General features: G+C 42.9%; 9 protein-coding genes across 12 annotated transcripts; 1 reads left to right on the top strand and 8 right to left on the bottom strand.

Annotated features, from left to right (window-relative positions):
- Window positions 1-1,725: 1,725 nt before the first annotated feature.
- LOC139200011 (large neutral amino acids transporter small subunit 4-like) lies at window positions 1,726-30,499 on the bottom strand. The gene is made up of 14 exons (XM_070829240.1): window positions 30,384-30,499; window positions 27,544-27,765; window positions 19,327-19,543; window positions 19,183-19,238; window positions 18,857-18,933; window positions 10,772-10,864; window positions 10,426-10,559; window positions 9,764-9,972; window positions 6,800-6,943; window positions 6,211-6,337; window positions 5,968-6,100; window positions 5,328-5,401; window positions 4,693-4,816; window positions 1,726-4,551 (listed from the first exon to the last, which is right to left on the bottom strand). The coding sequence occupies exons 2-14, from the start codon at window positions 27,701-27,703 to the stop codon at window positions 4,390-4,392; spliced, it is 1,710 nt and encodes a 569-aa protein (XP_070685341.1). The 5' UTR covers window positions 27,704-27,765; window positions 30,384-30,499; the 3' UTR covers window positions 1,726-4,389.
- Window positions 30,500-34,140: 3,641 nt separating this feature from the next.
- LOC139199588 (unconventional myosin-Ic-like) lies at window positions 34,141-92,193 on the bottom strand. Of its 2 annotated transcripts, none has more exons than XM_070828636.1 (32): window positions 92,104-92,193; window positions 56,055-56,210; window positions 54,805-54,920; window positions 52,215-52,413; window positions 51,042-51,122; window positions 50,502-50,681; window positions 49,580-49,678; window positions 48,727-48,837; window positions 47,477-47,548; window positions 47,162-47,281; window positions 46,385-46,455; window positions 45,822-45,927; window positions 44,636-44,716; window positions 43,937-44,028; window positions 43,708-43,802; window positions 43,089-43,135; window positions 42,917-42,997; window positions 42,142-42,247; window positions 40,744-40,861; window positions 40,106-40,219; window positions 39,849-39,925; window positions 39,648-39,716; window positions 39,466-39,550; window positions 39,189-39,348; window positions 38,558-38,641; window positions 38,361-38,454; window positions 38,213-38,268; window positions 37,983-38,118; window positions 37,810-37,880; window positions 37,600-37,697; window positions 37,372-37,471; window positions 34,141-36,543 (listed from the first exon to the last, which is right to left on the bottom strand). In XM_070828636.1, the coding sequence occupies exons 1-32, from the start codon at window positions 92,191-92,193 to the stop codon at window positions 36,517-36,519; spliced, it is 3,192 nt and encodes a 1,063-aa protein (XP_070684737.1). In that variant the 3' UTR covers window positions 34,141-36,516. The 2 variants fall into 2 exon arrangements, with proteins under 2 accessions (XP_070684737.1, XP_070684739.1); XM_070828638.1 differs by lacking the exon at window positions 92,104-92,193 and adding an exon at window positions 65,460-65,481.
- An 8,545-nt stretch (window positions 92,194-100,738) lies between these two features.
- ywhae1 (tyrosine 3-monooxygenase/tryptophan 5-monooxygenase activation protein, epsilon polypeptide 1) lies at window positions 100,739-113,129 on the bottom strand. Of its 2 annotated transcripts, XM_070829671.1 has the most exons (7): window positions 112,868-113,129; window positions 110,603-110,802; window positions 109,742-109,848; window positions 107,651-107,857; window positions 106,835-106,971; window positions 104,530-104,581; window positions 100,739-101,936 (listed from the first exon to the last, which is right to left on the bottom strand). In XM_070829671.1, the coding sequence occupies exons 1-6, from the start codon at window positions 112,929-112,931 to the stop codon at window positions 104,574-104,576; spliced, it is 723 nt and encodes a 240-aa protein (XP_070685772.1). In that variant the 5' UTR covers window positions 112,932-113,129; the 3' UTR covers window positions 100,739-101,936; window positions 104,530-104,573. The 2 variants fall into 2 exon arrangements, with proteins under 2 accessions (XP_070685772.1, XP_070685771.1); XM_070829670.1 differs by lacking the exon at window positions 104,530-104,581 and having other exon boundaries at window positions 112,868-113,128.
- Window positions 113,130-114,397: 1,268 nt separating this feature from the next.
- crk (v-crk avian sarcoma virus CT10 oncogene homolog) lies at window positions 114,398-122,673 on the bottom strand. Its single transcript, XM_070829669.1, has 3 exons — window positions 122,115-122,673; window positions 120,840-121,426; window positions 114,398-118,102 (listed from the first exon to the last, which is right to left on the bottom strand). The coding sequence occupies exons 1-3, from the start codon at window positions 122,332-122,334 to the stop codon at window positions 117,965-117,967; spliced, it is 945 nt and encodes a 314-aa protein (XP_070685770.1). The 5' UTR covers window positions 122,335-122,673; the 3' UTR covers window positions 114,398-117,964.
- Window positions 122,674-129,319: 6,646 nt separating this feature from the next.
- Window positions 129,320-174,091, bottom strand: lrrc75a (leucine rich repeat containing 75A). Its single transcript, XM_070829665.1, has 5 exons — window positions 173,843-174,091; window positions 164,301-164,429; window positions 150,296-150,408; window positions 131,069-131,342; window positions 129,320-130,047 (listed from the first exon to the last, which is right to left on the bottom strand). The coding sequence occupies exons 1-5, from the start codon at window positions 174,089-174,091 to the stop codon at window positions 129,436-129,438; spliced, it is 1,377 nt and encodes a 458-aa protein (XP_070685766.1). The 3' UTR covers window positions 129,320-129,435.
- Window positions 174,092-175,840: 1,749 nt separating this feature from the next.
- On the bottom strand, window positions 175,841-188,229 carry poldip2 (polymerase (DNA-directed), delta interacting protein 2). Its single transcript, XM_070829770.1, has 11 exons — window positions 188,028-188,229; window positions 181,408-181,483; window positions 180,974-181,071; window positions 180,764-180,863; window positions 180,296-180,371; window positions 179,507-179,614; window positions 178,894-179,030; window positions 178,636-178,662; window positions 178,345-178,470; window positions 177,731-177,810; window positions 175,841-177,501 (listed from the first exon to the last, which is right to left on the bottom strand). The coding sequence occupies exons 1-11, from the start codon at window positions 188,222-188,224 to the stop codon at window positions 177,387-177,389; spliced, it is 1,140 nt and encodes a 379-aa protein (XP_070685871.1). The 5' UTR covers window positions 188,225-188,229; the 3' UTR covers window positions 175,841-177,386.
- Window positions 188,230-188,719: 490 nt separating this feature from the next.
- tmem199 (transmembrane protein 199) lies at window positions 188,720-191,423 on the top strand. Its single transcript, XM_070829662.1, has 6 exons — window positions 188,720-189,099; window positions 189,190-189,263; window positions 190,107-190,196; window positions 190,307-190,349; window positions 190,475-190,587; window positions 191,012-191,423. The coding sequence occupies exons 1-6, from the start codon at window positions 188,910-188,912 to the stop codon at window positions 191,105-191,107; spliced, it is 606 nt and encodes a 201-aa protein (XP_070685763.1). The 5' UTR covers window positions 188,720-188,909; the 3' UTR covers window positions 191,108-191,423.
- A 3,066-nt stretch (window positions 191,424-194,489) lies between these two features.
- Window positions 194,490-196,278, bottom strand: sebox (SEBOX homeobox). The gene is made up of 3 exons (XM_070829954.1): window positions 196,176-196,278; window positions 195,431-195,642; window positions 194,490-195,197 (listed from the first exon to the last, which is right to left on the bottom strand). Exons 1-3 carry the CDS (start codon window positions 196,276-196,278, stop codon window positions 194,490-194,492), a joined length of 1,023 nt encoding a protein of 340 aa, XP_070686055.1.
- Window positions 196,279-197,577: 1,299 nt separating this feature from the next.
- smtnl (smoothelin, like) lies at window positions 197,578-223,562 on the bottom strand. Of its 2 annotated transcripts, none has more exons than XM_070829149.1 (10): window positions 223,476-223,562; window positions 222,179-223,145; window positions 205,024-205,105; window positions 203,940-204,194; window positions 203,453-203,509; window positions 203,313-203,373; window positions 203,070-203,222; window positions 202,851-202,974; window positions 200,986-201,137; window positions 197,578-198,449 (listed from the first exon to the last, which is right to left on the bottom strand). In XM_070829149.1, the coding sequence occupies exons 2-10, from the start codon at window positions 222,857-222,859 to the stop codon at window positions 198,323-198,325; spliced, it is 1,692 nt and encodes a 563-aa protein (XP_070685250.1). In that variant the 5' UTR covers window positions 222,860-223,145; window positions 223,476-223,562; the 3' UTR covers window positions 197,578-198,322. The 2 variants fall into 2 exon arrangements, with proteins under 2 accessions (XP_070685250.1, XP_070685251.1); XM_070829150.1 differs by having other exon boundaries at window positions 223,463-223,556.
- Between the last annotated feature and the right edge of the window lie 376 nt (window positions 223,563-223,938).

Here is a 223,938-nt window from a genome sequence, read left to right as displayed (position 1 = left end):
GACCCCTGCTGCTCTAAAAAAGTATTGTCCTTCCTCCACAGGAGTGTGCACAGTTCTGGTGTTTGAAATGAGGAACACATCTGTACAAAGGATTGTGTTGATTTTGCTTTATATATTGTTTTATCTTTTTTCTTTCAGTTGAAATGTGACTTTAAATGGCAGTGTCTGTGCTGTGGTACAAGACTGAAGAAAACCAAAAATATAATATAAGACGATGAAAATGCACATTCTCGTAAACATCAGAGAAAAAACAGAAGCTTGATAGAAGACAACAAAACTAAATTTGATCTTGGTAGGTAGAAAAATGCAAAAGGTACATGCCAGGGGAGGTAAACAAGGCGTCTGAGTTCCAGCTAAAATCCACATTTCCCTTCACTGCTTGCAAGCAAAAACACCCGCAAGCCCAAGCTGACACTAGGATTCATCTTCAGAGAATAAACAGTTAATCAATGCGTCAATCAATAAACCAAACCACTGCATAATCCTAATCCCAGGAGGTTGGGGTCAGACCAGCAAGGTGAAGGTCACTGGTGGAGGACAGGGGGAGTTCTTTAAGGTACAGCAGTGAAGGAAAGTGCTGACTGGTTTCTCATTTTGAAGGAGTAAAAGTTTCACCTGGTAACTCATCACTCAAACCCATACTACTATACTATGTAGTATGCCAAAAAAACATGTAAGAATTCCCAATACATAATATGTCCAATGCAGTATGGCAGAAATACCAGGATGTCCTACTGCATCTGATCGCATTTTGCGTGCTTTTCTGGCTATTCTAACCCACAATCCTCTGCACAGAAGATACATAACACCAACTGAGCACAGATAGATGGTTGGACATGGCAGGACTGTAAAGGATGTAAGAGAAAGAGGGTCAATGTTCAAAGTGGTTTGTCCCGATTGTATGCATACTGCATACAAGGGTATATACTTCAGCGGGTTAATAAAAGAAAAAACGTGCAATTGGAATGCAGCCCCAGCCTCCGTTATCACATGATGTCACATTCACAGACATCTGCGGAGTGAGATCAGGATGGGATACCAGCAGAAATCAGTGTCCCTCATCATCCACAGTCATAGCACTGGAGTAAAGTACTGCATCAGAGTGTCTGTGTCCTCAGCTACAGGACACAGAGAGACACCTCCACTCTGTGGAGGTCAGTTCTTTATAAGATGTTTTATAAGAAAGACTGATGCAAATGAGGTTTTGTGAAGTGAAAACAAAAAACCGAATTCTTGCAATTACATTTGTGCACTGTGAATATATGTAAATGTGTACTTTTCTGTGCACAAATTCACACTGTTGTATCTCTCAAGTGTTGGCAGCAGTGTGTATCTGAGTTCCCCCCACTTTTCAAGGAATAATAGTGCAAAAACAGTCAGTGTCTCGGTGTGGGTTTGTATCTGCAATGTGCAAATAATGACAAGTGAAGCCCTCACTGGGCCTGCTGCCACCATGATCCAGGCCTGGAGAAGTGGGGAAAAATGGATAGATCTGTTGTTTCACTTTCAAGATCTTGTAAATGTTTGGACTAAGCAAAGCAAATGAGTGAATTCCTGCATGCTGTTCACTGAGAATCCAAAGTTCTGTGACCAAGAAGTGTCTTTTTAAATAGATATGGTGCTGGCATTGTGTGGGGGTTCAGTATTTCCTTCTGCGTGATTTCATTTTCCTGTGCAATAGACAGCATTGAATTTGACATGCATAGAAATGTACAAATGCAAATGTAGTTTTCTATGCAAAAAATTTATTCGCAAATGTACATTTTTTTTCCACTTTGCAAAAGTGTCTTACATTTGTCATCTAACTAAACACGGTTAAATAATTACTGCACCAGTTTTACTCCATACAAGTACAGATAACAAACTCATGCAGCTTAGTGAGGATGAATATGCCTTCAGCTCTGTTTGGTACGTCCTTGCATATGAAAGAACTGAGAGACAAGACTCTGCCACACTGTCCGTGCACATAAAGGCCATAATGAACATGTGAAGCAATATTTTCCTTCTGTGAATATAAAAAAATAACAGCATCTTTCCGTTCCCATGTTCCTGAATTAAAAATCTACATCTGAAGCTCTGAGTTTACATTCTTTGCATCATGCGCCACCGGCAAGCAGCCATGCACTGCGTGTTATGATACGGTGTGGGCAGAAATACATGATTGAGGTCCATTTCTAGAGGTCTAAAGTGCATCATGTGCCATTCATCTCTCACTTAGTCATTCACTGGGAGCATCTGATGGCAGCAGAGGCTTGTCTCTCAGCTCTGTCACCTGTCATCAGTAAACATTTCAACACGTGCTTGCAGACAGATGGGTGGATGAAAGCCATAGATGGATGGATGGATGGATAGATGGAGGGAGAGAGGGACTGGGTGAGCCGCATCCTGCCTGGATCCACTCCTCCCATCATCTGGACACATAGAGAGGCACTCTGAGGGTCATGGCTGTCTTTGGAAGTGCCTCTGTGAGGAGGATATCTGAGGAGCGTCTCTGTATGGCAACTGAAGACAGCAGGCTGAATCTAACAGCAGCTATCATCTCCCTGTATTCTCTACACACTCTGGACTTCAATTCCAGATACAAAGACTCTTTATTGTCTCGGCTGAGGCTCACCACACTCCACTTTTCTCAGAGGCTAGAGGAATGTGTCTTTATCAGTCTGCCATCTTCTAAAATCTCCCTTTACGTCTGTAAGAGGTGAATTCAAGTTTCCCAGAGCTGGTGCTGTGGTTGCACGTTGTGTTACTGTGCAGAATCATCACAAAACTGATAAGAAACCGAGAGCAAAGTATTCATTTGAAATGGTTTCTTCTTTGGAATCCACCTTGTCAACAAATAAAGAAACAGCTCTTGTGAGTAATTTGATGGCAATTTGTTGCCTTTGTGGTAAAGTGACCTCAACCTGTTAAAGCAAAAAGCAAATTTCATGATTCAACTAGCACCATTTTGATTTAGAAATACAGTCCATAGAATGTACACGTTTGCCTGTCTGTGTGTGATTGTGTGTCAACATGTTGCCCAGCACCTCACAGAAGCACTTATTGCTACAATGAATCCAAATCCGCGCGTGTAGCGAGTGGAATAAGGCAGAGGCTCCACCTCGACCCTACTCCACCCTTTAAAAACACACTACATCTAATATTTCTGTCCTGTCTATACCTGCTCTAAACACAATTCCTCCTCCTCCGCATCGTAAGATCATACAGGGAACAAAGATTTCACACACCTGCGATCGTACTGCAAGTAAATACATCTGAAAAAAAACAACAACGAAAGATTACATATTTCAAACACACAAATGGAATTCAAAAACATAAAAAAAAACAGACCAACATGGCGAGCTGAGTGTCTTCCTGCACTTGTGACTGAGTGAAACAGTAACATAGGACCAGCACTGTCTGCAGTTTAACCCCAGAAACTGCATTACGTAACACACACATGCAGAAATGCTGCAGTGTTTTCTTGACCAACTTATCTGTGCGTCATGTGCTGATTAAACAAACCTTAACACCATACTATGTGATTCATTCTAAACTGCTACCAATACTGCTGTCTGTGGATTCTTACTCAATTAATGCCCTCAAGCTCAAGAGGAAGCAGAGATGCCATGGCCAAGGATCGTGTGTGCGTGCACAGTCCCATTAAACACTGGCTCGTGCTGTCTTAGAGACACTTTACCGAGTGAACAGCACCTCAGACAAGCCTGGACCAATCAGAGGGCGAAGGTCGTCATGGTTGTGGGGGCACACCTTCACAACACAGTCAGTTTCTGTGGGTCACTTTAAAAGCACAACACTGCCACTGAGCTTTTTTTTTTTTTGATCTAATCATCTTTCCATTGGCTGGCATCTTCTTCTTCTACTATGTGTTTTTTTTTTAAGTAGGACTGGCAGAGGCTAAACCAGTCAGTGGCAGATGTAACAACGAGAAATAAAAAAAAATGACAAGAGTAAAGAAAAGATGTGTGGAGGAGTCATTTGAGGAGATAAAATGTCCACCTCTGCTTCTTTCTCACATTAGTCTGTTTTCTCCTCAGTTCAGAGATGCAGTCGAGGGAGCGGGAGGTCTCCATAGGGCTTCAACAGGTATGTGTGTGTGTGTGAGGTTTCTCACGGTGTATAGTATGAGAGGGGGTGAAACTGGGTGTCACAGTGGTGTGCAGTCATATCTGACCACATATGATTGGCAGCAAAATGGTGTGAGTGACTGTGTGTTTATGGGGAATGTGAGGGATGAGTGAGACATCTCAGTGCAAAAGGACAGGGTGAAGGAATTTATCACACGTGTCCTCCACCGCTCTCCCCTCTCTTCTTCTCTCTGTGTTTTTAGTGTAGCTGGTCTTCTCCGGTTTTCAAAAGATCATCTATCCTTCCATTCTTCCTCCAGGTCTAGACGAAGGCCTCGGGCTTGCTGCCGTTGTTGATCTGGACATAGATCTTGGGATCCTCGTCTTGCTCGTCTCTGAGGCGCTGGAGGTGGCGGCTGTGGCACAGCAGGTAGAGGGGCAGGCAGAATCCCAGCATGCTTAGCACCAACAGGCCCACATTTACCTGAAGACAACATCGGGGTCAGACCAGTGTAATGATACAGGACTAAAAACGACTTCAGTTGTTCAAAGGTCAAAAACATTTCCCACAATACTCGCTCCTTTACATGTGTATGCTAATGTCCATATATTTGTGTCATCTTACCCAGAGAGGGTCTCCGTCCAGGGGCCCCACCATGGCCATGAAGAGAGGCTGCTGGAGCAGGGCGAACAGAGCGCTGATCAGAGACTGCATGCCTGTCAGGCTGCCAAACTGGGAGGACGGGTACCTGCATGGGACAAATGACGTGTCTCAGATGGCCAATTCAAACAGGTCTCATAACTAACTGTGATATGTTTGGAGGAGTTTGATCAATAAAGTTGAGAAGGTATACAAATTATTTATCAAGAATAAATCACATTGCCACAATCATTTCATGAGAAGAGGTAAAAACATTTTATTCCAACTTTATGGGCAACAGTGTATTTGTAGGCTGCTCATGGTTTGGTAATAATGTGTGTATGTGGGTTGGTAAATGTCTGTAATACATATGTAACACATATGCTTAAAGTTCTCGTGTTTTGTCATGCATATTGACTTAATATTTATATTTTCTCTCTTTGTTTTGTCTTTGGAGTCTAGTTAAATCATTCAGCAATCATATATGGATGTAATGTTTGTGTGTCCACATACATTTGGACAGGTAGTGTATGCAGTAAATGCTATATTCTACAGTACAGTGATACTATACAGTATCATTGTGGACTGCCAAAGATCTTTTGAACACATCACACACTTACACAGCAGCATAGAGGCCTCCGACTGCAGAGTGGATGAAGCCTCTGACTATAGTGTGCAGGATAAAGGACAAAATCTGAAGAACAGGAGAAAAGTGGAAAAAAGATTTCATTAATTACAAGGTCAGTTCACAAATGGCCCGTCCTCACTAAGAACTGGCTTTCATCTACAGTAGTATGAAAAAAAAAATACAGGAATGTTTACTTTTTACTTTCACCTATATCTATATCTTTCACCTATATTTATATATATATATATATATATATATACCTTTCCGTTGTTTTTGCACTGTCCATGAGAGCTTCTGCTTCTATTTCAATTTCGTTGTGCTTCGTGCTCACTGACAAATAAAAGAATTCTGATTCTGATTCTGATTCTGATTCTGATTCTGAATGAGACCCAGAAGTAAATAAGATGCAATGACTGCTCTGTCCAGTAGGTGTCACTAAAGCACTTAGATGTTTCTAAGTGCTTTAGTGGAGCTGCATTGAGTCTCCCTGTTTGAACATCATGTACAGCTCCGTCTCCCTCTGCAGTGTTAACTTGCTCTGTGAGAACACTGGGGGCTTCGGCGGCACATGTTGGGGAATGTGCAAAGCTTCAAAGAAATGAAAGAGTCTTCCAGCCTGTGTGTTTGTGTACCTGCAAAGTCAGGTTGGGGATGATGCAGGTGACACCAAAGCCGACCAGGAGCAGGTTGGTGAAGATGAAGGCTCTGGTGGCGTTTGTGATCTTCTGAATCTGTTTGTCGGGGCGACGTGGCTGGCCAGGCTCCCTGATGGAAGAGAAGAGAATAAAATAGGGTCAGGATTTTTTTTCCTTTTTTCACGCCTTTTCTTTTCCTTTTCCTTTTCCTTTTCTTCTGTGTTCATGTGTCATCCTCACCTTTTGACACTCTTGTCAGTATCGTCCTCACAGTCTCTGAGCTTCCAGTCCATGACATAGCCGATCACAGGAGAAGTGACCAGGCACAGAAGCTGGAGCACGCCAAAGATGGATGTGTAGACACTCACTGAGAGACAGTACAGGCACAGTTATTGTTCTGTTTCTATGCTACACTCTGAGGTTTTGAACATGAAGTGAACGGTTTGAAGAGTTAAAAGTGTGATGCACATGGAAACAAACAGATAGCTGAGGAGAACGGCTGATGACAATAGGTGGTTAGACCTTTGTAAGTTTAGCCTGAAGTCTCTTACCCACTTGCATCCTCTCCACTGCAAGAGCAGCACAAAGCCAGCGTGACAGGAAAAGAGAAAGAGCAAGAGAAAGGAAAGACAGAGGTGAGTTACCAACACACAACAAGGCGGTTTAGCTGAGCAGAGAGCAGCTGAGAGCGGGCTGTTAGATATCAGAGCAGAAAGAAAAAACACAAGTAGTCTGGAAAATAGGAAAGCGCCCAGTGCAACACAGTTAAGTCAGATGTTAAAGACAAAAAGCAACCATTCACAGAGGAAGCACCCTCCACTACACACACCTGTGCTGAGGTCTCCCTCCGTCAGGGACTCCAGGATGGTGTTCATGGCTCCCATGTAGAAGATGAGGCGCAGCTGGGTCACGCACATGGTGATAAGGCTCAGTAAGAAGATGGGACTGAAGATACTCTTCATGAAGGACTGAGCTGCAGAGGAAATGAAGGAAAAGGGCTTGTTGACATGCCATAGGCAGACAGGTAATGTTGGTACACACTTATTATTACTATCATTAGTAGTAGTAGTATTGTAAAATAAAAAGATACAGTAAAGTACAATTATTATGAATTTATTCAAATAATCTGATACCTCTGAGACCGGCACACACTGAATTTCATATTCGGTTTCTACCAGCCACAGCAACCCAGCACATAACCCGCACGATCCCTACATCTGCAGGTAGTGTACCATAACGGACTGGCGGCTGCAGGCCCAAACATGCCTGTTCCTACTCAAGAGTTTCTGACTCTTTTAGCTTTCTGAGCTCTTTTCAGAGGATGGAAAACTACAACAAAGTGCTTCCTACCCAGGGCTGTTAAGGCGGAGGGACGGTAAGAGACGGTTACCTAAATACTCCCTCTGGCCCACGGGTGCCACGGTAACACATCTTATCCTGCATGAGAAGCTGAGTGGTTGGGGGATTAAAAGGGGGTTCTAGGAAAAGTTGATCATTAATTTAAGTTGTGAATATAAATGGCCATTGGACACAGCTGCCCATATGGTGAAGCACTGGACAAACCACTGAATTGTTGGTGCACAGATGGAGCAGATGGGTTTATTACCCAGAACAACAGAAATGCATCCCAGGCTTAATTAAGGCACATTGTTTGGTTAACAGGTCATGGTATTATAATGTTTTATAATATACATTCAAGTTGCATTTCCGCCAAAAAAATACAGCATGTATGTAATTTTGGCATAAAACCTTCTCTGCCCATCACCAGTGCTGGCTCAGAATGTAGCATACATACCAACCTAGCACACGGTGTGAATGTTTCAGTACAGCTACATGATGTGTTTGTTGGTTGGTTTGTTACCGGTGTTGAAATATGTCAATATGAAACATTATGTGTTCAAATTCCAAACCTTTCAGATCACAGCAGACAGAAGGAAAAGAAACAAAAAGTAAATATTGAGTAACCTTTGCAGCTGCCATCAGATTAGAGAGGAATGAGAGGGAGAGTGTAATATGGGCCTCTATAACGCTCCTGACAGTACGAATATGTCCAGCTGTTATGAAACCAACCATGGGCATCCTGACTGCACTCACACAGTAACAGACACACACGCTCCCACCGGGTGATGCTTGGCACAATAATGCTTCTCTGGAGCCCCCTGCCAGTGTGTCACACACCTGCTGAGCGGCTTTTCTAAGAAGTTGGTCCGGACCAATTCCACGGTCCATTTGGTACCAAAGAGAACCAGAGGGGGGTAAGTAGACCCCCTAATGGGAGCCCCTGACCCCAGTGTAGGGCCAGGAGGGCCTGAGGAGGCCTGGAGGTGTAGTTAGGTTAGCTTAGTGAGGATGTAGGGCAAAGGTAAATGGGTGTTTAAGCAGTGCCATAGGGATGAAGGGGTGCTTGTGCCTAATTGCAGTGTACAGATGTAGGTCAGGGCCGGAGCTTTTGTGTGTTCAGAGCTGAGAGATGATTCCAACCAGTAAGTTTCAATTTACAGAACTGTGATTACTTGAAGTTTTGGTAGTTTTAGCAAGGCAGTCACTACTAAGGGACATCGATGGCCTCTGTCTTGTTTCTGGTAATGTGGACATTTTAAGGAAGTCTTACAAGCCACAGTTACACAAAAAGTAACACATGGTGGGTTTCAATGTTCCTTTGGCCAAAATCTTACCCTCTTAAAACCCACTCACTAGCTAGTGACCAGGTTTAGGGTTTAAATACCTGTGACACCAAAAACTACAAAGTCCCACATCCCTTAAGGACAGGCCTACGGGTCTGGAATTTTACACAGGTGTGGTTGCCAAGATGTAGAGGGTATGTAGTGATGTGTCTTATCTTTCTAATCTTTCTATTCTTGTTGTGACATGTAGCATGTGCTAGCTATTGTTATTCAAACATAACTTCTAGACAAGGACCAAAACAACCTTTTTGGAAAACTGACGTAGTTTAGTTTGTGTCTTAGCCGCATGTGAAAAAAAATGTGTAACAATTCCAAAACAGGTTGGATGTTAAGAGGCTAATCATGACTGTTTTTAGAAAAAACAACTGAGTTAAATGTGCAGTAAGTGATTTTTTGACCCCTTGTGGGAAACTAATTAAAAACACAACATTAACAATTTTTAAAAAGTTGTTGTTGTTGTTGTAAGGAAGCCAATCAGAGCTTCCTCTTAGAGAACAGCTGCAGCTGGGAACAAGGTGAGTGAGTGTAGCGTGTGTGACGGAAAACCAAACCAAATGCTTTGTAGAGGTCATGCACAGATAGATGATAACTCTCTGTGGTTTTGTCACTATAAGTGACACCTTTCACATTACACGTAATCTCACACTGTGTACAAGAACACCAGTCCTCCACAGGACTGTGGGTGTTGTCGGCAAAGCCCTTGTCTGTCATGAAGCTCTCAGACAAATCAAAGCAGCTCTCCTGCTCTGTTCATTTGCTCAACCAGCAGAGTGGCTCTTGAGATGCTCAAATGAATATTCATAAGTTGGCACAGGGGAAACAATAAATAGTGGGACTGCCTCCTCTCAAGACTGGATCTTCTAAGCACTTCTGCTGACTTATCTGTGATTTTGAAAAGCTTTCTTTTCACTGTTTGGATTTCCTCTCTCTCACAGACACACAGACAGCAGCCACAGCACGTTGGGAATTCCAGTTCTGATAATCAGATGGCATCAAAAGCCACTGAATGAAATTTGTTGAATGGGCTCGTACAGAGAGAGCACTTTTCCTTTCATTGCGCCCTTACTACAGATGCCTAATTACAGAGCATCTACTCTGTTCACACTTACTCTCCTCCTTGGCCTTGCACTTCACCTCCAGGTCGACAGTGGACAGGCACAGCTTGTTGGCCTCCTGCGTGGCCAGGTCTTTAGCCGGCTGCTGCTGCTTCATGGAGTTGCCGACGCTGAGACGACGGCCCACGGTGGTCACCTGCCGATAAAACTGCTTCCCAGTGATCTTGTGGTCGAAGCCCAGCCAGCTGAACTTGATCTTCACCCTGAAGAAACAATGAAAAGAGAGGAGAGGGTGAAAAGTGATTGTGAGCACAAAATAGAGGAAGAAGAGGGGGAAAAGAAAAAAGAAGGAAAAAAACTCCAGCAGAGACCAAGAGGAAAAGAGAAAAGACAGTAGGAAACAAAGGATCAAGGTCAGTGAGAGCAAAGCCAGCTGATATATCTGGTTTTATGGTCTTTCCTGTCTTTACTGCTCACTTACACTGGGATTTACTGTGCATGAGCATTCATGTCTATGCAGTCTTGAACATGTGTGTATGCAGTAATGCAGTGAGCTCTGTGGAGAATGCAGGCTTTCTGGGCTCAGCTGGAATCCATTTTCAGCAGGTATGACCTGAGGTTAGCTAACAGCATAACAGCGGCTGCTCAACAATGAGCGCTGGAGGCCACTGAAATGCTTACATGCCTTTGTGTGTGTGCCAGAGTGAGCGACTTACGTGAAGTCCATGTCCTCTGGGCCGGGGAAGGGCTCCAAAGGCCAGTTGACAAAGCAGTTGAGGAAGACAAGGCAGGCGCAAGCAGCCCAAACCAGCAAGATGGTGATGAAGGTGGCCCCCAGATCATAGATCACCTACAGGGAGGCAGACAGCACCCAAACAGACACATCATAATGGAGAATCAATATCCCATTCTGTGTTTTTCTCTCTAAGTTAATGTCATAGTGTCGCTTGTTGGGAGGAATCCTTATAAGATGGATGAGGACAGATGAATTCATATTTAGAAGAATAATATTCATTCAAGATTGAAGAAAGAATCAGGTGATTTCATTGAGTCAAGTGTTACCTTGATGCCCGGGAAGGTGACAGCGGAGGAGGCGTAGGATCCAATCATCAGGGCAATGAAGGTTGATCTCAGGTCTCCAAACATGTTGGGGAGCTGTGGAGACAGCACGGCACAGAGCGGACTGAGTCACTAACTTAAACACATGAACCCACAGAACCAAGCTGTGTCTCAAGGCTTAAAGGAGAAAAACAAAGCATGTAGACACACAGTCCGGTCTCTAATTTCACAGAAGGATTTTTGTCTTCAAAGCCTGTTGCTGTTACGTGGCCTGATAGTTAGTCGATGGTGGCTAATGTTAGCGAACCTTAGGTAGACATTACTGAGTAATTTTGCTGACTTTGTATCTGTTCTCTGTTTATGTGACTGTTATGTTACACTGCACTGCACAGCATGCACCGTTATCCTTTACAGATTTACTTGCATCTAGCGGTGAAGTCACAGATTACAACAAACAGACTCCCTTTCAAAGCGTGGAGGAGAAGCTACTGTGGCCGTAGAGGATTCACGCTCCCTTGCTTTTTCTTATAGTTTTATTATAGTCTTATGCATCCTTGTCTTTCAACCAGCATATTCATGCCAACTTCCACTTCAGCATAAAAATTCAAAAGGCCCTGTTTGTCCATTGTGGGCTGCTGTAGAAACATGGCAGTGGATGAGAGCCCACCCTCTAAGTAGATATAAAGAGTTCATTCTAAGATAACAGGCTGACTGTAGGTTGACTGTAGAATTGGATTTAGTTCACTACAGCAGATTAATGACTATGTTTGCTTAGTGGACATTATATAAACTAACACATCAACCTCTGTTGACATGTTTTCTTTTCCTACAGTCCACTACAACCCACAAGCAGTCCACACATTGCACCCATCCAGGCAAACATTCACCCCAGCACTCCACATTATTGACTACTGATAGGCTTGTCACCTCATAGTACACCCTGTAATGTGTACAGCGGGGTGTTTCTCGTACTGGTTTGTTCCAGTATTTGAAGTGCAGCAGAGCGAGAAAAGCCACAGAGTCTTGCATAATCACTCAACTTAAGACTAGAGCACACGCTTTTCTCAGCTATAGGCAACTTCAAACCATATGACTGTCTTCAAGAAGCCAAAAACAAAGTGCAAAAAACTGGCAACAGCGAGAGAGCAACACGTGGCTACGAGAGTTTTTAACAATGAGGAGAGGAAATTAGCGTCAGCAGCAGTGTCCATGGTGAAAGAGTGGAGGGAGTGAGCTACAAATTGAGACGTAATATTATTATGGGTCATAAATAGCAAGAGTATGCTCAGAATTCCCCTTCAGTCCCTCTCCCATTGTCCTGATCCGTCTGTCCACCCGTCCGTCCGGCTGCTGTGTACACCACAGGGTGCAGCTTGTTAAGCGGCTGCTTGAACTGTTTCACCCCATAGAGATGTCCCTCCCTGGATTAATTAGACCAAAGGTGAGCTCCAAAAATCTCTACATCCTTGACCAGACATCCAGAATAACAAGAACCCCCAATTCCCCCAGTCTTCGTTCTCTGAAGAACCCAGTTCTGACTGACAACTGCAGGGGTAAGATGGTCGCCCTTTGGCCCAGCTGGTGTAGAGGGGAGACTTGAATGACCAGCTCAGCTTGTGTCCAGCTCAGCAGACTTGATGAGGTCAGGATTAATCAAGGCCTTGCTAGCAATGTGGAGTCAACAGGTTCAGATTTCCCAACTGTTGCTCCATCACTTCCTCAGTTTATGATGATGGGAAATTTTGGATGCCTTTTGCAAGCTCTCTATTAATACTTAATGTGTTGTAGAGAACTGGGTATGCTGTACAGTAAAAAACTGTATGTAATTATTAGATACCCATTTTTTTCATTCCACACATTTTACTTCCTTGTCAAACCCTGGCGCCTCACTTCTTTCTAAGTCCACACTGACAGATTTGTTTCATTTTCAAATTTGTAGTCTTCAGCCCCAAACAACATGGACTCAAGTGACATCACTTGAGGCAGTTTATCAGAATATAAAAATTAAAACAAGTTGTACAAATTTAACAATTCGTAGCCAGGTTGATCAGTTGTTTTTAACATGTTGTGGAGAGAGTGTTGCAGTTTCCAAGGGGAAGATTCAGAGAAAATATCAATAACCCTAGGGAGGGGGTTGCTTTCTTATAAAGTGGAACATAACACATTTCGTCTTTAGATTTCAGATATTCAGTGCAAGTATGACGGAATAAGGCCTCTGCAGTGTCCAGGAGTCAGGCCCTATCCTCTCTGTCATTCACCTGCCTCTCTGCCTCCACCTAGCTTGCTTATTCACTCTGGGAACAGCTTCAGTTGGAAGCAGCGCTGTTGCCCCTGGCGATATTTTCTGAAAAGCACACTGGTGACTGGGAGAAAATAACAAAATCACATGAACGAACAGTGCAGTGCCAGAGCCAAAACCTCAAACCATCTGTGTATACATCAGCATGTCCAAACCAGAGTAAAAACCGCATCTCATCCTTGTGATGCTACAAGCTACGTCACACCGGGAGCTTCTCTGGGTTACCAGGTCTGAATCACAGTCAGCTGCTGAGACCACTGTTTCCCAAAAACATGTCACAAACCGGTTTTGGTCTGCCAATCATGAAAGAAGAAGTAGGAATTAATGGCTTCAGAAGCGTGACGGTAGAGTCAGTGAGTGTGCTGATGGGAGGAGGAGGAGCTGTCAGGCTTGACAAGGGGCAGATAACAGCGAGTTGTAGCTGGAGTCAATAACACATCAGTCAGCAAACAGGTGAGTTTGTGACTGGCAAACACCTGAGGACAAAAACTCTGCTGTGGCTTCAAGCTAACAACAAGCAACTCAAAGAAACACTCAGGTATAATTCTGAGTTACAACTGTTTGCTATTTATATCCACTACTCCATCTACTCCAGTATATTTCAGAGTGAAATACTGTATGTTTTACCCCACTACAATCATTTGACAGCTTTATTTACTTTGCAGATTGAGATTAACAACACAAAATGTAACCAACAAATAAATTATGTATTATAGATTATAGATTAAGATAAGACTGTATTGATTGTGAGCCGAAATTCACAAGCTACCCAGCAACATTTCCATTCCTCAAGCCACGATGCCAGCTAAAAATATCAGGGTGTTATTAAAATGTGAATTCCTGTAAGGTTAAAACGAAAGATTTTCCCTCCATTTTCTAATAATCACAGGAACATATTGCCTGTATTGGCTGCGTGTGTGATTACAGTTTAATTCCCAGTACTTGCTCTGGAAAAGTCACCTTGTTCCTTCACATACCCTCTTCTACTTCATTAAATATAACCTGTACTAATCACCTGACGACTAGTCTAATCTCAATGACATTTAAAATGTAAGAATTGGTGTGTTTAGTTCCAGGGAATATGGTGAAAGAAAAGACTGAATGCAGCAGTCATGTGTGTAGATACGTCTTTATAATAACAACATCCATTTATTTGTTGTTGCTTCTTTCCTGAATGGCTCTTTTGTGAGCTCTGTGGTCACAGTGTATCCAGGCAGAGAGGCAGGGTACACACACAGATGGGCTTGGTGTTTGGACAACCACTAAAGGTCTATATCAGCTTCAGGACAGTCACCTTGAGATAGGAGATCAGGGTTTGGTGGCAGGGTTCAGTCTGAGGCAGGTGCAGGTGCAGATGCAGAATCTTTTTTGCGAGGGGGATGAGGTTATAGGCGTTCATTAACAAGTGGATCTATTCTTGTCAGCGTTTTGTTTGATCAGTATCTGGGAAACTGAGTATTTAACAAAAGCACCACTGTTTGGCATGACTCATCATGACATTTTGTTTAATATTATGGGTTAACTTGCATGTGTGCAGGAGGCCAGACTGAACTGTTACCTGAACAGAACAAGAAAAATACAATCGCTGAAAATTAAATTATTCATTAGACATTTAAAAACACCTCAACAGCTGTTAATATGTTTTTAAATGTCAGCATGCTAATGTTTGACATTAGCATTTAGCTCAAAGCATCACTGTGCCTGAGTATAGCCTCACAGAGCTGCTAGCTTGTTAATACTGCAAAACATGTTTTTAACATCTTTTTCCTTCCAGACACCACATGAGCCTGTTGACACCCGTGATTCGATCTTGTTTGGGTGAGAGCACTGAATGTTATCAGTGCTAGGAAGGACATGGATGCTGTGTACACTGTACACCATGTGACCCATTTATATATAAGGAGTCTTTTGTTTGTTGAAGATGTTTCTTCATTGAGATCTTTTCGACACTCGAGGTCCGACTGGTTTAAACGTTTGTGTTTTCATTGGGTACAGATCCTGAATGTAACATGTATTCAACAGGGTGTAAGATAGAGCTGGAGTCATAGAAAGACTCTGATTTATCTGTTGCACTTTTTTGTGAATGAACTGAAATCTTAATGTCTTGCTAGCCAGTGTAGAGACTTCCTTAGTTTAGTTTCCATGGTGACTGCAAACATTTTGGCCATCCTGCACTTTTGCACATATTTTGTCGGTCATGGTAAGAGTGTGTGCTGATTGTTGAAAATGGAAAAGGCAGAAACTGTGACACAAAGAGGCCTAGGAAGTGAGAAAACATGCTGAGCCGGCGGCGAGGTGGGGGTGGAGGGGACTGGGCAGAGCCGTTTGAGAGGAAAGAACAGAGAAATGAAAGAAGGAAGAGGGTTTGCTGCAGCAAGTGGAAACTTCAGCTGCCTGCTGCTGGACTACTGAGAACCAGCTCTGACCGGTCCGGTCCTGTCCTGACGCACAGGATAGCACTCCATCCATCATAAAGAGAAGCCAAGTGGGCTGTAAGATTAGCAAACACCAGCTGACGAACACCAGACTGCATACCTCACTTGACATGACGTCATTTTTTACATCCCCTAATAGTCCAATATTTCTTAAAGCTGAGCTAGAAGTACTTTGGACTAAAACCAGTTGACTTTCATGCCAAAAATGAAAAAAAAAAAAAAGCAGATGAGCGTATAAGGTTCCTGGAAGGGTGGAGATGTCTCTGGATCTGTGCTAAATGTCTGGATTTACAGTCATTCCAGCAGCACAAAAACCCTAAAAAATGAAAAGAAATTCACACCACAACACAAAGCCACATCCACACGGGCCTGATATCAGTGACTGCTGCTCTGTCTGGCAAGCACACTTCTCAAATTACTGAGCAACTCTTGACCTTTGGCAGATATCCATTTTTTTCCCCACATCTCCCTTTATTTTATGTGGTCACGTGCAGTAAACAGAGCATTCACTGTACTTCCTCCATCTCACCCTGCTCTGGTAAAAATAGTCCCCAGACTGATCTTGCTGCCTTAATGTTTTCATCCCTTCACTCAGTGGAAGAATTACTGTGTGTGCGCTTCATAAAATTTCCACCTTTTCCACAAGAAGTCACTCCTTGTTTCTCCCTCAGCCCCACTTACAAGTTTTAAATGGGACAAAAAGTCCAGAACATTTAGATTTTTCACCTAAAAATCACATCAATGGCCAGTTTGTCGACTGTTCCCAGGTGGAACAAATGGATTGGGAATAGAGGAAATACACATTACAAGCCATCAGACAGATAATAGATTAGGGCAGCGAGCAGAGCTTCAGACCAGGAGACCAAACCCAGGAGGCAGAGGGGCTCCAACACGTGCCGCGAACAAGAACAAGAGGAGGTGCTCGATGTTGGTCTATGGGCGTGGATAAGTGCATATGTGCATGTAGAAGAGGTCTGTTCGGGAAGGAGAGCCTCGTGAAGCTGTTTACAAGCACAGAATGGGAGGAATGAAGTGTGGAGAGGGAATGAATCCCCCCGCCTCCTCCTCCTCCACATCTCAGCGTCACTCCCTGTTTCCCATTGCTGGGATACTGAGTGCTGGGTGTGCATCCACAGGAGAGAAGGAGGAAGAGGTAAAGAGAAGAAATAACCAAACAGGAGTGTTTGAGCTCATTTAAGGCATCAAGAAAGTCTAGTGGATGAAAGAACTCCCTGGTTCTAGTCCCTAATGACTAAAACACACACACACACACACACACACACTGGGTTGAACTGGCTTGGTCACCCTGACCTGAGGAGTATCAATGACCTGTGATGCCTGAGCTGCTGCGTCAGAGCTTTTTACTACTTCAGAAATAAAGGTTACAGCTTTCTCAAAATAGTCACCCAGACATTCATGACAGGACAGGGAGCAGGAAGACCCACCACACACACACACAGATGTCACCAGGTTACATTTAAGACTTTTAAGAGCTTTTTAATACCATGTAGTATGCAGGGACAATAAGGCCTAGACTTATTTACTATTATAAACCTTCTAAGGCCTTCTATTGTGGAAGCTAAATTCAGTCCTTCTCAGACTTTCCAAGACCTGCATTTACCTTGAAATGCACAACATAGACACACACACGCAATAGCTATGGTCTCTGACAATGGTCTTACATTACGGACACAACATAGACTTAGAACCTTAACAACTGACCCGGTAATCCACTTTTTCCAAACTGGAGCCACAGCTTTTGTCCCCATTCTGACAAACCATCCCCAGTTAACTGAGCTTCAGTGTGAAATGTGTGAAAATAACAGAAACACAGACACACACACACATCGAGGCAGCAGTGAAAACAAAATATTTGTCAAGGCATGCAGGGAGCTGTAACTCAGTCTACTGTAGGTTAGAGGCACTCCACAGCTAAAACAACATACACACACACACACACACACAGTAACATACAGTACATACATTACTGCTGCATGCACACGAGACAGTTTCGACAGTTTGTGTGCAGGTCTGGCCTTGCTGAGGGGGAGCAGCTGAAACTGGAGAAGACAAAAACAACCAGGCTGAGACCAAAGACTGGGGGGGTTGCGGTGGGATGAAACCAGCTGAACCAGTGTGTGTGTGTGTGTGTGTGTGTGTGTGTATTCCTGTGTGTGTGTGTGTGTGAGTCAGGGTCCCAGTAGACAGCCTGTATAGGAAACAGTGTAACATGGGTGGAGAGATGCATGCAAACACACCCACCCACCTACCCACACCCACCCACCCACACACACACACAGTTCCCCCTGTCACTGCTTCCTGTTTGTCTCTTCTGCGACAGCCTGTCTCAGGTCTCCGTGTGTTTGCTGGTGATAAACAGATTCTTCAGGCTGCGAGCAACATTGTTGCAGAGACACGTCTACCTTACATTAACAAAGTAACACACACACTGAACAACCCACTGCTGGTGTAGTCTGTTCACATGTTTATCATAGAAAATGTGTCAGACCTCATTTCCTTGAAGAACAGACATCAGTCCAACCAAAACATCTCCGCTAGAAAAATCTCACCTTCAATACATACTCTACTGTGCTGTTAGAGCCATCACACATCTTTTAACATACACACACACACTCAGATCCATGTGTTCTTGTGTGAATGAAATAATAATGAGGAGGGGTCTTTTTTTGGCTCCCAGCCAGAGCAGCAGAGCAGCAGTGAATAATAGATTACTGAGGCAGACTCGCTCTCTTCTAACCACTCTCCCTCTGTGTCTCTCGCTCTCTCACGTGGCCTCTCCTGTGATACAGCACTTTCTCTGACGGATGAGATCACCCTGACCACTGGCCTTCCTCATCCCCACTGCCTCCTTCTTCGGTCGTCCGCACATCACTGCTCATCCTTTTCTCCCAGTGGTCTCCTATCAGCGGCTCAGCTGTCTGTCTCTGTCGTCCATCTTCTCAAACGTTCCCTCTCTCTGACGCTTCCCTCTCTCTATCCACTGACCCTCCTGTTTTCTCCTCTCTCCATCAGTGTCTGATGCCATCACTTCAAAGCACTCTAATCCACTCTTCTGCCTCTCTCTCTATTCGTCTTTTGCCTTTCAAAATCTCCCCATCTGCTCTTCCTTATTTCAGTTCCCCTGTTATTGTGCTATTATGGATTGCTGATATTGACATTTTATCAGGTTTTCTACGTTTAATTGTGGATGTTTCTTCTCTTTCTTTTGACTTGTCAGATGCTAGATAAACTACCTGCAAACCTCAATAAAATGTTTGTGTCATAAGAGAAAAGTGGTACCCAGGAATGTATTTATAGCAAGCAGCTGTGAAAAAGCTTGGCTTTCCTACTCACCGTCAGAGAAGTGAAGGTCATACACATCCCTCCAAACCCATTCATTGCCAAAGCGAAGAAGATCAGGATGGACAGATCTGCGGGAGAAAAAGCAGATTGATGACGCAGACAGATGTGGTTACTCTGCTGACACAAGGTAACTCCCACACATCCCATCTGATCGAGTTAAGTGTCACCGCTGCATCATTACACTGTGTGTAAATGTTCCGCACAATGTGGCTCACCTACAAAAGTGTCGTGATTGAGAGCACTGTGTGAGGCCCCAGAGGGAACATATGGTGCTGTTAAAGTGATGCATGTGCAGTGACGTGAGTAGGGACACTTACTGTTGGGATCACTGGCACCGTAGGCGATGAGGAGGCAGGAAAAAGCAAAGCAGGCACTGGGAACACAGAGAAAGCAACGGGAATGAAAACTGCAATAAATGAACCATAAAGATCATAGCTTAGATTTTCCTGCTCGAGCCTCACCTGCCCAGAAGGCGTAGCTTCCGTGGACCATATTTGTCCATGACGATGCCCATGGGCAGGGTGATGGCAGACAGCAGGAAGGAGCCCACAGTGAAGGCCAGGTTCAGCATCTCGTCCTGGTCTTTGCAGATGGGCCAGCCATTCATCTCCAGGTACTCCTCAGAATCAGGCAGCTCAGACGTAAGCGTGTTGGAGAGGTTGAGGCTGGAGCTGTTTTCTGGATTGTGAGAAAACGAGAGAGGAAGACTTCAGATTTGGACTGTCAGATAAGGAAGTGCTGTTTTTCTCTTTTTGTTTGTCCGCAGGATTACAGAAAAACTACTGGCCCAATTTTCATGAAGCTTTGTGGAAGGGCAGCATGGGCCAAGGAAGAACTCATTCAATTTTGGAGCAGATCAGACTCTCAAATAACCAATTAATAGCGGATCTGGACCGTTGGCCATGGCATAGGTCGGCGCTCTCCAGGTGTCCCTTCTTATCTTAACTGTTACTGTCTATTAATCAATTGTCAATTGATTAATTTGATCAATTTGTCACAAACTACATGTCCATATCAAACATTAGTCTCCCTTTGAAAAAACGAAAGTGTGTTTATATATGACTTACTGGAGCTTTAAATCAAGCTGCGGATGACTATTATGCTGCACAAACGTGATCAGTGTCTCCTTACAGGAAAATTAGGATTGTTTTAGAAAACCAGAATAGAAGCTGCTGACTTGCCATCTGAAATAAATAACTCCTTGGTATTTTGAGGGAGCTACCTTCTAATCTTGCTCTTTAAGATCTGAGCTTCGAACATTTGCACACACCCCCTGCCCCCCCTCACAGCTGAGCTGCTGATCGACAAGCCAGGAAACTCACTAAAAGGTCAAGTAAACAAGCTGGTAAGAAAACAACACAATACAGGAGCCAGGAATAGTCACAGCTGAACCCCCGCATGGTGGAGGGGAACTCTCTGAAATAGTTTCACTCCTGCTGAATCACTGGTAAACACAGTCCACTGGGTTCATGTGGAGTCTATTTCTGTCTATCTGCTCTGATGGACTGTTGCCTCTGTTGAGGCTCTGATGGGATCAACAGACAGACAGGTACAGACAGACAGACGGCTGAAGCAGGAAAACTATTTCTCGCTCACCTTGACTTGTTTTTGGTCTAACTGCCAGGATGACAAAAGAGACGGACTCAGCAGTTACCACATGTTTGAAGTGTGAAGGAGGGAGGGACGTATAAAGGACTTAGTCATCAGAGTGTTTTCTTCGGTTCAGTCCTGGGGGCAGGTTGTCAACAGCAGCTAAAGCCTCAGCTGTGTCTGATAAACAGAGCGGCTCAAAATCTGCTTTCCCACTATGTTCCTAAAGGGGTGTGTGATGTTGATTTCTGCTTCTGTTGAGCCAGCTTAAGGTAAAAGGAGGGACGGAGGGGGAGCTGAGGCTGGACTCTGGGCCAGAGGGAGAATTTAGAGAAACAACAGGACGCTATTATGTCACATGAAATGCATCCTGGTGCAGCGAACTGGCCTGTGCACCGTGAGGATGTAAGTAGGTGAAAGGTAAGGTCGCTTAACGAACATCTGATGACTGCAATGTTGTTTAGATGCTGGTGCATAAATTCACTGATGGAGTTTAGTAAGAGTCAGTCACCTTTAAGAGGACAGATTTTATCTATAGATCAATCAATAGAATATTAGCTTACAAAGCAAGGTCCATTTATTAGTACTACTAAGTACTACTTTAGCAGTACAACAACAAACTCCATAGGAGTTCATGTGACACGCTCAGAAGCTCCAGAACATCTACTAGATGGTAGCCTGGGGAGCAGACAGATCTGCAGCTCATATTTTATTTGTTCTGGCAGATCTGTCTGGTCTCACTCCCGTTCAGACAGATTCGCAGCCGGCCTGGCCCGGGTCGACCAATCACAATCAATTATCTAATTCTGGCTGACAGAGAAGTGCTGTTGAGGCATTTAAGTTAACAATCAAGATGGCTGCCGCAGTTGAAGCCACTATTGGTCAGTAATAAACAAAGTTGAGGATATATTTTCTCTAAAAGAGGAACAAAGGAGTACTTCCACAGGATTGGGTAAATGTTTAATTTACGATCAGCACTATGTCACGTTTCGTTGCTCAAACTGGTTGTAGGTGGGTTTGGTGGGTGCGTGTTGACAATGCCCCCTGGAAATCGCAAATGAACTAAGAGGGTCCAGAGTAATTCACATTTGGTCTGGCAATGCCAGGCTAAATAAATGGACCTTTAGGGAAGATTTTGTCAATTGCTGTTTCTAAGATCACAAAGGAGCTTTCGATCTCAAGGAGGTCGTCTCTGGGAAAACCTCCTGATGGCACCAGAGTGGGTTAATCCTCTGAAGATCAGGGATGTCTTTATACCAAATTTATACCATGCCAATCCATTTCACAACTGTCAGCATATTTCCTTTTGGAACATAGTGGTTGTAGCGTCACTAAAGACTCGTACGGGCTTCAGTATCATGTTTCAGACGCCCTGTGTGATCAGACCTTTCTGTCAGTGTGGAGATAATGTGCTCTCCCTCTCAGGCTGCCGTCAGAGGTGTGTTGCAGCATTAAGTGCTGACTGTGGGACTAACAGGGGGGTAGCAGCATCGGTCCCCCAGCAGCCCCGTCTGCTGACTAATCAAATAGCCGCTGCAAACTTGAGTCAATACGGGGAGAGTCCCGACCACACACACACACACACATACAGAGAGGCATTTGCCTGAAGGCTATAACGGCTGACTTGATCCTCTGTGAAAAGTTGCTCCTGATGAATCACACTGTGTTCACTGTATAGGTGCTGTCCTTCAAAGGGTGTTCCTCCCTCTTGTCAACACTTCTTTCTCGCTTGTTTTCATGTCACTCCCTTCCCTTCTATCAGCGTCACCTATACATACAGCTCCTACACTCAGTTGGTTTAATGATTACTAGATGAACTAACGGCTTTGTTTCCTTGCCCTCAGAGTTGCCCCTTTATTAACCTGTAGATAACTCTCTGATTATCAGCATGTTAAAATAAGAGACTGACACAAGAGTCCAGAGGACTTTAGGAGGAATCCTACAGTACATAAAGCTCATCCAAGTAATAGTGGCCATGAACAAACAATTAGCCAACACTGATCTGTCAGATAGAGACTGTCTGTGTCTATGTGTTAGAGGCTGCTTACATAAGGACACAGTCATTATATACTGTGTGAGTCAAGTGATTGTTAGGTCGTGTCTGACAGCCTCAGAGCAACAAGAACCGTGAAAGAAGTGTGTTGATGGGTCAAGCCGTGACACAAAGGAAGGAAGGAAGGAATGCACATCTTTCTCTTTCCACTGCGTGACAAACACACACCCATACACACACTTCACACCACCAGAGCAACGGCAACCTGACCGTGGGAGAGCAGGCTGTGCCGATGAACAAAAACAGAGTTTGACTAAAAAGAGGAAGAACGTGTTCCTCAAAGCGTAGAAACTGAGCACTGTCAGGGGAGGATTGATCGTGTGTGCAACAAATCAAACGAACAGCAAATTCAAACAGGGTGTGCTCATATGTGGAAAAAAGTTGGAAAAAGACTTTTGTGGCTCAGAACATCTATAACAAGGAGCAGTGGGGCTGTTCAGAGGGTTGTGGTGGAGGAGAACTATGGATTTTATCCCCCACCCCTTACATTAAAGTCTCATTAGAATGGGATCTCACGGATCTCATGGAGGAGGCATATAGAGGCGACCAGGAACATATGGGGATGTGGGTATTGTTTTAAATGTCAGTCCTTCCTCTAATCTGACTCAATTCAGGATGAACCTAAAATGCATTCTAACCTTTCCAGGTGAACTTAATGTGACCTTCTCTAAACGTTTGAATGCACATGTCCAACTGTTCAGTGTTTCAGTACTTTTTGCACCAGCTGCTGTTCTCTAACAAGAAGCTTAACAGCAACATTCACAACAGGTTTGATCCATGAATCGACCAATACATTTCCTGCTTCAGTTAGAATTGGTATTTAAACAGTCCTCCTCATCATGCTGTTCACATTCTGACATCATGAGACCAAGACGACACCTAACAATTGATCAGCAGCACCTCAACACTGGAGGCTTCAAACAGGAAGTCCTCAGACGGAGGTGTCCACTGAGCTTAGAGGGTCACAGAGTGTCATCAGGAGGTTGTAAAAGAGATACAGAGACTGGAAGAGTCACAGAAAGGAGAGGAGTGGACGTCCTTTGGCCACATCCCAATTTATTGAGACACTGAACATTTTTGTTGTGGTATACCTACCACTGTTGTTAGATTTTCTACAAATAAATTGTTTAAGATGAAGAAATGACCATTGCATGCTTCTACTTAAATGCCCTACTTTCATGATATAATATCACTGTAGCATTCACTTTTTACATTTTCCATATATTTCACCTGAAAGTCGAATATCCCTAACTTTTTGTGAGTAGTGTATGTTTGGGCCCAAAGGGCTTCAGTAGCGTGGTGTGGTTCCACTGTTTGCCACGTTCTCTACAGTGTCAAAATTATAAACCTCATAATGAGTGCAGACGTCTCCTTTGCACACTGGAAGTAGGACAATGCTGCATGTTTGCACACATTTTGCCTTGGGGATAGATAAACACACCAGCTGCCCTGGGAAAACACAAAAACTGAGTGTGTTGCACTGTGAAATGGCTGCATTTCTCATAACATTCATATTTTTAGTGTGTCTGCTCATTAATCAATTTTAGTGCACTGTTTTCAGTTTGTATCAGCCAGGTTGTATAATGAACATGTTTGTGTCTGAATCGCTTTTTTAGTCTCTTTAATCTTTCAAGATTAGGATTTGTTGAATGGAGTTCACCCTGTTGCGTGTGAGATGTGTTGGTGATCTCAATCATGGAGGGGTCTTAACAATGAAGGAGGTAGTAAGATAATTCAGAAATATAATCACAGGCTGCTCAGTATCCTCGGGAGGCCATGGATAAATCGTGATATCAGCAGTAACTGAAAATCTTAAATAAATGTTTTATTACTTATGTAGTTTGCTGTTGATGTGCTCAGTTCAGCTGACCCTGTACTTGCCCCCAGTCAGGTGAGGCTGAGACGGTAAAAGGCTTCAGTAACTGTTAAGAGCAGGAAAGAGTGGGCAGCTTGCTGTGAGGGTGTATTAGATGCTTTGTTCTTTAGTTTTGTTAAATATCCTAGGTTTTGTTTGTTTTAGTAAACTTTTTGTTAATAAAACTCACTTTTGCGTCCACTCAGCCTGCTTTTGGAACATCCCTTCATAAGTGTGTGGTGCCTTGCAACACCATCTGCCCTGCATAGATGAGGTGGCAGTGCCACATGTGCCTTTTTGAGCTGATTTCAGACTTCTCAGGCCTACTTGCAAACTGCGGATTCAAGGTGGAGCTGTGTAGTGACTGTGGAAAGAGGTAATGCGATGGCAAAGATACCAAAACCAACCAGATAAAATGAAAGAAACAGCAGATTAAATATGATTACACATCAACTGATTGAGCGAGAAATTAGCAGCATCTAAAAGCAGTTAACACAGACTTACAGAGACAGTGCTCTCAGACAGGGTCATGTGACCATTAAAAAGGCTTCATATACACAAATTAACCCAGCCAGGCTTTCATCACTGCTCCTTTGTCAGATACAAAGACAAACCGGGACACAATCGGGGGATCAAAGAGACAAAGTCAGACAACAGCCTGTATGAAAATCACCATGAATGAGAACGAAGGGATGAACGGTTTCATTCACACATCGATCTGCTGCCTGGCAATGGAGACTCCTACAAATCCCAGCAATGATGAATGTGATGACGAAGTGTTGTTTTGGTGTGTTGCTGCTGTATTTCATGTGTCCACCGTTGCTGCCATGAGAATAAGCGGTTACCACAGTCCTCGTCTGATTAGAGCTTCCAAGTCGAAGCAATTTTGTGTCATAAAAACACAAACTAACAATGGCCGGCTGAGTGCAGCGGTTCCCTGCATCGCCTTTGATCATAGAGCGCCAAGGACAGAATAAAATAACCTAATCTGATCCGCCTGCTGGCTTGTTGTGCAGGAGCACAGCAGCCGCTTTGAAGCTTGTTCAGAGGCTGCCGGACGCTGGCATATTGACTTGTTTTCAATGAGGAAATCCCAGCTGTTGGATCAATAGGCATCGCGTGTGTTTGCTAATATGCAAGTAGCTGCTTCTCTCAAAGGTCGCTGTCCTCGCTGCAAAATATTGCTTCAGTGATGTAGAATACAGAGAGACTGAGGCTGTTTGTAATGTGAAACCTGAGCACTTCCTGACAAAGCCTTGTGCATGCTTGTTTGAATTTCTTAAATCTCCATAATTTCACCACACCCGCTCAGCAAAAAGACCCCCAGTGATGAGTCAATCAGTCTGGTGAAAGCCCATTCAAATTCTGATTAAATCCAAAAAGCCCTGAAAGTGGCTGTTTTTGTAAAATACCGGAGGCAAACAGGACCGTTAGCACTTCAGATGAGCTACATGTTGCTTCTGTGCATGACAAACAGCAGCAGTGGTTAAAGGAGGGGTAACAGTGTGAATGAGTTTCTATCACCATCAACCAAAATACATGTAATTTATCTCTGGTTTATCTCAGAGTCATTCGTGGTGGTTCAATCTCTGGCTCCTCCAGGCTGCACGTCAAAGTGTTCCCGGGGAAGACACTGAACCCCAAGCTGGTAGCAGTTAGGTTTCTCCTGTTTGGACGATGTGTGAGTGAGTGAATGTGAATGTAGCGTTAAAGCGCTTTAAAAGGTTAAAAGGTTTAGAAAGGTGCCTTACAAGAACAATCCATTCACCATAACATAAAATAAGTTCTTCTCAATGGTGGCAGAAGTATTTAGATCCTTATTTAAAGCTACAATCTGGAAGATCTCCATTTTTCTTCACTTTGATGGCACCTATAGTGACAAGCAGTAATTGCAGGTGTGTTTTTGGACCTCACTCTACCGTTCTCACTGGCGGTTCAGACTGTTTGTCAGAATTTGTTTCTTTTTCTTTGGATTTGCATTTGCTTTTGACATTTCTTTGTTTTGTTTCTGTGTTGGGTCATAGTAACGGACAGACCGGAGAAAACAGTGCACCACTGTGGGACCAACCACTGCTGGGTGATGCAAGCTGATGTGATTTGTGGTGTCGATTAGAAACCCAGTTCATGATACCAAAGAACACTGCAAATGTGCAGGCTTTCATCAGTGGGTCATTTGCTCAGTCAGCATTGTGTTAATCACTAATCAGGAGATACATAGTGACTTTAATTTAGATAGAGACATTTATTTAGCTGAAAATCTTAAAGATTATTACTTTAAAGGGGAATTACTGTGTCTCCAGGTTTTGGGGTACCCTCCAATGTTACTGCACATATGAAAAAAAAAGTTGTATAAGGCCTTTAGTGTATGATTTGCCTCAAGTGATGTCACTCAGGTCAGCGTAGGTTGGGTCTGACAGCTACAGGTTAGAAGAAATCTGCTGGCATGCAATTACAAAGAAGTGACTTTACCTCTGACCTCTACAGTCACAGCTCAAGTCTACTGGAGGCTCAAGGCTGCATCAGCCGTTACTAGCATAACACACCCAAATATCCAAAAGTACTGGCATTAGAGATGCAATGTGGGTAATGTAGGCGTCGTGTAAGGTAGGAGGAAAAATTGGTGGAATTTAATAAGGTACATCTCTGGTTCTGCTGCTTGGATGTTTAAACTTCATGGGGGCTGGGCCCATCCAATGGGTCACCAAACAAATCTGAGGGGTCATGAGATGATCATGGGGTTAAATAAAGTTGGAGAAAAAAAGTTCTTTGATTTATCTAAAGTTTTTGGACTTTTCTCTAATCTTTTTGTAGAATATTGGTTAACTGTAGCTCTCTGAGTTTTCATTGTTTAAATGAAGCCACTTGAAAAGTTTGGAGGGGAACTGTCTCTTTGGTCGAGCTCATGCGACATGGAGCCCCTGAGTATATATTGGAGGCCGCTGCCATAACAATGGAGTGTACTTTATAAGCATATCATATTCGTCTTTTTATGTCAAATCTTAATCTGAAATGTGACTAAAGCAAATAAATATAGTGGAGTAAAGTACCTTCAGATTGTACTTCAGTACAATACCTAAGTAAATGTTACTGTACAGTTCAGGAGTTCTGCAGCCTCCCTCATCCAAAAAATGTCCGACCCCCTCTCTGTTAAATATGATGACCCATATAAAGCAGACTCACCTGGGCCTTTGCACAGGTAGGAGTAGAAGCCCTCGGACTTGAGCATGATGAGCAGGGATCCCCAGCCCAGCAGTACCGCAGAGAACAGCAGGTTCTCAATCACTGCTGTCACCGCCATCCACCAGCGGCGGGAGAAAGCCGTGGCCAGGGTGGGAGCCATCTCAGCGGGGTCGGAGGATGCACTTCACTGGCCTGACTGGAGGTGAGGGAGGCTGCTGGAGCCTGGGAGACAAGACAGGAGGGGGGGGTAGCATTAAGGAGATGATCGTGACACCACAGGTTCAAAGATTGTAACACTTAGAATGAGTGGTAACTATCACAGATATGATCACAAACTGTACACTGAGAGTGATTTCAAACTGGAGCCAGACTCCTTGTGTGTGTTCACATATGTGGCCAATAAAGTCGATTCTGATTCTCAGATGCTTGATTTCACATTTCAGTGTTTGACTTGGTCCTGAATCATGTACATTTCTTTGTTCTAGCTGCTGATGATGATGATGGTGGTGATGATGGTGATCTAGACTCCCACAAACAGAAAACAGCTGAGGCCTTTGAAGTGCGTAAATCCCTCCTGTAATTAATAAAACCTCCCGCCCCCTGACATTTCTGATTGGCTCGCAGGCTCGGCACGTCTTCTCCTATTGGCTTCTAGTGACATAGCTCGTGCAGCAGCTACACGTGAGGTTGATGTTGTATTCATGTCCTGTGGGAGAATGCAGAAGCGTGGCTCTTCTATTTCCAGCAAATGCTGTCTCTGTTGGGTTTTTACATTCAAAATTAAACTCGGAGGTTTGATTTTGGAGTTTGATGCTAGAACCTAAATCCATTAATATCAACCCTTAGCATTCCACATTTCCCAGTCAACAAATCACAGATTAGACAAATGACTGTACTTTACCTAAATTTAGTGGTAAAAACACCTCAACGGGACACGACCACTGACTAATATTTAGTCGTTTGTATGAAAACACAAACGGAGATGAACAGCTGTGTTGGTGGACGTGTGTTGAGTATGAGAAGGAAAAAACACGTCAAAACAGATGCGTGTTTACAGAAAACTCACCGCACGTGAACGCGGCGCGAGCTCCAGCCGGTTCGAACCAGCGCGGCGCGAGACTCGGTTTAATCTGGCTGCTAGAGCGCGCGTGCTGTCCGCTGCTCATCGGTAATCAGACCGATGATGAGAACCAGGAAAACACCTCAGCCCGGTGAGGGCGCGAGGACGCTGTCTGATTGTCGTATAATAACTTTCTTTAGCGAAAAAATGATGAATTAAACAAGCCACTGATAATTAATTGAGGAATTATGTGTTATTTTATTTATTGTTATGTGGGAAATGTGGTCTTCTTGAGTCCACACACACACACACACACACACACACACGCAGACTTGACCTGACATGAATCCATAATAGAAATGATGAATAAGAAATGATTTCCTTCTGTGTCCTGGCTGCTGGACACAGGCATCACTCATGGCTACTGTTCAGTCGGGCTCTCTGTTTCTGTCTGAACTTGCTGCCACTCATCGCCTCGAGCAGAGCACGGTGACCAATAACAAGGACAAATGATGACGACACGACGTCACAGTCCAGGTCCCACTTTGGATGGTGGGTGTTTTTAGCACTTGTTCGTCGCGTTAGAACAATAAGACAAAGTATATGGCTGGATGAGGAGCAGCGTTAGAACTGGTCTGAACTGGACTGCAATCATCCGCACAATACACTCCCCCCCTCCCTCCCCACCAACCCCAATCTGCATCTCCAATCCCCTCCCTGCACACTGGCAAGCCAGCCGCAATCACACATCCGTGTTCCGGTTGGTATTTTCAAAGTAAAGACACCGTTGCCGCTCTGCGAGGTATTGCTGAAGTGAGAATCACATAACTAGCTTAGGTCAGCTCTGCTTTATAGTTTTTATCATTACAATCAAGAAATAAGACGTTGCGCAAAAGAACAGGCACTATGTGTAAGGCATAGAGTAAATTACACCATGATGTACAATAATCAATTATTAAATCTGTATTAGAAATTTTTGTCTGTAGATGATGCGGGATGTTCGCCTTTGTTTTGACGCACTGGCGTCTGGGTGAGAGCAAAAATAATGACTCTGAACGCGTTCAGAAACTGGATTCTGTTCTGCTCTTTCCTGGACGTGTTTTTATGCTCTTATCTTGAAGGCTATTTCTGCTCATTTCCGGAATCGCGCGGCTTATTTCTCGGCAACTTGTCGCGTTTGTACTCAGGAGGCGCTCAGCTGTTCAGTATCAACAACAGGAGCAGGAGTTAGTGTTATACAGCCGAAACAAAGACAGTCCGCAAGGAGCCGACTGGAAACACAAAAACAGCCCCCAGACCGGGATCTGGAGCCCCGGCTGCTCCTCTGCGGCCTCACGGCTGCGTGTGACACACACAGAGGGGGTTTCTCACTAAATGAGATAACTTTCATACAGCTGAACACATCGAGCCCCAGTGAGACTGAGGAAGAGGCGCTCGCTCCTGATGGTGACAATGAAAGAAAGTGTACCAGCTCAGATGAATCTGGTCTAATCTAACCGCCTGTTTTGCACAGGATGTGCAGCAGAATGGGAAATTGAGTGATGTGCTCAAAGTTGATAAGAGTGTTGCAGGATGTTGCAGCGCCAGTTTCCTCTCTGCTGCCGCTCAACAGAGGACAGCAAACAGAGAGAGAGAGAGAGATGCTGCAGCCTGTGATCCGCTGTCACTGTGTCACTGAGAGATTCCTTGTTAAAAGCACGCCAGAACATGAGTCAGCCTCCCCCCCGGAGCCGCGGGGGCTCCAGTGTGGAGCATCCTCGCCTCGGTGCGACCAGCCTACCTGAGCCTGTGGATTCAGGGACAATAGACGTCCTCGGTCAGATGTGTCTCTGCACGTCCAAACGTCCCTCCTCAGGCGACAGACGGGCAGCGCAGAGGTGTGGAAGTCACTCGGACGTCTGCGTCTTTGCTTTCTTTGATTCACTGTTTATCCTCTCATCCCTCATCTCTTTATAGCAGCGCAGGAGCGGTGCACAAACAACAGCGCCTCCTGATTGGCCCGCGGCTGAGCTAGAGACCAACCGGAGCCAATCAGAGCGCAGCAAAATTACATGTGTGTTATTTCCCAACACTGGAAACTGTTGGGGCAAACAGGTCGCCGAGGCAGGCGATGTTTGGACACAGTCCGAACAGCTGATCATTATGGGATACACGATGGCTTTTATTTTGAAACAAAAAACAAGGTGGTGGATACGAAAATACAGAACTATTATGAATTATGCTCCTATTATAAAAACTGAACAATCACAATCAATCACACTGTGGCAGAGGGGGAGGGAGGATTTAATGCAATTAACAGTGAAACTATCATTAATCAAAAGTGATGCTGAACGAGGCAACAACAACTATTTTCTGCTTTGAGGCATTTTAAACAAGAGAAAGTTTGGAGTGAAACCTCAGTAGCATCTTTGGTCTGGTTTGACAGTTTGGTATGTGAGCTGGCCTCAGTCCGAGTCCTTTGTGTGTGTGTGTGTGTGTGTGTGTGTGTGTGTGTGTGTGTGTGTGTGTGTGCACCGCTGCCACACCTATAACACACCGGCTGTAAATCAGAACGTGAGGTGACTCACTGTTTACCTCCAACCTCATGTCTAACGTGCGATTCCTAGAAATACTGGAGAGGAAGGTTCACAAGGTCCAGGGGAAGGACAGCTGGAGACAAGAACCACTGGGGGGGTTTACACCCCGAGGGCGACACCTAGCGGCTGATTCTCACCAGGATGCTAAAACAAAGTCAAAAGTACAACATTTCTCTCTAAATGTGGTGGAGCAGAAGTACAGTGGAATAAAGTACAAGTACTGTGAAGCTGCACATTTGTAGCACTGTAGTAAAGATACCAAATGACTAGCAGGGGCTATCAGCACTTCTCTTAGAAAAGTCAAAGGGATGATGAAATGTAACATTCTTCCTACAGTTGTCTGGTGAACAATGATTTATTCAAGATTCAAGATTCAAAGCGTTTATTGTCATGTGTACAGTGCAGAAACAGGTTTCCCTGTACAATGAAAATCTGACTTTGCCATCCACACTGAATGCCAAAGAGTAAAAAAGAAGAGGATAGAATAAAATATAAAAACATATAAATATAAACTACTATTGCTAATTTATTTAACTTCGACAGGATATTTGACCCCCCCCTCAGGTGGAAAGGACCTTTAGACCTTCTCTTCTTTTTCTTTACCTCATTTATCTGTAGGATGGATCTCATTAGCATAATGTTTTTAGTGAAAATGGCATTAAATACATTATTCACTGTATTTATATGACTTATTTAGTAAACAAGTAGGTTGGATCTGATTGTGTCTTTATGCTCCTTTAATAGATTAGATGTCTGATCCCATTTTTATTCTGTGCGACAATGCATGTAAACATGAGCCTGAGTAAATGACAGTGTTAAAACTGACACAGCGGTGAGGTCATAGAGCAGAGCTGAAAGTATGATTATTATTACTGTCAGTCATTAAATTACCTACAGTCAAGCCCGAAATTATTCATACCCCTGTCAGTTTAAAGGAGTTTTTGATTTTTCTGATTTATACAGTAGCTCTTCACCCAACAAATCGGATAGGGAGATAAAATAAGAAGTTCTACAGCCACACACCATTTAATTCTGAATTACTAAACAATCAAACACCTTTTAGAGTGCAATAACTAAAAATCACTACGTCCAAATTTATTCATACCCTCTTGTAACCTTGACAACTAACCAAGAAATGTTACAACAAACTATGTTTTCTGAGGCAGAAATGTGTTAAATAGCATTGTAAATGTTCCTTGAATGTTCAGACCAGTTTCCTGCCCTGTATAAGTTGAGTAGCTCGTTAAACGTCAGTCATTTTGGAATCAACACAGCAGCCGTCATGCCAAAGACCAAAGAGCACAGTGAGGACTTGCGAGCAAAGATTATTGATGCCAAAAAGGAAGGAAAAGGATACAAAAAAATTGCCAAGCAATTTAAAGTGTCAGTTTCAACTGTGCAAAGTATTGTCAAGAAATACAAAGAGTTTAACACTGAAAACTCTCCAAGGACGGGGTCAGAAGAAGTCAACCGTGTCAACTCGATTTGCCAGAAAGATTCAGTGACAAGTGCAGATTAATCCAAGAATTACTACAAAGGTTCTTCTGGCAGAACTGAGGCCAGCTGGTGTGAATATATCAAGGCAGACAATCCAGCGGACATTACATCAAGGTGGCCTCCATGGACGTCGACCAAGAAAGACTCCTCTCCGTCAACCAAGGCATGTGAAAGCGTGCTAGCCTATGCAAAGGCTCACATAGATAAAGATGAAAGCTTCTGGTCATCTGTTCTTTGGTCAGATGAAACAAAGATTGAGTTATGTGGGCACAGAGATGTGGTTTCTGTGTGGTGCAAGAAAAATGAGACCTACAAACCGAAGAACACCATCCCTACCGTAAAGCATGGGGGCGGCAGCCTAATGTACTGGCAACTTAGTTAAAGTGGAAGGCATCATGAAAAAAGAGCAGTATCTCAAGATTGTCAAAGAAAACATCAAGCAGACAGCTGAGAATCTGGACCTGGGGGAGTGTTGGACTTATCAACAGGGCAACGACCCAAAACATACGGCCAAAGTGGTGAAGAAATGGTTTCAAGACAATGGTGTGAACATTTTGGAATGGCCTAATCAAAGTCCTGATCTCAACCGCATTGAGAACTTATGGGTGGTACTCAAGAAAAGGGTCGCAGCAAGGAAGCCTTCCATCCTCAAGGATCTTGAAGCTTTTGCCAAGGAAGAGTGGCTAAAACTGGGCCACTTTTGTAATAAACTTGTGAGCAATCACAGGAATCGTTTGGAGTCTGTTATTACAAATAGAGGCTTTGCAATTGATTACTGAGACAGGGTATGAAGAATTTTGAACACAATGATTTTTTGTTTTTGCGTTGTTAAAAATGTTTGTTTAAGTTGTAATTCCAAAATAACTTGTGTATGGCTGAAGGCTTTCCAACCTTTTCTGTCAATGTTGTTTTTGGGGTGAAGAGCTACTGTAGAAATTAGAAAAATCAAAAACTCCTTATGGTATGAATAATCGCTTAACTATATATATATATATATATATATATATATATATATATATATATATATATATATATACACATATATATATATATATGTATGTATGAATGTTAAACTAGTTTAACATTATGCTGCCATTACTGTACCTGAGTATAATGAAAATAAAGATTATTCTATGAATATGATGGATGAATTATGAATATACACTAACTGCCACAGTCACTTAAACCAGTCAAGAGGGATTTCTGCTTCCTGCTTACGTTGGATCTGACAGCAAACTGGTGTCAAAGTTTCCTTTAATCCAGACTGTTACACCTAAAGGCTTTATACATTATACAAGTTATTATTGTATTAACAGGGTTACTATTAAGTTATTACCATTAAAAAGTAGAACACAATAGTTTCATTAGACACTGGGACACACACACACACACACACACACACACACACACACACACACACACACACACCTAATCTGGAACAAAGAAATAAACACCAAACAGCAGTTTGTATTTACTTTTCAAATTTATTTTTCAAATCTGTAGTATTTTATCCTTTAGTGTGTTGGCATAATTATACATTGGTGTGGCGCATACAGTAAGTCAGGACTGATAACAGGAGTGCGTCTGTAAATCAACAGAGTAACCTAGGATTTGGTTTGAATAAAGCTTATACACAAAGAGAGAGGAGACCTTTAGGTGCTGCGGGGAACTTTTAGAAACTCTGTCAAGAGGCGTTTCTCCTATGATCCCACACTAATCTGTGGTATTGCTATCCAACAAGGCACAAGAACAAGTTTGCGTTAACAAACAATACTAGAAGCTTTTTCTCCCCAAATGTTTCACATCATCAAACCTCAGTTGGGCTCGAACCTCTCATCGATGACACAGAACACAAACTGTACATACACATCTCCCTCCAGAAAAACATCAACATAACATTCTAATTTCATATAAATCATAGAACACAGAAGCACTATAAATCAACAGGGTCTTTGGCTAGTATCAAAAGTGCAGTCGCACCGTCCTGCATGGGCATATTGCACCTGCTCACCACCCAGAGCCACGTGGAGAAAAAGTTCTGTCATTGAGCGAGGTTTGAAAAACAAACATTTTGGAGCTCCTCTCAAAAGTTTTCATGACACCACTTTTTCAGGGTGAAGTCTTTGGTCAGCGCTGGTGTTCCACACAGAACTCGTCTGCAGGAGGCCTTGACCCTGAACTGCTGCCACATGTTTTGGATTATTCTGCTGTTGTCATGAGTTTTGATGAGGGGTTTTGGTGTTACGTGACAATTCAGATGCTGGAAAAAACTCTGGATGTGTGTATTTTCTGGCACTAAAGGAGCAGGCCTACATTCAACTAGCTTCTAAAGACTGGAAACAGTCAGCCTGGCCCTGTTCGAAGGTAACAAAACCCTACCAGCATCTCCGAAGATCAATAACATGTTTGATCTGTACAAAAACCATAATGTGTAGGTGGATTTTTCTACCTTTGGACCGGGCTGAACTAGCCGTTTCCCCCTAAACTAAGCTTGCCTTACGCTGGCTGTAGCTACTTATTTAGCGTACAGAGGGAGTGTTCTACGTCTTCTCATCTACCTCTTGACAAGAAAGTGTTAACGCGCATTTTCCAAAGTGTCATTAGAAATGTCAATACCCTGCTGTTAGTATCTTCAGTCTAAAACCACTGTTTGTTGGTGTGGTGTTTGAAAGAGGTGAAATTATAAAAAGGGAGAGATTTATTGGATATCAACGCAAAGAAACTGTTTGTAGCCGTCGGTTCTCTACGACAGACAAGCGGCAAGTCAGGGAGGAGGCTGGAGAGGCAGAGCAGGGAGGAGAGGAGAGGGGAGGGGAGGAGGAAGAATGGAGGATGGGCCAACCACCAGGTCAGAGCGTGTTGTGTGGGTCTGGACGAGGAAGGACTGCTGCTGGATCCACACTCAGCCAGTCAGAGGACGACGGGTTTCTATCTACACTTAACTCGACTCATTCTCCTGTTGAGCGTCATGGTTTTCACACATCAATACACAAACTGACTTATTATGAATACATTAGCAAAGGAGAAAGGCACAAGCACCTGGGGCCAAGGCAAATGACTGCTGCACTCTATCGTCTGTCTGTCGCCGTTCTCACCTACATACTTTGCTCCTTTTCGCAGCATTTACACTGTACGATGTTCATGTACAGTGGCGAATCCTCAAGACAAGCTTCCTCCTTATTCGAACACTACACAAATAGATTCGGCTATTTATTCTGATGTAGTGGGCCCCAGTCTGACGCTACCGGCCTTATCGTACTCAACCCTGAACCTCTGAACAGCCACCCTACATACTGTCAGCCTTGTTCTACGCGCCGTGCTGCAACAACAAGCCATCCGCCCAATTAGAAAAGTAGCATCAGCAAGACAATCGAGCAGAAAAGGTAAAAAGCAACAAAAAAAAAAAAAAAAAAGAGGCAACAGGCAACAACTAACCCTGATTTTCATAAACAACAATCCCCTTCTTCTCGTTGTTGTCTCTTATTCTGACTCTTCCCTCATCGTTTTCTTGGTCATGTTCCCAAACAAAGCACAATAAACACACATGGTGCTAGAAAAATGCACCAAAACATTTGTTATTCCTTGGCCTCATATATAAAATCAGAATATTCAAACAGCAACAGTATTAATCCCAAAATATAATATATAAACATAAATATATCAATTAGTTTTGCTGGATTTTTATGGTTTTTTTTTAATTGGAAGCACATGCCACCTGTGGAGTGACAGCTGGCATCTGATTGGCTTAGGCAGAGCGGGGTCTGCGGTCATGTGATTGGAGGATGGGAGAGGTTAGGAGTATGAAGGTCCTGGTTTGTGTGTGTGTGTTCAGAGGGGCCATCATCTGGAGTTCAGCCTGGGTGCCGTCTGGAAGACATGCAGAGGAGGAAATCGTCACATCACGTCACTCAAAACAGGAAGTAACCACACTGCAACAGTACATAACGACCAACGGTGCCTTCAGCCGCAAACAAAATGTGAGTGTAGTTGGCTCTGCTAACCTGATCTCTGAGGAAAACATTTAAGAAATAGTTGTTTCAAATAATTTTGAGATTATTTTAAATTGTCACATCAGAAAAAAAAAGATTTATAAAATCTTACTTCCCATGTCTTAGCATGTGAACGACATTTAAAGACCAATTAAAGCCTTATATTTACATTAATGAATTCTATGCCATATACGGGAACTTTGACAGTGGGCTTATCAGAGGGAGGTACTCAGTAATAATAATACATTTTATTTATAATGCACTTTACATCTGAAACCTGCTGAAAACAGCTGCTGGAAACAAGGTTGGTAAGAGAGGAGTGTTTGGGACGTAAGACCAGAACGAAGAGCTGAAAGAGGCTGAAAGGCTCTGTAGCACTCAGAGGAGCTACAGACTCCTATTACTATTTCACATCGTCATTTGATCCATCTTTAATACAGATATATTAATTAGTGCAGCTCTAAACAATATGCTGCTGTCAGTAGTTCTCATTTGTGGGTGACCACTTGATGGCGGTCAGCATTAAAAGGCACATCTGAAGGCATAAACATTTTCAAATTGACTTCAGGAACTGCCGACCTGTCAGTTAGCAGTGAATAATGTGAAAGAAAATCAAAGTCATCTAATTTAGGTAGTTTTCAGTTTAGACTTGTACTTCCTGGTCTGATCGGAGTGTCTGAGGCTGAGGAAGATGTGGGAGACTCACCACAGACAAGTGTCCGTTCTTAGCCTTGGCAATGAGCAGCTCTGATCCAGGCGTGAAGTCTATGATCCCCTCTTTCCCCTGACCCACTGTAAACTTTATACTGGAGGAGGAACAGAGGGAGAGTTAGACACGTCGTGTGTGGGAGTACAGTTCTATTTTTAACAAGTGTTGCTGACATGATGTTAGGACAGACGCAGAAACAGGCAGACACTGTTCGGAGCTCCCCACCTGCCCTGGTTGATGTTGATGCTGTTTATTTTGTCGGCACAGATCGCAATCTTGGTCAAGGTCTCAATCACATGATCGCTCTGCAGAACCACATCTCCCTGGGAACAAACCATCCAACAGATATGTGGTGAGAAGTCACAGTAAAACGCATTCACGCTCATACAAAGCTACACGACATCTGGATAATTCACAGCATGTCCTGGGGTTCACCTTCTGCTTGTTGTCATCACTGGGCACGTGCAGAACGAACAAGCCGTCACTGAGAGAGCTGACTGAGATGCCTGCAGGGGAAGGACGGTGTTAATGAGAAATGGATCCCACTCTGCCCACATCTAAAAGAAACTGTTCTTTTTCCAAATGATGACTGGCTGTCGACCTCTGACCTTTCAGAGCTCCATAGTCGATGCGCTGCTTGAGTTTGGCTTCCTCTATGATGACGGCGCTGCTGGCGGTGAGCAGCAGCTGGCGGGGTCGAGCCTTGTAGCCTTTCCTGTCGTACTTGGTGACGGGCACTGCGTACTGGGAACACAAGGATGACGGTCATAACGCCTGATGAAAATACTAACAAACAGCATTTCAGCGGCACTTTGCTTTGGGACGTTGCCTGACTTACTTTCATCTTCTCGCTGCCCAGAGCCTGCACCACCTTAGGATTAATGTCCTCTCCATCTGAGGAGGAGACATGCTGTTAAAATCTTACACAGAGCCTGTGCATGTTGCACAACTGATGTGGTGCTGTAGGATAACTGTGGGAGTCTTACTGAGTCTTGTGCTGACAAACAGTTTGGGCACGCTCTGTGGGTAGTTGTCCTTCTTGTCTTTGAAGATCTCACTGGCGATCATCTTCTGCTCCATCTATCCCAACAGATTTGACAACAGTGAAGCAATCGTAAAACACAGCAAATGAGAAGCCTGACAGTCGGACTACGGAGGCGTCTGGTGATGGGAGAGTAGTCACCTGGTGTTTCCACTCAGGGCTGATCTTCTTGCAGTAGCTCCACACCATGTTCTGCATGCACAGCTGACGCAAATGCTCCGAGGCCTAAAGACACAGACAGACGGTTTTCACAGAAACTCTACTGGCAGGAAAATATATATGTGGAGTCATAATACAGACTGGATATGTGTGTGTGAGTCACTGTAGAAAGTTTATGTAACACATTCGTTTTTCTTTCCACTCTTTCTTGAACAACATTCAACAAGGTGAATAAAATTCAAGTATTTGTAGAAACATATAACAGATTTGAAAGTCCACATCTGAAATGATGGGTGTGATCCTGTATGATAACATCTCATTAAGAAGCCCTGAGCACACTAATTTCACACTAATGGGACAAATTTCACATTAATCTAAAATATGTTCAATATAATGTCGGAATCTTTATTATTAACCTGTTGAAGCCCAAGACCTCCCGATAGGTCTCAGGCTTTAACAACACAAGGTAAAACCCTCATTTATCCCTCTGTTTCGGATCTGTCCTCACAGATGTGCTGCTTTTTGGCTTTTGCGTTTCTGTTGTTGTTCAAGTCCTATTTGTGTGTGTGTGTGTGTGTGTGTGTGTGTGTGTGTGTGTGTGCTGTATCCCCACCTCAGTGAGAGCAGCCGGAGCTGCCGGCCAGCTCTTGTCCAGGACGTTCTTGGGCAGATTCCTGCGCAGCTTCATGAGGAAGGAGTAACGTACATAATCCAGGAAATACTCGTTTTCTGGACAGCGTTCCTTGTGGCGGTAGATGAAGCCTTTGATGAACCTGCGGGTGGGACGAGGAAAGGAATAAAACATTTCATATCAGTAAGTGGGTGAGGTGTCTTTACTGCAAAGTGAGTGTAGTGCGCCATCTGCTGGCCTGCCCCTGTATGGCCTGTACCTGCGGATAGTGTCGGCAGCCTGTCGCCTGCGCTGGGCCCTCCTCCTGGCCAGGATCCCTCTCCACCACGCCTGGATGGCAACAGCTGTAGTGTACATTACATACAGAAGAAAGACATAGATTTCAACTTGCAGTGAAATTGTTGTAGCTGTTTGATGTTTGATGATGATAGATGTCCTCACCTGCAGTTCGAAGTTTCTGGTACTTGGACTTCTGGCTATAGCCTCTCCATCCTGCCTGCAACTTGGTGGCTGTGCGGTGACCAAAAAATAGAGGAGATAAATGGTTTAAATCCGTGGCTATTATGAAAATGTTCGAATCATCAGTTGTGTCAAAGGGATTATGAAAATGTTCAAATCATCAGCTGTGTCAGAGGCTCTCACCGAGACTGTGTTTCCTGGTCTCTAGTGCATCCTCGGTGGCAAACAAGGTCTTTGGGAAACGGATGAAGATTTTGGATCTAAATGGTTGAGGTTAAAAGAAAACATGTACATGATGACACAGGGAAGATGAACATCATAAAGGTCCCCAAAGGGAAAAAATGAGGGAAAGAAAAGAGTCTCAACAGTACTTGAAGATACATGATCGGAGCCATGTAAACATTTTGATATCTTAATCTGTCTGTGTGTGTGTTGCTGACCTGCCCAGCTTGTATTCCTCTGGCTTGTATCCCAGATGTTTGACCAGTGTGGCCACTCCATCAGACTGTTTCCCCTGCCAGTTGGGCCACGTGTCTGGACACAGGGACTTATACCTAAAGAGACACAAACACAAGTAAACACTAGCATACTGGCTCAGGACTAGAGCACATCCTGGGAACAAATCCTCATCACTTCTATTGCTCAGCCCGTCAGAGGGCCTACACTGAGAGACTCAACCTGGAGGAACAATACTACCAGTGCATCAGCAGGTATTTACTTTTCGATTATAGGGGTCCAGAAATATTGAGGTCAAGGGAATATTTCCCTCTTGTGCCATCATTCTCTCAAAAATCTGCCAAGACCATTACTTCTTTCATCATTACTTCTTTGTAGGGTCCATGAATCAGACGTGCTGTGTCTGCAGTAACCAGAAAACACCTGTGTCCTTTTCTCTGAATGTCTTATCTTACCCTCTTGTTTTGTCTGTCTTGGCTGTGTATGTGTAATCTGGATAATTTGACTACATTGAGAAGTCACGTGGTTGTGCACATGAAGGACACATTCTATTCCTACAGATTCAGTGCTTCCATGTGATTTCTGATTAAAACAACAACAAGTAGCGGAAGTAGCTGATCACCTCTGCAGGAAGATCTCGTAGCGCCGCCTGTATGCAAAGCCGGCTCTCCTCACCCTAAGATTCTCCATCAGCCCCAGGTACTTGACCTGGTGACGGATCAACACATCATCAAATCGACCTGGGACGGGAGGTGAGGGGGAGAAATGGCAGAGAGAGATTAAGAGCAGGGTCAAGTCAGTCTGAGAAAAAATGTTAAGTCTGTTGGACCAAATGAACCAGAGAAAACCAGTAAATGCTAAACAACAGAAGTAGGAGTGACAAAGGACAGAGAAACAGTGTGAAACCAACAAAAGGCCAACTGTGGAGCGAAACAAAGGCCAACACGATATACTGACGACCACACGGACAGTTACACTGTGGCCACTCATACAGCTGAATACAAACTGTTTTGGTTGGAATTAGCAAAAGAGCAGGATTAACATGTCGTTTCTGGGAAAACACACAAAGCTGGGATCAACCCATCGAAAACTACTGGAGTATGGAAGCCATAATCATTTGAATCAAATGAGTACGTCATTTCAGGTTGTGCAATCTCAAAAACTTGAGTCTAAGGGTCATTTTCTAATTCAGACACCAACATTCAAGATGAAGAATTCACACTTTAACATCTACCACAGAAAATCAGTCAAACCTGAGCAGAATCTATCTGTGCTGCCAGGGTGTGTTTTTCCACGTCTGTCTCATGTGCATCAAATCCAAGAGGAAGAAGCAACTTTGGCCTGAATGCTAAAGTTTGTTTTGATATTGCTGTCTGAATTTCACTAATCCACTTCGAGTTGAGTTGAACAATTTGAACTGAAGCAACTAGAACATGTTCTTTTGAACTTTAAGATTTCCCACAGGGGAATTCACATCACACAAATTCAGATTTTCAAAGTGAAACATTTCACTGCTATAATTCAGTGATATTACAATTGTATATATTCAGCGGTGATTGAATTTCACAATTCATTATTCAGTTGATAATAATATTTTAATTATTACTATTATTTGCTTCCATGCGAGTGTTGACTTGTACTGTATGTGCTGTGTAATACAAAAAAAGACCACAAATATCCAACCACAAAATGGCAGAAACTGACCACTGAACAGATAGCAGAGAATACATTTCTCATCCACTGTGGAAAAGGGAAAATAAGGGTGTGCTTTGATAAATTACTTGAGAATAAATGCTACAAAAAGGTTTGAAACCATTTCATTTGTGATGCCACGCACACACTAGCTGTCACGGCTGTCTGAAGAAGACGAGGCTTTTGTTTCTGAATTGAAGTGGTTCTGTTTGAACCGCATATGACAGTTCATACAGAACTTCCAGCCTGATTTGATAGGACGCACCAAGTATGTCTGCTTTCCTATCCTGCACCCTACTTAGACGAGAAATGAGACTGGACGTCATACCTGCTTGCTTGGAGTCATTGGGCTTGATGCAGCGGACGTACGACGGCTCCTTCGACATGAGGATCTCCATGAGTTTCGCCAGACTGGCTTTGAACTGGGTGGCTGCCTGGAGGGGCAGACACAAACAGACAGACGACGGAAGAAAAAAGGTTAGGAAGGGACGAAGAGATGAAGGTAAGAGGACGGAACAGGAAACTGGTGAGTAAGCGAAGGTAGACACTGCAGAGGAGAGGAGTATGTGTGGCCACAGACAGAGACGATGACCTAAGAAGAGCGACGCAAGCAGAGGGGTGGCTGATGTGACTGGCAGTCCGGTACAGACTGAACAGTGGGCCCAGTGTGGAGCACTGGGACTCTAACTTGCCAGCCTGTGACAGTAGCCTGTTCAAGTGTGTGTGTGAGTGTGTTTGTGTGTAGGGCATAAAGTGTCAGGGCATTCCTCAGTGAGTGGGAAGCCACAGAGAATCCCCATCAGACCGCCCACTCAACACTGGAGAGGGGAAACACACCACTGCTTGTTTTGCTGTGGGAAACTATGTCAGGATGCATGAGAGTATGATTTCTAGGAGTGTGTAAGACGGGCAGGGAAAACCTTCAGGAGGACACACACACACACACACACACACACACACACACACACACACACACACACACACACACACACACACACACACACACACACACACACACACACACACACACACACACACACACACACACACACACACACACACACACACACACACACACACACACACACACACAGGTATCTCACCGTGTCCGGGCGTTTCTTGTCACTCAGCTCCTCCCTATCGAAACACTGGGTCAGGATCTTGTTCTCTGACACACACATAACCTGCAAACACACACAGAACATTTTTAACCTCTTGGCTGCTCTAATCCTGTCAATTCATCGTCGGTTTTAAATTAACTCACTTTAAACTTACCTCTTTTAAATTCCTGAAGAGCAGGTCGTTGTTCTTGTCCAAAAATCCTGAATGTCAGAAAATTGAATCAGATTTTTGATCAGCTGATTAAAGGTCCCATGGTGCCACCTGTCACATCTGGTAAAGTCTGATCCAATTGTTGAATATATTGATTTAAAAACAGAGCAAACAGCTCTAACCTGACCTTGTTTACCAGCTTAGTTTACATACTCTGACAAAGAGGACAGAGATTAGATTTATGCTTCATGCTCAGACTTTCAAATAGTACCTTTCATTTTTAACTCTGCGAGAGAAAAGGCTTTTAGGACGAAGCCTGAGCAGCAGACTGACTGACTACGTTGTACTTCATGCTGAATTTATCCTGTGAGGTTTTCGAGTTCAGGTAACTCTCACCAGGTCTCTATTAGCCACCAGGCTGGCCATTGTTTGGATGTTGGAGTTTACATAGTTTTGGTATTTAGTCCTGGAAACTAGTTTTTCATGCCACATTCACCACAACACCAAACATCTGAGGATATCCTAGGTCACACTGGCCTTGTTTTCAGCAGCATGCACACACCCACACACCAACACCCACACACCCACACACACACACACACACACACACACCCACACACACCGTTGACATTGTAGTTGACCTCCCCAGCGTAGTGCAGCAGTCTGAATTCGTCACGGTCCATTACCTTCCGGGTCTTTGTATCAGCCAGCTTGTGACTGCAGGGAAACACACACACAGAACATGGATATATCAGTAAATGGACTGGACACATATTCAATAAGTGACAGTCTGGCGTTTGATTTGTGCCACTGCAGTAGCTCTACAGGAGAAGAACAGGGATCGAACTAACGTGACAAAGTGTGCGTGTCCTCCCAGAGTGTCTTCTAGCTTCTCTAGGAAGGTGAAGTCACTGGCATCTCCGGGTCTCAGACACTCCTCGTCCTGTGACAGGAGAACAGAAAGAGCAGTGATCAGTTATTCCTCCAAAAGACAAAGACAATGTCCCCTGATACTCAGTTACCGTATATGTGATCAGTTTGTCTATCGGTGCCACGATCAATTCAATTCATTCATCATTTATTGCACAGATGATCCCAGTGTCTGGTTCACAGTGACTGAGCATTGAAGGGATAGTCCACAATTTGGGGGAGTATGCTTATTCACTATCTTATTTCTTAAATAAGAAGAGTGAAACCACTCTCATGTGTATGCGGTAGAGATGAAGCCAGGAGACTGTAAGCTTAGAAGATTCACCCACCAGCACATTTAATGCACATGTTGTGTCTTTACAGGGTTACGTGCTGGACTATTTTGTGCCTGGGAGCAGTGACGACAACAAGACTGCAGAATTATTACCTTGAATACTGAACTATCCCTTTAATAGGATGACTTATCTTGCCACATTGGCACTTAATATTTTGGGAGGAGTCCATGTCCAGCCTTAATTTCATTTGATTCAATTTAAGTGAGGTTTCTTTTGTAATGAAATCTTAGTTTCGAATCCTCTGAAGCTTTGAATCCTCAGACGGAGTGCGCTGTGTCTCCTCACCAGAATGGAGATGATGCCTTTGAACTTCTCTTCCACCAAGTCACAGATGATCTTGTTGTTGAAGTACTGCACAGGCTCCCACTGCAAAGACACACACATTATTTCAGTTGGACATCATAAGAAAAGAAACCCCAGGGGTATTAATTGGCTTTGTGAGGCCTAATGAACGTAATGAAAGAGCCATGACCAACTAAAGCAAAAATTCTCTTGGGACATGAATCTTTCCCAGTTTATCAGTCTAAACATGATACAATTACAACTGTTCTAAACTATTCAGTGAATGTAAAATCCATCATACGCAGAATCCCAGGAATCCTGGCACGCACACCCACTGCTCACCCACTTGTATGTGGACACACACACGTGAACAGAGCAGCAGCAGTGTTGAGTTACGTTAGCACCAATAGACACATAAGTTCCACAGAGATGGAGAGAGCGGCCCACAGTCCTGATGTCAGATGATAATGGGCTCTTTGAGAGGTGAGTCCAAGTTTCTCCCACAACCTGCTCTCTGACCAGTGCATTTACATTAGACTGAACACAAGAGGCGCTTGTTGTTCCAAGGAAGCAAAACAAAACAACATAAATGCAGTGAATATAAAGACAGAAGGGAGGAACTGGGGAGAAAATTCAAGGGAGAGATCTCGAGTCAGATATCACGTTTCGATGCAGACCTCTTTTTGAGGTCATTTCCTTAAGAGGCATCAGTTAAGATCTTAAGTGTGAATGAATAAAAGCCACTAGAACTCTGACAACAACAGGGTTAAAGGCTTCATTTCTAATGCACCTTCTAAAAATATGTGCACTTACTGCAAATCACTTCAAGTGAAAGCCTCAGTGAAACAGCAGAGTATTATATTAAATTACCAATGTCAAACTGAAAAACACAACTGAAACCACAATCTCATTAGACACACTTTGCGAGGGAGGAGGGAGGAGAAATGGGCTGATAATGGAAAGAGAACACAAAATGTCACCACAGCACAGACTGGAGGAGGACGGTAAAATAAAAACAAGAGAGCCAGTGACGCTGGATCTTCGCTGTCTTTCCATATAAAGTTGCGGCCAGAATCCAAATGTAAAAGCAGGTAAAGTGCATTAACATCTGGAATAAACAATAGAAGTGGGTAGGGCTGGGGGGTGGTGAGAGGGGGGACACAGAGGGAGGGAGGAAATGATGTCTGACCGTGATGCCTTCAGCCTCGTACTCCTCCTGCTCCGACTTGAGGGTGAGCTCGATGAAGAGCTGCTGCAGCTTCTCGTTACAGTAGTTGATACAGAACTGTTCAAAGCTGCAGCACACAACAGGAAACACAAAGAGGCACCCACGGGCTCGTAAGCATGTTGCTGGTTTTCTTATCAATTCATATTTTGTGGCTTGGCTAACATTACCCACATACAGTGGTTTCAGCACATATAAATATGAGTTACATAAACACTGTGCAGGGTCAGTTGTTGATGTTAATTATTAACGTCAGAAAAAGTGGTTTGACAAATTCTTGGCTCAAGGTCCACTTAGTGAGAATATCTGGAGCTTTCAGCTGCATCGTACAGAATTTACTCAGTTACCTTAGTGACCAGCTGAGCAAAATCCAGGAGCTGATGAAGGCCATGAGATGCAGCTGAAGGTTTGTGAAGGTTATTTTTTTATGGTTTAGACGAATAAATAATTGCTGACTTAGCCTTAGTGTTGACCTTTAAAGGCCTATGGCTTAAATTGAGCATGACCAAAAGTCTTTGATATTGTACCTATTGTGCTGGAAAACCTCAAAGCCGTAGATGTCCAGGAGGCCGATGACGGAGTAATTCTTGTAGTCATCCTGTTACAGAAACACAACCAAACTCATCTTCATATGTATTTGAAAGGGAAAACTCTAGTGCATGTAAAGCCTAAAGGTAAAGATTTAACTTCAAAATCAAAATGACATAAAGGAATGAAATTTAATTCAGAATCAGAATCAGAATCAGAATTACTTTAATAATCCCCAGGGGGAAATTGCTTTTTGTTACACACAGCTCCTAAAGAATAAGAAAAAGAATAAGAATACACTTCAAACACAAAGTAAAATATAAATATATAAAAGTATGATTAAAAAAAAAAAAGATGTATTAAAAAAATTCAATTTTACTCCAGGTTTCACACTTTGTTTTCTGAGTGCAGCTATCGGAAATTAGTCAAAGTCTTTTGAGATTTATATCAGTATATAGAGAGCAACTACATAGTCCATTATTGTATTATATAATAATTAGTTTGCTGGACTTTTAAACGTCCACAAGGTGGAGCTGTGTGGTAACAATGAGGGGGACACGCCAACATGCTCAGTACTACACTGTTGAATAATGTCTGGATTTAGCTTGAGAAATGTAGTGTGAGTAGTTTAAGGTCAAATATGTAAGATGAAGTGAGAATTTAAAGTCCTTAAATAAAATGTTGCCAACTTAGCAATCACAGCCTGGCATGTTAACTGCAGTGAGTAAGTGTGTGCGCGCATGTGTGTGTGTGTGTGTGTGTGCGTGTGACGGTACCTTGAATGCCAGTGATGCGTTGATCTTGTTGACCAGCCAGGTGAAGGTGCGTCCATACACTGCCTTGGCCAAAGCATCCCGAGCTGATGATGCCTGCTCCAGGTTCAGAGGGCTCATCAACTGACGAGGAGCGGAGGACGAGTAGAAACAGGGACACAGACAACAACACAGTTACATGGAGTTCAGCAGGGACAGCTACACAAATTACAATATAATTACACTGGACCGGAGCAGACATTACACAGACAGGAAGGCTTTGTGTACAAATGCTTATCACACTCTCGCGCTACAATGACAGCATGTATCCAAACCTACCTCCTCTCCCTTGGCAATTATCTTCTTGTGTGTGAGCGCCTCTGTCAGCACTGTCCCATTCACTCCTAACAACTGGGAAAGCACAACAACATTAGCATGCATCATAACTCCATCTGTGACAAATAACAAACAGACGTCATTCCACTCAGCAGCGCTGACGACCCACGCATGGCATGTGTTTATTGTGTTTGATGAAGTATGATTGGAAAATTGAGGCAGGAAGGAATGAAGAATGTCTCTAAGAAAAGTGTCCTATCCAAAGTATGATCCACATTTCTAAAACAGTAAGCAGATGATTTAAATGGACATATGTCTTCACCAGCATTTGCAGGATGCGGTGATGTGTAAATTCTGAAGAAGCGGTGTGGATGAGGCTTACTTATAGCTCTATGAATTCAGACTCAAGCCGAGGCCTGTATTTACCAAGCATCTCAGAGAAGGTAATCAGTCCTAATTGGCCAAAAAAATCTCAATAGAATAATTTTTGTGAGAGACTATGTGGATTGTAGCGGGCTACAGTATTTGGGAGACACATTTGTATTGTTATGGTGTATTTCCAGAGAGTGTGAAATCAGAGAAATGACTTTCCCCAACCTGCAGAGGGCACATAACTGTCTCTGACACCGGAGTTAATCAATACAAGGGAAGAATCCCTGTTCTCTGTGGTGGGTTTGCAACATCAATCTTGTGTGTGCAAGCACGATGGCATTTAAACACAATAACCCTAAAAGTAATGAATACATGAAGTGTATTGTAACGTAATGAAGTGAATTGCCCCCCTTGTTTCTCTTTTAGTGGGAGCACAAATGCAAACTTGTCTAAACTCACATAAACATCAGCAACTCAACTGTTTGAAAAAAACATTGTGATTAAATCCACTACTGACTATAGAAAAGTTTATATAAACCCAGTTAAACAGCAGTTCAAAGGGAAACATTTAGAACAACAGCTGTCAACAAGGGGGCATTTCCAGTTTTACTTATGTTTAATAACCAAATCATAAATTGTCAGAAAACTTCCAATACATTATCATAGTTTCTACTTTGCCACTTACAGTGTCACAAAACAGCAATGTGCTCTTTTCTAAAAGTAGTCCCTCTCCTCTCTGAGCATAGATGTAAAAAGCTTCTTGAATAACTTCTGAAAGGAATGCTGGGATGCTTGATAAATAAAGCCACAGGCCTATTTTTTTTAATCTCCCCTCTGGCCTGTCAGGAGTGTTTCTGCACCTGCTTGGTGCAGCATCTTACCCTGGCCAGGTACTTTATCTGTGTGTCAGAAGTGATGCAGGCATTGCCTTCCTCCTCGCCGTACTGCACATTCCCCAGGTGGAGCACACTGGCGATTATGTTCAACAGCTCCTACACAGAGAAAACACAGGGAAGGAGGGGAAGGAAAAAGAAGAACAAGATGGGAATGAAAACGAACATACAAAGAGGTGGCGAAAGGGGACAGAGAACAAAGGTAAAGACGTGAGAGGCTGCGGCATGATGACAGTAGACTGATCTGAAGTTCCTGCCAAGGCTATCTTTATGAGCCACTGGACAGATAAGAGTGGATTTCACTAGAATTAGGCTAACAATGAGCAGGAGAGGAGCATAGCAATGTGCTCACCCAGTAAGTAGAGCTGCACACACTCACACCTGCTCTTCACTACACACTACACTAGGCACTAAGCAGTGGGAGATCTAAAAAGCCCTGGCAGCAGGCCCAGACTCATGAACATGTAGGAGGACTCCCACGCTGAGCACAAATAAGTTCTCACCATATAATAACACACACACACACACACACACACAAACACACACGGTGCAAGTCTGAAACAGACTCAGCCCCCTCAAGCACATGGAGTACTTTGCTGTTCATAGAGAAACCTGTGGTAAAGACTGCAGCCGTCAATATACATAGTTGTAAACTTTATTAAGGTTTGTCTGGGTAAACGGCAGCTTTTTTGTCTCTTTGTGAATTTTGCATGTAAAGCTTACAAGCTTTAGAAATGTAGAGAAAAGGGGTCTAATAACATTTTCTAGATGATTTTCCAACCCCTACACTACTTTGGGTGAACAAAGCAAACACGTCAGTCATGATTTACTTGGCCCTTACCTCCACTTCGTCGTCATTGAAGCCGATCACACTCAAGGCTTTCCTCACCACCTTCCAATCACTGCGATCGTTGATTGAACTCACTTTGGGACAGTTACCCTATGTGAAAAACACACACACACACACACACACACAAGCTTAAATCCCTCTAAAACACACTAAACATTTATCATCTATTTATTTTCTGGTGAAGTTGTGAACATGTCTAGTAAAATCCCTAAGTAGGAGTTGTAAGAAGGTGTTTGCATGTAAAGTAAACACCTATTCATATGTGATGTAAACACCTATTTGCACAAACACAAACACACATGTAGTGTTTTTGCCCAGTAGCTGTTGATGTGTATGTGTGCGTGTGTTCACTGAGGGGAAGGTTGGCCTGACGCCTTAAGGCAGATTTGCCCCCTGAGGAAAGTTCCTCTCGCTGCACTGAGAGTCCCTGACTGAGAGCCTATTAACCAGAACTCCCACTGGGACACACATTGACAAAGGTTCGCTGCACCTTCCCTGCAGTATTTACAGATGGGTTCTATCTGTCTTAAGCTTTCTCCAGGGCCAAAGGTGTGGCTGGAGAAGGACTTCATTTGGCACTGTTGCAGGTTTCTGAGCAGCATCCTCGTGTTACTGAACATGATTCTATAGGTTTATCTTATGGCCAACTGCTTAAATGATGTCATCTTTCTGAGAAATCATGTCTGTAATTTTGTCATGGCAGGTGAGTCTAAATAATACAATACTCATGAGCCTTAACGATGGCACAATAGCTACTGAGTTCCCCAACCAAGAGTGAACTGATTCAAAATGCACATCTTTAGCTTGTAATAGAATTTCAAGCTCAGAGATGTTTTTTGCCAAAAGTCCCCTTTGAGCCACCTGGTACCTTTACCTCCAGAAGCCTCTGTTGAAGTACTACGTATATACGTACTTTGACCAGGTACTGGTACTGCTGAGGGTTCCTCTCCAGGCCCAGGCGCCTCAGCAGGTCCTCCTCGCCTCCCTCGATCAGCTGATAGAAAATGTGGAAGTTCCTCTCCCCGTGGTTCTGGTGCACCACACGGGACTTCTCCAGCAGGTAGTTGATGATGTGGCCTCCCACTGGGGCACCCTGCCGACGGGATAAAGGCCAGGGAGGGAGGGGGGAGGAACGGGAGGAGAAGAGGGTAAGGCTGGGGTACTGAGGTGTGACATTGGGTTGATATAACGTGCAGGTTGACAGGGATTTTGTAGCACATAACAAAGATTGTACACCCACAAAAAAAGGGATACAGGAGTGATGTGATTAAAAAAATCTAACAGAGATTCTATGAAAAAACAGAGCTGTGTGAGAAAACAAAGTATAACACATTGTTAATATAACCATGCAACAGAGATGACCTTTTGTAAGTTTTCCATCCATTATATGGATTTTACAAGGATAAGATAAGCATAAAGTAGCTGCCTGTGTAAATCAGACTGTCTTGCTCACCTTGAAGTCAAACTGAATGTCCATGTACTTGCCAAAGCGGCTCGAGTTGTCGTTACGCAACGTCTTGGCATTGCCAAAAGCCTGGAGAGAAGATAGAGTGGGATGAAGAAAGAGAGAAGGGAGAGGAGTGATGATTGATGGATTAAGAGTCAGAGAGAGAGCAGCAAAAGAAAGAAGAAGAGAGAAAAAGTGTGATAAAGACAGAACGGCAAACGAGGAGGTAGCAGTGAAACAAAGAGAAGACCACAGGCTTTAGAGTTCCTGCAGTGTTTGCTGAGGACAGTAGCATAGATTACGGGTCATAGTGTGGACTTACACACTTACATACATCTGGAAAACATCAACAGAGACATGCCAGACATCAACAAGCACTTCCATAATCTCTAGCACCTCTCTAAAAATCTGGCTTTTACCCAAACACAGAAACAATCACCACTCGACTCTTCACAGTTTCAAAGAAATTTCACACAAATATTTCCAGTTTACATGTCACATATATTCAACCTATGTGGGTATTTGGAAGTAGATAGTAATATGAATATAGAATACATTTATAATTCAATGATAATGTATTTCAATTCAAAGAAAACTGAGCCACAACTACCAAAATCATACAAAGATTAGATCCAGGATCAATTAAATGCACTGCATCAGGTCCATCACAGTGGAGACAAAAATCTGATGGCTAATAGACTTAATAACTGTCAGTAAAGACACTGATTATTAACTGGATTTCTCTTGTCTTTGAGCCCTGGGCCAATTTGCGCAACGTCTGACTGGTGACAAGTGAAGTCAAAGCAGAACAGTGTGTCCTTATCAAACAGGCTACTGAGTGGCTGCTGATTATGCAGCTCTGAAAAAGTGATAGAACATAACAACATTAGGATGACAGCTTTCTGCTCTAATGAAAAGATAATAAATCATTACTCGTGATGGTGCTTATTTTGATGTTAAAACATGAGCCTGGCCAGACACATTGTCAGCTTTTCATTTCAACACTGCTAGCAGGTTGATATCTTATTTCTGCACAAAGCCAAATATCGATCAACAAATCACTGCACAGTACTTATCCACCTATTTCTGAAACGTATTCAGTAGTGGGAGATATATGCCAGAGTGGTCCAGGGACGGCACTTCTCTAATGAAGACTAATGAAGCGCCAAGGCGTCTCACCTCCAGCACAGGGTTGGACTGCAGCAGGCGGTCTTTGACGGTCTGCACCTGCTCACTGGCGGGACAGGTGATGGCGTAGTACTGCAGGATCTTCTTGGACGCCTCTGTCTTCCCGGCACCGCTCTCCCCAGAGATGAGGATGCACTGGTCCTTTCTCTCTGTCCTCAAGGAGCGGTACGAGTTGTCTGCCACTGCATAGCTGGAGGAGTGGAGGGAGAGACACTGTCAGGCAGAGTTACAGACAAACAGACAGTAAACACTTTACTGAAGCAGGCCTTGGTCTGGAAATAGGAAAATACATCAACAAGCATTTGATGTAAATAAGCCTGATAATGGAAATTTCTATATATAATATTTCTCCCATTTAGAAATCTAATTCATAGGATGACATTTGTAAATCGAACTAAAAAATTATTATTGAATAATGTACTTGTTGGCCATACATGATATTCTGTGGAGTTCCTGACTACTATTGGTGCCATGTGGGTCCCCGGTAACTGTGCTGTAGATGGTTTCACACTATTGCTCTGATGGTGATGGTAACACGCTAATAAACACAGCTACGTGCCAGCAAAAGGCAGAGAAGACACAGCTAGCTAAGAAACATGGATGTAAACAATGCAGGTTTCAAGTTTTTAACAAAAGTCAGCTTGATAAATGAGCGGGGAGATGCATTCAACACATTTGTCAGGCCTCAAGGAAAAACACCATGCAATTTGGTGAATAACACTGAATGTAAAAAGAAACTTTGTCTACAAGAAAACTCCACAGGGCACCTTTAAGTTTAAATTCTGTGTCTGTGAAAAAGCATTTCAGGGTCCTGTGGTTTCTAGATGGTTGTTTGTAGTCGGGTTTTCACTGACAACAGCTGCCTGCTGCAGCTGGAAACACTGCTGGGAGCAGGAACCACAACAGTGACGCTGTGGGCCGTAAAACAAAAAAATTATCTGAGGGATACTAAAAAGCTCCACAGAATTGGGGGGGGGGACTGCAGAATTGGGTCATAATTGTGGTGATTTTCTCATGTAGACGCAGTCAATTAACATATGGATTAGAGCAGCTTTAAATATTAGCTAAAGTATTTTGTATTGGCAGATTTAATCCAAAATGACTCACCTGGGTACAGAAAAGTCAGTAACAGTGGAACGTAATTAAAGAGAAGAACACCCTCTAAATATTCATCAGAAACTGCTACTTACTGAACTGAAGTGAATGGATGGATAAAATGGAAATATGCATTTACATAATTCAGAGCAACGTGCATCATGGTGAGGATATTCTGTTTAAAAACATTTGCATCTGAATGTAACATGTGATAGTATCTCGTAGTGTGTGAACGCGGACACTGGACAACCAGTATGAATCATGAATCAAGTCCAGTGTGGAGCGCAGCCTGTTGTAGTTACAGTATCGTCTGTCAGCCCTGCTGCTATCAGCACTGCTGTGTTGTTTCAGCCTGCTTGGACACATTTCTGACACCAGACTAATTCCTGGAATACAAAACCACCACCGTGGCCATAGCTACATCACACTCTAAGCATGTGTAGTATATGTGTGTGATACTGGGGAGGGCTGGGAGCTGGGGGGGTCAGGTTCAGGTCACAGGAATTCCCTCTCAAGGGAGGAAACCTCTTGCCTGGTACCGTCGTTTGCTTACTTTTCTTTCCACCCCCCCCCTCCCTGTTTTCTGTCTCCAACCCTCCACCTCAACTTGCCAAAGCACATCTTTCTTTCCACTCAGAGGGAGAGAAAACATTTGGCCCTACCCGCAACCTAAGAGAGAAAAACACTCACTGGTGAGCGCAGAGAGAGAAAGAGCTAGTGAGAGATTCTGAAATGTTTCGATGACGCCACTTCAAGTATTCATAATGCACTTAATTGTTTGGTAGCTGACCTATGGGGTCTCGGAGAGTTTAACAGGGAATTCCCTAGCCATTCCTGTGGCAACCTTTCAAACAAACAGCCTGCCTCATGCCATGACATCTTACAAGCTGTCTGAGTGAGACAGAAAAGGCCAGTCACACCATGAGAGCATTACGTAGCTGGCTGAGTCTGTGCGAGTGGCAGATACTCCCATGCACGCTAAACACACACACCAAGACAGCATTCAGAATGCAGGTGCAACAAATGTTAAGTCATCCTCGTGTAAACAGCTTCTCCGAGCTCCAACAGACTCCTTCTTTTAGGGTGATGGAGCAAAAACAAGTCAACAGTAAACATGGTGCCCACAGTGACTGATGCAGTCAATGTCGGGGCCGAACAGCAAAAAAATATTCCACTTGTGACAGCAAAGACATGCAATGGATCATTCCACTTTGCTTTCGCTCATGCATAATGCTGCATTCATGGCCAGGCACAAAAATGAATGCATTCCACATGAGATTGTTTCAAAGGGAAGGACATGGCACCTTGTTTTTAATGTTCTGAAGGATTATTTGCTGTAACCAGCTTCTCTCATTTCGATTCCTGTTTGTCTTTCATAACCTTTTAATAGGTCATGTGACTGAAAGTGAGAGTTTAGTTCTGCAAATGTAAAGTTAACATATAGCTGAGCTGTATACCGTAAAGCGTGCAGACGTTATGTGCTTACATGTGTGGGGAGACCTCGTAGAAGTTGACTCCACGGTATCGCTCCATGTGGTTCTTGGTGTAGATCTCCAGCTCTTTATATGGGTTAACCGACACCAGCACTGAGCCGATGTAGGTCTGATGGGAAGGAATAATACAGTCACATGACATGAGATAGACTCAGCTGTGTTAGCGCTGGTGTGTTCACGTCAAGCATGATGTGAGTGTTAAGTCTTTTTGCAGTGAGAACGTTCAGGAGTCAGGTAAGACCACGGTCTGCATCATCCACAGGCCTCGGCCCTCTTCAAAGTGAGACAGAGCCCTCCTCATCAACTACAGCAACCCACCCCAAAGGTCAAAGTTCAAATGGTTTAAGGAGAGGTCATTTTGTCATGTTTCTTCAGACCTCAGTTCCATTATGTATAGATTAAGCCTCTAAATGTCTCCCCAGGAGGGACAGTACTTTTGATTTACATTTAAAAGATCCGGTCCACTTTAAAATTTGCAGCGTGCATCAAAATTAACCAAATGACGGACTTTTTCTCTGTGACTGTTTCCATGTCACTGTCATCCAGACAAAACTGTGTACATTTTTTGTAATTCAACATTTTTGTCCATGTCTGAACTTGTGTTCAAACCAGAGCTGAAATGATTAGTCGATTAATCCATAAGTTGATTGAATTATTGTTCGAGTTACTTTTCAAGCAGAAATGTGGTTTCAGCCTGTTCAATGGGAGGATTTGCTTTTTGTCTCTGTTTATGTCACTGTAAACTGAATATCTTTGGGGCTTTGGACTGCTGAGCAAAGAAAACAAGAAGTTTGGAGATGTGACCTGAAGCTCTGGGAAACCGAGACATTTTATAGACCAAATGGATAATCAATAGACAGATGAATCAACACTGAGAATGAATGCTGATAGTAGCTCTAGTTCAAACTTAAGATAACTTACCATAAAACGAGAAACATTGGCACATATGTCAGTTAATGGGTAAGTAGAGAAATATAAAAGATATGTTTGAGGTCATTTAGAAGAACTATCACTTCTACATAGTTGTGTAAAATCCCACTCACAACATGTTGGTCAATTCTTTAATAATCTAATTTAAGGGAATTAAAGGTATTTTTCTCATTGAAAATGTTCATGTTCTATGTGTAGTTGTAACTTTAAAATAACAATATCAACCTTAAAGTCTCCCACTGGTCAGACTCATCCCTGCACATGCAGTTAAACCCCACCACCACCACCCCCCTCCTTTAGTCTACCCACTCACATAGATGAGGTTCTCTTTGAAGCGCTTGCGCAGGTTCTCTATGAAGGCGGCCTCACTGGTGTAGTTCTCCAGCAGGACAAAGTCCTGCACGCCCACCCGGTCTCTGGCTGTCAGGGCAGACTCCATCATAGCCCGCACCCCGTCACTAGCCACCACCTAGGGGAGGACAGGCAAGGAGTAGGTGGGGTTAGTGACTGAGCACAACAACATAACCATGTACTACAGCACTTCATCAATCACACTCTGCTTGTCCCGTGCAAGGAGAAACTGGAGGAAAACCAAGAAAGAACACCAAGCGCTCCACATCACTCACACATAATTCATCCTCATCAGGAAAGAAGCAATGAGAGGACAAGGGGAAACCAATGATTACAAGCAATCAGCAGTGTACCCCCTTGTTAAATGCATCACCAATATAACACACCAGGAGGCAGGTACATATAGGCAGGTGGGGGTGCACGGTGGCCAGCGTGAACAGGTTCTCACTGAAACCTGGTGATTGTACCTCCCTGCTGACATAAGACAGTCTGACTCTGCTGAAGCCTTTAAATCCAAACTTGAAGCTGACTCCTTCGCCTTAATTTTCGATTAGTGCTCACTCTTCGATTAGTTCAGGCCGCACATCTGTTGCCATTATCCTGTCAATGAATCTCTTAACCCAAGTGCTTACAGTCCATGTTTGTCCTGCTGACAAGAATACACTTTACAATAACCACTTCCTTTATCTATCCCTCTGTTTCTGTTCACACAAGCCTCTTCACCTGTCTGTCCTTTTTTCTTTCTCTCTCCATTCAGTCAAACTGTTTATACTGTGATTGTGTTCTGTACAATGCAGCTCAATCAATCAATCTTTATCTATAGAGCACCAATTCATAACAGTGTTATCTCAAGACGCTTTCCATAAAGAGCAGGTCTAGACCAAACTCTTTATTTAGAGAGAGTGACCCAACGATTCAGGAATTCAATTCTACTTCCTGTCTGTCTTGGGAGAGGGACCTCTCCTTAGTTGCTCTTTTTAAGGTTTCTTCTGATTTCTGCCCGTTTAAAGGGTTTATTTGGGGCATTTCTCCTCAACTGAATTGAGATTCTAAAGACAGGGTGAATTGCATGTTGTATAGACTGTAAAGCCCCCTCAGCCAGATTGTGATTTGGGCTACATAAATAAAATGTGACTTCTAAATGTAATGCCAAATCATCAGCTGTCAGCCGCTTTAATCTAAACATTAGTTCCATCTTGGAGTCACCATTTGTTGTCGTACAGCCATTTGTATGCACATCATTATGTCCTTCCTGTCCCATAAGCTCTCATAACATCTTTTGGGACTTAGAGAAAATCTAAGTCCCCCAGATAGTTTTCAGCCTACAACAGAGCTCATTGAGACCAATGCCAAGATCCAATGTTTGAAGTCTGAAAGCCATTCACAGAACATTTATTCGAAACACACAAAACAAAGAGGAGATTCTGTGTTTGTGCATCGTCTGAAGTTTTCTTTAAAACACCTCCTAAGTGACCTTACTAACTTGAGATGAAGCCAAACGCAGATAAAAATTATCACTTCAACCAAAATGCAACAAGCCTCATCCAGGCTGCACACATTTAAGAATATACAGCACAAAATGTAGAATCAAAAGTGAAGTTAGACTGCAGCACTTACAAGATCATCGACGCGTTTGCCCAGGAAGCCGTTTTCTAAAATAGAGGCTTGAGTTTTATGCATAAGACTGCGAATGTAACCCACATCCATGTTTAACCTGTACTCAGTTGGACAGAAATAAATTCAACTTGACTCGTGCAGGAGGGTAGAGGCAGGGACAGGAACACACACACACACACACACACACACACAGTACAGCAGGTGTTGTTGTTGTACTAAGTGGTACAGAACTCTTCATCCCTCAGGAGACCATGAAGAAGAGATGGAGAAAGAAAGAGAGGATAAAGCTTGAGGGAGGACAGAACATATTAATTAGCGCTGGGTGAGACGGGAGGGAAAAATACAGAGGAGAGAGGTGTAAGAGCAGGGAGTGAAAAAAAAGAGAAGAAGAATAAGGAGGTGATGGATGCCAGGTTATGGCTCCGGTCCTGCACCATCGCTCGATTTAAACTGCACTGGAAATTTGACAATACTCCCTGACATTCCACACAGCAGCGCCCTCAAAAAAAAACTCTGAGACCATTAAATCACGGCATCGCCTGTCCTCTCACTACCGAACACACCCCCACATGCACAACATCTTGTTCGGATTTCACACAAGTATGCATGAATATGTTTGATCCTGGATTTCAAAGGAGAACTGCAGTGTCCCGTAGAGCTTCACACATGGGGAGAACCATGGGACACTGGTGTGGACCTCGGTCTCTGTCTGGTCCACAATGCAAGTTCAGGGAAACAGAATTGACACCACAGTAGGTCCCTATAAACCTAATAGCACCTGCTAGCACTGCCCGTTACGTTTATGCTCTTTAAGTAACTGAACCAGCCCTGCGCTTTATCTTTACAGCCTTTCAGAGAGGCAAGTGGCCTGGCTAAGAGGGAGGCTGTTAGAGCTGACTCACCTCTCGTCTTTATGATCGGATGATGACTCAAGCTTTCATTGGTGCCCCTCTTTAACTTTTACTTCTTAATTCAGCATATGAGTGAGAAAATGTGTTTGTGGGCACATGTCCTCACAAGGGCACAACAATGGCACAAATCCAAAGAGCAGGGAAGGCTTTATTGTTGTATCTTAAAAAGGCCCCATGATATACAGCTCCCACATCATTAAAGTGACTATAAATAGAATATGTAATGAATACTAGCATTGCTTTTTATTATACATCAGCTACATTCAAATAAGCTTCTTCAGCACCTGTCGAGGCTTTACAGATGACTGAAGAATGCTTCAAGGCAAATCAGCACACTGAGAAGAAAGGCAAGTGATGAGGGAAGGACAATGACACACTGATAGAAGTGCTAGGTGTGGAAAACAATACACTCAAATCTCAATGGTTGCAATTAAGGTCAAAGTTCTGTCTTTTCGTGAAATCGAACCCCACTTATGGTGAGCCTTTTTTCAGCAACTCATTCAGTATATTTGCATTCAGTAACTGCCTCTCGAAGGTCAAATCCACACTATTTTAAAATGCATAACCTTTGCTAAGTTCAATCCTGGTGTGTCCACTACTCCAGCGTTTTCAAACCGCTTTAACTGAACCTGTTTTAGTTTGGAAACTTTGGGGTGGCACTTAGTCCTCACTGGGTCTGATCAGTCATGATGTGTTATTCCATGATCCGTCATGATCATATAATGTGAACAAGAATATCAGGCATGTAGGAAAAGAGGGGTGTGCTGAAAAGATTTAATAAAAAAACCTTGTTCAAAAAAAGTGTTAGTCTAATCAGTTGTCACTGACCAGCCTCACTGTTTACTGTTAACTCTCCTACAGTGCATCGGAGCTGTATTAAGTTACTGCTAATGCTTACACAACATTTCCTATTGCTGCTGCACATTAAAGGCATTCAACTAGCAAAACACAGGGTGGAATTTATTGTGAAGCAGTCACGAGAAATGCATGAAATTTCTCACCGAGGCTACTGCCAACTGTGATTTATCAAGGATGGGTCAACAAAACGAGAACAATCATTTTAGTTTCTTTATGAAGGCCACCTAAGTTTGTTTGGCTGCACTGTAAACAGACACACCAGCTGTTGTGTTTCTGACAAAGTAGCTGGTCAGAAAGTGTTTGCTGTAGTATTAAACTGCTCGTACTGTTGCCATGGTAACCCTGGGTGTTGCAAAATCCCCAAGGACTGAAATCTTTTTTTTCTTTTTTTTAACTAATAGGGAAAGAGCAAAGAGCTTTGGAATGCACTGCATCAATGTGATACTGATATAGGTATTATATAATATTTAGAGTATTAATACAAGCATGTGTGAGGTTGTACAAGCTGAGCTCAGACAAACTATTGTTTTCCCACGTTTCACACAGGATGGGACATATTCTTACCTCTTTACTCTGAATTTTCTAGTAATGAAGGTATTTTTTTTTATTTGTTAATTCATTTTCTATCTTATCTTCTAACTAACTTCTTCTTTTCTTCTTGTTGCTGTTACTGCAGCTACAAACGAAAATGAAACACATGCCCTCCCGTGAAGAGGATTTTTCCTGAGAAACAATTACAAGAGGTGTGTTTAGACCAAAGAAAATGGAATTCATCATCCAGGGACAGGTTAAATCACTGTTAGAAGAAAAACCGACATGCATTTACACTTAGATGTCATAGTTTATTACAAAATCTTCCAAATATTATGGCGCCTGGGAGGAAAGAAAGCAGTTTTATTTCGTCACCTCTCCCTCCTCTTCCTCCTCTGTACATACTATCTCTCATTCACTTTTGCTTCTTGTTTCAGTCACTTGCTCTCTCCCTCCATTACTTCATTGTTTCCCAATGCTGCTTTCACTGTTTGGCTTTCCTGTATGTGGTGCTGCACACCGGACCTCCACCCGGTCTCAGGAACACACCAAGTACGTGCCTACCCGGTTCCGACATGTCGTCATGTTTTCCAAACCCTGTGCAGCAAACAAGGCAGCTTGGAGCCAGGCTAGCAGGAGAAGACCTGAAGAGGTACAGCTCTCTGCTAGATCTCCACCTATACTAATGTTTGACTTGACCAGCAAATATGTAACCAATCAAACTGCAGCACATCTATCTACCTCACTCATTCTCCTTAAAACAACAAACCCTCAAGGACATTTATATAACACCAGGTATAATGTGTGTCACAAGACGTCTAACTGCAGAGAGCAACGATAGAGTGATGTTCTCTGATATATCTTAACAGCTGCTCAATGGATTAGCACGCTTTGTCCATTCATGGTTCCCAGATGATGACTTTGGTGATTCACTGACTTCTCTACCGCCATCTTGAGCGTGACATGCTACTTCGCAAATGTTTGCAAATGCGCTAAACTAAGATGGTAGTCAGGGTCACTAATTGCACTAATTGCTAAGCATTCACATGCTAGCAGGTCACTGTGAGCATTTCTGGAGTTAGCATTAGTCGTTAGCAAGCTAGCATTAAGCTCAAAGCACCACTGAGCCTAAGTACAGCCTGAGTGAGCTGCTAGCATGGCTATAGACTCTGTCATCTTGGCGATAGTACAACAAGACTGAGTTTAAATATAGCTAACAATGAAGGAATTAAGGAATATAATATATATGATGCTATTTATTTATTTATTTATCTATTTTATCTAATAATTAGAGGAGGAACTATCTGATCAAAGAATGAGTAAACAAGACTGACACTCAAGTATGAAATGCCAGCTTTTGGTACTTGATAGTTTCTGATTCTAAGACCTGATCTTCCCAGTTCTTCTCATTTCATGTATCTCATCCTCCAGTGTTTTCTCCCTCTCCCTCCCTAGTCCCTCCACCCTCTTTCAAATGACTGAACAAGCGACCACATATAAGAGAAGCAGAGAAAGGGGGTGAAAGCAGAGGGATTTGATCATGCAGGCATCCTGTGAACAATAGCAGATTGACCTTTACATCGCCTCGGGTGCACGCACAGAGCTCAGATGTCACACTGTTTATGTAAACCTTTTCTAACCTGCTGCTTTCACTGCACCATACAGTGTTCATGATGGAAACACGGTGGGATGTGGTGATGAGAATTTTGAGAAATATAGCCACCTAAACCTGCACAACCAGGCTTGAAACAAAACAAGTTTGACCGTGTTGCACCAGTGCTGCGTCATCATTGCTGTTACCAACACTGACCAATATATATATATATATATATAATATCAAGTACTTCATTTATCCATTAGCTTTACTGAACTCTATACAAACCAGTCAACAAAGAGCATCAGCTTTTGGTTAAGCATCCAAAAACCACTGCTTTATCAAAGCTATAAACTTGTACCTGTTCACTCATTTTACATTTGAAAAAATGGCTGTGGATCCTGCAGGCATGTCACTTGACTACGCGTTTTTTAGTTGAGCCAATATATTTCCAATAGTACTGGCATATCCCATCCTTCTATGTGTGCCTGTAAACAATTTAAAGGTTAAGCTGATTTGTTCTATCTAACAAATTTCTTTTTTTCTTGTTTTTTACTGTTGGACAGAAAAAACACCTCATTCTAGACATTTTCTTTTTTTTTTTTCAAACTAAACAGTTAATTGGAAAAAAGACATTGACAGATAGTGAAAATAATAGTTGCTGCCCTACATTAAGTACTTAAGTACATATTTGGATATAAAACAATTAAAGGGGTACCCCACGAATTTAGTATTACACTTCCATAAAGTTGGGGTACCCACAAGGGACGAAATAGGAAATAAAATGAAAATCGAAGCAGCAGAGGCCAATATATTAATTTACTTTTAGTCCTTCCTATGGGTCAAGCACAACCTTTTCCATGACACATGGCCACATGTAGATGGATTCAAAGAGCCAATAAACAAATCTGGCCCCAGAGCACTGAAACCAACTGCAGCAGTGTTTGTGCATGTAAAAGATCCAGGTTAAACATGCAAAGGGGAGAAGAGATGACTGTAGCTGTGAGTCCTGTTAGAGAGGGACACAACCTGAATTCTGTTTCACATGATGTCTAAGTGTCTATAATGACAACTGAATGAGTGAGGCGTGTGGTTCGGCTGAAGAAATGATTAGCCACTTGCAGTATGTTTTGTCCTTTTTTCTACATTTTTCCAGTATGAATCATCTGTCTGGCACGGACTCCTCCTCTTGTCTCATTTGCTCTCCACTGGTTGGTAGAAAAGAAAGGGGCATGAAGTGAAGTGAAGAAATATTAGGTTCTAGATTCATTTCTAAGGCACAAGTGTTGTCATTGTGTGAATGTCGTAAGGCTATAATGATGCCAAGCATGACATCAGACCCCATGCTGGTTTTGACGCTTCACTGAACAAGGAAGTAGTCAAAGAATCTCATCACATTCCAACACAGACACCTTCCAACCAGTCAAACTGTCACTGGGATCCATGCTGAAGCATTTCCCCTATTTCACACCTGTACAGGAGGATCCAAGCTTATTGATGTTTTGATCATGATTACCATGGGAACGCTGCTCCAGGCTTAGCAGTGAGCATGTTCATTTCCATCCCGAGACGCTTCGGAGCTGCTCTGCAGAGCAGTCAGACAGGTGGGACGAGCTGGCTGAGTCGCCTGCAGGCTGCACACATGAAGCAGCCTACCTGTGGACATGTGGGCCAAACAGCACAACCAGCAGCTGGGAGGTACTGAGGGTACTTTATGCATCAGATTTGGTCACTACTTCACTAAGGACCCACCCTGGTTAGGTATTCCTGAGAAAGTCACTACTCTGCTGCATTCTTACCTGCTCCAGGTGTGCCATTCAAGAGTTAGTTAGTTAGTTAGTTTACCCTGAACTTTGAGGGGACAGGGCACGAGTGAATGGGCAACTGCCCCCCTAAGAATCCTATTGTTCTATCATTTTGTGTTACTGATTACAAGGGGTATGCTAACAATTCTTTTCATTGCAACCAGCTGATCGTTTTCAATCGATTCATTGTTTGGTCTATACAATGTCTGAAAATTTTGAAAAATGTCAATCAATCAAAATCCAAGAATGTCTGTTTTGTTAACAGCACAGAGATATTCACTTTACTGTTATAGTGGAGTCAAAGAATGACTCGAAAAGATTAATCAAGAATTTAAATAGTTGGCAATTAATTCAATAGTTGACAACTAATCCATTCTTCAACTAATCATTGCAGCTTTACTTAACAACCATTAATGCAATGTTAATATTAATAAATACACAATGCAACCATCATGTAACCACCGCTTCAACTGGCTGAATCTTTGCTAAGGTGCTGGAAGCAAAGTGAGCAAAGTCTCCGCTCAGTGTGCAGAAACTTTTTTCATCAAATATTAATAAATACAAAAGTGACACATTTGTCCTTGTGTAGGACAGAAATGGTGCTATACGGTGTCAGAATCATCTTCAGCAGCAGTTAAAAGTAGCTGATTTTAAAAGCACAAATCCAAATTATAATACTTACACACCTAAAACCACTGATACAAAACCTCTCGTGTTCATACAGACAAACAAGAAAGCTACAATTACCATACCAAGAGAGATTTCATTCATCTCTTCTGAACAGGCAGCCGAGTTTCACCTGGTTTCACTCAGCCTTAGTGGCTTTAACAGCACGCTGGCTGACACTGAAACTCTAGTTAGCATTAGCTCAACTATAAACTGACACCAATCCTTTACTTTGTCAGTTGTATCTTCACTTTTAACCTTTAAAACACAAATGAATCATTATTTTATGAGACATTTGAGTCACTTGATTTGAGGCAAGAATTTAGCAACACGAACTTACCCGACCCCACCGATACTCCATAGAGAAAAGGCTCTGAGGTTTTCAAGTCATTAGGTTTGTATTCCAGGTGCAATAAGCTAGTTTACCAAGCCATTCAGAAGCTATCCACTCATCAAGCTTCATCTCAACTTCGACTTGACGGCATCTAGAGAGTGACTGGAGTGAATATCCTGAAGAGAGTGAGGTGAGCCCAACATAAACTACCTATTGAACTGAAGCCAGAAGCCCTACAGGCAGGAGTGACGACAGTGTCAGGAATCTCTCAGTGCATTGTACTAGGCTGACATATCTGTCAGTCGGAGGACTTCCACACACACGCTGTGTGAGAAGGCTCGGAAAAATGGATCCAATCCTTATGGATGCATATGCATGTGTGAAAATGGGAAGGTGCATTTCTATGCATGTCAAAGTGTAGGAGTTCTTGTGCTGGAGAATGAGTTCCTGGATATTCTATTATCAAGAAGAGACAATACTTGCAGCACCAAGAAGGAGCTTTTAGGTCTGATTTAATACATCAGCACACACTTTTTTCATTAACGTGCTCCCTCTCACTCTCAGTGAATGCCAAAGAATGCTGCCCAGCCACACAACACCACCATGTGATTGCCTCGCCCTGGGGCAGTACACACACACACACACACACACACACACACACACACACACGCACGCACGCACACACCTTCTCAGATATCAAATAGATTCCCATTCAAATGGCTCTGACATCAACATGACAAATACAGAGTCAAGGTGAAGAAGGATGCTGAGATCTAAAAACAGGTTTCATGCTTAAGATAAGGATGAGAAAGACGTGTCAGGTGAACAGCGAACCCTCAACAATGCAGGCTGTTATGGCTCTGACTTTCACCTGCCTCTCTCTTTCACCTGTGTCCTTGAAGTTCAAGAATGCTCTGCGAAGGTGGTTATACAGTCTGAATGCCATTGTAGTCACTCGTTACAAATAAGGCAGCTCAAAAAACTCCATCCCGATTTCCCCCATATTCTGACTGACTTTTTCTGCAGGACGAGCGTGTGGCTGCAGTCTTACCAAAGGTCTGTACTTCATGGCTCCTGCCCTGCTCTTGACTGATTTGGACCAGGTTTTTTTTGTTCCCACCGCACCGATAGTCCAGCTATATGCAGCTATAAGAATGTGGCCTCCAGCGCTACGTCCCACCACTATTTAGCCGAGAGTTTGTTTTTAGAAGCTCTCCCCTCCGTCCTGAGACCCAGCTGCCATAGCTTCTCCTCTTACTGCTGCTCACACACACCTCACTCCGTCTCTCTCCCTCGCCACTCGTTCACCCACTTTTCTTCTCCCTCTCTCCCTCCCTCCCTTCAGAGGAAACAGTCCCTGTGTTAGGTGACACATAACCCCCCTCCTTCCCTCTCTCTCCCTCTGTTTCTCTCTTTTTCCCCTGTCGCCCTCTCCTCAATCCAACAGGCACATACGATAAAAACTTACCACAGTTCCTCTCATTTCCCCCTTTTTCTTGCTCTCTCTCTGGTCTTAAGAGAAGGGAGAGTGTATAAAAGAACCAACAAGTCTCCTGTCATATGCATGCACACACACACACACACACATCTGGCCCCAACCACCCCTGGAGAGAAAAAAGGATGAGAGGGGAAAAATGAGTCCTAATGGTAAAGGGGTAAAGAGTGTGTGCGTCCGAACGTACTTGTGTGAAAAAGGGAAACTCTTAAGCAGTAAATGCAGCATGAGCCAATAAATAATCATCTATTTGAGCCCAAAGAGTTTCCTTTTCCTTCCCTCCTCCCTTTCCTCTCTTTCTTCACTCCCTGGTTTCCCTGCTCTGAAATTTACAAGCTGAAGCAGAAACCAGACGTGCAGCCGAGAGTCCCACTGTCATAAATACAGCTCTTGATGCTACACACACACACACACACACACACATACATGTTAACAATGATGCTTGCATGCATGCACGCACAAAGACCATCATTACCATCATTAGTCCGATATCATTACTGGGAGTATAATTACTCCAGACCGGTGTTGCACATACGCGCTGCTTCGCTGCAGATCAAAGGCCTCAGCAGTCTAATGCATCTGCTTGTTAACACTAATAACAACTGACATCTTACAGGCAACGGGCGTGTGTTTCTGAGAACAAAGAGGACGACAAGTTTCCACTACAGTAGCTGGGCTAATACACGGACATTAATGAGTCTGAAGCCTGGTGATCTGTTCGAAGGCAGAGACTCAAAATCAGCTGTTTGTAAGCTTATTGGAAGTTTTGTTGCTGGATGTCGACTTATTGTTTTGTTGAGTTGAGAGTGACATTTGAACTTAGGCGGTTTATTGGCTTTCTAGCCAAGATTTAGATTAGATTAGATTAGATTAGATAGATGTTATTGATCCACCATAGGGGGAAATTTACATATTACAGCAGCAGCAGAGATAAGCAGTAATAGAGAGAAAGGAAATAAAATAAACAACAGTAGAAAACTAAGCAACAGTAAATAAATATAAATTGTAATGAGAATAAATAAATATTTACACTATGAACATAACTGTACAGTATGGAGATGTGTATGAGATGATGAGTGAAAAAAACAATGCCAATCATCTACCATGTAGTGACTATGGACTGTTTCTCAGTGTATTAACATCAGCCAGTGATGCTGACGTTAAAGAGTCTGATGGCTGATGGGAGGAATGACCTGCGGTGAGGAGATGAGGAGACTGATACCATATCATGTCTCCTCTGACGTCTGACGGCTCACCTGGATCTGTCCAAAGGTCTTGGTTGATTAATTTGTACAAAAACCTCAGAGAAACGGCAGGTTGCTCTGTGTGGGGGATTAGGTGCTGGACTTTTTTAAACCGTAGGTTTATATTTAACATATATTTAACATTTTCATCCTATACTGCCAGTGAGCACATTTCCCAAAATATAAAACTATTCCATTTAAGTACCTAGATGCATGAAAAATCTGTTATATTCTCTTTTCAAGAACACTGCATGGTAATTTGTCAGGGGTGTGACAGAAATAACAAACACTGACAGCTCCAACATCAAAAACACAAAGGATTATGGGTATAAAACATGGGTGTCTTTAGTATCAAGTTCAGCATCTCCTTTCATTGAAATACAAGGTATTCAAAAAGATGAAATAAAGTTTATGGACAGTTATGAACTATTTTTGACAGGATTCAGGCATTAGAGACCTCAAGAGTTCCTCATGCCGGACAAACTGGGGCATTCTGGTCTACAGTGAAACACTCCACAAGCTGCAGCTTCAAAGAGCAAAGCAGCAGCAGGAAAGCCAGGTTTTATAGGCCTCATTAGGATGACCCCCTTCCTGCTCATCAGAGGGAACACACCCATAAATCCAAAGAAGGGGCGCTTGCTGGGACTGCAAGTTTATTCAAGGGTCTTGCAGTTAATACATCAACATTTCAACAGCTTTCATTGCTTACACGTGTTTTTTTGAGTGTCCTTAACACTTTAATAGTTAAATACCTCTACCACTTACACTTTACCTGACACTTTAACTCCTTTCAGTGCTTCAACATCAACTGACACCCATTCAGGTCTCAGGTCTTCACCACTGAACAACAATGAATACATTTGCCATCAACTTTGTGATCATATCAGTTTCCCCTCAGTCAGCTCTGAGGCTCATGTAGCTCAGGTAAAGCCTTGGTAAAGGTCATTCAGTTCAGGCTTGCTTGTAGCTCCTCCACTCAGACAAAAACACGTCATTTATGGCTCTTTCAGTTCAGCAAAGCATCTTTACAAAATGGCACCTGGTGGTGGTTAAAGAACCCCGTTTTCATTGACTACTGGATCTCTTCACAGTCATTCACAGACAGACAGCAGGTATAACTTCCATGTCTCATAAAGGGCACTACAGGGACAATGTGGGACAAGACACCCTCGGAAAACAACACACACACACACACACACACACACACAGTCTCTCACACTGCCCTCTACTGGTCACACCCATCTAAATGAAACTCCATAAGGTACCATTAGGCTTTTGCTGAGGTAGACATCAAAATGCCTGAAAATAACTCCATCTCCAATTCCCTGCATGCTCAGAGTGCTCAAGGGAAAACACACACTTTGTATTAGGCTCAGTGTGTCACAGATTAAACCTTTTATACCCCCCCCCCCACCCCCCACTCCTCTCTCTCTTTCTCCATTGCCAGTATAATCAGAGCCCCTGCTGCAGGAATCTGAGTAATGTTTTCCAGACGCTCTCTCTCCCTCTCCTCCTGTCTGTGTGTGCGTCTCTCTCTCACCCCTGCGTGAGAACACACTGGACAGACGGCAGGAAATAGTCAAAGATACAAGAGCAGATAGAGGGCTGTGCAGTTGTTAAACACCCGACATATCAACTGGATTCCCTCGTTTATTCACCTGTGCTAATGTCTCTGGCTCAAACCGACTGCTGGCATATGCACACACTGTAAAGGTGTGTGTGTGTGTGAGTGTGTGTTTCTGCAGGCTCATGCTGAGGCAGCATATTTGTGCTGAGCTGGAGGAAGGAGGGGCCGTATCTGACCACCAGTATCTGCTCAGCTGTCAGACTTTAACCCTTTCTTATCCACTTTTGTTAGCCCACTTCTATCCAGAGTTAACTCTTTAAGGTGAAGTGGACATTACATAGATTGGAACAGAAACGCATAAATATGAATAAATGAATGAAAAAGAGGCAAACAAATACAGTGGTGTGAAAAAGTATCTGCCCCCTTACAGATTTCTTCTGTTTTTGCTTTTTTGTCACACTTACATGTTTCAGATCATCAAACCAATTTTAATATCAGACAAAGATGACCTGAGTAAATACAAAAAGCAGTTCTTAAATGATGATTTCATTTATTAAGGGAAAAAAGTTATCCAAACCAACCTGGCCCTATGTGAAAAAGTAATTGCCCCCTAAACCTAATAACTGGTTGTACCACCCTTGGCGGCAACAACTGCAATCAAGCGTTTGCAATAACTGGCAATGAGTCTTTCACATCGCTGTGGGGGAATTTTGGCCCACTCTTCTTTGCAGAATTGTCTTAATTCAGCCACATTGGAGGGTTTTCGAGCATGAACGGCCTGTTTAAGGTCATGTCACAGCATCTCAATTGGATTTAAGTCCGGACTTTGACTAGGTCACTCCAAAACCTTCACTTTGTTTTTTTTTAGCTATTCGGAGGTGGACTTGCTGGTGTGCTTCGGATCATTGTCCTGCTGCATAACCCAAGTGCGCTTGTGCTTAAGGTCACGAACTGATGGCCGGACATTCTCCTTCAGGATTTTCTGGTAGAGAGCAGAATTCATGGTTCCATCAATTACGGCAAGTTGTCCAGGTCCTGAAGGAGCAAAGCAGCCCCAGACCATCACACTACCACCACCATGTTTGACTGTCGGTATTATGTTGTTAGTTTTACGCCAGATGTAGCGGGACGTACACCTTCCAAAAAGTTCCACTTTTGTTTCGTCAGTCCACAGAATATTTTCCCAAAAGTGTGGGGGATCATCAAGATGTTTTTTAGCAAGTGTGAGATGTGCCTTTGTGTTCTTTTTGGTCAGCAGTGGTTTTCACCTTGGAACTCTCCCATGGAGGCCATTTTTGCCCAGTGTCTTTCTTATTGTTGAATCATGGACACTGACCTTAACTGAGGCAAGTGAGGCCTGCAGTGCTTTAGATGTTGTTTGGGGTTCTTTTGTGGCCTCCTGCATGAGACGTTGATGCACTCTTGGAGTCATTTTGGTAGGCCGGTAGTCCTGGGAAGGTTCACCACTGTTCCATGTTATCTCCATTTGTGGATAATGGCTCTCACTGTTGTTCGCTGGAGTCCCAAAGCCTTAGAAATGACTTTGTAACCCTTTCCAGACTGATAGATGTCAATGACTTTGTTTCTTGTCTGTTCTTGAATTGCTTTAGATAGGGGCATGATGTGTTGCATTTTGAGATCTTTCAGCCTACTTCATGTTGTCTATTTAAGTGATTTCTTGATTCTACAGCTCTGGCAGTAATCAGGCTTGGGTGTGGCTAGTGAAATCGAACTCAGCTTTCAAACATGCGGTTAATCACAGTTAATTCATGATTTAACAAGGAGGGGGCAATTACTTTTTCACATAGGGCCAGGTTGGTTTGGACAGCTTTTTTCCCTTAATAAATGAAATCATCATTTAAAAACTGCTTTTTGTGTTTACTCAGGTCATCTATGTCTGATATTAAAATTGGTTTGATGATCTGAAACATGTAAGTGTGACAATTAAGTAAAAACAGAAAGAATCTGTAAGGGGGCAAATCACACTACTGTATATTACACAGAACAACTAATTATCATCATAATTCAGTGGTACCAGATAAAGGATCTGTCCTCTCCTCCCACATAATGCCTGACAGGCCTACTTGCCCACACACACTAGCTGAGGGTACAATACAGCACATTCAATCTGTCTTTTATAGCCTTAAGGCTACAAATGATATGACATAAAAGCTCTATGAGGGGCATAAAGCCATGGAAACATTGCAAACATTGTTTTATATCAGCAATTTGGACAGCGGGGGAGCTTTTCAACTTCAGGCTCTGGTGCCATATTTAACCTTTTGGCCAGCAGGGCCAAAGCAAGTGATTCAAATGTGTTATTTTCTTTAGTCAAGAGGAGTGTGGTTATGGGGTCCAGGTTTAACGTCAGTGAAGGGTTAATGGTTGTGTTAATGATGGTTTACCAAATAATCCAAAATAAGGTTTTGTAGGTGTGTTAGGTCATTGATAAAGACCATAAAAAGTGAATATGCTTCCTACCTGTTCCAAGCATAGGCTACACACACACTCACACACAGGCTACACACACAGCACTTTGGGGAAAACACCAAACTAAACATCATGTTGTTTATACTGAGGGAAGAAAAAAAGCTTAAATCCCACTGACCACTTTCAGGGAAACGCATGTGACTTCTACTCCGTGGGAAATCAGAAATGAGAACTTGACTTTCCCTTCCCGCTCCCTCTTCTCTGTTCCCCTCCCCTTAAATTCTTTCCCCTCTCACTTCCTCTTCAGCAGAGTCTTATCTTGTGTTTTATCCATCCATCCAATTCCTATATGGTCCAAGAACAAGGTTTGGGAATGTGTCATCATGTACCATGTTGCCACACTACTGTGCCACATTTATCAAAGGCTGCTACCACACTTAACTGTGCGACTTGACCTGTAGAAGGCTCATCTGCATTTAGTCAGTACAGCTAAAGAATATGTGATCTTACCTTTGATTGTGCGCCATCTTGTCTGGGGGGGCAACTAATTACAATGCAACTAAAGTAAAGTGTAACTAAAAGTAACGTCTACAGCAGCTCCAACTGCTGCTGCCACACATGGAGGGTTGCCCCCCAGAGCACCCACATTGCAACATGCCACAACATCAGTTTCCATGTCATACACATCCTGGATGTTCAGTTCAATTCCGTCAAACACTGTGCTCATACCAAATGTTATTAATCAGGTGTTATACGAGCACTGAAGACAGAGGATTTCCCCTGGTAACACACTAAACTAGTAAATATGTTGATCTCATACACTGGACCATAAGTTCAGCTGACTGGGTACAGGTTATCACAGACCAACATTACAGTTTAAAGCTTCTTTGTCAATGTCATCAAATTCAATAATTCCGCCATTTGTTCCACTGATTCAATCACAATGGATCACATCTGGCCACAGTAATGCCTGGCCTCAAGTTTCCTTAAATAAAAGTGATTCCAATAAGTTCTAACCAGGGAGGTAAACGGAGAGCACTGGTTACAGATCTTAATTTGACATCTGAACTGACGTAGGGGAACGGGAATCTGAATCAGTTTGGGAGAGAATAAGGTGAATAAATTGGACTGGATTCTAAATATCACCAGCCAGCATCACACACACCTCTAAGCTTCACCTGCTTTTTGAACCAAGTGCCCAGTGGAGATTTTGACTTCTATTGGTGCTATAGAGCAGTTTTTTTATGGGTGGGCATGAGGACACGTGCTGCCCAAGCATGTGGGCAATGTGACTCACATCCTGCTGCGAGTTTCACACTATTCCACTGATCAACTGTTGTTAGCTGTAATGCGCTGAGAGACATAGCAATGCGCCAACAAAGGACAATATGAAATACACTAAATACACAGAATACTACTAAGAAACTGCTATTTTGGGTGAGCTTATGAGGAAGGAAATGCACTCAGCACAATTGTAAGATCTCCAGGATACACACAAAGCACTCTGATAAAGAACACTGTGTTAAGGGCAACTTAAACTAGGACTGATTGAGGAGCTCTAATGCCTCATTAGCTTCATAAATACATTCATATGTTGGGGGTTGGTGGGATTTTTCTTTGGTAAATAAAAGTTAAAGAATACTGAAAATCCAGTATCTGCTACAAGCAGCTTCAAGCATCAGTCTTAAATATCCTAAACCAGTGAAAGCCTTGCCATAGCTATAAAATGACTTACAGGCTTTTGGGATGAGCTCTCCATCAGAGCTGCACTGTTGCATCATGTCGAGCACACCCTTGATTGCAAGGTTGCACGGTTCATTTTCAGCCTATGCAGTAAAGGTTTCATCAGGCTCCCAAATCCCAGGCATTAAGGATGCTGATATATACCAGGCAGTAACACCAGTCAGGCAACATAAACCAAAATAATCTTTGGTGTCAGGGAGATCAGCCTGGCATGGAGCGATGATAGCAAATACAAGTTAGCACATCTTCGGTTCAGACAAGATGGGAAAATGAAAAAATAGCTAAAACAAACCCCCCCTCTACAGTAATGTCCTCTATAAGAACACTGGCAGTAAAGCACAGTCCATAGGACGACTCCACCCGTCTCTATTACAACATACATGTCATCTAAACCCTCAGTCCCACTGGGCAGAATTACGCTACAGCTGGCTTCCAACCAAAAGCAATATGTCTGCTCCTCCACACTGAGCTCTGAATTAGGTTAAAGGAACACACCTAGTTTTGGGGGAATTTGATTGTTATGTGATGAGAGATTGTCCTGTATTCTACCAAGGACACCCCGTCCCTGGTAGAGCACTGGTTTAGGGGTCTTGATGCAACGCTCAATAAAAGGAGCATTACTTAAAGTAAGGAAATAAGAAGTGGTATCAGTTGGAAAGCTGAAAAGTGAAAAGTATCATGAATGACAAGTTTTGTGCACCACTCTAAGAATTCTAAAGCATCAGGAGAACGAGTTACACACATCTATTCTGTATCTCTATTCACTCCTCCTCGCATGTCTTTGTCTGGCTGTTTCTGTTTACTGTTACACTCCAGAAGGCCTGGTTTTCTTCCTGACACGCCGCAGGTTCTTCCACCACAAGAAAGCCAGGCTGGTAATCTGTGCTAATACAAGCCATTACAATAGCTTTAACAAAAAATATTGCATGAACTTTTGGCCTTTCTTTGCAGTGGAATATAACTGTCAGTGTGAGTTGTGAGAGAAAAGCCAGAGAGGGATCAAACCTTAACCCCTGTGGTTACAAATCAAAGAATAAAGAAAATACAAAGTGTCTCAAATTGCTGCTTTGAACCATGAAATGTCTGCTCAAAGTCTCTGTAAATCTACACGTATCCCCCACGAACCCAAACACACTGATCCAAACAAGATCCTGACATTAACCAGAGTGTCATTCCATCACCATCTCCTGCCTTTCCCTCTCTCCCACGCTATCACCTTCACTCTCCTCTCGTAATTTCCACTCTTCTAATCTTTTACACTCGCCCATCGGTGCAAGGTATCAATAATCGCTTGCTTCAGTCCTGCATCAGCCTTCAAATCAGCATACCTGGACAGTTCTTTGCCAGTATTTAAACAAATAGGGAAGGGAGGGAGAGAGCCAGGGCTGACACATGGGCATGGGACCAAAGTTGGACAAAAAAAGAAGAGAAAAAAATAAATGGCAGCGCAGGGCGGCTGTGATGTCAGAGCGAAAGAATGCAAGCCATGTGGGCGGCGAACAAGAGTTGGGGAACAGAGACAAGACGACACAGAGAAATATGATGAAAGAGAAGTATCAAGAAAGAGGATGAGAGGCAGGAAGTTGGTGACAGATGGTGAAAGTGTCACAGTAAGGAGGCATTAAGACATTAAATGAGTTTGAATGTGTGTGTGTGTGTGTGTGTTTTCTGACATAACTAGCGGTCTGTCAGCTCATGGTGGCCCAGCCCTTTATTGACACAAGGGGGTTCCCAGAGGCCAAATACACTCAGTCAAACTGTTCCTGTTTCTCTCTCTCTATGCAACCTACTTAGTGCTCCTCTCTCTTGCTGCCCTCACGGCTCTGGGTTAACTGAATCACCACACTGTGTGTCTGTGTGAGCGTGTGTGTGTGTGTGTGTGTCCATGTGTACTAGACCGTAGCAGAGTGAGATGTTTCCACTGTGAACAGATGTGAGACCGACGGACAAAAGAGTAAAGCAGCAGCCTTGAAATTAAGGTAATAAGGGAAACTGGGCTATAGTTTGTTTTTTTTTTCAGTTCACACACACACACTCCAAATATGGAGACACTCCCTGCCCTTCACACACATACACACCCACTTTTCCACTGTGGCAGCACTATGGTCATGCAGGCATTTCCTAAAGTGTCTAGCGTCTTCCATAAAGACATAATCCTGGGCTGAACTGAGTTGGCGGTTCAGTTGAATCTTTCAGAGAGACAGATTTCTGTGTGGATGAATGAAAGCTGGTACCAGCTCTCTTGCAGACTGACATGACGCTCTAATCCCAAAGACAGTGCTCTAAATACAAACCCTATTTTAAACATGGGGTGCTTTACAGCCACTGAAAGAGGTCAACAGGTCTGACACTTCATGGTGAGTATAGTTGTACAGAAGTGGTTCTATACATTCATATACACCATATTCACTGTAATGGACATTATCACGGCAGACATGTTGACATGACACAGTACGATAGGCATAGGTTTAAATGATGAATCAAATACTGGATTCCATATATTTCTTTGGCAAGAGGTCAAATTACCCAGTATTTAACTAACAGAACATCATCCATTATCTGGTGGATCAGTGGCTCCAGCATTCCATGCAAAACCTTAATATGGGCACTGTGACAGCAGGGCTCCAGCTAACAATTCTTTTTATTATCGACCAACCTTTGTTGAGTTTTTTGTTCATTTCTTAATAATTCAGTCTATAAGAGGTCTGAGAGTAGTGAAAAATCTGCACCCCAGTTTCTGATTTCAAGGTCACACCTTCAGATGTCTTGTTTTTTTTATATGACCAACAGTTAAAAACCCTGAGATATTCAATGTACAAAATATAAAACACACAAACGCAGGACATCTGCATATTTGAGTAGCTGAACAGTAGTTTTATTTGCATTTTTGCTTGAAACTTGTTGATTATTGAATGAATTGTCTATATAAAAACATGCATGTCCTCATATTGATCTGCGCAAAACGTCTTTTCTTTATGTCATTTGTCCATGTGATTGTGCCATCTTTATTCTAATTACAAAAGTTTTTGTTTGTATAAAAATGAGACAACACGGTGAGAAGTGGTGTGATCTGTATATGACAGAGGTTGACTGATGATGCCGTTTGGCTAATAGAATGTTTTGCAAACAAGTGTTATGACTGAACTTGTTTCCAACAGTGGCCAACAGCTGAGCAGCCTTCACCAGTCATGCATATTTCGCGTGGAGAGAGGAAGAGCAATAGACCTGTAGCCTAGTTTGCTAACCCCTGGCAACCAGCCCTGGCAAGTCCATAACTTGTTTTTTTACCCTCCGACAACTTCATCCTTCTCTCTGTAAAACCACCAGCAAACTGCCTGGCTCCCAGGCCATCTTCCCTGGAAGCCAACTGCAGCACACAGGCCAGATTATGCAGGTAACTCAGGAGTTCATGCAGCTTCACAAATGTATCAGTTTCAAGGCAAATCACTCTGTTTTGCTTCTGTTGGCCAAGCTTTGAATTAAGTCTCAGACTGAGCACTTTCTGCTCATTTTTTTATATACTTTCTTGTATATGTTAATGGGTGGTCACATTCAGACACTGTCTGTGTGTGTGTGTGTGTGTGTGTGTGTGTGTGGCAGGGTGTGCCCCAGTGTTGTTGTGTACCTGGGAGAAGGAGGGTTGTGGGTGGGGAGCAATACCAGCTGATCAGCTCTTGGCTTTTTTCTGCTCCAAGCCATTGTTATTATTACGCCCTTTAAAAATTCACTATCATCCTCTAATATATGATTAATCTCAGCGTAGGATTCAGGTCCTTTCTGGGTGGTACCAACGCCAGAAAGGATCCGATCTTGCACATAGGGGATTTAAATTGTTATTTACACTCTTATATATGTCTATACAGTGCTAGTGCTAGGCTACAAAAGTATCAGTGATAAAGAAGTAAAGGAAAACAGTGGGAGAACGGTGTGCGGACAAATAAATAAAATAAATCTTGATGGATTCTTTGCATTGGCAGTCTAAGCTGTGTTTTTGCTCTTGCCTTGGCCCGTATGCAGACACAGAGGGAATAGAAAACACAGACACACTCTGCTCTCTCACACCCGACAGGCCCTTCCAGACCAACAGGGCAGGTGGTGACTTGCTGAAAAGGAACTCAGAACATTAGGAGCATTCAACCTTTTCAACCCCCATTCCCACCCTTTCTACCTCCAACACATATCTGTCTTGCTACTCCTCTACTCTGTCTTTATCTCCTGGTGCTTCCCCTCTTGTGCCCTTTCTTCCGCATCTCTCCTCTGTTTTCTCCTCCCCAGTGGGTAGAGGGCCTCCCGCTCTTATTTATACCCAGCAGGCCTTATATGGAGAAGAACTTTATCTGTAGGTTAAAACAGTGCTGGCCAGCCCAGCCCATGATACAAACCAGCACAACAGACTCTGATATAGGCTCATTCTACCAATGCTAATTACCACGCTGAACTTTTGACGCCTGGTATTTGGGTTAATAATGGATATTGGGAAGCAGATATATCAGTGTATTTGGTCACACATATGATGAAAGATGAAACTTGTGACATTGCCTATAATGGTTGAAATAAAATGGCTCTTAATGGAATTTTACTGTCCTGTCAGGGCTATTTTAGAAGGCTTTTATAACTAAACTTATCATTTTTGCAACTTCAACTTCTGTTTCTCCTCTCTTGCCCCCCCCCTTACGTGCCACCAAACAACTTACAGTCAATAATGTTTGGACTGCACAAAGTAAATGTGGAAGTGTTTCATTAGATTTGGCTGACTGAGACATTTGGTCCTGTCAGCATGGATCCACTCTGCAGTTATTTTATGGAAACTGTAGCAGCTTGAATTTAGCTGCTAAATTCCCAAACAGTAAATTTCCTGTTTACTCCAAGCACTTCCTCTTTGCTGATTAGACATTAATAACAGCTGGGCTGCAGGACATAACTAAAGCAGATGATTACAACAAACATGTACACACTGTATTTTTTGCCTTTATTTGCCAAAGACAGGAAAAAGGGTAGAAAGAGGGGTCCGACATTCAACAAATCGCCGACTGGAATCGAACCGGCGACAGTTGCAGTTGATCATGCAGTCACTGTGGCACGCCCTGCCCAGCCACTTGGCTACTAAGGCACTCCAGACAGACTTTTCTAAATAGCATAGATCGGTTCCTTTACATCATGACATCACTTTGGAGCTGCTCTTACTTGTATTTTTGCCTTTGTTTTTCTTTTTCACAGTTTTTACTTTTCAGATAACATTCAGCAGCCATCTTCTTCCATCTAAATGCAACAGGACAGGATTGTTGTCATCCCCATAGCTGACATCTATAGCTGACTGCACACACACACACACACACACACACACAGTAGAGTCATTAAAGTGCTCAGCTGTCTATACTTGCAACAAATGAATGAGGTGTGTGGGGGAGGGAGAGGGGCAGGATGAGTATTTGCTGGAAAGATGGAAAAATGTTAAAAGAAAGCGTGTGTGGCAGTTTGGAGCTATGGCTCCTGGGAGGCCATCGGCTTCTCATTACAGCACTGTTGACATGTCAGCATCCACCTACATTAAACCAGACAAATGGATGAGAACTTAAGTGTGAACTGCTTGAACTCTGGGGTGAGTAACTTAACACAGACCCTCTCCCAACACAAGAGGTTAGCTCAGCAATTTGGTCACACACAGTTCCCTGGAACATCTTCGGAATCTTCTCCTTAGAGATTTATTACTATGGGCTGGGCTGCTGAGACAGAAAATATACACACAACTGCTCTACGGGCACAAACACGTGTTCATTTCGTTATGCTGAGGAGATCTTCCATATACTCCAAGTACACAAACTTCAGCCAAACCAATGCTTAACTCTGACTTTACTTCTAATTTTCATCCACAAGTGTCCACTGGAACACACACACACACACACACACCTTCTAGTAAAATCACAGCAGAGGAAAAAAAAAGGCCTTGCACACATCATCGCTGTCAAGGATGCTGTAGGTGATTCAAATGAAAGACTACATTTCCCATGTATCCAGTGTTAAAATGCTAAACATCACACCTTGATTTTTTGGCACTGATAAAAAAAACAAACTGATTTTCACTTGGGATGGATTTCGGACTGGGAACTGACTAAATTACTTTGATACTACTGAGTAGCAATTCACACTCAATCAGTGTGAGAGTGTCAGAGTGAGGCAGTAGGCTAGAGTATACATTAGGAAAAAAGAAAGAGCGAGGCCACGTCACCCCTGCAGCTTGTTCAAGTCATAGTTACAGACATGGCGAGTCAGACACGGTAGCACGTGTGGTTATACTTTTCAAAACTTGAAGCAGACAATGCTTGCAGCAGGGAGGAGATTTTATTATGTGTGGTGTGAAAACAGTTGTAAATAAATAAAAATGTTGAAATTTGTACTTATTTGTACTTATATGTACAGGACCGGTGATTTACAGAACCTGTAACAGCCAAAGAATAAGCAGATAGGTTTAGGTGAAGTTCACCTCTGTGCCACGCCTGCAGAAATTTAATCCCCCGAAGGAAGGATATGAAAGAACAATTGTTCTAACTGTTTAATATAGTAAGAGACACTCACAACACAACACTCACAACTCCATCTAACCACTTGTCATAGTCAGGCAGGGCAGGGTGGAATGTGCTGTGGAATGCTAGATAGTGAGCTTTGATTATTTGTCTTTGTTAGGAAGGCATGCAGCTCACAGCTGTGCTGAGGATAAAAATACATTAATTAGGAAACAACTGTGAAATCCTGGTGTCCTATGGGGTTTAACATATAGACACAGTGTTCCCAGTAAGTTTGTCCGACTAACACAGCTCCTCTAGGAAAGCAGGTACAGTTGTGCTTTGAGCTAAATGTTAATTTAGCTAAATGCTAATGCTGCTAACAAGCTAATGAAAAGCACCATGTTCACAACAGTTGAGTGTGCTAGCACACTAAAATTTGCTAATTAGCAATAAACAAGTACAAGTGAGGCTGATGTACAGTACTGGACAAAGTGAAATTTCGATCTGATGATGGCGCTTGCTGAGGTCAGGTGATCATCAAAGTAATCACAACACATCCTGAAAGGAGGATGAATTTGTGGCAAATCTCACGGCAGCCCATCCATTTATTCATATATTCATTGAGACATTTCACTCAAAACCAAAGATGTGGACCTATAGTAAAGTCAGGCAATCACAAACATCAGTAGGATTCAACCTCTGGAAACCATGAATGTCTGTTTAAAGGTGGGAGCCAAACCATCTTGTAGATGTGTGGACTTCACAGAACAAGTGAGACTTTGACCTTCTGGTGGAGCTAAAATGTATAAACCGCACTGCACGGTGGTCTCACAAGGATTTCACATGGCAGCATGGACGGTCTGTCCTTCACACTCAGCTGTCTCACTCGTCTAGGATGTTACTCTGCTTTACATTCAATGCATGCTGGGATACATGTAGGCATACGTTCACCTTCAATGGCCGCGAGCAAGTAAAGACAAGGAATGCGTGAATATTGCTGCTGTAGATATCAGTATCAGAAACCTCAGTCAAAGCCTAGTGTGTACCACTTATCTTAATCTCATTCACTGACTGTGTTTGCATTCCTTCAGGATCTGTAGGCTGCTTTCAGTGTTCTTTGCTGCTGGTATCTGGCTATGCTTCATGCCACATTTACTTTTTGTTCTCTCACATTCACAACACTCCAGTTGTTTATGCACCACCTTTTCTGCCATTTCCCACATACCTCCTACTGCACCACCCCCAACTCTTCCTCCATGCTACTCCTCCCTCTCCCTCCCGCCCTCTCCCACAGATCCAAGGCCACACCTGCTCGTACCGTACTGACATTATCAAAGCTCTGTGGAACGACTCGGTTAAAGGTTAACAAAAGGTACTGAGTGAGAGAGGAGGCCTTTGTATTCTTAAACAACAATGTTTGCTGTATTGTCACCATAGTCGTGGCACAAAGTTTCTTTCCACAGCTCAGTGGCATAATTATTAATGTGACACGTAACTGTATACACATAACACATAGCCTGCCTGATAAGATCCCAATATATTGGGAGAAAAATTCCTGATATGGCAACTATTAGTCACCGGCAGGGAAAAGTAAACTGTCTGGAAGTTAATTCAAGCTCATTTTATGCCATCTATCATAGTCCACCCTTTTCTCTCCCTTGTACCGCTACCTCGCTTCTCCAATTTGATGACACTGGCCACGACTGAGATATGGAGTTAGCTAAAAATAGGAAAACTAGAGATTATCTTAGTACAAAAGGAGTTGGGTAGGCGGGGTAACACAGGAATTCATTTAGTGAATTCTGCTCGAGCACGGGCGGCCTTAAAATGTGCTCCAAGGTTTTTTCATCAATCCAACACAAACACACACAAAGAAAGAAACACCAGATGCACCCTTGTTTCAACAAACACTGAGATTTGCCTCTGGTGTCATATCACAGCAAACAGGCAGAGTGGGTGTGACCCAGCACCGACAGTGGAGTTAGGAAACAGTTACAGGTAGACAGGGCAGGAGCTGTAATAACTACAGCTATGATAGAGTACAGGATCCACAAGGCTCAGCTCAGTTTGCCGTGATTACAGGGACGGATGATCACGGAGGACGGATGGTCACACACACACACTGAGTGTACAAAACACAACCCTTCCCAGCTGAACACACACCCTTCATTCAGGGCATGCAAGTCACAATTGAGTATGACAGTATAACTGAAGGTAGTCCTAATGTTTTGCTCACTAACATGTACAGGTGTCACAGGACTATTCTGGGATAGAATATACAGTTTACTTTGCACACTATCAGGGTAAGGTGAGTAGCTGTTTATTCCTTAGGCCACTTACCTACCCCATGTGTGGGAAGCAGGGCTAGAATACAATGACTCACATTAATGGGAATTCAAATAAACATCATGGTCCGTTTTTGTACATGGGGTTAAGGGTTTAAGTAATTTCCAGTAGGTTTCTGGAAAATAAGAGAGAGATACTCTTTAGTCCTTGTTAGTGGTGCTCTAAAGACACCCAGAATGTTACAACAGCCTTAAATGAAACCTATTAAACATGAACATCCTCTAAAGTGACCCAGAGATGTAGAAGCACATGTTCCAGCACACACAAGCACCACAGAGGTCCACTCCTTCTGACCCGAGGATGTGCAAGAGCAGATGAAATGGGATTAGCGGCTATCTCGTATTATCTGGTTAATCCGAGTGATGGCGTGCAGGTGAGGGTGTGTGAGAGTGTCGGATGGAACAGGATTAGGAAGTGAGCTAGTCAGCACTGTGATAAGTAAACGTGAATGAGCAGTTCTGTTCTCAACTGATAAGGGGACAATGAAACAGTATTTTAGTATTTTCTTCATCATATTTTCTGAATTTCTTGTTGTATTATGTAAAGAGAGGCGGGAAAGGCAGGGGAGAGAGGGGAGGCTGACATGGAGCAAAAGGCCCTGGCAGCTGCAGTAAAGACTCAGCCTGACACATGGTGCACACACTGTACCAGAGGAGCTACTGGGTGCCACAGGATTATTACACAAACAGATAAGCGCCTGCATCCTAAATAGTTCCCTCAAGTCAAAGATGCTGAAAGGAATCTAAACTATTGGCAGCAAAATGAAAAAAATGCATTTATTCATAGAGTCATTGGAGGACTTCTCAGCCAATTCAGTGGATGCTGGGGTAGATTTTGACTCATTTCCAGGTTGCTTTCCAGTCCCACAGCACTCAGAGCTGTAACACTGAGGAGACGCAGAGCTCAGTCACTCATAACGTTTATTCCCAGTGGGGCGGGGCTCGCTCTACCGCTGGACTCACTTTGGGATGTGGGAAAGAATCACATGGAAAAGCTAAAGCAGCTGCCCACAGCAGTGGGCTAAAACTAACCAGGCACACACACACGCACACACACACACACACACACACCCTCCAAGACTGTCTGTGAGTCATCAGCATACAGGTAACACATCGTCTGAGTCATGGCCAGATGCATGCTCTCACTCAGTGTTTCTGCATCAACACTCTCTGCCATCTGAGACATTTAAAGATTTATTCTACAGCTGGAAAGGTGGTATTTTCATAAAAACTGGGCTGTCTAAGCCCGGAATGTCTGATTCCAACATTAAACTATCAAAATGGCGGGAAGATAAAAAATGCTGAAGTACAATCTGTAGTTCTTACGACAGCTCTGCGGCCGGAAAATGCCCAGGGAGCTCTGGGTGTGGGCAACATGGAGGAAAGTTAAACATTATTCATTTGCATGCACTACCCAAGCTGTAATGACACAAAGCCAGTTGAAAATCAGCAAAGTTTCCCTTTAAAGCTCCACTAGGCAAGATCATTATGTAAAAATGCACCTGAATTGCAAAGTGGCGCTGCAACAGTGAAGAGAGTAACGCTCATTACTTGTGATAATTAATATTAGTTTAAAAAAGGGTGGGAGTGTGCTAAAGAACAGAAAAGTGAGTGGACTGAGTGCCTATTTTAAGCCGCACTATATCTCGGCTTATGACAAACATGCCCTCAAATAGTGAAACACACTCTGAAGCAAAGGCTACGTCTCGTCATGCAGCGCATCTGCGCCTCTGCTGTCAGCCTGGATCAATAACACGGATTAATAGCCATTCCTGTCCGATGTCTCCAAAACTTTCCCATCCAGATATCTGACTTCCCATATAACCATTTTTATCAGTGCTAGTCATCATCTAAGCAACCTCCCACACACACTAAAGTTCATTTTATTTACTCAATTATCACTCAGCCTGATAGTTGAGTCATCTCAGGGTCATTCTCTAGTTCTGTCTCACAGGAAACAGTGAAGCACTAAAGGAGTGTTAGATCCAAAGATAAACTTGCCGACACTGGTCTCAAAAGTTTTAATATCATCAGAATTAGACATAAAATTGATTTTTAATAACCTCAGCAACCCAACCCTTGATTCAGCCCTTGGTGTCTTAAGAAATGAGTACAAAGGCCATGAATACAATTTGAACTGCAAACTGCTGCTGCTGCATTAGGACTTTATCAGTTTTGTTCCGGGCTTAGTCTGCTGTGATATCTGTAGTTAATGTTTTCAGAGCAAAATGTCCAAAGCCCTGACCCTATCTTAACGCTGGCTTCAAACTGTAGCCGCAGATGCCAGTTTTTAAACTAGGCATGTCTAGCTTAATGTGTGTGCATGACGAGGAACAGCTGTATAACCCATGACTGAACTTATACATGGAGTTGTGCAAATGAGCAGTTAGTTGGTCTATAGTACCGCTGCAGGCTTTTCTCCTGCTCTTCCCTGCTCTGTCCCTTCACCAACTGTAAGATAATGTACATAGCCTCTGGAAAAATATTTCAACATTTTCTGCAAATAATATGCACGATCACTTTCTTGCTGAAGGTTAGATGAGAACATGAAAAACACTCTTGTTTCTGTTCGCTAAATATGAAGCAACAGCCAGCCGCTGGTTAGCTTAGCTTAGCATAGCTTAGCATAGAGACTAGAATCAGGAGGGGAAACTGCCTGCCTGGCTCTGACCGATAACAGATTCAGCCTTTTATTACATGGCATCTTGCTCAGTGGAGCGATTCAAAAACCAAAGTTAAGATACAGACAAATAAGCTAATTTCCCAAAATATTGAACTGTTCTGTTAACATCTTTAAATCATTTCCACAATATGTTTTAAACACAAGTAAAAACAATATTAAAACTACCCAGGAAGATTGCTCTGTTTTGCCAAGTGGGACTGCGTTACAGGTAGACAACAGCAATGGTGGTGGATGATGAAAGATATCTGATATTTGAAAAAGCCACCAGTATGCCTAACAACAAACCCTCCTAATGCAGGCGGCCTAATTAACCCGGAAGTTGCAAGGTCATGATCCCTGGCCAGCTTCACAAACCAATCATGCAGGCTGCCAAGCCAGACATACCACTTCTTGTCACTGAATCCCAGTCTCTGCAGTGGTGGCGGAGTGTTTTGCCCATTTCTTTCATTGTATGTGGTGTAAACTTCATTTAGCATGACAACTGTATCTTTAGCAGCCTTGCCCATTTGTTGATATCCACCAGTTTGATACGACAGGTTCACCTTAAAAGGTCATAAAATGGAAATAAATCCCACACGAGGACTTCCTATAACACAGTTCAAGTACATGAGACGATGTGAATGCATGTGCATGCGTGAGAGTCTTTCCTGTTGCAGAGGTGATGGTGGAGGTCTGGCTAACAGCCAGGCAGTCAGGTGTATCCTATGGGTTCCTCCCAGGATCCATGCCACATGCAGCTGAGAGACTACATGACCAGGAAAGCAAACCTTCACCCTGCCTGTCAACAGCAGTTCCTATCTCCGCTAACACAGAGAGCAGCAGCTCTCAAAGTAGGTCTATGGGAAGATTATCCTAGTACACTGGATTTCACTATAATGTATCATGTATTTCACTGGTTTACTACTTCAACAAAAAGGTATGTAATCTGCCGTCAAGGAGTCTACACATTACCAAAATAATGGGGGCAAAGCCAGACTGGTATTTGATCAGATAAGCAGTCAAACAGCAGGCCAGGGCCAATAAATCAACCGGCTCCTCAGTCTGTGAAACCTTCAAGGATCCTCAAATGAAATGTCTATCCGGGCAAAAGACACTCATCAGCTTTAATGATCATTACATACCTCAATCATCTAAAATACATACAAAACTATATGACAAGCAATGTGTCTTTGCTACAGAGCCAAAGGGATAATGCCTAACCGTGCAGAAGCAGGCTGACATTTGGGGTAAAAGCTCATTCTAACCCCAAACTACCCAACACCACTCTCACCACAACTCTGTGACAGCCACAGACCAGAAATATCACTGAAAGCCCAGCCCATCAAGATTAAAAAAAGGTTTGAAGCAAAGCACTGAGGGAAAAATCCTAAAGCATCTGTGCCAAGTCCAATGGAAAATGCAGCTAAATGTCACCAGGGAGTATATATGGTGGAGGGGGGGCTGCTGCTGTGGAAACATGTATTGACAACCACATATTGATGTGTGTCTTGTGCAAAGTTGGATAATGGTGCAGACCATGCATGCTGAACGCTGCGCACTGTGCATTTGCTTCAAGAGCCACCGATGACCAATACATGATAGGTGAAAATGAACAGCGTGTGCTGGCCAGTGTTTTCACACGGTTGTCTTTGCTACTCTGCAGCCCTGCTTCAAAGCCAATCATCTCCAATAACAAGCTGTCATTTAAAGGAGCTTACAACTCAACCAAACTCACAGCAGGGTGACAGTCCGCTTGGTGGCAGCTGCAGGCAGCCAGGGAATGCTGGGAGGTCCTGCCCTCCAGGTGACCTTGAAGCAACAGGTCAGCTGCTCTAAGCAGCCTGACCCCTGACCTCTGAGTATGCTGCCCATGCTTACTCATATTGTCACACATCTCTCTTCTGGTTTCAATTCCCATGTGCAATCTCCTAATGTGCTCTACTTTGCATAATCAGGATAAAAGGTGGCAGATCATGCTAAACCAATAAGTACAGCTGGAAAGAAAGGTGGGACAACCAGGACGTGAAACTACCAATCCCACGTCAGCATATCTGATCATTCATGACAGTTGCAGCATCCCACAGAAATGGGTTCAGTCTTAACATATGCTGAGCTTTCTGGTCTGTTAATACCACATGCTCTCATGTTTGGGCACCAGGTTACCCTGTACGCCAGGTGCTCCTCTTGTGTTTACATCATGTAGAAGCCACACACACATTAACAGGTGGATGGGAATGCTGACAAAGCCTTAGTGGTGGAGACACTTTCTCTACTAGAGTCTGAGAAATACTTACAGGGGAAATACCCAGCACAGACAACTTTAGCAAACTGAACACTGCTGGATGGGAAACTGCCCTCATGTTAGTGGTGATGTATACTTCCTATGGAGATGGTTACCAAGCATTCATTCACCACAACAACATCCCTCTGTTGACAGGGACACATCTAGTGACTTTACAGCAGCTTTGTACCTACAGGTGAGATATGCTGAGAGAGGTTAGCTATTTAGTTAACTATCTTAATCTGTGTCTGTCTGGCTTCTATAAAAAGGCAACCCCAGCCTGAGGGATTTCAAGTTGTAGGCTTCACGCCAAATCAGTACGTGGCTACGTCCACAACACTGCCTTCAATGAACGTTAGTTAGCCAAGTCACCGGCGCCACAAGGAGAAAACGTTGCACCAAACTTCGTTCAAAAATATATCAGAAATGTGATATGTTTGTCTTTGCTGGCCAACGGTCACCAAAACGGAACACACTGTCAGAGCTAGCATTAATTCTTTAAACCGGCACACGCCGAACAAATACAACGCTATATTTAAAAGAAAGTTTCCAATGTCTGCACTTGGCCGCTGCACTTCACGATATCCTCTAACGCCCCACAGTTCAACACTTAAATGGTGGGAAACTAGTTTTACGGTGTTGGTTCGCGGTACAGTTGGAGCATAAACGCTTAAATATTGTCAAAGTAATACAAAATTGACAGGTTGAACGTAAGCAGAACTTAACAGCGGCTCTCGCTGATTAGTCAAATGTCTTAAAGTATGCTTTACCGAGAAAATGAGTTGCCAACAAGCTGTACAGCGTTAAATTGCCATATTTTTGAATGGGATTTTGGCCTAGCGTGTTCTCCATATGGTACACATCAGGGCTCTCAGCGCACTCAGTCAAGCATGCTGCGATGTCACAAATCACTCTGCAGAAACTTTCCGAAATGTCACAACTGTAACTAAAACGACACCCCTGTCATTACAGACAGCGCGGGCGAGAGCGAAACTTAACGGTTAGCAACTGTAACATCAGTAAAATGCGCTGTAACGTTGGGTAAGCTTGGTGTTACTAACGTCAAACATACCTTAAAACAACCGGGTTTAAGTCGTCCTAGAAGTCCCCCTTCTCTCCTGGAGGTGTAGCCGTCCAGACACACCGGTGAGTGGATGTCTGTGGATCAGTGCCTCCGCTGAGTGTCAGACTGGTGTCTGCCTGAAGGTACCGCAGGCTACAGTAACACTGACACAGTCCTGCCGGGTCCCTCCTGACCCTCCCACCGCTCCCAGTCCGGACCAGCGCTCCCACCGTGGGCTCAGTCACTACTCTGCCTGCAGCCTCAGCTCCTCCACAGTCATGGTGCCACACATTAGTCACACTGAATCTCAGAGGTGAGTTGGTGGAGGATGGTGTTAATATGGAACAAAAACTGTCACTGTGTGGTTTTGTTCCCCTTAGACCCCCGTGGGAGTGACTGGGGTGGAAATTCACCCCCCCTTCCTTCTCTGTCAGTGAGGGGCAGCGCAGCCCCGTGACACCAGGAAGTTCACCAAGAACACATCCCACAGCTCCTGCACATTGATGGGGTTTATTTTAGCCATGCTGTGCGCCATGGCGTCATTGTTTTCTCTTCAAACACTTAACAGCAAAGAAGCAGGCAGCCACGATATCATCTTGTCTCCCCCCCCCCCCCCTATCCTTCCCATGCTCTGACCAGCCCTGTGGAAATATTCCCCAGGTTTTAGATGAATTAAAGCGTGCCAGGCTCTCTGACAAAGCTGCTTTGTGCTGGGCTAAAGTGGAATAATACACGGACACCTTTCATGAGTGAGGAGAAGAACAACCTGGCCCTCACACGCAAACGCCAAACTGTATTCGAAGATGTAGCCATTTATTTTTTGAGTCCTAATCTGCAAACGGACACACCTGACTGAGCACAAGTTAAAGCCTCAAACAAGTCAGCAAATCCAGGGGAAATCGGCATCCATTAACACTTTTTAAAAAACAAACTTTTAACTGACTGCTAACTCTGACTCTGGCGAGTACAGCTGTAAAACGTCATTTAAATAATCAAATATGTGAACGGAGTCTGGCGGCATTGATGCAAATTCGTATTTTTCTTCAATGCAGGGTGTTGCCACTATAGACCAGCTGCAAATGACACTACAGTGATATTGTTAAGCGCCACGGTTACGTCCATCTGCTCTCCTAACTAGTGATATCAGTTTCAAAGAGATCTCGTACCCTCTACCGTCTGCGGAGCCGCCACTGCACCACACAGTGCAGAGCTCCTCCCTGCAGCAGAGCCCAGCCTCCTCCTCCAGGACAGGTCCATCACCAGTAAGAACAGGGTGAGGTAATGAGTGACAGTTTAGACCTGGAAAGTGTTTATCAGTTTTGACTTATCACATCTTAAGTTCATAACTAAAATCTGTAAAGTTGTAAAAGAGTCTGAACGACCCTTTGGAGGGTTCAGTAAGGTGTGGTCCCTTAGACAAGAGAGACGGTATCACCAGTGTTTCCCTGCCTAGAATTCACAGTATCAGCCTGACAGATCCTATATGAGAGATTGTTTAACAGCAGCACTCAGCCCCTCCTGCACCGTGCACGGCCGGAGTCATAAATTCAACCCTCAGATCCCTTTTTTTCTTTTTTACAAAGTTAATATTATTGTTGTAGCTTCTGTATTCAGTGAACAGCCCGGATAGATTTCATATGATTAAGGTAAACTGAATTATTAAATCAGTTTCTTATTTTTTCTGGTCTAAAAGAAGTCACGTTTTAAAATAATGAGTGAATACAAACAATTAGCCAATAAAATACCCACAATGTGTAGAATGCAAATGTTTTGTTAAACCTGAAGCTAAAAATATTGAGGTCATGACCTCATAACAAAGTCAGTGTACTGCAGCTTGCATGTAAAGAAAGAAAGAAAGAGAGAGAGAAAGACAGACAGTCCACAGCGGCCTTCCCTATCATTTAAGATATTATCATTATGTGATGTAACATGTGAAGGTGACCCCCAGCAGCTGGTCAGCTGTCACTGTAATATGGCTGCACTGCCAGAGGGGGGAGTGGTCGACTCAGCCTCGGACAGCCCACCACCAAAGGCATTCGCTGACACACACACTCTTAGAGGCATACACACAGGTCATATCCTGTTGACAAGGCAATGTTAGACAGACAGGCTGTACTGGACAGAGAGGCCGGTCTTGACTCCTCACCCTTCCCACTCCGCTTCTGTGGCACCAAAACCGGGAACCTCTGCCAGAACATAGCCACACAATTAAATTAATAACGGTTAGTAAACAATAGATAAGCTTGACACGCACAGATTTCCAAAGACGAAGGGTGATTTGACCTTGGAGGAATGTGGGAAGGGTAAAAATGAAGCTGTGTACTGGAATGTCTTTGTCGTTTCCTCCCGTCCAGGCTACAGTGCATTCCACACCTCTCCAATCATCACTGACCAGCCCACAGCCGGCTGCATCAACCACATTCCTCTCACTATACATCCTAATCCTGTCAGCCCACGCTTTACTGTACCAAATGGTGCCGTATACCACGGGAAGACTGTTTTTAAAAAGCCTCCTCCCTTCATTCCTTAGATACTTCATATATGTAGACATTAGACACCAGCTGTCTTTATTACTGCCCTCCTACACAAGACAACATCAAGTATCTATCATGTCAAAATCTTTCAAAGCAATGTCTTTTCTAATTCCAGCACGCAGAGCGGGGCGTATCTGTGGCCCTGCCTGTTACTTAACCACCATTACAGAGTTTTTGTCACTTTGAGGCAGCAGAAATAAGCTGTTAACACACTGACATATTATCCAACACATCCTCATACCGAAACAACAGAATAGGTTGATATCAAGTGACTACCGAAGAAACTTCTATGAATGTTTTCAGCACCCTCCATAGGACAGATGTCCACCCGCAAACAAGCAAATGACTTAAATTGTGTACGTGACTTTAATGCTGTGAAACAGTTGCAGTTTGGTTAGGTATAGGTACCTGAACTACTTGGTTAGGGATGGAAAAAGATTATGATTTGGCTTAAAATTACCACATTAGTTACAGATGTGACGTAACTTAAGTTTCCTTATGAACGTGACGTAAAGAATGCGAAAAGTTACATTTGGTACAAGTTAAAATAAGTCAACACTGACTTTTAGTTTGACATGTGGCACGTGGGGGAAATTCCTGCGTTTGACCCATCAGTCCAATCCAACATCCCATCTACGTGGACTTGGTCGCTCTCTATACATCGCCTGACTTTCTCCCATCATAATTACCACGGTCACTAGAGGTTGCTTATGGCCGTTTCAACCTCGGCTGTTGTTGCTTTTGGTGTGAGGTCTGGGTGCATTGTCACTTCTCGAGTTAATACGGCTAACGTGATACTGATGAGAGCGGCGAGACCAGAACAACAAATTAAAAGATGCTAAAACAAAGTGTAGCGTAGAGAAGAACAGGAGAGCAGTGATAATTCTCTGTGGGTTCATCATTATGGGACACCCCTTTCCACAAAACGTGTTCCATATTTGATCAGTAAAAATACTGAATATAGCAACTTTAAAATGCAGCAGTCTGTGTGGCTGCGTTTGACTCTGTCGAGGTTACATTGCTGCAGAAATCAGTATTTCTGCTTCTTTTCTAAAGGATTCCTCCAGTGTGAATACTGACCCCGGTCATTCTGTGGGACACTAACACTTTTACCGTTGATTTGATAAGTTTCTGCTAACAAACTCAAATGCAGCTGCACTGAAAATATCTCACTGTGACATCAAATTGTCTGTGATTGCCAGGTTATTAGTAGGAATAAAGAAACTCACCAACAAATAAATATTTAAACCCTGAAATGCAAAGAGTGCTGCAGGGTCGACACCTTTAATGTGGAAATGATATCTTATGTGCTGTGGACTCTTTAAAGATTGGCCCTCTTCTGCTCTGTTTAAACACTGGTCAGCAGCATTCTTAGTAATGTTCCACAATACTGATGTCTGTAACTGATCTAGTTCTGTTGCATGGACTTTGCATAAATCCCATATTCAGGTCAATAAGTGTTTGTATCACATTCTGTACTATTAAGAGTCCACAGCCCATTTTACATGTATAATTAACTATGAGTGCTGCTCATTAAGATTCTGAGAGCAGCGCTCAGAGCCAAACGAGATTTAAACTTATTTACAAACCACATCTGCTCTGGTTTATCCAAGCAATTCACATGACAGACTGTAGAAGCAATTTACACTTCTTAAATTATGCAAATGTTTCCCAGCCTCATCCCTGTGGGAGATGAACCCTTTAACCTCTGCTGCATCAGCATCAGTCTCTACCCACTGAGCTGCATAAAACTAATCAGAATGAAAGACGAGTGGAAAGATCTGACCCCAGATCTGGCCTCAGACCTGGCCATGCTGTACTAACTGACCTTGCAGCTGTGGCAGTAGTTTTCTCCGTTCTTCCCTGGAGGAAGGATGATTTCCCCTGTTGGGATCAGCTGGATCCTCAGTTCCATCATGGTTCACTTTTTCTGGTTTTGTCCTTGTCCCTTTTCTTGTTCGGTGCTGTTGCTTCTATTACACCTCCCCCCGCTGGTCTGGTGGCAAATCCTTAGGTCCGGTAGAAACACGATGTGCCTGGACGAGTATCATGCAAAAACATAGCTGTTAGAGACCTGCACTCTTCCCAGAAAGACGTGGAAGTAGATGATCAATCTCTCTCCAACATGCACATGAAGAGAAATACCTCATCTTCTACATGGAAGCGCTCACCTGACAGAGAAACGTTACTGCCTGACATGAAGATCATAAAGCAGAGAGCGGTGAGTGCAGATGTCGAGCATTGGTACAGAGGTTTGGAGTTGGGGTGTTACCTGTTGCAGAGCGGAGAGTCACAGTGAAGCCAGCTTCCCCTTCGCTGCCGCCAGAGGATGTTGCCTCTCTAGCTGAAGGATCATGGGGAGGATATGGAGCCCAGCCTGGCCTGAGATGGATGTCACATGCAGAGGATATGTGTCTTTTGTCTTACTGGAGTGTGTGTGTGTGTGTGTGTGTGTGCGCGCGCATGGGAAGATAAAAGTGTGTGTGCTCACAGGTAGTCGTAAACCCTCTTGTGTCTTGATTTATTATGCCATGATGTATGTAATGCCTCAGCTGGTGGAATAGAACTTTAACGTTTATTCATAACTTTCAGCAAACTATTTGAGCCGTTTGAACTGTCTGTTGTTTTTAGACTTCAGTGTGTGCTTGCAGAGCTTTAGAGGTAACTCCTGAGGTACAAGTAGCCCTGGTTAGGAATCACCCATCTGTTTCATCTGGTTGTTTCCCTTTAGCTCCTATTAAGTAATTGATGGCACTGTGCCTAAGTTTAAGTTTTAACATGGCACACACACACACACACACACACACACACAGGGCAGGTCTGAACAGGGTTTCCTCCTGGACCCAGCATCCTGCCTCAGACGTTCCCAGTACTCGCCCAGTAGATTAAGTGTACGTGTGACGTAGGTGTGTGTTGGTGTGTGTGGACTACGGAACTCACTTGAGCTTCCCTGAGGATATACGAGCAAGAGGCACGCGTGTGCACACACTCTCTGCAAACAAATAAGGGTGCTTGTGCTCCCGTAGCACTGCGCTTCCTGTTCTCAAGGACAAGACTAATCAGGGCCTTGACACTCAACACACACACACACACACACACACACACACACTGAAGGGGTGAGTGACTGCAGCCGTACATTTCTGTCTTTGTGACAGTGTAGACAGGTTGAGTCTGGTGGACAAACATACATCATTTGAATGACCTTCCTGACCCGTCTGATGACTGCAGACCTCTCCCTGCATTCCTGTTTGCTCACTGTCAGCACTGTGGGACACATTCAGTTACTGACACACACTGTGCAATGTGCATTTAATCCAGACTTTTGGGGAGAAATGTGGCCTCACCACACAACAAAGGGGCCAAAGAAAAGACAGCTGTAGAGCAGTGGCTCCCAAACTAGAAGTTAGGATATTCTTGAGGGGTCCCAAGATACATTTTATGGACTGCAAGATGATTAACAGGAAGGAAGATAATTATTTTCAAACGTGTTACTGAAATGTACATTGTTATCCATTAATTACTGGACAGTTTGAAACGTATTTAAATTTATACCAACCAGGGAAGATTCACTGCCTTGTCCCACTCCTTTGGCTCATTCATTGGCATTTTCTATATATCAAACCACTGAATATCTTTGACTATCTTTTGGAAGCCAAACTGACGGTTGGCGGCCCTTTGATAACGCTGACTGGCGACAGCGTAAGTTGCTCACATAAAGTTGTAACCCTTGAGATTTAATGGTTGCTTTTGCAGCAGTAAGTGTGCTTTGAAAACTACAGCAAACACCAGCGGAGCAGCATCTTTGTCAGAAATACAACAGATACTCAGCTGATGTGTCTGTTTACAGTGCAGCCAAACAAACTCACGTTGTTTTAATAAAGAGGTCAGAAACTGTGATCTGATTTCATGCTGCACATAGTGGGAATAGTTTTCTACATAACAGCAAGGCACTGTAACAAGAGCTGGTTGCTTTTCGTGATGAGTTGGAGGTGTGGTCTATGTTGTTCCATTACTCCCATATAAAAATCTAAATTATCTGCTGCCAAAAAATGGCAAAAGTAGACACATTTTTGATGAACGGTCGCGGTTAACACCAATCTCAGAGGCAAATACATTTTGTTTTCTGTAATTACAATCACAATAAAAGCCACTAGGTGTTTGCCCAGTTCAATGCTTTTACTGTGAAGAAGCAGTGTGAACAGTAAACCTTGAGGCTTCTATCAATGAGATCTAGTTATGCGTAGTAACACTTCACATTGTTTCCTGTGAATCACTCATGTGTAGGTAAGAAATGTGAAACCAGCACAAGAATGGCAGAATCTGCCACTAATGATAGAAATACTATATAAAGGTCATTATGAAACGTAAACACTTTGTCACTATGGTGATAGTGAAAAAAGGTTGACCATAAATAGTATGTATGTTTGTATCATGACAATCATTTTAGGTTTATGTGAGCTATGGGACGAGGCCCCTACATCAATAACTCTGCCCCATTTTGCCAATAATGCATGTGGTCCTGTGTGGTAGATGTCTGACTATCTGGTGTCAGTGCATCTGATTTGCACACTCGCTAAAATATGAACTGCTTTAAGCTTCTGTAAATAATGTGTTTTCTAGTTTCCTGTCACAGAAAGCTTCACTGAAGAGCCGTCCCTGTGACCCGTCAAGCCATTTCCATGGTTTGATTCTGGCTTTGTTGCAGTTCATAGTCTTCCCTTTGGCTTCCTCTGTCAAATGTCTTAGAAAAGAAAAGCAGTCCAATGTGACCAGTGAAAAATATTACAATAATGAATCTGATGGTAAAGTCAGTTCTTCCAAACCAGATTCTCATTAACCTCCCTGCTGTTGCCAGACGTGGTTCCTGGGAAATTAGTGATGCAGCTACGAAGCCTCATGATGAACTTTCTTTGTTTAAACCAGTCATGATTTAAAGTGGATTTGGCCGCATGCTCCTACTGTGAGTCTTCTTTTTGTTGATATTCTGACTTTACAAATAACGTCGCCATGTTTCAGATTTGTCTCAGTGCTGCTGTGCAGTGCAGAAAATGATTTTCACTAGAAGCATATCTTGGTTAAAACATGTATGCCAAGAGCTTGCATGTTCTCTGAATGAATATGTGTCTTTCAGTGTAAGTGTGGCACAGAATCTGTTTGGAGGGGCATCACAGGCTGCGGGACAGAGAGGGGAAGTGACAGTGACACACATCCTTTGACCTCTGACCCCAGCTGGAGGTATTCCTGACAGCCTGGCATCAACAGGAAACCTGTGACCTTCACACACACACACACATACACACACACACGTTTTAAAAGAAGGACACACAGTTTGGAAGTGATTAACATAGACACACTGTTGTTTCTGACTGTAGAATGAAAGTGAAATGAAACAGCACTGACCACAGACCCAGACCATCTCTAGTGAAGTAATAAGGGAGGAACTCCATTTTGAATAACCACGACTGAACACACAAATTCTTCTTTAACTGCAAATCTAGATTTACAGTTGCAGGCATTCATAGCAATGTGTTTGGTAGTTGGTTGTTTTCATATTTTCTAGATAGAGAGATGAACATCATCTAGCTAACAATGAAAAACGATCCAAGTGATGAGACATTTCAATTCTGATTAAGTTGAGCTTTGGAAATATGAAGTTCCTCTGCAGTTACTCTAAATTCATGTAACAGAATTTTTGTAAAAGCATTCATTTCCCACTCATCTAGTATACTTTGTGTGTGTGTGTGTGTGTGTGTTGTATCACCATGTATTTCCTTTGCTTCCATAGACTCTGCTGATAGCTGATAACAATAATCTAATGACAATAATTAGACTATTTTTATTCCACAACTATTATTATTATTATTGTTGTTGTTGTTGTTCCAGATTCCAGGAATCAGTCTATTCTCCAGAGAGGGAGAGAGAGGTGGATTGTGGGTGTGTTTCTGTGTAACCCTCATGCACACAGGCTCTGAAACACACACTACATGTATGTTTGAAGGGCGTGGGGCAGGAAGGTTCAAGCTGTACATCACAGGTTCATCCTGCTGTGTTTTTGTGGAACAGTCCTGTAACCAGATCCCACATGGAGGCTCAGCCCAGACCAGATCAGACCAGGGCTGAGTAAATCTCACAAGTGCTGTTTGAAAATAACCCCCGGCTATTTATAACTGCTGTCTCTGCAGCCGAAGAGGAAGTTCATAATATTTCATTGACGTTTGTTCCCTCGGCCGCACTCTGAGAGCAGTAATCTAGCTCCGACAACAGAACACCGCGGCAGTTTCCAGTTTCCACAGGAAGGCAGAGGAAGCCAGAGGACGCCGAAGAGGCTGCAGATGTGGAAGAAGAGGCGGCCGACTCTACAAGCAGACACGCCCTCTGGAGAACAGGCTCTTCTAATAGAGTAAGTGGGAAGTGAAACTGTTGCACCTCGTTATGTTCCTTCAGAGCAGCATCCACCACCACCTCCTGTGGAAATATGGAAATGATTTTAGCGTGAGTGATGTGTTTGAGATAAGCTGGAACTTGCTGCCCTCTTGAGGTTTCGTGTTACAACAGGCTGCTCACTGGAGGAGAAACCATGAGGTGTCATGGTAACCTGTCAACAAATCCCCCAGAGTCTGTCAGTGTGGCAGCTTTTCAGCTTTACATCACTGACCGAGAACAGGTTCTGCAGCAGAACCCGACCGAACAACGTCTCCTTCAAGTAGAAATACTGAAAAACCTAGTACACACAGGATGTTTGTACCAGCTTCTGTAGAGCCCCCCCTCACCTCTTCTGGTGATAATATAATAGAAGATAATCTTCCACTCTAAAAGTTTAAATAGATCTATAAAATACTCCACATCAGTTTTAGAGCCACAGAGGAGAACCCAAACGCAGAAGGAGCTTCTGGCCTGCTGTGAAAATGGAATAGATGGTCTGAAAGTGAGATGAATATTTCTTTTAATTATATGAACATGTGCAGCAGGGAGAGGATGCTGCTGCAGACCCTGATGCCTGGCAGCAGCCTTCACCATGAAGACCAATGGCAGGTCTAAGACACTCCAATGAATCATGAGTAAATTCATTTTAAGAGCCTAATCACTGTAATGACACAGTTTCTGAGATCATTAGCAGCCTCGACTCAAGGCCACATTATCAGTCAGGGAAAGAGGGCTACACTGGGTCCAGGAGCCACGGATGTCTTGTGGTTTTGTTCATTTAACAACATGCACACTTGCAGCACATTTTGAAAAACAACTGGCTCCTGAGTTGAGTTATCACGTGGTAGGAGAGAGGCTGTGTAAAAACGTAGCCCTAAAAACTTTACTTATTTTATTTTAGATTCATGTAAAGATGTCCTGGACAAGGTAGCACTCCTCCTCCAGAGACCCAGAAGTAAAAAGGCTTTAATATTTAGATGGAAGTCATTGGGAAGTAAGAAACATATCCCAAAGATTTGTTTCTATTCTATTATCATAAATAATAACATCTTCATCACAGGGCATAATTTGGTGATGATGAATCAGCATGTTTTTAAATTCTTTCTCATGTGATGAATATTGGAACCAAATCTAAAACCCATTTTGAATTGTCTGACTCCCTTCCTCCTCATCTGCTGACAGCTTGATGACTGACCCTCCCTCCATCATTTTTTATTAAGTCTTTTCTGATAATGAGATGAATCCACGCAGAAAGACCCCAGGATCAAACCTGGAACCTTCTTGCTGTGAGGCAACAGTGCTAACCACTTCTAGAATCAATGTAACATAGTTAAAATAAAACAACATCCTCACCAAGACCAGAAAACAACATAGCTCTCTACGTGTGAGCACTCTCCTCCCTCGTTGCCATAAAATATATTTTAAGTTTTATTGGCGTCGCCCCTGTGTGTGTTACCTCCCTGGGTGTTCTCCTGACAGCACAGCTTGATGTTTGACTCCGAGCTCTCACACAGGACAGGGATGAATCAGCAGGTCTTAGACTGCTTGGTTTCTGAGCTCTCAGTCTAATGTGATTTGTGAAAGTGATTTCCAGGACTGACCTCTGATTGTGTGTCAGATTGGAGCTGCAGAGGGCGCTGGAGGAGCTGCTGCACAGCCATCTGGTCTGATGGTAAAGTCCTGTCTCCTCTCATATGAGAAAAGAAATAGAGTCTTATGAATGAACTGGAGAGAGCACAATTACAGGAAGTAACAGGACAACACGGCTGTTAGTGTAAATCATGATGAATAAATAATAAACTTCTCGTGAGCTTCTCTATAAATAGACTCACGGATCAAATAAAAAAGAAATGAAGGGCTGACAAAATAGGACAAAAAGGTAGAAGATGAAAAACAGAGTTGAGCTGCTGATTGGTCCCTCTTGTCCCACTCTCTAATGGTGCACTAAACTTTTCATTATGCCCCCGATGTTAGAATGAGATGACGAGATGTTAGAAACAGACTCTCTCCCGTCTTCGCTGCCTTCTTCCATTTCCTTTATCTTTCTGTTTGCATGTGCACCTGCCCTGCTTTCTCCCATCAGCCCCCCTGCTGTATATTTCATACTTTGGGTACATCCCAGAGCTTCTTCCCTGTTCGTCAGACGAGGATGTTTGACAGGGACGGAGATGAACTCATAAATCATCTCGCTCCGTTCTCATTTTTCCGCCACTTTCTGCTGTAAATCACAACAATCACTGCGTCACCTCGTGCTGAAGGAAAGAAGACACGCTGATGACAGTGAGCCGTTTTCAGAAACAGTCCAACAAAAGAGTCTGAAGCCTTTCTAGTGGCTCTGTGAGGCTGCTGAGCTCTTTAGAAGGAAAAACAAACGCTAGATAGACAAATTTGAGACAAATGAAATAATAGTAATAATAACCATAATAATAACATTCCTTATTAATAGAGAACTTTTCTAAATGCACATTACAAAGTGCTTCACATGAGGCAACAATTTCACAAGCAGATGAAAAAAACAACAACAATAAAATAGGCTAATAAAAACTACAGTGTCGTCAATAACATAAAATAAAAGTCAAACGAGATGAGAGAGATCAAATAAGAGTTCAATCAAATCTGATCAAATTAAATCAGGAACATTTTGTGCCATTTCATCCCACAGAAGTTGAGATACTTCAATAAGGTAAGTGGAAAATATGACTTGCTGGTGTTAGAGGAAAAGTCAGGGGGGGGGAATCAAAAGAATTCATCCTCTGGGGAACCTGAACATCCCAATGTTTCATGTCTATCCATCCAGCAGTTGAGATAATTCGGTCTGGTTCCAAATGGAGTACCGTCAGACGGACCGATTGCAGCCCTAGAGCCTTGCTGGTATTTGAAAGATCAGAGTCAGCAAAAAAAACGATGGTTCATCCTCTTAGGGGCTTGAAAACACACAAGAGAAATATATATAACGGAATGTAAAATTATACAAATGAAATTCAGTACAGCAGAATGATATTAAGGATGTCATTGGAGAACAGTGGAAAGTGCTTAACCTCTGGGGAGCATGAATTTCAGGCTAATCTGCTGATTAGATTTTAACCGATTTTGACCTGATAGTTCTGCCAAATGCAGGTCAGAGGGGCAACTATTGCTTGCATCCTTTGGGGAGCATGGAGATTCCCAGCTTTTCAAGACGGAGGATCACTGAGATGGATCAGCGTCGCTCCAGAGAAGGAGATGGACATACAGCAGTTCATACGGCAGGAAGTCAGTCATTTTGACTGGCTGTTGGTGCACCCTGCACGCTTTCTGTGTGACCAGCTTCTCCACTTTCACCCATGAGTCTAAATTTAGGCTGGGCTCTGAGCTCAGGCTGGTATTAAGGGTGATGTAACAGTAGAATAGGCTGCAACTGCTAGAGGCCACAGGCAACTGAGACTCTGGAGGCAAAAGGTTACAGCTTCAGGGTCTTCTCAGAATAAACATGTGGAAGTGTGTTGGGAAAAGAAACAGTAAGAGGTAACGTGGGATTTCTGCGCACACAGCTAAGGTAACTGCATGGATCCATGATCAGACATAGTAGTGAACCCGTCTCTGCTTAAACCACAAACGTTTCTGTGAAAACGCTCACTAGTTTGTGTGTCACCTCCATCAGCTGCTCACACAGTAGCAGCAGCTTCAGCGTCACAGCAGAACCACGGCCATTAAGACTGCATTTGTCTCTTGCACACTATAAATAGAACATATAAATTTATGATTACACTCACAGTTGCCATCTTTTCCAGTAGCAGCATCTGCTCTGTGGCAACACTGTGCAAACGCTCCAGTTTCAGAAAGACTGAAGAAACATCTGTTTTACTGAATCCATGTCTTTAGAACAAGGTTGACATTTTAACACACGAGGACAAACAAAATGACCCAAGACAGCTTTATTTCATTCATTGCTTTGTTTGAACAGTTCCATTGATTTTTTTGTTTTGTTTGTTCTCTAGCACTGGGTCCAGATAGGAAGCAGCAACTCCTCTCAAGTCAAATGAAATAATGAACACAACAAGTCGGTTTGTAATGTTTAATTTAGATTGTTTAATGTTAATTCCATGCTGTGTTTCAGTCAGAACAATACAGATTCCCTGTCTGTGGCTTCAGTCAGATATCCAGTAGTACAAATCAGCTCCAAGTTACACATAATGAAGCAAAACAAGAACAGAAACAAAGGAAACAGCAAAGAACGAAATCCTCTGATTGTAGAGGAGCTTCAGTAAGAAGTAGGGGGAAGCAGCAGAAAAGAATATGTGTTAACTCATGCAAGCACCGACAATCTTGATTTTAGGGCTCTCTGTCAAGGAGCGGGGCCTAAACTGAGACTTGTCTCTTACACAAGTGAGAAATCTCCCAAGTTCTTTTTTTTAATTAAAACCTCCTGCTAGAGATAAGTCAACCTTCAGAGATTCAGCATGTGTGCACAGTTACAGTATTTCAGCACAAACGTACAGTCCAAGGACAACTACAAAAACAACAGAATCACTATGGTGTAAAAGTTCAGCACTTCTTTGCCCCACGTGGATATCGAGAATTTTGCCAACTTCCTCTGAAAACCTAAGTTAACAAAAAGGGCACTTGTAGTTTTCCAAATGGCCCATAAAAAAGGTCAAATGATTCGCATGACATTTCACTAAAAACAGAGATAAAATAGCTCCCATAACTAATAGTCGACATTATCAGTAATAAAAGTTAATTTCTGTAATTACATTAAGAAAAAATTCTCAATACATCCAGCAACTGATAAAAATATTGAAGAAAAAGCAAAAACAAACAAAAATACAATAATGAAAACAAAGAGAACATTTCAGAATCGCTTGTACCAGGACAAAAAAGAAACGAAACAAAAACAATCCAGGGACTCTCTTTATCTTTGCCTTTCTAACATTGTATTTCCTGTCTCAATTAAGTGGTATTTACTTGAATGATGTAAGGGCTACTATAAAAATAAAAAAGAAGAGAAAAATAAACTTGTTAACGCCTTGGCCCTGCTGGGTCATGGAGCTGCAGAGGTGGTAGAAAAGAAAAGGAGGAGAGAAGAGGAAGGTGACTCACAGAAAGGGAAAAGGAGTTGGAGGGGGGGAGGATGGAGGAGAATGAGGAGTGTGAGGAGGTGGGGAGGGGGGGGGGTCTCAAGTTGTTGGCTGTTGGTGGCATAGTCTCACTGGGCCTCGTCCTCAACGTCTTGCAGTGCCTCTTTGTTCTGTTCTTCACCTGGTCAAGACAAAAGACACCGTCAGCGATGAGGCTGCCGCTCAAACACAAGGTGTCATCCTCAGGAGGAGGCAGTGAATCCAGGGTGGAAACTGACCGAGAGCACAGCTGGGGCCATTTTATTAACTAAGTCTTGAATTAAATAAGGTTGACCCAATTTCCATTCACAGAGGCTGTATGACTAAAAGCACGTTGATACTTCAAGTATCAGAGGTGAAAGTAATCACAACGCCTGAACATGGCTTGTGTGACGCTGTTGCTTCAGAAATGTATTGAGATTATGGGATTATTATTACAGAAGCAATAATGTGTAAGTGGCCCTGCGCTGTTGGGACTGGTTGAGGTAGAGCCAATTTAAAAACCTTGATGCCAAGTAGTTTCATTTGTAACATCCCCAACCTCAGAAAGACATTTGTGTCTATAGCTGAGTCCTACAAACCTTAGATTCTTAAAACAAGTGAATTTTTTACTGAAATTCCATTTTAAAAGGAGAACTTCTATATTTTTAAACCTGAGCCTCATTCTTTAAAAGCATATGTGTGTGTCTAAATGAGTGATAGGTACAAAACGTTTTGGAACTGGTTGAGTTGACTGCCTCGTCCAGCAGCTGTAGAACAGACTGTAATTGCTACAAAATACTCCTTTACTCCAATACTTTGATACTCCAATCAAAGTACATCCACTGACAGGCTCAGATTGTTATTCTCAGTATCTGACCACATTATGGAAAGGATCCTTACAGAGACGTTATATCGCTCTCTTCTAAGTCGCCAGACTCTACTGAGAAAACAGTCATTTTACCTCAGAGCACACAGCAGCTGCTGATCTACTGCTGCCTCCATCACTTAGTTTGTTAGTTCACGATCCACTGGACTAATTCCAAAACTTTTTGTACTTACCTGCTATTTAGACTACAAAACATGTACAAATAGGGCAAAAGTTTAAAAGTACCGGAGTTATTGATTAAAAAATGATGTAGAAATACATCCATAATAAGACAGACTACTGCACTAGAAGAAAGACATTTGAAAAGTAGATTATGTTGGAATATTCCTCCAGCACTAGCACAATTTTTCACTTCTGTAAAAACATAGATTTTAAGGACTCAATTAGAGACTAAAACGACTGGATAAGAAGATTTTGTGCACTGAACAATGCATCATTATTTTATAAGCTGATTGTATGTTTTGCTTGAAAAATCCTAATCTGCTAATCTACATATAGCTCTCAAATGAATGTAGTGTTGTAAAGAGTACATTTGTTTAGCACAAGTATAAAGTAGCATAAATAGAAGTACAAGCATCTCACTTGTACTTCAGTACAGTGAGTTAATGTACTTCAGATACGAGGGAACATACAGTAGAAAGACAGAATATCTGTTTAAACTGACCTGCTCCTTTTGAAATCTGTTACAATCTCTCATTATTAACTGGAAACAAAATGCATGCTGAACCCAAACTAGCTTTCATCAGTGTTTGGGCTTGAGTGAAATTGTGTATCTGTCACTCATTCAAGTACAGTGATTAGAAAACTGACCGTGTGAAAAGTGTAAGAAATGAGAGTGAGCCGTGTTTAAAACTGGTCCAGTCAGGTGACTTTTTAAACAAAACTTCACACATGCAGGTGTATCCAATAAATCCGGTTGATGTATTTAAAGGAGAACGTTGGTATTTATAAACTTGGGCACTATTTCTACATATTTTGGCTTCGACTAGAAGGTACAAGACGTTTTGGAATCGGTCCAGTGGATCACCTCAGGTGGCAGCCACAGCAGGAGCTGGTGGCTCTTCAAAGCCAACATGGGAGCTGCTGGTCTACTGCTGCCTCAATTAGCTGTTATTGTCTGACTTCTGTGTTTAAAATGGTTAGTTTGGGGCCACAGTAATCCTGTAAGTTAAAATAACTGTTTTTGTAAGCCTGGTGGCTTTGAAGAGAGCGACAGATCAGCTGTTTCTGGTTAAACAAAAAGGATCTTACAGGCCTGTCAGCAGCAAAAACAGGCACTTTAATTAGATGGTTGCCCCAAAGGATTATGCTTCAGCCATTGCAGCCCGTTTTGAAACTACTGGCTGAAACGTTTTGTACCTACTAGTCAATTACACACTAAAATATATCAAAATAGGGCCATGGTTTAAAAATACCAGAGTTCTCCTTTAATGGAGATGGACAAATACTTCACTATTTGAGTCGTGTCATCATTTCGTTTTCTTTGCTGTACATGTCCGAACTGGGGGCTGCATGTGCTACAAAGGTCTACTGAAGTAGAACAGAGCAGTGCAAGCAGTCTGGCATGCCAATAACATGTTCTAGACCTCTGCTGCTTCAGGTTTAACAGGCAACTATAAGTGAACACTCACACTCTTTACAAACATAAGTCAAGCTCAGCTGAACTTAGTCAGGAGACCCTCTTTTAACAGACAGTGATGGAAAGATCCAAGATTACAGCCTGTTACCAATGGTTAATAATGAAAAGTCCAACTGATCGAGTGACAAAACAACAGGTGAGTGGACTGAATTCTTAAACCACGAGTGATAGTGTTAAGAGGAAGAAAGCAGCCACACACACAGCAAGGCTTGGGTGAGCAACACTTACAAAGTACAGTTAACATGGGAAATGAACAGTCAGGTTTGTTTCCTTTAGGACTCTACAGCAGAGGGAATGAGAAAAAGACAAGAGATGACGTGTCACTGAGAAATAAGACGTGTCAGTGCTCTGCAACACAGCAAAAGCAAACTGCTGGAATGAATGGAGGAAGAGAGAGAATCAATCAGAAAGGACTGAACATCTTATTGTTATTGAACATCAGGACCTCCGGTGCTCAGGGCGCTGAGACAGCTCACCCCGTCAGTGGGTGAAGTTAATGTCAGCTCAGACAGCTAAAGTACAGAGCTGTCAACGGTGGCATGACGGGCTGTCAGTGCAACACACACATGGTCACATTGAATTAACCACTGGTATGTAGTATTACTGTAACTCTCTAACGACGTATGTCTTACCAATAAATATACAAGCTTGTGTCGTACAGCACAAATGTAATATCTTAATAGCATAGATGTGAGCTGTACTGTCATGTTGTTTCATTAGGAAACTACAAGTTTGCCTACAACTGTTGAACTTTCTCTAATGTACTGGTTCTGAGAAATAAACCTTAACAAGACACTGTGTTTCTCCATCAGTAGCCCTATAGTTTACTAAGGTGGGCTACCAAAGTATGACACCACTAGTCAAGTTTAAATTTGTTTTGAATGTGAAACTATTTCTTTTATGAAAATTGTTTAGATCTGCTTATCAATTAGAGCGGAAAGAGGAATCTTCACAAAATGTACATGAATTCAGAATCTTAGTATTTGGTACGTCCTCTTTTGCTTTAATCACAGCAGCACTGGGCTGGCATAGACTCCACAGGTTTGTGGAAAACCTGATGTCGCATGTTGTCGCAGCATGATGGGACAACAACAACAGGTGAACACTGGCTGCAAGTTGAGTTACATGAGCGAGCCTCGGTTGAGTAGATCAAATCCACCTGAATGTCAACTGAGCGCATGATTCAGTGGAAGGGAGGCAACTCGAGGAAATCTGACCCTCTGTGCCAAGGAGTTAAGGTCAATGCCACAAATGTACTTAAATCCCAACCTTACATATCTGACATGTCATAACGTGGTGTGTTTTTAGATGTTTCTCAGTCAAACTTTCTGATTACTTCCAGCTTTACGTGAAAGTATTTTTCAGTGTGGTCTCAGATGGTTAGAAGCCACTGCATGTTTTTTTCCTCAACTCATTCAGCTTAGGATCAAGTGCTGCAAGGTGGAGAAGCAGGTGAATTCTGTTAGGTAGGATGGTTATGACTTTTAATTTAAGAGGGCCGACCTTAACCACATGTACGCTATTAAGACAGGCCAACTCCGTACTGGGGCATGCACACTGTGAGCAACATGATCCAGGTCCTGAGAGCTTGACTTCACTTTTCACTGTGCCCGACCTTCAACAACTACATTACCCTGTTACATGATTTCTGCCCCAGAAGATGGCCGTTGTGGAGTAGTCGCACACAGTAAGTGCACATTCCAACAACTTCAGCGGGAATTGACTAAAACATTTGAGCAGAGTAAAGGCAAACATGGGGTTAACAAAGGAAACTGGAGCCACACAAAGCTTTGTACTCTGTGTGTGAGTTGTGATTCAAGGGTTAATACAGTTGACTTTAACTGCAAGGTAAGGACCTAAGCCTGTGAGAACACGGCAGCAACAGAAGTCAAAGGGAAAAACTCTTTTGCTGAACATTGATGATCATTTTGATTAAAATCACCTCTCAAAAATAAATCTTTTTAAAAAAGCTTTTTATTAATTCCAGCCCACAGTTTTATTGCCAACCTGTTCTCCTCTGTTTTATTATTTCTCCCTATAGTAGGGTGGGTGTGTTCCATTGTATTTCTGAGTTATTTCAATTGCCTGAAATTATTCGTCTCAGGCCTGAAATATTTAAATCCTGATTTGACCATGTAAGCACTTTGTAAGTTTGTTTTGAAAAGTGCTGTATGAATACAGTCTTTGTTATTACTCAAGCAATATCTGATAAAACAAAGCTACAATCATCATTTAGATGTATGGCTTACTTTCCTTGTCTCATCTTATATGCTACCATTTTACTGCCAGCGGCAGGAACAATAGAACATCAACCAGGCTGCTCACGGTGTTAAGACATGTTATAAACCCAGTGTAAAAAGGTTTTAGGCAGGTAACAGCAGATGAGTGAGTTAGTTCATCAGTGTTTCAGCAGCGACTCCTGGAAAAAGAGCTTATGCAGAGACAAACAGGTAGATTGCAGATACAGTAGAATTTGAATACAATGTCCTAGATTAGTATTATGAATGTGTGCACTATGGTATGAACGTCTTACCCTCTCCCTGCATATCTGAAGTCCATAGTGTCAGGTTGTCACGTAACAACTGCATGATAAGTGTGGAGTCCTTGTAGCTGTCTTCACTCAATGTGTCCAGTTCTGTGATGGCGTCATCAAATGCAGCCTTTGCCAACCTGAGCAAACACACACATTTTAAAAATCATCCGACACTTCCAAACTTAAATAGGACCTCTAACTCTATCAGAACATTTATTCACATTCATTCATTTTATTTCAGGCGCATTATGGTACCTGTCACGTTAAAATAAGGTATAAGGATGTAATCTGTATTATCCGTCTGTGTGACTCAGTTCTTGTTAGCTTGCAAGACACTTCTGTTACATTTTCCTTTATGTATATATATTTCTTTGTATGTGAACATAAAGCCAAAGCTACACTGGAAAGGCTTAAAAACAAGCATGCTAATGTCCTGATGTGGCTAGCTTGATCCAACCCAGAATATGTGGCAGGGTTTCAAAGCTGCTTTCAATCTTTATTACCATGCAACCTGTCGGACTTACAGCAATGTTTCAAAGATAAATGGCAAAGAACTGCAGTGTACAAACAGGTGCCACTACTAAATGCTGACATGAGAAGGGATGACTACTATTAAGCCATTTTGAGCTAAATACTTTATCTGTACTGGTTTGTTTCACTCAAGTTTCATTGTCAGACCTCCTGAAATTTGGATCCTTCAAATAAACCTTGTGATCACATTTTGAAGGTACTATGTAAATAAAAGATAATACTCGGTTTCTCTGTAGTTTCACCAACAGAGTTAAAGCAAAGAAAGTGTACTGCAGAAACAGTAACCTGCAAGCGCGGTCGGGTGAGTTGAGGATCTCGTAGTAGAAGACGGAGAAGTTGAGGGCAAGGCCGAGGCGGATGGGGTGTGTGGGTGGCAGCTCCAACATGGCTAGATCGGTAGCAGTTTTGTAGGCCACCAGGCTGTTCTCTGCTGCCTCCTTTCTGTTGTTGCCAGTGGCAAACTCTGCCAGGTACCTGTGGTAGTCACCCTTCCTGGAATTGCGGAAAACCAGAGTGAGTGACCACATGATTTACTTCCACAATTATCACGTTTTTTTTTTCTATGAAAGTTTATGTGTAAGAAATTACAAGTTACATTCATAATGGAGCTAGCAGTGCAAATGATTACGAGTTTACACACACACACACACACTACTGGTCAAAAGTTTTAGAACACCCCAATTTTTCCAGTTTTTTTATTGAAAATTATGCAGTTTAATGTCTCATGGTACTCTGAAATGACACCATAGAACAAATAAACAATTGAAGTTAAAAAAGAAATCATGGAATGAATTTATAAACCAAAATTTATTCTAAACTTTTGACTCAAAGTAGCCACCTTTGGCAGATAGAACAGCTGAACACACTCGTGGCGTTCTTTCTACAATGGAAATCAAATATTCTTCATGAAGTTCTTCCCAACTCTGTTGCAGAAGTTCCCATAAATGTGTGGCACTTGTAGGTTGCTTTGCTTTCACTCTTCTGTCCAGTTCATCCCAAACCAGCTCGATGGGGTTTAAGTCTGGAGACTTGGAGTGCTGGCCACTCCATGTTTTCAAGCTTACCATCTTGTTCTTTTTTCTTAAGGTAGTTCTGACTTATGTTTTGGGTCATTATCTTGCTGTAGGATGAACCCCTGACCAACTAGGAGCATACCAGAGGGTACTGCATGGCGCTGCAGAATGCTGTTGTAGCCGTTTTGGTTCAGGGTGCCTCTCACTCTGTACAAGTCACCGACCCTGGATCCAGCAAAACAGCCCCAGACCACCTGCGTGACGAACCGAAGATTTCAAATTTTGATTCATCAGTCCATAACACCTTCTTCCAGTCTTCAGTAGTCCACTGGCGGTGTTTCATGGCCCAGGCAAGCCTCTTTTTCTTATTCTGACGTCTTAGCAGTGGCTTTCTTACTGCAACTCGATCTGTCAAACCTGCAGCTCGAAGTCTTCTCTTCACAGTTGAAACTGAGACTTGCTTACTACAACCATAGTTAAGCTGTGCTTGAAGCTGTTGTCCTGTGAGCCGCCTATCACGCAAGCTGTTGACTCTGAGAAACTTGTCTTCGGATTCTGTTGTGGCTTTGGGTCTGCCAAACCTCTTCCTGTCAGAGTTTCCCCCAGTTTCTGAGTGCCTTTTGATGGTGAAGGAAACTGTACTCACTGACACCTTGACTTTCTTCGCAATTTCTCTGTAGGAAAGACCTACATTTTTAAGTGTTATGATGGTCTGTCTCTCTTCTATTGTTAATTGCCTTTTCCTCGCCATTTTTATAGAAACACACTACTTTCTGCAGTACAATACTGTTCAAATAATGCTCACAAGGGCACCACAGTGTGTTCCAACACTACTTTTATGCAGACAGAGGGGGTTGTAAGTAATCAAGAAAGGTTGGGACACCTGTAGGAATTGGTAGCACAAACTTTCAAGGCTTGATCAACCTCCATTGCTGCAGAACAGCTTTAAGTAAAAGAAAAAGGCTTTTTTGTATAATTCTGAAATGTACATTATTTTTCAGTTTTGGGCCTTACCTTTTTTTTTTTTTTTTTTTTAAATCTCTGGCAGTTCACCACTTACCTTTGTACCATTTCAAGCTATTCATTGGACTTGAATTGCTTGAATTTCAATAGAAAATTGGAGAAATTGGGGTGTTCTAAAACGTTTGACCGGTAGTGTGTGTGTGTGTGTATATATATATATATATAAATATAAATAAAAAAATAAAATAAAATAATAACCACATGACTGCAGTCCTATTGGCATGGGACCAGTGTTACCAGAGGACCTCATGTGATTTAGAAATTATTAGTCCTGTGTGAATAGAGGTAATGTCCTCATCATTCTGTCTATTAATTTACATTCAGACCACAATGTTCTTACATTTTGTTGTAGAAGACCTTAGACTCTCCCATGACAGCAGAGGGGAGGAGGTGCCTTTCCAGTGCATCCAGAATGTCACCACAGATTGACTTCAGCTCATTCTCAACCTGTCACACAGACAAAATAAAGACTATTATTCAATCAGCAAAAACATTTAGGTCATTTTCCACTGAAACCCTCCCTGAAGTCCACATTATACTTTCTTCCTCTGTGTGAGTGCAATGGTCAGCGTGGACTTTACACACATGATGGCGCAAACTGTACACACAAACAAACGTGTGAATGTGTTTGTGTGCAGTACACCTGCCTTAGCTTAAGCCTTAAACTAACAACCATTTTATGATCTGCTTGGTAGCTTCAATATCTAATTTTACTAATCCAATTTAGATGCTATTGAATGTTCACCAGGTGCTGTGATAGTGATAGACCAAATGTGTCCCCAAAGAGATTAAGAGAACGACTAACTAAAAGAAGGTGCAACAGCAGGATTATCCATTGCTGAATCCCATTAGGCTACTGACTGCAGTCCAACTGCCTCTCCCATCTCTCTGACACACTCTGGCCTCTCCCAGATTAATAACCAGCTCTTATTTCCCTTCATAAAAGCAAGAGAGAGTGGAGGATTTGCCAACTATGACTCAGATGCAGTCTGTCCAGTAGCTGCTCATAATGTGTATTAATATGAGCTAGTGATCTCACATTAGTACAGCAAATCTGAGATGCTGAGATTCAAATGAGTAACATCTTTGGTACAATAATGCGTGGTGAATCCATGTAAGTGCCCCTAACAGACACTGTCAAAACACAAATGCCACACTTGTTTATGGGGAGTGACATCTGAGCCTTTACCCACTGCTTTACCGTTTGCCTGTATTCCCGGATCATCTTCAGTTTCTCTTCTCCGCCCTTGTTCTCCTCCCTCTGTTCGATACTGCTGATTATCCTCCAGGAGGCTCTCCGAGCTCCAATCACATTCTTGTAGGCCACTGATAGTAGGTTCCTCTCCTCCACTGTGAGCTCCACATCCATGCCTGCCACATTCTTCATAGACACCACCATCTCTGTTGGGGAGACACACAGAACAGCCCTTTAAGAACTCTGTTACTTCATATAAATGTTTACCCATCAGTCTTGCATCAGGAGCGTACCCCTATCGACTGGTCAGGTGCCACACCAGGACCAAACCTATGTACTAGCACCAATCCAGCAAAACACACACACATACATATGTAAACCATTCACCAAGACAGGGTGGTTGGTCTTGAGGATATTTCACAACCAACACAACACCCTCAGATGGGACAGATACATTACTCATTATATTTATTGGGTTTTTTTGGTCGCATTACACCCCACCTCTCCCAGTACTTGTCATCCACCATATCTTGCTTTTTTAATTATTGCAGGAAGCACAAGCTTTCCACATGGCTTCCTGTAATATTTTATTTAGTGTCCTATACTAATTTGTCGGCAGGCCTTTTGATCTCTTGTTGCAGGAAGGTTTGGACAGGATTCAGACAGCCTCTCTAGCTTGAACAAAGTATACCTCAAGTGCTGCTTTCAACAATCAGCAGCACTTAAAAGATGTTAAAGTTGTTATGGGTGATGGCTCTGCGCTTGAAAGTAGTTTCATGTGTTCACGCTGTCATAATGTATCGCTGTCCAAACATCAGACAGTACTGCCAAGATACAATTAGCAATGTTGCAATGACATTATGAGAGTCCTTTTCCCAGTGGTGTAATCACGCCCCCTGGAATGCTGTGATTTTATTGGCTCAATGAAATGCACATCATGAATAAATTAAGAAAGTGACATCATCAAAAAATGTGAATCCTGTATATCAGTTCCTCACTGAATTCTGCGCAACAATGAATATAAAATGAAACATATTATAAAACATTTTATAATTTCCTATAATCGTCTTAATGATTTACGGGAGGCTTAGAATTGGGGGGGGGGGTGGCCCGGGGAAATCGTATGCCCATTCAGGAAGTTTCCTGCACACACACAAACCCAATTAGCCACTTCACTAAGATGTAGTGAAGTGGCTGGCTACCCCCTCCAAGTAAAAAAAAAAAAAAAATGGTGGGATTGTATTGTACAGCACTTTACAGCTTTAAGATGGGACTAACTTTGTTGGTCAAATCTGTCTGAGTTACCATCTAGTGTACATTTTAGGGAATTCATTATTTTCCCACGGTAATTCACAAGGCCCTTTGGAATTTAAATAGTTCAACATTTCATAAACTAGTGTAGAGTAACACCGTGTTTTCGACTACATTCCAGTAAGGTAACCATTTAGCCAGTAAACCATAAATCACTCTGTAAATACACCCGGTCCAAATCCCGTGAATGAGTCATGGCACATTCACTTAACGTTACCGGGCAACGTCGGACCGGTGGCAGAGGGCGCCGTCTAAAAACAGCCCGTACAGGACCTGTAATGGTATGACTGTCTGACAGGAGTGCACCGGAGAGAGGAAGAGGGGGGTCATTCTGGCCAATCGATCCGTACAGCCTGCTTGCAGGGGAACACCCCAAGTGAACAGCTGCCCTCCCACTCAGTGCTAACACACCAAAGCTAACCTTCAGCTAACGCCTTGCAAATATTAAAGTCGGGAACAGAATCACGCTAAAAAAAACAACGTAATAAACGTTAATATAGTCACAGAGACAGTGACATGACACTGGGCGTCACTTAAAGTAGCAAACAGAAGCAGTAGCTCAAGTGTTGGGCTACTGGGGTAGCATGGTGCAGGGGAGGCAACTCCTGACAGCTCACGCTCCAGTAATCCGCCATTTTGTTGTAGCCCCTTCGCTAACGTTAGCCACTGTCAGCCACAGCCATACAATTTTACTAAAAAAAAAAAAAAGACCCTCCCTGGCATTGGCTCTTGTTTTAATGTGGCACTAGTTTCTCCCAACAAGGAGCCACCAGCCGTGTCAGTGATCAGTTAGCTGAAAGAAGGCAGCTGTAGCCACGTTAGCGCTGTAGTTAGCCACGGCTAACATTGAGCTACCTAGTTGAGCTCTGTTCTGTTACCGTTAGCTAGCTCACAGAAAAAAAATCCCTGCGGCGAACATGTCCCACTCCGAACCGGTCCAGCCCTCAAAGTGTGTCTTACCGTCGTATCGCTCTGCCTGCTCGGCAAGCTTTGCTTGATAAACTAAGTCCTCTCGCTCTCCCATTGTGTTTCGAGGTGCAGGTAGACTGGTGAACTATTCAAAGTGACTATTCTTCAGTGGAAAAACACGGCGGTGTGTCAGGTCTATCGGCGGTTCCTAGAAATCAACTGGGTCGATGAGTGGTGTTCCGCACCACCGGCAGCACTGTGCTGTGATGGAGTAAAGATGGCGACCACCCTCATCCGCATACTGCACATACGCACATGAATCACAGGCTCTGATACGATACGTCCCCCAGCAGTTCTTAACTCTGTAGAGATACAGAGAAACAGCAAGCTGAACCTAAGCACAGACTGTAAATGTATGGAAGTAACCGCCACTAAATACACTTCTTACATTTATGTTTTATTGTTTTACAGCCATTATGTTTTATTAGCCGTTGATTTTGATCCTTTTCAGAAAAATAACTGAATCATTGTTAAAAAAAAAACAAAACAAAAAAAAAAAAAAACACAAGCAACAAACAAAAATCAGTAAGATTGGAGTGATGCTGCCTTGTACTCCACGCCCTCAAAGGACAAGGCAATGTAAGTGCACTGGTGCTCAAAGTGTTATTACGTATCATTAGAAAGGAGTAGGAAATAATGGCTGAAAAAGTTACAGGTTACTTGGCCAATGCTTGTTTTCTCTGTTTTTATTCTCTGCTTTAAAACCACTCAGTTTAAGCCCTATTCCGTTCCACGACTGTCTGCAGTTTGATGTTTATTCTGGGCACATCTGTGCGGCTTGTGAGAAAATGTTATGTGATATGGGTGACTGGATCTTAACGTACAGTATCTTAACATTTAACAGGAGTGCGCTGTTGCTACCAGAACAGCACACACCCTAATGGGATCAATAAACTACTCCACCAAACGCTTTTTGAGATCCTACACATCCCCTTAATGACTTTGTCAAAAAAATATATGAATGGACTACCTTACATCGACTTTAAAACTTGTGTCGACTGATGTGAAAACCAAGACTGAAAACATAGATGTTAAAACAAGCTGATTCTGACCAAAATTTAAATTAGCATCGACAATCAGCAAAAGCCAGGTCATGTCAATGGCGTCTGTGTAATTTACCAGTGTGATCCTAATCATTTACTATGTCTGTCATTTACTATGTTTACTACTGTACTAATGTCTGTTGTGCTTCTCAATGTGAAATAATGCTTTTGGAGAGAACATGCACTAGAGTCTGGAGTCTGCATTAGCTTTAGTATGCTGATAGCGTTAAACCTAAGTGTACACTGACACTACAGTAACCCAACTTCATACAGTGTTACTAAAAATATCTCTTAGCAGTATGAGTGGCAATCATTTCTGTAGCTAGGCAACTCCCATATGTAGCATGAATGAAAGAGCAAGCATACAAATGTATGTTTGGCTCCTCAACAGTATTTTTAAAGTGATCTGGTTCTGAATGGCTAAGTAAAGCTTACAGACTCTGCAGCACATAAGACAAACATACAAACATTAGACAGATCATTTGTCATGGGTTTGACTTTATTTACTAGTATATTAACACATTACATGCTACAGAAAATAAAATGGTAATTTCAATTGTCTTGAAAGAATATAGTGTTATAATAAAATGGCACATTTTGATATTAACACAATTTCCACTGGCATTCTGCCACCCCTTCCTTTTTATGAAAGGAAATGAATGACTTCATGCAGGGCTACTAAAAAAATACTTCTTGGTGGTTTCATTGGCAACACAATTAATAAGATAATGATTTATGTAGCTAAGCACCTGCCATGTGCGGTGGGAGTGAAAGCTTGATTTGATCATAACACAGATAAAAGTGGACTGTGTTAAAAGCTGGCAGTAAACACAAATGTTACTCTGCTAGACCAGATTCTTCCAAGAGGTCAACCAGATGTTTTAAACTTGTAGCTATTTCAACATGGGTTTAGAAAATGGCCAACTTGAAAATGAAATGTGAAAGCAGGACAGAGTTCTTCAGGCAAAACTACAAAGGTCACTGAAACTAAGGTTGGGAGCAATCGTGGGAAATTAAAGACCATAAAAAGGAGAGCATATATCAATGTCAACTCATTGTAAAAGCAGTAAGTGCGTTCTATTTAAAATCTAATTTCATCTCCTTTAATCTCAAAAGCACTGGCAGAATATGCTTCTCAGAAGCTCCCTGGCTCTGTGAATGCCGTTACAGTGCCACCTAAAGGTGACATGGTGTGTTGGCCAGAAATGCTGTGCCATATGACATCTGAGAGGACGCCCTCAACTTGGAGGAGACGGCCAGTTCTCACAGCTCAAATTCAGAGTGGCCCAGGTTCACTCTGGCAAAGGTCTAAACTACACACCCCAGCCTGCTTCAATCCAAACCAGTCTGCATTATGATACATGAGGGGGATGATTGTCAGGTGTCAACAAATAGATTGATTCAATCTCAACAGAAAACAAACTTTTGAGTAGGGGGAGGGGAGGGGCAACCTGGACTACAACATACAGTAGATCGTTGTTCTATTTGCCTGATCTCTTGACAACACAGACATCGCAGAAGGTGGAGATAAAACAGTAACATAAAAAGTCCATGTTGGCTTGTGCATCATACACGGGCAAGGCTTTAAATAAAAGAGGCAGAGGATTAAGTGAGAAAGCACAAAGGAAACACCGGCTGATGAGCCAGAGGATTAAAAAGGACAATATGGTGCAAGGCGGCAATAAGATTATTAAGGTTTAAAACAAAGGGCAGGTACCAAATAATACCACTTTCTCTTTTCTTAGACACATTTGACAAGATGTGAACACAGCGGTTTGTTTTGCTAAGGTATATTTAGTGAGCTGAACGCAGAGCACTAACATGATAAGACGGTACTAACTAACATGGTGAACAGCCTACATTCACTCCGTTTCACTTCATTCATGTAGATCCGATGCAGAATGAGAACTCGTGTGGCCGTGTGAGGGCTGGGGGCAAACAGATCGACCCATCGCTCCCTCCCTACATGCAGCAGTAAAAAGTGTACATCAAAACCATTTCCTCCCAGACAAAAATCAGCTATGAAGAAAACTACAAAGATAACAAAAACAATATTTTAGCATGTAATGATAATCACATAGTACATCATTTCATAACAATATGTTCTTTTTTCTTACAAAAGACTACTTGGTGGTACTTGGTCATAATAGATGGGTGGATGGGGCCGAGGTGAGCCGGGGGGGGGAGGCTGTGGAGAGGTTGAATGTAGTGTTGCCTTTATCTCCACCTCAACATTAGTCTTCTTAGGTTCACTGCTGGGGCCTGCTCTACGGCTATAACTACACAAAGTCGCTCCTAGCTGCTGGTCTCCACTTTTGTTTTCTCTATTTGATATTCGGCGTGGGGAGTTGGGGGGTGGGGTGGGTGCTGGACCGGTCCTTGAGGAGAACTGTACACGTTGACGTAGCACTTTCTTTTCCTCCTAAAACACAATGTTCCTCTGTTAAATGATCTTCCCAGTGATAAAATGCTGCAGCTGTATTTGAGCCTCTCTGCTCTTGTCTCTCACAGTCTTGGGTTACCCCAAAATAATGCTGCATTCATGTCCAATAAGAACAACAGTAGATGCATGCTTTTCACCTACAAAATACCATTACCCTCATCTTGGATAGGCAGGACACACTGCCAGAAAATATTGGTCAGTCCAGTTTTTCACGTTATGTGTTGTGATTCCTTCAATAACATTTTAGAATTAAATATTAGTCAAGACTCCTGTGTGTTTAATTTCCTGAATGAAGACATCACCACCAAGAAGTTTGGACAATCAAGGGAAAATGTAGAAATAAATAATTCTGCCATGGCAGGTTTGAGCCAGCAACAGTGTGGATTCCCTATGCTCATAGTCAATCACTGCATGTATGTCTTGAAAGTGTGAAATGAGCAGATCAGGAAAGAATAGTTGGGAAATGGGCTTATTTGCTTCCTTGCTGAGTTAGATGAGAAGAATACTACTGTAAATATGAAGGAGCAGGTGGTAGCTTAGCTTAGCATAAAGCCTAGAAGTTGGAGGAAATGGCTAACCTGGTTCTGTCCAAATGTGATAATATCTGCCTAAAGGCAGAGTAGGGCTGCAACTAACAATTATTCTTATTACTAATTAATCTGTAGAACATTTTCTTAATCGAGGAGTTGATAAATGCACTGGATTATATGCTGGATGGGCACAGGGACTTCCTGGAGTCCCTGGTGGTTGCTTGGCTACTGCTTCTGGCCAAGAAATAGTCAGCAAAACATGTTTTTTTTTTTTTTAAACTTCTGTTTTTTGTATAGATTAAACAAGACATGATGGTTTAATTAGTGGGCTTTAAAGATGCTAGTAGGTGGATTCTGTTTCCTTTGCACAGAGCCAGGCTAGCAGTTTCCTCCTGCCTACAGTCTTTACACTGAGATAATCAACTGCTGGCAGTAGCTTCAGGAGAACTGGCACTTTAACAGATTTAAACGTGACAAGACACATGAAAACTGTGCTGTTTCTTCAACTTGCTTCTCATCTGACATGAATGCAGCATATGTGATCCTACAGCACAGTAACCATGACGACGGATGAGGGGCAGGGATGAAAAATGACACGGTGCTGAGCAGTTATCTACTGGCTCCAACACAGGAAGAGGAAGTGGTTGAACTCTGCGTCGAGGAGTCTCCTGAGGAATGAGAGTTGATAACGTGTCCATGGCAGGGACATGACGAGGGGAGGAGCTAAAGGGTGTTGTCACATCCCTGGAACAGGAGATTCAGTTTACAGTTCCACTGTGGAGTATATGAACCTGTTTACGTCAGTCAGTCAGAGCAGGTGGTGGAGAAGGGCAGGCACAATTATTCAGAAGGGTAGAAATGGAGGGTGTGTGCATTACAAGGGTCCAACAAGGGGCGGGGGGCATGTTTGTTTTGTTCTCAGTGATTCTCTGAAACTGTTCGTGGTGCAGGTAAAAGCTGGAGCAGACGTAAAGGGGGATGGGGGAGCGGGTGAGTGTACTGAACAGGAAGGGAGGGAGGAGTGAGGAAGGGTCTAACACTAGTGTCCAGGTTGCAGCCCGGCTGTCCGCTCTCAGCTGAGCTCGTCTTCTGCGTTGTGCTGGTCCAGCAGTTTGACGTGTGTGAAGGGAAAGTGGCCACGTTTGCCTTTACATTCACCCTCCCACTGGCCATTCACGTTGATTTTGGTCACCTTCACCATGTCGCCCACCTGGGGAGGGAAGACAGAGAGAGAAAGAGAAGAGTTCAACGGCAGAACAGTCTCCATTAATCATAGTAAACATACACATCTATCCTCTCAGCTCCATTATTGGAAGGAAGAGCTGAAACAGTGCATCAATAAACAAAAACATGTACATTTTTGATCATTTATTTATTGTATTCAGTTATTCATCAGACATCATTAGACTAAACAATCACTGGACTTATTGAAAGAAATCCTAGTTAGCTAGTTGGTTGCAGGCCTGCTGTTGGCTGTTCTAATATATGGTTACAGTTGACCTAGACAGGGAGAGGAGTGGCTGTTCCTGTGTCACTGAATTTGAGCAAACACGAACCAACACAGAGGTCCAAAGTTCAAGTCGATGTGAGTGACGGCTGAAAAGCTGGGGGTTAAAGCCATGTGGGCGTGTTTGGAGCTGCACTCTTCCAGGGCTCATCTTATCAGTTTGATAACTTGTTTCAGCAATCTTCCTTGTGTTAAATGAGTAACTGGCAGCATGTGCACGACTACAGATGTCAAATGAAGACTAAGAGTAGAGCTTGCTATTTTATATTGAACATTTCAATACATCCCTTTTAGCCACAGAGGGGTTACGATGAGCGACTGTATTCACTACAGTATGTTCTTAAAAGCTGATTGTAATAATAATGTGTTTTCTATCCAACACACCAAAACTCCATATCCTTATCCTCCACATATTTATGTTGCCATCACATCAGATTAGGAGAAACACATCTTCACATTTGAAAACCTGAAACCAGGAAATGTTAATCACGCTCGCATGCCTTGCTGCAGCTTGTGGATATAATTAATTGAAACTGCCGGCTGCTTTTCGTTTGTGTGTTTTCTGGGTCACCCAGTCTCAACATTGTTGTGTTAGGAAACAGTTTCAGCGTTTTAATGGGAGTAAAATGAGGTGTTTTTCACAAAAGCTGTATCTGAAGCACAGTGACCTAAGGATTAGTATTGAATAAAACTTTATACTGCACATAGTAATGCATTAGTATTGTATACTAATGCACTTCACTCCTTAGGATCAGCTCAGGCTGGGTATTACATTTAGGATTCTTTAAATCGACGTGTTGAAATGTCTACAAAGTGAGAGCATTACGCCACAGCCATTTGACACATACTGGTCACAGCCGTTTATTGATGCAGTGGACTGTAAAATACTGTAAAGTGTTGGTGCTATTATTTGTTGGCTGCCTAGACACAATGCAGCACCATCACAAGCTACGGCTCCAATATCACCACACAGATGAAGCAACACTCCTTACCACCTACAAAAACTGAACAGCACAAGCCTCTATGAAAGAGCTGAAACGATTTATTGATTAGTTGCTCAATGATAAAATCATTTGCAAATATTTTGGTAACTGATTTAGAATTTAAGCCCATTTCAAGCAAAAAGGCCAAACGTAACCTAGTTCCAGCTTCTTACACGTGTAGGTTTGCTGCTTTGTTCCTGGACTGTTACAGTTAATCGATCACAATTGCACAGGTGTTCACGTTATCGTGCCCAATGCTGCTATCTACATCAACTACATGCATAGACTCCGACCTTGTCTTGCTACCATTACTGCCACAACTTTGAGATACTGAAATGTTTTCAGTGTCTCTGAATCTAAAAACAACTCACAGCATTGATACGTACAACCATATCTAGTGATATGGACAGACACAGCCTGATACATGATATTATTCAATTCAACATACATGAATCTGAGTCAGTTTCAGTTACTAACATAGAGGGTGATCTTTATAACCAGTGGGTTTTCAGAAGATAATGAAACAAGGAAATGTGAGCTAATAATTAACTGTCCAGTGACGCCTTGCTGAATCACAACTGGCCAACTTGAGTGGAGAAAACGTTCAGGCTCACATAGATCACAGTCAGAAAAGTCTAGCACAGGTGGGAGTGGCAGAAACCAACTCATGCAAAGGCCCTACCTGTCATACATAGTGAGCAAACCAAAGCTTTTCTATCTGACAAAGGAGCTGGCGAAAGACAAATCAAGCAGCAGCAGATGGGTCCAGATCTGTAGAGTCAGAGGGTGGAACTCTATTGGTATCTTTAGCATTACAATCCAGCAGCACAGGAGAGACAAGAGCATACTCCGACTAGTCTGCCTTCTTGTCTCACTCCTGGCTCAGCTTGACTCCTGGCTTCACAGAGACCAGAGGAAATGGTCCTGTTCCTAAACACAAACTATTTCCTTCCCCCAACGACCTGCTTCGTGGGAGCCCCGCTCTCGCTTCCGGACAGTTTAAGAGCCCAGCCATCATGAGCAGGGAGCAAAGCTTGATGGCAGTTTTAAGGCTGGGGTACCCTGCTGGGGTTAAAACTGAAATGCAAGTCTCGTCCAGGAGGATGCCGCCAGTGAGTTAATAAACACTGTGGGTATATTTCATGCAGATCGATGCGTAACATCACTACCATGATCTGTGCAGAAAACATTACATGACCAGATTATCTGAGCAACTAACCAGAAAGCTGGCTGAACACTTTCTGATTTGATCCCTCTTCATCCTTCATAACAAATACTGAAGAAACAATAATCAAAAGCACAATGAGTAAGAAAAGCGAAGGAATGTGAGCTCAGTCTTGATAAGCGTAAAGGGCTGGCCCTACATCCGTCTTTGCTAACTGTCTCCTTTCCTCCAGCACATGTTAAGAGGATGCATGCAGTCAAGAAAAAAACACCACACACATATTCATATTTACCTCTAAAGCCAGGGCAGTCTTGTCATAGGCATTGGGCACCCTCTTCTGTATGGCCCTGGCATACACAGGTCCATTCTGGAGATTTGGGAGGGGGGTGGGCTGGGCATACTGACTAGGGTCTCCCAGCAGCGGAGCGCCGGACTGGGCTGCTGAACCATCAGAGTTCCCTAGCATCCCCACTCCTCCTGGCGGCCCCCCAGGTACACCGGGCCCTGCCATCGAGCTTGGAGACGCCGGTCGGTACTTCTCCACATACGGCACTGGGATCATCCCGGCCCGGCCTTCAGAGTTCTGTGCGTTCCACCACTGCTCCTCTGGCTTCTCGAGAACTCTGAGAACATCACCCTTCCGGAATGGGAGATCCTCCTCATCGTTGCCAGGGAAATCAAAAAGTGCTCGGACATACTCATCTTCCAGGCGCGGAGGGGGGCCTCCGGGGCCAACGCTGATGAAGGAGGTGTGTTTGGACTTGTTAATGGGTTCTATTAGGGTGGTGGTGTCCAAGTAGTGGATTTTATAGAACTCTAGCAAAGCAGGGAGAGCATCAAACTCCTGGTCCCCAATGCGGAACCTTGGATGTGCCAAACCTGGTGAAAAGGAGGGAGGGAGAGGAGTTAGAATGAAAAACAAAACGGTGCTATTCAAAACCTGCTCTTGCATGAAGTGTGGCAGATCTGAAGTCAGTCTATTTTTATAACAAAGCATGATGATGGTTTCCAGAATGACCAGGAAGGATTTTTGTTTCCTTATTTTACATTTCTTTTCCCTTCCCCTTTGTTTTGTTCCTTCCAATAAGAAGTCGGTGCAGTTTTGAGAAGGCATGAGGAAATGCAACAAATATTCTCCTTCACAGGGAAACCACAGCAGAAGCAGGGGTCTGGTCAAAGTCTATTAAATCCTGGCCATAGACAGACAACTCTCTCCAGGTCAGCTGGTGAAATGGGCTCATGTGAATGGTGCACCATGCGAGGACCTAATGAATACAGTGTGCCATCAGAACAGTCACACCGCCCACCACGGTGTGTTTTAGTGACAGAAACGTGCATCAACCTTTGATTTACTGAGACAGCGTGTTGTGTAATACCGAGTGAGGTGTCTCTCTGTGGACTCCTACACAGTCTGAAGCCATGGCCAGAAGTATGTTTGCCTTTTCACACGCAAACATTAAATTGACACACGTTTAAAAGCGTGTGGCCTGCCAGACTCTCCTTTGGTGCAAGTCATGCAAGAATGGTCAGCATCTATATATGCCAAGCCCCTCCGTTATTATCTTACCTGGACCGGATTGTCGGTTGTTGCTGATGCTGTTAATGATATAATGCGAGACTTTGGAGTTCTCTGACACCGAGAGCACGTAGTCGCCGGGGCTGGTGATGGAGTCCCGGACCAGAAACACGCCGTGCCTCTGCCCCTGCAACAGAGACACAGCCTCCTGCCTGCTCAACCGACCCCAGTACCAGCTGCCACGGTCCTCCGCGTCAAAATTTCCGGCCATGATAACCACTCCAAAGCCGAGGCTTCACCGGGCCTTCCCTTCTCTCCCTCCCGTTATCTACAAGCAAAGCCTTCAACTCATACAAAAACTTTAGCGCCTAGAGCACGTTTAGTAAACAGGCGACATCCGCAGCTAGCCGTTTGGACATCAATTCGCCGACACAGACACACAACCACGAATTAAAAAGGACTCTTATGTGGTTTGTGGGCGGAATTAAGCTCTAATAATCCCGTAATGCGTTTAGGCGACAGAATTCCAGCTACAATCCAGCGACCGATGACAACTAACTTCAAAAACTGAAATGGCGGATACGGGAAAACAAAAAAAGACCCCACTCACCGGATGTGACGTAGTAATTATGTGCGCCAGACAAGACGCACCACTGTCAAACTAACACACAACTTCCGGTTACGGCCAGACAATATTGTACTACTAAACACACACGCGTGTAATTATCAGGTAAAGTCTAAGTATAACAATAAAAGTTGGTAAAGCTTCTATTATTAATCTTGGTGTCCTTTACTATAAAACACCGTTTCAAAAGTAGGACATTTGTTAGCTTTAATTTTGTAGATAAAGCAAATAAAGTGCTTTTCCTGTTCAGACTAACTCTGTTGAACTTGATGGCCCTGTCCGTCATGTTGGTGGGTTGTTGTGAAACCTAAACCTTCCCTCTCTGTCGTACCAGATCAGCAGCACTGCAGTGATTCCACCGTGGACACAAGCACCAGGAGAAGCTTTTAGCAGCTCTCATGAAGACATTCAGCACTTTTAACACGGTCAATAACCTCTAGCTGCAATTTGTAACTGTGGCCACTAGATGTCAGCCAAGTATTATTAGAACTCCTTAATCATTTCAGTATGAATGTTGTCATGTATCACCTTTATGGTTTAATATCCGCCATCACATCCTTTGTTTAGCACAAATAACCCTAATAACTCCTCTTAACAACAACAACAGCATCAATAATAATAGTAGTTATAATAATGATAATGCAAACTAATGGATTTGTTGATGGTTAATACATGATTTAATGCTACATAAATCAGTTAGAAGCTATTAATAAGAACATCTATTGGGTTGCCATGCTGTGGCTGTGTATTTATCCTCCTCCCACGTCACACTTGCTTTATCTGTTTTGAAATTTTAATCATTATGAGGCCATCCAATGGACAGTTTGAGCCCTGATCTTCTGGAAATTTATTCACGACTTATTACCCACAGTAATTGCAGAAAGCCTTTACTAATGATTTCACATTTCTATGTACAGACAAGTACGAACTTTTGTTGTTTCCTTATGAAAAAGTGAGCAACTTAAGACCCTTTGTTAATGACCAACTAACATTTAATCAATGATTAGCTTACTTTTATAGATACTCTTAATGATTACTAATAATTTTAGCTGCAGGCATCCTGACCAGATGTCTGAACCACCTCATCTGTCTCCTTTTGATGCAAAGAAGCAGCATCTCTCCTCCAAGCTGCCTCTGGATGTCTGTCTTTACCCAAAGCTAATGACCATAGGTAAGGGTTTGAACATAGATCGACTGTTAAATTGCTACCTTTGCTTCCCAGCACAGCTCCCTCTTTACCACAATGGTCCAATACAGTGCCCACATTACTCTTGATCACTGCACCAATCTGTCCATTTCCCACTCCATTTTACCCTCACTCGTGAACAAGACCCCAAAGTGTTTGAACTCCTTTGCAGCAACTGACTCACTGGAGGAAGCAATCCACCGTTTTCCTGGAGAGAACCATGGCCTCAGACTTGGAGGTGCTGACTCTCATCCCGACAGCTCCACTCTCAGCGAATGGAGATTGCAGTCTGCACTCATCTCACCTTTGGTTGCACAGGGATTGGATGGCTTATAGCAACGTCCCACTAATACTCCTGCAGTAATTCCAGCAGGATTCCCTGTGGGACATGGTCATAGTCCACCAAACACATGTAGACTAGATGGCCAAACTCCCATGACCCCTTGTAACAGTAAAAGATCCAATGTTCCACAAACACGATGGAATTTGCATTGCTCCTCCTGAAACTGCTCAAAACTGACCGGAGCCCCCTTTTCAGGTCAGCCAAGACCAACAGTGTCCACAGCCTTCAGCATCTCAGGGCGAATCTCATTCACACCAGGCACCTTGCCACCACGGAGCTTCTTCACAGCCTCGGAGACCTCTGCCGCAGATATGTGATTCAACAGCAAGCAATGGTCACCCAAACATTTGGCATGTAAACCATTAATTACAACTTACAAACATCTATAATCACAAAGTGTATGTATATGTATGTTGTAACACACATTATTGATTCTTAGTCATCCCAGACACTAACCATATACAGCATATATGCATATGAATAAATGTCTGTTTGAAAAGAATTACTAGAAGTTCGGACCAAATACTCCCAAATGTTGGGTCTGGAAGTCTGGAATTTCACAATCTGATGTAATGGTTTGAAGTGAATCACTGCTACTCTGACAGCCAGGTCCACTCCTTATGAACACGGCCTACACATAGAATTACATTGTGAGTTAGCAATTTACCAGCTATGCAATATAAGATACATAAGTGGTTATCATATTTTGTTAAGCTCCCATACTACCTTGTGTTAGAGGTATTGCAATAAGGAGCACATACTGTATGGAATACAACATTTGAAAAAATGTAATTACACATTTTCCAAGAAGGATGAATAAATAAGTCATTCATTACTTCATGTTTTAGAATGAGTCAAACACAACTACGATCTATCGCCCAGCTGAACCAGCAGATGCTGATGGATGCTTCTCCACATTGAGGTCTCTGTTGCTGTCTGGGCCCCCACACTGGATGGAGCAGATGCCTACAGTCCAAAAACCTTTCCTGGTGAAGCTAACAGATCTCAAGCAGTCATACTACTCAAACACAAAAGTAGGGACAGCCGGGATTTTTGTTTGTATCATAGAATTTATTGGGATCCATGGTAAAATGGAAAAGTATACATTTAACATTTTCATCTGTAAATGAATGCACAGAGCATTCTTCACCTAAATTAGGTGGCATTGGAAATCAAAGATCCATTAGTGACAGTGGAACATATTGTATAGAGAATAATAGAGGTATACTGTAGATTAAGAAATATATAGAGAAGAAAGACTCATGGAGAGAGAAAATACCCAAGGCTACACAGTCATGTCTTCAGATTCACATCACCATGTTTCTTTTTACTTCTCACAATATATCAGCACAGTTCTCCAGGGACATCTTCACAACTGTGGTCACTCCAAGCGTTCGTGCCCCCCCCCTGCTCTCGGAGTCACAGGTAAACACAACAATCGTCTTACGACTTACCACGACATCTTAAAGGACTAGTCATGCTGTCTGCAGCGACGAGCAGAGAGTCTTCAGTCACTATGCCTGACTGCTGTACAAAGAGCCAGTGGTTGAACGGAGGTATACAGCACTCTGGGAGAGGAGGTCACCAAACAATGCACATGGCTACAATTCACACTAGTCTACTAACATGGAGCTGCAGTTCTAGAAGCAAAGCAGAGCCACGTGTGAGTGATACCATCAGAGCGAACAGAGGGATTGAAGCCAATTAACTAAATCTTATATTTATCTTCAAGCATTTTCTGGGCAATGAATTCAAAAGGAATTACAAGTTAAGTGATGTAAACACACTTAACTCTCATGAGGATAAACAAGCAGTGGAACAATTTTGAGAAACCGTGTTCGTGCATTCTGGTGAGGAATCAGATCAAAACGAGGCATCGCTCCAAGTCAGTGTCTGAAAAAGCACAAATCCCTCATACCAAAGGTGGATGGCACTGAGTGATGGATCAAAGATTTCAAATTAAAAGCCTACATCTCTGTTGATGTATGCGTCTAGTTACAGTTGTGATCCCTTTGCTTTGATTCGTAGTGACCTTAACATAAAAGCAGACAAGTGCACGGCTGCAGCTCATCACAAACGTGTACGCACGACTCTGATCTCCACTGTCCAACTCTGTCTCTGCAGTCAGAGGGAGTCCTGTTACAGTAGGCAGCAGAAAGCCACAGTAAACCTGAGAATAGAATCTGTAGGCTTCCACAAGAGCTCTCGGTGTAGAAGTCACAGACAGTCTGACTTTGAGTATTGGGTCCAACCACTGACTGTACACTGGGTCTAAACCAGCGATCCACACTGACCGGTAGCTGATGGTACACTCACATTAGAAGCTGAAGTCACTACACAGCAATCAATATACAGTGCGTTCTTTCACACAGTGGCTTCAATTGCTGAAAGTAACTGTGGTTTTCAAGGACAATCGTCCTCTGTCTCATTAACTATGTCAGTAATATGATGATGCACTCAGCTGAGCCCCTGCTCTTCAGCACCACAACCTGCATGCCTCTGTTTTAAAGGGTTCATTGAATGAGCTGTTTGCACAGCTGATTTTGCAGGGACAATACAGTAATAGCTTTTTGAAAGGTAGCTTAAAGGGAACTTTCTGTTTATAATCAGCTTCAAGTGTAATATCACTGTTCGCTTGTATGGAGAGCTTTCAGGTGGCACGTGTGTGTGATCCACATCCTGTCTCGCTGTTGCCACGAACCACATCCACCATGTTCACCCCGTCACTGACGAACAGATACAGTACAGGGAACGTTAGAGCTGACTGTGGCTTGAAGTGGACCTCAAGGTTTTTCCAATGATTCATTATATGAAACATTCAAAAATGTATTAAACAACAGTAGCTTAATTTATGCAGAGTTGTTTTCAAAATTGCATATGCTAAATTAGTGACTCCCCTGTGAAATCTGTGGGTAGCTGTTAGAAATGTACTGGATAACCTTTAAATGGTTTCTGGCCTTGGTTTTAGTGGCTCTGCTAAATGTAAATGTAACCATTTCTTTTACTGACATCATAACTAAGTTATTTATACAGATCAAGACTTTTCCTTCAAATCCTCCTTTTCACACATTCCCTTTTAAGTTTCTAGAGATTATATCTTGCTAGAAGAAGCAGAATGTGGATTCAATAAAATCTTTGTCCTAAGACAGACATTCTAGTTCTCCATGGTGGATTCTCACCATTTTCACCAACTGACCTTTCCACAGTCTGAGAGGCAATATATCTTGCTAGCAGAAATACGTAATGAAATGAAATCATGGCTCCCATCCAACATCTATTGATGGAATCCTGCATCAGCAATGACTGCCATATTACAGAGGGTTACTCCAGCAAATTAGTATTACACATGCATACAGCTGGAGGATTTGCAAAAGACTAAAAGATTAAAGGAGAACAGTGAAAGTCGATGCAGCAGGCCCGGATATCCTCACTTTTAGTCCCTAATATGGGTCAAGATCCAAAAACACTGACTCCTCCAATTCCCATCACTCAACTCCACACGGTCCATCACTATCACTTAGACTCACATTACTAAGGTGAGTGATGATAAACAATAAATAATCTCTAGGAACTAAAATGAAATGTGTGAAAAGGAGAATCAGAGGAAACAGACTCATCAGATCTGATCAGTAAATAACCGTGTTCATCTATATGAATTTTGGCTGACAACGTGCTGCAGCTTCAAGCATCAGGATGTCATCACCTGGCTTCGTTTGTGATGGCAGCTGTCTGGGGAAAAGTATATTTGCATTTACTCATTTCCAACTGCTTCAAGACGAAGCCTCCTTCTATATGAGCCTCCTCCTTTCCATATCAGTCAAAGCAGTGCCTTTTTAGAATATATCACAAATGAAGAATCTGGTTCGCCCTCTTGCCGGCTTATTCGTGTACACAAATATTGCTTGGACCATCCCAGACCACAGAAATAGCATATATGAGTTCCTAGAATTGAGTGGTATCCTCTTTAAATAGATAACCTACAATCTAAACCACTGTCCCTGCACAGATCAAAACAATATATATATAGTATATACTGTACATCCAAAAATATAGCTCGTTTCTTAAAGCTTTGCATGGACTGGAAGTGACACATGAATGGAAAGTACGGGCTGGGTGAGAGCTACATACTGCAGAAGATTAGAATGTGTTGGAACCAGCAGAGAACTGTGATCATTGCTGGGGCCTATATATAAACACAGCACTGTAAGCATGTGATGCACTCCAGTGTGCCGTACCGTGGAGTGAAGCGTGACCTGGATTATGAGAACAAGGCTACTAAATATTTCAATGTGATACCCCACACTTTGCTTTGGGACACATGGCAATTATTTCATCCCATCTATCTGTAGCACTGTACATGGACACCTTATACTGACGGCTTCCACACGACGTCCTTAAACTTTACCGCGTTCTTGTCTTCATCAGTTTTTTTTTTGTTCTTTTTTTGGTTTCAGCTAACTAATTTCATCGTCAGGGCACTTCACATCCACTAACACACGGTGCATCTGTTCATTTCTTAAGAGGCAACTGGTGTCCACAAAGCTGCTGGCTTGACTTCGAACCCCGTCCATCTTTCAATCCATCTGGGTAACCGTCAATGTTTGTGGGAGGGAAACATTTTTATACATTTCCACTTCTCGATTTTGGCTTAAAAACATTTTTCCAAAGCTTTAAGGGCCCTAACTAGTTTGTGTGTATCTCTCTTTTTATACCTCCTGGTGTCTTTATCTCTCGACACACACTCTTAACCAGTAATGGGACATGTCACAGGCACATGTAGGTATTTAGCAGGGTTACCAGGAGGAGAGGACCTGAATAAAGATTAACATTCTATACATAAAAGCCTCATGTGATATAATTGATCAGCCTATTCTATTCAATAGCATCCTCTGGCTATTTGTACTTAAAACAACAGACAGTTATAATAAACAGACGTCCTGTTGGGGATTGTCTTCTCATGTTACACTCACTGAGAGTCACCTGGGTTCAGCTGTCACTCTGCCAGTATCTGAACACTGCGGTGGCTGGCTGGTCACAAATCAGATCAGTGTATCGAGTGGCATGTTCATATGGATTACATCCTTCCAACACCGCAGCCTGTTTGACTTTGAGCATGCTCAGTCAGCCCCTGCAGGACACAAAGTCTTCTCTCGCCTCCTTCCACACAGGACTCGACACAGGAGGGGAAACAGAAGCAGAGCAAAGCAGGGAGCAGCGATCAGGTCAAGTGGTCTGAGTGGTCGCTCGCTCCGTCTAAGTCATCCTCCTCCGCTCTCATTGGCTCGACAGCTCCAGAGGAGTGCTGTGACTGGCTGGAGCAGGACATGTGGGAGGAGCGGCTCTGCGTGTCGTCCTCGTCCTCCACCATCGTCGCCCTCCCTCCCAGCCGCTTCTCTTTCCTCTGCTCTTCCTTCTCCTGCCCGTCCTCCTCCCCTCTCCTCTCCCTCCTCCTCCCACCTTTCCTCTGCTCCCCCACTGTCCACATGCTCTCTTCCTCGTCCTTCCCCTGCACCTCCCTGTCAAAGTCCAGCAGCTCCTCCATCATCTCCTCTATCTCCATCTCTCCGTCCAGCTCTTCCTCCACCTCCGACCGGAGCTCGCCCATGCTCTCAGTCCTGTTGGTGTCGTCTGTCTCCTCCTCCTCCCCGAGCCCCCTCAGCCTCTCGGGGGGGTCGCTGGCCTGACTCTCTCCGAATTCCAGGATGGTGGGCAGGTTTCCCTGCTTGGGACAGCGCTTCCTCAGGCTTACTAGGAAGGGTTGTGGCAGGGAGAAGATGTCCACGTTGTTGCCCAGGTCAATCCATGTCACGCTAGGGAAGCTGCCTGGATCCTAGAGTAGAGAGTATCAACATACTGTATTGAAAACATCATCATCATCTCTTGTCAAGGAAATTACACATTCAGAAAGAGGTTCCTTCATCCATGACAAATGGTTAAAATGTCCCGACCTTTGCTGCACATCTCCCCTGTCTCTCTCCCTCACCTCCTGCTAACTCTCTACCTTCAAGTCGATAGTGAAGGCATAAGGCGTTTTCCTAGAAGAAATGGCGGCCTAATAGTTATTCTATATAGATTTTTATTTGGTTAAAATGTGGCTAGCACGCCTGTTTGCTACAGTGCCATTCTTTGGTACAACCACCAGGTGGCACAAAGGAGGAGACATTCTGAAAATATAAGACTCGCACGTTTCCTAAGGAACCAAGTAAAGTTTTGGAGTGCCTCTCGTCTGTGATTGGTCAAACAAAGACGGTGCAGCACCTCTGTGCTCTATGTTTCCTTCATATCCATTAATTACATCTATTCAGACATCAGAGTCACACAACAGCAATATGTTGCTTTGTCCCCAAGTATGAAAATTGCGTCTCCAACATCACCGTCACTTTAAATCTGTTAGCAGTTTAAGGTGCCTGATTTTCATGGTTCCTCAGGTGTGGTGGACCTGGACGTGCTGTGTCAAAAGGGGCTAATGGTGACTTCAGCTTTATAAAAACTGATTGATTGATTGATTGAGTTATTAAAGCTAAAAAAAGAAGTATATTTGGGATCAGATCGCAGCTTCAGCACCTGGGGTCTTCTCTTTTGCTAAATTTGGATTGTGTGGCTCCAGTGACTACAATAACTGTGCTGTGTGTGGATAGACAGTCTGTGGATTATACCAAAGACAGATGGTGGAATTAGTTAAAGGTTGAAGTGTTTCCAAAATGGTTGCCCTTCAGAGAGGACAAAGATACGAGTGAGACAGCATTCTCTGCAACAGAAAAAAAGGGATCTCATTTATTAGAACGATATTAATACTAGAATCATAATATTTGATGGCTTGACAAATATATGAAAATAAGTCCCTCTCTGACCTTGAGGGCATCGGTCAGCTCCTTCAGAACAGCTCTGGTCAGCCTGTTTCCATTCAGTGCCAGGGTCTCCAGGTGTGGGAGGGCCGCCAGCGTGGGCAGGAGCAGCAGGAATGCCTCGTCTGTCAGCTCGCTGAAGCCCAACTCCAAGCTGACCACGTTGGAGGCGTGGCGCTGTAGGTGAGCACACAGACGCTCCATGTCCCGCGCCGTCAGAGGGATCCCGGACAGATCCAATGTCCCGCTGGACAGAGGGGCTGACAGCACCGCCTTCAAACTGCAGATGGACACACGAGCAAATGTATTCATGCCACTAAACAGAGCCAAGTTTTCAATTTTTTGATCATTATTTGCACTGTTTATCAGTTTACCAATAAATACCAAGAGCTTATAGTGTTAAAGTTTCATAATATTGCATTATTACACTGCATTTGAAACATTTCAGTGGCTTCTCTCCGTACTAGTACATGCACACAATAACTATATATGATAACACCACACATTAACTCTGATGGACACATTTACTTTCTCTGAGTGTGAGTATCCTTAATTATGGGTACAGTGAACCATAAAACATCAAACTTTTTGGCCAATAAATAACGGTGCTGGTCAGCCATGCTAGCAGGATGTGGGATGTCTACCTGACAAAAGAAATCAGTTAAACCTTCGATCATTCATCAAAGTTCATTCTTATCCCTGATAACTCGACTCAGCTCAGCTCAGCTCAGCTCAGTTCAGCTCAGCTCAGCTCAGCTCAGCTCAGCTCAGATAAACTAAGCTCAGCTCAGCTCAGCTCAGCTCAGCTCAACTTATCAGTTCATTATCACCATTTTTATCATCACATCATAATAAGGAGCGGGGGATCTGCAGGTAAAATAAAGCTCACTAATGAATGTGTAAACACTACTGTTAGAGACTAAATGCAAAGACAGAAAGGAAAAGAGTGCACACTCTAATGTTCACAGAGGACATGCTTTGTACCTTGGCAGCTAATGGAAACTATATGCACAGCACACTTGAGACCCACAAACACTGAAGAGCAGCTCAAGGGAGTCTGGACACACACACACACACAAAGGCAGAGAGACACTGAGGGGATTTAGGGCTTAAGAAACTGAGGTTTGGGGAATGAAAAATGGCTGTTGAGCAGCAAAACACTTAAAGCTATACTCTAACCACATGGTTGGAGCTAAAAATAAACCCAGTGGGGCGCCTGGATTTTGCAGAGAATTAAGCGAGCCAAGCACAAAGGGCTGATCTGGGGTCTGGTCCACAAAAAAGAAAAAGAAGTTGAATTTTTCCAGCTTACAAATGAAAACAATACTTGCAATACACACTGGACAATGACGATCACCCACAAATAACGCCCATGCACATAAGGTTTAGGGACACACACACACACACACACAAAGAAGAAGAATACTTCACGTAGGATTAAGAGCTGGTAATAAATCTGCTCCCCCAGCGACCACACATTGACAGAACATGAGCTGCAGCAGAGACCTGCAGCTTGGATTAGCACAGAGCTGGCCAGCAGTTCACTGTGAGGAGCGACTGCAATACAAACTGTGGGATTCAACTATTATCCTCTGTTAACAGCTGAGTGTGTTTATCTATTCACATACCAGAAAGAATCTAGGCCAGAGCAGCCCAAAGCAAAGCAGTGAACGTGGGTCAAATTTAGCCTTCCACAAATGTTTAACTCTCTCCCAGAGGTTACGGAGAGCCATCCGTCACCGCCGTATATTTTAGGTTTCATCTTTGGGGGCTAAGCACGCAGCTCGTCAATATACCAACATGAGTGGGTGGCAACATGGGGGCTGAAACAGGTAGGGATGGTGTGCATTTTCACAGAGGACAGCAGTGTTGGTCGGTCGGCCCACCACTTGTTCTGATGTTCATGATTCCCAGAGGATGTTTCCTAATGACTTTGGTGATCGTCTGACTTTTCTTCAAGTGTCGTCACATGGCTGCAGTTTTGAACACTTTTTGCTTATGAATATACTTCTAACTAACTAATGTTGGCATGTTAGGCTCATGTTTCATGATAACAACTATTTTCATTACTTGATTGGTAAATGGTCTGTATTTGTATAGCACCTTTCTAGTTATTTCAACTACTCAAAGCGCTTTACATGACATCCTCATTCACCCATTCACACATCATTCATACAGGAGGAATGTAATTTGGAGGAGACTATTCTTTCATACTCATTCACACACTGAAGCCATGCTTCAGGAGCAAGTTGGGGTTCAGTGTCTTGCCCAAGGACACTTCGACATGTTGACCCATAGGAGCTGGGGATCGAACCCCGACCTTCTGATTGAGGGACGACCCACTCTACCACTGACCCACAGCCGCCTGTGATTAATCCTTTGGTGTGTAGAAAGAAAATAGTGAACAATGTCATTTTCTCCTAGAGTCTTTTACTATGATGTCCAAAGCCCAAAGACATTCAGTTTATGGTGACATAGAACAGAGAAGTTGTCACATGCATTTTTGCTTTGATGATAAATCGATTATCAAAACAGTTTAATTTTCTGTTGATAGACGTATTGATTCATCTGCACGTGTGCGGCCGGGTGGATTATCCCCCATAGATACACCTGCCCCACTTCTCTGCCACATGCTCTGTTGTGCGTCACAGCCTTCTGTTTGTCTGTCTGCTTCCATAAGGGGCCGGTTTATGGGCTGCCTGCTGCCAAACCTGATTTTGTCCAAATGAACCTGCCTGTTGAGGCCGTTTGTGGTTACTGAGATTGGAGACGTTTGATGCACCATAAGGTTGTGTAGGCTTTGTATTCCTCATTATGTGTGAGAAGTCATCCTGTCACAATACGCATACCACAAGAAAAATGAATTAGGGCGGAAAGTAACAGTGATTCATTCATTCATTGGTGATTTATTCAGCGAAAAACCCAATGATGTGAAATTTACAAGCAACATATGTTCACTTATGAGACGTTAAAGTCAACAATGACTTGAATGAATCCCATCACTTCTTAAGTACTTCAGTGCATCCTTCTTGCTTGCAGTTAATTTAGTTTCAACAAATGTTAACATTGCGAACTTTAAGACTAGCACACTGCCTTCAAACTTCACATCAAAACAAAGTGGAGACAAGGTTTGCTTTTACTTCTGAACACACAATAGTCACCTTTCAGTTATGTAACTTGTTTGGAAGCACTGAGAAACAGCTTGCACTGCTTACTCCGTACTATATTCTACTGTTTTGCACGGTTTCATCTTACCAGAACACAACCTGTTTGTTCTGCTAAAATCTGCACTCTTTTTTGAACGGCCTACTCCCTTATGGCTCTAACAAATAAAACTACATTAGAAAACAGATGCTAGCAGTATGTTTTCTCAGCCTCTGGAACCCTCACATCACCGATGACATGTTAAAAGTCTGGAGAGCTCTCATGTGGTTTCCATCCCTTTCACATCACTTATGTGTTTTCCTATTATGGACCTCCTTCTCTATGATGGGGTTTGAGGAAGTCTCTCATGAACCAGACAGTCAGTGATCTCAGGGGACCACAACATGGTGCTACACATTCTTTTGCAGTTTCTTGCATCTCCAGTGAAATGGTGACCAAAGAAAGGCGTAGTAAAAACTCAGTGTACTGTGTTTGCTGCACAGTAAACCAAGCAAGCCAATAAGAGGCAATAGAGAACCTAATGTAATTAAGCTGGCTTGTTCGACACCAGTCCCTCCACCCTGCATCACCGCTACCTTAACACATATCCTGTGGGAAATGTAAGTGTCCACAACAGCTGTTCTCTGTAGCATCAGGATGTGCCAGCAAACATCCACAAACAGTACAATGTTTAGGGCACAGTTGCACCAAAGGATCACGTTGCAGCCATGGCAGCATGTTTCCTGGCTGCCTGAGGTGATCTACTGGACCAGTTGAACCCCAAATATGTGAAAATAGGGCTCTGGTTTAAAAATACCAAGGTTGTTCTTTAATTCTGATATGTGGGCCACTCGGGGGAAGCACATACTATCACCTTACAAAACTGAGAATGTGTTTGCAAACAGTTGCTCATCTACATATCCAGCAGACAGAGAAACATTACCACACATTTTGAGTCATGTTTCTGTCCGTGGTGAATGTGAATCCAATCTTGATTTTTTTTTTCTAGTCTAATAAATATATATATATATATATATATATATATATATATATATATATCTGAGCATCTATCTGAGATATATATCTGAGCAACTGGATGTTGCGACTGAATCTGTGGCCATGAAACCAAAAGAATGAGCTGAAAAATGCTCAGTAGAAGTGAGGAAAAAGATAACTGGACTGTTCAGAGGCTTGCTAGTCTTTTCGAGTGCTGAAAGTGCTTTAACACAACACACATTCACAGCCACCCATTCACATGTCATTCATACAGTGATGGCAGGTTGCCGGTTTGCCATGGAGCTAACCACTCACACACATTTGGTGGCAGTTTCAGTGTTCACTGTCGTGCACATGGACACTTCGACAGGTGATTCGGAGGAGCTGGGAATTCAGGTGGCAATCTTCTGATCTTCTGACGATTGGTGGATGGTGGATGAGCCTCTGAGGCTGTCTTAACTAAGGGAAACTACAGAGCCGAGTGATAATTCTGTGTGGGTTAGTCACTATGAGTGACCGCTTCCATATAACACAAAGGGATCTGATCGATCGTTTATATAAAAGTGTGAATTATAGCAGCATTAAATGAGATCAAACAGTTCTTAAGTTGTTAACTCTGAAACAGTTTGAATTGGAATGTATTTGTCGTGTTTAAAAAGATTTACTGACTGGCTGGGGGGACATATTGTGCAAAATGTTCCCAACATTGCAAATCTTCATCGGAAAGAGAGCAGCACTAACACAGTTTACATGATATCTATATATTTCAAAACAGTGGAAGCACTTTTCGATGAGATCACAGCCGTTCCTGTATAGTCATATAGACGGAGGGTTTGGCAAGACTTTGCATTAAGTCTCCTGTGAAAATGTAAATGACCTGAAGAAAGCATCTTGAGGCTGGTGAGCTGCCCATCATTGTCTGGGTAAGTGGTCTAAAACCACTTCCCTCAGAGGCCCTGGAGGTTTGTGCACCAGTCTAACTCCATGTCCTCGTCACTGGGTGAAAGTGTGCTAATTAGTTAACACAGCTTGTGCAGAGACGCCCTGTTCTCTCCATTACATGAGGTTTGAGATCACTGATCTAATCGTTACAGCTCATATTCTCTTCCAATGCACGGCTGCTGCACCCTTCTCCCTGTCTGAAGTGTTTTCCTGCATGATACCAGACAAGTCAGAGCAACCTGCAGACCATCTTTCAACCTTCGCATGATGTGTCAAAAGCATGACGAAACGCTTCTGGACTTCTTTCCCATGCTTGACCCCCTCCCTAGACAAGCTTCTCTCCAACAGCCCTCCGCCCTCCTCGGTTTAAAGCAATAAACAAAATAGGCAAAACTAGCACTGAGAGCAAATGAAAAGGAGATGAGACGCTGAGACAGCTTATGATGTATTTGGCTTCAGACCAGAATCCCACGCTACAGAGAGAGAGACACACCCCCAGTCTGAGCTGAGGTCATCCCCCCCCCCCATTTCTGGATGGCAACCAGCAAGACGATGGGATGGGAGGGAGGGGTGTGTCATCTAGGACAACCACAGATATAAACTGTAACTTTTTACACATGTTATATTGTTAGTTATATATACTGAAGAAGTACTCCGATCCTTTATTAGACCGGTGTAATACTCCAGCAGAAGAACAAGTCCTGCATAAAAAACCCTCAGTAAAGGTTTTAAGTAGACATACATAAGTATTAGCTGTAAAGTACATTTCTTGCAGTTATTGGTTTCTTTACGAAGTAGCTGATTCAAGACCTCCCATCACTCTGTCGGGGTTGGTTGTGCGATAATAACCAGCTTGCTGAAGCTGATCTCTTACATAAACTTTGGCAAAATATAACAGAAGCTAAAATATGGCTGCATGCTTTGGGGACTGTTATTTGGCTGAAACAAAAGCCCTGTAAGGTCCTTTAACTCTCCTTGTACGTCTGTGTGATTTATGCTGCAGTGGGAATGATTTGTTTGATTTTTAATTCAGTACGTCACTCATCTATAATGAGATGGAAATGTTCGGAAACCCGTCTGGGACCTTTCAGTCCACCCTGATAGTCTGATGACCTACAGCACATACTTGAATTTACCACATTGATGAAATAATGGTGTGTGAGTCATCAGCTACTCCTCCATTTATCTACAGAAATGTAGGGTGTATGAAGACACAGGGACGTAGCTGTGAAAATGTCCTCACTTCTCCTCCAGCTGTCTGCCTGCATTTCTGTCCCCCCCCCCCCCAGAGATCATTTATCACAGAGTCAGCTGGTGCGTGTGCACACCCAAGACTGCAGGCCTCCTTTTGTCTGCTCTCTCCTCTCCTCACCTTCTCTGTGGCAGAGAAGGTGAGAAAACACCCCCCCCCCCTCCCCTCCGGTGCAACAAGAGTTTACACAGGTGGAGTAGAGGGTGTGAGCTCTGAGGTTTATGTCTGCCTGACTGATACCTGAGCGGGAGGAACATTTCATCCTAGACACAGGACTATTCTTCATTTGAACTGTCGTATTTCAGGACGTATTTCTCATCTTTCTCTGTATTTTCTGTTATATTTTTCTGCATGACACTGGTTTGATATCTTTCTCCCAGCTGCTATGTCACCTCCCCATGAAACAGCATCAGGACTGTTGTTCCCTCTTGACCAGCTGACCCACAGGAGGATTGAAACTGGGAGACAGTGCAACACTATGAGATGGTTTATCTGCATGTTTGAGTCCCTTTCAATTCTGTAAATTGGAAGAAAACTATTGATAATCCAAAAGGATTATAATCCTAGTTTAGTTTGAAGCTCTTTTGCCTTGTCTTCATCATACGTTCCTAACAGAAGTGGTTTTGTGATACTAATATGGACTCAAATGACGAATAAGAAGCTGTTGCTCATCGTGCAGAGAGCACTACGGGCTCTCACTGCTCTCACCCTCTGTCATCAATGGTGACCCGTAAAAGTAAAATCTCTGATAACCCTGCTAGCAGCAAACAGCAGACAGACAAAGTTAGGAGCTAGCTGGTGAACGTAAGGGAGCATTTAGCAGGAAACGCTCCTTTATGTTCAACTACCTACAAAAACAATATCACCACTGGAACTAATGATTATTTTCATTATGGATACTTTTATATTTACACTGTTGCCCTTAAAGTTGGAATAATTGTACCCCCAATTTTGTAAAAGCCTGAATACACAGTTTGCAAAGGTTCATTGTGGTTTAAGTTTCACTGCGATATGTTTGGAAGAGTTTGATCAATAAAGTTGAGAAGATATACACTTTATTTATCAAGAATAAATCACATTGTCACAATCATTTCATGAGAAGAGGTAAAAAAACATTTTATTCCAACTTTATGGGCAACAGTGTAATAGAAATACATTTTTACAAAATGATTAGAAAGTGGTTCAGACAAAAACTATTACAAATGTATTTTTTTAATTGTTTTAAAAAAAAACATGAGTCATAATTTCTAGTCTATAACCTTTTCAGTTTTCTGTCATAAATGACACATTGGAGATCGTAAAAGCAAAGAATATGTGGCATTTATGATTGATTGATCATTGCTGTAAATGAATTTTCTGCCCATGACCTAACTGACTTCAATAATTTATGCAGCTCTAAACAATATACTGTAAAGATTAGTATGCGCTATAACAATTAGTTTAATTAGAGCAGCGATGGGCTATATGGCAAAAAATATGATTTTTGTTGTCGTATTTTGCTGGTTCCAGTTCCCTCTGCTCTGGAGGACAACATGATGTCATGGTTATGTGTTTTTGTGTTGCAGTGCTGGAGTGTGGGAGGGTCGGAGCCGACCTCTGCAGAGGCAGCAGGACACACCTGATGGCAATCAGCCCATTAGGACTCCTCTTCTTAAGCTGGCCTCACATTCACTCCTTGTCGAACTATTTCCCACATGATCCCAGAGACAGTGTTACCGATCGGCCTCCAGCTTCCTGCCACGCTGCCTCAGAGAGTGACTGTTCCCCTTGTGGTGATTTTTGGTTTTTTGGATTGCCTTTGTTTCTGTGTTTTTTCCCTAATGGTGATTTTTGGTTTTCGCTTTGTTGCCTTATAATAAACTCTCTTTGAAATTCTGCATTTGTGTCCACGCCTCCCTCGTGCTTCGTAACACATAAGTTCACTCTCACGTCGTGCTCTGTGGTATGAAATGGGCTCAGTGTCACGTTTATTCCAGCTATGTGATGCGCTGCTAGATCTGCCAAAGTTCATTACTGTTATCAGCATGAATTTTATCACGATCCTGTAACGTTTTATCGTTGTATTTGTCAGCTTGTTCTGACATGTTTCTGCCCCCTTTAGTGGCCAATATTTGACTACTACATCTTTAAGAGCAGCGTATCATGAGATGCCCTCACCACCTGAAATGCACAGCAGGAAAATGAGAAACTTTTTGATGCGTGGGAACATAAAATCCATTTAAAATTTTGTTATAACCAATATTGTACAGAAAAGAATTTCTAACTCTAACTAGACTTCAATTATCATCTTTCAGCTTAATAATGCGTCACAGTGCCAAACTGTGACTGAGGCAGTTGGCTTCTATTCAGCTATTCATCTGCAGCATACACTGGGAACAATCAAGAGTTCCTCTGTACAGAGTGTCTTTATCTGTGTCAAGCAGCAGTGAAGCTCAGTGGGTAATGCCATTATTCACACAGCTACAGGAGGTCACTGGTCCACTGGGAACAAACATGAGTCACACTGAGGCACAAACAGATGACGGTGTTGCATTGTGGAGGAGGCTGGAGATGGAAATGTAAACCATCGGTCCCGTTTTAATCTGATTCAAACGCCCTCGTGTATTCATATTCAGCCATGCCAATGCATTCAAAGTAGCTGACCGGTGTCTCCATACAGCAGTGAGCTTTACATCACAGACACACACTGCAAAGGTTACATTTGAATTTCTTTGCTTCGCCACGAAACCCTATATGACTGTGTGCTGCATAACATTGGGGGAATCATCAGTTTCCTTTGTGGAAGGGAATGGAACATCCACAGCTTTTTGGTATTTTTGTGCTTATTGAGACGAGTTGACGCAAGAGGGAAGTGGTAGGAGTAAAAAGGTGTGCTCAGCCACACCACCACCGCTCACACGGTAAAAACTCCCAGTTTTTTCCTCTAATCGCTGTCACAACAGATCATTAAAACAAATCAAGAGCCCGATTCGCCTGAATCACCTTTCCTACCGAATCTGTCATTGTCTCCTACACACACAGCACAGTTGGTGGTTCTCTCATAATCTCATATATTTTTAGAAATGGTGTTTCATTGTTTTCCCTGCTCTCCTCCTTGTGCTTTACAACACAGAGGCACTGTGAAGCCGGCAACAGCCTCGGGGTAACTGTGCTGTTTGGAAAGGCAGAAGGGTACAATTTGGGACCTGCGATGGAGGGCAGAGAGAATGATTCAGAGGACGAGTCAAGGGACAGAGAGAAAATGATTTGGATTAAAACGAGAAAAAGGAGAGAAAGAAAACTAATCCAAGTGCTTTTGAAGCGCTCTGATTAATTCTGAAACGTCATTATCACCAGATTGTAAGTAATAGTCTGCATCAATATTTGAAGTTCCCACTCCAACTCATTTTGACAACGGTGACCATTCAGACTGCTCACATTCAAAACAGACTTCACATGTTTTTGCAATGAATTGAAGCAAAACAAAAAGACAAAGAGAAAAGTCCTTATTCGAGTTGAGAACAAATGTTATTTGTTTTTCCTTTTTATACACAATAATGCAGGTCGACGGGCTCTGTGGACACCAGTGAAGAGGGAGAAAAGGACCTTGTGCCGAAGAAAGCAGCATATCAACACTTTAACCACCACAGGACACAAATCCACTGGGGAATTATAGCCATAAGGAGGGATTTGCACTGATAACAGTAGTACAGGAAATAATTGTAAAGAGGCAAGAGGGAGTAAAAGGGATGGCAGAGAAAGACAAAAAGGAAGCCAGTCTGTCTGAAGGATAAATCTGTGTACTTTTCTTATCCCCATTCAAACAGAAAAACTGACATGACATCTAGATACATGTGATGCAACACTGAAGTTTGACATTAGAAAAAGTTCCAGTTAACATTCCCGGGACACAAAAATAACCTTTATTGAGAGTGATGTTTACACACTGATGTTTTAACTGGACCGTTTACAGAGTTTAAAATGTTAAAGTGTTGGTGACATTATTTGGGCCAGATGAAAGCTACATGGTTGCTGGTTGGGTTTTATTGGTTATTTTATTTGTACCTTGGAGGGAAAAATGCTTTAAAGCTGCTATAATCAAACTATCTCAGCAATGAAACCACAGACAATAATCATCCAATTCTGCAGTTCCTCTCAGCTCTACGGAGTGTTTAGGCTCTGTTTGGTTTTATAGCCCTCGGCTGTTTTGGGTCAGTCTCAGTGGCAGACGCTGCAGGGAAAACTAAGATGTATACTGCCTCAGTTACTGTAAGTTTAAAGGCTCAGTGTGTAGGATTTGGGAGGATCTATCGGCAGAAATGGAATAAAATATTCTGAATTATGTTTTCAGTAGAGTAAAATCACCTGAAACAAAAATTCATTTTGTTTTAATTAGCTTAAAATGAGCCCTTAGTGTCTATATCAAAGGGAGCAGGTGGTTTTCCATGGAGCCATATTTCTACAGTAGCCCAGAAAGGACAAATAGGGCCTTCTGCAATTTTATATTGGAGTGGCAGCTTGAATTTGGTGGTGTGAATGGAGCAGTTGGAAGACAAAGAAGAAAGAAGAGGAATATCATGTTGTCTTGTGACAAATGGAGGATTATACTAAACATGAGAAAAGCAAAAGAGTGTGAATCCCCGTCGGACACCTGGTTTGATGTAGTCAATCAATCAATCAACCAACCAACCAATCACTCAATCAATCAATCAATCAATCAATCAATCAATCAATCAATCTCTATATAGTTCCAAATTATGGCAAATGTTCTCTCAACACACTCTCTGTAAAGAGCAGGTCTAGCCCACACTCTTTAATAAGACGTGGTGTGGTCATTGTTTAACATGTGGCCATTAGAGGGGTTGGATAAGAGACTCTTCACAGGTACATCAGATTTGTTGAATTAGTAGTTTTGTCAATAATCACCAAAGATTCAATAAATGGTTTAAACTGTAAAACGTTTTATCTAGGAGCCTCCTCTGCATCGCTCTGCATCTGTGGGTCTTTGTAAAGCTTCCCTCTGCCTCACCATGCTTTCATCACCAAATGATCCTGAAGACATCAGACTTCCTCCAGAGCCCCCCCCCCCCCAGATTTTTTTTGAGATTCCCAACAATAGCAGCAGTGGTTGAGAGGAAGGATGAAAGGATACAAGCTGGCCAATCGATGACTTCCTTAGAAACTAAAAATATTGAATTTACACTCGTTTCTTTTTGCCTGCTTCTCTGTGGGACATCATTCAGGCTCTTCATATCTTCATCATATTGTGGAAAAGTGGATTTAGGAGTATTAAATGTTTGCTGAGTATGTGCTGCTTCAGATTAAAACAGTGGCCCATACAGTTCGAATCTCGTTTCCATCTTAGCTGGCTACTTGATACCCCATGTCCTTCACTCCCACACAGACAGGAGCATCTACATCTGAGCTGATATCCTCCCTGCCTGCTTTCACCTGCTGCTCAGACCCAGAAGAGAGGCAGCACTCAGCCTCTGTCTCTGCTGGACGTTGGGTAGGACTTGGTTTTCAATTATTACAGTGAGTACAATGTTTTTATAACTGCTTGTAATGACAGCAGAAACTACAAAGTTAAGATCCAAGCTGTAAATATAATAACTGCTTGAAGTAACTGGTTAGTAACTCCACCATTACATCTGGCTGTCTGATGGTTATATTTGGGAATAATGCCCGAGTGTTTTTCTTGTCTCCATCTGCTCCTCTGTCTCCTCGCCTCCCTGCTTTTCATACCCAAAGCACCACGAACACAGCTGATGGGCGAACGAATAAAGCAAATTCCTTTCTGAGGAAACACGTCTCGTCCTTATGTGGCTAAAATAGTAACCCTGCCCTGAGAATATGTGCTGTCACACTGTTTACCTCACAGTTCTCTCTGCAGGGGTTCCAGAACTTGTTGCAGACAAGAGAGGAGATCAGGTCTGCTGGCTGCTCCTCAGAATCAGCTGTGCAGTTGCCTCATTTCCAACCACTGAGTGTTCGTGTTGAGGACACTGAAAGGAGCTGTTGTTGTGCGGCCAGACAATGAACAGTAAGCCTTGTTAATCCTGCCTCTTTTTCATGATTCACAACCACAACTAGTCCTCTTAAAGACACAATAACAAGCTGCAGGCCAGTTGATTCTCATTTCATATACGATCCTTCCTTGACAGCAACAATGGCTACTTTCACCACTGAAATGTCTTTCTTGAGTGTGATCACTGGGATCTCAGGAAAAAAGTTCAGATCAGGTTCAGAGGCAGAGCTGCGAGGCCCAGCTGGGTCTGATCACGCCCCCCTTCTTGTGTCCAATACACTCGATTCAATACAATCAAAAGAGACAAATGATACTGAATTACTGTTTGTTTGGTAGAAGATGGCAGTCTTCTTTTTCTTTGGATTAGCACTTGTTTTTGAAGTTTCATCGTCTGTGCTTATCGATCTTTTCTTTTCTTTGTTAGGCCATAGTAGCCGTTTACCGACACCTCAGCAGAGACCATAGAAAACACACCACTTCACCCCGCTTCACCCCCCTCTCTGTTCCAGCCACACCCAACATGGACCCCAACAGAAAACCGCTCACCTCTGAGGAACCAGGTTCTGAGGTTTCTTCCTGTTAAAGGGGAGTTTGTCCTTGGGAATTCTTGAATCCCTAACTTAGAATTCTTGAGTTTGGTCTAGATCTGCTCTGTTATGGATTGGCATTATTTAAATAGATACTGATTGATCGAATGATTCATTGATTTATTGGGCTTTAGGCTCATTTGGTAACAGATGGTGACTTAACAGGCAGCCGGATTGTGGCAGAATATAATAGAAATACTTCTCCTCACTTCTTCTTTAAAAGAAATATTTGATACTGAACTATTGTGAACATTTTCTATTTTTCAATAAAGATGAAGCAGTTTTTGGACATATTTGTGTCTAAGCCTCTGGGTGGACACATGTCACTGCAGTGGTTGATTGACATCTGAGAGCCAGCATTGCCGGCAGATGAACTGTCAATTTCCATGGGGAGTGACTAACAGGAGCACATCATAGCCCTGCATGGTCTACAAACATTCAAACAAGACCCTTTTCCCCATTTTTCAACAAGCCTGCACAGTGTTGGTTATGTCCTGTTAGTGATCTAATCTGCCTCTTCATGCAATGGCATGACCCAGTCTGGGGTTGCTAGCTTCCACTTGAGTCCCAATAGATGTGACATGTTGAGCCATGCTTTCAGTGAGGGGGGAGCTCAGACATACAGCAGTCACAGTTCACAGGTGGGATCTATATGAGATAACTAAGGTGGATTAGATGGTGTCGATATGGATGATAAATGCAGCCATGGAATAGGAAAAAGAAAAGTTAGGTTGGAGCCTGTAGTGATTTAAAAGTTTGATTAAAAGGAAATGACAGTAAACACTTTCCTAATGAGAGCATGACCTCAGTCCTTAGTGTCACACCTTCAATACAGCATGAATAATAAATGATGGTTTCATTTAGAGTAAAATAGGCAATAAATCAGGCTATGCTCTTAAGGTGGGACTACCTCATGATTGACAAATCAGAGGTGGATCATGCCTTAGCCTGACCAATCAGAGATGAGGGAAAACAGTTGACACTGTGTCACTTCTGGCTCCAAAATCAAGATGGCAATAGCCGTTAAACAAAGATGGTGATTTTGAAAATGGTTAACTCGATGCTTCAAACATTAAATGTTTTGGGGCAGGATGCATCACATCTGTGCCTGAAAGAAGCTGCAGTAAGTTGGGACTTCAGTGTTGTGTTCATCTCACTGAGAAGAGAAGAAGGGAGAAAGAAGTAGGTCTAGCTAGTGCTGGCTGTCTCTGTTACATGGGTCCAGTTGTGGTGATGGCAAAAGACAAGACCAAGCGGAATGTCAGCATTCCAAACGCTACCCTGTGAGTCGGATCCCTGCACACAGTAATAACGCACAGAGTCATGGAGACACATACAGATGACTGGAACAGCAGCAGCTGAGGTTAACTGCCTGTGAGGCTTTTAAACTGAAGAGGTACAACAAATCACTTTTAGTATATATGAATACAGATACACTATTAGTACACATATTGGTCCAATCCAATTACAGTACTGACATTTCCAGTTGGAACCAAAAGTTCACACCCACAGGAAAACACAAATGTGGGAGAGCTATCACAGCAGAAAAATAAATAAACCTTTACTTCTTCTTTTTGATAATTGCAGTTTTGACCAAATACAAAACTACAAACAAAAACCAGCAAGCTATACAGTGAAGTGATTAATAAATGTGGATGCTGTAATTAAGCCTTACTTCCTTTGCTCTGGTTCAACTTGACTTTGAATATACCGATTGGACAATTAAAAACTGAGGAAGTGAAACATAAGTTTTGTAAGACATTAAAATGACATAAACGAGAATGAAGATATACCGACATTAAAAGGAGTTCATACAAGATCAGCGATGTTGCTTTCTGTGTTTAGGTTCGTCACTCAGTGAACATTTCATGTCTAGATATTTCAAATACTATATGTGAACTGTCACTTTAACGGTGGACATCTGCGATGCACAAGGCTAAAAGCAGCAGACCAACCCCAGAGTAACACTGCTGCTACACAGTGGGGACACACAGCTAACAGAGGTCACACACACACACACACACACACACACACACACACACACACACACACACTGACGCTGACTACCATCCACAGAGCAAATGAACAAGTCAGACACACAGACACACACACACAGGTGAAGAAGACAGCGTATCTACAGTATGTAGGGCTCAGTCTAATGGTTCGGTCTACAACACATTAGAAAACAGTAAAGTACATCCAACAGCCTAAGGTGACCTCACCAAATGTTTTGATTTGTCCAACAAATAGTCAAAAACTGAATAACATTCAATTCATCAGAATGCAAAACCAATATTATTTTCACAGTTGTCAACCTGGAACAATCAAATTGCTGGAAATTTTGCTCAAAAATGGCTTGAATCATTTGTCAGTTATCAAAGCAGTTGCCTATTAGTTTTCTGTTGGTCAGCTACTTGATAAAGTGGCAATTACTTGTTGTAACTGTAATAGAAAGTAAAGTCTACAGCATCATTTGTAAATTGTATTGTAGATTCATCGTAGTTATTAAGACACAGACTCACAGTAATTGACAGACTCTCAAGACCTTTGTTATTCTGACATGAATTCCTGTGAGTCGATATCTGTTTCAATTACTTCAGGCTTAATTAGAGATCTCTCTTCATTCTCTGCTTTTTACATCCCGGCTTTATAACGATTTAAAGCTGTTTCTTTTAAAAATACCTTATTTTCAGAGTCTCACTCTCAAAGCAGGTCTGCCTGTGTCATCAGTGTCATCAGTGTCATCAGTGTCATCAGTGTCATCAGTGTCATCAGTGTCCGGCTCTTTCTAGGGTCGCCAGCAAGAAATGTGGTCCAGCAACAAGAAATAATGACCCAGTGCTTCAGAGCATTTGATGGCCAAACTCATCACCAATTCATCATAGCACTGCCAAGACCCAGTCAGACTGACAATATACAGTTTCTGAAAAAATGAGATATCTTCTTTTTATTCCATGAATTTTTCTTCCTCGTCAGAACCTGGTGCCTACATTACCAACAATGCAATGCACTGAGATATCTTAAGTATTCAATATAATGGTAAATACAAAGACACTGAGTGCTTAAAATAATGCGTGAACAAGTATAGGCTAAAACACGGGGCTCAGACTGTCAGTATCAACATTTTGAAAAACATTTTTCCTTTATAACCACACCTGTGACTGCAAGGGGCCACAAGAACCCAAAAAAGTGTCACAGACGACCGTCAGTTTGTCCACAGTTTTTCATCTGTACACAAACATTTTTCATTTGAGGGCGTTAATGCAAAAACATGAGTCAGCCTCATCTTCTGCCCTGAGACTGAGAGTACACAGGGCCTGTCTCTCCTCCGGCTAATCACTCAGACTGGAGTTCATGACAGCCTCAAGTGCTGACTGCAACGTTGCGTTAATTAAAATCCGTCCACCAGTCCAGAATTACTTAACATAATTATCAAATTCATTTTGGTTTTCATCTCCGGCTATCATTTAATCCCACTGTAGGTGAGACACTGCCACAACAGACTGTGTGTCTGGGCTCACTGTTTGATGAAACAAAAGCAGCCGATGGTTCTGTCGAGAGTGAAAGCGCCGACAAACACCCAGACACTCTCTGCAGGACACAGTCTTATTTTCCTAACTGTGCTGTAGAGGAGGAGACACCTGGTGCTCATGCTAACGACTGAGGATGAGAGATCTTTCATTTCCTGCTGACGCTCCATTCACACAGCAGTGGGAATCCTCTCTCCCAATGTGTCCTGCTACAAAGTCATTTTTCTACCATCTGCTCCCATCGGGACGTGTTTTATAGCAGCTCTGGAGTAGACTGAGCAGTAGAGTGATCAGCTTTACTGTGAAAGCCTTTTCATCCTTTTAGAGTCACTGTATATGAATATGTTTGTAATGTAATATTGTATCATCTTCTGACTGATGACTTCTAGCTGATTTCATAGAATTTTAAACATGTTATTGTTTAAGACCAGTCAAATGTGAAGCCTACACAAAGCACAGGTGAAGTTGTTTCATACACATCACATCAGGCGACCATGAACTCACTTACATTGATCAAATAGAAATCTTAATGTCCGTCATGGCAGCATGGTGGTGCTGTGGTTAGCACTGTTGCCTCACAGTGGGTTCGAATCCCGGTTTGAACCCGGGGTGTTTCTGTGTGGAGTTTGCATGTTCTCCCCATGCTAGCGTGGGTTCTCTCCGGGTACTCCGGCTTCCTCCCACAATCCAAAGACATGCACATTAGGTTCATTGGTAACTCTAAATTGCCCGTAGGTGTGAGTGTGAGAGTCTCTGTATGTGGCCCTGCGATTGGCTGGAAACCTACAAAGCCATGATAAGACATTCTTTCTCTTTAATTTCCAAACTTGATGTAACACTTGGTATTTTTTCCACTTCTCTCTTGGTAGAGGGCTAACATGGCGGTGTGCTGATTAAGTGGTCCTGTTGTCACGGCCACCTGCTCATTTGTCTGGTAGATTGATTACAAAGTGTTGGGGGGCAGATCCCCGAAGGAGAGGATGTGGAGAGGAGGAGGAAAGACAAATGAGTTGATTTTCAGTATTTTGGTTTAGCTTCTGTCTTCACGTTACTATAACTGAGATCAACAGTGAGCTTCTTGCCATCAGAGATGCACCAGATGGGAATGTAGCTCAAGTGAGTGCACATGGCAGCAGATGAATGAGTCGACTAAAGAGGCGAGTCAAGCCTTCAGTTCATGTTGTGGCCTGTTAGTGGCTGGTGTGGTCGGACCACTGTTCACACTGCGGGTGACAAAGTCAAGTCATACAAGACGCTAATGTTAGCTTCTGCATCTCTGTGTACGGTGCAGTGCACACAGGGATGCTATGGGGCGGAGAAATATGATGTTTGTCAATTAAAATGGTACACAAGCCCATAATAACATAATCATGTCAACGAGTGCCAACAGTTCAACTGTGACTGTGTCCATGTAGCCGGCCATGCTTGTGCATGCTCGTGGTATTGTTGCTTGTGGTGTGAACACAACAGCAGGCTGCTCATCACAGCTCACTTCTTTCTAACTCCCTAGCAGCAGGTTCGTTTTATTCCCAAACCAGTAGGCCGAACACCTGTGGACACTCTAATGTGTTCGCTCATATTGTTAAAGTTAAAACTGCTGTCCCTAAAGGCTGTATCGCATCGCTGCGTGGGAATCGCCCCGACAACTGCCTAACTGAAAGGCAACTGCAGACCTACTGTACAGGAGTCTGTAATATTGCACCATTTCAACCAGCTTGCAAATCAAATCAAAACCCACCCATTGAGTGGTGGGACACCAGCATTATCACCAGGGATGTGCTGTCAGCTCCTTCATTGCTCTTTTTGACCCACAAAGCTTGCCTCCTTTGCTGTGATCGGCCAAACTCGGGCAGTTACTGAATATTTTGCTGTGCCGCCCAAAGCTCAGCACTGTGGTGAACTTTGGGGCGCACAGCAAAATCTGTGTGTGTTCACGTGAGCAGCAGCTGCGCCGTCCCCCTAACGCTGTGACTCAAACTGATGACGTCCCCTCATTGAAGTGACAGGAGGCGGTGAGTTAACGTACGGTGGTGTGAAAGGCACTTAAGTGATTCCCCATTGGTTTACACTTGGGGATGATCAATCTATGTTACCCCAGGAAATAAAAGACATTTAATTACGGAGGCAGATGAGGATTTGCAGGTTGAATGGAGTGCTTTGCATTCATTATATATCCAATTTAGAAAGCAGCTTTAAAAAGCCTGAGGATAATCCTTTCCTGGCTGTACATACAGAGCTACATATGGATTAGTTGTTTATAGTTCTCAGCACTGCTTTGCATATTATGTCAAGCTGCTGTAAATTTAAAATCCATCAAAATTTCCATTTTCATTTGGCTGCAGACTTTCAAAATGAGGTCTCTACATAATGCAGGTGCTGCGCGGTGGATAATTAAAAATTACAGTCACAGCTCAAAGATAAAAGTTTAAATGTAGACTCATCGAGTAACATTTATCTGTATGATCGGTGCTGAAAGTCACACTGAAAGAAACGCAGACAAAACTACGATTTACGAGCTTATGCATAAAGATGTGACAGTAAGCGGGAAACAAAACGGCAAAGAGAGATGCTAGAGGTGACCCAGAAGGAGCTGATTTCATCAACAGTGTCCATTTGAGGGTGAGAAAGTAAAGAGACAGAGACATCAGTGGATTTTTCCATGGCAGCAAACGGGGCAGCAGACGATGACACATTGGTGACACACTGAGATGTTAACGAAAGAGGCAGGCTCACACACACACACACACACGCACACACACACAGGGGGACACTCACCAGGCCTGAGGTTTCCTCTTCAGCAGGCCCTGTCTCCTCCACTGAGAGTGGGGGCTGAGATGGTAGGTCAGCTGCCGACAAACCTTCTCCATCGCTCCCAGAGAGTCCCCCTCCTATTGGACACACACAGACAGACCCAGACCATCAGCTCAGTTACACAGGACTGTCAGGTGATGAGAAGAACCCTCTGGTGGACATGTCGCAGGCAGTCAGCACTACAGTCAGCTGTACATATAAACAGAATCTGAAAAATAATCATGGGGAGTACACCTCAAAATACCAGCACGCACCCTCACTTTGTGGATAGATGTTAGATCCATTTTATGAATTATACTTGAAACAATATGTGGAATAATATGAGACATTATTAAAATGAAACTCATTACTATGAAATGGTATTTTATCATTTCATCATTTTATAAGCTAGATATTTTAATTTCTAGATGTCCTCCAAAATTCAGGCATTTTCCCTATAATACTTACACTTCATGTGAAGTTACTAAGTTGTCAATAAAACCAATTTAAAAACATTTCATAACAATTATTACAATAATTGTTGGCTCACTCATTTATTTTAGACAACATGAATATTTACAGAATGTATTTTTAGGGTTCCACACAAAACAAAGCTACAAGGAGAGTGAATATTTAACTTCCATTCATCAGGTTGCCAGAAAACCAAATGAATGTTAATATTTCTGTCTGCTGTGAAACGGAATTGCAAATGTTTGCCACTATGTTTGCGAGAACAACTTATTGACAAGTGACAAGGTGCTAGCAGTGCATGTGTCAGCTTGTTTCGAAGCTTTTGTGAACAGATAATGAAAATGAGCACCAGCATGGATTACTGTTACTCCTACATCTGGAAACAAGTCTGCCATCCCAGACCAGTCACTTGTAGCTATAACATGATCTTACCCCATCACACTAACGTTTTTGTAGCTGCACCAACATCAGCTGTAACTGCCTACATGTGCAGTTTGCTGTTTAACACAGACATTTTTACAGTAACATTGGAAAACCCTTTTGTTTAACCAGAAAACCAGCCGTTACATCGCTCTCTTCAAAGTCACCAGACTCCACTGAGAAAAGCAGTAATTTAACCTCACAGAACACACGAGTTGCTGGTCCACCGCTGCCTCGGTTAGTTTGTTTGCGTTAATGTGTGACTTTTATGTTTTAAACAGTTAGTATGGTTCCAAACGAATCCTTTGAAACACCAGAGTCACACAAACTCCTGTGTTCTGTGAGGTTAAATTGCTGTTTTTGCCAAAGGAGTCTGGTGGCTTTGGATTCAGCCATATAGCAGCTGTTTCTGTTTAGAAATAGGTGACAGGTACGTATTGTGTATACAGGAACATATAGAGCTTAACTGTTATCACAGTTGAACACACGAGGGAGTGGGAAGGGGAGCAGAAATGTCCTGTTGGACACGACGTTATCACAGAATAAGACAGAGCAGTGAAGTGTTACAGCAGCAACAGACAGCAGAAAGACTGAAGAATATAATTAAAGGATTTAAGGTCCACTGGAGCAAAGAAATAACAAACACACCTGTCAAATTCTTGATATGACAGGACACACACACACACACATACACACACACTCACACAATGTGAGGCTGGTGAATTGATGACTGTGTAGCGTGCTGATTGGCTGTCTCCATAATCGCTCCCTTTGCTACCTGGTGTGCCATATTATTATTCACTTTGTACCCTTTCAATTGAGTGCCTCAATTTACAGAACACTTAAACATTCAACATTCTGAAATGAAAAATATCATGTAGAAAGCATGTGCACGACTCTCCAACCATGAAATGAATGGCCTCAGCAGCTCAGATGACTGACGTGTAAATTACAGTCGTGTGAAACTACATCTGTTGGCTGTGACACAAAGCAAAGATGAATCAGACATGTTTGACGTCTCATTTCACCACTCGGCATAAAAGACACTCCAGAGTTTTTATCACATATAGGTAGCAGCCAGGTAAGAGGCACCGAGCTGGTGACACACCGCTTCATCTCTACCATCTGCCTCAACGTCACCACAACCCTACACTGTAGCCTGAGCTTTCACCCAGATTAAGATGCATTTATTCAGGTGGTGAGTCAGGTGTGCAGGTCCCCAGAATCCAGTTAAAATCAGTTGGTGAGGGGAAGAAGAGCTATCAACAGACATCAAGGGTTCAGGTGTGTGTGTGTGTGTGTGTATTTTGGGTGGGCTTGGTGAAACACTGAAGGGCAGAAAATGGATAGTAAAGCAGAAAAAAAACATTTTCAAGCAGACAGGGTATGTGAAAGCGAATGAATGGAGAGCCAGAGGGGAGCAGAGAAGGAGGTCTTTCACTTCCCGGCTTCTTGTTTTTCTAACTGAATGAAGCTTCAAGGTTTCCAGCGGATAAACTGCGAACACTTGTAAATGCATCTGTGAGGTCAAGCATTACAACAAAGTTGATGACACATATAATTTGTTGAATAAATTTCCGTTTGGAGATTCACAGTGAAAGAATACATTTACATCTTTTCTTTTTTCACTTCTCTTGTCTCAGGGCGGCCCTGCAGCTCTGCCAACTATTTTAACAGTATAATCCAGACACTAAATAAATCATTTACATATGAAATAGTCTTGGCCCCAAAAGAAGACCAAGACATATCAGATAAGTAAGTAAGGAGAGTTGACTGGCTGGTTGATGGCGGAGGATTTGGTGTCAAAGCGAAAAGAAAACGCCATTATTTGGGAATTTCTTGGATTTAAGGTGAAAAAAATTCAAATTTTCATAATTCCTGAACCAGAAAACATAGAAAAACACACTACACACCTACCTTTGGCAGGAGTTATATTTGCGGCTGGTGATTCCAGTGATGAATGATCAGATGTATATCTTTTAAGTACTAATCAGTGTTTGTATGATAAAGGTGTTTAAAATGACTATGTGTAATGTGGAAGTGATAAACCCTGAACTCTGCACTTCTCCTCAGTATTTCAGCATCATTACGCTCAGAGTGTTGGGTTTACACTGTACACTACCTACATGGCACCAGAGAGACGGCGTTAGTGACTGACTGGTGAGCGCAGTGGAGTATTTAGCTTAGGAGTCAGAAGCTGGTGGAGACTAAACAAGGAGCTGGATGAGAGGGAATATTTCACTTAGCTTCATCAACCTGGAACCTTGTAACAGTGCTAATGACCATGCTGCCCCTTCATTAAATCAGCTTTAACGTTAGGAGTGGTGGCTGATAAAGCTTAATATCAGTGGGGTTTAAATTCTAAAGGCAAGACAGTTTACTTAAATGGGAACTCCAGTCTTTTAAAACCTGGGATCTATTTCTAAATATGTTGGGTTTGGAATGACTGAGGGGCACAAAAAAGTTCTGGAATTGGTGCTCAACCAAAGAACATCCTCCTCCATCCTCTCTGCACACTATGTAAACAGACATAACAGAAGCTTACCCTCCCTGTAGATTCAGTTGTACATATTTACTTTTGTGATATATTATCATATGAACACATGATGTTCACACATATTCATTTTCATTACACGTCATCCTCATCTTATGTTATCAAATTCATCTTTTTCGGTTTTCTTTTTTTACTTGTCCTGATACCTGCAGTGAAATAAATTCCGTGTGCATATACTTGGTGAACTGAGTGTCTTATTCTCATGTCATGTTCTGCAATCCAATAACGTCTGTCTGCTAGTTTCCTTTAAAGGTTGAGAGAGTCCTGCCTGATGAAAACCTTTTAGAAGACACTGGATAACCTCAGACATGCATGGATGTCAAGCTAAAAATACAACAGCCTGGCTGCAGAAACTGTGATGTTTTGGAGATGCAAGGTTTCCATTATACGGACATATATTCCTCTAAAGAAATGATCATATAATTGGAATTTGTAGTTTTTTAAAGATCGATATCTAACAACTTTAGTTATTATTTTGTATTTTAGATGAAAAAGATGTCAGACCTAAGTTGCTGTGGTTCTTGCTGATGTGTGTAGTCTCACTTGAGTTGCACTGCTGCTGTGTTTGGTCCGACCCTCTTGGTGATGAAAGTTAAGAAAGGTCTCATCGTGTCAATAAAGCCTCATGAGCTGAACTGTGTTGGAGTGACTGAGGGAGCGCAGGTCGATGAGAGCAGCAGCTGCAGCAGCTGGCTGGAGCTTCGTGGCTTCACCGTGGCCTTTTCTACATTTCACAGCAGCCAGCTCTCACTCTCTCTCTCACCCCCCCACCCCCTCCCCTCTTCTCTCTGTCTTGCCATCGCTCTCTAAGGTTCTCTTTAGCTCATCTATTTTTCTCTCTCCATCTTTCTCTGTTGTCCTGCCTCCCTCTCTCTTCCTCCCCTCCTCTCCCTTGTTACATTATTGCCACAGAACACATCTATGAATCTTTCGTGTCTCCAGAGAACCGATGACCTCTCCTCTCGCTCCCTCTCTGTCCATCTGTCTCCATCTCTCTGTCTTATTTATCTGTTTGCTTCATCTCTATTCCTTCCCCTCAGGCTAGCCTGCTGATAAAGTTAGTTTGCACAATACAAATGGAACCATCACTTTAGTCCTATTTTTCAGCACATGCCCTGCATGCTCTGGTAAATTACTGCAGAACCATCCCTCCGTTCTGCAGATGAATTGTTCGGATAATTAAATTCTATTGCTTGTCAGCGGTGAAGAGGTGCAGGGAAAGACCTTGCTCAGGAAGGAGTCACTGCATGTGCTCTGCAGAGGCGTAGATGTCACAGAGGACACTGGTATCTGCTGTACCAGCTGGACATGGTTTGGGTGCACTATCACAAAATGACTGGTTGTTTTTTTGCCAAGTAAACCTCATAGACAGACACACACACAAATGAGCTATTAATTAGAAGAAAATAAATAGTTCTTCTTTTGCATACAGTTTTGCTCATCTTTCACCTGAAAGATATGACTGTAGAAGTACACCATTGGAACATTTGACCATAGTGGAATTTATTTTGCTGGCACAGACGATGATCAGCAATCAGTGGATCCTGCTTCCTGCAGGGACTGCTCAGCGTTAACTAACGATATAGTATACTGTATTATGGGGTACTATTATATTCCGGAGAATGAATAGAATAGCCAGATGGTCATGTTTGGTCATAATTATATCTAGTACAATTGTCTGTATTTAAATGATAGGTAACGCTATGGGACATTTTCTGACAGCTGGTAAACATATATATTGTCTCACAACACTTTCCATGAGTACATTTTATTTCTATGTATTATTTAAGACCCAAATGTTAACCCAAAGGCAACTAATGATGATAATAAATAATGATACATGTTCATTTGTCACTTTTTGTCTGACATAGCATGACATGGGTCAGTGTAGGCGGGGCTGAAGTGTCAAGCTCCGCCTTCCCGCTGACCACAGCTGGTTCTACTTGGAAACGTGGAAGAATGGCAGGCAGATGTGAGCTAGTTTTATTAGGTAAGCTGGAAATGAATGAGAACAACAGGATGAGCGTGTGCTTCCAAAGAAGCACTGTATTTTGGCATAATCATGTTAAGTATGAAGTTTCTATAGATGCTTTTATATTCTCCTCTGATGTGAAGCGGGGTCGTTGGAATCCATTCTAACTGTTGCTGTTGCTGTCCGATACCCAAAACAGGTTATATGGACAGTAAATGTGCTTTCATTTAGTTTTTCGGCCACTTGAGGGCAGCTGTAACCACCGCACTGACATGTAATTACCTTCTAAAGGTGCCGCACAGCAACATTAACATTTCTTTGGAGTTGTTGGCCACCTGACAAAGATGGTCCAATATTCACTCTCATTCTAGCTCTAGTTTGATTTACCACCTTCTGAGGGAAATATCTTTAGCTGCTAAATGTTTAGAAGTAAAAAACTAACAGTTTCTTTTGATAAAAGGTCACTGTCAAGATTAAAGCACAAGCTGACAAAAAACAAAATGCATGAGTCAAATAGGACTTACATGTCCATTGTCTAGAAGTGGACACAATTTCAGAGTAAAACCAAACTAGATGTAACAATAATAAAATGACTAAATATAACTGAAACCAGTTCACTGCCAAATGCAAAATTTAACACTTCTGTCAGCACTTGTTAATCTTCAAATCTGGACAAAGTGACCCAACAAAACCAGACTTTTCTTCTTGCCAGTAACAAGAAGAACAGCAAGTGAAATATTTTACTGCACAGCTTTTTCTCAGTTGATAAGTGCTGTTTCTGTCCTGCCAAAAGTACAGTCAAAAATGGACAAACACTGAATCCTGATTAAATCTATGGAATTATTTGGGCATGACAATCATCAAATTAGAAGGTAAGGTTTAAAAAAATGGCAGTTTTGGTGAGTAGTCTTCAATAAGATGCTTCTCATAACCACAGGACAGCCTCTGATAGGTCACGTAAGACTGAAGAGCTTCAACACAGACACCACGATGGATAGGCTGCTAACTGACACACTGTGTGTGTGTGTGTGTGTGTGTGTGTGGCCCCTGTCTGGCACCAAAATCGTGGTGATTTACGAGTAAACGATAACTTAGGAGTATTCCTCTTTCATCACATCTATTCATCCAAATCCTTCATATCTCCTCCTGTAAATTACATCTCTCACTGGCTCGATTTCAAGCATTGAAGTGGGATTTCAATATGAGTTTGTCAATAATAACTCTGAGTGAGAAAGAGAGAACCTGAGTACTGACAATATCCTGACTGTCCTGACCATCACATGGTGTACTGAGCCACTCTTTGTGCGTTAGCTTATGTCCAACCTGACTTCACCCTCAGAGATAATATAACTGTTCATTACTTAAAATACTTTTTCTATTTCCTCTTTGTTTCTGAGGTACATTCAAGGTTTATTTTGTTCACTTTATCTTAGCCTGAGGTGAAAATGTCAAGTTTGGTTTAACACTTTGAACATACTGTATCTTCTGATTTACTTGCAGCTATCTATTGGAAAGAGGGGCTTGTTTGACTATGTGAATATAGATACTGGTATGAGAACAGCTTGGGAAACACTGTATGTTGTAGGAAGACATATGGAGGAGTGGGCAGATATTTGTTAGTGGTGCCTGTTGCCTCACAGTGTTACATAGGAAATGGGAATATTGTAGAACTGAGTGTGATCTGTGAGAAGTCCATTATGGTCTATAAATGTTACAAACTCTGCGACTGCACTTTCAGATGCATGCTGGGAGACACAGTTCCATGTTTTAACTGCTTCGTTAGTTCGACAAGCTGAGAGAGGCTGGCTACATTCTCCAAGTTTACTATAATAAAGGATTGTCACCCAAAATATCTGTTTTCAATCAGCTTTGGGTGATAATTGGGCTCTGTGACATGGAGGAATAAGCTCTGGCTGTGGATGCACAGACAATACTTGTGAAATTAATGTTGTCTCTTTCTGGGAGTTCTTGATAACAACAGTAAAAAGGGACAAAAAGATACAATAACCCTCACTAGCTTAAACTGACTAGTCCTACTGGGGGCCTGTTGTACGTAGCCAGCTTGGGATCATATTGATGTGGAAACAGATTAGAAACTGTGCGTATGAATTCATCTTCATGATCTCAGCCCTGCCAGAAGTTAACTAACAGGAATAATATGTATAAACCACTGGCTACTTACTCTGCAGTAGTAATGATGGTGATCTATCACTGGGGGGCTCTAACTGTCTTATCTTGCATCGTGTATGTAATGTAACTTAAGTTATGTCAAGTCTGTAGTGTAATTTCACCTCTGTAGCCAAGAGACGTATTTCAACCCCAACCATCATCTTTCCCAAGACCTAACCACATACTTTTAGTGCTGCAGCCTAACCAGACTGCAACATTTTCACAATGTTAACTTGTGTCACATGTGCATCATAATTCATGTGCTTGCCTGTGGCTGGTCTCCTGTTCTGTTCTGTTCTGTGTTAGTGTGAGGATGTGTGCACATGACCCTCAGAGTGATGACGGCACTCCTGATGAAGGGGTTAATATGCATTGGTCATGGCTTGCCTGGTAATTTGAGGAGCCAAATAATCAAATAAAATAAAAGAATAAATAACTTGTTTTTTAACGTATTGTTGCAGCTCTTAGAATATCTTTAAAACTCCACACTCTTTAATACTGAACAATATTCTTATCCACTATTTGAAGTAGTTCTATCTGATATTTTGCAGCCTGGCAAAACAAAGAAAGACATAAAATAATCAATAAAATAATTGATGCTTCTTAATGAAATCAGATGCCTTATATGAGCTGGTGCTGACTGGCTCATATCGGACATGGAATGAACGGTCAGCATCAGCAGGGTCGAACACGCGCAGACACACGCTCTGGTGGATTCACACTGACGGAGTGACGGAGTGACAGAGTGACGAAGACGATGAGTGAGAAGCAGAGATGGCTTCAGAGCTGCAGAGAGGAGGCAGAAGAGGTGTGAAACGGAAGAATGAAAAGATACAAGGAAGAGAGGTGGAGAGAGACAAAATAAGATGGTAAAGATAGAGATTGAATCCCAGCAGCTGCAGTGACAAAGCGGTGAGGCTTTTAGCGCAGTAAGTATAGATTCACAAACCACCCTGCTAAGCTGGAGCCACACTGCAATGAATAGACCTTTCACACTCCCTACGGGGGCTGCTGTGCACGATGTGTGTGCGTGACGGAGGGAAAGCGAAAGGGAGAAACTGTGTATAAGCATGTTTCTGTGTGTGCACACAGCAGCAGAGAGTGACGATTAGTGACTTAACAGGATGTGTTGAACCTAAATTTAGAAATCCTGGATCTTCTCTTCCAAAAGATAACCACCTCAGGTCTGAGCTGCAAAACAGACTGCACTTAGGAGCTGGTGATCAAACGGCCGATATTCCGATTAGCGGACAGCCTGCTCTACCTCGGAGCCACGATTTATTGTGATAATATTAATTTCCCCTTCAGCCTCACATCAGGTGACATCACTGACCCACTACATTGTGGGACAAGTCATGATGGCCTCTCCCCCACCTCAGCAGTGTCCTTGGACTAAACTGGTGTGGTCATGCAGGCGACCAGAGGGAGAAAAGAAAGTCAGTGTGCTTTAAGTTTTCTTTCTTTTCTTCCTCTCATCCAACAATGGAAGCCGCAGAGTTCACTGATTGCTCTCCTACAGATTTATTTGCACACTGCTAATGCAAAGTTCTGTCTCCCGCTGCCTCATATTACTTTTGAACCAGAGGGAGGCTTTTATTGTGAAGCAGTTACAGGAAATGAACAATTACGTGTCATCTTAGCCATCTAGGATATCACTCCCTGGTGACTACTATAAGGCACTATAGCATCTGCACTATATCATACACAATGGAACAAACAGAGCAGTCTCCACAGCGTGAACATTACTTTCTGCGAACAATCCCAAGATGCAAAAGTCAGAGCTGATGCGAAATGACTGTAAATCATAAATGTTCAAAATCTCAGTTTAGCACTCACTGCAGAGTAAAGCACTGAGAGCGGGTTATACAGGGATCAATGAGCAGACGAGGCCGTGATGTCACACTCAGATCAGCTGCTGTATGAGGGCCACATCCACTGATGAAGGCCACAAGCTGAGCAGCACTGGTGTCACAGGACAGGTGTTCTTTGTAGTAAAGACTTTTCTCACAGACAGTTTCTGTGGGGAAAACAAGAACCGATGAGGGAATAATGGACACAAAAATACTATAATGGTATAATTTTACTACTAATATAAATAAGAATGATCACTGTTTCGGGTGCACAGTGTTAAAGGCGTGTGCTGGCCAGGGGCCTGCGTGGTACGTCACACACACACACACACACACACACACATCTCTCTACTCTCACCTAAAAATTGCCCAAACATTGATACAAACAGGTTTTTGACTTGGTGAATTATAATTGTGACCCCCAAAGCAACGTTACTTTCCAAATGTATTTTTCTGTTTCTGTCAGAAATGGATTTTCACAGCTACTCACAGCTATTGTTCATTATAAATGCATGTTTATGGCCCAGTTTTCTCAGCAGAGCAGGGAAAGATTGCATGACAAAGCGACAGTGAGCTGGTTAGATAAAGACCTGCAGGCAAAATGTGCTTTCTATACACAAACAACACCCTTCACAATTCTGTCCCGTTGAAGGAACAGAAAAACACCCAGCGTGCATCACGACCAGGGATTCAGTGGATGACATGGACATTGGAAGTGTCATACTGTAAATGATGTCAAATCACTGCATATGTTGCATAGAACAACTTGTTTAGGTATTGAAATATAGAATATGTTGCTGCTTTTTGTGGCATATAGAGACTTTTTTCTTTGATAATGGGGGATTGTTGCTTGTTCCAGGGTCTCTTCTTATCCTTGATACTTGGAATATGGCTCAACAACTCTTTAAGCCATCCTCATTAGTTCCACTGGTACAACCCCGAGGCTTAATTGCTAATCTTATCAATCGTAACTGTTATTGCTTTAATTTTTTTCTAATGGTACATATTCATATGGGTCTTGCTGATTTATTGTGTTTTATCTACTGATATAGTAATGTATTTCACTTTTATTGCTATTTGATTGTAGTTCTGTTTGCTTTCAATGTACATACCACAGCACTACTGAAAATAAGGGCCCTTCCTCCATGTATTTTTCTGAGGTTTTACATAAGCAAATGAACGACCGAATGAATGAACCAATGAAAGAATGAATGAATGATCCAGAAATGTAGCATAACGAGGATTAACATGAATAGAATGAATGATTACATGTCTATTTAGGCAGCACCTAAACAGACATCTACTAGTCCCTTCTCTTAACTGAACAGGTTTTCAGTCTCTTTGCTCATTTGTAAAAAGGTGTATTTAATCCCCCAGCAGTTTCACTGTGTTTGCATTAATCAGACAGATTAATCAGGCTGTGAGGTGAGTATGGTTCATTTAATCAGCTCTCTGTTCTCTGGAGTATCGACTGAATCATAGGAGAGTGGACAAGGACGCCCATATATAGTCACAGTGTGCATCCTGTCACAGTGGTTTTGCAGTGGTCATGTTTGCTGATCCCTTCATGTGCACATTAAAAATCACTGCACAATGTAACAGCACGACTTAAAAACAGCAGCATCCACAGCTGCAGCTGTACAAAATAAGTGAAGCACACAGTGCGGAAAATGGGCAGCAAACAACATCCTTAAAACATGTTCCCTCTGCACAAATGTGGTGTCATCAGCCGCCTGAAGGCAGAACAGGTTGTGTGTGTTGGGTGTGAGGGGTCTCTGAGAATACGCTTGTGCTTTTATGGCACTGCATGCTGATGGAAATGTCCTCTTCGGAGGGAAGCTGTCAACCAATGTGTCTTTGTGGGTTTGCACTGATGAACACAACTCTAGTGACTTAAATCCACTTCAGTAGTTAATACTTAGACATATAATCACTTCATTATCATTGATTGTGAGTGTATAGTGTGACTTAAGAGAACATTTAGTACATTAAAAAATAAATGAATGAAATATCCATAATCCATCTGTAAGACTTCCTCATGCTCAGTGTCTCCTTCCCTCTGCTCTGTGCTGGGAGGGTTTCACGTAAATTAAAGAGGCTCTTCTCAATGTTTTCACACAAACAACAGATCAGATGACCATGTTTAATGTGAAAGGTGGCGCTTGTAGTGACAAACCTACAGAGAATCATCACCTGACTCTGCAGTTCCCCTCAGCTCTGCAGACGTGTCGGTCTACTAAAAGGCTCTACAACACTCTGTGCCCTACTTTCCCGGCACCTAACGGCAGACAGACACAATTAGCATCCAGCCGGTCAACATAGTGGAGCGTGTAGCAGCCACAGAGGCGGATGTGATACTGGTCGGATAATCTTATGGTTACCAGATACATGACTCCAGATCGATGCTAATGTAGCTCAACACGTTAGCAGTATTAACTTAAGGGTGATAATATGTCAATATTGTTTTGCTGCCCCCACGTGGCAAAAAAAATCGATTCATGTAGTTTTAAGTTAATGCAAGTAAAATATTTCAACCTAAAATATTTCAACCACAGCTTTAAAAAATGAAGTAGTATTATTGCCCAGAATTGCTTCTTTCAGCGCATCCGTCATTATTTAACACAAAACAATTCAAGATCTTGAAATAATAACTCTGCACATGTTCCGTTAAACAAAGCCATACGAATTATTGCGCCAAGAAAAACAAGACTTTGTCAGACTGAAAATGTAAGTGGATGATCTGACAACAGAGTGAAGTCTAACCGCTTCTTGATTTGTCATTTGCACACGTCTCGATCTACGATTTCTCCGCAGCGAGAAAAGAAATGATTATTCATAAGAGGCTTGTCATCCTGTTATCCAAAAGAAAATAATTAGTTGTCACACTTCAACATTTGTCACAGAGAAGTGATTTTGCCCAGCTACATGTTACCACAGAGCCTCACCTGCTCAGTGACAGTGTTCCAAGTACTAAATGATGCTAATTGCCGACAATATGATTGATATTTCTTCTGCAGCGCAAATTGTGCTGGAAGTAAATGTCTGACATGCATTAACATTTTATGACAGGCCATCAAAAAAGAGGCATTGAAGCCTCTAATGTCTTTGATGGAGAGTTCAGGAAAGTAAAACAGAGCAGCAATGAGACCTGTCAGACAGTACGGACGGAGCAGAACGAGGGAGAGAACGTCTCTCTCTCTCTCCCTGTCTCCCCCTCTGGTGTTTCTCTCATTCTCAGCCTCTCTCCATACACCATCATGATCTGTACACAGAATCCTTCTCTTCCATTTCCTCTGCAGCTCCGGCACATGTGCACACTCTCTGGCAGAATGTGGCTTGCACATTGATAACCTTTTTTTTTTTCAGCTCCTGCAATGCATTCTGGGACTCACAGTGTGATGATTAGGTTGTTTCATGTTTATTCATTCTTTATTTCTTTCCTACTTCTAGTGTAGTTTTAGTCAACAAAAGTTAATTAACAGAGACAATGCTGCTGGTTAGTCAAGCAGCTTCATCAAGCTCTAAAGAAGAGATGTTTTTCTGATTTGGATATTTTTTAAATTGGTTTATTTGTCCACACATCCACTTTTCACAATATCGATACGTTTTTGTTTCCAGAACCTCCCTTTTCTTTAGTTTGGGCCTCAACAGCAGGTAAAGAATGTTTTTGTCATAGTATTTGATGGTGAAATTGACATTTGCAGGGATATTTTTTCAATTTTCATGCTGGAATTGGTTTGTTTGCCAAATGACTTTAAATAACACTAATGACGCTACATCTCCAGCATCCTGTTTTCACAGGAAATATATCAAATTAAGGAGGCAAGATGGCGTTCTATGGGGTCTTGGAGAGGTCAGGGGATACTGTACACACATCACCCACACATATTAGATCAATTTGCTTATCATCTCAGATATGCATTTGTATCATTGAGATGTCATGTGGAAGTCTGGAAATAATATGATTCCGCTGCTGTGTCTTATATCTAAATGAGTTTTTACGGTAAACAGATTAAAACTGGCTCAGTGCTGCTTTAAAATGAGCTTTTAAACATAGCCAGCTCTGGGCCAACAGTGTTTCAGCACAATGCACCATGCTGCAATTACACATCAGGCCTTTTAATTCCTATCTTCATCTCCATCACTCCTCCTTTCTCCCTCCATCATTCATCCAGTATGGCTGCTGTCACGCTTTCTCCCCCTCTCTCTCCCTCAGTGGCACACTGGATGACATGAATGAACAAACACAAGGAGCAGTAGATCCCTCAAGGACACACACATCACACAACCACTTAGAGCACTTCCGTAACCTAATAGTGTCAGACAAAATGAGTCAGGAGATCATCTGATAGCAGCAGCCAAATGAATCACATTGGTGTGTGTGTGTGTGTGTGTGTGTGTGTGTGTGTGTGTGTGTGTGTGTGTGTGTGTGTGTGTGTGTGCATGAACAAGCACACGTGTGGTTACCGTTATCAGCAATATTTATTCAGTATTCCTCATGTTAAGATTATTGGAGTGAGTGTGTGTGTGTGTGTGTGTGTGTGTGTGTCCTACCGTCTTGGGGCAGTGAACATATCGTGCCAGGCTGATAATCAGGTCATGCGTGATGGGGTCAACCAGGTTCCTGAAGCTGGCGTAGCGGTACAACACGTCATCCAGAGATGTTGACTCCATGCCCAGGTCCTACACACACACACACACACACACACACACACATTAAATAACCATTATATCCTCACTTACGCGATTGTACATACAGTACTCATAGAGGCGAGGCAAGAGGATCTATTTATAAACCACATTTCATGCACATGGGAGAATTCAATATGGCTTCACGTACACACTACATATTGTTTCCTTTATAAGCTAATACAGAAAGGCACATTTACTGTACACATACACATAAATGTGTGTGAGTGCAAGAAACACTTGAAAGGCTTTTACATTTTCTACGCTGCTTTGTAAACTCGCTGACCCCCCTGAGCATTCCATGAAAGCCTGTTGCTCTGCTTCCCTGCTGGTGACTGTCTGCTTGCTGGTGAGGGGAAATCAAAATTTGTCACATCTCAGGCTCCATCAAAGCTGACGATGCATAAACCCGTTAGCAGAGCTTCACGCATGAACAGCGGTCTTGTTGAATCTTGAAAAGTCAACATGAATGACACGTCTACTGAAAAAGAAATTCAGGTATTTTAAGGAGCATTAAAAAAGCTGCTGTCACCAGCGCTGGCAGTACATCTTCAACCTGAAGCCAGACTTATTTCATTTAAACAAGACTACAAGTCTGAAGCACCGTTAGCGCCCCCTATAAGCTGTAGTGTTCCTTCGTACCACAAAGTGTCGGACACAATGATTGATGTGACAGGCAGCTATTATGCTCCTCCAGCCTTACAGGACAAAACGTGAATGTGAGTGTGGGAGTAAAGGAAAGGTCACGGGTTCCCTCGGTAGCATGAATGTGTTGATTTCATGGTGCCTATCAAATGGTAAATGGTCTGCATTTGTATAGCGCCTTTCTAGTTATTTCAACTACTCAAAGCACTTTACATGACATCCTCATTCACCCATTCACACATCATTCATACAGGAGGAATGTAATTTGGAGGAGACTATTCTTTCATACTCATTCACACACTGAAGCCATGCTAAAATACAGGTAGAAAACGTATCCCACAGAAAGCGTTACCAACTGACATTCGTCCTCTATGGACCGTGTGCACGCTCAAGGCTTCAGCTTCAGCCATGCTAGCAGCCGGGCTCTATGGGTGGATCACTCTCTCTCACACTCACTCTATGGATCACTCTTGAAATATCTAATGGATGGGCCAAAACTACTGCACAGACACCTGTGGTTTCCACACGATGAATTCTAATATTTCTATGACTTTTATCTAGCGCCTTCATCAGGTCAAAATGAAAAATGTGTCCACTGCTTTGGTTTATAACAAATGACCTAAAGACACTCCTAAAAGCCTGGCTGTACTTTGCGTTTAGTGCTAATTACCAAGTGTTAGCATGGTAACACACTAAACTAAGAAGGTGGGCGAGGTAAGCGCTATGCTGTCTAAACATCTGCACGTTACCATGGAGATTTTCTCGACACCAGCTATAACGCACTTGTTGGTCATGCTGCGCACACTTCAGGCCAAACCCCAACAGCTTCCATCTGTGGCAGTAAGATGTTAATAAGATGCAATACAATAATACCAACACAACCATTTTAGCTCATTTAAAAGAAGCTATATACTATTTATTTGTCTGGTTTCACAAATACGTAACAATAAAAGTAGCAAATTTATGGGATTTATCTGACCGTCAGCACTTCATATGACCGTCTTGTTCAGACTTGCAGACTTACAGATTTGCAACAAGACAAGTTGAAACTTGCAGCTTCTTTCAGTGCACCAGTCTGCAGCGTTCTGAAACCTGCCAGTTTGCACCAGTGCAGCTAGATGAGACGGTGTATCTACTCCGCAACAATGACTCTGTACCTCCATTCTAGCTGCCAGCTTTCAGACTTTTCTGTAGCTGAATAGAATTTGTTAAATCTTAACATATCAACGAGGATAGTGAGAGTGAGTTATCTGCTACAGTTGCATTTCTAGGTAAAAACATACAGGTTCCTGACTTGAGCAGCTCACTTTGCTACAAGCTGGGCCAGACGGGCCAGTTTCCACTGCTGCAACGTTCTGAAACGGTTTGGACTCGTTTTGAATCTTTGGTCTGAACTGGACTTAAGCTGTGAATGCTCCCAAGGTAAAGATGTTTTTCTGTTCTTTCAGTTCTGTTGACAATGCGTGAATGCAGCACCAGTTGTCATGGAGATGGTTTGGTTAAGCAACACCACCTGCTGCTGAAGGCCATGAGATGTGGTCGAAAGGTCTAGAATGAACCTTCAAAGTCAATTAGAATACTTTTATAGACTATATTCTGACCGATGCCTTCTTGATTTGTGTGTTTTGTAAAGAATTATGGATCACTTTCCTTTCAGCATAGTTTGAAAATGATCATTTAGCCTTTTGGGATTTTTAGATATCTTTACTCAGGGTTTAGCACCCGCCTCTGTGTAATCAAAGGTTGTCGTGGTTGCAGTGGGCTGCTCTCTATTGTGAGGCGTTCATGTTAATCTGGCCGTACCCTTTATTTGTCTCAGTAACCAGCCAATCAGACAACAGCCTTTACGACCAGCTCTTGGATGAATGACACACATGTACTAAGACAAACACACACACACACACACACACACACACACACCGCCGAGCGCTCTGGCACAACACTCTGTATACACAATATGTAATGGGTCTGCTTCTCTCTCTACACCTCTCATTTGGCTGCCAATGACACTTTCTGAATGCATTTTAGACTGTTGGTAAGTGTGCAGGCTCTGCAGTGGCTGCACATAGATTCTTGTGTGTTTGGGTCTGGTTGTGCAGACGGTGTGACAGGGCTGAAGAGAGGTGTGTGTGTGTGTGTGTGAGAGAGCCTCCTACAGAAAGGTATGACTCACTGAATCAGATTCCATGCTGCTTATTGTTTTGCGTAGGAAGGGCAGTAAATAATGACACGCGTCTTGACTGAATCACATCACACACACACACACACACACACACACACACACACACACACGAGAGCAACATGAATAGCTACACGGCAGGTGAGAGAGACCTGGGATTAGTGCATCGACAGGTGGGTGTTACGATGTGTCCTGTTGGTGACCAGGATACAGACTGAGTTTCCAGTTGAGATCAAACGGCTTCACCTGATGCATTGTGGGTGCATCGTGTCTCACATCAACACAGCAGCCTTACACCCCTTTCTGGTGGCCATTTGGTCACGCAAACATATTATAATTGGAGGCAGAGGAAATAGCATGACAATATTCGGTTTTAGTCTCCATGTAGGTTATGAATACAGACGACAGCTGTGGTTTCTGCTGTGTGTTCAAGGGCGACTACTTGAGGCGACATGAGGGGATACCGTGGTTTATCGGTCAAAAGTTAAATGAAGAGATTGATGTCATTAAGGTCTTTATGCCTAAAATGTCAAATCATTTCCCTGAATAGCTGATGAAGAAATGAACCACACTGATTACATTTTCTTGGTGGTAACATGTCCACTGTTCAGTAAACAACAAAACATTTGGATGCTTTTTTACATTTTCATGCCTTAAAAAATGGCACAGGTGCCAAAAAAACTGAAGCAATACAGATGAATTCTGTGTGTGTGTGTGTGTGTGTGTGAGGGTGAGTCAGAGGAGCTCAAAATAAGTCTTTCCTCATCGTGTGATGAGGATTTGAGGCACACTACAAATAGATCAACCATGAATGAAAATGAACCTTTCAGTTCACTCTAATCTGAGCCCAACGATTCTTGTGTGTTTACCACGTATTTCTCATGCTGTGGGGAGTCGCCTTCCTTTTTGGGGACAAAATGTCCCCCAAGTCCCCATAACGTTAATCATTCCATTTTTGGGTGAGGACTTGGTCTAAAGTTAGGATTAGAGGGAGGGCAGGGCTCAAGGAAAAGAATGTAAATCAATGTAAAGTCTTCTGAAGAAACTGTGTGTGTGTGTAAGCGTCTGTATTTGAGGAGATGGTCTGTGATGGTAAGAAGTAAAAAACTGTGAAACATATTGAAACAATAACAAATAAAAGATGCCCTCCAGTAAAGCCATACATTATTAACAGTGCGCTCTCATGAAATATACATGTGGAAGACAAGATAAAGCTGCATAGTCTACTTCCTTGGACATTAAGAGCGATAGAGTGTATGTACACACACACACACACACACACAATTTTATGCAATGAGGAAAACGGTGCAGGCTTTTCTTTCATTAGGAAGCACCACCCACACTAATTAGAGCCGGCCACATGAAAGCGGTGGTCTGAGCCCAGCTGAACAGGAACAAAGACCGAGCACACAGCAGCTCAAGTGCTCAGCGGCTCTCTGGGGAATAACGCTGACCAGCGGCAGCAGGACACATATATGAAGCTCATATTGACCTTTATTGCAGATCACATCCTGAGCGGGCAGAGCCATTTGCCCCTGATGCGATGGAGGTTCTTTGATCATGTCAATAATGAAAAATTACTTTTATTATTAAGATTTACATCTTAAAGGTCTGACAGAAGAAATTGCTCCAGGTTGTACAGATTTAAAAGTAGCTACTGATCGCTCCATGTTAGAGCCCTGTGCAGCCACACAGGTGCCATCAGTCATTCTGGCTAATTCAGCTTGATATTTTGATACGTCACAGGACGAGATGCACAGCGTGAAACAAAGTTAAATGGATCACTGTATGAAAACTGCACTTGGAACAGACTGTACAGACACACCGTACAGACAGACTGCACAGGCTGCAGGCAGCACTCACACGGCAGTGAGACCAAAAAAAAGAAAAACCCCTGGGAACATCTACACGACGAATCCCAGCGTTGGCTGCCAATCTTTTCTGTTTTTTTGTTCTTACGATTTTATTTGCAAATTTCAGCACAGTCACTTCTATATTATATATATATACAGTACAGGCCAAATGTTTGGACACACCTTCTCATTCAATGCGTTTTCTTTATTTTCATGACTATTTACATTGTAGATTCTCACTGAAGGCATCAAAACTATGAATGAACACATGTGAAATTATGTGCTTAACAAAAAAGTGTGAAATAACTGAAAACATGTCTTATATTCTAGTTTCTTCAAAGTAGCCACCCTTTGCTCTGATTACTGCTTTGCACACTCTTGGCATTCTCTTGATGAGCTTCAAGAGGTAGTCACCTGAAATGGTTTTCACTTCACAGGTGTGCCTTGTCAGGGTTACTTAGTGGAATTTCTTGCCTTATTAATGGGGTTGGGACCATCAGTTGTGTTGTGCAGAAGTCAGGTTGATACACAGCCAACAGCCCTATTGGACAACTGTTAGAATTCATATTATGGCAAGAACCAATCAGCTAAGTAAAGAGAAACATCATCACTTTAAGAAATGATGGTCAGTCAGTCCGGAAAATTGCAAAAACTTTGAATGTGTCCCCAAGTGCAGTCGCAAAAACCATCAAGCGCTACAACGAAATTGGCTCACATGAGGACCGCCCCAGGAAAGGAAGACCAAGAGTCACCTCTGCTGCTGAGGATAAGTTCATCCAAGTCACCAGCCTCAGAAATCGCAAGTTAACAGCAGCTCAGATTAGAGACCAGATGAATGCCACACAGAGCTCTAGCAGCAGACACATCTCTAGAACAACTGTTAAGAGGAGACTGCGTGAATCAGGCCTTCATGGTCAAATAGCTGCTAGGAAACCACTGCTAAGGAGAGGCAACAAGCAGAAGAGATTTGTTTGGGCCAAGAAACACAAGGAATGGACATTAGACCAGTGGAAATCTGTGCTTTGGTCAGATGAGTCCAAATTTGAGATCTTTGGTTCCAACCGCCGTGTCTTTGTGCGACGCAGAAAAGGTGAACGGATGGATTCTACATGCCTGGTTCCCACCGTGAAGCATGGAGGAGGAGGTGTGATGGTGTGGGGGTGCTTTGCTGGTGACACTGTTGGGGATTTATTCAAAATTGAAGGCATACTGAACCAGCATGGCTACCACAGCATCCTGCAGCGACATGCCATCCCATCCGGTTTGCGTTTAGTTGGAACATCATTTATTTTTCGACAGGACAATGACCCCAAACACACCTCCAGGCTGTGTAAGGGCTATTTGACCAAGAAGGAGAGTGATGGAGTGCTGCGCCAGATGACCTGGCCTCCACAGTCACCGGACCTGAACCCAATCGAGATGGTTTGGGGTGAGCTGGACCGCAGAGTGAAGGCAAAAGGGCTAACAAGTGCTAAGCATCTCTGGGAACTCCTTCAAGACTGTTGGAAAACCATTTCAGGTGACTACCTCTTGAGGCTCATCAAGAGAATGCCAAGAGTGTGCAAAGCAGTAATCAGAGCAAAGGGTGGCTACTTTGAAGAAACTAGAATATAAGACATGTTTTCAGTTATTTCACACTTTTTTGTTAAGCACATAATTCCACATGTGTTCATTCATAGTTTTGATGCCTTCAGTGAGAATCTACAATGTAAATAGTCATGAAAATAAAGAAAACGCATTGAATGAGAAGGTGTGTCCAAACTTTTGGCCTGTACTGTATATATATATATATATATATATATATATATATATATATATATATATACACACATATATATACACACACACACACACATACACATATATATATATATATATATATACACACACACACACACACACACACACATATATATATATATACACACACACACACACATACATACATACATATACATATATATATGTATGTATGTGTACATATATATATATATATATGTATATCTAGTAGCTGGTGCTGCCTCTGGGTCTCTACGCAGGTCTCTGTTAGGGATCACGCTCATGCTCCAAACAATGAAACACCACCAACCGTATGCTATAATGTTTCCCATCTAATACCTCCATTACTGTCACATGACCGCCTCTCTAATCTCACAAACAAAGTGGTTCCTTCATCAGTTTAAAATGATCGATTTACACCAGGTTTGTCCAGTTCAGACTGGAGCTATTGACTAACGGCAGCGTCAGGCTTCAAATATTAATGGCAACCACAAGACAACAGCCTCTCATTATCTGACAAAACACTGGTCACATACCATGAGATGAGTTAAAAAGCCCATGCAGCTGTTTACAGCAAACTAAATTTAGAGTTTTCCACAGACTGTTTGTCATTGTTTAGTGATGTGCTTCCAGGCAGCCCAGGGGGAAGTGGGGAGGAGATGCTAGCTTTGGTTTCAAGTTAATTGAAGGCAGTGATTAAGAAGGTGGCCTCCCCATTAGCTCTTAACAGAGCTCCTGCTTGATTAATCAATGTCTATTTAATCTGAGCCGTCCGGCCATCGCCATGCTTTCCATGGTGACGTGGAGGAGAAAGCCACTGAGGAGAGACTCTGACATCCTTCACAAACAAGCTCTCTCCTTCATTTCATTCCTTTTTCTTCTGTCATTATCTCTTTCGTTTGTCTCCAAGTGTGTCTGTCATCGCTCACCACCTCTTCCTCTCTTTTTCTTCATCACTGTTTGTTGCACTCACTGTGTGTTTTTCCCTCTCTGCTCTCTTTATCCTCAGTAATTGTCTTTATCCAATTCATCGTGTGATCTGTCCGTCATGCACTGTTCTACCAGAGTAAAAACCCTCCACAATATGAAGCGACTGATGGTTATGTCACTGCTTCCAACCTTGTTTTCCTGACCCAGTATGAAAACCTGTTGTTTTCATCCTCAGTTCAGCCTCCTTTGGCCTGCAGCTCTCTGCTGATGCAAAATAAAGGGCGCGCATTCCTCCTTCAATCTGAAACATCGCAGCATGTCACCATATTGTTAACTGGATGGATGACCTAGTTGGAGAGCTCGTGCTTGTGGACGTTTCCTTTTCTGTAATCCCCAGCTCCACAAACAGCAGCAAGGACAAATCCTCCAGAGGTCAGAAGAGCTTGACCTCAACCCGTCCCCCGCTGGATGAGAGCTCAGTCAATGTCTCTTTTCTGCCGACGCTACGACAGACCGCTCGGTGCTTCACTAACATCATACATAACAAGATCAGTTCAACAGATGAAACAAGAAACCATTTCAAAACATTTACAAGGCATATGATGGCAGGACAATGTAGTCCACTGAGTGCTGATGAAGCAGGGTATGACCCGATGGCCAGCGACGGCCACCGTCTGCGACGTGAGCGCGTTTTAGAAATGCATCGTGACTTGCTGAAACACATGTAGGCAAAAGTTATTATGAGTTGTGCTACTCAAAAAAAATGTTAGTAAAAGAAACGTATGAGTCTACAAAAAGAAAGAGGGGAGCAACAAAACTCCAAAACTGGGTGGAGAACAGCGACTGGTATGTTTTGGACAGGTCACTGGCGATTCTCTGCAAATTTAGAGAATCCTCTATTCATTCTATATTGTGGTGGAAGCGGACATCTCCGATGTGGGGGTGGGGGGGGGCGTTTACATCTACCAAATACCAAATTACTTGTTTCTACGACTTGTGTGAATTGTGATTTATGAAGTTTGTTTGCACCAGTTTGTGACTTAACTTTGATTTCATGTCGGAGTCCGACAGGTGCACCCCTGATGGGGAAAGACTCGAGCCGCTCTGCTGTTTTGTTGCGCCTCCACTCAGACTGACTCTCCTCCTCCTCTGGGGTCTGACACAGAGAGTAATCCCCTACTCCTAACGATGAAGGATGGAGAGGTGTCCTTCGTCTTTAAGCCACTTTGCCTCGCTCCTCTGTTTGCCATTGATTCATGGATTAACAATCTAAATGGGTTTGATCAGAAAACTGTAAACAGCAACAGAGAGGAGCTGATGGAAATCTCCAAAGCTCAAACACTGAACTGTGAACACAGTGTGTGTGTGTGTGTGTGAGCTGGAGGATCTGTTCCCTATGGGTGAGTCATGGGGGGGATAAACAGCGAACAATGGCAGCATATGGATTCACCTACAGAGATGATAAAGCTGCTTCTCCTTCACTATATTCTCTGCATTTCCCCCTAATCCCAGTGATGAACATCTATTCAGATTTCCATAATTTCACTCCTGTTACGCTCAGATCCTCCCTTTCTTTACAGCTTTCCAAATGCTCCAATTCAACTGGTGGCATTTTAATTTTCCTGCTTCTCTTTTGTTTCTCACCACAGCAGATTCTTTCAGTCTGCTGCTGAGGCTTCTCCTTCTCTCTGTAGCAACAACAACAACAGCAGCCGAGCGCTGCAAACGTCTTGAAAGACGGCGATAAATCGTAGCAGTCTCCACATTGTGTGAGTGCAGCAGGGCCAGGCTGAACACAGCAGGTGGGGGGGGCTCCTGTTCAGCCGTACAGCCAGAGAGGCCTTCATCAGTAATGTAGGCAGTTAATATCTGAATCTGTCCAGTCAGTGTGTCAACAGTCAGTCAGTCCGTCTGAGCCTGCAGGCTTCTGTATCAGCATCAGTAATGACATCCACTGGGGAGGAAGCAACATGTTTAGGGTGAAAAGAAAACATTGACACCCACACACACAGAGCAGCTACCTGTCGGAGGGTCTTCAGCATCTCTGTGGCCTCGTCCTGCTTGCCCTGCTTGGCCATCAGCATCATCTCCTGGATCATGCCAATGCGCCGCTGGTAGGGCGGCGGAGTCCCACCACGGCTCAGCCGGTCCCCCGACTTCAGCATGAGGGAAGCCAAGATGTCACCCCGCTCTTTGGTGGGCGTCCGCTTCCAGCTGTGCTGAGGGCTGGCTCCCCCAGGCTCCTGGCCTTTAGTCTGCTTGGCACCCATAGCGCTGCGTCAAGGGGAACTGTGACTACAAGAAGAAGACTAGTTCCACCAAGCAGTCATGCAAAGGCTGGTTTGACTAATGTCAGAGATAGTTGGCTCATTCAAATGTCTGCAGCTGATCACATCTTTCTACAAGCCTGACAGGAGAAGCACTGAGAGCAACACATTCAAAAACTGTTGAAGAAGTCCATCATCAGTCAGCTGCACACAGAGGAGCCACTGTTCCAGGAGCCCAGGATAACACTCCTATTCATTAACAAGTGGAGCTACTAGTTTTATGCTTTTGGAAACTAATCCCACAGAGTGAAGCTCAGGTCGGGAACAGGTCGGAGGATGGTGCCTGCAGCATGGCCGCAAAACACGGAGGGAGCGAAGTGAGGATGCAGGACAGCAGCCCGTGGCCCGCAGCAGCAGCAGCAGCAGCAGCAGCCTCCTCCTATCCCGAACACAACTTCAGCACGTCTCCAACACGTTCAGCGTCATCTTCCTCTTCGGTAATCCTCTAAAACAGAGCGCTCGGTCCTGGACCGGAGGAGGAGGAGGAGGAGGAGGAGGAGGAAGCGGATCGGAGGAGGTGGTGCATAAGGCAGGGCATGGCAATGTTTACGTCTCTAGAAGATCAGCAGTGTCTGTCCATCTGTCCGTTCCCCGCTCCGCTCTGTCCTTCCTCCGCCGCTGGAAGTCATGCACAAGCTGCAGCAAACACCGCGTTCGTCCTTCTCCAAGGTTGATTCTCCATCCTGGAGCTGGAAGCAGCCGCATGGGCGTCTGGGTGCACGGGCTGCAGCTCCGGCTGGCAGGAGGGGCAGACTGGGGTGTTCCCTGGCTGGGACTGAATTATGTATCGCACCCTCTGTTCAACTGTGTGGGGGCGCGCAGCGAGTGCACGTGAGCACAAGTCCTCAGTTCTCAGTGTGATGGAGGGAGAGAGAGAGAGAGAGAGAGAGAGAGATAGAGAGGGTGGGGGGGTGCAGGAAGAGCACGAGCAGCGTGCACTGCCAAGTTCCCAGTCTCTCTGCTCCTTGGCACTACGCACCGATGTCCATTTAATAAACGCATCATTTAAATGTTGCCCTGCTCCTTTCCACACACACACGTGATCAAGATGGTCCAGGATACCTCTCAGCATCATGTATGGTCTTCTGGCAAAATCGGCTGATTGTGAAATGTATTTATTTACAAAAAACTCTTACAAATAGAGCTAGTTGATTAGTGTTGCTTCCTGGCACATCTTATTACACATTTTATTATTGTAGCTTGTTTTATAGTCTGTGTTCCTGGCACATTGTGGCGGAAGTATATTTTCATCTTTCATAATGCAGTTTCACCTAGCCATCAGATGTAGTGGGACACTGCAGTTGAGCGTAGTGTCCAGTTATACTGACACATGAATATGGAGTCCATCTTACACAGGAGATAACATGGCAATAAGTTAATCAGCATTCAGTGCAGTAGATGTGATCACATGGTACACAGGTGGAGCTGGGCTGGCCAAGGAGATGCCTGCACTGACCTCTGGTGGTGGCTCTTAGGAAGCCATCAAGCAGTAATTACACTGAGCTTCAGTCACTGGGATCCCATTTGTCAAAATATGTAGAATGAATATCATCCCTTCAAGTAGTAGTGGTAGTATCTGAGTATGTGAAGAGGAACCAGATGTGCCGTCTTCTGATGCTTTCAAAGGAAAACAAAATAACCAACATGCAGACATGTTTCCACATACATAAAATGGAGAACTTACACAAGAGGTTTGTATTTTTCAAAAGGTAGATTTATTTGTTTTGCCTTTATTACATCTCTATTTACAGTAGTATTCCAACCATCAAATCACTTATCAAAACAAAGCTGTTAGTTTCTTTTCTCACTTTACCAGAGAAATGTTAGGCTCACAGATTTCCCTGTCACAGAGCTTGCAAAGTCAAACAGTCAGCCTCAACCAAAGACATCCAGCATGTGTGTACAGGATGAAGACAGCAGGGAACTAGGGACACATTTTACACAACAGCTTGGTATGATTCCTTAATGGTGTGCTGCATTTGTTACTGACCCACAACTGAAACCTGACTCTCCTTTCCAGCAAAGACAATCTTTTGGCTGTCAACACACACAGTTCACTGCTCCTAAAAAGAACTGACCTCCCCATCACTTTTATTGTTCAGTCTTTCACAACATCACACAGTGCATGTAATCAGGTTCTGAATAACTGTTCAAGAGAATAGGACTTTCAAACCAGGTCTACTCAAAAAGTCATTACAGTGTCATATCTGAATCCTAACTGGAGCAGCTGCCCGTTCTCAGGAGTCAAATTGACATCTGAATAGAGATCGGTGTGTAGCCAAGGTGTGGCTAGTGATTTTAGGGTTAAATAGGTCTGTATCTGGTGGCTACGATGCTGGTTTTTGTGTCTGACTATAACTAGGCTATGAATGCTGTCAAAGGTGCCGCTAGTAAATAATGACACAAATCTAAAAACCTTTCCATGTATTTCTTACTTTGATGATTTTGACATTAAGAGTCTTTTTCTGTTGCTCAGTGTCAAACAGAACTCAGATCCATCCACTGTGCTGCAGCGCTGTGAAACAGTTTAACATGAACACTTACACTGAATGTATATTTCAGTCCCATTTCCCCCTCTTAAGTGGCCCACTAAGGTCTGACATAACTAAGCGGTGACAGGGTTGTATTATAATTAAAAAACACGACAGGAAAATAGTCCAGGATAAAAGTCATGTGTCATGTTTTCAGAAATGCAAAGCAGGACATCATTAAGGAAGGAGAACATGAAGGATGGCTTACTTGATGACATAAGTATCCAGCTGAGGCCCCAGTATGACGCTCAGCTGGGGCTGTTGCTTCTTTCATGAGCACAAAGCTCAGCAGGATATACACCAACTATAAAAACAACCAGGTCAATATTTCAGTTATTGGATGCACATCATGTCCAGCTCTGCCTGGCAACATTAACTCCCCTCCTTACCTCCCAGCACTCTTCCACTAGACTGAAAGCCTCTTCAAACACAACATGCAGCGAAGGACTGCGGATCATTTTCCTATCATATATGATTTAATCAGCGACATCCTGCTGTTGGGTGCACTCTGACAGGAAAAGGGAAAGGTGGGCCTGCAGTTGGATGATACAGAGAATGCAAAATTTTCCCTTTGCATAACCTGACTCACGCTAGTCTTATGCTGAAGGCTGAGGCAATGTTACGGGGAGGGAACAATTCTAGACAACCCAGATGGGACCAGGACTGACAGCGTGTCGGGGGCCTCACTGGGAGGTGACTACTTATGGTTAGAATGTGTAGCCAGCAGGCGGAGCTTTGTCGTCTTTGTTGCTCTCCAGGGAGAAAGGAGGAATGCGAACGTCGAAGTGGGAGCCATCAGTCCTTTCGATGCGAAATGTTCCCCTGAACACAAATAACAGAATGAGCTCAGCACTGCAAGCAGTAAATTGGTGATTGATCAAAACAAACAAGAAGAATATTGTGCACGGGGGGGGGGTCTAAAAATGACAACCAGCAAATCTAATAAGCCAAAAAGTTGTTAGGCCTTTAGAAGATGCACTAAACAGATGCACTAAACAGCAGACATGGGATGTGTGCAACAGTAAACTGGTGTAAGAATGAGTAAACTCACCACATGTGACCACTGGGGGCTTGAAGGGACACATGGCTGCTGTATTGAAAGGCCGGCTGCTCCTTAGACAACACTGGCTCCTGTGATGGCACACCAACACAAGTACAATGTGAAAAGGTTACACAAAGTGCAAGACAACAGTTAGTCAGAGTTCACTTTACTGTTGTCGATGTCATCTTTGCATTTGTGCTGTAGAGCTACACCGGTTCTGTCTACAAAGCAGCAGATAAAAACCACTATCGGGTCCCACATCCAGACAACCTCCTGATTCTAAGCTGGTTTTGAGGTTGTCGTGAGTTCACACTGGAAAGGTGACTAAGTAACGGTGAAACAACACTAAAGAAAATGAAAAATGAACTATTAGATTCTTCTCTTTTGAAGTTTATTTGCAGTGACATCTGATTACATGTATTCTATCATGTCCTGATATTTTTCATACTAACTGCTGAGACTATATGGTATGATACAGTACTGTGTGAGTGTTCCGCTAAATTAGTGATATTTAAAACATGTTAAAAAAGTTAAGAGAGCCCAGGTTAAAAAGATAAAGTAACATAGTGTCCACATGGTCGTGGTCTTGGTACTGGATGTGTGTATATGTGGGTTGTACTAACCCTGCCCACAACCCCACGGCCCCGGACCGTCTCCAGGGTTCCTGACAGGCTGAAGATCCTCCAGTGCCTCTCTCTCAGCTGAACCACCTCACTGCCCATGTTCTCCAGACGGATACAGTATCGCCACTGCAGGAAAACAAACCGCACAAATGTGTTCATACACCGAGTCTGCCTGAACAGGCGACAGTCAACATGAAATATACCAGTGCCAGACTTGCAGCTGGTGTTAATTTCCCACTGTGACTAGCTCCACATGATGTTCCCCACAGATAAAACAAATCTGCTACTCACCCAGTAGACATGGGAGTTCTGGGCCTCCTGAGAACAAGAAATCATTTCCATTAGTGTCTGAGTAGACTGCACAACTAATCAAAACAGAAAAAAAGGCTACAAGAAGGCTGCAGGCCATGGTTTTGATTGGCAGACCCAAAATGACACCGATGCCATTTAGACAGGCTTCAGACTGTGCTTTAAGGCGATCCAGCAGGAACTTCATCTTTCAGAGGCATAATACTGATTCCTGCGTGTCAAGATGCAGTGCTCACTCACCCTCATGCCCATGTAGAAGGGGATGACAGTAACTCGAATGTTCTCGGTGGTCTCCCTGTGGACATCTGAGAGCTCCAGCCAGGGGTGGTTCTTCTCCTGCCACGCCTTCAGGGTGTCTCTGGCTGTGAATGGAGGAGCTACAGGGGAGGAACAAAACACAAAACACTGTACCAGCTACAATGTCAGTGGTGCCCTGGTCAGATCTGAACCAGGGGTGAAACTCCATATGACTTGCTGTATATCATAATCATTCTTTTATGAATATGGTGGCTTGTTCTATTGGGTCATAAAAACGTCCAGCACCACAACTGACCACCACAGCTATTAATCAGTTCTAAACACCTAAAAGTACATAAACTGCATGGAAGATCTGCATGATGCCATCTTTGAGAAGAAGGTTATAAGTTGTGTTATTTACAACTTAGAACTAATATTTGACTTGGGTTGTTATGACTATATAACATCAGTGAAGTAAAAATATGTTTGTTATGAGAATTACAGTAGAAATGTGGCTGTTTATACAGACAGTCACGAGAGTGTCTCTCTGGGCAGTGTAGAAGGTGATGAAGAGTGATGTTGAAAGCTGAAGTGCAGAGTGTAGAGAAGTGCTTACATTTGGCAGGGTTGTACATGAGGAAGCGTTCAAACAGCTCGTGCTGAATGGGGGCCTGCTCTGCAGAGTTATAGGGCAGGATGTCTTCATGGCTCACATAGTCCAGACCTGTAGGAAAGACAAAGACACACAGTCACATGGGCACGGGACACAACGATTATACCGAGCTAGACCGCTAAATGGGATCAAACTTTAAAAATGGTTAACTGGGTGCAGAGGTAAACCATATCCTCAGTAGGAAATATCTTCAGAGTTTGGTTGTAGAAATGAGATATACAGGGCCCCCCTGTGGTATTGTGTGGCCAACATGTCAGTGATGTATCAGTCAAGTCTGTGCCTTCAGACAATAGACTGTGTGTAAAGATGGATGACATGATAGCTCCCCTAAAGTGAAGCCACAACATCTGGATTGCCCCTGGTGGTTGGCTGCAGTAAAGACCATGAACCCACATCCATTCCATGTTAGCAGGCAAAACTAAAAAAATCCAAGTTCACGACAAATGCATTTTTTTCTGCAAGGAACTCATTTTACGTAGTTCTTATTACGCTGGCGTATGTTCAAGTGGTCGTTTTCCTGAGCAGCCACAACATGGGGGTGTGACATCATGATTGACAGCCAACTCTAACCCACGATTGGTTCGGACAGGTGTATGGGTGGGACCACAATACCACAGCCCCGCCCCCAATCTCGACTGCGCAGACTCTGGCTCCAAAAGACTGCGGTGGAGATGAGTCGGCCATCTTTATATGCAGTCTGTGGTTGTGAGTAGTATCTATATGGGTACATACCTGGGATGGCGTACAGGGCTCTGCTGTCATCATGGTTGGCCAGAAAAGTCACTGCCTCCGTTTGGGACCTCTGAGACTGTCAAACACAAAGCAACAGTCACACACCTGATGACAAGGACATGACTGAACCACAGCTAGATTCTACCACAGTGGAGGGCTTTGCTGTCCTGTAACATTTCCACTCAATCTGAATGTACTTACACTGGGTGTCTGCTCAATACTGAGGTCTATTACAACTTCTCTAATGGCAGTAGGAATGAACCTAAAGACCAGTTACATGCTCTTATCAAATATCTGTCCAACAGGTCTGTTTGAATGTGAGAGGAATGTTAGGACTTCATCTGCGCCAGTATGTGTTAATAAAGTGCCCATTATTCATTTAATTTTATTGGTTGGCAAGCGATCATGATGTGTGTGAAATGTCGGGTAGGAGTGTGTGGTCCTGAAGAAAAAAACATTCTGACGTACTATGTGAGGGCAGTCCCTTGTGTCAATCAGGACTTGATAGTAGGTGTGGGTCTTGCCCTTCACCTCCTTAGAGCCGTGGGCTCCTGGGGGTTCAGGTTTGCTGAAGAAAGAGGGCAAGATGGACAAAAATCTCAGTTACACAGGTACACCCACAAACCAAGCCAACAAGGGGCTGTTTGGTGCAGTCTGCAGCCAGGGATGGAGGTTTACCTGTCAGACATGGGAGGTGTGATGTCTCTGTCGTAGAGTCGGGCATGCCAGGGAAACAAGACGATGCCTCTGTAGCCAAACACACTGTGGAGAAACAGCTGAGGAGAGCACAACAACAAGGAGTAATGAGCTATTGTGAGATTATGGATGAGGTTTAATAAAAGCATAAACTAGATAGGATTACAGTCACTTGACAGGATCACGCAAATGTGCTATCATAACAATACAAAGTTACTGATTCATCAAACCTAAAAAACAGATCAGAGTACACGCATAGGACAGTACATTTTATTCATAAATAAGTCTAAGATTGACCAAAATGGTTCTCTAATGAGGGAGAGGGATCCTAGTGAGCTGGAGGTGTGTGTGTGTGTGTGTGTGTGTGTGTGTGTGTGTGTGTGTGTGGGGTGACTGAAAGTGAGTGCGAGTCATACCTGTCCCGTTTCATATTTGCCGTGCTGCTTCACAGCCTCAAACACTCCCACCGTCTCCAAAATCTTCCCTTCAGGCCTGTTCCTGCCAAAATCAGGCAACACCATTACACACTGCACACTCTGTGTGTGTGTGTGTGTGTGTGTGTGTGTGTGTAACCTACTTTAGCCATCAGAAGAATAACATATGATCATCAACATAAAAAGGTCTGTATTCACAACAAGGGGACTGAGATCAAAACAACATGGACCAACACAGCCCATAAGTCCCTGAGGAGCCTCAACAGGAAATCCCACAGCTGTGAACAGAGGCGGCGTGTGGATTTTCCTTCCTATAGAGACGATTTACATTCTGCCCTACAGGAGGGAAAATCCTGCTGCCTCGCTGCAGTCCTAATCTCAATCACAACTTTGACAAGATTGAATAAAACACCTCGACTTGTCAGATGTCAACAAAGAGGAATACTGTTCAACTTAATCTCTATGTCCTCGCAACGACACACACACACACACACACACAGAAAGTACATATTACCACTGACAACAGCTGGTCACTTCAAATAAATAACACGCATACTTCCCTGCTCCCTGCAAAGCTAATCTTCACCACATAGATGAAGAGCAGGGATTAACGAGGTGGATATATGGGCAGGGGGATTTAATATTACACAGGAGGTTGCTTTCAGGTTATTTTCTTATCATGGATATAATGCAAGAATAATCACAAGGTAACCTGATTTTATGACAAGTATATATACAGTCCAACTGAAATTAAATTGCATTTTTTGTCTGCTACGAATATGAATCTGCTGTGGAAACCACTTGTCCTGTGTTCTCCTTTGAGCTATACAGCTAATGTGAGAGAAATGACATTTAGACATGTTAACAAGCATGTAATAATAACAATTAAAATCAATCATTTATAATTGTCACAATTCTCTTATCTATGCATCTGCCTGTTATGGAGCCCATTCATTATTTTGTCAGAAAACAGTACAGATAAAACAATAGCCTGTTTTGTCTGGAGCAACAATCCAAACCCACAGGAGATTCAGTCTTCAAGAAAATAGACAAAGAAATCCAACAAATCCTTACATTTGAGAAGCTGCACAGAAGTGCCCCAAATCATACAGTTGCACCTAAAATGTTTCAACCTCCATTGTAAATTAGGTGCATTGGCAAAATGTATAAACTTCCATCTGTGTTCAATGAACAACTCAAACAAGAACAATTGAAATAGCTCAACAACTAATATTACAGTTTCTCAAAATTCAACACAATATGCCAGTTTTAATGACTACTGCAGTCTGAAAACCATTCAACCCCTTCCTGATAAGCATTTTTAGTACTTACAGTGCATGTACTGGAGTTCAGGTATGGAGGCCCTCAGCATTTAGTATGCCCCTTACTGTAGGAACTGAAACTGAAACCTGATGCCACCAAGTCTTGCTGCAGCTCTTTTGCAGTCACTTGAGGGTTCTTGGCCTCCTGCCTCCTCAGAAGTCTGGTGGCAGCCGTTGACAACTTCTTCTGCAGTTGTCTTTGAAAGTGGCATATTGTGTTGAATTTGTAGAAAGCACCTGTAATATTAGCTGGCTTGAGCTATGTCAAGTGTTGTTATTTCAGTTGTTCATTGAACACAGCTAGAAGTTTATACATTTTGCCAATGCACCTAATTTGCAATGGAGGTTGAATAATTTTAGGTGAAACTGTAGATTGGCATTGTAAAAACATGGTACCGCAGGGCTTTTACTGAGAAGTCTGGATAAAAACTTCTTGAAACATACAGACCTTCATTGAGGCATGTATATTTCATTATTTTACAGATGTGATAAATATAAGATTCTAAAAGTTTACAGTACAAAGTAAAGAACAGCACAGACACCGTGCAGTATTCTCTGAGGATGTTATAATCAATGTTGGCTGATAACTGCGATCAGAGATTAGGTCTATTTCTGCATTATTGTATGCCATCTTAAACAAGAGCTTCCAGTATTTCTTGAATGCAGTATTATAGCTAATGCTATTCACAGGATGTCAAGTAACACTGTGTTCTCTCCTGAGGTGCTGCTGCGGGTCTTTTCTATAGCAATGGATAAAGACAGTGCTGATGTAACTTACAGAGAAAATGGGTTGTTGGATGCAACAAATCTGCTCCTCCTTACTAAAGCAAATGCTGTAGAATTATTGCAACAAAAAATGAGATTGCATGGCGATATACATAAAAATGAGTCTCACATGTCCAGTATCAGCAACAGTTTACTCAGCACAACTAATTTACCAACGCCTGCATGTACTATTGGCTCAGGGAAATATTATTTGTCATGTTTTTATACTAATTATAAGCCCTGGCCCAAAGCCACCTATTAGTGAACCTTCCATTTAAAACTGTGCTCAGTGTTAGAAAGATGTGGTCCTTTGAGTTGAGATGGAGGACCAACCCAGGCCAAGAAGCCCAGGCCCAGCCAGCACACCAGTGACCATAACAAAGACCCAACATCAGCTCAGCCAGACCGTGTTCCAGCTCAGAGCTGGTTGTGATCCTCACCCCTGTTCTCTTCTGACTTGTAAGTCGACTTCAACTTGGGTAACATTATGTACTCTTATCTTATTCTTTTTGTTATATTTCTAGGAAAATTACATCCATAAAACAGGAACTGATCTTCGCTCAATCGACTGCATTAATTATTTTTTCAACATAAGTCACAAAATGTGGCTCAAATACAATTATAGCCACATTCACAGTTTATACTGCTCACCCAGCTGTGCACACCTCTGTCTACCCTGACGGCAGGCACAACGCCATTCCCTCATTGAGCTCACACACTCAGTAAGCTCATATTACAACATTAACCTGCTCTCTGCAGCTAAAGTACGAGTAATGCCTCAAAATGTCAAGACTGCTCTTCAAAACAACTGCTATCAAAACTTTCCCACACTGTAACTGTTCTCCTCTCAGTTTTATTCAAGGACTTCTTCCATGGACCAAGTTAAAAAATGTCTGATTTTCGAGGTATTCCAGTTCTTCCTGAACCTCAAGCACCTTGTGTGGACCCCAGAATCCTGGTATATACCCCACCATATGGTAAGGCACAATGGCAAAGACAGGATAGTCTTTAATTGCCGTGTCCAGTTTGATTGTCCTCCTGCACTGCCCTTATGTCCATTCCTGCTAGGCATCCTCATTTCTGTCAGTAACCTGTTGCAGTGAGCGGGGGCACCAAAGGCACACTACAGATACACCTTCTGCCAGCAGAAACACCACTGCTACACTTTATCTGGCAAAATATGCAGAGATCTGAGGAGCCAAGTGGCAAGTCTGGCATCTTGGGCACAGAGGGATTGGTGTGCCATGCCTGGCACTGCATGTAGGTGGCTGTGAGGCCTCTTGATTGCTTCCCTCCCCCACAGGATCCAAAACAGGCAACGCAGTTCAGCCAGCACTGTCTTTGGGTTTGAGTTTCATCCAAGTCCTGGATGATTGGCTTGGTTGGAGAAAGTTTGAGAACTGACAGTCTGGTGGATAGAACCCAACTTAACTGAGTCATCTATGCCATGCAGTGATATGTTCATGTTCTCTGAGTTTCAGGCCATTAATCTAAACCTTGTGATCCACTGAGATACTGTTCATATTTTTCAAATAGCTTGTTTTGGGTCAGTGCCCAAGGGCACTTCGACATGGTGACTTATAGGAGCCGACCGATTGAGGGACGACCCACTCTACCTCTGAGCCACAGCCGCCCCAATACAGGAGAGACTGCATTAGATGTAAATTATTTCCTACTGAAAGTTTGTCGATCCTTAACACTGTATCAATTATGTGCATCAGTTATGTACTAATGTTTTCACTGTAAATTCTACATATCACAGCACATGGCCTTAGCAGCTCTTCAACACATTGTGAACATGGACTTTTACCTCTGCAATAATCTGAGAAATGCCAATGTCAGAAATACACAGTATGGCCAGAGATAATCAGATCTAAATATAGCCAACACAAAGCAAACCCTGGAACCAGCCGTGGCCAGCAGTTACGGGCATAACAGCAGCTTGTCCTGCCAATAAGTACTGGAACTACTTTTTTTTAGAAGAGTGAAGGCAGGTCATGGTGCCAATGAACTGTCATTATATCGGTGAAAGGTTGGCAACAACAGCAATAAGACTGGAGACATGATTACACAATGGGAGGGTTATATAAACTAAAGTGAGAAACACAAGCTGCTGCTGCTGAGTCACTTCTGTTTTCCAACTTCTGAGGGGCACTCGTCCACCCACCTTAAGTTTCTCTCTTAGAGGATGTATTCTTCAAGTACACTCGGTTGCTCTCTTTCAGTCAGGATCCAACCTGACTTCTGACAGCACCGTCTGTCCCCTTCATTGGCCTTTGATCCATCACAACTTTGTGCTGCTGGTGTGAACGCCAAGCAGACAAGAGCGTAGCTAACAAACATTTCTGCACCACCAACACCCACACAGCAGAGAAAGTCTCTAAAATCTAGACCTTCTTTTTAGAGCTTGTGTCCAGGCTAAATTACTAAAGGATTGTGGGTAATGAGCAGAGTCAACATGGCTGTCCCCATGTTTCTAAGGATAGCACTAAGTCTGTAAGCTCTAATCACATTTCCTGGCTGAGTAAAGCAAAAGAAACAGCTTGGTCATGGTGTGTGGGGTGGATTTCATTTACACAGCAGTCTGAGTCAAAATCATGTGTGGGTGAGTATTGGAATCTGTGCTAATTGTAGATACAACAGCATCCTACAAAACTTACGAGAACAGCTAGACATTGGCATTTTTCGAGATGCTCCCTAAGAAACATTCTCTCTACTAGGTATTTTTATTACATTTTTAATGTAATGTAGAGCACGGGTACTTCTCTCACACACACCAGAGTGACTCGCTTTCACAAAACAGCTGCTAGACTATCACTCACACACACCAACACACACACACCAACACACACACACTAACACACAGGGTAACACAGTGCAATTACGCTCCAAGTGTGGGGTGGAAGAAGTATTCAGGTCCATCTCTTAAGCTAAGGGGAAGATCATTATATATTAATATTGAAGACATCAAAACTATGACAGAAGGCATATGGGTTTATATAGTGAACAAAAAAGTGTTAAATCAGAATAAGTTTTAGATTTTAGATTCTTCAGCTTTTCCTTCATTGGGGGGTCATTGTCCATTGTCCTGAAACAAATGATGGTCCCACTAAAAGCCATCCAGATGGGATGGCATGTCGCTGCAGTACTGTGGTAGCCATGCTGGTTAAATGTGCCTTGGATTTTGAATCACTGACAGTGTCACCAGCAAAGCACCCCCACACCATCACCACACATGTAGAAACCATTTCTACCTTTTCTGCGTCCCGATTTCCACTGGTCTACTGTCCGATCCTTGTGATTCTTGGCCAAAGCAACTCTCTTCTTCCTGTTGTTCTTCCTCAGTACTGGCTTCTTTGTAACAGTTCAGCCCTGAAGGCCTGATCACACAGTCTCCTCTGAACACTTGGTGCTGAGATGTGTCTGCTTACTTGAACTCTGTGAAGCATTTCTGTGGGCTCTAATCTGAGGTGTTCATTGGTGGTTTCTGAGGCTGGTAACTAATGAACTGATCTTCTGCAGCAGAGGTAACTCTTGGTCTTCCTTTCCTGGGGGGTCTTCATAAGAGCCAGTTTCATCATAGTGTTTAATGGTTTCTGTGACTGCCCTTGAGGATACAGATTGACTGACCTTCATTCCTTACAGTAATGGACTGTTTCTCTTTACTCAGTTGAGAGTTCTCGTCACAATATGGATTAGAACAGCAGCCTAATAGGGATGTATAGAGCTGTGAACCAACTCTACCCGTGAACAACACATATGATGGTCTCAAACACATTAATTATTAATACCTACATAGTTTTGATGTCGGCAATATTAATCTACAATGTAATGAACCATTAAGAAAACCCATTGAATGAGAAGGTGTGTCCTTCTTGACTGGTACTGTATTAAGTTGCATAAATTGGAAATACTCAAAGTACGTGTACTTGAATAAATGTTCTTTGTTACAGTCCACCAGTGGTCCTAACCTAGCTTACTGACTATTTACTGCTGCCACTGAAAGATATATTACATCAATAAAAATATTAGCGTAGAGCGTTTCAGACACACAGTTTCAGACACACAGTATTCCACTAAGTTAGACTGGTGCATTCATTTTACATTATAATCAATCTTGAATTATAATCATGCTACTGGTTTTTTTCTTCTTAAACATGGCAGATCATTAAGAATCTTTCCTAACTGGTGTTTGTCTGACTGTGTGCTTTATGCCTCAGCAGGTCCGAGGCAAACAGATCAGGCTAAGTCAGGTGTTGCTCAACCCATGCTGGCTAGTCAACTTGCTAGCTAGTAGACGAGCAGAGGACGACTGTCCTTTTCTCGTTTTCTGCTGCTTAATGTCAGCTCGTCTTTGGACATCATGCTCATAATGCAGACACCAGCGCCAATTGTCTGTCAACTCGACAGCAACGTGGCCAGTGTCTTTATGGTGCCATCTTGAAGAGGTCGTACTTAGCTCAAGTCTTTAGCATATTAGCACTGACATAGCAGGACACTGGCTGCGTCGCTTACCGTGACGACATGAACCTCCTCTGCTGGACGCCGCCGGCCAGGCCGCAAGCTCGGCATTGTAACCGCGGTCTGTACACCTCAAAACCGCTGCTGCTGTCCACGATACTCAGTATTCTGTGTGTGTGTTTCTTGTTGTATTTACTGACGCTGCTCAACAACCCTCTGCGTATTGCACAGGCCGCCATCTTTCCAGCCATGGCACGCTCACACACACACGCACATTTACAGCAGGGTACTGATGTTGCTTTCATGAACGGCCGAAGAGTCGTATTTATAAAAACTATATACTTAGGAAAAGATTTTCTTGCACTCCTTTATTTTTTAATCTCGCTCAGTAGATGGGGTGTTTTCTCTATCAGAGCTATTATTCTAATAGTTAATTGTGGTATATTGTGAGGTTTTTCTGTAGTAAAGTTTTTTTAATTAAATATACAGAGACTCTTACGAGGAGACCTTGAAGGCACCAACGAACCTCACGTGTGCTGCAGCGAGCAACATTTGAGTTGATATTCATATAAAAATAATATTATTATTATTGTTCATTTCTCGTTACTATCAACAGTTTAGGTTGTGAACGAAATCTGACAATTTTCAAAAACGCGCAGAGTAAAATACATTTTCACGCAAGTGGTCACCTGAGTGTGTACGTCATCGTGTCACATGGCACACAATATGGCGGCTCACTTTGCTGTACGGATATACCCCTAGCTGTCAAACGCCAAATGCAAAGTTTATCAAAAAAGAAAATCGTTGAGGGTGGTTTTGGCTGTCTTTCACGATAGCTCATCTACTCTGGCCTCTTCACTGAGAACAAGCTCGACCAGGGGGCACATTTATCTCACCTAGCTGGACCTCCCAGTCACAGCCAGTTGGATTAAAATCATGGCTTCGGCTTTCGTCGTCGGGGATAAATTCAGGAATAAGGTGACGGAGTTATTAGAAAAGACTGACACTGACTCGTCTCTGCCCCAACAACTCAGAGAAGAACTGGTGGAGATCCTTGAAAAAACAGAACCGACGACCCTTTCTTTCAGCACGGCGAGGAAACTCAAGAAATACCTACAGGACAAAGGTGACGTCGTTATATTATCAGTTCCTGATAAACGTTATGCCAGTAATATGTGATGTTAATACATGGTGAAACACTTTCTTATGGCTACAGGGCATCCTTTCTACCTGCATGAGCTGTTGGAGGACAGCTCTCTGCACCTCCCTGAGGTCGTGAAGCCCCCCAGGGTGAGTGAAGCTGTTTATTGTGTCACATCATATTTTGTCATAAGAGACAGACTGCCTCCCTACTTTGAATAACATAACTTAACTTAGGTATTTTTAAACCTGGGCCCTACTTTGGTGTCTACATGACATATTGTTCTCTTCAAAGCCCAAACTTCATTGACAAAACCAGCAGTTTTACCTAACCAACCGGGAGTTGCTGGTTTACCGCAGCCTTGAGCAGCTAGTTTTTTTGTGTTATTGTGAGTAAGACAGATATTGATTTCTATCCAAACTAACCCTTTAAAACACAATAACATAGTAACACAAACTAACTACCAAATGTAGGCAGTAGTAGACCAACAACTCCCATGTTGTGCAAGGTAAAAGGTTTTTGTCAGTGCAGTCTGGAGGCTTTCAAAAGGGTGATATACACAACATCTTCCAGGTCTGTCTCTGGAGGGGTCACTCCCATAAAGTTGCCAGACACTTAGAATAATAGTCTGAGCCTGTCAGTGGCTAAATGCACACTTTGGTCTGATGCAGTTCTAGCCATCGCAGTGTGTTTTGTGGCTGCTGGTTGAGACGATCTACTATCGTCATTTAGCAGCTAAAATATATACAAATATGACCCAGGTTTCAAAATACTGAAGTTATCCTTTAAGATTTTAGGTCATTAAAAACTTCCCAGAGTCTTGGAATTTGTGATCGAGCCCATTTTCTGTACCGTATCCCTGTATCCCTCTATAATTTCAGCGCAAAGGAGGTCAAAAGGGCCTCGTAAAACCACTATCATCAGTAACCAATGAAGAGACCTCTGCTGAAAATAACTGAAATTAGAATGTGACTTTTCCCTTTTCACCCTAGAACCCCGAGCTTGTTGCTCGTCTTGAGAGGATCAAGGCCAAACTGGCTAACGAGGAATACAACAGAATCACACGTAATGTCAACACTCAGGTACACTGTGATCCTCTTTATATAGTCTATGGTGCATCACGGGCCCAGTGTGGCTTCATGTTATGAGATATGATGTCAAATGAGCAATATTTCTTCTTCTTTTTCTTCAGGAAATCAACCGCAGTGGAACATTGGCAGACTTTGGCCTGCAAGGTGATGCTTTTCAATATTTTATTACAATTTAAACGTTTGATATTTTCTCACAATGCTGGCAAACAGGGGCTGGATTATATATGTACTGAAACTCATTCTGAACTGGTTTTCCCCTCTTTCTCCAGTTCGATCGGTCAAAGCTGTGGTGGTGACTGTATTCAACTTCCTGGTCACGGTGGTTGCCACTTTTGCCTGTTCATATATGGGAAGTCAGTATCTGTTTACTGACACCGCAGCGGTGAGAGAGCATTTGATTTTACATGTAGTAAAATGTAGTTCTGTCACTTCAGGCACACCGAGATAGATGCAGTTCAGTTCAGCCCTGCAGCGACAGGGTTCATACAGCTGCTGGAAATCCTTAAACATGTTAGAATTTTGAATAAAATGCATGAAGCTGAGACTGAACTCACTATCTGACTAAAGAGTTTGCTTTTTAGACACGAATATAAGATAAGTCAGAGAGAACATCTGATTGATGTAGTAAAGTAAAGTGTTGGAGAAAACTTGAAAATGCAAACTGAAAGTGCTTTAAAAGTGCTTTAGAGAGGCGTTTGTGTAGCTCACTGGTTTACACTGAAAGGTGTCTCTGATGTTTCCTCTTTAAGTCGCTTGTGTCTCACTAAAGGTCACCTAACTTTTCGTTTCTGACACTTGTCTTCCAGCGAGTGATATCAGCTGTGATCGCTGCATCTGTAGTCGGGCTGGCCGAGCTGTATGTGCTGGTCCGGACCATAGAGGGAGAACTCGGGGAACCGTAGCAACTATGAGAAGACAACCAGTCATCTTTGGAGGGCCAAGCAGCAAACTGCAGAGCAAAGCTTTGGCAAGCCCACCAAGCCCACCAAGCCCACTGACCCACAGCAGGTGTCTTTGCCTTGTAAACTTTGTGGACTTTTTGCTTTTCTATTTGACAGGAAAATTGGTTGAATCTCTATATTAAGTTACAGAGAATGTGCTCACTGATGGCACTAGTGGCACTAAGACAGCTGGAACTTTACAGAATATCTCTTCTTTGATCGTCAGATACTATTGCTTTATCTTTAATGACATTCAAGTTGTTTTTTTTTATGTAGAAGGAAGGATAGAATTTCTTATTTATTTAGTTCTTTTGTATTTCATATTTTCCAAAAGTTTATTTCTCCCTCTCTTTCTACGTGGCACAGTCCTATGAAAATAAATGTTCACTTACCTATGATTTCTTCCATTATGCTCAGGTCTGATCTTATTTTTGTGTTCAGTAAATCATCAGCGCTAACTAGCTACATAGCTAATTCATGAAGTTTGTGATCCTCCAGTTTGTGTTACCTTCCCCTATATATCTTTTCCTCACTTGCATTTTTCACATGCTTATGGAAATACTACTGGGATTGTGGCCCATAAATGTAGGCATTATTAATATAAAAAGGTGGTGTAATTCGTTTTTTGTTCTTGTAAAACACTTCCTACCCTGTCTGTGCCGCTCAAACACTTTCATTTCAGCTGAACAGGTTGCTTAGACAGAAGTAAAATGCATTTGTCGTGGACCATTTTAGCTGTGGATTGATACACATTTGGTGTAGTGTTGAGTATGTGGAGCAGTAGGCCTGCGTGTCGGAGTGAGTCCAAATAAACCACAGCGTCTGTGTTCATGGTAATAAAGAAACATGTCACCCAGAGCACGTCTGAACGTCTGCCCAGAATCAAAGATCTGATGGATCGCCATGAAATTCATGGTCCTCAGAGGATGAGTTGTAATCACTTTAGTGATCCAGCACCATTTTATCACCAGGTCAAAACTTAAATGTGTTGGTGACCAAACACCTGTTATATTAATGACATTCCCATCAGCCTCAGCTGAACACGGTGTTCAGTGCTAATTAGCCAATGCTAGCTACATGCTAAAGTGAGACCATGAGATAAGGTTGAAAATCCAGAAAAAAGCCAGTAGTTTGACCTTGAGTGAAGTTATTTTGCTTTATTTTGCCGTGTAGCTGCCCTGTTTTCACTCTTCCAAATAAGCCACCAGCTGTGGCAGCAGTTACTAATACTGTTTACTCTACTGGTCCTGAATTATTTTATCATCCGTCTCCACCTGACAGATGTGGTAATAGCTGTCTTCCGATTTGTGCTTACACTTTATTATCATACCCCAGAAGTACAGCAGCTGTGATAGAAGGCTTATCATCATCGGGACAATAACTGCGTGTATCTTACTTCAAAACACTTCCCATACGACACAGATGATCTGTCCTCTCTGATCCCTCCTCCAGATATGAATTCATGTTTTTTTGTAAACTATCTCATCCTCCTCTTATAGGGCCTTGTCATATCAGTGGAAAGATTAAAAGATGTAACTACATCTGGAATACAAAAAAAAAGTATCTTCCTAAGATCTGAGATTTGACACCCGGATTAAAGGTTTATTGAAAGATTATTTGGTATTAAAGATGATTATGATATGCAGAGATCTCTGTCCAGCACTGGACGAACAGTGAGCACTGCTGTCTGTCATGTTTGCCTCTGTATTATACCTCTCATGTAATATTTCAAAACTTAAATCCAGGCCGAATTACAGAGCCTGTAAGCTGATAGACCCTGAGCTCTAGCTTTAATTTAGTTCTTATTTTTCATTTTTTCCTTCCCTCTGTCCATCTAGCCCTCCTGGTACTTACAGTACACGGAGATATGAAAAAAATATATTTTGACATAGAAAATAATTATTCCTGTCATGGTATCTTACCACAAGGAATCATTTTAATCAGGATGTTTTGAAAGATAATTCTGGCAGGGTCGCAGCATTAAACATGTCACAGTTCAGCTCACAGCAGGAAAACAGGAGCCAGCCGACATCCGTGAGAAGAACCAATGCCAAGTCCATCAGTGGCAACGCTGGGAAGACAAGTTTATGAGTCGTATGAATCCATCGATTAGTCCTTTATTTAGTTAGAGAACGTCAAAATGAGAGTAGAAACACACTGTCCTGAGCTGATACACGCATGTCTTTCATCCCTCTGCACTACATGGTTTGCAGCTGCTTCGGCTCACAAAATGCTGGTGTCTTCATTTTGGCCTCTTTGGCTCACAGCACACAAATCCAGTGACACGGTAATACATGACATAGAACATTTATCAGGGCATCACAACACTGTACGCACATGTTCATCAGTGAAACTGAACCACTGTAGCATTTCAAAATCACATCAGCCAGTCCATGCTCTGACTCTGACATTGGCACACTGCCCAAAACAGTATTACAATGCACCATACAGTGGTCAGTTCCTCAAGATTAGACAAATATTCGCAAAAAGAAAGATTTTTTTAAAAAGAAAATCTGAAAAAAATCCTCAGAAGTCAGTATTTGAAAGAATGACTTTTGAAAGTTGTCATTGTATTTGATGGATATGTTGTGTCACTGTAAATATAGCCTAAGTCTGATTTTAAACTACACTAAATCTACATTTCTACAAAATGATGATTGTTCTTAAGTTTACTGTTTCTGTTCTGTAAAAAAAAAAGAAGGTTAGTTTTTATTCAGGACACCAAACCTTATATATTTACATCTCTCATGGTCTAATCTTCTAACAGACAATCCAAACTGTACAACACTTATATGGCAATCAAAAGAAAAGGAATTGCATTTATCTATCCACCACGGCCATACGCTCCGGTTAACGTGTAAGTCAGTAGTGGTGAAGTAACTGGCTATGATGTAGCAGTGCTGCTGTCCCGCTGATGTTAAACATGTTTAATATCAGGTGTCTGTGTTCTGAGGGCTGATCATGTGACTGTGTGCAGTGTGTGTGTGTGTGTGTGTGTGTGTGTGTGTGTGAGGACAGCGATCTGTGTGGAAAGGGCAGAATTTAGCATTTGGATTTACACTTTTGCACATTCAAACACAACACAGCTACTGTGAAATATCGTCAACTGAACTGGGATGGAATGAATCAATCTCTAACGGATTAAAACATGAGTGAAACATGCTTAAAAACAAGACGAGGACAAACCTGCAAACAGCTCTGTAGTATTTAGAGGTTTAAGGAACAGTCTGGTGCCGCAGGACAGATTCAGTCACAGGAGGGTTGGAAAGGGAAGGAGGCCTTGTTCAGTTATAGAAGTGATCCAGTGTTAATATTTCCCACTTTCGCTCCACATCCAGATGGATCAGAATTCCAGGAAGTTGGTGACAATGGCGGCATTGTAGATCAGATCTGAAATGTAGCCCATGGAGGTCTGTGGTCCCATTTGTGGGTGGTGATGGTGGTGGTGATGCGGGTGGTGGTGTCCTTGGCCCTGAGTTACCTCCCAGTACACTGGCTGAGGGTGGGAAGGGACCACCTGGTCTACAGAAGCGTGACCCCCACCTCCCGCGGTGCTGCCTCCGTACATGGCCTGATGAGCCCCAGACGGAGCCACGGTCTGGGGTTTGAAGTTCCTGAAGGCCTGGTAGGAGCGGGAGGAGGCCGAGTGGTGAGGCTGCCTGGTGATAGGCTGAGGAAAAGAACCAGGAAGGAAACCGGGGAGCGCTGGTCCAAGATGCTGCCGCTGGTGCTGTTCCTCCTCCCAGAGACGAGACTCTGGAGGTTTCGAGGAAGCCAGTGTGGGCTGCTGGTGGAGAGACGAGGAGGCCGCTGGCGACGGTACGGGGTTGCCGTAGATTTGGATCCAATCGGAGTACATTTGCGGGACATCCTCACAGGAGTGGTTCTGCTCTGGCCTGAATATGTCTGCCAGGGTGGCTGAGGCCAGGAAAGGAGAGGCCACAGGGCCAGGAGAGGGGTCTACAACCCCTCTACCTCCCAGGACAGGCTTGGTGGACTTAGGGAGTCTCCCTGTTTTGATGCTTCTGGCTCTCCTGTTTTGGAACCACACCTGTGGAAAATGGCATATTACTTATACTTTTCATTGGTGGTAAGAGAATAAAATGTGGATTCACCAAAATTAGCTGGACGAATATATTTTAAAGAGAGCAGCAACAGAGAATCGGGTCGGAAAACCAAAACAAAGCCGGACAGAGACAGTGCTCCTTTAATCTGCTCTAAATATCCACAGATCTTCTTTAACAGGCACCTAATGAAGAGTTTGGTCCTGAGCAACAGACTCACCTGTATCTTGCTCTCGGGCAGGTGTGTGTGCGCCGCCAGCCTCTCCCTCAGGGTGATGTCCGGATAGGGGGTCACAGCGAAGGCCTGCTCCAGCTCAGAAAGCTGGGCCCGGCTGAAGATGGTCCTCTTCCTCTTCCTCTGGCCCTCCATCAGACCGGCGGCCCGCTCCGGGTCCGGCTCCGGGGAGGACAGCGCGCTCTCTCCACGGGAATCTTGTCATAAAAGAGAGAAAGTGAAACGGTCCACGTGAAATAAAAACACGGGCACAATAAAATAAAATCAAATAATTCTAAAGGAGGTAGAGGATATTCAACATTTAAATTTAGAGTTAGTTCGATTTCATCAAAATGAAACCACAAAGCCACTCTGACCAAGACTACACCGTAAAAAAAACATCTTGTGGCAATTTGGGTTCATTTTATTTCCCCATTGGTTCATTTTCCTGACGGATCTTTACGAGGGTCTGTTGGAGACTGGCTTCTAGGTGTTTTTAACTTTTTATTTTATTCTATTTTATTTGATAATCCTGTTGGCCCAGTTTCTGCTGTGATTTCTATGACTGTTCTATTTTTCTCATGTCTCATCTGCCCAAGTTATTTGTAAAACAAACAAAACAAATAACGAATTAATTCCACACAGAAGAGTTTCGTGGTTTTTCAGCCATTCGTTCATATTTACGGATATTTAACAGGAAACAAGCTATAAAATCATTTTTAAAAATGAAAGATGATGATATCAAACTGACCTTTACAGTGATCCTGTTCTCCAAATAACGCCTTAAAGTCCATCGTGTCTTTCTGCTGGTTCTGCTTGAGCAAAAAGTAGTCTGAGTCCATGAACAGAGCCATAAGTCCGCACACACACACGCACACACACACACACACCGCCGCAGGAGGAGTGACCGCTTCTTATACCCTCATCAGGCGGGACAGCCCCGCACCCACCGCCCCGCAAATCCAGGTGTTTTTCACCTCACCTCCGGGGGGGGGGGCCGAGCTGCATCTGTTAGTCTGACAATCAATAGAGATGTGTATCAGATCAGGCAACAAATACATCTCTACAAATCTATTTATTTAGACGATGAATACATTTATTTGAGCTTCTAACATCCAGCTGAAAATATGTGAAATACTTTGGAAATGATTTTAAATTGTGCTGAAAGTAGAGTAATGAGTCAGCTGAGTCACCACAAAGGTCCCCTTTACACAGATCTTTTTTAATAACTGTCAGACTCACCAAATGTTTTTTTTAAAACTTATTTTCCACAAAAATGATTCCACAAAACGTTCCAGTAGATCCAGCTTCATCAGTTAGTCTTAATAAGAAAGACAAAGAACAACCTCTGCATGGTGGAGTGATCTGCCTCATCCTCATCTGTTACTCAGCCAGCTGATGTATGAAGCTGCTGTATGTGACAGGACTTCTCTTCATTTGACTAAAAAGATTACATGCTGTTAGATTAGATACTTGTTTGCAGACGGTGTGTGTGAAGATGACTCGTCCAAGAAGCAGCGTTTCATGCAGTGTGAGAACATGTAGGCTATTATCCATGAAGTGTCACATTTAAATCCCCAAAGTCTCCTGTGGAAGTGGTTTCTGTCTGCAGCAGGATGTCACAGGTTCATATTCAGAGCCTCTGAGCTGCAGCAGCAAAGGGTTAACTGTGCTATTAAACATACCTGTCTCAGTTACAGTGATGATATAATGACAATACACTGTAGTAGACCAATGCACCAGGCTTCACTACCCATGTACAGAACATTACACAGCACCATCACTGCATATAAAGCTTATAGATTTACTGTATGATCCCAGTTTTCCAATTTTAGCTCAGTTTCTAGTTAAAGATTTAATCATTTCTTATCTACCTCAGAGTATCCTAATATCTCTTTGGGATTAATACATTAATTAATCAACCTATCAATCAACCAATCTATCTGTTATATAATATAATATAATATAATATAATATAATATAATAGGTTGAAAGGAGATCGGGGATTCCAGCTCATAAAACGTCAAAAATAAACACTCTGAAGAACGAATTCTGTTACATAATTTGAAATACTTTTGGTTCATAAAATGATGCCTAACAGGTAAATTACAGGTAAAAAAAAAAACTCGTTATGTTGAAACAATGTGCTTTTTCTTTTTTATTAAAATGCAGAAATGTGTTTCTCTCGTGCCCAGTAAGGAACACAATGGCTACACTTAGATGTCAAACAGTACAGTTTATTGATTTCCTTTTCCCACATTCCAACATCAGCTTCATTACTAATATCACAGCGTATGTGGATGTAAATATCAGCCAGCAATCGGCTGCATTTTACAAACACACTCTCTTATTTTCCATAATGTTTGCTTCAGATATTGTGCCCCACAGCACGCTCTGCCTCACCACTGTGTGAAACATACATCCTGTACTGTGGTGCAGTGTCAGTGGGGTGTTAATGTGGACGCTCACTTTCACACACGTGTGGTGATAATATAGATTTATACAACGCAGCAATAGGTGCACTCTGTGTCCAATATATCTCAACTACACACACACACACACAGAAAAAAACTACTGAGGGCAAACTAACCCTGACATGTGTGTAAATTCATCTTCTTCATTACAGTTAACATCACACACATACACAGTGTCCTCCCCCGTGAGTCCACGTCCACTGTGTGTCTCTGATCTCGGCTGTGAGCACTGATTCTGCAGCATGAGGAGGAAGGTTCACTAATCCACCATTGGGGGGCAATGTAGTCCTCTCATACTGCTCCCAAGCCAGCCCTGGATCTCCTCACGGCTCAAAGTTTGGTACAGACAGTGAAGAAGACGTTGAAAAGGGGTAAGTCTAAAAGAAGAGCCGTGCTGAGCCTTATATCCTGAGGCTGTTGAGCTTCACTCAAACTTGCGCAGGTGGTTGTAGAGGGACTGGACGTAGGTGAAGACGCACATGGGGTCTGGTTTACGGCCCATGATCATCATGTCCTCTACCTCGATCAGCCGGTCACAGCCTGCCTTCTCTCTGGACACACAGGCAGAGAAACACACGTTAGGCGGGAATGCTTTGTGCTGTAAGAATAGATTTCTATTAATAACTCCTACTCAACTAAACCAGGAGTCGGCATGTTGAAAAGTCAGAATTTCATGAAAAAGCTTGTGAAACATGATGAAACAGCACACATTCATGCATACACATGTAAAAATGGGTCCACGTGTGTCAGCTGAAACAGGTTATGGCTTCTTTGGTTTATTGATTGATCTATAAAATGTCTGGAAATAGTGGGAAAAAGTCAGAACTTCCTAAAACCCAGGGGGACATATAAAAATCACTTGTCTTTTCCTTGAAAAAAATCACTTCACAGTCACTTATCAAAATGTTTGCCCTTCTAGTCACATAATTATCAGCTCTATGTTAGAAGAGGTGAGACTCAATGATTGAAAATGATCAATCAATGGTCGTAAAAAAGCCGATATCAGCCTGATGCATCAATCTAATCACACTTAGCATCCATTGTTGCGTATTTAACAGTTCCGATGAAAACACCAACTTCTCTTTCACATTCCAACAAACATGTTTTGAGGGGTTACAGAACAACAATATGCATGTAATAATTCATAAGCATTTATTGTCCTATAAGTCTCTGCTGTGTGATCTCTTTAAGAGGTCAAATCGTAAGCTGTCACTATATATGAAGGATTAATACAGTCGCCAGTGCTCTCAGACAAAGAAAAACACATTCTTAAATGGAGTGGTAGTCTTTAAGCCCTGACGTACAGTATATACATGTCCCTACTGTAGGCCTGTCTAATGTCTGGGGTGCCGTATGCAGCCTGAATGTACCGTCTCTGTCTGTGAAACCATGGAGTCAGGCAAAAGGAATGCACACCTTTCACCAAATGTGTAAAAGCAAAGAAAAGCATGGTTTAACAGATAGGATAGGCAGGAATGTGGCCATATAAAAAGTGTGTGCTGCACTCTCACATATAAAATAATAACCTTGCAGAGGGCTATAAAACAAAGGCAACAAAGAAAACACATTAAGAGACATTCAGCCACAATGAAGTTCAGACTGCCAGTGTTGATGCAGTTTAAGCCCATAAATACTTTAAAGCCACTTCAGCAAACTTCAGAAACCACAACTGACTAACAAACAAGTGTTTGTGCTGTTGTGTAATGAGACCACTAAGTTAAGTTGCATGACAGTTCAAGTTCTATTGTGGGTTCAGTTCAACATTTTAGGGAATATGTTCATTTGCTTTCCTTCTGAGAGTCACATGAGAAGATTGATGCCTCTGTGTTAAGAATGGAGCTGGAACAGTGACTAGCTTGGCTTAGCTTAAAGACTGGAAGCAGCCTGACTCCTGTCTCTGTAAACCACTTGTTTCATCCGCACACAGACAGAAACAATAGAGGACAGGTTGTGGTTTTAGGGAGGGTTATACTATGTGTGAATGTTTCTAATCGTTTATTCATCTGCCCTCCGATATCTTTGTAACTCGGCTGTTGTTAGCCTAGAAATAGTTACAGTGCAGTAACAGTCAGTAACAAACTGTCATTGTTACATTGGCGTTTTCACTGTTTTCAGTCTTTATGCTAAGCTAAGTTTTTATAGAAGGCTGTGACGCCAAGTTTGTTCCAGCATTCATAGGACAACAAAACACACAAAAGTTCAAATTCCAGAGCAGATTTATGCCAATACAGATTGCAAATTAGATAATAGTTTTTCCTGAATATCACTATCTGTGATTTCATGACTAATTAATGTTAGAAAAAACTATTTTTCATATGTAGACTTTTATTTTTGTGAATTCTAATGTTAGCTCTCGAACCCTGTGTTAGAAGGATCTTAAAAAAAAAACTAGAACTAATTAACTGACTGAAACTAATTTAACTGCATCATATCTGTTCAACCTGTTCTCATTCAGTCAGTGGCCCCATCCTCCAAACTATGACACTACAGCTTTCCCTCTATCGTCATTTCTGGACGCACCCCTCTAATTTAAAGTTCTACGCTAAAGTCAAGTGACATAAAGCGAGAAAAGTCCACACAGGGAGGAGTTTGGGAAGGTTGGATGTCAAACAACACCAAAAGTAAACATTTACTTCTTTTTAACTTGTATTTATGTATTTATCATAAGTTACACAGCTAACATACTTATTTTAACCCAGACTATGATCTTGTCCTTAACCTAGCCAAATAGTTTTGGTTCCCTAAAGCTGACCAAACTGCAGCCATGTTAACCATTGATGTTATCATGATGACGACGGTCACTTGACTTCGTCCGTTCCTGCACATCAACAATTAATAAAATGTGAAATGTGTCTCAGAAAGCTACTTTGAAAATCTAACGTCGTATTAAGTCATTGTAGATGTTGTATACTGGTTATTGCTAACTTGACTACGGAGCCCTGCACATGCAAAGCTGACACTACCAGTGACCAAGCTGCCGCATGTGACAAGCTGGGAGTGACAATGTGTTGGTTGATGACATCAGAAACACAGAAACACCTCTAAAGAGCTGCCCTGGCTCTCCTGTCACATGTTGCCATCACTCACTCTGCAGTTCCAAAGGCCAGTTCAAAGTTGTGCTTGCGGTTGGCAGGCGACAGAGAGTTGTAGTCAAACTCAGTGGGGAAGAAGGAGTGCACCAGAGCGCAGAAAGCCATCCCATCACTCCAACTGGACGAGAAGTTCTGAATGTCAATGTTCTACAGAGAAACAGAGAAGAAGAAGAGTGTGTTTCAGTGAGTGAGTTCCTGAGTCATGGAAGAAGCTGACAGACTGAAGAAAGTAAAAGAACATCACTAGTAAAAGTGACTGGCAGCTTGTTGTAACTTCATAAAGCCATCTCCCTGTTTACTGTCTGGCCCAGAATAATGATGGATAAAGCAGACTTTCCCCTCATTTATCTTCTCCAGCTTCTGGTCCTTTACATGCTTTTGAAATCATGTCATTTAAAGGCTGTCCTTTATTAGTCTGGAGTCTGCTCTGAATGAAATGCAACATGTCAACAGATGAACATCTCTCTCTCCCTGTGTGTGTGTGTGTGTGTGTGTGTGTGTGTGTGTGTGTGTGTGTGCCTGCATTTTTACTCCCAGTTAATAAGAGTCTTGGCTTTGCCTGGCTTGACTCTAACCAAAGCCACATGGAGCAGCTGGCACAGGCTGCTGTGAAGGAAAGGGTACGAGAGTGCAACAGTGTGCCGGTGTACCTTAACTCTGCACCCCCAGATCCAAAACACACCCACATTCACACAGCCACTTCTGTACACCTCTATGGCTGAGGAGAAGATCATTAACACATCAGCTCTGCCCTGTGTGCTGACAGGTTAAAACTGTACGAAAGACCAACAACACACAAGTTGTACCTCTCATTTCATACATGTGGACATGCTCTAATTATTTCTCGGCAAAAAACAACCAGGCGTCACAATGAGGTTACCAGACAACTAGCAGATTTTACATTTCTTAATTAAACGATTAAACGAACCAGATATAACGTGTCAGTTAATGAGGTTTACAGGTGTTGATAAGCATGTCTTTAACTCTAAAGAGAGCCAGCTTCGGTCTAACTCTGCGTCCAGTCTGCATGCTAAGCTAGGCTAAACCCGCCCAGGTGCAGCTCCTCAATGCTCTCAGAAAGAAAGTGATTAAGCATATTTACTCAAATTTCTTTGAATAGACTTAACTAACAGACTTATCTTTTTTGTCACAGTTACATGTTATAATGGCACGATCTTGCAGTTGAAAGCCTGAATGGGTAAAGTCGGCTAATTTGGTGTGTTCATGTGCTGGGATGCAGTCCTGTTATCTGAGACTTAAGATTGAGGAACAGCATTACATTTACAAGCCAGAACGTCAAGCACAAGAGACAACCAGCTGGAAAACAGCTTAGAGAAGGATAATGTAAATTTATTAGCTTCTTGCGTTAACATTGCTGCTGCTGATTTGCTGCAGACTTTAAAGCTCTCATGTTTAAACTTCCCCACAGGACATGCACATGGCATCGGATTCCACCACATTACTATGCAGCAATAATAATAAATCATTTTGACAAAAATATCAGCAGACACATTGGATGACCTATCTCATGAAACTATTTCCCCGTTGATTTGCAAGCTATAGTGAAATGAACTTATGTCAGTGACTGTCTGGAAGGCAGGAAAAAAATATTTGAAAATTTAATCAACTGTGATCTGCTTTGGGAAATGGTCAACAGTAACATAATATTCATGAAATTTGTAGCCAAGGGTCTAGAACCAGCATAGTACTTTAAATTTGTATAGAGCCTAATGGCAACTGATAATATGATATACTGTATGAACCAAACATACGTATGAATATATGATCTGAAAATGCATGCGATGCAATAAATAACATAACCATTGCCTGGAATTGTGTCTGCATGTTTGTAACTCCTACCTGGTAGCCTATGGTCTTGGAGCGGCACCATTCAAGAAGGATCTGTTTGATGCTGCTGGCACTGGACACCCCAAAGCTCTGAGACCTCTTCAATTTGGGTTTAGAGTCCACTGGCTTGGGGCGACTGTAGGTGACCACAAGCAAGGCAATAATACATGAGAGCGCTTCAGTGTTTAGGGTACTTTTAACTACCATAATTCCCATAAGAATTTCATTTACCTATTATTTGCTTCATTGTCCAGTCTTTCAAAGATAGATCGACGAGCCTGAGCGCCAATGTTCCTTGGCAGGGTCTGTGACCTCACTAGCTCCCGCCTCCTCTCCCTCTCTCCAACCTGCCCCAAGGACCTGTCACTGATTACATCAGCATCTCTGTCGAGCGGGAGCACAGAAAGGTCTCACAAAGACAAGTATATTTCACCTATCCTAAAAGATGTCCTTCATGAGTTTCCTTACACTCACCTGTCACGCTGCAGTAGCCCTGAGTAGGTCACAGACTTAGCGGGGGCTGAATTCGATTTCTCTGCAGACAAACAGTCACTGTAAATCACACGCATGATGTTGTAGTCTCAATGGCGTGTGTGTCTGAAAGCATGGCTCACCTTGGAGGTGGGGAGAACCCAGAGCTCTGACAGGTGTGGGGGTCCGTGGAGAAGATTCTAACAGCAACAAAGTTAAAGGACACTGTGAGCTAATAGATTAAGCTTGAAATTTGGAATGTAAAATACGTACAAGGCATGTTTATTTGAAAGTAGTGAGAAATTAAAAAGAAACAGGCAGTTCAGCTTTGTGCAGCCCTGATTCAGGGTTATTATGAAGAAACTACCACAACACTCTAATGTGGTAATGATGTCACCAACCATTTTTTAATCCAAATATTATTTCTATATTCAGTCTACTATTACCCAGATAATCAAATTATTATTACCCTGTTATGATTCAAATGTGATATATAGAGCTACCAATGAACTTTGTAAATATTACATTTGAGATCATGCATTACAGAAAAAAACAAATAACTATGAATGAACAAAGGATTAATTAAAAGATGTCTTGACAAGCTGAGATAGAGTTGAAACCATCAGTCACCTGGTTGAACTGAAGACTCCCCTATTGGTTGGATCGGGTTGGTGCTAGCAGCTGATTGGCCGGTAGGTGAGGCCTCAGAGACTGGAGAGGACCGGGAAGCAACAGGGCTGCTGGGAGAATCAGGCCCCTTAATTTCCGCTGTCTTGGTTGTAGCTGTGATGGGGAGATGGGGCATCCGCATGGCGACAGGGGCTGTGTGCTCATGTGGGAAGTCACTGGGCAGAGTGGTCTTTCCGTGTCCCAGCGCTGAATGTTCTGCTTAGATAAAAGGTGTTTAAAATGTTCATGTCGATGAAAAATCCGAAAGCAGCATCAAGTTATATTTGTGTACTAACAATGGAATTCCCCCAGCTTTATGGAGCATTTCATCCTTTTCACGCTCACTGTTTTGGGTTTCTTGACCCCCAAAACAGCTGTTTTTCAATCGTTATCAACCAATAAAGAAACCATACCTGTTCAGTAAATACCATAGGCATCCTGTGACTATGTACACAGTGAACAGTATTTTGTAATACTTGTTGTATTTAATGTGCATGCTGTCTGTACTGGAATACAAATCAAAATTAGCCTCTGTATAATGCATCAGATTTCAAGTATTGTAATGTATGTTTATTATGCCAGTCAAAGAAACTGGTAAATGAATAAATAGAATAAATAACTTCCATAAAGACAGATCATATGAATAACAAGGTCAATAGAAGAAGGTCGACAATGATGTTGCAGAGGTGAAGCTATTCTGACCTTTAGTGCCTGTATTCATTTAACATGCATACAGAATGCAGCTCAGTAGCATATTTTATTAGACACTTCCTGTCTGATAACGTCCAAGCCTTTCAAAATCCATACCTTAAGTTTGTAACACAGTCTCTGAGCCCAAGCTAACCTTACCTAACCGTGACATCATCAGCAATATTTTCTCAGACCTGACGAAGCTCCTCCAGAGCCACAGCTGACAGTACACAACTGTTTTCACAGGCTCATGGCTAGTAAGCTGATCATTACACGTAAAGTCAGTGGATTTGCCCTTTAAGACCGTTTCGTGTCAGAGCTATTGTAAGTGCAGACAGCCTTGTGATGTGGTTACCTGTGACTGCAGCGTGTCCATTCTCCAGTCCAGTGTGTGTCGGGGCGGGGTCCACCTCTATTGGCTCCTCTCGCTCAATACTCTGAAACACATGAACACATAGAGTTAACAACAACACACTGGCACCCTTAGTTATGTTTAAAGGAGCATGAAGTCATATTTGACCTTCACTGGAGACCAGTAGGAGAGCTGCTGGTGGAGGTTTTTACTTCCAAAACAGACTACAAGCTGGAAAATTAGTTTTGAAAGCCAGAAATGTAAGCACCTGGTGAATTAATTCATTGTGGTATTGATCAGTTGAACTGTACTTGTTGCCCTTGTTATGTCATGTAAGTTCTGTTTGGAGCCATTCATAAACCAATATGTTGGGTTTGGATCAAAGAGTCAGAGCACCATGTTCCTCTGGTTTGAACAAGAAAAGAAATCCAGATGTGCGTAGCTCATTAAGTCATTGTTGGAACATTTCTCTCTTTTCAGGTTTTGGACTTTTCTCTAACATGTGGGCTTTTTTGACACAACTTCAGAAAAAATGAACCAACAAACCGGCAAGGCTTGCCACAACTAGATGCTCTTCAAAGTTGGCAGGTGTGTGGAGTGTGGTGCGTGTGCAAAGAGTATGAAGCTGGTCTTTGGAGAGGCGTGAGAGGCACCGGGGTCTGTTCAATGTGTCTACCTCCCCTCCTGTGATAAGACTCCAGATTGTTTTTCACCACTGTCACTGACAACCTCAGTGGTGGAACAGCTGCCAAAGTCTGGCTGCTGATCTGGCAGCCTGACTGCTAAAAAGATGGAGATCAAGTTTTAATGTCAAACATCATCAGTATCCCCAGTTCACATTTCAGTGTCTATGTGACTCTGTCTATTTCCTGTCTCTGTGATCAGCACAGCCCTCTCTCCAAACACAATCAGCTGTCTGGAAACAGCTAATCGCCCTCCTGGGCAGATACTTCTATCTTGAACTCTTAAACACATGGCGCTACTGACCCACATAGGCTGCGGGTCAATCTGTCACTTTCCATGTGGCCCTGTCATACAGCTTGGTGATAGTCAGCCTCACAGAACAACACTACTCAGGTCAATAGTGCAGCGCCGATAGCCACGCACGTTTTCGCACGAAGGTCAGTATCAAACCACATGTCACATTGTATCTGTGTTGCTCTAACAGATCCTGACAGCTTTCATGAGACGTAATGTCCCTCAGGCAGCCATGTTGGAGATGCTCAGTTCTTTGGCAACAAAAGCCTCTACGCAGCTGGTTGTGTTTCAGACTTGGCTGTCAGAGTGGAATTAAATAGACAAGGCAGATTTCTGCGATGTGTTTGACCAAGAACGTTATTTCACCGCTGGTGCATCCGATGCATCAGTTCTGTGTTTACATAACGTCAGCATGTTTGGAAGCAGAACCTCAGCATCTGGTCAGCTTGTCTCTGCTGTCAGAGACCAGCAGGGAACAGATGAAGCATGTGACCATACAGAAAAACAATCTCAACTATACACATTTATCTGCAATTGCTTGAAAAATGAGCAAAAGTTGTTATTTGGGGCGTTTTGTCAGTCACATGCATTGTAGTCACAAGTTCCTGTTAGCTCTCGTCAAGTTTGTTAATGTTAGTTCAGGTGTTCTGTATTTCCTGTTTTATTGTGGCGTTCAATTTTCCCCTCTTGTTTCAGGCCCCTTGACTTCCTTCCTTGTGCCCCACCCTGATTGTTTCCACCTGCGCTCCCTTCCCTGTTCCAGCATCCTAGTCAGTGTTAGTATCTTGAGAGAGTCGTGGTGCCTTGTCTTTAAACGGCACCTTTTACCATCTGATTTCCTCGCGATGGGCATTTGAGTCCGTCTTCTTCTGAGAGCTTCTGGTCGTAACATCCTGACCCTTTTTTAACACTGTTGAGACGGTGAAGTGTTGCATTATGCAGAACATTTCCTGACTGCGAGTACAGTGAAAGGTGACTTTAATATGGGCCATGCACTGAGAGAGCCAGAACACTGGCAGGTGTCTTTAGTGATATAAGAAAACGGGGAAAAATAAGAACTGATCCAGAGAAACTCTTAGAACTATGATGTAAATGATGTGAAATATAAATTTGACATCATAAACTGTATTTGAAAGAAGTGGATGTTGCTTCTGGGTCTGATGGTTGAAGCCAGTATGGCAGTGCCTTAAACCTGCATTCCTTCTAATGACCACCAACTGCAAACTGAGGTCTTTGGATTATCAAAGTAGACAAGGACATAGTTCCTGGAAAGCAATATTGTTGTTGCTATTTTTAAATGTAATTTTCAATGCTGTGATAACCACAGAAAAACCTCTAAGATCTGATTAACTGGACTCAATTTTCTGTCACCAAAAAGTGTCTGGCGAGGCTGAAACCTAAAACCACTTCTCCCAGGTCTCCCCTCCTGTCTCACACACACTCATAAGAATAATATGCTGCTCTTGCTGTGAGATAACATACTGCGCTCACTTCAGGGAAATGGTTGAGCGTGTGTAAATGTGTGTGTTTGGCTGAGCTCACCATGTAGGAATGCTGGTGGGGTGTGTGTGTGTGTTAAAATATGGCAAGAAAAGAAAGAGAGAGTGAAAGTGTGTGTTCTTACAGAGTGTGGACACTTTCGCTGGGGAATAAGGGGAAAAGTGAGGACTTCTGGAGAAACGTTCTTATGGTGAGGAAGGCTGATGGGAGCAGTTGTATACTGCGCGATGAGGCAGAGGTAGTGAGGTAGAAACAGCTGGGTGTCCAGAAGGAGGGAGACAAATTGCAGAATGTCTGGCTTTGGGGAGGGGAGCTTTCTCGGCTTAAGTAGTCAGATCATCAGACGTCCAGAGTGGGTCCGAGGGGGAAACATGATAGCGGAGCTGCTGAGGTTCCTGTAAACTCTCTGGTATCTCGTGGTCTGTTTTGCTGGCAGAACACGCTGGTGCTCAACACTTAACATGGCACAGCAATGATGCATACACACACGCATACAAAAACACTTGAGCTCAAGAAGCACATGAGCATGCACACAAACGTCAGCTGATATTTGCTGGATTTACTCTGCTCTTGATGTGCTGATTTATTGTTTGATGTCAGCACGACAGTGTTTCCAGCAGCTCAGAGGCAGCCCTGCATGGAAACAGTTTCACCTTGCCTTACAGTGATGTTGGACTTGGTGTCATCTTCGTTGCTTTATCATTCTATCCACGAGACCGCTTCATTATGAATATATGCACAGGACCAACTGAGAGAAACCTTCTGCACTATTTAGTGTTTGTTTTCAAATGCAATGAGGTCAATAATGGTGCTAGCAGCTGCTCCACAGCAAATATTTAGACATCATGTAGGAGTGGGTACATACGTCTTCACCAGCAATTAAAACCTGTGTAAATACACAGCTGCTCCAAAGTGACTCAGTGTCCACAGTAATCTATCTGCATCATCTAAAGTTGCCTTAATAAAGAATATGTTCATTGAGGTCAAACAAATGTGACACAGTTTACAGAATTAGACAAAATCTCTGCAGATAAAAGCGCATTGAGCGAAGATTAATTTACTTCCAGATCTGTGGAGCTGAACTTTTAGCCTGCTAGCCGCGTGGCTCTGGGAATAGCAATGTCTGTCGTTTCAGTTCTCCACTTTGGTCCAGAGTGAGAAATCTCTACAAATATTAGTGGGATTGCAGTTAAGTTTGATTCAGACAGTCCTCATCCCTGCAGGATGTATTGTAATGAATTTAGCATCATTTTCATTTGGCATCATCATCAGTTCCAAATTTCAATGCATTCCCATGCCTTTCCCACCAGCCTCAGCTGTACTTTGTGTTTAGTGCTAATTATTAAATGTTAGCATGCTAACACGTTAGGCTAAGACAGTGACTGTGATAATTTAGCCCGTCCTCACACCGTTAAAACTGTTAAAGCGACCACTGTTTATGAAGAAGACCTCTGGTGTCCGTAGTTATTATGATGGGAGCAAAGGAGGACATCAGACGTCATAGTATGAGGAGTGACAAAGTCTGCCAACACTGAATTTTACATGTGTCAATATAATTTATATTTTAACATGTGTCACATACGAAATGTGTATACGAAAATCTACTGTACCTATTTTAACCTAGACCAACATCTTTTCCTAAAGCTAGCCAAGTGGTATTGGTGCCCAAACCGAACTATGAGTGTTTCACAATGTTAACTTGCAGCACATATGTAACGTGACTTCAGTTATTTTCTTGCTTGTGGCCCCAGCTGTCCTATAGAGGGAGCTGAAAACACTCATACACACTGTTATTGGAAACAGACCTATTCTGTAATCTAGTGTTGTGACATGTTGGACATTAGCTCTGTGCCTTCGTACCGTGTCACAAAGTTGCGAGCACGACTATAGAGCTTATTACCACATTGTGGACTGCACCACCTGGATTGACAATGGTTTTGGCCACTTTTAATTATAGTTTTAATCATTTAATTCCCAGCAAAATGCTGGCTTAATAGGGCACCTAAAAATGGGATCAGTAGTATTTTTGTCCCAAAAACTACAGCTGTGCCAAGAGATGAAACGCTGTATCCTTGCAAATTAAGAATCAGATTTAAAGATATCATCACCTCAACCTATTAGCTTGTGGCAGCTTCACAAACCCAACACCACCCAGTCACATTTCTTTTAACTGGCCAACACGTGTGTATTAGAGCTTGTTCTTTACTGATAAGTGGCTAAAAGTAGAAACCATCATGTCATGATGACTCTAAAATAGGCCGCTGTGCTGTGTACAGAACCCGTGATGGACATACAAGAAGTGAGTTTACATTTAGCTTCATCTTAATTTGTCCCCGTCTTCTAAGAAGTAAATCAGACAAAGTTATTGAGCAGTTGTTTAGGTTGGGCTGCTATTAGCAGCTCCCTCCCTCTTACTGCACTACATACTGTAGAAGAACCCATAAATGTGGGTACATGCAATCTCTCTCAAAGTCTCATAATGGAGTGACAGAAGTGTAAGCAGACAAAAGCTCCATTTTCTTTCTTCAGGGTACAACAAATCCCTCACTCCCTGAGAGTGCGTCATTGCATCGTGACTGAGGAACTATAAACTGTTTGGACGAAATGAGTGAAACAGAGCAGAAAATGTGGAAAAGCCCTTGGCGTGCGTGGTAGCAGAAACGGAGGAGGAGGAGGAGGAGGAGGAGGAGGATGAAGATGAGGGGAAAAAAGGGGTGATCACAGTAATGTTTTACCATCTTTCCTGGGCTTCTCCCCCTGTCCTTTATTTGCACTCACTCTGAAGTCAACACTGGACCGATGTCCCGTCTCCAACGAGTCCCAGACTTGGCTTAATGGTGCAAATAAAATTGTGGCAATAGGACCACTGGCTAGAAATTTGCCAACAGGAAAAGATAAACCAAAATTAGCTCAGAGGTTAGCTAACTTTCCATCTGAGGTAAACTGAGATAGTAATGTTATAACCTCTGCATCACCTCGAGTCCCACAACGCCCTGATAGATCTTCATATTTTAGCTCCAGGGAGTTTGTAGGTTACCAAAGATGCTGCCAGTAGGTATTGGTAATGTACTCTTTGAGCTACAAAACATCAAATGGTGACATTTATGTTTAATAGTGCACATGTTCCCTTACTACTCAATTTACACAGTGTTTGTCCTGACACATAAGGTCAGTTTAAGGTAACAGTTTCTAGTCTGAAACTAAAGACAATGACTGTTCCTCCTCCAGTGTTAACTCGGAGGAGGTTTGGACCTGTGATGAAAACAAAATATACCCCAGATTATTTGCAGATGCCACAATGTTGGCTGTCACTGTGGGACAAAGTGCCCCAGGAAAGCTGTCTGTTCAAACAGGAGGAGCTAGGAGGGTGCTGGGTGAGTGCTATGTCCTGTGTTTCCTCAGAGGACATTGTTGAACTGTCAGACGCATCTTCATCACTGACACTTTAATAAAGACTTTGTATACGAGGGGCCAAGATGTGGATGGGGCGACTTGGCAGCAGGAGGATGAGTATTTGGTGAGGGCACTCTGCAGCCTGCTGGGAACCATACGGTGCCAAAAATATCATAATGGTAATGTTACATGCCAACTCTAAGCTTTAAATTAAAAGTGTTACAGTAACATCCACGTCAGATGACCAGAACAGAAAACAAGTTAAGTTAAAAGAATAATTTCACATTTTGGGAAATCCGCTTATTTGCTTTCTTGCTGAGAATGACATGAGAAGATTGATACCACTGTCAAGTATGTCTCTGTCAGACAGAATCCTGAAAAGTGAAAAATGACTGGTGTGACCTGGGACTGGGTAACCAGGAGTCTGTCTGCTACTTCTCTCTTAAACCTGTGCTTTTCTTTCATCCCTCCATAGACTGTCCCCAGGCCTGCAACTTCAACCTGTTAACATTTCTTTCCCTCTCTCTGTGCTCGCATGACATTTGAGCTGCACTGGGCCTTTGGGTGGTGGAGGAATGGAACATCAGAACAATGGAGGCAGGCTGGCGGCCTTCCAATGACTGCCAGTGTGTTTGTGTGAGAGACGCTGTTCATGTGTGTCACACAAATACACACTCTCTATTATGAGTTCCTAACTTTAATACTCATTTACGCAATATTCATCACTGGGAGCTGTAGTGAAGGGCAGTGACAGCCCGTGACTAAAAGCACCAAACACAGCAGCGGTATTTGTGCAAATGTGACATGAGAAGCAAGAAGGCTGCTCTCGTGTACACACAGCCACAGTGAAGATATCAGCTACCAGAGGAAACACTTAGTGACAGAGGACTCCAGCTCTGTAATTTCCTTCCAGAAGTTTATAGAGGAATCCTCTCGGAGGAAGAAAGACACAGTCAGACCACCTGTTCTTCAAATACGTTCATGCAGCCTGCAATTTCTTTGCTAGAAAAATCGCAGGGAATACTACTTTGGGTTGAAGGTGGAAAATATGCTCAGCCTTTGAACTGAGAGGATATAAAAACCTAATTGCAGGTGAGAGCTACTGCTCTGTGACAAGCTTGCTTCATAAACACAGCACCACTGAATGTACTGTAAGTTACGGTGTTGGCCAGTGACAAGACGTGACTTCATGTGTGCACAATTGAGAGCGCATTCAAGCTTTTGTGGTGTTTTCAAGGTTTATAACAATCTTTTACTAAATAAAAAAGCATCCAACTTATATACTACAGGTCTTATATCAGTGGGTGCAGTGTTGTTTGTCTCTGTCAGTCAAAAAACATGTATTTCTTTCACCTATTTCTTTCACCTTGATACAAACGATTATTCCTAATGTTATGAAGACCTGTTTCAGACTCCCTCTACCTATGACACACATCTTGGTTACATAAAGAACATTTTAACATGCTCTGTATCTGAGATCAGCGGTGACTGTACCTTTTATGCAGCACTAGCTACTAAAAACTCAAATACGTTCCATTTGGACTTGGTTGTTGGTTGGTTACTGAACTTTCAGAACAGAGATCCCACTAGCTCCGGGGAAAATATCATTTTTCACTCTTGTACCTCTCTCCTCGGTAACGTCTAGCTCTAACATATGGCAACAATAGAAAGTGACTCTTCCTTTTTTCCCCGTCCACCTCCCTTCCCTCGTCTGTTCCCGGCAGTGAGGCAGAGGGGGGCCGGGCAAGGCAGGGGGGTTTGACCTACTGACCTCAGGTAGGTTAGAGGTCCAAGAACACAGTCTCAGGACAAGCTGACTACACTGGACAGGTGGTGTGTGTGTGGGGGGGGATAGTCACAGTGACTATCAAATTGTATTTTTGTGCACATCCCTGCAGTACATAAAGTAGATTTGCCCAAAGGTTTGCAGTTACACAACAAAGCGTTTATGTTACATATCAGGGCTTTGCAGTTATGCTTCTATCTGTTTGTGGGTGAAAAAAGTATGTACTGTACATGCTGTATGTTTGAATCCAAAGTTTACAGCTACGAATCACATCTATGACAACAAATACTTTGACACCTCCTCCTGAATAGCCAATCGAGATGCTCAATCGAATTATGAAACCTTCACACACTGAAATATGGTGAATCACAGCTACAATACTTTTGACCCTTTTGTTTCCACAGAGCGGCGCTCTGGGATGGCATTGTTGAACTGTAAGTTCCACCACTTTGGTCCAGACTGAAATATCTCAACAACTTAAAACATAGAACTTTGCACAGATGTTTATGGTCCGCAGAAGATGTCTCCATGAGGTTCACAGTTCACAGAAATTGGCTACAAAAACTAGTCACTGTCTCACTTGAGGTAGGAGAAGAATTGATGAAGCAGTTCCCAGCCACGTGTCTGCGATATCTTCACACCAACATACATCACCATCACCATACAGCACCAACAAAACACATAAACACACATAAAAAAAGATGGAGAGGCCCGATGATCGCCTCACCCTGCGAGTTTCATTTCACACTTCCACAGAGGAAGAGAGAGGACGAAAGCTTCACTGCTGTCATACATACTCCAAAAGTGGCTTCAATAGTTGGTCATTAAACTGTGGTGATCATCTTTAGGTTGAATGTATTTGAAGTGAATATATGTTATGCCTTTATTTTTGGATTAGACCTGGTTTGTTCATTTCCTACATGCCTGCCACGCTCTAGTGTTGAATTGACCGGCTGTGTTTTATGAAAATGTTAGCCATTTTATTTTACATTTTTACTCACTGTTTACTGTTACTATAGCTGCTGTAACTCCCCAGTGTCCCTGCAGGGCTCCTCTTGTTATAAACAGATCTACACTCATCTAACCTCTGCAGAGTTTAAATTCTGAATTTCATCCCCACAGTGATTGACAGGCAGCTAGATTAACTCGAGGTCATGTTCCCATTTCTCTTGAGCCTCCAAATACCTAAAGTAGCAGTTATATCTGGGTCACCCTCCTGTGGTGGGAGACTTAATTTCTGACAAAACCTAAAAACTCCAGGAACCCCAGCTCTCTCACCCATGACCCTGCACACTGTCACCCAAACTCTAAAACCAATTTTCCTTAAAGTGCCCTCTTGGCATTTTTCCAAAAACTGGAGTGCAGCTAAATGAAATTGTAAAGTATTCCCATGGTGTACTGACCTGACGTAGCCAAGCAGCAACCTTTAACTCTACTTCTGAAGTTGACTTCCAGTAAGGCTCACTGGTTCCAGAGGGCAGTGAGGGCGCACCGTCCCACCGGCCAGTCAGTTATTAACCTATTTCCAAAGAAATGATGATGGGAACACGACCTATTGTCTGGAAGTCATTAAGAGAGCCAGGGGTAGCCAGGGAGTGGCCGCATACCTCTGTTAAACCCCCAGCATGCGCACACACACACACACACACACACACACACGCGCGCTCTCTCTTCAGCTGTGCTCTGTTTTCAGTTTCATATCAGGCCAAATCTATTTTAACTTCTCGAAAATACAGCACACGTCTTTATCAGAATAATGCCAAACCCACATGCAAAATGGCCGTGATAAGGAGTTTGTATTGTCAAACCACTCAGGGAAATTAATACCAGAGACACAACAACAGTGCAGAGATGATTGTGAAATAATATTTGGTGAAATGAAAGGTGTCTAGATGACAGCTATGATACAAAAGCCAGTTCACACACTTAGTAAACACTGTACTTGTATTTGTGTGAGCGTGTGTCTGATCACAAAAGCATACTTGAAACTCTGTTTTCTGTCTCACTCATGGCCGTATTAATAGCTACAAAGGGGGGGTTGGTGCCAGGAATCCAGCCTTAAAATGCAGCCAAGCTCTGAGGGGGGAGGGGTAAAAGGGTGAGGAAGGGGCCACAGAGGCAGGGAGGAGTACATGGATGGAAGGATGGATAGACAGATGGATGGATAGATGAATGGTTGGATGGACAGATGGATGGATGGGTTCTGGCAGAATCAGTGTCCACCGTAGGTATGTCACAGTAACAGAGACAGTCAGGGCTGGCTCAGCCTGGGGAGTCTCCACAGACAGACAGGGTGTAAATGTCAAATGTCTTTGTCGTGGAGATAAACAGCACACTGCAGTGTAACAATCCGTCTGGCTGAGAATGCGCACTAAATCAAACACTCTCATTCAATTATCTTTAAAAGTGAATGTGACCGGCTTCAGCTGCTTCAGCTGTTTGGCAACCGGCTCTCGTGGAACGTCCAGTCATATTCATACGGGTTCACGTAAAAGTGTCCCTTACAAACTGTGCTAATACTGGTATTAGCATTTACTGGATGTGCACAACAGACCGTAAGAAACTTTGACTGAAATTGGGGTCTCTGGGGATCACTGTGTGGTGAGCACGCGCAAAGTTCGGAACAAAGAGGATAAAAACATCTGTGCCTTAGTGTTTCACATGAAGTAATAGTTCCCACCCCCTCTAGTTCCTATCTCTATGTTGGGACCCTTTTTTGATCTGTCTGGTCTTGTCAAGATATCTAAAACATTTCTGACAATTCTGCCATTATGCAGTTTTTTTTCAGTGTCATTCGCTGCTACTAAAGGATTAACCTCACATGAACAATAAATCAACATAAAGTTATAATAATATAGTAATATAATAGTTGCAAATTGCTTCTTGCTACTGGCCTAAATGTGTGCTCTTATGTTGGATTTACATTACTTTAAAAGAGTTTACTTTAAAAGCTGAGGAAAGATGTCTGCTTCACTTCTACTCAGGCAAGAGAATCTCTTCACATGGAGCAAAACATTATCAGCCAGCTGCTAGAAGACCAAATATGGTGTGTGTACCTCCACATGAGAGCGTGCACTGCAGCAAGAGCACAATTGTGGTTTCACCTTTTCCACAGCTAAATGCTAAAGGAGGATAAGCCTGTAATCACAGTAATTCAGTTTGGACTGGCATCAGAACATTTTAGCGCCCTGAACACACAATTCATCCATCACACTACTCTCCGACTGTGACTACACTAAAACGCTGCAGTGGTCTGCTGCTCATGTGTGTGAGCGTGTGTGTGTGTGTGTGTGTGTGTGTGTTCATTTGCAGATGAACAGATCAGATTAGGGCTGTTGGGTCAGAGGGTTATCAACTGTTTTCTATGAGTGCACAGAGACTGGGTGCGCTTGATTTATGGCTTAATACAGCGATTGCATCACATGTTGTGTAAGAGGTGATTTCTTGAGATTGAAAAGTTGAGTTTGGGGCCGTTGTGGTTGAGTTTCTTGTGCGGGCTCAAAGGACAGGCTGTACAGATGTCACCAGTTTCCAATTAAGAGGAGATACATGCAGTAGTATAACATCAATAAATCATTACCGTGCACATTGTGAGGGTTTCCCCCTGTCAGCAGCATGGCAAAAACTTAGCAGAAGTTTTAGTTGGTGGTGGCTGACAGGAGGCAACAGGATTTATGAAAAATGTGGTTTTAATTTTGAGAAACATCTGCACTCACAACACCACTGCTGTGATACAGGAGCGACTCATTGTTCCCACACACGGCTCCTTTTTAAGCGCACCAAACTACAAAAAGTAATTTGACAGTTATCATATACTGACGCTCTTCACCTGTCTATTTGTAGTATTAAACCTTTAAGATGTTATTTGATGTGTGTAAGTTGGCACAAATTACATCATTCACACACAACATTCTCCCTCCATCCCTCCCTTAATGCACCCATTAACTCCGTCTCCCACTAACATTACACAACTCAAGCTTTATGCTATCTGCTTCTTATCTGGACACACACACACACACACACACACACACACTGCACTAGAGGAATGTACTGTGTCTAATGCTCTGCAGTAGTGGAGTCTTGAGTAGTACAAGTGTGGTTTGGGAAGGTCTTTGTGGGTATAAAGAGAAAATTAAAGTTTGAGTGTTCGATGATAGAAAACAGAGCCAGAAAGAAGATTACAGTAATTATATTAATTGCAGTTGCACTTGATTGATTGCAATTCTCACCCAGACTGAGATAACCCTGATGACATCACTATGATATCATCAGGGTTATTTTTGCAGGCCTGACTAAGCTCCTCCAGAGCCAAAGTTTTGCAGCTCCGAGGCTGATTGGTGCTGCCCATGACAAGTAAACTCAACTTGTATGTAAAATTGGGTGTCCCTTTAACTCAAGGTCCACTTACTAGGTTTTTTTATGGAGCTTTCAATCACATGATTGTTAACTTTTTCCCCCGATACACAACCAGCTGTTATATTACAACATCTCTGTGATAACTGAGTAAAATCTATCCACTGATGACGACAGTAAGATGTGAAGTGAGGATCTAACATGGTAGAACTATATCAAATAAATTGCCAGCTTATTATAAACTACTTATTAGGAAATAGATCATAAATATCCAGACATCTGTTTGTAGTGTCCTTGCTTATTATCATCTACTTATCAGAAAACAGTGGATGTGGGGCTTTTCTTTACTTTGCTGAAAACATAATAAATAAATTAGAAGCTACTTATTACCTGCTTACTGGGAAAAAGCAGAATATAGTTATTAAATAATGTTGGTGTCAGTTCCAGTAAATTTTGAAATGAATGTTGGGGTAATTTGTAGGTAATTTCAACTTTCTTATGAATTAATTACTTATCAACTACTTACCATGACATTTACAGAACTGTAAAAGAAAGTGTTACCAAGATTTTGGTTTCTTTTTTCTTTCTTTTCAATCTTAAAGTGTGTCATATAGTTGTAAGAAGGTGATGAGGTTTTAAATCAGTGTGCAGGTACACGGAGAAGAGATGAGGAATGAGCGCAAAGAATGAGTCAGAGAGGAGGAAGAGAGGAGGGTTGATTCTGTAATCCTTCCACACTCAATGGACTTCCAATGAGGCACAAGATCCCACACAATGGACCATTGAGACGGCTGATTTGGCACTGTAAGTGGCAACAGCGGCGTTGTCTGCTGACTTGTGAGTGTGTGTGTGTGTGTGATGGGGGCTGAAGGGGGAAAATAGAGGAGGAAGAGGACACATTCTTGAGGAGGAGGAGGCTTAGGTCTTTGTCCTAATCTTAATCTAGCCTAATTCCTGTTGCCCAGAACCATTACAGAATATAAAAGAGCCACACAGCTGCCTCTTTACAAACCTCAAAAACCTTCCAGATGGAAACACACACACACACACACACACATGCACTCGCGCACGCACACACACACACACACACACACAGTTACGCACACAGCTGGATTTCCATTCAAGTATTTTTATGCGAATTCTGATGTACTGAATCAGAAAGGTGGAAGGGGGGTGGCAAGTTATGACGAAAGTTTTCAAGTATTGCAAAACATTACTCATCACGTCGAAAGGTTTTTGTCAGTAAAGATAGAATGACATTAATAAACTGATGATTACAGGAGACAATTCACCTCAAAAAAGAGACAGATCATCAGAATTCATTCACACACAGTACGTGCTGTTTTAAATATGAAGATCATGCTGATGTGCAGCAGGTGTGTTCTGGAGGTCTCTGTGTATGTGTGTGTGTGTGTTTGCAGGTGTGTGTGTGACAGCTTGGCAGATCACAGTGAAGGTGCACAGTACCAGCTGGAGAGCAGGCTGGAAGACAGACACACCTGTGTATGTGTGTGTATGTGTGTGTGTGTCTGTGTGTATCATGTCAAGCCTGTTTGAACAGCCAACTTTTTTTTCAACCGTATCACGCCTATCTCTGACACACAGGTGAGGATGTGGTAGGAAGAGCAAGCTGCAATTATAATTCATGTGTCGGGACCTGAACACGTAGACAAAAAATGAAAGCCATCACCACGATACGAGCAGAGGAGCAGCAGAAGCACAGTGAACCTTTGTGCTGCTGCATTATTTTTGCTGCGTATTTGAGTATTTGCTGCATCTCATGTTTGATGTGATGTGTGTGTCTCTGCAGTGGTGTGTTTGGCTGACAGCGGGGGATCTCCCACAGCAGACTCAAGCAGACACAGAGGTGCCCTTGTGTTGTTCAGCTCTGACCACATGATTTCACAGGAGATAACATTCCTCTGTTGTATCCTCCACAGAGTGAAGTAATTACAGATACAGGAGGAGCAGCTATTTGCATAATGTGTGCATGTGCTTATATGTGTTTTTTTTTACAAATTGTGTGAGTCTTATCTGTATCTCCATGACTGTGTGAAGACACCGTACAAGAAGTTTGATAGTGAAATGAATGCTGAAAACCTGAACATAGCATATGGAGCTGATGCTGTCTGGGGTGTTTCCAAAGCTGCACCCTCCATCAAAAACACACTCCGTATGTATATATGATGAGGGCAAGAATACAGCTGTGTGTGTGTGTGTGTGTGTGTGTGTGTGTGTGTGTGTGTGTGTGTGTGTGCGTGTGTGTGTGCCCCTGCTTCGTATCAGCTGTGACTTTACAGCCGAGACAAAACACAGAGCTTCACCAAGGAACAACTTAGCTCTAAATAAAAGAGGAGAATCTCAGTACTGAATCTCATAAATGTCATTCTTTCCACAGCAGGACGGAGTGTGCTGGAAGTAAATAACATCCTCCGTAGACTTCCTCCTGCCAATCAACTTGCCCACTGTGGCTTTGAAGTACTTGTAAAGCTCAACAGTTTGACATGTGATTGCACGTCTTCGGTTTCGCTGTTTACTTTAGGTAATAAATAAAAGCCGTTATTACCAACTGTTGACTGACAATGGTGGGACGAGCTATAGTCAGCTCATGAAGGCCAAAAACATTTGCTTTGTTCTGGTAGAAAAAATGGCATGCTGATATATTGGTCAAGTTCAGCTTATTGCAGATATATCAGTGGACCGTCCGTAATTCACATACTAGTGTCACCAGTTTGTCTACTAAAGAGACCTGACAAGTTCATTGTTAAGCGGTCGGTATACTCATCAGCAGTGCTTGTGGGATGGTGGAGTAGCACTGGAACCCTCCCCCACAACCTCTGTTATAAAATGTGTGCTGTTATCCACGCATCTAAACAATATCTGTTCACTCCACCTCCTTAAGTGTCTGTTCACACTTTTGATTTTGCAACTACTACTAACGTGCTGGCGGTATAAGAGGTATAATTTGCCTTTTGAAATTTGACTGAAGAGTACAAATTCCTGATGGGGCTGAGTAACAGCCAACTCAATCCCATGTATACTTTGTGGTTGGTGTCTTCACAGGTCTATTCAAACCCAAGACCTGAACAGGGACCCAACCATTACCACAGGTCCTGCATCTGTTTATAATTATGTGCACTGGAGTGGATCCCATCAGTGCTGACCATGAGAGAAACACATCAGCGCTGTGTGTGTAACTTGCGTCATGACTAGACTGATTTAGAATCAGATTACAAGAGCCAAAGTACCATGCGAGCTGGAGGTTGAGCGGAGGAAAGATGGATACCTTCTTCACTGAGATGAAAAGGAAGCTAAATGATAATAAATGTAAAAAGATCAAAACAAGCGCACATCTCCTGTGTCCTTCTGGCAATTGCGGAGAAAGACAACAAGAAAGTCGTAATACATGTGGTGGACTGTTGACACGTGAACTGGCGGAGCTGGGGATCAAACCACTGATCTTCTGATTGACAGATGACCTGCTCTACCTCTGACCCACAGCCAGGTCTGTAATATCCCATGCAAAAACTGGTCAAATTATCAGGCCCAATCGGTTCTTGGAACTTATCTTCAGATGCCTGATTTTGGAACAGTGAAGACCTCCACTGTGTGGCTCATGTACACATATCTCATTTTTCGAAATATTTAGACAAGTAGGACAGAATTTCCTTTCTGCATAAATCTATGATCAGGAGTAGGCCAGGAAAAGTGCACACTCATCATCAACTGGCTGACTGATGCAGCAACCACAGGATGGACAGAAACCATGAGATTCTGTTTTTGTTTTATCAGAGGAAAGACAAGCCAAGGGAGGAAACTAGTTCACCTCTGCAAGTCAAGTATACAAGTCCAACAGCAGGCTATACTTCAATGAGCAGTATCCCAAGACAGTAAAACTTATTCCTGCAAATAACCACTGAGGACCAAGACAATGACATGAGCCGTCTGGTCCCCATCGATGCAGCGATTAACCATCTGATGCAACCCAGGCACAAACACAACATAAAACTAGTTCTGATACACACTTGGTATCAAGAACCATGTCGGCTTTCCAGGAAATTAGGAGACAGGCTTGTTTTTAGTTTGACTTGTCAGTTTCACATGAGCAATAGTTGTATTTTTTTCAAATAAGAACCATGGAATCATTCAGGTGAAGTAAAAAACAGAAAATTCCCCCAAACTGGACACTTAACATTTGCATGGGATGACAGCGATAATGACTAACCAGAGCCTACATTTCACAATGCCGATTACACATTTTTGACTCAGGTCTGAAAACCACTTAACCACAGTAACCTCACCTCCCAGGAGTCTGCTCGACTCATGTTACTGTACTTCATAAATCCTTAAGCATCCTGCTGGAGGTCTATTGTGCAACCGCAGTGACACAGCCAGTGCCTCGTATGACACATCCACACGGCCACAGCGCAACATGGCTTCAGTCAAACACACATTCTGCCTCTTTACCACAGCAACCCTTTCCCAACCTAGAAAATTACATTGCAATTACTGGATTACCTATTCTTCTATTATAGTATATTACATTTCCATCTATGTGACAAAGTATCTGGTACTGCAGTGTGAAGCAGCGGGTCTGTATGAATTTGTCAAGAGTTACTGTGTGCAGTAGCCTTGTAGGACACCAACTACAAAGTCTGCAATAAGCCTCATTAAGACTTGAGATTTAGGCAGACATTCTGGGTACTGCTGCCCCATGGTGTGCTTATGCAGTTGCATGATGATACATGAAAATACTGTAGCTGAACTAATTTTAAAAATGGAAATTATTAATATATTCACAAACTGAGCCAAGCTGTCACACCTGAAGCTTGCGTACCGCAACTGAGAGTGTAAGAAAATTTGTGAGCCAGTGAGAAGCAAGTCTAAACAGTTGGCTAAAAGAATGAATGCATGGTCACGAATAAGCAGCTACAATAGTTAAAAGTATTGACAGGTAAAGTAGGTAACTAAAAGTTGTGCATAAATGGTTGAAATATCCATCTTCTGCAACTCCAAATTTATGAAAAAATAACTTGACTTGAATTCCTTTGACAGGGCTGTGGATACACATCAGACCCCTGAAACAAGGCTGGGAGAAGCTGCTGCAAAGCATCCACCATCTCCTCTCTACAGGCATGCAGTACTCACGTTAGTCTTGCTGGACACAGCAAATGTTGCTCGACTGGAGAAGCGGGCAGTGGAGGGGCTGCTGCTTGATACTGGGCCTGTCACCATGGAGGAAACTCTGGAGCCAACGGGAGGACTGCTGGAGCTGGGGGAGGATGAGAAGGTGGCAGGAGGGGATGCAGGACCAGAATGGCTGTTGAGGCTGCTGTAGGTCTGGGTTTGGCTCCCCAGGCTACAGGGCTGAATGTTGAGGTGAGCCTGGCTCTGAGTGTGAGTGTGAGCCTCACCCTTCCCGTAGACCACCTCCTTTGTCTCCTGGTGGTTCTCCAAAATGTCACTGAGGTGATTCTTGTGATTCTGACTATGATTGTGGCTGTTGTTCAGTAAGGTGCTCCTGTCACATATCATCCCACTCAGGAGCTCCACCTGTCGGGTGAGAGTCTCCAGCTGACTCCTGAGCTGCCGGTTCTCCTGCTGGAGCTGAGCCACGGCTCGCCCCAGAGGCCCGCTCAGGTTGGCTGTCTCCTCCAGACGACGCTCCACGCCCAGCTTAAAAGCGCCGACGTCCACATGGATGTCCCTGATGGCATCCCGGAGAGTGTTCTCATACCGGGCTAGAGCTGCACACACCGTCTCCCCCTCTGGAGAGGAAGACCGGGGGTGACACAAGTCTCCCATCTCAGCCAGGGTTTGGGCCTCCATCAGCTGCAGCCACTGGTGAGCCTTCCAGGCCAAACAGCGTCTCAGTGTGTGAGTTGACGCCTGAGAGTGAGAACCTCTGGCCACTGGAGAATGTGTACCTTCAGTCAAGGTGTTGAGAGTTTGGCTGCAGGGGGGCGACTAAAGGACAAGGGTTTGGGAGGTGAAAGTTTGAAGGGGAGGGGGAGGTCTGGTCTGTTTTATCCACACCCCTTCAGCTACGTACTGGGCTGCCTCCCCTTAAAAAAGCTCTGCTCTTCAGGCACAGATTCCTCACTCTGTCCTCCGTCTGAAAGCACAAAGGGACAAGACTTGACCTTTAGCTTCTACCAACCAACCGAGGCAGATGTGACGACCTGTGCTGCCACACTGAAAACCTACAAGACAGTAATGATGAAATAAAAGCTTGCAGTAAATTATTTCATTCAGAATCTACAACAGAAGCTGAAACATCACAAATTTCATTCAAACGTCTGCTCTGCCTGACTTCACTGCTCTGAACTGAACAAGACAATCTTGAATGACAGACAGAAAGCATCCATCTCTTTGAGACAGCTATGTTTCATAACAGCCATAAAACACAGCAGTGAGGTAATCTTCACTCACAGCTGCAACAAACCTTCCTCAACTTTGCTCTCCGGCGTGGATCACTGGAGTTTCCTCAGCGCTGAGCAGCTGTAGGAGTGTGTGTGTATGTGTGTGTGTGAGCTCTGCTCCGCTCTGCGCTGCCCTGCTGCCTCTCTGGTTTGTTTAAACTCTCAGGTTGATCACTCCTCTCTTCTGGCCTGGAGGAGGGAGGAGAAAGGGAGGGGTAAAGGAGGAGGGGGTTGGTGGTGGAATGAAGAAACAACATGGAAAGAATAGTAAATGTGAGGGAGGGAGGGAGGGAGGGAGGCGGGCCATGCAGCTTTTATATCCTTGCACTGTGTAAACTGGGGACTCTTTCCTTCTCCCTCCCATTTTCTTACTGCTCCTCTTCCTCCTCCTCTCCTTTCATCGTCATTATCTTAGACATGTCTTCCCCTGCTCAGTGCCTTCTTTTTCTCTCTGGTTCTTCTCCTACTTTTATTTAGAGAGAAACA

Source organism: Pempheris klunzingeri, chromosome 4, assembly GCF_042242105.1.
Source record: "Pempheris klunzingeri isolate RE-2024b chromosome 4, fPemKlu1.hap1, whole genome shotgun sequence".
Taxonomy (NCBI): domain Eukaryota; kingdom Metazoa; phylum Chordata; class Actinopteri; order Acropomatiformes; family Pempheridae; genus Pempheris; species Pempheris klunzingeri.
This window is presented reverse-complemented; position numbering and strand designations above follow the sequence as displayed.

Coding starts and splice junctions, on each gene's coding strand:
- LOC139200011 (XM_070829240.1), bottom strand. CDS start 27,703: ATGGCTCCCACCCTGGCCACGGCTTTCTCCCGCCGCTGGTGGATGGCG. Junction 19,239..19,326: donor AAGCTACGCCTTCTGGGCAG/GTGAGGCTCGAG, acceptor CTGTGTTCCCAG/TGCCTGCTTTGCTTTTTCCT. Junction 18,934..19,182: donor CGGTGCCAGTGATCCCAACA/GTAAGTGTCCCT, acceptor TTTCTCCCGCAG/ATCTGTCCATCCTGATCTTC.
- LOC139199588 (XM_070828636.1), bottom strand. CDS start 92,193: ATGATGGAACTGAGGATCCAGCTGATCCCAACAGGGGAAATCATCCTT. Junction 42,248..42,916: donor ACAAGAAACGCCCGGACACG/GTGAGATACCTG, acceptor CTGCCCCTCCAG/GCAGCCACCCAGTTCAAAGC. Junction 39,551..39,647: donor CCAGAAACTTCGAACTGCAG/GTGAGGACATCT, acceptor TGTACACTACAG/CTGTTGCCATCCAGGCGTGG.
- ywhae1 (XM_070829670.1), bottom strand. CDS start 112,931: ATGGGAGAGCGAGAGGACTTAGTTTATCAAGCAAAGCTTGCCGAGCAG. Junction 110,803..112,867: donor GCAGGCAGAGCGATACGACG/GTAAGACACACT, acceptor TCTCCCCAACAG/AGATGGTGGTGTCTATGAAG. Junction 101,937..106,834: donor TTCAGATATGCAGGGAGAGG/GTAAGACGTTCA, acceptor TGTCTTGACCAG/GTGAAGAACAGAACAAAGAG.
- crk (XM_070829669.1), bottom strand. CDS start 122,334: ATGGCCGGAAATTTTGACGCGGAGGACCGTGGCAGCTGGTACTGGGGT. Junction 121,427..122,114: donor CAACCGACAATCCGGTCCAG/GTAAGATAATAA, acceptor CCTTTTCACCAG/GTTTGGCACATCCAAGGTTC. Junction 118,103..120,839: donor AGACTGCCCTGGCTTTAGAG/GTAAATATGAAT, acceptor TTCCCTCCCCAG/GTGGGCGACATGGTGAAGGT.
- lrrc75a (XM_070829665.1), bottom strand. CDS start 174,091: ATGGGTGCCAAGCAGACTAAAGGCCAGGAGCCTGGGGGAGCCAGCCCT. Junction 150,409..164,300: donor ATGTTCACTGCCCCAAGACG/GTAGGACACACA, acceptor TGTGTCCAATAG/GAGGGGGACTCTCTGGGAGC. Junction 131,343..150,295: donor AAGAGGAAACCTCAGGCCTG/GTGAGTGTCCCC, acceptor GTCCATCTGCAG/TTTGAAGGCGGTGCTGTCAG.
- poldip2 (XM_070829770.1), bottom strand. CDS start 188,224: ATGGCTGGAAAGATGGCGGCCTGTGCAATACGCAGAGGGTTGTTGAGC. Junction 181,072..181,407: donor GCAAATATGAAACGGGACAG/GTATGACTCGCA, acceptor TGCTCTCCTCAG/CTGTTTCTCCACAGTGTGTT. Junction 177,502..177,730: donor GCCCCCAGTGGTCACATGTG/GTGAGTTTACTC, acceptor ATTTGTGTTCAG/GGGAACATTTCGCATCGAAA.
- tmem199 (XM_070829662.1), top strand. CDS start 188,910: ATGGCTTCGGCTTTCGTCGTCGGGGATAAATTCAGGAATAAGGTGACG. Junction 189,264..190,106: donor AGGTCGTGAAGCCCCCCAGG/GTGAGTGAAGCT, acceptor TTTTCACCCTAG/AACCCCGAGCTTGTTGCTCG. Junction 190,588..191,011: donor TGTTTACTGACACCGCAGCG/GTGAGAGAGCAT, acceptor CTTGTCTTCCAG/CGAGTGATATCAGCTGTGAT.
- sebox (XM_070829954.1), bottom strand. CDS start 196,278: ATGGCTCTGTTCATGGACTCAGACTACTTTTTGCTCAAGCAGAACCAG. Junction 195,643..196,175: donor AGAACAGGATCACTGTAAAG/GTCAGTTTGATA, acceptor TTTTATGACAAG/ATTCCCGTGGAGAGAGCGCG. Junction 195,198..195,430: donor TGCCCGAGAGCAAGATACAG/GTGAGTCTGTTG, acceptor CATTTTCCACAG/GTGTGGTTCCAAAACAGGAG.
- smtnl (XM_070829149.1), bottom strand. CDS start 222,859: ATGGAGGCCCAAACCCTGGCTGAGATGGGAGACTTGTGTCACCCCCGG. Junction 201,138..202,850: donor CCAAGACCATAGGCTACCAG/GTAGGAGTTACA, acceptor GTTTCTCTGTAG/AACATTGACATTCAGAACTT. Junction 198,450..200,985: donor CTGGCCTTTGGAACTGCAGA/GTGAGTGATGGC, acceptor CTGTGTGTCCAG/AGAGAAGGCAGGCTGTGACC.